The sequence below is a fragment of the Onychomys torridus genome, chromosome 4 (genome assembly GCF_903995425.1).
Source record: "Onychomys torridus chromosome 4, mOncTor1.1, whole genome shotgun sequence".
In the NCBI taxonomy this organism is placed as follows: Eukaryota; Metazoa; Chordata; class Mammalia; order Rodentia; family Cricetidae; genus Onychomys; species Onychomys torridus.
This window is the reverse complement of record NC_050446.1, coordinates 32674745-32963102: the sequence shown is the minus strand read 5'-3', so window position 1 is coordinate 32963102 and position 288358 is coordinate 32674745. Positions and strand designations below refer to the sequence as shown.

The 288358-nt window shown below is 36.0% G+C and overlaps 1 protein-coding gene across 2 annotated transcripts; it reads right to left on the bottom strand.

The window, feature by feature from the left end:
- Positions 1-128426: 128426 nt before the first annotated feature.
- Kcnj3 (potassium inwardly rectifying channel subfamily J member 3) lies at positions 128427-283556 on the bottom strand. Of its 2 annotated transcripts, XM_036184113.1 has the most exons (3): positions 281357-283552; positions 271277-271493; positions 128427-131684 (listed from the first exon to the last, which is right to left on the bottom strand). In XM_036184113.1, the coding sequence occupies exons 1-3, from the start codon at positions 282056-282058 to the stop codon at positions 131098-131100; spliced, it is 1506 nt and encodes a 501-aa protein (XP_036040006.1). In that variant the 5' UTR covers positions 282059-283552; the 3' UTR covers positions 128427-131097. The 2 variants fall into 2 exon arrangements, with proteins under 2 accessions (XP_036040006.1, XP_036040007.1); XM_036184114.1 differs by lacking the exon at positions 271277-271493 and having other exon boundaries at positions 131638-131684; positions 281357-283556.
- Between the last annotated feature and the right edge of the window lie 4802 nt (positions 283557-288358).

The following is a 288358-nucleotide window of genomic DNA, read 5'->3' as shown; positions in this document are numbered from 1 at the left end:
ATTACCATAAGAACTAGAGACTCAAGGGGCTGAAAAATACTTCACTTTCTGATTTTTTTTTTAGTTAAATGATATGAATAACCATAGCATATAATAGAATAAAGTAACTTCTGCATGTTTAAACCAATTTAGTTGGAATTTTTTTTCTTGTCATTTGGAGGACCATGTTTTCTAATATATCACACAATTCATTTTGGTGTCCAATATTATAATCCAATGTTTTTCAAGTTCACATTATCATAAAAATCAGCTAGTAGTTATTAAAAATGCAGATTACAAATTATTCACTCTGCAATCTGTTTTATTAAATGTACTATTTAAAAAAAACAATCCCGACTTAAAATTTACTCTCAAGACAATGAAAATCATAAGAAAAATATATCTGAAATATCAGAAATATATTAACATGACATTTTATACTATTTAGTAAATAATTCATTGTTGGTAGAAGTGATAGCAAACATGAAAATAGCAATGGGATGATAAAAAAAAGTTGGAGAAAGATCAGGATGGTCATAGTCAAGCAACAAAGAGGGAAAGTTTCACAAAGATTATGAGGAAATAAATAGCAGAACAACTACCATGTTGCAATATTCTTTTTTTTCCTTTAATTTATTTCATTACCAAGGGTGCATATCTTCTTTACAAAACAGCAAGCAAAATGAGGAACAATAAAGAATTGTTATAAGAATACTTTCACCTGTGAATTAGTACTATATTTTCTTTCAGTTAAAATGTATCTCAAGTACTGTGGCACTGTTGGAATTGCAAACTGGTGCAACCATCCTTGAAATCAGTGTGCAGAATGCTTAAAAGGCTAAAAGTTTATCTACAGTATGACCAAGCTGTTCATCTTGGCATATGACAGAACAACTTGACATTCTACTCCAAAGATAACTCAGCCCTGTTCCTTGTCAGTCTATTCACAATAGTTAGAAAATGGAAACAATATAAATGTCCTTCAACTGATGGATGGATAATAAAATTATGGTTTAGGAATGTAGATAAAATTCTAAACAGTCTTAGTAAATAAGAAACACAGAGATCAGACCAATAGCCATGACTACCTTTAGCTTACCACAAGAAGTAGCTTTCAAAGAGGGAGAGAGACCTCTTCCTGCATAACCACTTTTATTGCTTTTCTTTTCTGCCTTCTCATTAGCTCTAAGCTCAGCCACATGACTTCCTCATCACTGCCTGTCTGTACAGACCTCCAGGTCTCCATGGTTGGTACTGGGATTAAAGGCTCAGGTCACCATGCTTGGCTGTGTCCTTGACCACACTGGACTCCACCTGCCATGTGATCAGATTAAGGGTGTGTGCTACCACTCTGCTTATGGTTCACTTTGACCTCTGATCTCTAAGCAACTTTATTTATTAACATACAAATAAAATCACATTTCAGCACAAATAAAATATAACCATATTTCCCCTTTCTATTTTAATAAAATGAAAAAGGAAAAAATTTATGACTAATATAAGAAAAACTATATAAAATAAGTACAATAAATATATATAATATATACAAGCAATAAATGCCTAAACAAAGTCTAGTCTATTTGCATTTGATAGACTCAGAGAAAACATCCCATTATCTATTGTATTTTGATAAGTCCAAATTGTACCTGATTCACTTTCTATCCTAACTTATATTACTAACAGAACTATCCTATAATATCTTTCAAATTTATGCACTTATACCTCTTTAGGGAGTTTCTTTGCTGAAATTCTTAACAAGGAAAACTATAACTATAACTATCTAATCTTTAACTATAACCTAAACCATTTAATCTTCAACTCGCTCGAGGCCCAAGAAGGAAATAATATTAACTAAAAAACAGGAAGTGCATGCAAGCTGCTTCCCCCAAAAATGTGAGCAGACAGAAATAATCAGCTGCCTGGACAGTCACCCAAGGTTTCTCCACATTGTTGAGGCTTCATCTTCAGCCTATAGGCTTGGCGTATCTGACAGACTCATTTGTGAAGTGGATGTACACAAGGCCTATAGGTCAAACTTACATTTGGTGAGAGTAGTCCATGTACCACAAACACCTGAATTCCACTAAGGTCCTGTCATGATTCAGGATTTTAAATTCTGGAATTATTGATATTTTAGGAATTCAGTTGTTCATTCATCTTGGCTTGTGCATAGCTTCATCTCTTCTATTAAATGCCAGTCTACCATTGAGAGGTTAGACTCTGTCAGTTTAGATACTTTTTCAAGAATAACTGTTTCAGCAACTGTTCGACTGCACATAAGAAGCCATCAGTCCACTGCCTGTTCAGCTGCTTTCAAAGAAAGGGGCACGGTACCTTTTCTGGATTGCAAAGGCCACCTCAGGAATGTTGCCATATTGCCCTGGCCTCAGAGGATGCCTGTTGCTAAAGCCACAACTATACTTGTCTTGGCAAGAATTGGTAGTACTTTGTTTCATGTCCTATCTATCCATTTTCTCCTGTTCGTTAGCAGTTGATTAGAGGACACTTTGTTGTCCAGTGGCTAACTTTCGCCACAAAGAAAGTTAACTCCAGATGCAGTTTCTTCAATGCCCATAACTTCTCTGAAGTAGATTGGTGCTGCCAGGAGCCAACATGTCTCATAGTCATTAAAAAAAAAAAAAGAAAAAAAACTGTTATTAAAACATTTTAAATGCCATATTCTGTAGATTTCTGAAAAGTTTGAAGATGACCTGTCTATCTAAAATATATCTGCTCAACCTTGAAAACATACCTAATATAACTACAAGTTCAATTGTAATGTCTAACTGCTAACTTTCAATTCTTTATATCCTAATAGTTGGTAATAATAATATTCAAGGATTAGCAAATTGCATTACATTGTTAAATGAACTGTATAAGTACAATATGTTGAACAAGATTAGAAATATACGTACAGCATTTTCTAACAACCTCAATCTCAATATGTATAATTTATATACAATATACAAAAATACAATCCAATGTAAAGTATTTAAAACTAGTAATTGACTTTTAAAAGTAGATTCAATAATCTTTTTATCTATATTGTATCTATATCTTCTCTTTACTTTTCAGAGTAGATTCAATAATCTACACTCCATTCTATCATTTCTATATATCTTTTTTTTTCAAACAAGAACCTTAAATCTAATCTCCTTTGCTTAGCCCCTTTCCTAACTATTAACAACAACTTGTAACCAACCCTCCTAAACAATGAAAATTATCCCAGACCTAAAACCCATTGAAAGATCAAAAACCACCTGCCCCACACCACTTCTTTGGGAGTGTGGGCATCATATTCTTAAAATTGCTTCCTGCTGGTTGTGGGTGAAGGCATCTTTAATCTGAAAAAAAAAAGATTTGGGGTTAATTTTCAAGTTCTAGGAGAGGTAGCTTTATCATTTGTTGTCTAGTATCTGCATAATGCCAAACTTCAGGGATTATTTCAAGTCCTTGTTCAAGTAGTCTATGAAACTAGATGATCTCAGCTAGCCATCTTGCAATTGTTCTGAGCAGTTTGTACTCCAAAGCTGATCTGTGGGTGATGTTTTTCAGCTTAGTGGTATTATTATTGTCCATGTGGAATCATTGTTGTGGGGCTCCATCATCTTTTTGGAGACTTCAAATTTGATGTTAGGCCTGGTTGTGATTCCCTGCAGAAAACTGATGGAGGAATAAAATGGATTCCATTTCAGCTGAAAAAAATGAAATTATGAAAATTTCAGGTAATATGATGGAAGTAGAAAATATACTGAAGATAAACTCTATATTCTCTCTTATTTGTATGTCCTAGTTCTGAATCTTTAGATGTGAGTATATAACCTGGAATAAATGCAGAAACAAGGAAAGTAAAACACAGCCATGTGGGAGAGGAGCTGTAGAAAGGAGGATAGTAGGTCACAGATGCTATAAAGTGGGAAATAGGAAAATGGGAGGAGTGAATGGGGAATATTGAGGGAGGTCTCTACAAAGAGGGTGAAAAAAGAAGATAAAGTTGAAAAAAAGCCACAGGGAAAGGTTCATTTTGCATTTACTTAAAGTACTTAAGTAATTATCTACACATATGTGTGCATTGTATATATTAAATGCAGCTATGTCTCTTGGGGTAATAATGTTCCCCTGAAGATCCATACCTAACAAAAATTCAAGTGCAAAGCAAGGAAATTTTCCATTTCACTTTTTAGTCCTGTGAATCCATAATACTGCCAAAACAATATAGATTACTGTTTTGCCCTACTGCTCAACACTCTACATTTTCCACACAGAATTTGGAGGAATAGTGGTAGAATTTACCTGGAAGACTCCTCCTTGAGTACTAGATTTCATAGCATCTGCAAGGTGCTATGCAAGCTGTCAAGGAGAACAAGGAATCAATAGCCCACCAAGATGTGTAATGTACAAACCAGAACAATCAATGGCTCCACAAAATACATGTGAAATAGTGGCATTTGTGACTTGGATATATAGCTGTCTATTTGGACTTAAGGTACACTCAGTAGAAAAGAATTCAAGCCTGAGACTTTAAACCTAGACTACTACTCATGACTGGATAAGTCAGGGACCTTAGAGAGAAACCTATTGTTCCTAAACTTTCATAAGTTAGTATAAATTCTTGCTACATTTTAAATACTTACCCTGATACCTGTGGATATGTGTAGCTTTAACCCCTAATCAAACATAATTCTTTAGCAATAACACAATTGGTCAAAATGCAGAGAACAATAGCATGTGGTGTTCCCAACCAAACTGATATGTTTTAAATACAACCTCTGTACCTAAGCCTCATGAAATATCACAGAAAAGGGAGATAAAAATTTGTAAGATTCAAATTAACAGAATGTCTGTTTCAATAGTCTCTTCTGTGTATGACAGGCAAACTGTAACCATGAAATCTCAACTATATGGTTGCCTAAACAAGAATTGGACAATGACAACACCAGCTGGCATGTCAATGTCGATGGCTGAAATCTCACCCCTAGATGAAGAGTTTTGGGCAATTAATGGCTATCAAGGGAGGGAAGGCTTTGCCATATGTCCAGATTGTGTATAAATTTGTGTAAAGAAAAGTGCAGCATAAGAATTAAAATCACAACTATTAGATTGCTTAAAAATTGCTTATGATTATAATCCCTGCTTTCTAGAAGAAGGGACTTTAGATGAAGAAGTGTGTAACAGAGTACAAAAGAATATTGAAAATGCAAATAAACAAGGGGACATATCCCTGTTCAATTTTGGGTCACTTGAGCATTTATTTGGATTGTTACCAAAATGCTTAAGGAAGATAAGGAAGATATAAACCATTAAGAAAAGAGGGCTAATTCCTTAAATTAATATAAGCTGGATGATCAAGCATTAAACTTGGTAAAGGAAGCAAAAAAGATTTCACATTCAGGTATTTTTGAAAGTTAAACAGCACCTCTGTTAACTATACTGGTGACATCTCACTCAGATTCCTTATGGGAGCCTGAAAATTATCCTGAAACATGGGGTAAGGAATTTGGTGATCAATCTCATCTTGAATTCTCTATGCTTTTGAATGGGGACTTAGGAAAGTTGATGAAGTAACTATCTTTACAGTCTAGGCAAGACAGAGTATGTCAGGAAGGGGAAATAGTTTCTCAATTCCTTCATGGCCCCATGAGTTGGGCTTGGAATTTCCACAGCACTAGACAGTTTGTTTAGAACTCTAGAAGGAAAGAAGGCATTGGAAAGGTCTTGAATATTATTTTGAGAGATAAAAAAGAGTTACAGCTTTTTGAATTCAGATTAAAAGAAGGATTTTTCTATCATGTGGATCTTTTATTGTCTTTAACCTAATTTATTTTCCCCACTAAATTGTCACTTACAGTTATTATCACAAGAAGACAAATCTTTGTAATGGATTTATTTACACCATAAGGGCCACAAAATAATAACTACTTGCCTTATTCTTCTTGCTAAATTGGTAAATGATGTGAGGATCCAATGTCAACAATTATATGGGTTTGATCATTGTTACTTTACCCTTAACTAACACCCAGTTTCTAAAAGTGTTACAGAACTCTATGGATTTTCAAATTTCATTTGAAGATTACTATGAAAGGATGCAAAATCATTATATAGCTGGTAAGCTATGGGATTCTTATAGAAACTGAATTTGTGATTACAGAAATTTTCTAACTTTCTCCCATCCCATAGACAGTTACTATTTTTTACTGAAGGTTCATCCAAGGCAATGGTTCTCAACCTGTGAGTCACAACTACAATGAACTCCAATTAACTTTTTCTATTGATCACCTAAGACTATAGGGAAATGCTGTGGATATCGCTCTGTGTAAATAAAGGTCTGATTGGCCAGTGGCCAGGCAGGAAGTATAGGCGGGACAAGAGAGAAGAGAATTCTGGGAAGTAGAAGGCTGGAGAGAGACACCGCCAAGCACTGCCATGAAAAGCAACATGTAAAGACACTGGTAAGCCACAAGCCATGTAGCAAAGTATAGACTAACAGAATGGGTTAATTTAAGATAGAAGAAGTAGATAACAAGAAGCCTGCCATGGCCATACAGTTTGTAAGCAATGTAAGTTTCTGTGTGCTTTCTTGGTTGGGTCTGAGTGACTGTGGGACTGGTGGGTAAGAGGGATTTGTCCTGACTGGGCCAGGCAGGAAAGCTCTAACTACAAATGGCACCCAACATGTTGGCAAGAGTTTCCACCTAAAACCTGACCAAAAAAAAAAAGATTCTAAAATGGAGCTAAAAACAGCTTCCTAGTTGTCTCTCTCAAGTTAGCGGCAGCCTGCCTGTTTGAGCTACTATGACAGGTTCCTGGTGTATGCCTCTGACCTGCAGTGTGGCGGGAATGAGGAGTCTACAAGCGGCACTTTACTCTGCTGTATGGTGGATTTAGCCTTTGGTAGTTTAAAAAAAAAAGGTTTCTGGGCTATGTGCGCTGCTTTGCTAGAACTGCTTCTAATAGTTGATGGTACACATGGCTCCAGACACAGAGCTGGTGACAAACTGTACCACTGCCATGTTGGAAAGCTGGGGTGGGCAGAGCCAACACCCACAACAGCGTTTCAGTCTTGCAAAGACAGATATTACACAGAGAATCTGGTTTGTCTTGTCTTTGGGATTTTAACTGCAGAAAACGATTTGATTGTAAAAGCTGTTGATTTAAACAAATATGTAAATTTTAAAGGTACCTTGACTTCAAAATTTGGATATAAGGATATGTTGCTTTGGAAAAGAGTCTCTGCTTTTGTTTCCACAGAAAGCCAGAGGCTGTGGATTTGTTCCAGATTAAGATACATCAGGTTTGATCAGCCAAGACCACCTGAAAGGTCTCTGATGACACCATGGCCCAGATGATCCAACATCCAGAATGGTTTCAAGGCAACTGGCTCAGAGGTCCACCCTAATGGACTACTCCATAATCCTAAAATTTTCTTTGTGTCCCCATAAGATACAGTGCCCCCCTCCAGCAGGAAGTAGTAAGAAAAACTATGCCCAAATTCCCAGCTGGCTTTGGAGATGGAATTGGCTCACTCCTTCTCTAAACCCAAGCATATTATTAAAATAAAAGGTTAAGAGCTTCTTGTGTTCCAAATCAGAAGAGCCCTCTGGTGTGGGACAGAGAAAAACCACTATTTTATTTAAAAGAGGTTGATTATAAATGCAATCTTTTTCTAAAAATAAAAAGGGGATATGATATAGAAATGATAGGATGAAAGGGTAGACTAATGAACTTACTTCTAAAGAGCAACAACTCATTTAATATGTTTTACATTGGTATAGATTTTAGTCTATTGATACAAACTTAAAGTTAATTTTGTTATACTGTGTGTATATTTCTACTCTTGTTTAAGGTATTATGTTTGTATAGCTCATTTAAAATTGTAATGGATAATTAAAAATAGATTAATAATTAGTCATCTATGATAATCATACTCTTAGCAATGTTAGGTAAGTCTTCTAGGTATACATAGAGATATTTCAGATAGATAGGTAATCTTCAAATACTTCAAAGACCTACAGAATATGGCATTTAAAATATTTTAAAAATTCAGACTTTCTAGACAGTGAGACATGTCTGCTCCTGGCAGCACCAATTTACTTCAGAGAGGAGGATGGATATTAAAGATACTTCATATGGAGTTTATCTTCACCTTGGCAAAAATAGCCATTTGGGCAAGAAACTGTTCTTGCCTGGACCGCTTGATCGACTGGACATGCAGGACCCATAGAAAGGTGACCATTACAAAATGGTCATTCAAGTTCCTGCTTCACAGAGGAAACTGCCAGACATTCTACAGGACACTGAGAGAAGTGACTGAGAGACTCTATCCCTGTGGGCTGAAGACAAATGCCCCAACTTTACAAAGAAACATTAGGTGAAAGTCCAGGATGCCAGCTGTCTCTGTCTACCCTGCAAGACTCCCGAAAGTTGCTTGTATCCTTCTCCCAGTTCTCAGGTAATATTATATCCTTCTGAGGTCTTTGATGTGGTTGAAGGCTAGATAGTTATAATTTCCTCAGTTATGATAAAAGATAAGTTAGATATAAAACCTTAGACTCACAAATATAAGATAGGATATCTTCTTTAATATTGTAACTGTAATTCTTGCTTGATAATTGTTTTGTTATATGTAATTGTACTATGTAAAAGTTAAAACCTTCCTTAAAAAAAAAGAAAAGGGGAAGTGCTGTGGATGTAAATAAAGTTCTGATTGCCCAGTTGCCAGGCAGGAAGTATAGGTGGGACAAGAGAGAAAAGAATTCTGGGAAGTAGAAGGCTGGAGAGAGACACCGCCAGCTGCCACCATGAAAAGCAACATGTAAAGGCACTGGTAAGCCACAAGCCATGTGGCAAAGTATAGACTAACAGAAATGGGTTAATTTAAGATAGAAGAAGTAGATAACAAGAAGCCTGCCATGGCCATACAGTTTCTAAACAATGTAAGTTTTCTGTGTACTTTCTTGGTTGGGTCTGAGTGACTGTGGGACTGGTGGGTAAGAGGTATTTGTCCTGACTGGGCCAGGCAGGAAAACCCTAACTACAGGGAAACTCTGAAATTTACAATTATGATTCATAACAATAGCAAAATTACATTTAGGAGATATCAAAAATGATTTTATGGTTTGGGTCACTACAATATGAGGGACTGTATTAAAGGGTTGAAGCATTAGGATGGTTGAAAACCACTGATATAAAGGTATAGGAAGGATTTATAACCCATATATCCATCAGTCTATTATACTTCCTTTTCCTCAGTCCAACAGGTAGAACTGGCTATTTTGATTAATTTATTATGATTCTGATGTTATAGAACTATATCCAGCAATTTCCATATGTCTGTACACACTAACCTCCCTGGTTCTATTGCAGAAGGAAATAAGCAAGTTGTTGTATTAACCTTCCCTATTTTAATGTCTTGAGAAGAAAAGTGGGAAGGGTATGCATCTGTCATTGTAGATTATCCACTGAAACATTATGGATTCCTCTCTGACTCCTCCAGGCAATGGTCAACAATTATGGACAACAATGAAGGTTGAGAGACAGTGAATGGTACCAGAAAGATGCAAACCTCCAGCTAAAGGGAAAAAGCAGATATTGTCAGTGAACATCAACAGAAAGAGAGTAAACCTCCAGCTAAAATGAAAAAGCAGATTTTGTCAATCCTGCCCACCTTGGCCAAGTTATCAGCCTTTGCACCAAGGAAGAGTTTATTCTGCTAAACATACAAAGTCCTGTGTCATCTGAGAAACCTGTTTCTGATGATGCTATCTGCTTCGACATGTGCATCCATGGTGAGTAGCTCTGAGCATTGTCTTATATTACTCACCCTCCTTTGCTTCACCTTGTAGATTGGATGGATCGAGCCCTTGCGATATTTATTAATGACTGTATATTTATGATTTGACTTTGGAACTGTAATAGACTCATGTATTCATCTGAAGAAGGGAGAACATTTAATTTTTCTTTGGAATTTGAATCACTTCCTATTTTCATAGGGTGTCATAACATTTGCATTCCTATTAAAAGAAAAATATCGGTTCTTTGTATAGTTTGGATATTAGCTCTCTATCAGATATGGAGTTGGTAAAAATCATTTTATAACATGAATTGCTAAATGATGAATAAACATGAATTGCTTATTAATAAAAACAAAACAAAACCCGGAGCCAGGTATTGGGGTGAAAGCTGAAAGATCAGAGATGCAGAACAAGCCACAGCCAACTTTTCAGCCGATCCTATTGCCATGAATCCTCAGACTGAAAGCCTCTGAGTCCTCACTCCTGAGGGTCTCAGTTAAACTGCTGCTAAAAAGCTTCTAGTTCCTGGTCCTCATGCCTTATATACCTTTCTGCTTCCTACAATCACTTCCTGGGATTAAAGTCATGTGTCCTTCCCAAGTAAAGACATGAGCTCTCAAGTCCTGAAATTAAGGGTGTGTGCCACCATGCCTGACCTCTATGTCTAATTTGATGGCTGGCTTCATTCTCTGATCCCCAGATAAGTTTTATTGGGATGCACAAATAAAATATCACCACATCTTTTCTCATTGTGTAGGCTGTCATTTTGTTTTATTGATTGTCTCCTTTGCTTACAGAAGCTTTTCAATTTCATGATGTCCCCTTTATTAATACTTGATCTTAGTGCCTGTGCTATCAGTGTGCTGTTTAGGAAATTGTCTGCAATACTAATGCATTCAAAGCTTTTCCATATTTTCTCTTCTAAAGCTTCATTGTGTCTGGTTTTATGTTGAGGTTTTTGATCACTTGAATTTGAGTTTTGTGTAGGGTGATACATATGGGTCTATTTGCATTTTTCCACATACAGACATAATTAGACTAGTGCAATTTATTGAAGATGCTTTCTTTTTTATTATGTATTTCTGGTTTCTTTATAAAAAAAAAATCAGGTGTCCATAGGTGTGTGAATTTATATCTGGGTCTTTGATTCGGTTCACTTGATCAATGTGTCTGTTTTTATGCTACTAGTATATGGTTTTTGTTACTATAGGTCTGTAGTATAGCTAGCTTGAAATCAGGAATGATGATACCTTGCACTGTTCAGGATTGTTTTAGCTATCCAGAATGTAGACATCAACACACCAAACAATCCAATTGAAAAATGGAGTACAGACCTAAACAGAGAATTCTTATCAGCAATCTGAAATGTCAGAGAAACATTTAAATAAATATTTAACTTCCTTAACAATCAGGGAAATGGAAATTAAAACTAGTTTTAGATTCTATCTTACACCTAGCAGAATGTCTAAGATCAACAAGAAATGATAACTCATGCTGGAAAGGATGTGGAAAAAGGAGAATACTCCTCCATTGCTGGTTGGATTGCAAACTTTTACAGCCATATGGAAATCTACTTCAAGATCCAGCTATACCACTCTTTGACATACATTCAAAAGATGCCCAAACTTACCACAAGGACACTTGCTCAACTATGTTCATAGCGATTTCATTAATAATAGCCAGAAAGTGGAAACAACTTAGATGTCCCTCAAATGAAAGAATGGATAAACAAAATGTGCTATGTTTATACAATGGAATATTATTCAGTTGTTAGAAAAAAATTACATCATGAAATTTTCAGGCAAATGAATGGAACTAGATTAAATCATCTTGAGTTGGGCAACTCAGACCCAGAAAGACAAACATGGTATGATCTCACTTATAAGTGGCTATTAGCTGTTAAGTAGATGATAGTCACAATAAAATACACAGATCCAGAGAAGTTAGATAAAGAGGAGAGTCTATGGGGGATCTCCCTGGGAAGGGGAAATAGAAAACATTTTGTGAATAGACTGGGTGGGCTGGAATGGGGATGGGAACAGGATAGATCAAGTGAGAGTGGGAGGAATGAAGGGAGAGCATATAGGGAGAGATGACTGAAATAAATGGGCATTTAAGGTCAAATATGGAAACCCAGTGTAGTGGAAACTTCCTGGAACCTATGAGGTTGACCCTAGTGAAGACTTCTAACAATGGAAAACATGGAGCCTGAACCAACCATCTTCTATGTATAACCAGGCTAGGCTCCCAGTGGTAGGACTTGTGTACCCACCAGTCCACAATATCTGTGACTCACAACCTGCCCTGCCTACATGATGTGCTGGGGCAATAGTGATTCAGAGCTTGAGGGAGTGGCTACTTTTATGCCAACTTGACACAAGCTAGAGTTATTTGGGAAGAGGACACATCAATTGAGAAAATGTCTTTACTGGATTGACTTGTGGGAAAGCATGTGATGCATTTTCTTAACTGATGATTGATGAAGAAGGGCCCGTTCAGTATAGGCGGTGCTTCCCCTAGGCTGGTGGTTCTAGCTGGTGTACTAAAGCCATCTGAGCAAGTCATAGGGAGCTAGCCAGAAAGCAGCACTCCTCCATAGTCTCTGCATCAGTTCTTGCCTCCAGTTCCTACGCTTCCCACTGAATGATGGACTTCATGTTGTAAGATGAAGTAAACTCTCCCACCCCAAGTTGCTTTGGGTTATGATATTTTGTCACAGCAACAGAAAAGCAGCCAAGACAGCACCTAACTTCCATTATGAATTGTCAGAGGACCAGGAGAAACATAGAATTTCAGAGAAAATTACCAGCAAGCTTAATTACACAAATCTTTTATAACCACAAAATCCTTAATATAGAGCTAGCTGCTAAAAGGAAGGATTATTCTATTCATAGAAATAGAAAATGGAGAATTGACTACTGGCTCATCAATATGTAAATGACATGGCAAGAAATATTAGCATTTTCATAGTAAAGAATTTACTACAAGTAACTAATTAGTAATGTAATTAACTTGAGAAAATGGCATTGGCAGATCTGGGGATAGAAAATGTCAATTAAACTGAAGTAAGAACAGAATATATTTCTAACAATGAATTTAGGAAACTATAATTCTTAACTGGAACTCACCCTCCTCTTTCATGCAAAATATGTATTAAGTTTCTAGCATACTAAATTTACCTGTCTGGCTTTTCTACTGTATTTATCCCTTTTCTTACTAATTCCTCTCAGGCTCAATTTATATCCCCATTTGATGATATAACACTATAAAATAGAGCTATACAGTAGCTCTCTCATATACATCTTTTTTTTTAGATCAGAATAAAAAATAATTATCATTCAGAGCCAGTGAGTTTGAATAAGTCTATTCAATTGGTCCTAAACCAGGCTTCTCTGAAATGAAAGAGCTTTTACTAATGAAGTAAGACTGCTGGAGTGAAAAGGAAACTCAGTATAATTTTTTTATGTATGCATATATCTAATAAAAATCCAATATAATGACTGAAAAGTCCTATATATTCAATACAAAACTTCCACATAATGACCTAAAACAAAAGCTGAAAATGAATTATCATAAAAATGTGTCCGTATACATTAATGGATGTAATAAACATGAGGTTCTTTTTCTAACTTTATGATTAGATATTAAGAGACATATTAAGATTAGAAGATGTTATGTGAATATAAATAGGTAAATGCATGACTTCATATCACAGTTATAATTATATTTGCATTTATGTATACTAGTGATACAATTACAAAAAAACAAACTATAGGTATATTCAGACATTAAGTTAACTAAATATATGGTAAGTCCAAATGCCATGTATTAGAAAGGGCTAATAAAAAGCACAGTAAGGGAATGAGAAACAAATTTAAGGTATGCTTGTATCTATAGATACAACATCTCTGTGGAGGTAACTTGCTAATATTCTTTAAAGTGATTTACACAGTAAGTACAGTCCGGATTAGAGTGTCAAAAGTTTGTTTATAGAGGTGGTAAAGAGGAATTTAAAAGTACAAAAAATTGAAAATAATATAAAGGCAATATAAAATTCATGTATTTATAAATACAGACACATCAATGTAAGAAATAAAATATAGTTAATAAATAAACCAACACATACAAAGTGATTTGTTTTTATTTTTAAGTCAGAGAGGAAAATAAATGATTAAAAAGTATATAATATTTTCAAATGCGATGCTATAATAGGATTTCTATAAATAATGATAATATAATAAATATTTGAAAGAGAATGAACAATTTGAGTTATTTCATGTTCAAGTAGAAATATATCTTTAATCCTGACTTGAACACTATGAATGTTATAAGTGTATAAAAATATCACAGGATCCATAAATATGTTAACTTAAATTAAAATATAAAGGACTTGAAGAGGTTAAGAGTAAGTACCACTCTTGCCAAGTACCTGCATATGATTCTGAATCCTGACATCAGGATGCTCAATCACCTATCCTTCCAGCCCCAGAAGGATCTGTCACCTCAGGCCTCTGTAAGAATGAACACTCATGTGCACATAGCACTACACAGAAATAAATACACATACAGAATACACATAATCCAATAAAATAAAAACATTAAAATTATTTTTAAATTGTATATAGTGCTGGAATTTATGACAACCAAATATATGAATGAATCTTAACCCCCCACACTTCAAATTAAATATGTATTTAACATATAAATATAATTCAAATTAAAGAAAGTATAAATATAAATCTTAAAACTGCCCAAGTATTCTTGAATATATGGCCTTCCACTGCAGCTTGTTCTACTTATCAGGGGCTACTCTATTAGATAAAATGGGCCATTCCTTTCTTAGCAGCAATCATTTCTATTAGCTTGTCTACTAGGGTTGGACTTGGTGCACAGCTCCCCACGGTGTGCTAGGATTTGAGCTGTCTTGGACTTTCACAGGCCTAGTGAACCAGCTATCCTGATGTGTGCAGAAGCACTGTTTCCTTGCAGTCACTTTTTTTCACACTGTTTTGGCTCCTCTGCTTTGCAGTACTTCCTGAGCCTTTGAAAGAAGAGTATAGTATTTATATCCCATTTGGGGCTAAACATTCTGCAGTATTCTCTGTGGATCATCATGTAGTATAAATGGAAACTTCTCTGATGTATGTTGAGAGTTACCTTAATGTATATAGATAGGGTTGTTATTGTGGGGTAGTTTAATATTTAGTAAACAATAGAACAATAGTGATGAAGAGTTTACTTCTAGGCCCTATGACCTATCTACCATAGGTTATTAGCCTAATAATGGTATCAGGAGTTGACTTCATCTTATTGGGTATAGCTTTAATGCATTCAAAAAGTAGTTGATTATTTTAAACATATATGTTTTGCCTGGCGAGTTATTGTAACTTGCAGGATTCATGGATATGTAACATTGATGACCACTTTTCTCTTTCTATAGCATTAATGATAGCTTCCAGAACTATGAAAACTAGGAAGTGGGGATGACTCTTCTAGGTCAGAACCACCATGATTTTTACATGTTCTAGGACTCAACTGCATGGCGTCTTCAGCAATAGAGATTTACCATTAAGCTCTGGGGGGTAACCAAGAGCAACGACAATAGCTGGTGTTAGCTGTGTCATGAGACAAAATGAGTTTGATTTTACATAAAATTTATTACTACAATTGTTATGTAAAATATAATTTTAATTAAAGAAATGAGTATCTCTGCATATTAAATGCATGGGGAAGAATTTTTTCATTATCTGAAAATGACCAAAAAGTCATAGGCCAAGTCCAGATAGAAGGCAGAGATTGTAGTAGATTGAGTTGGAATGGACAGAGAGTAAAGTTCCTTTCTCTTCACCTTATAATATTCACTGGCTTATCATTTTCAAAATGGTATGTACTAGACATAATGTGTGATGTTCTTTAGTTGAGTCTCAGGAAAAGAAAAAACAAGAGGAATATAACCATTACACATTTATATGAAAAAATTAACACTGAGAATTTAATAATAAAAGTTTCTGTAGAGATTAACAAAAGCACAGTTCCACGATGCCCCTGAGTCATATAAGGAGACAACTCATTAGCTGTGGTCTCTAATGTATCCTCTTTCAACATTATAAATGTAAAGCCATGTTGTTAGAACATTTTCTTTAACATAAGCCTCTGTATCTTTAAGATCTGTGGTATGATTAACACTGTTATCAAGAGAATAATCATTTCTTTCTAGCCTTACATTTATATGATGGTAACTCTTATAATTTAAATGCTGCAAATTTAAGTAAATAATATATTAATAACATATGCTTTCAAAAACTATTTGCATTTTTCTTCCTTTATGGTTATTAAGTTTTGCATGTAACACTTTTCTTTTGTATAGCTCAGACCTAGGTTATTGACCATTTTCAAGTTTGCTTTATATTTTAGAAGTATATTTCTGTGAGAATACATTTATATGACAAATTCCTCATCTTACTTTATAAATTGCAATAAAAACGTCATGTACTATAAACACTTAAGATAAATGCAATTCTTATCAAATTTAGCCTACATAATCTCACTTTGTTGGCAGGATGTCTTTTTATGTCAACTTATTTTCAAAAGTTAAAGGCTATAACTTCCTCAGATATCTTTTCCAAGTTAGTTATAATTAAGATTGTATCATTAAAGGAGAAAAATTACCAAAAAAAAGTCACATGGCTTTTGTCTATTCAGTAGCATCTGGAAATTGGCATGTGCAAGTTCCTTATATGTAGTGACAAGAAGGGAATCACATGGAAAAGTTGTTTCTTTTTCTAAGAAAGATTGGTAAAGGATAAGCTATGTTGAACATGTGACACCCTGGAAAATGTCAGACATAGGACTCAAGGAATAAAATGGCATCTGATGCCTCAAGGTACAATGGGATCTAAGAAAGGCTCTGGGGGAACTGAAAAGAAGAAGGAGAAGGGCAGAGAGAATCTTGGATGGTTTCTTTCATAAACAAAATCTAAATTTTCAAATATACATAATTTAATATATTTTATGTGAAAGTAAGAGTGGGACTATATGGGGGAGGAATGGACCTTGTCGGGGAGATGGAAGATGGTGGCAGGGTAATTTTTTTTTTTTTGTGTGTGTGTGTGTGTGTAATATATTACAACCAATTTTATGATGAAACTCACTATTTTGAGCAGAGAAGATGATTCTGTTGGTAAGGCAGTTAACATAAATTTGAAGACCATAGTTTTTATGCTATCTGGAGCCAGGTATGGCAATGGATCTATGCGGAGATGGTTCACAGAGCCAAAAGTGTGTCTAGAAGTAGAAAGCCCATTATATACAGCACAAAACAAGGTAGACAGAAAGACCTAACACCCATGTTTCTCATCTGATCTCTATAAACACAATGGGACATATTTGTACCTACAGTTGTAAACAAACGTGAAAATATATACAAACACATACATAACACATTAAAATATAAAATTAAATATAAACACTAAGAATCTCACTATTTATATATCCAAACTAATAAAATATCAACAAATATGATACAGATATAATAGGATGAAAGGGTAGATTAAGGAACTTACTTCTAAAGAGCAACAACTTGTTTAAAATGTTTTACATTGGTATAGATTTTAGTCTATTGATACAAACTTAAAGTTAATTTTGTTATACTGTATGTATATTTCTAATCGTGTTTAAGGTATTATGTTTGTATAGCTCATTTTAAATTAAAATGGATAATTAAAAATAGATTAATAATTAGTCATCTATGATAATCATACTCGTAGCCATGTTAGTTAAGTCTTCTAGATATACATACACATATTTCAGATAGACAGGTAATCTTCAAATACTTCAAAGACCTACAAAATACGGCATTTAAAATACTTTTAAAATTTAGACTTTCTGGACAATGAAACATGTCTGTGCCTGACACCGATTTACTTCAGAGAGGAGGATGGGCATTAAAGACACTTCATATGGAGTTTATCTTCACCTTGACAAAAATAGCCATTTGGGCAAGAAACTGTTCTTGCCTGTACTGCTCGATCAACTAAACATACAGGACCCATAAAAAGGTGACCACTGAACTTTGCTTGACAAAATGGTCCTTCAGGTTCCTGCTTCACAGAGGAAACTGCCAGACATTCCACAGGACACTGAGAAAAGTAACCGAGAGACTCTATCCCTGTGGGCTAAAGACAAATGCCCCAACTTTACAAAGGAACATTAGGTGACTGTCCAGACTGCCAGCTGTCTCGGTCTACCCTACAAAACTCCCGAAAAATGCTTGCATCCTTCTCCTGGTTCTCAGGTAATATTATATCCTTCTGAGGTCTTTGACGTGGTTAAAGACTAGATAGTTATAATTTCCTCAGTTATGCTACAAGATAAGTTAGATATAAAACCTTAGACTCACAAATATAAAATAGATAACATATCTTCTTTAATATTGTAACTGTAATTCTTGCTTGATAATTGTTTTGTTATATGTAATTGTACTATGTAAAAGTTAAAACCTTCCTTAAAAAAACAAAAACAAAAAAAAGGGGAAGTGCTGTGGATATCGCTCTGTGTAAATAAAGTTCTGATTGGCCAGTGGCCAGGCAGGAAGTATAGGTGGGACAAGAGAGAAGAGAATTCTGGGAAGTAGAAGGCTAGGGGGAGACACCGCCAGCCACCGCCATGAGAAACAACATGTAAAGACACTGGTAAGCCACAAGCCATGTGGCAAAGTATAGATAAGCAGAAATGGGTTAATTTAAGATAGAAAAAGTAGATAACAAGAAGCCTGCCACAGCCATATAGTTTGTAAACAATGTAAGTTTCTATGTGCTTTCTTGGTTGGGTCTGAGCGACTGTGGGACTGGCGGGTAAGAGAGATTTATCCTGACTGGGCCAGACAGAAAAACTCCAACTACAACTACTGACTAGCTCTTACACTTAAACTCAGACTATTTTTGTTAATCTATATACTGCCATACATTTTCCATGGCTTTACCTGTATGCCATTACATGCTGCTCCCTGGGCAGTGGGCTGGCGTCTCAGTTCTATTTTTCCTTCTCAGAATTCTCCTTGTCTGTTTATTCCTTCCATACTCCATTCCTGGCTACTGGCCAATCAGTGTTTTATTTATCAACCAAACATAGAAACACATTCACATCATACAGAACATCCCACAGCATGGAAATACACACACACACACACACACACACACACAAACAATCCTGAAAAATAAAAGAACTCTACAGTATCACCTGAGTTGAAACTATACTAAGAGCTATAATAGTAAGGACAGCATTACACTGGGATAAATACAGACATATTTATCAATAGAGTAACATGCTCCAGTACTGAAACCAGACAAAATTAATATATGATGTCTGTGATAACCATAGATAAAAACATATTAATAAAATGCTTAGAACCAAATTTGAGATATCATCAAAGAAATTATACAGCATATTGGAGTAGACTTATTCCCAGAGAGGGAGGGGTGGTTCAACCAATATTAATCAATAAATATAATCTACACATAAACAGACTTAAGGAAAGAAAATACATGATCATTTCATTGGATGCCAAAAGACTTTGACAAAATCCAATATTCATGAAAATAGTTCCAGAGAATATTGACACATGATGAACATATCTCAAGACAATAAATTTAATAAACAATAAACTAATAACTAATGAAAATTAAACAAGGAGCCTCAAAGCATTCCCACTCAAATATGGAAAAGACAAGAACTTCTGTTTTCTCTAATCCTGTTCAATAGAGTGCTTACTTAGCTAGACAAGTAAGTCAACTAGAAATGTGGAAGGAAATACCAAAAGGAAAAAAAGCCAAAATATCGTTTTGTGCAGATGATATGATTCCATACATAAAATATCTTAAAGACTCTACTAGAAAAATCTTACAGTTGATAAATACATTCATCAAACAAGAATGATACACAAAGTATCAAAATCAGTAGTGTCCTTACATGTAGGAGACAAATACACTAAGAAAAGAAAATATTAACAAAACAATTCCATTCTCAACAGCATAAAAAATTAAACTATTTTGTAATAAAGCTAATTAAGGAATTGAGAGACTTGTATAACAAAAACTTTAAAACATGAAAGAAATTTTAAAAAGTATCTGAAAACAAAAAAACCCACCATGCTCATGAATAAGTAGCATTAATTCTATGAAAATTATCCTACCAAAATTAATGTACAGATTAATTGCAATCCCATCAAATTTTTAATGTATGGTTTTACAAAACTTTATATATAATTTTAAATTTAATTTTGAAACACAAAAATAATCCAAGATAGCCCAAACATTCTGGAACAATGAAAGAATTTTAGAAGTTATCATCATCCCTTATTTTATGCTATATTATAAGACTACAGTAATAAAAATAGCAGGTTACTGGAATGAAAACAAAGTGATATATGGTATAGAATTAAAGATCCACAAATAAACTCACATATCTCCAGCCACCTGATATTTGACAAAGAATCCAAACACACACACTGTCAAAAGACATCATGTTTACCAGATGATGCTGATCAAACCAGATAGCTACATGTAGAAGGAAAGAAATGAGCTCTGTACTTCTCACCCTTCACAAAACTCAACCCCAAATGAATCAAAGACTTCCCCATAATATTTGATACCCTGAATGTGGTAGAGAAGATATTTTATAGAATATATTTGAACATGTAAGCACAAGAAAGAACTTTCTGAACAGGACTCCAGTAGAACAAGCATTAATCAACATTTGACAGACATGACCAAATGAAACCAAAAGGATTTGTACAGCAAAGGACACATCATTTGTGTAAAGAGGCAGTATACAGAATGGAAAAAAAATTACGAACTGTACATCTGACAGAGAGTCAGTATTCAGTTAGTAATACACAAAGAAGTTTAAAAATAAGCACAGAAAACAAACAAAGCAATTAAAAATGGGCAGGGAATTAAACACAAAACTCTACAGAATAAAAATACCTTAGACACATATTTAAAACGTGCAAAATTTTTAACCATCAGGACAATTGAAATTCAAACCACTTTAAGATTTCAATTTACCTTAGTCTGAATGGACAAGATTTAAAAATGACAATAAATGTTCATGTAAATATGTAAAAAAAGGGTGATACTTATTTGATGCTGGTGGGAGTACAAACTGTACACTGGTTGATGTCTAATTGAGTCTGATGATGTCTTGTGTGTGGAGAACAGCCAAGAATAGCCCCCCTGGCCAAGAACAGTTGGATAACACAAAATGGATTTGTTGAAGGAACAAAGAAGTAAACTCAAAAGTTGGGTGGGTTAGGAGATAACCATGGAGACAGTGAACAAGAGAGAAGTTAGGGTACAGTGGCAGATATGTTTAAAATACATTACATAGAATTCTCAGAAAATAATAAATATATTGTTTAATATTACATTTATTTGTTTTAAATAAGCACTTTCAATGTACTTTGACACATTTGGGGGGGTGATTATACCTAACATAGGAGAGGCTAGCATCTCACCACTTGGGCTACATCTCAGACATTGCTGTGGTGAGATGGAGTCTCAAGCATTCTCAGTGGGGTGAGTGATTATCTTGCCACAGTTTACCCAGTGCTAGAAAATTTCTCAAGTAGCACTACAGTGTGATCATCTAGATTTCTCAGTTATAAAAATCTTTAATTTCATTACCCCTTTAATTTACCCAGTGATTCCATATACTTAATTTGTGATAGTAGAAAAACAAAATTACCTTTTAGAAACATTTTCTTCTCTCAAGTAAGCCTGCATTTACTTTTGATGCTTCATCTATTTCTCTTTCAGATGTACTTTATAAAATAAAAATCATTGTGACTGGCTTAATTAGACTTCAAAAAATTTTAGAGATTTTGTTGTTTTTCATATGGCATGAACATATGTTGTCTTAGAAGTGAATGATTCTGAAAACTTCTACATTTATTCCAGATAAGTTAATTCTTGGGTCTAGTTTTATTTGTTAAAAATAAAAGAAATGTAATTTTATAAAAGTAGAAGGATTTATGAACAAGTGTCCCAAAGCCCTAAAGTATGTCTTTGTAAAATTCCCTTCATAGGCACATTGGTAAACGATGAAAGAGTAAATATACAAACTAGTAAGTTGCAGCATGCAATTTTTAAAATATGTATGTAAAAAGTTGTACTATACTTTAAACTTCAATGGCAAAACTTAAAAGGGAAGAAGAAATAATTATGGCTGCTTCACATGAGAAACTGGATAGTAAACATCATGCTAAATCTTTAAAGCTATAAAATAACATATTTTATTCAGAAGCTGCCAAGCAGTGGAGGACCAGGAAGTCTGCTTAGCTAACAAGGAAACTGAATATACGTTTTACATCTTAGCAAACATTTTGGGAAACAGTAGCCTGTCATAGATTGGTAAATTTATGAAGACCCTACTAAATGTTCAGTTTCAGAAGTGGCCAGGAAAATGTCAACAAGTCACAGTATACTGGTTTCTCCTTGCTGATTTTAAAAAGACATCACAGAATGCAATGAGGTAAGAAAATGAGCTTATTTGTAACACACTAAGGAAAAAAAAGGGGGCAGGGGAATCTTACTGCTTCAGATCTTGTCTATCAAATATACATAACAATGTCTCAAGTAGTAAAATGAGACAGAATGAAATCTGAATAACAAAGGTTTGCAACCCAAAAATGGTTTTGAGTAGTATAAGTTGCTGAGTAAAGTGCCTAAAAATATCTTTGAGTTTCTTTGGGTGAAAAATTAAGAGTAGGGTGTATTCTAGTCAACTCCAATGGTTGCAATGTTCCTGTTACTAAATATAGTAAAGGGAAATAATGAAGCAGTTAAGCAGAGAAATAAAACAGATTTACAGATAAAAGAATTATGGGGAAAGAGAACTAATGAGCATTAAAACTATAAATTATGAAGTAAACCATATATGAAAAGCATACAAATTTTAAGTACCATTTAATAAATTTTAAGAAAGTTAAAATCCTAACACAAGTACTATCAAGAAAACAAAAGAAAATCAATCACTCCCCAGTGTCCCAGGTACATTCTCTCTATATATAAAATAAATAAACCCTATAATTTACATCCCTTGTTATACTTTTAATACACTGGTATAAATGTGAAGTTACTTTTAACTCACTTTTAATGAACCTTTTCAAGGTGGTATGCATTGTGGTTTAACTGTACCTCATAAGTAAATGCATTTGAACGATAAGTCCCCTAGCTATGATGCTGTTTGGGAAGTTGTGAAACTTTCAGGATGTGGAATCTTGTTGTGGGAAGTGGGTCAATTTTAAGTTTATTCTATCACCCAGCCTTGGTCCCAGTTCTCTCTTTCCTGACTGTGGTTATAATGTGACCACCTGCCTGCTGCCATGCCTTCCTATGTAACACAATGGTCCCCTGGTATTGCAACCCAGAAGGAACCCTTCTCCCTTAAACTGCTTCTGTAGGGTATTTGGTCACAACAATTAGAGTAAAACAGTAAAAATTAGTAAAGTAACTAATAAAATTTGCTTTAAAGGAAACACTAAAATACATTTCTCTGATCCACATTTTTGTTTTTTTTCCACCCTCATTTATTGCTTTAAAAAACATTTAAGTACACCAATCCACTGGTTTTTATAGAAAGACAATGGTATTTTACTTTAGAATGCACATATTTCATTAAGTTAGATAATAAATTCAATAAGACAAAGATTATATAAACATATATACTTTGAAATAAAATATCAGTTCATCTTAATTTAATATGAAATAAGCATCCTCACTTTTTGTTGTTGTTGTTTCTGAAACATCATTCAGAAAGCAAAGGCAAGCCTTTCATTTTCTGGAACTGCAGTGTTGGCCAAAACATAACTTAGCCAACAGGGTCTCATGAGACACTGGCCAGCAATCACTCCTACTCTCCCCTCAGGAAAAGCGGGAGATCCAAGAGACAGCGGGAACTGGATTAGAGTGACCTGAAGTCAAAATAGGAATTGTGCAAAGGAGCCTTTAAATGTGATCAACACATTGGTGTTCCAAGTCTATCTAGTTCAACATATTTTCCTTAAGACGTGCTTTTAAATGCTGACTTTATCTGATTGCATATGAAAATGGCTAAAATTGAAGAAAATGTCACCACCACCATGAGAGTAATCCCTTCCATCATTTTCACTCTTCCAGATTTTCTTTTTTTTTTTTAAATAAGAAATGCTGGAAACATAATTTTATATAATAAAATTAAAGTTAATAAAATCAGGATGACCTAACCACAGAATTTAATTTTACTGTCCCAATTGGATCTATGTTCTTGTTCTTCGGGTTTTACTTGTGTCAGTGTTACAACAGATTATGAAACTGATTATTTTCGCAGTAAAAATAACACCAGTGAACATAAAAATACCTAAAAACGTTCCATGGAATTTCTTATTAACTTTTATAAATTTCCCATAGTGCTTAGCGGCAGATACAGTGGTGCTTTAATAATGTTAAGTACATTAAAGATGTTGTGCCTGTTATTAAAACATACTGTAGCCACTTACAGAAACTTTATTGACTTCAACGTCCTTACAACTTTTAACATGACATTACTATGGCCAAAATTTTCTGAATTTTCACAAAAACCAATTTGGATGAATAGAACCTACATATCAATTGTCTTTCAGAATTTATGTAAACACTTATGAAATGAAAGAATTAGATCAGTTGATAATTTAAAATCATTTTATGCCAATTATCTTATAAGTGGATACTTTTCAAGTGATATAAAACTTGGGGTAAGAACTTTTACTCGTGTTCATTTGGTTAATATATCTTGACTACATCTCCCAGAAATTGAGGGTATATATCTCTACAGGAAAGAAAAATGGTAACCTATTTGATACACAAGCCTAGATATTTAAAATGCTAGCTCCTGTTCAAACAATAACAATTTGCAGTTGTCTTATTTGAAGTTTTATAGAAATATTAAGAAGTTACTGTATCCCTTCGGAGTTGTGTGTTAACTCAAATCAAATACTATCAATAGGATTTTTCACTCTTTCAAACTACAAAGAGAATTTGTTGCCAGACGATTTTCACAGCTCTAATTACAGGGCTGCTTTTGCAACTCTATAATTAAGAGTGAACTACAATTTTCTTTGCTACTCTCAGCTGTAAAAATTAAAAAAAAAAAAAAACACCCTGAATTTCACATGATATTTATTTCTTAAGTTGTTAGCATATCTGATTCCAAAACAATGTTTAAATAAATATAATCTATCTGTAACTATGAATGTGCAGTATGTACAGTCTTAACAAAAGGATATCTATCAGAATATCATCCTCCAGCAGTGTCTGTATTTTGTGATAAACGTTTCCATATTGAATCAGTGTGGATCTGTTTGCCTGAGAGTATGTTATTAAATTTTCTAGTTTCTTTCATCCAAAGATATATGACTATTCCTTCATTTTTACAATATGATATGTTTATATTTCAGGTAAAATATAATAATTCTGAAATTACACGAGACTTCAAACAAAATTCTTCAAGGCATACTTTGATTTATTTTACAAGTAGTTCCCATTGACTGCATGACGTAGCAAATTTCTGTAACTTCATTTTAGAAGCATTCATTTAGCAGAGTAAATTGGAATATGATTAGTAATGCAGTTAGTTTTATTGCAATTAGAACTCAGAAACAAATAGGTAGTATTAGTTGATCTTATACAAACATGAAGGTTCAGAAGAAGATAATCATCCAAGACAGCAAAGGAGAAGTATCTGTAGCCTTAGCTACAATCCTGAAAGTGAGAGTTTAGAGTCATAGCCTCCAATAATTCAGTTTTAAAGAGTTAGTAACCCATTGTTTAGTGATGGCGAAACAAGCCATGTGCAGGCTTCTTTTCGAAATGGGCATCAGTCAAGAGAGAGATGCATCACTGCTTAAAATGCTGACAATAAGAAACTGAGTGCTCAGTCCTAGATGAAACATTTGGACTAAGGCCCCCACCACAATGGCTCAGAGAGCATTGTGTAAGAGAAGGCAGAAAGAACATCAGAACATACCTTAGTTATTGTTCTACTGCTATGAAGAGCCCGCTTACAGTTTCAGGGGGTTTAGTAGTCCATAATCATCACAATGGGAAGCATAATGGCAACCAGGCAGACTGATGTAGCAGAAGCTAACAATGTACACCCTGATCATCAGACAACAGGCAGAGACAGACTGAGCCTGGGCCTGGCATGGGCTTTTGAAACCTAAAAGCTAACCCCTCAGTTCATAGAACAAGTCCACACCAACTCCAACAAAGCCACACCCTCTATTCTTCCCCAAGCAGTTCCACTAAATGGGGACCAAGAATCCAAACATATGAGCCTATATGGGAGCCATTCTTGGTCAAACCACCAGAAAGCAATAAAATGACAAAGAATAGTGGGAAATGCTGTCTTCTGACGTGAAGTGGCTATTGTAGTTGTGAACTCAGAAATGAGTTGGTTATCTGCACAAGATCTATATAACATCAAGCCAGCAAAAACTTTGGCATAGAAATATTAGATGATCTCCAGACCCCACATCCCCATAAGTAGCTTTTGGTGGTTAATAAGTAACGTAGAAAGGAGAATTATTCTTTTCTGACGATATAACCATTAGTAGGTTTCCCATGCCTCCAGTGGATGCCCCCAAACCCATGAGTCGACATTAACTGGACTTAATAGATTATCAAAATAAATAATAACTGGACTTAATAGATTATCAAAATAAATAATAAGCAAATAAAATAATAAAACTTGATGAGACAGGTGTGTTGGAGGGGAAAGGGTGGAAAAGATAAGACCTTCCAAAACTGAAGAAAAAATTTTAAAAGATAAGAGTTTGCAATCCTGTGTATGTAACGACAGGTTGCCAATTAAAGCACAAAGCATTTACAGCTATACTGCAATAATCAACTTTTTATAGTGTGTACCTGTGCCATAAATTTTTCTAAAAGTTATATATACACCAATGGTCACAGCAAATCCTTGGGAGGAAGCTGTTACCAATATATCTTTTTTTACAGATGAGGAGACATACAGAGAGATCAACTAGATTGTGTGAGGTCAATCAGCTGTTATATAAAAAAGGGATAAAATTAGAAAAAGCAAATAGCAATAATTAGCCCTAATTGGCAATCTAGCTTCAAACTTCCTATTAGAATCCACTATGTGCATTCTATGTATATATGCAAGAGGATAATTATCTGCCCCAGTTGTTTTGCTAAGGGAAAGAGGATAAATGGGGGTGGAGTTAACTAGTAAGGGATAATAGAGATTAGTACAGAGGGGAGGAGAGGAAAGAGGGATGTATAACACTAATGAGGTTTTAAAAAATGCATAGGGAACTCGTCTATGTTTTCTTAAATATTAATATGTAACACATAAGTGCATGTGTAAACACACACACACACATACAAATGTAAATGAAACTGTGACACTTGCACAAATAATGCTTCTTCCAAGAGCCACAGATTATGTAGCAAAAAGTCCAGTACCAGGCATTGGATCCTCCCCTTGGGATGCTGATTAGGGAGTACAAGAGACTCCCCAAACAATATAAGTTATTGTATTTGCCTTTGTTTCCTCCTAGAATTTGAAGTTAAGAACCAATTGCTGAAGACACCACACATTTCAAACCCCACAACTTTGAAAAAAGAAAAAAGCAGGAACAAATCTGCGATTCCCTTTTCTGAGAACTATTTTTCATAGTATCTGTATGAGCTGTGAGTTGCCAAAGCATAAAAGTATACAATAGTCCTACCCAGATATAAAGTTATCAAATCACAACATCTACTATCATAGTAAGATATCTTCAAGAGTTCAATATCTTGGGGGTGTTGCAGAATATTTGTTTAATATGTAAAGATGTGTTGCATTTGTTTAATAATGAAAAGATATGTTGCTATTTTACATTGTCTGCCTAAGGCACCTGTTTGGTCTAATAAAAATCTGAATGGCTAATAATGAGGGAGGAGATATAGGTGGGAGTACCTGGCAGGGAGAGTAAGTAAGAGGAGGAATTTAGGATCTGAGAAGAGAGAAAAAAAAGACAACTGGGAGACACAAAAGGGCCAACCAGATATGGAGGAAGCAGGAAAGTAAGTCATACAGAATGAAAGAAAGGGGTAAAGAGCCCTGAGGCAAAATGTAGATGAACAGAAACAGGTAAAATCAAGTTAAAAGAGCTAATGTGACCAGCCTAAGCTAAGGCTAAGCATTCATAATTAATAAGTATCTGTATCTTTATTTGGGAGCTGGTGGGTGGCCCAAAGAAAATTCCAACTACATAGAGATCATCAATAGTTAAATAACTGAAGTGAAAGGCTGCCCTACAAAGGAATTATGCTTTGTACTGTAAACCTACTTAACTTCTGAAGTCAGGTGAAGCCATGGAACCCAGAGGAGAACTTACTAGTGCTCCTCATTCAACCGGAGCAACCTCTAACTGCATTGTAAATACTTCCTTTTGTGTTTTCTTTTTTTCCCTTTTTTAATTATTAAGAAATTTTCTATTGACTTTACAAACCACACATCCCCTCTTCCTTTTTCCTGCCCCCCAGCCTTCCCCCACAATCTACCACCCATCCCCACATTTCCCAAGTCAAAGTCTCCCATGTGAAGTCAGCAAAGCCTGGCACACTCAGTTGAGGCAGGTCCAAGGCCCTCCCCCTGCACAAAGGCTGTACAAGGTGTCACACCATAGGCACTGGGCTCCAAAAAGCCAGCTCATGCACCAGGGATGAATTTTCAAACTGTTTTTCTTTGGACTTCTGTGAAGAATGGCATTTGACCTTGATTGGATTACTCTTAATCTGTGTGTATGTATGTATGTATGTATGTATGTATGTATATATATATATATATATATATATATATATATATATATATATATTCTTTAAATATATAAACCTATTTTCCCCTTTACATATTCTGAATTGTATTTTTAAGTTTTTTTAAATTACCCAATCTTTAAAATATATTTCTTTACATTATACTTTTACTTTAATAGTTATTGTAAATCTACTTTTGGGTTTGTATTTGAGATATTTTTTGATTATATATATATATATATATATATATATATATATATATATAAGATTCATTTTTATATGCTAATTTTATGTTCTGCAATATTACTAAATTTAGTAGCTCTATTGTTTTAATCTTTTTTTCCACTGTACAGTTTTGGCTTCTTTGTCAAAAATTATATGTTCATAAGTGTGTGGATTAATGTCAGGGTCTTCAATTCGATTCCATTGGTCCACATGTTGGTTTTTATGCCAGTACCAAGCTGTTTTTATTACCGTAGCTCTATAGTAGAGCTTGAGGTCAGGGATTGTGATGCCTCAGGAGGATGTTTTGGCTATTCTGGGTTTTTTGTCTTTCCATATGAAGTTGAGTATTATTCTTTCCAGGTCTGTGAAGAATTGTGTTGGTATTTTGATGGGGATGCATTGATTCTGTATATTGCTTTGGTAAGATTGCCATTTTTACTATGTTAATTCTGCCTATCCATGAGCATGGGAGACCTTTCCATTTTCTGACATCTTCTTCAATTTCTTTTTCAGGGACTTAAAGTTCTTGTCATATAGGTCATTCACATGCTTAGTTAGAGTTACCCTCAAGGTATTTTATGTCATTTGTGGCTATTATAAAGGGTGATGTATCTCTGATTTCCTTCTCAGCCTGTTTGTCTATTGTATATAGGAGGCCTACTGATTTTTTTGAGTTGATCTTGTATCCAGCTATGTTGCTGAAGGTGTTTATAAGCTGTATTAGTTCCTTGGTTGAATTTTGGGGGTCACTCATGTATACTATCATGTCATCTGCAAATAGGGAAAGCTTGTCTTCTTCCTTTCCAATTTGTATCCCCTTAATCTCCTTATGTTGTCTTACTGCTCTGGCTAGAACTTCAAGTACTATATTGAATAAGTATGGGGAGAGTGGCCAGCCTTGCCTTGTTCCTGATTTTAGTGGTATTGTTTTGAGTTTCTCTCCATTTAATTTGATGTTGGCTGTTGGCTTGCTATAAATTGCCTTTATTATGTTTAGGGATGTTCCCTGTATTCCTGATGGCTCCAAGACCTTTATCATGAAGGGGTGTTGGATTTTGTCAAATGTCTTTTCAGCATCTAGTGAGATGGTCAGGTGTTTTTTTTTTCTTTGAGTTTGTTTATGTAATGTATTAAATTGACGGACTTTTGTATGTTCAACCACCCTTGCATCCCTGGGATGAAGCCTACTTGATCATGGTGGATAATTGTTTTGATGTGTTCTTGGAGTTTATTTGATAGCATTTTATTGAGTATTTTTGCATCAATGTTCATGAGGGAGATCAGTCTGTAGTTCTCTTTCTTTATTGCATCTTTGTTTGGTTTAGGAATCAGGGTAATTGTAGCCTCATAGAAGGAGTTTGGTAATGTTCCTTCTGCTTCTATTGTGTGGAACAATTTAAAGAGTATTGGTACTAACTCTTCTTTGAAGATCTGGTAGAATTCTTCACTGAAACCATCTGGTCCTGGGCTTTTTCTGGTTTGGAGACTTTTAATGACTGATTCTATTTCCTTAGGGGTTATTGGACTATTTAAATGGTTTATCTGGTCTGGATTTAACTTAGGTATGTGGTACCTATCCAGAAAATTATCCATTTCTTTTAGATTTTCCAGTTTTGTGGAGTAGAGGTTTTTGAAGTATGACCTGATTTAATTTCCAGCATTCCCTCTGCTGGTGTCTTCTTCATTTTTTCTATTTTCCTCTTCAGGTCTTGGACTGTTTCCCTCATCTGTTTCATTGCTTTTTCATGATTTTCTTTCAGGGATTTATTGTTTTCTTCTGCTTTATTTGTCATTTCCTCTAGTATTTTATAGTGTTCTTCCCATTTTTCTTGTTTTTCTATTCCTCAACTTCATTTTTTTATTTCTTCTTTATAAGCCTCTAGCCTCTTGATGATGTTATTCATAAGGTTGTTTTCTTCTGCTCCTTCCATTTTGTGATGTTCGGGTCTAGCTGTTGGAGGAGGGCTAGGTTCTGGTGAATCTGTATTGCTCTTTATTTTGTTGTATGTACTTCTGCCTTGATGTCTGACCATCTCCTCCTGGATTCAGCTCTTGGTCCAGACAGAGCTGACAGATTCAGGAAGCCTCTCTCTGATCAAGATGGAAGCTCTGGGCCAGATAGGAGCTGGGGACTGGTCTCTGAGTCTCAGTCAGTGGCTGGGGTCTCTGGTGGATGGGTGTGGGTGCAGGGCGTGGAGATTGCATGGTCTGCCTGGGGTCTTGGAAAAGGGGAACCTTTCCGTGGGGCCCATCTGAAGGCCAGAAACTGGGGCCAAGTTATTCAGATCTTCCCTGGGATGGCTGGTGCCCAGAAATGGGTCCAAGGGGCAGGACTCCCTGGGTATGACCCTAGGCACTCACCTCTGGCCCAGATGGGAGCTCCAGGCTGGATGGGAGCTGGGGCCTGGTCTCCGAGTCTCAGGAAGTGGCTTGGGTCTGGGGCAGATGGGTGTGGGGGCAGGGTATGAAGCTTGCAAGGTCTGCTGTGGGTCTTGGAGAAGGGAAACCTTCCTGGTGGGGGTTGAGGGGGTCCTGCCCAATGGCCAGAACCTGGGGCCAAGTTGGGCAGGTCTTCCCCAGAATGGCTGGTGCCTAGGGATGGGACCTAGGGGCAGGCCTCTCTGGTTATGACCCTAGGTACTCACCTCTGGTCTAGATGGGAGTTCCTATTGTTTTAATCTTTTTGTTAGAGCATTTGGTATTTCCTTTACACAAAATCACGTGATCTAAATAAAACAGTGACAATTTGCTTTTTCTTTTCCAACTTGATATCCTTTGTTTCTCTTTTCTTATGGCCATGGATAGGACTTCTAGTGTTGCACCAAATGAATGTGGTAGATATAGGTACACTTTTGTCATTCTATAGCTTATAAAATGTTCATCTTCCCCATTTAGCATGGTCCTACTTAATTCTTTATTTTATTTGGCCTTTATTATGACAAGGTAATTATCCTGCCTAATTACTTAGCTTTTTTTTTTTTTTTTTTTTTTAGATAGTCTATTCCTGGTTTAAAGTGGTTTGCTATAGAGTTCATGGGTTTAATTCCATATTTGAATTAATTCTGATTAGTGTTTTGGAGTTACTTTTTGTTTGTTTGCTTATTTATGTTTTTTAGCTTTCTTTTTAATTAAAAACATTCTTCTCTCACAATACATTCCAATCACAGTTGCTCCTCCCCCATTTGTCCTAGCTTGGCCCTCTATCCTCCCTCTCTCCTACATCCACTCTCCCTTTATTTCCTCTTCAAAAAAAGAACATGTTTCCTGTAGCCAGACAGGACAAAACAAAGCACAAAGCACTTATAATGAGGATGGACAAGGCGAGCCAATAGGAGGAAAAAACTCTAGAGAGCAGGCAAAAGAGTCATCGATGTACCTGCCTCTACTGAAGGAGTCTCATGAAAACACCCAGTTAACAGCTGTAACATATACACACAGGACTTGGTGCAGACACATGCAGTTTCTGTGCTTGCCATTTCTGTATCTCTGGAAGCATGTGAGCCCTGCTTAGTTGCTTTGGTGGGTGATGTTTTCCTGGTGTCCTCCATCATAAAGAGAAGCTGATGTTTTTCAAATATCCCTTCAATCAATTGCTCTGCTTTATCACAAATGTCAGCAATCAGGCTTGGAAACCTGTTAGCATACATGGGATGGTCTGCATTTGTTCTTGATCAATTATCTTTTCAATATATTATTGGGATTAGTTTGTATTTCCATGATGAGTTTTGTCTGTTTTCATCAAGGATCTTGGCACTATTTTTTTTTAATTTGGTTGTTATTATTTTCATATCCATTTAGCCTTGATTTCTGATTAATAGTGGACTTGTTGAAGGAGTTTCTGATAAATTCATCAAAGCTGTATTAATCTAAACAGTAGAATATTTACATAAAGACAAAAATGTAGCTCAATGAAATAGAATAAGAATTTTAGGAATACAGAGTTCTAAAGCTAAATTAAGCTATATCTGTTTAATAAAGGAAACTATAAACATTAGAGGAGACCTACAAAAAGACTCTATGTGCCTGTTTCTATCACTTATATTATTCAAACTGGATTAAATATTAATGTTTAAGTCATACAATGATGAAACTACTAGACCTAAGCACAGGCAAGATGATAAAAGGTTTTTTGTAAAAGATCCAAAAAGCAAAGTAGAAAAAATAAAAAAAAAAAGATGAGACAACCACAAAACAAAATGTTTTTGTCATAGAAATCAGTCGGCAGAATGTAGACCTAACCCACACAGTTTGCAGGTTTTACAGCAGAGTTATTGCCTAGAATATATTTTTAAAAACTCACATATCTTAATGATAAAACAAGCAACAGAAGGAAAAATGGCCAAATGACTATTGTAGATCATTCTCAAATCAAGAAATTCAGACGGTCAATTAAAATAAGAAACATGCAGGGTGGTGGCGGTTAATCCCACCTCTAGGGAGGCAGAGGCAGGTGGATATCTGTGAGTTTGAGGCTAGCTTAGTCTACAGAGTGAGTTCCAGGACAGCCAGTGCTGTTAGAGAAACTCTATCTTGAATAAATGAATAAATAAATAAATAAGAAAACATTTGGGATCATTAACCATTAAAGAATTGTAAATAAAAAATATAAATATTCCAGGAGGTTGGCTAGTATCAAAAACTCTAAAACTGGGAAGAACTGTTGAGAATTTGAAGAAAACAGAACCTCAAGAAATTGTCCGTATACCTCTTGTTTTAATATAGCAATTATGGAAAGTATCATGTAGTTTCATCAAAAAATAAAATTGCAATAACTATGTGATCCAGCAATCATGGTATTGATTATATGCCTAAGGGACATGAAAAGTAGTATGTAGAAGAAATATCTATACTCCCATTAGTTATGTAGGAAATAATAAATTCTGTCATTTTCGCCAACATTGATGGGAGATCATTATGTTAATTGAAATAAAAGGGGCACAAAAGTAAAGCAGAAATGTCAACCATACATGAAATGTAAATAGTTGCTTATTAAAGTTGAGAATTGATGGTAGTCAACAGAGGATGGAGAGAAAGGGAGTTTAGATAAAGTAGACTGATGTGTGCTAACTTTAACAGTTAGGTGGGAGTAAGAAATTCTAGTGTGCTAGTGTATTATGATATGACTATAGAAAACACAGATAAAATTATATGCTATGCTTTTAAGAGGGGAAAAAGTTGAATATTTTTACCTCACTAAATGATAAAATTATCGAAAAAACAAATATTTTCAATTTGATTTAGGTTTATATAGCAAAGTGTTTATGCATACAGATATCACATTGCTCCATAAGTACATATGAATTTTGTATTTTTATCTAGCAGTTAAATGAAATTAAACATGAGTAAAAATAGTAATAGATACAGTTTAAGCTAAATGCATAGATAAAAAACAGTTCCTCTAAAGGAACGTCATTTCCTCACCCTAACAGATGAATAGGTTATCTAATTCATTCTAACAGCTCTGATTAATCAATTTCTTAAGATTTATTATACTTATTTATGAATTCAAGCTGCTATTTGTATCTTTATTCTATATACCTAACACTTGTAAAACCAATTTGGGTGATTTGTAATTTTTGTCTTCAGTGCGACACGAATGAGAACACAGTGGTATGGAAGAATTAGCAATTAGGAGCTAACCGAGGATCCTCCGGTCATCAGCTGTGAGTCTATCTTGCTCCATTCAGTGTCAGTATCTCCTCCTTAGGCTGTTCCATATTTCAGCCTGATCTATGTTCCTTTTTGTTCTAATAATGTCTGAATTTTCATCCCTACTAGGGACTTAAAAAGTAAAAAACAAACAAACAAACAAACAAACAAAACCCCAAAAAAACGTGTTTGCATCTCTGAAAATGGCTGCTTTCCCCACTGTATTCATTAGTATTCATCCTTTGCTTTTTGCAAGAGATGAATAATGTTTAATTAATAATCTCTATTTGGGGCAAGCGAGTGTGTTTCATTGTTGCTCTAGGCTGCTGTATTCTGTTTATCCTATGTCCATGGCAATGTTATTTGCCGTGCTCATGTTTTCTTCTTTCTAGCTAAAATAATATTCAATATTACTATATTTTCATATGTAGGAAGGCAGATGAATGTGTCTCTAAGAAATATCAAAAAATTTTCTGACTTCATATCATTGTATTGATTTATAGAGAAGATTAATTAAAATTATCTTCACTGAATATGCATGTATCACTGTTCTCCAGTATGGAAGTATCAGAAAAATGGTTATCATAATCTTATCCTATATTAAAATCAAATTTACATTTAAACAATCAAAACAATAATAAACAAGCATTTATTAGGTACTTTCTTTCTCCTAAATGTCCAGTTTAGAGTTAAACCAGTCGTCAGTGGGATAGCTCATCTAGTTCAGATACTCAAGTTCTACCCCCAGGATCAATATGTTAAAAAAAACTTAAAAAAGAACAAACTGTAGCAAGTTGTACCTGCACACACACTCACACAGACACAAAACTTGCTAAGTAAATGCTGATAAGTTTTTAAAAGGATAGACTAAAATGATAGTCTTTGTATTGTGTCATTCCTCTGAACCACTGGTTTTGAATCTGGAAGAGCTGAAATACAGTACGGTGTTTTGAATCCTAGAATCACTTAGTGACAGTTGAGATGAGATGCATTGGTATACAACTGTTCACAGAGTACAATTGTGTGTGCATTCTGTTTCAGAAATCCCACAGTTGTTGCTAAGTAGAAGAATGACTATATTAGCTCCAATGCTTAAAATACTGCTTAAGATGATTTATGAGAAATGTGCAAAATAGAATGGACAGTTTTATGCAAATATCTATTTTTTACCATAGGTTTTAAACATAGATAGCAGTTTGAAAATCTACATATATGAATAAATCACTTTAAAAATCAAAGCAACATTGTAATTTTAAAATTAAAGACATGAGATAACTCAGTTTCTGCAGATATGAGAAGTAAATTAGCAAATTTTTAGATATACTTATAAAATTGTTGTCTTAAATATGTAGACACTTGATTCATGTTTTGTGAATGAAAATTAACTCATAGTTATAGATATACTTAAATGCAGAAGCAAAATTAATACATTTATATATATTTTCCTATATGTGGCATACCTTGCTTATAGGCACTTCACTGTATACTGTTATAAACATACACCAAGTGCATGTACATCACATAGAGCTCATACATATATGTACATAGCCAGGTGTTTTAAAACTCATTTCTTGGTATACAAATTTCCTTCCTAAAATGTGTTATTTATAGTTCTAAATATAGTTGAAGTACAAGTGAGCAATAGCTTTGAGACTATTTTACTACAAAGAATTCATATGCTACCAAAGATATCTTTTAACTACCTTAATATGTCTCTGCTTCAAAATTAATATGTTGTCAGTCAAAATGAGTATGGGGTAAGTCATTTCCCAAATTTTCCACTTCAGAGTATGACTATTAAATGAAATTAAACACATGGAAACATTTTCAAAGAACTACAAGGATATTGACTCTTTTTCAGAAATTTAAATTTGTGTTATGGCACCTTAATAATTAATTGCCTGACTTTAGAACACCTGGGTAGTAACTTCTGATACACTTCTCTATCTTGTGGAGACCTGTTCCTGTCTTCCTTATTTCACACTCAAAACTAAGGATTGTCGGGGTTCCTAAGACTCACCCAAATAGAAAAATACCTTTATTCACATGACTGTAGTGGATAGCCATCCCAGCATTGGCCTGGAAGTTCCAACCCCCATTGAGGCTTCAGTAATGATCACGCCCACAAGGCAGGGCAGAGGAGGGAGCAGAAGACCGAGGAGCAAGAGGAGGTGGCTCTCTTGGTTCCGGGACGCTGGACGCTGGAGGTAGACCAAGCAGAGTTTTCTAGAGAACACCGACGGACTGCCCTATACCTTTGCCAGACCCTGCAACCTACCCTTTCATTTGTAAGTTACCCCACAAAATAAACCTCCCTTTTAACTACGTGGAGTGGCCTTAATAATTTCACCAATATCTGGCGCCCAACGTGGGGCCCAAACCCATGACCCTGAGATTAAGAGTCTCATGCTCTACTGACTGAGCTAGCCAGGCTCTGACCTCTTGGCTTTTAACTCTGCAATTGGTTCTGTGTTTCTTTTTCTTTTTTCTTTTTTTAGCTGAGGATTGAACCCAGGACCTTGCACTTGCTAGGCAAGTGCTCTACCACTGAGCTAAATCCCCGGCTCTGGTGGCGCTGGCCGGTAGGATTTGCTAAAGGAGGCAGAGGCAGGTGGATCTGGAGTTTGAGGACAGCCTGGGCCTTTGGAATTTGCCCCACGTGAGCGCCAGATATTGGTGAAATTATTAAGGCCACTCCACGTAGTTAAAAGGGAGGTTTATTTTGTGGGGTAACTTACAAATGAAAGGGTAGGTTGCAGGGTCTGGCAAAGGTATAGGGCAGTCCGTCGGTGTTCTCTAGAAAACTCTGCTTGGTCTACCTCCAGCGTCCAGCGTCCCGGAACCAAGAGAGCCACCTCCTCTTGCTCCTCGGTCTTCTGCTCCCTCCTCTGCCCTGCCTTGTGGGCGTGATCATTACTGAAGCCTCAATGGGGGTTGGAACTTCCAGGCCAATGCTGGGATGGCTATCCACTACACATGACTAACTATAAATACTTTATTTCTTAGTTTTTGTCAATCTAATTTGCATGAGATCAGGCAGCATGACAATTTCATTAAGGAAAGAAAAATCTAACTCAGAACCTTTACAAAAATAAGCAGTAGTAAATTATCTGTAATATCAAAACACTGTTATGACAAACAAATGTAATTTATACAGCAGCACCATGCTTATCTTTTTTGTTCGTTTGTTTGTTTTTGTTTTTCGAGACAAGGTTTCTCTGCATAGTTTTGCTGCCTATCCTGGATGTTGCTCTGTAGATCAGGCTGGCCTTGAACACACAGAGATCCACCTGGCCATGTTTACCTTAAAGGATTAAAATTTCAGCTTGCTGGGCGGTGGTGGTGCATGCCTTTAGTCCCAGCACTCCGGAGGCAGAGCCAGGCGGTTCTCTGTGAGTTCGAGGCCAGCCTGGGCTGCCAAGTGAGTTCCAGGAAAGGCACAAAGCTACACAGAGAAACCTTGTCTCGAAAAACAAAAAAAAAAAAAAAAAAAATCAGCTGATAATTTTCTATAATGTTTTCTACTAACCACATATAATATGAAGCACAAAATATACGGAGGACCTACAACTTCAAAGGAAAATACTGTGTCACTGTAGCCATGACTTAAAATAGTCAACATGAGAGAAAATGAGCATCATTTGAAAATATAGACCCTAAAATTAGAGGCTGGTGGATGAAGGAGTGAAGCCTATGTCCTTGCTAGTTTTGTGGTCACTATAGCCTTCCTGTATTGAAGGTGTGAGAGTAAATATTTTCCTTTGAAGTATGATTAATAGAACTTATTTTTAGACAGGGTCCACCTATGTGGCCCTGTCTAGCCTAGAGCTTACAACAAAGATGGTATTCAATTCACCTGCCTTTATTCTCCAAGTTCTAGGATTAAACCATCACAAAATATCAAGCCATTAAATAATTTGAGTGTAGCTGTTTGGTGAACAAATACAATAGAGTCTGTTCCTAATGGTTTCTTCCTTATTCAAGCGTAGATGACAAAGGTCATAGGAAGCTGTTTGCTACTGGGTCTGAGTCTGTAACTCAGTTGCAGAATGTGTATCTAACATCCATGAGGCTCTGAATTTAATCCATTGTACTATGAAGAATAGGGAGAACAGGTGGATATTGACACTATACTCTTATTCTGTTTTGATTTTTTGCTTTTATATATATTTTTTTCAGTGCTGCTGGGGACCGAACCCAGATCCTTGTGCAAACTAAGGAGTCCCAACCTTGTGCAGTCACACTGAGTGTGTATGAGTGATGGGGATGTGCTTTTCTTTTCTACTTTGAATCATTCCTATTTTCACACTCTTTTATCATACTTATCTTTTCTTCTATATCATTGAATGTGCTATGACTGCAATTGAACTTCATCTCACACATTACAATTTCTATTTGTAAATGTTTGAATTGTGTTTTAAGAAACAATAATGAGATAGAGTTTGGTTCCCAAGTGTGGTATGGGAATATAGTGAAACCTTTGGTTGGTGAGCCCTTAGTAGTATACTTTCTAAGACAGGGTTGTGGCATGCCAAGCTCTTCCTTTTTCTCTATTTTGGCTGGCTTATAAAGCAAGTAATTTTTCCTTACCACATGCTCCCACCACAATATACTGTCTCACTATAGTGTCAGTACAATGCAGGCCATGAGTTTACACTGTTTCACCATAGGCCCCATACAATGTGGGCCACCAATCATAGACTCCAAGCTACAAAACTATAAGCAAGATAAGCCATATTTGTTGTTAACTTATGTTTTAATATCATTGTCTGATAATTGTGAAATTCTTAATATATGTTTATTTTTCACACTATTTTAAATTGTATTTTCTCTGATTTTTTTCTTGTTTTTATTTTCTAAGATACAGACTTTTTATTTCAACAGTGTAGTCTTGAATCTCACTATGTATATTATACTGACCTTGAGCTCACAGAAATCTGCATGCCTCATCTCCTGAGTGAAGGGACTGAATGTGTCCAATACAATGCCCAATATATCATTTGATAATTTTATTGGCTTCCAGAAATTGCTAATTCTACTTTTATTTTACATTTGAATACATTGAATATTTTCATTTCTATAGAAAATTCTTGAAACTTTTATTTGACAAAATTAGGATTTGAAATGAGCTTAAGTCTTTTAAGATTTAATGAGCATTAAGCATAAGTAGATCAGTGTCCAGTATAGAAATAATCAACAACTCTGAGAATAGCTCTCCATTAAAGATGTACTTTCTGTTCTTGGAATTCTGGGTTTTCCATTAAGCCAGGTATAAGCAGGTTCCTCTCCAAGCCAGGTATAAGGTTCTGTTATTGTTCCTTTGCGTGAAATAATCCTTTTGTACACTGTGAAGATTTGTCAGTGTGATCAGACTAATAAAGAAGCTGACTGCCCAATAGCTGAACAAGATAAAGTTAGGCAGGAAAGCCAAATTGAGAATTCTGGGAAAAAGAGGGGCAGAGTCAGGAGTTGCCAGTGGATACAGGGAGAAATGAAATGAGCATGCCATACTGAGAAAAGGTACCAAGCCACATGGTAGAGCATAGATAAGATACATAAGTTAATTTAAATGTAACAGTTAGCTAGTAACAAATCTGAGCTATTGGCCAAGCATTTGTAATTAATATTAAGCCACTGAGTGATTATTTGAGAGCAGCTGCCAAGACAGGAAAATTCCACCCACAAATGTCACCCAATATGGGACCATGTACATCCACATAAAGTCTGAGAAAGCTTTAAAAAATGTTCTACATGCACAGAAATGAAGCCAGATGTGACTTCCTAGTCTTGTGTCTCTTATATCTGCTGTGGTACAAAGACATATCTTCTCACAACTGCCAGCACATCATGAGCTGAGCCACATGGCAGGTTGCTGCATTCTCTCACATGGGCCATGGTACAGAGAGGTGTTTTGGCTTACAGTTTTTGCTCATGCAGGCAGAAAAGGCTACAGAGTTGCAGTCTAAACAGATTCAGATGGAACAAAAACCTTTCATGGGTAACAGTGTCTTTAACAATATACATAGGCTTGGGAGAGAAAAGAAAATGGTAGAGAAAGTTCTTAAAAAGGGAATAGAGTAACAAAAATATAATAAGCCAGGTAAAGATGGAAAATACACAGAGTCTGGATTCTGTATGCTATGCTATTGTCTTTGAATTTTTTTGTGGGCTGCTAAGAGACACTGTGTTATGAAAACTGCTAGATTCAACCAACCTATATATTTTTTAAAAAATATCCTGACTTCAAAATTTAAGTCAAAAGATGTGTTACTTTTCGGGAGAGGTTATGTTTTTATTTCCACAGAAAATAAGAGGCTGTGCATTTACTCTGGGAGAAAGAAAATAAGGTTTGATTGAGGAAGACCCCTGAAATCCTGGCTAAAAACATAAAGAAATTAACCTAAAAGAACTAATGGAAATGTGATGTATATTTTACCTGCTCAAACACAGAATAAAAAAATCATCTTTGGCTGACCTGTGTACAATGAAGAGTCTATATTTATATTGGTACACATATGTATGTTACCTTTAAAAGTTTATATATTTTCAGAAAAAGAGAACAAGAACCAATAAAAATGGATAATCCAGGTGATCCAACATCCAAAACAGCTTCACAGCTGGTGACTGAGATGATCCAGCCTCACAGAATACTCCAGCCAAGACCTAACAATTTTCCTGATTTTTCTCAAGTTTCCCACAAAGGTTACCAGCACTCCCAACAACAAGAAGAAGCAGTCTAGAGATCCACATTTTCAAAATACTGGTTATGGATATTTGTCATTAGTTAAGGGGGTTGGTTACAAGTTGTTACTGGTAATGGTCAGGGAAAAAAAAAGCTGAACAAAGATTAGATTTTTTTTTTTTTAAGAGAGACAGGGTTTCTCTGTGTAGCTTTGCGTCTTTCCTGGAACTCACTTGGTAGCCCAGGCTGGCCTTGAACCCACAGAGATCCACCTGGCTCTGCCTCCCAAGTGCTGGGATTAATGGCGTGCACCACCACTGCCCAGCTACTGAATCTACCTTTAAACCAAAAAAGCAACTATTAGTTTTAATTTTTTTGTTTTTGTTTTTTTGTTTTTTTGTTTGATTTTTTTGTTTTGTTTTGTTTTTCGAGCCAGGGTTTCTCTGTGTAGCTTTGCGCCTTTCCTGGAACTCGTTTTGGAGACCAGGCTGGCCTCAAACTCACAGAGGTCCACCTGGCTCTGCCTCCTGAGTGCTGGGATTAAAGGCATGTACCACCACCACCCAGGTAGTCTTAAATATTTTACATTGGTATGGATTTATATATTGATACAAATTTAAAATTAATTTGGTTGTACTGTATTTATGTTTCTATTCTTGTTTGGGCTATTGTGCTTATGCAATTCATTTAAAAATGTAAGATATAATTAAAATACAGATTAATAGACATCTATAATAGCCAAACTTATAGTCATGTTAGGTATGTTTCTAAGGTCATAAGCAGATATATTTAGATAGATAGATGATCTTCAAATACTTCCAAGACCTACAGAATATGGCATTTAATATTTAGTAACCTAAGACTTTTAATGACAGTGAGACATATCTGCTTCTGGCAACAGCAATTTACTTCAGAGAAGATCATGTACATCAAAGAAACTCTCTTTGGAGTTTGTTTTCTTTATGGCAAAAGCTAATTATTTGGGCAAAGAAAGTGCTCTTGCCTCAATTGCTGATAGTATACTGTCCAAACTGGACCAACAGGACACAAAATAAAGTGATTATCAAACTTTGCCAAGATAAGGTAAAACAGTCTGTCAAAATTCCCTGTTTTTCAAAAAAGTCTGTCAGATAGGCTAGGCCTATAGGCCAGAGTTGGATGACTCAATGTTGCAGAGGAATTTTGGGTGCCTATCTAGGCAGCTTTATGTCCCTGTCATTAGGTAACATTTCATACTTCTGGGGTCCTTAATGAAGTTAAAAACTAAATAGCTAAATTTACAGTTTTCCTTATTTATGATACAAGGTAAATTAGGTAATTATGTAAATTAGGTACAAAACTTTGAAGTCACAAAGATAATACAAATAATAGAATATTTTCTCTAATTTTGTCAAATACAAATTGACTGGATATTGTAACTGTAATTTCTGCTTAATATCTGTTTTGTTGTACTATGTTAAATTTAAAACCTTCTTTATAATTTGATTAAAAAGAGGGGGGGAATGCTGTGGAATAATCTTTTTGTAAACTATGAAGGTTTTTCACTGTGATTGGTTAAACAAAGAAGCTGACAAGCCAATAGCTGAACAGGACAAAGTTAGACAGGAAAGCCAAATTGAGAATGCTGGGAAGAAGGGTGGAGTAAGGAGTCACCAGCAGATGAGGGGAGAAGTGAAATAGCATGCTGTACTGAGAAAAGGTACCAAGGCACATGGTAGAGTGTGCATAAGAAACATGAGTTAATTTAAATGTAAGAGTTAGCTAGTAACAAGCCTGAGCTATAGACCAAGCATTTATAAGCAATATTAATTCTCATTCGTGGTTATTTGGGAAATGGCTGCTGGGATAGGAAAACTCTACCTACATTCCTTTGACATATTTTTGAATGTTCACTCTGGAGCATTAGGTATATTTCTCATATGCATTTAGTCATTAGTACTCAGCTACAGAGTGGCAAGATCTACAGTTCTCTGAAATTCCTTCTCACACAAGGCCTGCAATGCACTCTTTCCTATGAATGATTTTTAGATCATCTCTGATTCTTCAGAGCTTCATCTGGGTATTCCTTCCCTATGCCTTTCTTTGGTAATTCAAGGGAGAAAGCTGTACATCCATGAGGTTCACATTGTATGTTCCTAATCACATACAGATCACCATACTTGACAGTCTGCTGATTATTTTCTGAGCATCATACAGCTTGCAGTGTTTATTGTTTCAGTATGGAAGTCTGTTTTGTAGGAAGACAAATCACAAATATTCGTGTAAATGCCTCTTCATTTCAAAGTTTTTAAGAAGTTCTAAAGTTATACAGTCAAAGGTAATGAGCTAATAATATGAAGTTCTCTTTAATAAGTGGTAAATAGCTACTCAGGAGAGAATATCCCCGTAAAAGATGTTAACCATGTCTTGTCAATTTACCTTACCTTGGTATACATGTTATTGAGCAAAATGAGTAGCGCCATCTAATAAAAGATCACTGAAAGCCAGGAAACACCTTAGAAAGTTACAGTGTTACTTGAACTGAGTACTGAGTAAATACAGTGCCTTTATTTGGATGACTTAGATCATATGATTGTGTGCCTTGACATGTAGTGAGTGAGAACACACACTAAATACTTCTAGCATTATACACAAAATGCTTGAGTAATAAGTGAATTAAATGTGTGCATAGAGCATCTACTCAATAGCAGCCCCTACTTTATATACTGACAGTGATATGATTTAATAAGTAAAGATTTATTAATTTATTACTTATAACGTGCAAATTATCACTTTTCTCCATCATTTTTTTATTTCTTTATATTCTGAAAGTTATAAAATAACCTTGCAAATTGACTGATTATATGTAGCATATCATAAAACAGTTCCCCACAAATACATTTATTATTACAGAGTCCATTCTGAAAATGCATTTATAAAGACAATTTTGAAAGAAATTGGAGTGCATAATGTTAGATTACAGTATGATTTTGAGTTGACATCCCACCACATTTTAAAACTTGATTTGATATGAAAAAACACTTTTGTCTGTATTAGATTCAGAGTGAAGTTTCCTTTTGTAAGATAAAGATCATAGTATCTACTGTGGGCTTTGAAATATTGTTACATCTTAGCTATTGAACTGACTTCTTGAGAACACTCATAAATGTTTTATAAGCTACTTTAAAAAATACCAAATACTCTTCTTTGGTTGAGTCCTTACTCTTATACATAGATTTGCTGACATAAAAAGAAACAGTAGGTTTAGAAGAGAGCTAAAAATGATCAAATTTTACCTCAGGGTTATGATTTATGAATGCTATCCAAGTTTTTTCTGTATTTGATTCTAAAGCATGAAGGAAATCTGTAATTTTCTTGAAGAACCTATATATCTGCATCCCGCATTTCCTTAAAGGAATTAGATTGACTTTCTGAAAGGTAATATTACCAGATACTAAAGATACCTTATCATTTTAAAACTCCTCTGTAACTGTATAACCTTCTTCTGATTTTGTAATATTCAAGTGATTTCATAGGTCTAGCTTAGTTTTATTTTTGAGATTATAATACAATTAACATTTCTCCCTTTCTTTTGTTTTCCATCTAAATCTTCCAATGTTCCCTTACTTGATCTCCTTAAAGTTCATGGCCTCGGTCCTTCATTAATTGTTACTTCATGCACAGTCAGAGGGGTTTGAAAATCAGAGCAATGAATTCATCAGTTTTATGTCAAATACTGCATGAGATATAATGTAACTGAAAACTGGAAAATGAAAAGTATGTCTTACATACTTTAGCAATATGCTCTTTCTTAAAAAAGTGTAAAATTTATCTTCATTTCCAGAGTTCAAGTTGTATTTAACCAATGAAAGAGAAAGAGAGAGACAACAGACAGAGACACACAGAGAGAGAAACAGAAACAGAGATAGAGAGAGGCATGGACAGAGACAGAAAGAGAATGGAAATAAGAAAGAAGATGGGCTGGTTCTCTGAGACTACTTACTGCCCCTGTCTGTGTCAGTGGCTCTGTGGCTCTACACAGCAACTGTGCTTGCAAGGCTTCCATTCTTTCATTCCTTCAGATTTCACCAGGCATGGGCCTCTTGCCTATTTAAGGAGAAGGGGTTCTCTGCTTGGGGTTCTCTCTGTCTCTTGTTGTGTATTAACACTTACCTTCTAATACTTACATAAATAATAGCTCCACTCATTTTTTTCCAATATCATTTGAACATGTCACTAATTTCTCCATTAGTTCATGATATTTTCTGAAAGGCTAGACCATGTAACAAATAAAATGGCTTTGTTATATTTGCTGCTAGATATCAGATACAAAGCAGAACCCTTTCCCAGCATTCCCTTGAAAGCCAGCCGCTCTAAGTCTATAAATGCTCTGCTAAGTGGCCTTTGCCAAGTCTCCAGGAGTCAAATCTTTGAAAAATGACAACAATCTGATTTTACAAACATAGGAGTAAAACATCATTTATCATAAAATTATTTGAAAATTACTTTATTTAGCTATGTTGTGTTTCCTAAATATACATTTTTTTTTGGGGGGGAGCTGAGGATCAAACCCATGAATATACATTTTTAACATACATGTTTTTGAGATTGTAATATAATTAAATCATTTCTCCCTTCCCTTCATCAAGGAAACAGTTTTCCAATAGACAAAGATGCTTACAAAAAATCCCAGCCAAACAAAATGCCAAGTTGTGGAGCCCAGTTTCAATGGGTATATCTATAACACACACCTGCACTGGTCTCAGGAAAGAAAGCAGAAGAGGGGTCAGAAAGGCTGTAAGAGGGAGAGGATGTGGGAGTTTGGTGTAAGGTTGTATCTCCTAAATAATATCAGCATCTACAGCCATGAAGGCTGCCTAAAATGAGCCAAGGAAGAATGATACCAATACACACGTCAAGGTGGATGGCATTATACCATACATGATTCAGCCCCTTCCAGAAACCAAGTGTGCTGCTTTTAGAGCATATTGAAACACTTTAACACTTTATTCTTGCTATTATTGTGTGCTGAATGTCTGCATATGTGTGGATACGTGTGTGGAAGTACAGAGACCAGAGGGGAGTATTTGGTGTCCCTCTCCATCACTCCACACGTCATTCCCTTGAAATAGTGTCTCTACGACACTGGATCAAGTTTAGTGGCAAAACTAAAAACAATCTATAGTGATATTTTATTTGTATTGAAATATGATTTTATTTGTATGTTAATAAAGTTGGCTTGAGGTCAGAGCAAGCCAGAGCAGAAGCTGGATGGTGACAGTCACACGCCTTTAATCTCAATACCAACCATAAAAGACCTGGAGGTCTGTACAAACAGGCAGTGACGAGGAGGTCATGTGGCTGGGTTTACAACCAATGAGAAAGCAGAACAGAAAGTCTATAAAAAAGACAGGACGCACAGAAGTGGGTCTCTCGCAGAGAGGAAGGACAGCAGAAGCAGTGAAGGGTAAGGTTTTCCGCTCTTGCTCTGACCTCATGGTTTTTAACTCTGCAATTGGTTCTGTGTTTCTTATTTAACAAGACAGTTACATCTACAACAATCCAAAAAACAAAACCCCACAAAAAACCAATAATCTTCTTGTCTACTCACTCCCATCCCAACTAGCGCTGGAGTTGCTGGCTTAAATATCACAATGAATGGCTTTTATGTGCTCAGAGAGGTTGAACGCAGGTCCTTGTTCTTTCTGAGCAATCACTCTTACTCAATGATCTATTTCTCTAGTCCTTAATGTTTGAATTTTGAAGGAAAATGTCTCTGATAAGGAAAAAGTCATCACTGTCCCTGAGAGTGAATATACTTTAGAAAGTATCCATTCTGCGTATTTGTTTACAACACAGTTACCACTGCTAACCAATTACCACCAGGACATTTCTGTATTATGAGAAATGATTTTGCAGTGAAAAATCTTTAAGAATTAAAAACTGAATAAAGGTTGCCCCTATTTAATGCTTTTTAGATTATTTTGTCCAATGATACATACCTATCTATGTCTATTTTCTTCCTAATATATATATATATATATATATATATCAGTTTATAATTAAGACCTTGAAAAAGGTGCAACTAGATTGACCTATTTCTTACATAGAGACAGACATACATTAATTAATATGTATTTTAATTACTTTCTCCCTTAAAATTATAATTATAGCATTTTAAAAATATTTTCAGTTTTCTAACTCTTAGTTGTAAATATATAGCCATAGTGTTTTGTTTTGTTTTGTTTTTCAATTTGGAGCATATACCTTTGAAAACTTTTCTCTAGAGTCAGGAACTAATTAATTTGTAATTTTACTTTTAAACAATTTTAATGGTGGTTGGTGAGAGACACTTGTATGTCAAATCAGTCATGTTGAGTTGAGGACAGAGGGCATTTTTGGAAGTCTGTTCTTTCTTTATGCCATGTGCATACCAGGGATGAGTACTTGGGTCATCAGGCTTGATGGCAAACCCCTTTAACCAGTGAGTCATTTCATTGTCTCAAATTCTGATTTTATAAATAGGTACATGGGATTCTTAGAAAAGTCCTTCTAAGGTCTCAAAGAAGATATGCTTTGAATTTACACTTGTTAATTCTTCAGATTAGTTGCATGCTACTCTGCAGAAATGAACATTAAATCATGTTAGAGATTTGTGTTATTTGTCTAATGTAGTGTATCTGGGATATATAGAAGAAGACTGAAACAGATTTGTACAGTGAAGTAATTTCATGGAATATAACGGGACAGAATCTTAAGAACAAAAGGAAGCATTTTATTCCTTTAGTCACATGAGAGAATAAAGAAGCAACTATTAAATTCAGGGGAGGGAGTTTCTTGGGAAAACTGCTTGTGGTTATTGGGGTCCACTAGGGCACTGGACTGAAGCAGCCAATCAGGATTTGAAGCAGTGCAGCATGCTTTGTTTTGTTTGAGATTCCAACACAGAAAGACAGAGTGGCTGCTTTTTAATGCAGCTGGTTAATAGGAACATGGAAATGAGAGTCCTAAGAAAGATGGTAAGAACTGTCTCTTCATAATCTGGCTTGTTTTCTGGCACCTTGAAATCCCACTCCTGTGAACATTTAGTTCCTATGTCTGAAGAAAAAGCTGTTTAGCAGAAAGGATTAACAACTTAAACCTTAACAGAAATGTAAGCCATAGTGTGAAGGAGATAATCTGGTGTCTTCACAAGAGAAGACTGTGGTAGACAAGATGGCAATACTTAGTGTCTAGAGAGGTAGGGCAGGGGATCTGGCAGTGTGGCTCAAGAGAAACTCTGGGGAAAGTGCAAGGTGAATGTCAAAGATAAACTTGGATTATTTCTAACTTTCTGTAGAGTGTCACAATAAATTCATGTCCATGTAGTATATAATCACCTCAAGACGAGAAATCTCCTGTGAAATACAGATGGAGTCATATTCTAAGCAGGGATGTTTTAACTCTTTATAATCATGTGGTCTCACTACCGTAACAAACATCACAGATGCAATATGCTCTACACTTTCAAGATCACAAGTATACCACATAATTCTCTGACCTCAGTAAAGATACAGATTTGACTATTATAAAGATTGTAATATCTGTGGAAAATTTGCTCTCTGGTAGTGCAAATCTCTTATTTCATTTCACCTTCTAGAAGGAAGAGAAGACCAGGTAAAACACTGTCCAGATCAACTGGGCTCAGTGACAAGGTTATCTGCTCTTTTCAGGGCTTGATCAATTTCAAACTAGACTCTACAGTTAGCACTTCTACCTGAGTGCTGTAATCTCACAGTTCATAAACTGATTACAACTTCATTTTTATCCCATTAAACTTCCAATAGTTTTGTAAAACTTCCTTTCCACTTCCAATATTCTAATATTTTCATTAAAATATCTCACTATAGTAAAATCCTTTCTTCAGTTATAACTAAGAAAGTACTTTTACAACAAATTGCTAGAAATTAGTAAATGGTGAAAAGAGCTATCACCATGAACAAAGACTGACTTAGATATATGCTGAGAAAGAGCACAAAATAACACAGAATGCAACATAAAGCCAACATCCTTAAGCATTACCATATTCCTAACATCTTTACATTCTTGAGCATGAAATTCAGTTCTTCCACCTCAGGATTTGTAGAGAAAGTAGATTGTAAACTCTAGTAACTGCCCCTCATCTCTTCCTACACATTCTATTAGTTTGGAGGACCAACATTCACCCAATTCCCCAAACTTCAAATAAGGGAATGATATTTAATCCCTGATTATCTGTGAACTCCCATATCTATTCTATTATTGTTCTGTTAGTCATGATTTTTACTGGTCTCTACAATAAATCCTCCTTTCTACTTACAGGTGTAATTCTCCCTTCTCATCTCTTACCTAGATCACTATCATTATAATCGCATTCCCTTCTGAGTCACACTCTATCATTAATCTTCACACTGCTTAGCAAAATATTCTTTCTAAGAGGGAAGTAATCTCAGTTCTTTCAGATTGGCATGACATAGTACCATAAGCAGTTAGTTTAGAGAGCAGGAGTTTATTGCTAGCAGCTCTGGAGCTTTGAAAATCAAAGATCAATATTATAGATTTTGTGACCAGTAAACACTGCTTCCTTGAGGACAGTTTCTCTTGAGTAGTCACAATGTAGTAGGGGAAAGAGATCTTTAGAAGCTTGTTTCTATGGACACTAAAAGGTCTGTGAAGACTCTGTTCCTGTTAAACATTTCAAAGGCCCCAGATTCTAGCACCACCTTATCCAGGGTGATGACAGGAGGCATGAGACTTGATATATGAGGTTTATAGCATTAATCAGCAAGTGTGCATGAGCACAAAATTCAGTAATATCTGGTCCTTTAATGCAATGTCTTTTATCAATTGCATATAAACATTATTAGATAATTCCATTGCATCTTAAAATCCCAAAGTTCACTGAATGAGCTGTTACCTCTAGATGGCCCCTCTGCTTGATATTTTCTGTCATGCTGTCCATTCAGCAAACAAAGATGCATTCTTCAAGATGAATCTCAAGTATGTTTTCTATTTAGACTTTTCCCAGTCAGGCAAAGGAAATCAATCTATTCCTAAGCACAATGGACATGATTCTGCTGCAAAGTTCTTAAAAGACATTCAAATTAGCCATACATAAATATTTTTTATGCTTCATCCCCGGGATGGATAGTTTGATTAATATAGTAAAAATGGCAATCTTACAAAAAGCAATCTACAGATTCAATGCAATCCCCATGAAAATACCAACACAATTCTTCACAGACATGGAAAGAACAATACTCAATTTCATATTGAAAAACAAAAAACCCAGGAGAGCCAAAAGAATCCTGCACAATAAAACAACCTCTAGCTAGAGGCGGTGGCGCACGCCTTTAATCCCAGCACTCAGGAGGCAGAGCCAGGTGGATCTCTGTGAGTTTGAGGCCAGCCTGGGATGCCAAGTGAGTGCCAAGAAAGGCACAAAGTTACACAGGGAAACCCTGTCTCAAAAAACAAACAAACAAACAAACAAACAAAAAATCTCTGGAGGCATCACAATCCCTGACTTCAAGCTCTACTATACATAGAGCTACAATAATAAAAACATCTTGATACTAGCATAAAAACTAACATGTGGACCAACGGAACTGAACGGAAGACCCTGACATTAATCTGCACATCTGTGAACATATTATTTTCAACAAAGAAGCCAAAACTGTACTGTGGAAAAAAGAAAGCATCTTCAACAAATGGTGCTGGCATAACTGGATGTCAAAGTGTAGAAGGCTGCAAATAGATCCATATCTGTCACCATGCACAAAACTTAAGTCCAAGTGGATCAAAGACCTCAACATAGATCCAGTTACTCTGAACTTGATAGAAGAGAAAGTAGGAAGTAACCTTGAACACATTGGCACAGGAGATTACTTCCTAAATGTAACACCAGTAGACACTGAGAGAAACAATCAATCAATGGGACCTGTTGAAACTGAGAAGCTTTTGTAAAGCAAAGGACATGGTCAACAAGACAAAGCGACAGCCTACAGAATGAGAAAAGGTCTTCACCAACCCCACATCTGACAGAGGGCTGATATCCAGAATATATAAAGAACTCAATACATTAGACATCAAAATACCCATCAGTCCAATTAAAAAATGGGCTATAGAGCTAAACAGAAAATTCTCAACAGAAGAAGTACAAATGGCTGAAAGACATTTAAGGAATTGATCAACATCCTTAATCATCAGGGAAATGCAAATCAAAATGACTCTGAGTTACCATCTTATACCTATCAGAATGGCTAAGATCAAAAACACTGAAGACAGCTTATGCTGGAGAGGATGTGGAGCAAGTGGAACTCTCCTCCACTGCTGGTGGGAATGCAAGCTTGTACAGCCACTTTGGAAATCAATATGGTGCTTTCTTAGAAAATTGGGAATCAGCTTCCCTCAAGACCCAGCTATACCACTCTTGGGCATATACCCAAGGAATGCTCAATCATGCCACAAGGACACATGGTCACTTATGTTCATAGCAGTATTATTTATAATAGCCAGAACCTGGAATCAACCTAGATTCCCTTTAACTAAAGAATGGATAAATAAAATGTGGTACATATATACAATGGAGTACTACTCAAGCAGCTTGTAGGCAAATGGATTGAACTAGAAAAAAATCATTCTGAGTGAGGTAACCCAGACTCAGAAAGACAAATATGCCATGTACTTACTCATAAGAGGATACTAGATGTAAAGCAAAGGATAAACAGATTGCAACTCACAACTCCAGGGAGGCTACCTAGAAAAGAGGACCCTGAGAAAGACACAGGGATTGCCCAACAACAGAGGAATGGATGAGATCTACTTGAGCAAACTGGGGGTGGGGGGTAATGGAGGGCAAGGGTCAGGAGAAAGAGACTTTAGGGGAGTGGGAAGAACCAGCTGGATCAGGAGCAGAGTTGGAGCAGAGGAGGGAGATAGCATGATAAATGAAGACCCCAGGTAAATAGGAAGAAGCAGAATTCTAGAGAGGTCCCCAGAAATCCACAAAGATACCTCCACTGTAGACTACTGGCAATGATTGAGAGAGTGCTTGAGCTGACCTGCTCTGGTGATTAGATGGCCAACACCCTAGCTGTCATGATAGAACTCTCATCCAGTGTCTGATGGAAGCAGATGCAGAGATTCACTGCCGAGCCCGAGGTGGAGCTCTAGGAGCCCAAATGGCAAAAGAGAGAGGAAAGATTGTATAAGCGAGAGATATTGATAACATGGTTGGAAAAAGCACAGGGACAAATAGCCAAACTAGTGGAAACATATGAACTATGAATGGATGAGGAACCCCATGGAACTGAACCAGGACCTCTGGATAAGTGGGACAGTTGACTAGCTTGATCTGTTTGGGAGACCCCCAGGCAGTGGACCTGGCACCTGTCCTCAGTGCATGGGCTGGCTTTTGGGAGCCTGGGGCCCATGCTGGGACACTTTGTTCAGCCTTGGAGTAGGAAGGAGGGGACTGGACCTGCCTTGGCTGAGTCTAACAGGCTGGGCTTACTCCCCAGGGGAGCCCTTGCCTTGGAGGAGGTAGGAATGGAGATTTCATTGGGGGAGAGGGCTGAGAGGATGGAAGGAGGGAGGATGGGGGAATCCGTGACTGATATGTGAAATAAAATTAATTATAAAATTATATATGTGAATGCGTCAGTGTGTGAACATAAAGGCTATGCATTCTTGTTCTTGAAATCTTTTGGTTTTAGTGTTCCATGCACAGTGAGGATTCCAGAACTGTTTGCTAAAAGTAATATTTAAACTCTACATAAACTTAAGGTATGTCCTCATTCTAGGCTTGTGTTCCATTGATAATATGTGTTGATTCAATCACTTTTAGATATTGCCTAAATTTTTTCATTCTAATTCCTGGAGCCAGAAGATGCTGTGTTCCCTGGGCCTGGAACTATAGATGATTGTGAGCCTTCATGTGTGTGCTGAGAATAAAACCTGAATCCTATGGAAGAGCAGCCAAGTATTCTTAACTGCTATGACATCTATTGAGGCACAGGAAAATGAACTTTACAAGATGTTTTACAAAGAATCATCTGTTAAAGAGCCATTTCAGGAAATTATCTGTGTTAATGAGAAAAGGAACTGAAGAAAATAGGATGTGGGTGTGGTTACTTCAAGCTCCTTGTTTTGTCTTCAACAAGGTATCTTTAATCTTCACTGCAAATAGTAGATGCTGCTACCTTTATACTCTGAAAAGCGTATGTGATTCATGCTAAGCAATGGTGCATGGCATTTATGGAATGAATAACTTAAATCATGACTTGGATGGCAGTTACACCGAGAGTGGTTCTGCTGAAACAAGGACATTTTCACTATTTTGGGCATTCATTATATACTGAGTAAGCAAAACCTAAAGAATGAATGAATGAAGAACTTCAATCATTAGCAGTTGTGTATTAGCTCTCAGAAATGTCAGAAAATTAAAATTCCTGGAAGACTTGAAAACAAATAGACATTTGTACTCTACAATAAAATTATATTTTGCATCAGTTAATGAAATCATAGAGATAAAGCTTGTAAAAGACACAGGAATGGGGGCTTTGTTATGAGACTATGTCTCCTAGAAATACCAGAAACTATGGCTGCCTAAACATGACCTGAATAAGAAAGACACGCTAACATTAACAGAATAAATTTCCACATGGCGTCAGCCTTACACACACAAAACAAACAAACAAACAAACAACAAAACAAAACAAAACAAAACTACCAGCAACTAAGGAATGCTGAGAGAGGGAGCAATAGTCTTCTCAGGTGAAGAGCTACTAGTTATCTGGTGCTAAATGGTAAGCCTTACAACATACATGGAAGTAACTAACATTATATAGACTGACCTTGTTGTATTTATTTATTTAGGAATACCTCTATATACATATATATATATGCAATGACAATTAAGGAAACAGGAGGTCATAAATCTGAAAGCCAGCAAGAGGGGATTATCAGAGGGTTTGGAAGGAGGAAAGAGAAGAGCAAAAGGGTAAATGGTGTAATTATACTAGTTTCAAGGTGTTAAAATAACTGGGGAATCTTTTTAGTCTAGATTCTTTATATTTGAGAAGGTAGGTTGTAAAAAAAGCCAACTTTTCCAGCTCTCTCCCCAATATCTCTTCCTTTAAAGTTCCAAAATAATTCAGTCTACAAGTAGTTATGGAATTTGTACTAATACTTGATCTTGTACCATTTTGCTTCACTGCATGTACTCATATTTAAAAAAGCATTAAAATCCATTCTCTTCTTTTTATATTATCTGAAGAAAAGCTAAGTTCCCCTGTGTCACTCCATTTAGGGAAATAAACTGTGTTCTTCCTGATACAGTCACAGAGCATGTTGAAGCACAACTTCTTCCTCTTTATTCAGAACAGACTCATGTTTTGCAGCAAAGCAATAGGATTCCCTCAGAAATTGTGTTTAAAATGCTAATACTTCCCATCATGGCTAAAGGATTCAAAGAAACTTGGTGATCTTCAGCACTATTCAGTCACGTTTTAAGAAATTTCTGGTAATATTATTTCCAGGTCAGGTTGCCACCTAGATAAAAGTAACACCAAGTGTAAATCCTGATTGCTAATACAGCCCTCACATCACACATACACAGCTCTAAAACCAGTCTGTCCTTAAGGATGCCATTGCCATTTTTGTTCTCAATTAAAGGGCCAAGTTGAGGATATAACCAGGTAGGCAGCAAATCCTGTTTCCCTGTTATTTATACCCCATGCTCTGTCAGAAGGCAGGGACATCACACTACAACAAAACAAATATGTAATTCTGTTTATTAGGCTTATAAACATTATCTCTGTGTGAAGCAAATAATGTTTCAATATAATGTTCCATTGAAACTGAATGTGGTAGAAATTTCTTTTCAGCATACTAGCATATATGTGTACATGTAACTGATATTTTAAAGATTACAGAGATATTGATACTGCATACTAAATCGATAATGTACATTATTCTGTGGTTATATTGTTTCCTAATATATCATGTACCCTAAAAAATTTATCTGGGGTCAGAAAACAGAACAGCCACTAGGCAGACATAGAGGCTAGAAAATGGTGGCACACACACCTTTAATCCTAGCATTCCAGAGGCAGAAACCCATCTGGATCTCTGAGTTCAAGGCCACACTGGAAACAGCCAGACATAGTGACACATGCCTTTAATCCCAGGAAGTGATGGCAGAAAGCAGAAAGGTATTTAAGGCATGAGGACAAGGAACTAGAGCCTGGTTAAGCTTTTAGGCTTTGAGGAGCACAGTTCAGCTGAGCGGCATCCAGTCTGAGGAAACAGGATGAGCTGAGGAACTGGCAAGATAAGGAAGCTGTGGCTTGTTCTGCTTCTCTGATCTTCCAGCATTCACCCCAATAACTGGCCTCAGTACCAGGCATGAGAAACCTTCTTCCAAGTAGTTGATCAGGGTAGCCCAAGTGTCTCCCAAAATGATGCAGACTATTGATGTAGCTCTTGGTTGCTTCTCAGAGGCCAAAGGTAAGATACTATTGCTGAAGACACTGCCCACGTAAGACTCAGGACTTGCAAAACTCAAGCTAGAATTAACTTAAAGGCCTCTTTTCTGCTTTTTAGTTTCCATGGTACCAGAAAACACTGTGTCAGAAACCAAGGGAGAAAAGTAATTAATATACAAACACTTACCTATGGCAACAATGTTGACCACAATTGTAGTAAAATCACTTTTAACATGCCTTGGCATCCAGACGTTATCCTGGAGAGACTGCATCTGAACTTATGAATACAATTTTTCCCCCAAATGCCTGTACTAACTATACTATCTGGTGTCCTTTTCTTGTAAAAAAAAATTATTTGTACTTCAATGATTTCAACACCTGAAATGCTATGAAAACTGGCCAGCACCTTAAGAATTCGAGTACTATGATCCCACTCTCATTTCCTTTGTGAGTGGTGAGGAGGCAGAGGAGGATATACGAGAAGTTAGGGGGAACCTTGGGAGTCAATGTGTTCAAAATACAAAATCAATATTCAAAGAAATAATAAAAGTACTTCTAAGAAAGAAATAGAAACTCATCAGAGATCGTGTTTAATTTTGCTTATCTTTATTGCTTATATGGTACATTAATTTAAACAGAGAGAAATAGACTCCTCTCAATAATCTAACAAAGCTTTATGGCAAGTGATGGAGTAAAGATGTCATTTCTAAGGCTTTGATATTCTGGACTCTTTCTTCCCATCAACTTCCCTACAGGAAAAACATATGTTTACTACAACTTAAAAAGTCTTCAGGATAAGTTACCTCTGTTTTAACTTCCAACCTAACTGAAAAACCTCCAGGTTCTTCCATTTTTATATTTCATGCTAAAAGAATAGACAGTCATGAATAGAGAAACACCATTATGTTTAATCCAAATGAATTTAACATTACTAAACAACATAGGAGATAGAAGTGCAATCTGATATGTCCATGAAATCTGTAAGGATTTGACTTACACAAACATAGGCTGCATCAGTTTGTGTGCAGAGCCACCTACCTGCTGTGAATTCCTCGGCCGACCATATTGAATTTCAGCACAACAAATTAAAGAGGTGAGACTCAAACAATCACTTAGCACTTTGGCCAGTTCCAGGAATATGTATGCATGTTTTTTTTCTTCACAATAAGTTCGAAATTGTGAAAATAATCACAGAACTAAAGGAACACTTAATTGAGTATCTCTGTGTTACTTTTGTGAAGCTCTTTAAAGAATCTAATTTGCTTAAATGAAGAGAACTTTAGGGGAAAGATATGCATTTATGTCAGGGAGGGTGAGATAGTTCAATAGTTCAGAGAAGACTAGTCCTAAATTCATTTGGATATGGGCAGGTGAGACTTGATATTGATAGAACACTAAGGAAGGTTCAAAACCTTCACTGAAAAGCACTTGCTATGCAGTGGATATTGAGTCTCTGGAAAAGTGCCTGCAAGTACCTCATCGGCATGTTAAATTCTTCTAAAGAGTACTGCAACCAGAATAATTCAACTGTGGGGGAAGTCTCCATGTAAAGGTCCAATAACCACAAAGAAACCAAGCAGTGAAGTGATGAAAAGTCAGAAAAGGATTTAGTTAAAATGCACCTTTTAGGAAAATAAACTCAACCATTTCATCCTTTGTTGTGGTTCCAACATGAGCTTCAGGTCAAATAGAGGAGGAACGAAAGCATGCCAAACATTAGTCAGTGCTCACAGAATTCCACAGAAGAAGGGGGAGGAAAGATTGAAGAAGCCAGACAGGTTAAGGACTTCAGTGGAATATGACTCACAGAATCAATTAAGCGGGGATAATAGGGGATCACAGAGATGGAAGCAGCAACCGTGGAACCTGCATGGGTCTGCACCAGGCCTCTGCATACATGCTGTGGTTCTTTAGCTTGGGGTTTTTGTTGGACTCCATATAATAAGAGTAGGGGTGTCTCTGACTATTTTGTCTGTTCTTGGGACCCTTTACCTCCTACTGGTTTGCCTCATCCAGCCTTGATATAAGGTTATGTGCCCAGTCTTGTTGTATCTTATTATGCTGAATAAGGTTGATATCACTGTAGGCCTGGTCTTTCCTGAAAGGAAACAGAGGAGCAGTGGATCTTGGGGGAAGGAGAGGTAGGGAGAGATTGTGAGAAGGGGAGGATGGGAGAATGGTGTTGGGATGGATTATATGAGAGAAGAGTAACTAACTAAATAAAACATTAAAATAAAAAGACATAAATATACAGTAAAATATAAACAAACAAACAAAAAGAGTATCTCAGGCAGTGTTGGTCAAACTGCCTTGATAGGAACTGAGATTAGTTAGGCAGACACTGCTTTAATGATTAGCATCCCTATCTGCAGTGTAGAACTCTGACTTGAAAGCATACAGATTTTACATGGAAGCAGAGATGTTAGACTTTATTTCTGGGTCTGATTACTTTTCAGGTCCCAATGAGAAGTGAGTGTTTCTTAGCAAATTAAGCTTCTAAGTCTAGGCAACATACACATAATGTTACATGATAACCAAGTTTACTCTTAATAAATGCCTCAACTAGGTGATAAGTTACCATTTCCTTTTTCTGTGTAATATATCTTGTGAACATCTCTGTTTTTGATCTTTTCATACTTTTTGTGCTTGCCTCCATTAAAATGATTTCCTTCCAGGACAATGACTGAGATTGGTTGGTTAACTGTTTAATTAACTTGAATTAATGCATACAGACACAGAACATATTTTCAGTGGTAAATTCATCCACTGTTTTGGCATATCTGTATAGACAATCCCCACCATGCACGGTGGTGAAGCTCTCTACATTGGTCAATGGTGTTTGTTTGCAACAGTGTATCCATGCCCTATCTAGCCCCTTTTTATCTACATGAACATAATGGCACATTTTTAGTCATGTCATATTTCATTGTGGTATTTCATACTCTCCACTTACAGCGATTTATGCTGCTCTGTGATGATACATTTCTATGCAATTCCACTCATGATAGTACTTGGCTTGAGTTAGATTTAGTGTCTTCTCACAGAATAGCATTGTAACTGATCTATTCTGCCTTCTCAGAATATATACATGAACTATCCCATTGATTTGCAACAATGGTAAGGCTTGACTTGTCAATGAAAAATAACCAGATACTAAAGCACTGAAAAGTACTACTAAGTAAAAATTTGAAATGCAGGGTGTCTTGCAATAATGAATGAAATCATCATATGAGAATAAGAGAGTACTGTTACCTTGATTATATACATAGCATAAAGTAAAAATTTTAGTAAAAACCTCAAAATAATAAAAAATACTTTAGTATATATTGGTGATTTTATGTTACACTTTGAAAGAAATTTAAAATCATACCCAGAAGACACAATAAAAAAGTCTATTTGGCATCATTTATACATATTCCTATGCCCTCACACAGGAATTATGATATGAGTTAAAAATCTAAATTAGTTGTGATTTGCATTGGTTCACAAACCTTACACAGTCCCCAGCGCTATAGCAACAGCATCCCCGGTATGGAAAATCAGGCTGCTGTGGTCTCTAGGATGTCCCAGTGCTTGCTTTGAATTTGTTCACAGATTCAGATGCATTTTAATCTGTAGCTCAGCCCATATGGCTACCCTGAGTGCACTCAGAATAAGTCTTAGGTACATAGTCACTCATCTCAAAACAAAAACATAACCATGTCAGGCATCTAACTTATTCATTGTGAATACAGTAATTCATGAATCCCAAAGAGGTGATGCAAATTATACTACAGCCCGTTAATCTCCAATTCCATTTAATATCAGTATCTAAAGTTGACTTTGCTCCCAATGTGAGGGGCATGCATAGAGAGGATGGATACTCAAAAATTTCACCACTGAGCGGGGGTATGAAGCTTCTATCTGAGTAGGAGTTCAGGATCTGTTCTGTGATTTCTGTTGCTAGGCAACTGCTTCCTTTGTCTGCTCTGTTCAGAACAGTTGCTTTATTTATGCTCAGTTTAAATGATGCAGATCATAATGTGAAACCATAAAAGAAAATAGGGAAAATTATGTGAAAAAATTGTTTCAGGAATTTGCAATATGGTGCAGAAACTAATGAGCATGGATACAAATAATGCTTCGATGGAGAAAACAAAAGAATCTCAACCCACTGGTACCACCATCTAAGAGGTTTTAAACAGGTTACAGAATGACCAAGTATTAACTTTGATATTATCTAAGAATGACAGAAATACAACTAAGCACATAACTAGCAATTAACTAGTGCTAAATTAGCTAGTACTAGCTATTGATTACATAATTAATAATTAGAGCAATTTATAAAACCCTTTTTATTACTAGAAGTGGAAGTAAATTTTTTAAAATTAAAAAAATCTTAAAATAAGGAAAGATTAAAGGATAAAAGAGGAAATATGTATTTGTCAGTTTTTCACCTTTCCAAAGTCTGAGAACTCATTATATATAATTTTTTGTTGCCTCACAAGGTTAAGGTGCTTCCTGCCAAGCATGATGATCCAAGTGAATCCTAAAACCCACATGATGAAAAGAGAAAACTAACTCTAGAAAGTTGTGCTCTGATAATGCATGTGCATACACATGTGAGCACACACACATATACACCCACATTAAACAAAAATAAAGATAATTTTTAAAGGTCTAGTATAATTCTGACCTGCATATACTATAGAATTTCAAAAGTAACCTTGCTGGTTGACAACAGATTCATCTTTGTATACCACATGTGAAATGGTTTACTGGTTTTAAAGACAATTACTATATTAAAAAGTGAGGTCTCTACTTTGATCATGTTGACTCACAGAAGATGACCTGTGTTTTTTATATTGATTTAGTTTCTTTAAGAAGATCTTAATGTTTTACTCATTCTTTATGAAAAATGAATCAATCTGTGCCAATAAGTCCAATATATATTAGCACTTTACAGATATTAGTTCAAACAACTAGTGATGTTTGAAGGTGATGCTAATATTACAATTGTCTCCATTAAATAGTGAGAAAAGGGCAGCGTGTGGAGACAAGATTCAAACTCACATTCTTTGATATGGGTCTACATATTGAGCATTCATTAATCTAAGAACTATTTTTTATTGTGTTCCCTTCTTAAAGTACAATTCTGTAATTAACCAACATCTTTTTGGATACCCTCCTCAATTTAGGTTTTCATAAAAATAGAAGATAATCAGTATCCCTATGTTTATTCTCAAGATTGCATATTATGATTATAAAGCCCTTGTTCTATAGCATTATAGCTACAATAAATGCAATCTAAATGTGTCCTATTTCTATGGTCTCTACTGTTCCCTGATGAACCGAGATTTGTAATTGCTTAAAGAACTTTCATAATCCTGCTACTGAGTAACTTAATCAAATACTTGTGGATGTCTTCAGTCCTTCAGCTTCACCATTATGTGGAAAAGTGTTCAACAATATTAAGTATTCAGGACTGAGTGTTATGTAGTAGAATCAGTAAAGCCTGAGTATTTTTATTGTGGGTTTTGAAATCCGGGATTTAAATTTTTTTCATTTATTTTTTGTGAATTTTATATAATATGTTTTGGTCATCTATCATTTTCCTTCCTCCAACTTCTTCTAGATTTCCCCAATATTACATATTCTATTTCATGTTCATTCTCTCTTATTAGAAGAAAAATAAAACAAAATAGAAACACACACACACACACACACACACACACACACACACACACAAAGCCAACAACAACAACTATGGAGTGCAATTTATTTTGGCTAACTATCCCTGAGCTTGGGGCCTGTCTTGCACTGTGGTTTATATACCCAGTGACATTTCCCTGGAGAAAACAGATTTTTCTCTCCCAGCAGCTATCAAATACTTCTCCCTATGAACTCACAGAGACTGAGACAGCCCACACAAGACCTACACAAGTTCAAATCAGAGAAACTCCCAACATGGGAAGGAAGTAGGCACAGAACCCCAAACCTATTAAGAAGAAATTTGAAATTGGTTCTTTTTGTAAAGAAAAATGAAATCATAAATTTGCAGGAAAATGGTTGTAACTGGGGATCATTATGTGAAGTGAACTAAGCTAAACATGAAAATTGTGGTATGTTCTCTGTCATTTACAAACTCTAGATTCTCTAGGTTTGAATGTGTGTGTGTGTGTGTGTGTGTGTGTGTGTGTGTGTGTGTGTGTGTGCATTTGTGTTTTCATGGCTTGTGAACATAAAAAGAGAATCAGGAGAGAGGAAGGGAAAATTAAGGGATGAAAATGGAAAGAAAAAGGAGAAAATAATGGAATATAAATGACATAAAAACAGACGGCCGAGCTATTTGTGGGAAGGTAAGAGAGCCAGCAAGAGTTTACCAGAGGAGAGAAGAAAGTAAAATCTCTCACACACACACACAACACACACACACACACACACACACACACACACACACACACACACACACACATTTACACATATACACATACCCAACTATGGTTTGCTGCCTGAGAACAATCTGAAGTTTGAATTTAGTAGATGTCCAGTTTGTGCATTCTATATGCAACTAACTTCTGATGAGACTCTCATCTGGAAGTCAATAGTTCCCAAACTGCATCAAATAGAAAACAGTGTGGGGAGACACTGCTTCATTTTTCTCTTCATTAAACTGAAGAAGAGGGACAAGAAGAAACCAAACAAGTAATACTGCTCACAATGGGCCAGGGTTACATTTCTTTTAGGTGTGCAGTTTCCATGTGATTCTATCCATTTTATTCAACCAAAAAAAGTCAAATCAATTATGTATAAAATTATAATTTTTAAAATAAAATTATTTATCTTATTTATATTTATAATACCTGTAATAAAATAGTTAATATTCAAATTACTAAAAACATCATCTTGTAATTTGCAAAAAAAAATATTGTTCCTAAAAATTTTACTTTGGAATAATGTGTCATATAAGGTAAGAATTAAATAGTTTCAGTATTTCTGAAAAAATAATTTTTAATATTAACTTTTCCAATTTCAACAAAAGATTATGAAATAAATTTATTTATTTAAAATGAAAGGAAATGCAGAAATAATAAAATAATTAAATGTGATGTGTGCTCCACACTAAGAAACAGTTATGCGAACTGGCACCAAACACTCACTCTATTACGAAGTAGATTAGTATCAAGTTTACTATGAAATACAGTCAGTTCTTAATGTCTGCAGATAAGGAATGAAACAAGCAAATTGGAGGAACATGGGAGAAAGGAGGAACAATCTGTGAAATTGCTTATTTCTGGAAAGATGTTTCATTTATTTATTTACTTATTTGTTAAGACCATTTCATAGAATCAAATGACTGCAAAGGCCATACAAGCCTCAAAAATAATCTTATCAGGATGTGTAATAAATAACAAAAAGACACAAAGACCCAGAATGAAAGATTATTTTCCATCTGTTTTTTACAGTTATCCCCTGAACACAAATTGAGAGTCATCTCATATAGTAAAGTGGAAATTTTATATTTTAAATAAATAATCATAAAAAAGAACATGTATGCAATGCTAATTTTAAAAAAGTTCTAGGTTAAGATCCAGTCTTAAGTCTATGATTTGATTTGTCCAACCTCCTGTCAGCAGATGCTAGCCTAACCTTTGCCTTTTTGAAGGTGAGCTTGGAAGCGGGTGACTGGCAGCCAAAGGATTCACAGCTGGTTACAGTCTAGATGAATAGATGTCCTACAGGCAGACCTGGGGGGATGCTTAATTTGTCTTTCACTGAAATTCTCATTAAGGAGTTAACAGAGGGTGTATTTTAGAAAGGCAGAAAGACTATAAGAGCCAGAGGGAATGAAGTACACCAGGGAAACAAAGCCGTCTAAACACAGAGGAACTCACACAGTAGGGCAGCAGGCACAGGCTCCGCCTGGTTTTTTGCAGACGAGGTTCAAGCACTGAGAGGACAATTGGATAGGAGCCCTCACCTCTAACCCAGAAGCCAGCTCCTATTGCAAATGAAAGCAATAGCTTACTTTAGTGGAGTCTCACAGGGAATACAAAGCATTCTTAAGTGCAGGCCCCAGGCCCCCGCAGTAGATGGCCAACACAAAATTAACTCAATGGCATTTTTGGAGGTTCTTTGGCTCATAATATTTTATCAGGCCATATTTTCTCAACCTTACAGGTCCTTTGCATATATATTATGGCTTCCAGTTTTGAGGTTTATTTTTTTTAATCTGTCCATAAAAACATATCAATCTCTACATCGATATATGCTCCCCCTACTTTTTTTTTTTGTGGGGGGGTGTCTTATTTGTCTGTTTGCTTGTTTCTTCCTATTCCAGTTTTTTTCTGTTTTATCTTATTTTATTATTATTCTTTAGATGTGTGTTTGTTTCCTAAGAAGAGATGGAAAGGGTGTAGACTCAGATGGGAAGGAAATTGGAGAGGATCCCTGAGAAGTTAGGGTAGGGGAAATGTTAATCAGAATACATTGTATGAAAAAAATCTATTTTTAATAAGAAATTCTTACATAAAACATTTTTTTCTATTTTGGTCTTTTGAACTTTTCTGAGAGATTTAGTTGTCTCATATGTGATATCAAAAATGAAATTCAACAGAATGTGCAAGGCCTCTTCATTTCAAGAGAAAAATTCCATTTCAAATTAACAAAACACACTATATAGATGTATAACTTGCTCAAAGTCAAATTGTCTTTGAATTTTTAAGACAAGTTGAAAACAAATAATAGTTTCAGGTCAAATTATCATTTTAAATCAAGCAGAATTGTAATTTAAACAAACATGTGTTTGTTGTTCCCTTTTCTCTCTGTGAACTGTGTGACTCTCTGCTGATGGTCATGATCCAAGGGTTGAAATCCACTATGGAACTGCAGCACTTCCTCAAACATCACAGAACACAATCACCCTGACTTACAGAAATACTTACATTGACAGTATGGTTGTTTGGTTTACTTTGTTTTACTCAATTTTATATGCTTCCCTCACCCTAATAAAAACAAACAAAAATATAGAGTTGCAGAGAAGGCTCAGAGCCCCCTTGGACAGCTGATGGATAGAATCTTTCTTTCAAAATGCATTTTTAAAATCTTTAACTAGGATGGGACCTCAAAACAAGGAATTAAAATGAACAAGGTTATTCTTAAAGAAATTATACTCTGGGCAGCACATAGTCCACTACAGGCTCTCTGTTACTAAAAACACAATATACTCGTGAAACTGAAAGTCATATCTAAGTAATAAGTATGGTTTTTTTTTTCAGATTTTAATGAATTGGGTGATTCATTTTAAAATATTTATTTATTTCTATTTTATGTGTATGTCTGTCCACCATGTGCCTGCAGTTCCTGTGAAGGCCAGGAAAGGGCATTAGATATTTATTTTTTCCTGAAACTGGAGTTACAGATCGTTAGTTGCTGTCTGCATGAGGAAAATTATTAAACTTTGGCTCTCTGCAAGAACAGCAAATGCTCTCTTAGCTGCTGAGCCATGTCTCCTGCTTTGTTAATTTTTATAAGTGGCTTTCATTGTGATATGGAAATGCATTTGTACAGTATAAAAGTCAAATATTCCGATGATCACAGTGTTGTTCACTGGAGTCAGTATTTTCATTTTCAGGTTTCATAGATGAGAAGGAACAGGTAGTCTTTGTTTTTTAATGCTGATTTATTTCACTAAATATAATGACTTCCACTTTTATGTACTATTCTACAAATCACAGAATTGCATTATTCTTTGTGAATGAATTATATTCGTGTGTATATGTGTGTGTGTGTGTTTATACACCTCCCTGTTTTTATCCATTCATCTGTTTATTAAATTGATATTTAGCTTGACTGTATATTGTGGCCGTGGCCATTGTCAGTAAATTCAGGAGCTTAGGATTCTCTGATATGTTGATTTTGTTTCCTTTACATATATGCCCAGAAGTAAGATATAGGGAAACATGTACGTTTTTAGTTTTGGCGGGGGGGGGGGGGGGGTGTTACATGCTGTTTTACCATTTGTGGTTTTGAAAATTTACATTCTTACCAACAGTATATGATAGTTCACTTTTCTTTACATTTTGCCAGCACTTACTTAAAAAAATAATAACTTTTGACTTGCAAAACAGTATCTTATTGTCATGAGAAGTGCTGTTTTTGAGATGTGTTGAGTAGGTAGCCCAAGCAACCTTGAACTCACTATACAGCTGGAACTGCACTCAAATTCCTGATCCTCTCACCTCCTCTTGAAAAGTGTAAAGACTATAGGCATAAACCACTATCCATGTATGGTTTGACTCTGGTTTGATTTTTATTTCTTGGCTGCTTAAAGAAATTGGTCATTATTTTTTATATTTGTTGCATGGCAAATAAACTATGAATCTATCATTGCTATAAAAATGATCAAGCCAGTCCATATTATCTTTACATCTTAAAAATTTGTAAATACTAAACTTACTGAATTAACATTGTCTGTGTATTAGGAGAAATTAAAGAGGACAAACTTTGTTATTCATCATTGAAATGTTTTAAAAGTTATAAAATACTATTTTTCTTATAATGAAATGGAGAGTATAAATTTAGACAGAACATAAAAATATATCACATATGTTTAAACTTGACAGATTAATTGGTCCATAGTTACATTGTACAAACAGGAGCTATGTTACCTATGATGAATTACAAGGACATACTAGTTGAAATGTATAAATCAAAATGTGATGTGAATAATTGGCTTAAAATACCAGGCAGAATCCATTGCTCTCTATCTTGGCCAATCTACATCATCTACTTTCCTTGGTTTTCCTCCCTGAGGAAGAAAATTAGAGTTTCTACTTGTTTGATTCAAAATTTCTTACATCGTTCTAACAGGCCAAATCAGAGAAGTTCATGCTTATGTAAATACACACCATTGGTGTTGATAAAACAAAACTTAAAATGCAATCCAGAAATATCTGCTTTTAAAATACTCTTTGATAGAAGCAAGGATTTTGTACACACACTGGCCAATTAGACATAATTACACAGAAAACACAGAACAGAATTCTGACTTAAAACACTAATATTTTTCTGCTCTGTTTCTTGGTTATAAGCTCTATGTTTCCCGGATTTTAAAAGCTCGGAGCTCTAATGACTGGATTAGAAGCACAGCCATGTGGTGCAGAGAGGTTGTAAAGCATTGCAGGAGGCACCATCAGTGGGAATAGCAATATGAGCTTTATTAAAGGAACTCTGCCACCTCTTTGCCTATAAAATTCAAGCTGTTCTTAAACATCAGTCCCCATGCAGGTTGCCTTCCAGAACTGGAATTCTTTGCAAAATTGTACCATGAAAGTTCTTCCCTGGAGATGTCAATTGGATCTGAAGAAATCTTACTGTCTTTAAACACACTGATACTCCTTTACTTTTTTTTTTTCTAGTAAGCATATGCCAATACATCAAAGGGGGATAATCAACTTATGTGCTTTTAAAATCAATTATTACATAAGTGTTTTGTCCTGCAGCTTATCTTTGCAATAAATTTCAATTTTACATTACTGACATGTTTAATAACCAAACATTGTTAAAATTCTTTTGTCAGTAGCTACTTTAAGAGTTGAATGATTGAGCCTCCAATATCCACAGTAAAGTCTTTATGCGGGCCTTGTTGCTCAGTTAACCCCTTTGGGAGTGTTTCTGTGTTACCAAGATGAAGCAATCTTGGATGGCTGGTAGATTTTGTTGACCCTTTCAAACGAAACAAGAAAACATATCCATTACTTTTTGGAATACTTCTTACTCCTGTTTAACATGATAGGCAGGGAGTGATTCAAGGTAAAAGATGGGATGATGATGATGATAATGATGATGATGATGATGATGACAGAGAAGGAATTACTTTTTGGCAATTCACCTTCATGTTTTCCTTTATACAGCATCCATGGTGCAGGATAGGAGGAGGTTTCTGATTTGTCTTCTCAATCCTGAATGATTGGTGAGTTTATAATAAAACAATAAAAGGAAAATTGAAAAAAAAGCTTTACAACTATTTTTATACCCATATACTGGTGCTGGTCATAGTCAAAGAAGTGTCTTTTGGCAATGGGCAAGAGTCAAGGTAGAAAATCAAAATTGACCAAACTCCTGAGAATATAAGGTGTTGATTTTTCAGTTCTACAAAGGTGATGCATTACCCAGAGACTATCATAGAAATTGGAGTACAAATTATAATAATATTTGATTGGTTTTTAATTTTGATGACAAGTTACCAAAGTTAGGTATTTTTAATATCTGGAAGTTGTGATTTTTGTTCTAAATCAAAGTTTCCTTTAGTTACAAAGATGTGAACTGCATCTATTGTGAAGATTCAGAGAAAGATTTGCCATTAGTATTATTGTTCCAACAGAATTTTCATTTTCTTATACATTTGGTCATTTTGAAAAGAAAAACATCAATATTCAGCAATAAACTATGTTTTCAGTGTCTGTATTTTATAAAACAGCAGCTAGTTCTCACTACTAGAAAGTAAATCCTAGAAGTGAGAAGTCAAGAAATAAGACCATACCCCCATTTTCATATCGAATTTAGAAAAGAGATTCTAAGCAGTCGTGTGTGTGTGTGTGTGTGTGTGTGTGTGTGTGTGTGTGTGAGAGAGAGAGAGAGAGAGAGAGAGAGAGAGAGAGAGAGAGAGAGAGAGAGAGAGATCTGTGTGTGTCTGATGTGTGTGTGGGGATGTGTGTGTGTGTGTGTGTGTGTGTGTGTGTGTGTGTGTGTGTGTGTGTGTGTTTAATTTAGATCCTTACTTTCACATCATGGCAAAGGCTTGGTTAGCTGGCTTGCTTCAGCATGGGTTAAGCAGGAAGTCAGTTCTGAGATAGTGATTACAGTGTTACTGCACCTCTGTTAGTGTCTAACCTGCTTGACCTGGGAAGCCTGAAGTCATTCTCAGTCATTTCAGAACATTTTCATACAACCTATTAAAAGGGAATGGTGTTCTAACACTTCCTCAAATTTGAAATATTTTCCATTTATGAAAGAAAGAATTTATAATTTTTATATGTTATTCTGTTGAAGCGTAGGAGGTTTTCATTGGAGATGACATTAATTATAAGCAAAATGAATTCAACAGATGGATGGTAATGAGATAAGTTGAATCATCAACTGAGAGAAAAACACAGAGGAAAAAGATAGTGCTATGCAGTGGACACTTGTAGGTTTTGCATGAAATACTTTATTTTACTGATAACAATTAAAATTATGATATTTTAGCTGATACATAAAATGTAATTAATATACATTATCAGAATATCAAGATGATTTGAACTTGCAATGTTAGAAATAGATTAAATTCATTATTTTCTTAAAACACTTTTCATTTCCTAAGTGGAAACATTCAACATATATTCATCCAGCTTCTAAAAGTATACAATACATCATCACTGTTTATAGGCCCATTACTATATAATAGAGTACCATTACTTTCTGCTCTTGTCAAAGCACAGCTTAGTGCTCACCAACCAGCCTCTTCTTGTCCCTGCTCCTTCTTCCCGGATACTTGTGACCACTATGCAACCCTACCTTGTAAGAAAGCACATACCATCTGCTGTCATTCAGTACTTTGTTTATTGTTCTTACCAGAATGATCTCCATTCTGTGCAGGAAGTGAGAAAGGGCAGTGTTCCATTTTTTATGATATAGACTAGTTTCCAATTGTTTACATTGAAGATAACTGTCCCTTTTCATTCATCAGTTGTTTTTTCCAGATTGTGTCCATTCCTGAGTTACTGTGACTGACTACATTTAGAACTTCAGGTGTTTCTGCAGCATATTGATTTAATTGGTTTGAAATATGCAAATAAAATCAAATTAAAGAATTATGAATTAGCTGTATGTTTTAATTCTGAACCCACCTCTTCACTGTTTTTCGATAGTGGCTATACTAATTTACATTCCCACCAGTAGCATGAAAAACTCCCTTTACTCCTGCTCCTTATCAGCATTTGTTGCCTTTGTTTTATTTTATTAAAATATAATTACATAATTCTCCCCTACAACTCCTTCTGTGTGCTCTCAACTCCTATTTAAATTCCTGGACTCCTCTGCCTACACTATATTCATTACATATAAATACAAATACAGCCTGCTGAGTCCCTTCAATAATGCCTGCGCATACATGCTATCGAGGTTGACCAACCACTTGGCATTGAGTAACCCATTGGAGGCCTCCTCACTCGGAAGACTGCTTCTCCAGTTCCCAGTGTGCCTTAGCTGCCTGTAGTTCTCTGTCTAGCAGTGGAAGCTTGGGAGAGTCATCCTTCCACAGTAACAGTCTATGGGTGTTTTCCTTGTCAAGGTCTTGTTTAGGCAGCCATATTTGTTTTGATATCATGGGTGAAGCTTCCCTGTTATTTTTAAGAGCCATGATCTTCTTACAGTAGATTTTTCTTGTTTTCTAATTCTTGTAATCTTCCCATTCCATTTTCTGCATTGTTCCTAGAGGCTTCTCAATAGGTAAGGTGACACCTCACGGTAGTGGCTTGAATTCATATTTATATAATGACAAATAATGCTTAGCACTCTTTTATTACCTATTGGACACTCAATATTTTAAATAATCTTATTTAGAATTCTATCACTTCAAAAATATTACATATGAATCCTAAAACTGACTTATGCTTATATTAAAAGACATAATTTAGGAGATACTGAAATATTATGCTTGCATAAAGACAACAATTATGAATGAGTCAAAGCTTGGGACTACAATTCTGCTTTTGGTGTGTTCATTGCCAAGTTCTGGCCTGACCTCTTCTGTTAGCACTTTAAGATTTTTTTAAAGATAGGAAATGGTTGTGTGAATTACTTTAAATACTATATGAATATGAAATGTCTTTAAACAAATTTTTAATATGTCTTAATTCTGAATTAGAAGGAGTAGGAATTTTTAAGGTAAGTTAAAGACAGTTTGAGGAGGAAAGATCGAGTGGTTTTCCAAGAATGTGTGGTCGCAGATGTGAAAATGACAAAGTAACATGAGTATATTATACCATCATCAGATAACTGAAAGGTAAAGAGCAACATAACTTTCATTATGTGACCACAAAAGTCTCTTTTAAATGTTTCCATTTTTATTTCTTTATTTATTTTTATTTGTGTCTGTGATCATCTGAGAGAATGACACATGTGTGTGGTTCGGGTGGGAGATGGTGACACAAACAAACCAAAAAGGCTGTTGGATTCTCAGGGGCTGGGGTCACAGTAACAGGTACCTTTCTGCCTTCTCCATGGGTTAAGAAAAGCTGTGGAGCCCCCAACTGGATCAGGCCCTTTGGATAAGTGAGACAATTGAATAGTTTGAACTGTGTGGGAGGCTCCCAGGCAGTGGGACCTGGACCTGTCCCTTAGTGCATGAGCTGGCTGTTTGGAACCTTGGGCTTACACAGGGACACATGCTCAGCCTGGAAGGAGGGGACAGGACCTGCCTGTACTGAATCTACCAGGTTGAACTGAATCCCCAGGGAAGTCTTGGCCCTGGAGGAGATAGGAATGGAGGGGAGGGACTCGGGGGAAGGTGGGGGTTGGGGGCGGGAGGGGGGAGGACAGGGAAACCCATGGCTGATATGTAAAATTAAAACACAAATATAATAAATAAAAAAAAGGAAAAAAAGAAAAGAAAAGGATTCAATAATCTTAATTCTAAAGATTAACACTTATGCCAAATGAAATTCAAAAGTTTCCTGTAGCCTTCATACAAATATTCATATTATGATTTGTGGTGATATATTGTGTACCCTAATAAAGATTTCCTGAGGATTGGAGGACAGAGCAAGGCACTAGGTTAGACTTAGAGCCTGGAGAGTAGTAGTGGCACACACCCTTAATCCTATCACTTAGGAGGCACAGATTCATTTAAATCTCTGTGAGTTCAAGGCCACACTGAAAACAGAGTCAGGCAGTGGTGACACACACCTTTAATCCCAGTACTGGGAAGCACACATGCCCTTAATCCCAGGAAGTGATTGCGGGGCAGGTATATAAATCCTGAGGAGACAGGAATTAAAGCAGTTCATCTGAGACCTAAAGGGTGAGGACTCAGAGGCTTTCAGTCTGAGGATTCATGGGAACAGGATCAGCTGAGGAGTTGTGGTGAAGTTGGCTGTGGCTTGCCATGCTTCTCTGATCTTTCAGCTTTCACCCCAATATCTGGCTTTAGGTCTTTTTTTTAATTAAAGACCATCTAAGATTTGAACAACAGTGATTTTATGTAATTAGAGACTTTTAGAATGTTTTAGATACAGCAAAAGCATAAGTGCCTAAAAAAAATCGACTTCATCAAAATTTAATTTGGTTGCCATAGCATACTAAGGACAGAATATAAAGCAAGTCACAAACTAAAATATTCTAAAATTGTATATGTGGTGAGATATCAAAATCCAAAATATATTAAAATAATCCCACAGTCTAACAACAACAAAAAAACTGGTTTAAAGATGGGAAAAGGTCTTGAAGTTTCATTTCTTCAAGGAAAACTTACAAATGATAAACATATGAAATATGTTCAATATCATTAATCATTAAGAAAATGCAAATCATGCCAGCCTGGTCTACAGAGCTAATTCCAGGGACAGGCTCCAAAGCTACATAGAAAAGAAAAGAAAATATAAATCAAAACCATCCTAAAAATTATATAATTGCAATAATTGCTGATGATGATTGTAAGTGATAAAAAAATAGAGAATAACAATGTTAACAAGAAGCAAGGGGACACATGGGCATTGCTGGTAACAGTGCAGTTGTGCAACCACTGGGGAAAAACATTGTTTTTAATTCCTCATTATCTTCAATAGAGAATCATATGATTCTGTAATGTTTCTAGTACAGAGTATATATATTTAAGAGATATGAAAGCAGAAATGGCTAGATATTTTTGTGCCCATAGCCAAAGAAGAATAGTCTCAAGTATCAAAATGTCAATATGGATTTTAATGCTATCCGTGGGTGAATGAATAAATGTATATGGAACGCACATACAATGGAACACAATTCAGTTTGAGCACGTAGACAAATTTGAAAATATGCTTAACGCAATACAGTTGAACCTTGATGACACTTTATATACTAAGCACAAAATGACAAAGACTGTATGACTCCATTTATGTGAGCTGACTAGTATAGACAGTTTGTAGAGAAATAATAGTGAGGTTATAACAGAAGGGTGGATGAAGAAGGAATGCCAAACTATTATTTAATGCATAATAAAATTCAAATATTAAAACCTGATTATATGGATAGTGATGAAGGTTGTACATCATTGTAAAATTACTTAATATCATTGAAATGCTTGTTTAAAATATTAAAATGATAAATATCATAATATGTATGTTTTGCCTAATTTAAAAAACTAAAATTTAGAATATTCAGTTCAGAAGTTGTCCTAGTTAGATTCAGCTGTCACTTGACACAGCCTAGAGTCATCTGAAGGCATCTTATATGTGGGATTCTCTAGATGAGGTGGACCTGTGGCCACGTCTATGACAGGGTGTTTTGATTGATGATTGCTATAGAAGAAACAAGCCCACTATGTAATGTGCTTTCTGCAATCTGAGTCCCTAAATCTGAGTTCTAAAAATAAAAATCTTGAAATGTGGCCACAGGGAAAGTCAGAGAGATTTTTATGACCATAAAGACTAAAGTTGAAATTGGTCTTTAAAGATAGCGGAGTAGAATAATGGCAATGTGGAGAGCACTCGGAGCTCAGAGACCAAAAACAAGACAAAGAAAACTGGGTAACACAGTTACTGACATCATTTCTATCAACCCTTGAATAGGCTTAGAAACATTTTCCCACCAGACAACAGCACTGGTGAGTTAGAAGCTTGATTCTAGCCATAGTTGTAAGTTATACAACTATGAGTTCAGGTACTCAGGCTTCTCTGCTATATTACTGTGAGAAAATGTGGTGCCTTTAAGCCCTGAAACTTGTGATTGTACTATATCTTCCATAGAAAACTATTGTGATATATGAAAAGAAAGTAATTGCCATTACAGATACATTTTTTAAAAAAAAATGACAAAATTATGATATTATAAACATGAAAATATTACTCTTTGAAAATACTTATGAAAGGCAAGGCAAAACTTACTCTAAGAGGAATTTGGAAAACAAAAAATCTGAAGAGGTTTTAAAAAGATAATAATAACAATGGTATTGGATGACCTAGTTTTCAGCCATAGATTCATGAAGTAGTACTAAATACATCTGGCAGGACATATGTGTATATCCATGTATTTAGTATGTAGATAGATTTTACTATTTTAAATACGGTTTGCCTGTAGAGAACTAAGACACACTATTTTTTGCCTTTAGTATTCTGTTTTAATAATTTTTCTATAAAATAGTTGTTTTTTAAGTAAAATAATGATAAATTTAAAATAAGTGAGTAATAAAGGAATGTATTTAGAAAACAAACAAAAATAAATTGCTAATATATGGTATCTAGATTTTTCAGTATTACTTAAGGCAAATAGATTTTGTTGTGGTGTGTTCAGAGTGGAGACAATCTTTCAGAAACTTAGTTACCATAATAACTTTCAATAATAATAATACCCTTAAATATCACATAACAAATGAAACTCATTTTTTTCAACACACACTGCTTACTTGCACTTTAGATAGATATCTCATAGATAAAACATTGAATGAAAGTAGACAGACAAAAAGCTAGTTACATTGGTATGAATTTTAAGAATGAAAAATTGCTGATTGAGAAGCCCATGTTAACCCAGTTTGGTTTCCATTATCATTAATGAAAGGAAGAAAGGAATTTAATAAAAGTTTGAAATATTTTACATCTTCACCTCAGTGATATTTCACTTCATCAAGCCATTTTCCTATAATTACCATATAAGTTATTCTTATATACAATAAATATATTAGAAATAAAAAGTAATATAGCTAAATATTCAGTTGTAAGTACTGTGAACTATAAGATAATTTTAATTTTTTATCTTTTGAGATTATAAAATGATGTATCATTTCCCTCTCCCCTTTCTTCCCTCCAAACTTTTTAACATACTCCTCCTTGTTTTTAACCTCCTGACCTCATTTTTCGTTACTTGTTATATGTATATGTATATATATATGCATGTGTGTGTGTGTGTGTGTGTGTGTGTGTGTGTGTGTACATATACACATATATTCCTAAAAACAACAACCTGCTCAGTCTAAGTGATGTTATTTGAATGTATATTTTCAAGTTTCACCATTTGGTATTGAATAACCAACTGACATATTCTTGCCTGGGGAAGAAATTCCTTTATACCCTCAGCATTCATTAGATGGCTTTGTAGGGTAGAGGCCTCCCAAGCTTTCTCCTGTCCACTTTGACATGACAATTGTTGCTGTCATTGTTCACCTCATGTTTAGGTAGCCATATTGCTGAGAATTCATGGTTGCAGCTTCTGCCATTACTCAAAAGCATTGCTTCCTAGAAACGTGTTTTTAAAACTGAGCAAAGAAGATATATTTTGTCAATATGATTCACTAGTTAAAAAGATGAGATTTAAATATTGAAAAGAGAAAACAAAATTACGATTATTTATAGATGGCATATTTTATAAGCAAAAAAAAAAAACTTGAAGGCTCAACATGAAAATTCATAGGAAATTTCAGCAATGTTGTCAGCTATAACTTAAAAATATATATTAAAAAAACTGGTACAGTTTCATATATCAGAGCCAATCACTTATATGACACAATTAAAAATTCTATAATGAACATTGAAGCTGCTTACTAAATAGCTGTGTCTATGAATGTAAATGTTGTTTAACATCCTAAAGAATACATTCTTAAGACATTAAATGGCATGAAAAATGTTAAAAATTCCACATTGAATGAGGAAAAACTACAACCTTTGGGAGTATTAACATCCACCATAGAAGAGAAGTATCAGAAATCCTGTGAATAAATAGTATAGTGAGGTTTCTTTGAAACACAACCAGCTATCTAAATGACATATGAGGGACTGCAGGAGCAACCAAGTCAGGTCCAAAAAATGGCAAGTAACAGTTATCTGCCCATCTGATTCAGAAACTGATGTATTTTAAGACTATTGTTTAAGAGTAATGTTAGTCAGGTGCTGGGAGTATGACTCGATCACCATCCAAGCACAAGGACTTTAACCAGGTCCTCAGAACCCCATACATGGTCAAGTGTGGAGCAGAGTGTTCTTGTGATTGTTCCCATAACTGGCAATGCAGAGACAGATATCTGGGCCTTATGACCAGACTATTTAGCACCATTGATAAGGTCCAGTGAATTTGTGTCAAGAAAGAAGATGGAGAAAGGCTACAAAAAATAACCAAAATCTCTCCCTGGCCTCTGCACATGTGCATGCCCACTCACGTGTGCATGCACCCACAAAGTGTTAGTCAAATATAAATTTCTGCTACAAAAGTCAATGAGCAAAAGAAAACTAAAATAAAAACAAAAACAAAACACTCGAGAGAGAAGTGACAAGTAAATCTCCATATTCTACATCTATATGAGAACTTGGGAAACAGAAGCTTGATGTCACATTATCAAGGAGCACGTCCACTCTTCTTACAGGTGATGCCAGAACTCTTATAGCACAGCTGGTCATGGTTTCTAAATAGAATCAATATCCTCACATGAAAAGCTGCATATTGAAACAATTACAAGAAATATGCTTATGGAACAAATACCGAAGTGCTTTTATTTTTGAAACAGAATTCTTTGAAAATGTAACTGTTATCCTGATATACACTAAAATACTAATGACGTTAAAAGGAAAACTAATGTCTATGAAAAACTTGCACAACACACATGAATCATATCTTGGGTAATTTTCCATCTAGAAACACTAGCAGCATATAAACAGTGGAACTATATAGATGTTAGGAACACTATTGATAGTGAAAAACTGATTTTGGAGGTAATGTGTGTCTATAAATGTATACATATACTATATCATGTATTATTTATTTACAATATAAATATCTATATTATATACATATAAAATATAAATGTTATATATGTAATATATAAATATGTAAGCACATATGTAAATATACATATATTCTCATCTGCTTCTATGTAATTATGTATTTGTATATTGTAGTTATTAAAGTATAAAAGAATATACACACATATACATATTTCTATCAAATCACATGAAATACTATATGTATTAAATGATCTGATTTCTACAATACTCATAGAAAATTACAATGCATACACAACTTAAATTCAAAGGATCCATGGAATGATTTAAAATTATGTTCTATTTTCATGAAAACACTGAAAAGAATTTATATGACAATAGGAAATTCTTTCAGGTCCATAAACTAGGGTACATTTTATTACATATTTTAATTTTATTAAGTTTTTAACTTTTTGATTTTATGATTTTTTATGATTTCCAAAACATCAGAAAAGTACACTCTGAGAAATATGCTTCATCTCATAGTTAGTGTCCTTTTATCTACTCTAATTTCATATCCTGACTCCCACAAATAAGTGTAGCTTTCACCCCTAAGCAAAGAAACTTCTTTTTTAGCAGTAAATACATAACTGGTCAAAAAGCAGAAAATAACTGACTTCAGGTACGTGGTGGTATTGTGTGATCTAACAAATAACATTTGCCAGAAGCTCAGTCTTACTTTCAGGCTGAGGATTCACTCAGTAGAGGTAAGAACTCTAGTGGCTGGCTGCTTGGCTTCTCTATTCTTTCAACATATACCCCAATAGCTGGCTCTGAGATTTTATTATAAAGATCAATTACGATTTGGGCTACAAGGGTGCTCAACCCTAAATGATAAGTGTTCAACTACAATGCAATTCAGGGAACATGCATGTAGATGGTGGAGAAAACAGTGTAAGAAACAAAAGATGCCTGCTACTAGATAGCATCCTCCATACATGACAGTGAAACTGTACCCATTAAAAAAACAAAACAACAACAACAACAACAACAAAAACATGGTTTCCAGCATAATCTGCATAATGGCAATACCACAACTGATGTGGCAATTTGTATGGGGAAAAGCTCATAAGACCTCACATCTAGATAAAGAGACACTGACAGCTGATGACTGCTGAGAAAGTAGGATCATCTTCTCTAATGATGAACCCCGGATAGGTTATTCAATCTCAAGCAATCAACCCTAAACACATATAAACATGAGCGATACTAAGTTTTACACACACACACACACACACACACACACACACACACACACACACATCAATAACTGAAGAAGAGGCCATGAATTTGACTGGGTGGGACATAGGAGAGGTTAGAAGAGGAAAGGCAGGAATGAAAATTATGAAATTGTAGTACTTGTGTATAAAAATTTCAAAACCAAAAAATTTAAATTTTAAAAATTCAAAGAACAAGTTTAATTTTAAAATTATAAAGAAAAAATTGGTAGTATCTACTTTGATACTTTGCTCAGCAACCACATATAAATGGTTACTTGTATGTAATTATTTGAAAGAAACCAAAAGTAGATATAGAATATCTCTATTTTCCCACTATTCTGCATTAAGTAGTAGAAGCAGCATATGAAATATAAGTGTGATGAGAAGATGAACAGCTGTAATTAATGCAATGTGAATGTAAGACAACTTCAGATATCAAATGAATCTCCCTGGAGGAATATGCAGTGCTGGTACAAGAAAAGGAAGTGAAATAATCAAGTAAAGCAGATATGCCCTGGATCTTATAAGGGGTAAATGAGTATGCATTTGGAGATGCTAGCAGGAGAGTACAGTGATTCATGTACCCTTGACCAATGACTACTCTCTATTTAGAGAGGCTGTCCTGTTTTATCGAGCATGTAGCTTGAGGTGAGGGAGTAATGGGATTGGAAAAGGAGGTAAGTTTTCTCTAGAGTGTAGTCCCTGGTGAGTTGATGACTCTCCAGGGAAAGTGTGCACGTCCTAAAATATCTATGCAGTGCTAGTTGGTCTTGAAGGATGTAAAACAGACAGGACACAATGCTGTGTGGGTTAAGAAGGGGAGGGTGAAGCTGGGAAGAGGTGGGAAATGGTGGTGGACATGATCAAAACACATTTCATGAATTTCTCAAAGAGCTAACAGAAAAGAATAAAGGAGGAATCTGATGTGAATGGAAAAAATTCCTTTGGGGGCAAAGTAAAAGAAGTCAAGAACTGAGAACATGGCATCAGGTTATGACAGACTGAAAAATGAACCAGAAATGAGTTTTTAGGAGTTGATATGTGCTGTGGATATAGCTCTGTGTAAATAAAATGCTGATTGGCCAGTAGCCAGGCAGGAAGTATAGGCAGGACAAGCAGAGAAGAGAATTCGGGAAACAGGAAAGCAGAGAGAGAGAGCTGCCAGCCACTGCCATGACAAGCAAGATGTAAGGTACAGGTAAGCAGGTAAGCACGAGCCACATGGCAAGTTATAGATTAATAGAAATGGGTTAATTTAAGATAGAAGAAGTAGATAACAAGAAGCCTGCCATGGCCATGCAGTTCTTAAGTAATATAAGTGTCTGAGTGATAATTTTATAAGTGGGTTGTCAGACCAACAGGGCTTGGAGGAGGGGCTGGAGAAAAGGTCTCCAACTACAAATGGCACCCAACTGCTCGAGTTTCCACCTTAAACCTGAGAATATTTAATAAGCAATTCAAAACAGAGCTAAAAACAGCTTCCTAGTTGTCTCTCTCAAGTTGGCGGGTTCCTGGTGTGTGTTTGACGGGAATGAGATGTTTGCAAGCGCACATTGTGCTCCGTGGTGGATTTAGCCTTTGCTAGTAAAAAAAAAAAAAAAAAAAAAAAGGAGGTTTCTGGGCTACAAGCTGCTTTTTTTATTAAATTTTTGTTTTACTTTATTCTTTTGTTCAATAACTATATTTTTCATATTATACCTTTATCACATGAAAATTTTGTTTTGTTTTTCTGATTTCTTGTTTTCTATATGTATATTTTCTTTTTTATTATTATGTGTTTTAATTTTATACATCAGCCATGGGTTCCTCTGTCCTCCCCCCTCCTGTACCCACCCCCACCTTCTTCCCAGCCCCTCCCCTCCATTCCCATGTCCTCCAGGACCAAGACACCCCTGGGGACTCATTTAAACCTGGTGGTTTCAGTACAGGTAGGTCCAGTCCCCTCCTTCCAGGCTGAGCATGTGTCCCTGTGTAAGCCCAAGGTTCCAAACAGCCAGCTCATGCACCAAGGACAAATCCCAGTCCCACAGCCGGGGAGCCTCCCAAACAGATCAAGCTATTCAATTGTCTAACTTATCCAGAGGGCCTGATCCAGCTGTGAGCTCCACAGCCTTTGGTTCATAATTCATGTGCTTATATTTGATTGGCTATTTGTCCCTGTGCTTTTTGCAATCTTGGATTGAACAATTCATGCTCTTGCAGTCCCTCCTCCTTCTCGACTGTTGGACACCTGGAGCTCCACCTGGGGTCTGACCGAGGATCTCTGCATCCACTTCCATCAGTTATTGGATGAGAGTTCCAGCACGACCATTAGGGTGTTTGGCCATCTGATCACCAGACTAGGTCAGATCAGGCCCTCCCTTGACCACTGCCAGCAGTTTACAGAGGATATACCATTGTGGATTTCTGGGAACCTCTCAAGCACTCTGCCTATTCCTGTTCTCATGTGGTCTTCATTTATCATGGTCTGTTATTCCTCATTCTCCCTTTCTGGTCTTGATCCAGCTGGGATCTCCTGCTCTCCTAAGCTTTCTTTCCCTCACATCTTGCTCTTCATTACTCCCACTGTCGTCCAGGGTGTTCATGTAGATCTATCCATTTGTCTGTCATTGGGTGATTCTTGGGTCTTTCCTAGGGTCCCGTTTTCTAGGTAGCCTCCCTGGAGTTGTGTAGCAGTCTAGTCATCTTTGTTTTACATCTAGTATCCTCCTATGAGTGAGTACATACCATGTTTGTCCTTCTGAGTCTGGGTTACCTCATTCAGGATGATTTTTTCTAGATCCATCCATTTGCCTGCAAACCACATGATGTCACTGTTTTTCTCTGTTGAGTAGTACTCCATTGTGTATATGTACCATATTTTCTTTATCCATTCTTCAGTTGAAGGGCATCTAGGTTGTTTCCAGGTTCTGGCTATTACAAACAATGCTGATATGAACATAGCTGAGCAAATGCCCTTGTGGTATGATTCAGCATTCCTTGGGTATATGCCCAAGGGTGGTATAGCTGGGTCTTGGGGGAGATGGATTCCCAATTTTCTAAGGAAGCACCATATTGATTTCCAAAGTGGCTATATAAGCTTGCATTCCCACCAGCAGTGGAGGAGAGTTCCCCTTGCTCCACATCCTCTCCCACTGTTTCTAAGAGCTGATGGTGGCTCCCAGAGCTAGTGGTAAATGTACCACCGTCATGTTGGGAAGCTGAGGTAGGTGGAGCCAGCAGCCATAGCTGCTACTTTAGTCCTAGTAATGTTGCAGTTTAAAACAATAGATTCACAATAAACAGATTCAGATGAAACCAGACTTCAAATGCTTTACAATGTGTGTAAAAAATGTATGTAGGCTTAAAAGAGAGAGAAAAAGGAATATATACAGTTATATAAACAAATAGATAGTTTTTAAAAATAAAGTCTTTAAAGAGACAGTAAAGGTAGTGTAAAAAATAAGCCATGTTGTCTAGGCAGTGGTGGCACACGCCTTTAATCCTAGCACTGGGGAGGCAGAGTCAGTTGGATCTCTGTGAGTTTGAGGCCAGCCTGGACTACAAAGTAAGTTCCAGGCTCTCTGTAGCTTTGTGCCTTTTTCCTGGAACTTACTTTGAACCCTGTCTCGAAAAACCAAAAAAAAAAAAAAAAAAAAAAAAAAAAGCCACATAAAGATGGAAATTACACAGAGAATCTGGATTGTGTTGTTTTGGGGATTTTTAACTAAAGAGAGATATTTGATTGTAAAGGCAGTGGAGTTAAGCCAATCTGTATATTTTAAAGACACCGTAACTTCAAAATTTGGATATAAGGATATGTTGCTTTGGAAAGAGGCTCTGCTTCTGTTTCCAGAGAAAGCCAGAGGCTATGGATTTTTTTCAGATTAAGATACATGAGGTTTGACCAGCCAAGACCCCCTGAAAGGTCTGTGATGCCACCATGGCCCTGATGATCCAATATCCACAATGGTTTCAGGAAACTGGCTCAAAGGATACACCCTCACAGACTATTCCATAATCCTAAAATTTTCTTCATGTCCCCATAAGATACAGCGCCCCCCTCCAGCAGAAAGTAGTAAGACAAACTACACCCAAATTCCCAAATATATCAAGCTGGCTTTGGAGAAGGAATTGGCTCACTCCTTCTCTAATCCCAGGCATATTGCTAAAAGAAAAGTTTAAGAGATTTTTGTGTCCCAAATCAGAAGAGCCCTCTGGTGTGGGACAGAAAAAAAAAACAAAACAAAAAAACAAAAAAAAAACAATATTTTTATTTAAATCAGGTTGATTATAAATGTGATCTCTTTCTAAAGAAGAAAGAGGGATATGATATAGATATAATAGGATGAAAGGATAGATTAATGAACTCACTTTTAAAGAGCAACAACTTGTTTAAAATGTATTTACATTGGTATAGATTTTAGTCTATTGATACAAAATTAAAGTTAATTTTGTTATACTGTGTGTGTATTTCTACTCTTGTTTAAGGTATTATGTTTGTACAGCTCATTTAAAATTGTATAATTAAAAATAGATTAATAATTTTGTCATCTATGATAATCATACTCATAGCAATGTTAGTTAAGTCTTCTAGGTATACATAGATATATTTCAGATAGATGGGTAATCTTCAAATACTTCAAAGACCTACAGAATATGGCATTTAAAATATTTTTAAAAATTTAGACTTTCTGGACAGTGCTTCCTGGCAGCACTGACTTACTTCAGAGAGGAAGATGGGCATCAAAGACACTCCATTATGGAGTTTATCTTCTTCTTGGTAAAAATTGCCATTTGGGCAGGAAACTGTTCTTGCCTGGACTGCTTGAAAAAAGTGTATCGACTGGACATGCAGGACCAATAAGAAGGTGACAACTAAACTTTGCTTGACAAAATGGTTCTTCAGGTTCCTGCTTCACAGAGGAAACTGCCAGACATTCCACAGGACACTAACAAAAGTGACCAAGAGACTCTAGCCCTGTGGGCTAAAGACAGATGCCCCAACTTTACAAAGGAACATTAGGTGACTGTCCAGACTGCCAGCTGTCTCTGTTTACCCTGCAAGACTCCCAAAAGTTGCTTGCATCTTTCTCCTGTTTCTCAGGTAATATTATATCCTTCTGAGGTCTTTGATGTGGTTGAAGACTAGATAGTTATAATTTCCTTAATTATGATAAAAGATAAGTTAGATATAAAACTTTAAACTCACAAACATAAGATAGATAGGATATGTTCTTTAATATTGCAACTGTAATTCTAACTTGATAATTGTTTTGTTATATGTAATTTTACTATGTAAAAGTTAAAACCTTCCTTTAAAAAATAAAAGAGGAAGTGCTGTGGATATCGCTCTGTGTAAGTAAAATGCTGATTGGCCAGTAGCCAGGCAGGAAGTACAGGCGGGTCAAGCAGAGAAGAGAATTTGGGGAAACAGGAAGGCGGAGAGAGAGAACTGCCAGCCGCTGCCATGACAAGCAAGATGTAAGGTACAGGTAAGTCACGAGCCACGTGGCAAGTTACAGATTAATAGAAATGGGTTAATTTAAGATAAAAGAAGTAGATAAGAAGAAGCCTGCCACGGCCATACAGTTTATAAATAATGTAAGTGTCTGAGTGATTATTTTATAAGTGTGTTGTTAGACCTACAGGGCTTGGCGGGGGGTTGGAGAGAAGGTTTCCAGCTACAGATAGGTGTATATTTCGATTATGATTAAATTTTATTTTGCTAGCCTACTGTGTGTGCCAAATTGTCTCCAGGGAATCTGAATACTACTCTGAACTCACTCCCCTGCTGCTCCATCAGTAGGAACCCACTGGTATAGAACAAGGTGATGATTCAGCTGTTAATGAAGTCATTATGCTGCTCTTCAATCCTCATTCTTCTTAAGAAGCATGGTTTGGTCTCCAAGGATTGTTAACAAATCTCCCGATTAAAGGAAGGACTGAAGATTATTTTGAAATAGTGAAAAGTGAAATAATTGATGAAGTGGATCATTAAGAACTCTCTCCATTTTCTCAGACTCATTCATGAAGACTCTCCCAAACCTTCAAAGACCTCCTGCCTTATGGTACTTTCTGTCCCTCTCTCTGATTCACATTTACAATGAGAATAAATAATTTCATTTTTATGTAGCTGTGATGCTTTATATAGATTATTTTTTTTAGCATTGTAACAGCTCTTATGACTGTTGCAGACAAGAAAAGCTTAAGGGAGGAAAGATTTGTTTATTCTGCTCAAGTCTTTAGAAGACTGTGACCATTATGGTGGAGAACATGTGGTGGGTCAGTTCACATCACCACCAGCCAGAAATCAAAGGAGGGACCATGAGTTCTCTGCTACTTTTCTCCTTTATCTCTTTTATTTACTCTGGGCCCAAAACCCATGAAGATGATGATACCTACAGTCATGTGTTCAGTGTTTCCACAGAAATATCGTCATGATCCATCTAAACGCATGCTTCACCTTCTTGTAGAGTATTCTAAATCCAGTCAAGTTGACGGTGCAGATTATCAGAAGCTCTCTGTCTGAGCCAGATTGCCTGTTTTCAGATTCAAGGAGCAGAAGAGGAAGAATTGTCAATCTGACTAATTACTAATGGCAGGTGAGTACTATATTTATATCATTTTACCCCTTCTCCCCTTCCAACTCCTCTCATGCTCTCCAATTCACTCTCAAATTATTGATCTCTTCTTCTTTAATTGTTGTTATCACATACACAAGAAAATGCTTGTACACACACAGACACACACACAGACACACAGACACACACACACACACATACACATACACAGAATAATTGAAGTCAGGTCATTAGGCTTAGGGACAGGTGTCTTTGATATCTAAGTGTTCTCTGTGATACAAAAATGTTTAATGACGAGCCAACATAAATTGGAATAGGAAGCATTCTATAATATAAACTTAGGCAATAATCTATTAGTATTTTCTCATAAAGTTGGTACTGGTCTCTGTGTCAATCCAGTTAAATTTAATGAACATTCTACTGTTAAAAAAAAACAGTAGATATTGTGCTTGACAATGGGCCCCAGCTGTCAATTTTCAGAAGTGACCCCCTGTATTAACATCAGCTTGTGTTCTTTAGGGATACTTACAGAATACCCACAACCAACTACTCAACTGAATGCAACCCAATCACACCACTGGAAGCCTTGTCTCTTTACAAAAGATGGTCAGTTCAAACTGCATATCCTCCATGACTAAGAGTCCTCACTAGGGTCATCTTTACAAGTTCCAGAAAGTTTTCATTTTACTAGGTTTCCGCACTATGTCCCTAAATCTGCCCCCTCAATTTCAGCTGTCTCTACTTGCACTTTCTTCCTCCACTCCCCTCAACCCCCCCCCACAACTCGGTCTACTCTCTGGCACAGCAAGATACACTGCAGGCTACAGAAAGATAAATCTGGGTACCAACTCTGCCATAAAACTCTGAATTTACAATCTGTCCTGACTCCAAGATGGATTGGGGCATCGGTAGCACAGAATTCATGGGAGTGGCCAACCAATAATGTCTGGTTTAACTTGAGGCTCATGCCATGAGAGGGAGCCCATGGTCTATACTACCTGGATGGTCAAGAACCACAGATGGTCCAGAGTCTTAGGGTAGAACCAAATGCAACTGGAAAAAAAATCAATGAAATGATTCCTAATGATATTCTGCTGTACTTGCAGATCAGGGCCTTGTCCAGTTGTCATGAGAGAGGTTCCCTCTGGCAGCAGACAGGAGTAGGTATAGAGACCCACAGACAGACATTATGCAGGGAGAGTTCTAATTGAGTTCTCCATTGGTTGCCTCTCCTTGGAGCTCAGGGAACACAGCAGAAGTGGGAGACCAAGGATTGTAGGAGTCACAGGAGATGGAGAATATAAGCAGAACATGGCCCACTGAGAATATAAGCAGAACATGGCCCACTGAGAAAAACTAAGCAGGGTTCACATGAGCTCACAGAGACTGAAGCCTTCAGGTACTGAGCCTGCAAGGATCTGCACCAGGTCCTTTGCACATATAACAGCTGTTAGCTTGGTGGGTTTTTGTTTTGTTTTGTTTTGTTTTTTTGTGGGATTCCTAACAGTGGGAATGGGTGTGTCTCTGACTCTTTTGCCTGCTCTTGGGACTCTTTTCCTCCTATTGGGTTGTCTTGTTCAGCCTTGTTATGAAGACTTTGGCTTGTCTAATTGTATCTTTTTGTATCGTTCTGAAGGGAAAAGGGGAGGTGAATCTCAGGGAGAGGGGAGTTTGAGGGATTCGGGGAGAAGAACAGAAAGGAGAAACTGTGGTCAGGATATATCCTATGAGATAAAATTACATTTTCAATAATAATAAGAAGAAGAAGAAGAAGAAGAGTAAGAGTAAGAATAAGAAGAATAAGAATAAGAATAAGAGTAAGAGTAAGAATAAGAATAAGAATAAGAATGAGGAAGGGAACCATTACTGGTTGTTAATGGCTGCTGTAGAAGGAAGATTTACTTTATTAGGAGTTTGGCCACCTGTAAGATTCTCATTTCCCAATGGATGACTTCATGCTCTGATGCATATGGGAAACCATAATTGGACTCAATGTGTTAAAATAAATAAAATTATAAAAGTAGAATATGATTGGATTAAACCAAGCAGTGGTGTGGTTCCTGGATCCCAACATGGCCCCAGGTTACAGCCCAGCCCCTGGGCAGTGGCTTGGCTTTCTATGGTAACAGGAGCCATCGACATGGACATAGACCTGGGCTGGGATAGGGCATGGATCCTGGACCATGTCTGGGTCCTTGGTCCTGCTCCTGCAGCTGTGGTCTGAATCGATGAATGCAGCATTACCCCAGGGGCCCATGCAAACCATATGATGAACCATGAGTTGAAGTAAGAGTACCTTGCTGAACTGGTCCCTTCCCTCAGTGGCCTAGAGAGAGCTACCCCTACCCCAAACCGGAGAGCTGACACCACCCATAGCCATTCCTGGAAAAAGGACCCAAATAATCCTGGCACTTGGGAAAGCTGGCCCATCCCTACACAATGAATGTGAGAAAGCTGGCTCCAACCCTTATCTGATAGGGAGTGTCCCTGTGGCCTAGACTGACCAACTTAGCTACCACCCAGGCACATATCCAGGGATTGAGTTGTCACTCTCCAACATCTACCTCATATATGGCCCACTGGAGCCAGTGAAGGGACTGGTCCTAGGGAATCATAGCTGCAGAATCCCCATGACTTTGAGCAACAGCAGGATGTACAAAGAAGAATTTCAGTAAAGATCCAGTGCTGATGGTGTATCAGAAGCCAGAGGCATTGAACCTGACCAACAACACATTACACAATAAACATTTGCAAGTAAAGCTATTTGGACAAAATAGTATACTGCATGATATACAGCAGCTCCTAATGTGACTAAGAGGAACAAAGAGGTGATAGAGAGGCGGGAAAGATGGAGGAGTAAAGAGTTTTTTTTGTTGTTGTTGTTGTTTTTGGTTTTTGTTAGTTTTTTGTTGGTTTGCTTTTTAATTAGTTATTATTTTATTTTTATTATTTCTTTAAAAGTTTTCCTTTGGGGGGGATATGCTACAAGGTTGAAGAGTGGATAGAGAAAGATTGGGGAATGAGTGGGATTGCAGTTCATGGTGTAAAATGCCCAAAGAATTAATAAAAATTATGTTTAAAAAAATAAAAGTAGGACGTGAAGCTGGCATGATCAAGGAATAGTGAAAGAGGAAAGAAAGTGTGAGGAGTGAATATGTGCAAGATAAGTTTAAAGAATATTCTAATTAATAAAACATAATGAAATAGAAATCAAGATGTTCTCAGACAATGGAGAGTTGCCTGAAGAAGAATGGCTATGGGAAATTCTTTATATTGAGAGAAAATAATGGGAAATGGGATATTGGAATATTAATGGACACAATGAATGAGCTAAAAAATACAAACACAACAGTACAACTCATTTTTGTTTTCTGCTTGAATATTCCAAGTTATATCTGTTGATGGAAAGGAAAATTACAACATTCCCTGAAGTAAGAAGAGTGTTAGAAAAAGTCTTTGAAAAAAATGAAAAAGAGTGGGAGCAAAATGACACAAAGTTAGTGTAGCAGGAATCTTAAAAGTTCTTATTAATGAAATCGAACCTGAGGCCAGTTATTGGGGTGAATGCTGGAAGATCAGAGAAGCAGAACAAGCCACAGCTTCCTTACCTCATCAGTTCCTCAGCTAGTCTTGTTTCCTCAGACTGCAAGCTTCTGTGTCCTTATCCCAATGGCTCTCAGCTGAACTGTTGCTCCAAAGCCTAAAAGCTTAACCAGCCAAATGCTTAACTAGCCAAATGCTCAACTAGCCAAATGCTTAACTAATTTAGTTCCTGGTCCTTATATAACTTTCTCCTTTCTGCTGTCAATCCCTGGGATTAAAGGTTGGGTTTCTGGGATTAAAGATGTGTGTCACCATGTTTGGCTGTTTCTAATGTGGCCTTGATCTCAGAGATCCAGAGGGATTTATGTCTCTGGAGTGCTATGATTAAAGGCATGTGCTACCACTGCCTATACTCATGTTTAATATTGTTGCTATCCTGTTCTATGACCCCAGATAAGTTTATTAGCCTGCACAATATTTTTGGGAACACAATACCACAAGTTAGTTTAGCAGTTTGCATATGGTACACACTGGCAAATGGTAACAGTTAGTGGGACATAATGATATTACATATGTTTTCTATTGTACATAGAACTCCAAATCTACATGGAGATATATCCTATTGATTCTATACACAAATCAAAGGAGAAATATACAAATATTAAAGACATTAACAGAAAGACAAATGAAGGAAAAGAGGAAATTCTGATGAATAAAAACAAACAAAAAGGCCTTACCATCTCTGAGGAGTGCATGGGGTGGGATGGGGGGGGGCAGGAAAAGGGAAGGGAGGGGAAGCTGGGATTGGTATATAAAATGAAAAAAAAAGTTTTTAAAAATAAAAAACAACAAAAAATAGATCTAAGACCCAGGATATCCATAACTAAATGAAACACAAGTGGCTTAAAACATCAGTTAGTAGGCAGAATGGAAACATCACATGGTACTTCATAAATCACTCCAATTTTACATTTCGTGCATCAGTTTAAACAATGTCAAATATAAGAAAGATAGCAATCAAATAAATACATTTAAAATATGACCTACACTACACTGCCACATAAATCCTAAGTTTATATAAATAACGATGAAAAAATCTACATGTAATAACTTGCCATAATACCTCAGTAGTAATTTAACAATTTTTTATGTTTGTTTTTTGTTTTTTTTCAACACAGGGTTTCTCTGTGTAGCTTTGCGCCTTTCCTGGATCTCACTCTGTAGACCAGGTTGGCCTGGAACTCACAGAGATCCTCCTGCCTCTGCCTCCCAAGTGCTGGGATTAAAGGCGAGCGCCACCACCGCCTGGCTTTTTTTTTTTTTTTTTTTAAGATTTATTTATTTTTTATGCACACAGAAGAGGGTGCCAGATCTCATTACAGATGTTTGTGAGCCACCATGTGGGTGCTGGGAATTGAACTCAGGACCTCTGGAAGAATAGTTGGTGCTCTTAACCTCTGAGCCATCTCTCCAGCCCTAACAATTATTTTAAAGCTTTATTTGTGGTTAATTTTATTAATTCAGTCATAGTACCAAATGCTTCAAAATTTTAGCTTGCATTGGCCCTCTTTACTCCTCCTACAGATGTCCAAAATTAGCTGTAGTTTGTATGTTTTACTTTGGTGCATATTTTCAAAGTGATGCTTACTGAAAACCATGGAACCTTGAGAAACAGGCTTCAAAGCACAAGATTAATGTAGTTCATCAAATCCCAGTGAAAGCTCAAAAAAGCTAAAAGAGGGTCCTCCTCTCAAAACATATCCAGACAAAGGTTCCCATTCAAGTGTGATGGAATTTATTGGTATATATAATATAGCATTTATGCATTTTTATTTTTCATTATATTAGTAAATAAATTTAGGTATGAATGTTAACTTTATTTCATTATGTTTCAAAAATTGCTATTTCATGCAGTAGGTTGTGATCTACAACTGACAAATATTTGTAAGTGAAGTTAGCTAGCCCAAGAATGTTGACCTGAAGTCACCACTCTTTCTCAAATGAACACCTTAATAAATTGTTACCTTATTAATCTTTCTCCCTCATCTGGAAAAGACAAAAGTAAATCTGTCCTTTGTGGTCCCAGAAATGCCATATGTAGTTATTTAATGTATCTCCTCAAAAATTTGTCATGAAATCTGTCTGAAATGTGGTACTTCACAGACGACTTCACTTAACACATTGAATTGCAACAATGTTATTCATAGAGCTGTCCACCTATTGGTCTCTGAGTTTTTAAAGGCAGGGGTCATGTCTTATTTAGATCTACCCTTATTAGCTTGCACATTATTGCTCCTAAAGATATGTTTGAAACCAACTGGGAACAATCTTCAAGTTCTTCTAACTATCTCAAGTAAACTTTGGGAGTTACAATAAACAATTTTAAGAATATGAAGAAATTTATCTGTGAGTAACAAAAGTGGTTCACAGGAGTTTAATATGATTCAAATCACTAGTAATTTGTAAAAATAGTAAACAAAAACAAAGCAGTCTTTGACCACTATTCATCTCTCAATTTGACTTGGTACCTAAATGAAAACCTCACAAAATAATTTGAAAATTATTTTTAAAATTAATTGTATATTTATAACCAAATTTTCTCATTTTTCAATAAATTATGTCACATAGTTTTATTGTATCCAGGCACTAAAGTATGTTTGTAAAATTATAAAGAGAATTTATAAACATTTTGTAATCCCATGGGTGAAGGACAAGGAGTTGCAAGAAAGTACCCAGTCTTAACTTGTTTGAATTCTCTTGAGTTCAGGTGGAAAAGGCAAATGCCACTAGGAACGGCTTCTGATGCCAAAGGTATCTGTACCATATGAACATGTTTATTTTCTATGAGAATCCCGCTATTATTCATTACATATTATGTGTAGTACAATCAAAACATAATGTATGCATGATTATAATTATATATAATATAACATACCTTAAGTTTATCATTTCCTAAAATTTTCCTTGTCTACTATTTATTTTTCTTCATAGTTATTACCATATTTTTCAAAATATAAAAATTCAAAATACAAAAACTATGAGACTTTTTAAATACTCATTTGCTTTCTTAATAGTTTCAATTTAGCCTTCCTTCTGCTCTCACTGTATTCTTACCCACTGTAAGACACTGTAAGAACTGTGTCTGTGGTTCCTTTCTCTTTCTTCCCTTTCTCAACCCTCATCTAGAACCAACTGTCCTCACACCTGTCTTTTTTTCATTTCTTTCTATATTTTTATTTCCTTCAGTAAGGCATTAATTTTTTCTTTTCTTTTCTTTTTTTTGAGATTGCATGATTAAAACATTTCTCCCCTCCCTTCCCCCTCTCCAAGCCCTCTCAAAACCCTTGCATATATCTCCTCCTGCTTCTTTCTTTCAAAGTCATGGCCTCTTTTTCACTAATTGTTATTTCATGCATATGTGTGTTTATATATGTATATGGGGGGATGTGTGTGTGTTGCTAAACACAGCCATCTTGAGTTGTATTATTTTACTTGTTTTTATGTTTTTAGAGCTGACCATTTGGCGTTAGATAACCAATTGCTGTGCTCTTCTCTAGAAAAGACTTTCTCCTACTCCAAATACTCATTGGTTGCCTGTAGTTCTTTGTGTAGGGCTGAGGCACCCATACACTTTGATGTGTCCAAAGTGACACTGGTGTCATCCTTGTTCATCTCCCATTTGGGCAGTTATGTTTATGATACTTTATGAGTGTCCTTTATGACACTACTAGGAGACAGTCTCACAGAAAACACCCTGACCCTTTGGCTCTTACTTTGATCTTACTGATGCAAATATGCTCAAATAGTTCATATCTTTAAGATATTGCTGCTAAAATGCCTTGTGTGATGATTAATTTATAAATAAATCTATGGATTCTAACATAACATAAAATATCAATAGCAATTTTCCTTATAATGATCTTTTCTTATGCATCTTTGAAATGACCTTTTAAGGAAAAGATACTCTTTTCACACTGAATGTTTCAGGCCAGGCAGAAAAGGAAGTCAGTATCATATAGCAGCTCCACCTCTGTTTAATGCCAGCTAGAAGTGAAGAGGTGTTTGCACATCTGTTTCCACTTGACTTGCATCCACTCCCTTTGATTTCCCTAGCATTGCCCAAACTAAGAAGTGTATCCTTTGCTGACAATCCAGTAGCTGACCTGCTGCCTACCAGTGTCTATAGCTTTCTACTAATCACTTTTGTCAGAAAGATTCAAGCAAACCACATCATGCCATATCTTTGTTCAAAACTCTCCATGCTTTGTATTACCTAAAAGATGCGTTTTCACCCTTAATACATGCTGAGCATAAAGTTTATCACCAGGCCCTCTTCCCATATAGCCCACAGCCCTGCATCTAGCCTACAGGAATACTGCGTTATTAGTAGTTTCTTTTGAGAGCATGATTCCCACTTGTAGTCTGACATTTATTAGAAAAGTTTACTCTTTCAAGGCCTTGATTGAAGTGACTTTTCTATAAAACTAGGAAACTTCCAAATAAAATAAACATTTTTTTTTCAACTATTCTCACAACTCAGTTTTGTACATTGCTTGCATTATTGGTACCACACATTTAATCTGCAAACAGTATTCCTTTCTACTAAATACTCCTTTTGTTTCATTTTAATTAATATATTAAAATATAAAAATTACACACATACACAGATCAACTTGTTAAATTTCAAAGCATGTGTACATCATACAGTGTTTCAGAACAACCAATCTATTGTTTTCAAACATACAAAATCCTTTCTTCATTACTGTTATTTATAATTACCCTGCTGTTCACTATCACACCAGAGGGCTGGATCCTCTGTAAATAGAATTCAGTGACTACCGAGTATCAACCCTTTCCATCTCCCTGCAGCACTCTCGTTGGTTTGATGATCACTTTTTTACTTCCATCTCTAACTTGCCACTTCTTAAATTAGAACAGTCATTGTCATTATTGTGTCCCAAAGCCCTAGTATAGTTATAGCACATGTTAACACCACGATGAACCCTTATGGAGTACGTGAGCACAAATGTATCCCAAGCTCAGACTTACATCTTGAAGGAACTCACTAAAGGATGTTGCATTTCCATTAATCCATGTGATTATTTTCAATAGGCAGGAATCTGGGAGATGTTCAGTACCTTACCTGGAGTCCTGTAGGCATTGTCACTCAGTCATTGGTTCATTAGTATGAAGTACTTAAATGCAGTTATTAACTAAATAATCTTTTGCTGAAAAAGCACCCATAGTATTAGATATTTATTATTTAAAATGGGTCTAATTACATTTTGAATAGTTTTACAGTATCTATTACTTTGTATATTTGGAAAAATTCAAACATCATAGGTTTATCATATTACAATGTTATTTTTTATCGTATTGTCACAGCCTTCGTTTCAGTGATCGAGTCTTCTAAAGAAAAGCTACAGCTCTTAGATCAGTCCACATACATAAGGCATATGAAGAAGCAGAGAGGGAACCCACCTGAACTGCTTTACAGGCTGATTCTCAACATACTGTAGTACTGTATCCTTTACCTGACTGCAGGGCAACAGGCTAGAATGAGGATGTTTCCAATTGTTCTGATGAGTAGCTGGTGAGTGTACCCAGAATTACATGACCTAGGATCTCTCTCTCTTTTCTTTTTCTTTTTTTCTTAATTTTTTCTCATACATTTCATCCCAACCAGAGCCTCCCTTCGCTCCCCTCTCCTCAGATCCATTGTTCCTCCATTTCCCCTCAGAAAAGAGCTTGTCTTCCAGTGAGATCAGCTGAATGTGGCATAATACGATGTAATAAGACTAAACATAAACCAAACCCTCATATAAGGACTGGACAAGGCAACCCAGTATGAAGGTCCCACAAACAGGCAAAAGAGTCAGATACATTCCACTACCACTGTTAGGAATCCCATAGAAACGCCAAGCAAAACAACCACAGCATGTGTGAAGAGGGCTTAGCACAGCGCCATGTAGGCTCCATGATTGCCTTTTAAGCTCCTATGAGCCCCAGTGTCCCCTGCTTAGTTTACTCTGGGGGCCTTATACTCTTGATGTCTTCAACCTCTCTGGCTCCCACAATCCTTCCTCCTTGAGGTTCCCCAAGCTCCATTAATGTTTGGCTCTGAGTGTCTACAACTCCTTCCAAAAGCTGCTGGGGGAAGCCTCTCTAATGATGATTGGGCTAGGCTCCAATCTATGCATAAAGAAATCATTTCATTGACTCACAAACTCTGAGCCACCATTGCTCCAGTGCATCTAGCAGGTAGGTCAAGTTGTGGGTTGAAAGTTTTGTGGCTGGGCTGGTTTTCTAGTCCCATCACTGGATGCCTTGCCTGGTTACAGAAGATGGTGGTTCAGGCTACATATCCTCCATAAATGGGACACCTCACTAGGATCATCCTCATAGGTTCCAGGAAGTTTCTTCCACACTAGGTTTCCACATTCCCCTAAATTCTCACCTATTCCAGTATTCTCTCCTCATACTCTTTCCCTCTGCCCATCCTTCCCCAACATGATCCTTCCTGTTCCCATCCCCACCAGTTCACTTCCCAGGGAGATCAGTTCATCCCCCAAGAGTATTCCTTGTTACTTGGCCTTTCTGGGTCTTTGGATTGTATTGTGGTTAACCTTTACTTAACTGTTATCATTCACTTATACATGAGTGTGTGTCATGTTTTTCTTTCTGGTCTGAGTTGCCCTGCTCACAATGATTTTTTTTCTAGTTCCAACAGTTTGCAATTTTCGTGATGTAATTTTTTTGAACGGCTTTACCAATTTTTCGGTTGAGGTACATCTACCTTGTTTCCAGTTTCTGGCTATTGTGAATAAAGCCACTCTGGATGTAGTTGAGCAAGTTTCTTTTTGGTAGAATGGTGCATCTTTTGGGTACATGCCCAAGAGTGGTATAGCTAGGTCTCAAGGTAGATTAATTTCCAGTTTTCTAAGGAACCACCATATTGATTTCCACAATGACTGTTCTTTCTTTTTTTCGTTGTCCATATTTATTTGTTACTTTCTTAAACTGAAGCTGAAAAAAAAATAGATAAAAAGAGATATCTGTTGAGGTGCTGGGCAAAGTTGGAAAGGACTGCAGAAGTTAGTCTGCACTTGTCTCAGTGAAGTTTCTTAGAAGGGACAATGATCTTGGGCTTAAGACTCAAGAGATAAGAATTTGGAGTTGAGGGTAAACATTTTTGGAAGAGTCATATATAAATATAAATATCTCTCAGAACTCCAAATGTGGAAACATTTGTCTAACTAAGAGTGCAACATTAACTTGGCCTGACAGTGCATTAAGGCTATACTTCTAAAGTGTCCCAGTACATGGAAAATAATTTAGAGGTGCTACCACACAGGTTTTGACAGAGTTTATCTTTTATTTTTCACTTTTACAGGAATATTGGTGTTTCATATTTCTTTCTCTTTATCCATTAAGGTTTTTGTCTCAGTCTCCTTGTTAAAAATAGGAATATTCCCTTTATTATTCCCTATATGAATGGACATCTAAATACAGTCATACACCCGTAATGCACATGTTTAGAAACATGCAAAATGCATGCAAGTGAACATGGCATCTCTGAAAGGATCTTAACAACATATCATTAAAACACCTTTCAATATCATGCAACTGTAATTCTTTCTGTAATTGCTATATTTATGTAATGCAATACTTAATAAGTATAAAATAAAGTCTCCCTGTAAGTGTTCTTTCATTCAAAACAGTGAATTCATCTTTAGCTAATCAGGAAGAGCTATTGATAAAAATTATATCATCAACAATTCTAAAATTATTTCATAAGTGTACACAAGTAAATCCAAGATTGCTACAGGAATGTCTAGTAAGCTATTTCACTATGTTTTTGGTAGCATGGAAATGAAAGTTGGTTCTTTTACTTCTTGAAATTTATAGTCATTTAAGAGTAGCCACAAGAGAATACACACAAGAGGTACCATGAATGAGAGGTTGTTGAATCACAATCCTAGAGGCAGATTGCTCTATCCTGGGCCAAACAGAGAAGGCATCATAGTACTCAGGAAGAGGACACTGTACCATGAAGAAGGGTTGGACTACAGTTTGTATTGGGGACTAAAAGAATGTACAATAGTTACCTCAACTGTTGTTTGGACATGGTTAAGGTGGAGAAATGATTCCTCTCTGAATTATGGGACCAGTTAGACGGGTAATGTTCTTTACTAGTATTATAACTATTACTAATACTATTACTACTGTTGTTGATGATAGGTTTGAAGCTGGGCCAAGCACTATATGAGAAAGGGCAGTTGCACCCCATCCACAAAAGCTCTCTTAGGCAAGCTATGTAGCTTAGACATAAATTTTAAATTTTTGAGCAAGTCAGTTGTCATAATTACTTGAAGAAGATGATTAAGGTTTCTCTTACTCAGAGGTCTTGACTTGGGCACTATTTACAACTATTTTGTAAAACGTGCATTTGGCATACTCCCTTTGCTGTTTTCTTCTTTTATACTGACAAAAAGAAGTGAATCAATAACATTTCTTTGGCTGCCGGGTGGTGGTGGCACATGCCTTTAATCCCACCTCACAGGAGGCAGAGGCAGGTGAATCTTTGCGAGTTCGAGGCTAGCCTGAGCTACAATGTGAGTTTCAGGAAAGGTACAAAGCTACAAAGAGAAACCAGCTACACAGAGAAACCCTCTCTCGAAAACAAACAAACAAACAAACAAACAAATAAATAACTTTTCTTCTGCTAAATAAAAATGGCAAGTACTGTCCACACATGTACAGTTTTACTACAGTGTCATGATGAATGCTGACCATTGTTTGCAGTATAATTTGTTGCATAAATATCCCTTCCCGTATCAGCTATTATATCAATTAATCTCTATGACTTAAACATGGAGGTCCCATCTTGGCCTCTTCAAATTTCTTTGCATAGAATGAAAACAGAAAGGTAGGCTACATTCATTGTTAGAACAATTTAGTATATTATGCCAGAATGTCAAGTATTAAGATAATTTCAGGAGGAAAAATAGAATATGGCTGGGAGGTATAGTCATATTGGAGTTCAAACAAAATCAACACATTTGCAAAGCATTTTAAAATATCACCATTTTGTGGGTGGCAAATAAATATTTCTGTGCTGTCTCTTACAGCAATACAAAACTACTAAGAAATCTCTACAAGTACATGCCTTGATCAGCAAAAGACCACATTTTATATTATGGTGCCATCTCTGAATGATATCACATTGCTGGATTTTTTTCAGAGCAAGAAACAAGAAATATATCCATATGATAATATGTTGAAGAATGTGTTTTGTGCTAACATATTGAAGAATAAACAGTTATGGATGCTGTTTTATTATAATCTCTCATTTTAGGTACCACTTTGATCCTTTCCATTTCTTTCATAGGATGAAAAGCAAACAAACAATGATACTAGCAATGCTTTCTTCACTCTTAGAACACAGATTCATGTCATGTATTTTTTTACTTGTTTCTCAACTTTCTTACCAGAGCCTAATCAGCATCACAGACATCCGTATGCATTGCACCCATTTGTCCAATAATAATTGTATGTTAGCTACTTATAATCTATGTAAAATACAAAGAATGAAGGAAAAAGATGTGAGGGCAAATAGAGTGGTAGAAACAAGGTATAGAAGAGTACAAATTGTTAGGTAAAGTATGAAGTACAAGAATTGGGAGATTAAAAATTAAATCATTAATATGTAAGACTCGTGAAAAGGAAAGATTTTACAAGATCTTATGACTGTTGATTTCTCTCCTCTGGTTGCAACAAATATGAACTCTAGTATGAAGTCTGTGCTGCTGACACTCAATTCTTGTTTCCTAAAGTTGAGGGTTGCTTTTTTGGTATGGTTGATAGCATGCTGATACTTCCCAATGGGTTCAAAGAATTCCTCTTGGAGAGAGTACAGAGACTCATAAGAGTAAAGAACTTTGCAAAATTTCTAAGACTCAGAAAGTTTCCAGAACTTGCAAGCCTCATGAGACCATCACCAGAGCAGTATAAACATAAGCAATAAAATGTTGCTGGGAGACATGAAAATGTGGAAGAGTTGCGAGCAGTTTATGTAACTCTTTAGTGGTACGACGTGCAGATTCTGAAAAAATTTCCATGATTCCTCTCTTGTGTCTTTTCCAAGGAGGAGTAAGTATATTGGTGACACAACTGTCCTCAATTAATGCTCACTAATGTGCCTATATAGCCTCAAAACACACTGGTTTACCAAACTATTTCTAGATTCAATAGTTACAATTTGAAGTAAATATACATTAATCTATATCTCTACAGAACAAAATAAAAACCAAACAACAATAAAACTACATCAGAGTTGACATCCAAACTCTAGATGAATTAGGAATGAATAATTGTATATCCCATGGAATGGAAAATAAAATATGCAAGTGAAGTGGATCTTTCTGAATGGGAAGCATCTAAACCATAACTAGGTTTAAAAGAAAAAGAAAAATAGACAAATTTGCAAAAGCAAACACAAGTTTAATTTAGGTATTATAACATACTGAATCTACATTTTAACCATATCATTTATCCACAAGAAAATTAGTGAAATGTGCCAATAACCATTGTTTTTATTTTTCAGCTTCATTTATATGACTGCACAAAATAAATCTGTACTCTCCTTCTGACAAAGAATGTACTCCTGCCCTTTTATTGATATGTCATGCTTCATTGTTTGTTCTTTTTGCTGGATGCTCAGAAGAGTGCCATTTTAAATGTTATACACTGTACCAAAATGTCTTTCCTGCTAAAGTGTTTCATCCTATCTTCAACAATCAAAATATGATTGTAAATTTATATTTGAGTTTCTAATTTCTGTTAATGTTGTACTTTAAGAGCAATACATTTAAATATCAGCACCGTTCCTTCCAGTGCTAGTAAGTTTTTATGTGTCTATGTTATGCTACTGTTTCTATGCTTTGTGCAAAATTACTCACTTTGGACACTTGCTCAATAAAAAGCTACGATAATCTGAACAATTGTTTCATGGCATAGATATATAAATTAGTAGTACAGACTTGATAACCTAAAGGTAAATGCTTGTGGTTTGGATACTTTAATTTCTCTCTCTCTCTCTCTCTCTCTCTCTCTCTCTCTCTCTCTCTCTCTCTCTCTTTGGTTTTTCAAGACAGGGTTTCTCTGTGTAGGCTTGCGGATTTCCTGGAACTCGCTTTGTAGACCAGGCTGGCCTCGAACTCACAGAGATCCACCTGCCTCTGCCTCCCAAGTGCTGGGATTAAAGGCGTGTGCCACCAACGACCAGCGGATACTTTAATTTTTCACAGAGAATTCAAGACTGTTCATTGTTACTATTATAGGTATCTCTGGGTCCATTAAACATCCACACACAGATAATCATTGCTATTTCAAATAATACACCATGGCTGACATCGGCAGATGAGAAATCTCAATGCAAAATAAAATAATGAATAATTTTCTGAGAAAATAGAAATAATTATGGCTTTGAATTTAAAATTCCTCAGATATCTTGATAACATTATTGTATTATGGTTCTCTAGAGTCATAGAACTTATGGAATGAATCTCTTTCTCCTCCTCCTTCTCTCTGTCTCTCTCTCTGTCTCTCTGTCTCTCTGTCTCTGTCTGTCTCTCTCTCTGTCTCTGTCTCTCTCTCTCTCTCTCTCTCTCTCTCTCTCTCTCTATATATATATATATATATATATATATATATGTATATATATATATTACAGGCTGAAGTCTAACAGTGGCTACTTATGAAGAGAGAGCACAATAATTTTGTAGATGCTCAATCCCACAAGGCTGGGTGTCTTAGCTGGTCTTCTGGGATCTCAAAGAAGGAAATGAATGTGCTGAGGGAGGTGATGGCAAGCAATCAAAGAATACCGCTTCATTCTTCTATTGTCTTTATATAGGCTTTCAACAGAAGGTGTCCAGATTAAAGATGTGCTTTCCTGCTTGAAGATCTGGTTAAAAGCATGTGCCATCCATCCTCATGATCCAGATCAAAGGCATGTTATCTTCTTAGCTCAAGATCGCAAGTGGATCCAGATCACATTTCTGGATTGTAGTTCATTCCAGATATAGTCAAGTTGATATTGAAGAATATCCATCACCATTATGATCTTCTGAAAAACAAAACTGAAAGTTTTGATTTCAAAGAAATTAAAACTTCTCTCTCAAAAATAATCATTGGAGAAATTCTAGTCAGAATGAAAGAACATATATGAAGCTCAGATACAAAAATATGTCAGAATTACACAAAGGGACTTAGCCTAAGAAAAACAATAGGGGGTCATTTAAATTTGTCAAACAAGTATAATTGATTGCTAAAGTATGTGATGATATTGTGTTCCCCAATATATTGTGAACACTAATAAACTTATCTGGGGTCAGAGAACAGAACAACTCTAGATACAGAGGCCAGAAAATGGTGGCACCTTTAATCTAGCATTCTGGAGGCAGAGATCCATACAGATCTCTGTGAGTTCAAAGCCACAATGGAAACAGCCAGGCATGGTGACACATGCCTTTAATCCCAGGAAGTGATGGCAGAAAGCAGAAAGGTATAAAGACATGAGGACCAGGAAGTAGAGGCTGGTTAAGCTTTTAGGCTTTTGAGCAGCAATTCAGCTGAGATTCATTCAGATGAGTACTCAGAGGCTTCCAGTCTGAGGAAACAGGATCATCTAAGGAACTTATGAGGTGAGGTATCTGTGGCTTGTCCTGCTTCTCTGACCCCAGATAAGTTTATTAGTGTACACAATATATTGTGGAACACAGTATTAACAAATTAAGTGCTGTGGATATCTGTATGCTATGACTGTGTTGCTCTGATTGGTTAATAAATAAAGTGCTAATTTGGCCAGTAGCCAGGCAGGAAGTATAGGTGGGACAAAGAGAGAGGAGAAGGCTGGGAAGTGAAAGGCTGAGTCAGGAGATGCTGCCAAGTCACTGCCATGAGACGCAAGATTTGAAGGCAAAACTGGGAAAAGGTACCAAACCATGTGGCTAAACATAAATATGAATTATGGGTTTATTTAAATGTAAGAGCTAGGCAGTGGTAAGCCTGAGACATTAGGCCAAACAGTTTAAATAATGTAAGCATCTGTGTGTTTATTTGGGACGAAGTGACTACAAGCCTGGCGGGACTTGAAATAACTCCAGCTACAAAAGTTGTCATTTCAGATTCTGTCACTATAAAAAGATCAGAAATAAGAAAGGTAGCAATAAAAAGGGGATTAGTGGTTAACTGCAGGTGTGTTCAGGTGAGAGTATTATTATCCACAAAAAGATATGAAACCGTAAGTGGTCAAAATTAAATATAACAATTGCTCTACAATTTTGTATATTTACTAAACATCATTGAGATAACATTAAAAATTATCTAATTTTATTTGGTTAAATTGTATCACAACAAAATTGTTAGAGAAAAAATTCATGTATAACACAAATGATCCTCCATGAAATCATAGAAACCTTGCTGGTGATAAAATGACTTGGAAATGATTTTCTGATCACAGTTGTATGGGATTTAAATGACGCAGAGGTAGCTATGTACATGTGATGATTAGTGTTGATTGTCATGGGTACTGGATTGAAGCACACCTAGAAGATTTGTAAAGCATACTTCTGAGTTACCTGTGAGGGAATTTCCAAAGAGAGCAAACTAAGTTGAAGGTTTCTCTTGAATGTGTTGGCACCATCCTATGGTCTGGGGCCAATAGAACAGAGAAGTTAAAAGGAAAGAACCAAATCCAGGATATTACTTTCTGCTTCTCAATGCCATGATGTGTGTTCTCTTTACCTCTCTGCCTTCCTTTTCTGAAGGACTAACATCTCATAAAGCATTGGAGAAACCAGTATTTCCTCTTTTACATTTTCAGGAATTTTGTCATTTTCTGATATTTTGTCACGGCAAAATATACAGTACTCTTGGAATGTACACCTGAAAATACCATTCTTCACAAATTGGTACACAACAAGATAGATTTTTATAGATGAATTTTCTAAATGATCTAATTAAATAAAAAACACAGAGCCAAATATAGGACTGAAAGCCTTGGAGAGATCAGGAAAATAGGGAAAGCCAGCAGCCAACCTTACCTCACCAACTCTGCAGCTTCCAAATGCTGCGATTTCCTGTATACCTGTACCTAGATGCCTTTCTGTTCTGCCATCTGATTTGCTCTCCCCATTCAGCTACATTACTTCCTCTTCCTACCGAGCTCTGTCACTTTCTGTCTGTCTGTACAGACCTCCAGACCTCTATGGTTAACTAGTTTTGGAATTTAAGGCGTGTGCCACCACACCTGGCTCTGTTTCCAGTGTGGCCTTGAACACACAGAGATCCTGCCTGCCAAGTCATAGGATTAAGGCCATGTGCTACCATTGCCCAACTTCTTTGTTTATTTAAACAGTTTGCTATTTCCTCTGATCTACAGGCAAGCTTTCTTTCTTTCTTTCTTTCTTTCTTTCTTTCTTTCTTTCTTTCTTTCTTTCTTTCTTTCATTCATTTATTTATTTATTTATTTATTTATTTATTTTTCTTTTCATTTTTCTTTATTAAGAAATTTTCTACTCACTCTACATACTACCTACAAATCCCTCCTCCTCCATCCTCCCATCCTCCAGCCCTCCCTCCCAAGCCACCCCACATCCCCACGTTCCCCAAATCAAGGCCTTCCATGGGGAGTCAGCAGAGTCCGGCACACTGAGCCTAGGCAGGTCCAAGCCCCTCCCCACTGCACCAAGGCTCTGCAAGGTGTCACACCACAGGCATCAGGCTCCCAAAAGGCTGACCATGCACCAGGGATGGATCTGGATCCCCCCTGCCTGGGTGACCCCAAATAGTTCGATCCAAACAACTATCTTCCATATCCAGAGGGCTTAGTCCAGTCCCATGGGGGCTCCACAGTCACTAGTCTACAGTTCATGGGCTTCCTTCCACTAGTGTGGCCAGTCATCTCAGCACGTCTTCACATTGTGATCTGGACGTCCCCTGCCTGCAGAATCCCTCCTCTCTCTCATTGATTGGATTCTGCCTGGTGCCTGGCCATGGATCTCTGCATCTGCCTCCAATAGTCACTGGACAAAGGCTCTATGATGACAGTTAGGGTATTCACTATATTGGTCACCAGAGTTAAGAACAGTCCAGGCACCCTCATGACCATTGCCAGCAAGCTTTAATTTTTAAAGCACAAATTAAATATCACCACATTTCAGCACAAATAAAATATCATCACAGTTTTTCTACATTGTTTAAGAATATATTATTTTATTAAGAATAGAGATGATTATTATTATTATTATTATTATTATTATTATTATTTTGGTTTTTTGAGACAGGTTTTCTATGTGTAGCTTTGTGCCTTTCCTGGAACTCACTTGGTAGCCCAGGCTGGCCTTGAACTCACAGAGATCCCCCTGGCTCTGCCTCCCAAGTGCTGGGATTAAAGGCATGCGCTGCCACCGCCCAGCAAGAATAGAGATAATTAAATATAATTATATAAAAACTTCTATACATGACACAGGAAAATATATAAATAAAATAATTATCATATATCTTATAGCAAGTTTCTTTTTTAAAAAATATATTTAGTTTTTTCATAGAGATATTTGTGTTTTAATTTTACATATCAGCCATTGGTTCCCCTGTCCTCCCCCCTCCCGCCCCCACCTTCACCTTCCCCCCAGCCCCTCCCCATTCCCATCTGGATTAGGCCCTCTGGATAACTGAGACAGTTGATTAGCTTGAACTGTTTGGGAGGCCCCGAGGCTGTGGGACCCTTGGACCTGTCCTTAGTGCATGAGCTGGCTGTTTGGAACCTGAGGCCTATGCGAGGACACTTTGCTCAGCCTGGGAGAAGGGGGCTGGACCTGCCTGGACTGAATCTACCAGGTTGAGCTGAATCCCCAGGGGAGTCTTTGCCCTGGAAGTTTCTTGATAATAGAAAGTTGAGCTTATGTTTGGGTCTCCTAAACATCACTGATATATAGTGTATGAAAGCTGAAGGATGTTCGAATGACTCATAATCATATGTCCTTGACTGAACCTCTAAAGTTTTTCTACATTTTTACTTGAGTTTTCCATTTAAATTAAATGTTGTGGCTCAAAGAATGAATATGATTGTAGAAGTTGAAATTGTAAGATAAGCCCTCAGGGGCCTATGTACCACAGAAATGAATCCAAAGGAAAATTCCAATGGTCAGGATTATACTTCTTTTGTATATTAGATATATGTATCATTGATCGCATATGAGAAAAGTAATTTAAAGGCATACTTAGAGATAAATCATATTTCCTGGAGTCTGTAAAAAGATCTGTTTATATATCTGGGAAATAGTACACTAAAAACATTCATATTACTGTAAAGCATTTTTCTTATAATACTTCAAAGTGCATTCAAAGAAATGTTGTTTTTCAATAGATTTATTCCTATATATTTGGTAATTTATATGTTGGCTTAGGAACACCAGATAACATTCTAATGAGTAGTATTAGGAAAATTAGATGATAGACTAAACAAGATAAATATATGGACAATTTTGTATAAAGATAACATTAACTCTAGCCTTTTTATTATTTTTTTTCTAGGCATGAAATAGATGTACAAGGAAGAATTTATTTCCTTACCATCTGTGTATTAAAGCATAAAACATAGTTATCTATAAATCCATTTGGAGATAGGCAGTATATTTTATTCATTAGTGGATATCAGAGTCCTTAAGCTTCTGAGTCCTGGTGGAGTTAATTCTTGCAATGCAAATTTAAACCGTGAATAAGTGCTTCAGTTTTGAACATGCTCCACAATTCATTTGATCATGGAAGTATTGTACCATTTGTTTAGGATGCTGAAAAGGAACTGGACCTTTTGTTCTTAATGAAAATTTGTACACACACACACACACACACACACACACACACACACACACACACACACACACACACTGTTCTGTAAGGAAACAATATATACCTGTATTTTCTTTACTATTGATACTTTGTGGCAAGATCGTGTCCAAAGTCCACTGGAAAGGAACTGTGGGTAGGGAAGCATTTGGTCTTTGACAAGTAGTCTTTCCCTCTTCACTAGACAGCATGTCCATTTAACAGAAGTCATCAAGTTACACACAATACAGGAACTAACAGAGCAGTGTCATCTCGAAGTGACCATGGATCTATCAGGCCTTCTCCTTCCTTTATTCTATTTCCAAATGAAATTGGCTTTGAAATAGAATCTTTGTCTAAGTTGTGCCAAAGACTATGATGGATGACATTTGTAGCTTGTGATAACATAGAACAGTTTTAAACTAAACACAGAAATTTTGCTGGCCTTTGCTCCAATTTTCAAGTCATCAAATTCTGAGAAAAATTTGGACAATTTCTTTTATAATGTTGGAAAATGCTGTTATTGTCTTGGTAATAGAATAGAAACATGTACTACAAGTAGCCAAATCTAGAAAATTATCAAAAATTATTCTATGTTCTTGTTTCTAACATTGTTTTCACTTTTAAATTGCTTCAAAACATATGGTGTATTTATGAAATGTATATAATTACTTATTAATGTTGTATATTGCTATTAATTTTATTATTTGATGATGAAACCTCTGAAATAAAAATGCAAATAAAATAAATATATATTTTTTTTATTTTAAAGCACTTTTGCTTTATTCTTTCCCTATATTTTCCAGTGTTTGAACAATTATATCTACATATGACAACTAAAAATTCATTCTGTATATTTTTATAATTGATATTCTTTTTAAGGCACTATTTATTACTGTTTGTTGTTACAGTCGTATTCAATGAATCAGTATATTATATATTTGATATCCCAATTATGTTTGATTTTTTATTCATTCTTGTATGTGTTGCCACTTACTAAACACACACATATATGCACATATAAACACACACACATTATATATATATATATAATTAATGAAACAAAGAGAAATCTATCTCTCTATACCAAAGTGAAAGGCTCACTCATTACACTGATCAATCATTCTTGTGCCTACTCCAACTTACTTGTAGTTGAAAAAGTTGGTTTTGTGGTATTATTGAAGCTTATGGGAACAGTGTTATTGCTCAGTAATAGATTATTAAAAGGACTAATTGCATGATTTAGCCTTGCATAAGGTACTGTGAAGGAGAGTTTAAGGAATTATGCCTTCCAATTGTTGTACTCACATTTATTTCTTCAATGTTACTTTAGTTGCCCAGTTTGGAGGACCTCTGTTTACTGCATATCATGATATGAGGTACTTTTCTCCTACTTTGCTCAGAAAATATTTTCAAAATTCCATGAGTTATAATGATGTAAATATTTGTGCCTATTAATGTCTCTCTTCTTTGATTCTGTTAGCTATGATAATTTATCATCAGTGAATATGAATTTTGCCAAATATATTTCTAATTACTTGTATAATTAATAAATCTATTTTTGAGACTAACAATAATTATAATAATCACAGTTTTGAAATAATTATTGTTTAATCAAATCCAACTGAATTATTTAATAAAAATTTATTTGTACTTTCATATTCTGCTGGACATTATTAAAAATAATCTGTTTAGAATTATTATATCTAGGATAATAAGCATTATTAATGATTTTTTAAACTTACTATATCTAGTATAATGCTTTGTATAACTAGGATAACAATAATGAAGAACACAATAAGTCTTATACCTTGTTATTTTATGTCATATCCTGACTGTATTAGTTACTTTTCTATTGTTGTTACCAAACAATTTATAGAAGAAAGAGTTTATTTTGGCTTATAGTTCCAAAGGGTTTAGACCCCATCATGGCTGTGGATTCATGGCCCCCGGAAAAGGAGGCTGGCTGATAAAACCCTTGATCAAAAAAAGGAAGTAGGAATCAGAGAGCTTGCTTACTGTGAGTGGGGAGAAGCTGTAAACTCACCAAGCCTATCTCCAGTGATATACTTCCTTCCGCAAGCTTCTACCACACAAACCTCTACCAAGTGGACACCAAGTTTTCATAGACCTGAGCCAACGGAAGACATTCTCATTCAAAGTACCACACAGACCTTGCCAGTATATTTTTCCCATTGAAAACTATAATAAATGCTCATTTTGAAGAATTTTCCTTTCTCTTCTATGTTCTGAAGGAATGAAATAACTGATTGATCTTTCCAAGTGAGAGATAAATTTGATTACTGTTTAGTATTACAAACAATACAAGATAAAATAAAGGATGAGAAAATAGTAACTGATATCATTAATAAATCCATGTTACTATCACTATTATTATATATATATATATATCATTTTATTATGGTTTATTATTTTATTTAATCAACTATTGGGAGAGGTTTTAGTTATTAATTTTAACTATTTTTTCTTACTACTATTTTACATAAAGTCAATGTTTCTTTTTATTGTGTTGCACCCTATAAATTTGGAAAACTGCCCTGCTGTTATTTTACTGTTTGTCATCTATTTTCAAGTATTATTTATTGAAGTATGGAATGCTACAGAGATTTGTTGATTTTTAAATATGTTATTTCTAGCTAGCTATTGTATATTGTTAATAGCTAAGTGATACTGTCACCACAAGGAAATTCCATGAATATTTTCTTATTCTTCTTTCTTATATTATATCCACATAGCAGTTCCCCCCTTTCACCCCCTAGTCTCTTACCACCACTTCCCCTCTCTTCCAAACCCATTTTCCTTCCTCTGTCTCCCTTCAGAAAAGAGCAGGCCTCCCAAGGATATCAACCATGCATGGCATAATATGCTACAATGAGACCAGGCACATAATACCATATCAAGGCTGATGAGGGAAACCCAGTAGCAGGAAAAGGGTCCCACGAGCAGCAAAAAAGTCGGAGACAGTCTCTGCTCCCACTGTTAAGAGTTGCACAGGAATACCAAGCTACTCAGTCATAACATATATGTAGAGTATCTAGTTTAGCCCCCGACAGGGTCCTTGATCTCTATGAGCCATCATGAACCCATCAATTGAGTCTCTGGGCTGTGTTCCTGTGGTGTTTCCAACCCCTCAGGTTCCTCTGATCCTTCCTCCATGTCCTTTGCAGGACTCTTGAGCTCTACCTAATGCTTGGCTGTGGGACTCTGCATTTGCTCCCATCAGTTGCTGGATAGTCTCTCTGGTCATTTGATTTTGATTCTGCTAAGCTTTGAGAAGAACATTTTGTAGGCAGGTGGGACAAACTATAGGTGGAAGGTTTTGTCGCTGGTTGGTGTCACAATCTCTCCACTGACGGCTTGCCTGGTTACAGAAGAGGGCTAGTTCAGGTTCCATGTCCTCCATTAGTAGGGTTTTTTGCTCGGGTTGCTCTTATAAATTCCATGTAGTTTCCATTGCACAAGGTTTCCACCTTGCCTTTGAAATGTTCTCCATTGCAATAATTTCTCTCAGTATTTCCTCCTTCTTTGTTCCTTACTTGATCCCTCTTGCTCCCAACCACACCTGCCCCCAATCCCACCAATCCACCCTCAAAATCTATTTTCCCTTGCCAAGGAGATCCATGCATTCATTCCCCATTAAACCTTCCTTGTTACTTAGCCTCTTTGGGTCTGTGGACTGTAGCACCATTATCTTTTACTGAACTTTTAAATTTGAAATTTGTTGACATTTACTTAATGTTGCAGTTCATGATCTATTTTTGTAGATATTATAGTTACACTTCAAAACAACAAATATTGTTCTTTGTTGAAAGAAAAGTAATACTCTATGTAAATGTCATTATAGTTTGGACACAAATTGTCTACAAAAGCTCATTGCTGAAGGCTTGGTCTCCAATTTACAGTGTATTTGAGAATAACTGCCTCATAAGATTCCACCCTGAGCTGCTGTTGACAGACAGTTGGCTAATGACCACTAAGAGAGGTGGCATCCCCAGTATATATCCTTCAACCTGTGTTTATGTAACTAACCTTACTCAAACTAAATGAGTCACACACAGAAACAAGACACAGAAGCTGGAAGGGCACTAGGTAGAAACAACAAGGGATTCAGTAGGAAAGGGAGGCACTCAACAGAGGCTAATGGAGTAAAAATAATTAAATTCACCATATGCACACATATGAAAATGTCAACAAATTTGACATTGACAACCAATGGAATCGAATTAAGACCCTGACATTAACCCATACATCTATGAACATATAATTCTTGACAAAGAAGCCAAAAATGTGTAATGGAAAAAAGAAAGCATCTTCAACAAATGGTGCTGGCATAACTGGATGTGAATGTGTAGAAGGCTGCAAATAGATCCATATCTGTCACCATGCACAAAACTTAAGTCCAAGTGGATCAAAGACCTCAACATAAATCCAGATGCTCTGATTCTGATAGAAGAGAAAATAGGAAGTACTCTTGAATACATTGGCACCAGAGATCACTTTCTAAATATAAAACCAGTAGCACAGACTCTGAGAGAAACAATCAATCAATGGGACCTGTTGAAACTAAGAAGCTTTTGTAGAGCAAAGGACACAGTCAACAAGACAAAGTGACAGCCTACAGAATGGGAAAAGGTCTTCACCAACCCCACATCTGACAGAGGGCTGATATCTATAACATATAAAGAACTCCAGAAATTAGACATCAAAATGCCCAACAGTCCAGTTAAGAAATAGGCTATAGAACTAAACAGAGAATTCTCAACAGAAGAAGTTCAGATGGCTGGAAGACATTTAAGGAATTGCTCAACATCCCTAATTATCCAGGAAATGCAAATCAAAACAACTCTGAGATACCACCTTACACCTGACAGAATGGCTAAGATCAAAAACACAGAAGACAGCTTATGCTGGAGAGGATGTGGAGCAAGGGGAACTCTTCTCCACTGCTGGTGGGAATGCAAGCTTGTACAGCCACTTTGGAAATCAATATGGCGCTTCCTTAGAAAATTGGGAATCCATCTCCGCCAAGACCCAGCTGTAGCACCCTTGGGCATATACTCAAGGAATGGTCAATCATACCACAAGGGCATTTGCTCAGCTATGTTCATATCAGCATTGATTGTAATAGCCAGAACCTGGAAACAACCTAGATGCCCTTCAACTGAAGAATGGATAAAGAAAATATGGTACATATACACAATGGAGTACTACTTACTCAGCAGAGAAAAACAATGACATCATGAGGTTTACAGGCAAATGAATGCATCTAGAAAAAAAAAAAAAAAACAAAAACAAAAAAACATCCTGAGTGAGGTAACCCAGACTCAGAAGGACAAACACGGTATGTACTCACTCATAGGAGGATACTAGGTGTAAAACAAAGATGACTAGACTGCTATACAACTCTAGGGAGGCTAGAAAACGGGACCCTAGGAAAGACACAGGGATCACCCAATGACAGAGAAATGGTTGAGATCTACATTCACAACCTGAACGAGAGTGGGAGAAATGAAGGGCAAGGTTTGAGGGAAGGGAAGCTTGGGGGAGCAGGAGATCCCAGCTGGAACAGGATCAGAAAGGGAGAACAAGGAATGGTAGACCATGATGGATGAGGACCACATGAGAACAGGAGTGGGCAGAGTGCTGGAGAGGTCCCCTGAGGTCCACAGTGATGCATCCTCTGTAGACTGCTGGCAGTGGTCGAGAGAAAGCCTGATCTTACCTAGTCTGGTGATCAGATGACCAAACACCCTGACAGTCGGGCTGGAACTCTCATCCAGTGTCTGATGGAAGTGGATGCAGAGATCCTCAGCCAGGCCCCAGGTGGATCTCCATGTGTCCAGTTGTTGAGAAGGAGGACAGACTGTGGGAGTGTGAATTGTTGAGCCCAGGATTGGAAAAAGCACAGGGACAAAAGGCCAGATGAATGGAAGCACATGAATTGTGAACCAAAGGCTGTGGAGCCCCCAGCTGGATCAGGCCCTCTGGATAAGTGAGACAATTGAGTGGCTTGGACTGTTTGGGAGGCATCCAGGCTGTGGGACCTGGACCTATCCTTAGTGCATGAACTGGCTGTTTGGAACCTGGGGCTTACACAGGGACACTTTGCTCAGTCTGGAAGGAGGGGACTGGACCTGCCTGTACTGAATCCAACAAGTTTAATTGAATCCCCAGGGGAGTCTTGGCCCTGGAGTAGATGGGAATGGAGGGGAGGGGATAGGGGGAGGGTGGGAGTGGGGGCGGGAGGGGGGAGGACAGGGGGACCAATGGCTGATGTGCAAAATTAAAACACAAATATAATAAAAAAAAGAGAAATTAGTTTAAAAATAATAAATCTATAAAAAGAGAAGTAAAATAAGAAAAAGCCATGAGGATATGGGAAACACAAAAGGTATCTGGATCCTGTATGGTGTTGTATTGAGTTTAAGTTTTTTGGTTACTGTTGAATGAGCAATAGCTGATGAGAGACATTAGATTGTGGAGACTGCTGGATTAAATCAACCTATATATTTTAGAAGTATCTTGACTTCAAAATGTAAGTCAAAAGATGTGTTGCCTTGGGGAAGTGGTTGTGCTTTTGTTCCCACAGAAAATGAAAGGCTGTAGATTCATTTAGGGTTGAAGAAGATCAGATTTGATCAGGGAAGAGCAGCTGAAAATCCTGGCTACAGACATAAATAAATAAACCTAGAAAAACTATAAGACAGGTGACATATGCTTTACCTGCTCAAACATAAAACAAAAAAAATCATCTTTGGATAACTTGTATACAATGAACATTCTATACTTGTATTAATGTAGATATGTATTTTACCTTTTAAAGTTTAAGTGTTTTCAGAACAAGGGACCAGACACCAAAGAAAATGAATTGCCCAAGTGATCCAGCATTTCAGAGTGCCTCTGTTGCAGTTTCCTCAAAGTTATGTGTCCAGAACAGTTTCAAGGCTGCTGCCTGGGATAACCGAGCCTCATAGACTACTCTGGCCAGGACTTGATCATTATTCTAGTTTTCTCAGGGTCCCCCAAAGATTTAAGCACCCCCAGACAACAAGAAGCAGACTAGGGAAAATAGCATCCACATTCCCAAGAAATGGGTTATGGATGTGTGTCAACTTTTAGGAAGATTGCTTACAAGTTGTTATTGGTTATTGTCATGAGGAGAACTAAACAAAGGAGTTAAAGTAAAGATCCCTTTCTGAGGGAAAAAAGGTATATAATATAGAAATGTTGAGATAAAAGGTAGATTATTGAATCTACTTTCATCTAAAAATCAACTATTAAACTCAAAATATTTTTATTGGTATAGATTTTGGTTTATTGATACAAGTTTAAACTTATTTTTGTTATACTGTATATATGTCTCTACTCTTGTTTGGGGTATTTAGCTTATGCAGTTCACTTAAAAATGCAATGTGTAATTAAGAAATTCAGGTTAATAGGTAGTCTTCTAAAACAACCAAACTTGTAGTCCTATTAAGTATTTTTTCAAGTTAAACACATATATTTACATAGATAAATATACTTCAAAGACTCCAAAGATCTACAAAATATGGCATTTATCACATTTTAATAACATAAGGATTTTCATGGTAGTGAGAAATGTCTGCTCCTGGCTGCAACAATTTAGTTCATAAAAGGATGATGGGCCTTGAAAAATATCCTTATGAAGTTTACTTTCTTTATGGCAAAAGCTAGCCATATGGGCAAGAAACAGCCTTTGCCTTGGCCCATGACAGTATGGTGTCCAAACCGGTCCAGCAGGACACAAAATAAAGCAACTGCCAAACGTTGTCAAGACAAAATATGACAGTCCTTCAAAATTACCTGTTTCTTAGAAATGTCTGTCAGATATACTAGGCCTGTAGGCTAAATATAATCCCTAAGATTACAGAAAAATTGAAATGTTGACTGTACAGGTAGACAGTTGTCCCTGTCCTTGTGTAATATTACATAATTCTGAGGTCTTTGATTGAGTTAAAGACTAAATAGTTATAATTTTCCTTAATTATGATAAAAGATAAATTATGTATAAATTTTACACTCACAAAGATAGGATAGATAGTGAAGTGTTTTCTCTGGATGAGCCAAATGCAAATAGACTGGATATTATAACTGTACTTCTTACGTGTTAACTGTTTTTGTTGTATATAATTTTACTATGTTGAAGTTAAAACCTTCCTTTTTAAATATACAAAGAGGGAGAAATGTTGAAAAGTCTTTTTGTATGCTGTGACAATGCATTGTTCTCATTGGTTTAATAAAGAGGCAAATGGCCAATAGCCAGGCAGGAGGAAGTATAAGTGGGAAGAACAGACAGAGAGAACCCTGGGAAGAAGAAGGACAGAATCACCAGGCAGAGAGAGAGAGAGAGACATACAAGAGGACAGCTAAATACCACAACATGTGGCAACATGTAGATAGATAAAATGGGTTAATTTTAGTTGTAAGAGCTAGATAGTAACATGCTTAAGCTATCAGCTGTGCATTTATAATTAATAAGAGGTCTTCATGTGGTTATTTGCAAGCTGGCTCAAGTTGCAGAGTTGGCTAGTATGACAGAATATTCTGCCTACACACAGGCACTAAGATCAACAATTAATAAATGGGACTTCATGAAACTGAGAACTTTCCTCAAGACAAAGGATGCCATCATTTGGACAGAATGAGAAAAGATTTTTACCAACTACACATCTGACAGAGAACTAACATCCAAAATATATAAAGCACTAAAGGAACTAGCCATTGATAAAATGCAAATCAAATTTTCTTTGACATTTTATCTTACTCTTGTCAGAACTACTAAGAACAACAAAAACAACAGCTTACACTGGTGAAGATGTGGAGAAAAAAGAACTCTCTTCCATTGATAGTGGGAGTGTAAACTTTTATGGCCACAATGGAAATCAGTGTGGCAGGTTCTCAGGAAGATGGGAATTGATTTACTTCAAGATGCAGCTATATTATTCTTAGGTATAGAACCAAAAGATGTTTCATTCTACCTCAGAGACCCTTGTTATCCATGTTCATCGCTGCTGTATTATTAGTAGTCAGAATTTGAAAACAACCTATAAGTCCCTCAACAGAAGAATGGATATAGAAAATGTAGTACATTATACTATGAAGTATTTCTCATCTGTTAAAAAAAATGACATCATGAATTTTGCAATGAAATGGAAGGAAGTATAAATAATTACTGCTGTGGATATTGCTCTGTATAAATAAAATGCTGATTGGCCAGGCAGGAAGTATAGGTGAGACAAACAGAGAAGAGAAGTCTGGGAAGTGGAAGGCAGAGGCCACTGCCATGACAAGTTAGATGTAAGGTACAGGTAAGCCACGAGCTACATGGCAGAGTATAGATTAATAAAAATGGGCTAAATATGAGAGTAAGAGCTAGACAATGGCAGGTCTGAGCTAATGGCCAAGCAGTTTAATTAATAAAAGCATCTGTGTGTTCATTTTATAAGTGGGGTACTGGACTGCTGGGGCTTAGTGGGACCTGGAGAAAAACTCTCCAGCTACAAATCACCCTGAGTGATATATACAGATTCAGAAAGACAAATATTGTATGATTTTGCTCATATATGGATATTAGCTGTGAATTCAGTAATTCCTAAGCTACAATTAATAGACTATTGAGGATATGTATAGGACTAGAAGTAACAAATAGATGTCATTGGGAAAGAGAAATAGAATAGATAGTTGTGGTTGTATGAAGCAGTGGAATGGGAGGATCAAGAGTGGAGAGGGAGCGGAGAGGGAGTTGAAGGAGGGAATACAGTGAGATACAGCCAAAATGAGTGGGTATTTGATGGACAGTATGAAAACATAATACAGAAGAAACTTCATAAAATGTGCACATAAATGAAGGCTACCTAAATGAAATCTCCAAATAATGTGAGAGAAAGAGTCTCAAATGACCATCTCTTGTAACCAAACAAAGCTTCACGTACAAAGGGTTGGAATGAATGTAATCAAGTTTCTGGCTCAAAAATTTCCAAAACAACCCAGGATGTTGAAAAATCTATAGGTTACGTACTTCACTCAGGGTGATTTTTTTCTAGTTCCAACAATTTCCCCTCAAATTTCCTGGTGTCATTTTTTGTTTGTTTCTTTGTTTTTTGAGATAGGCTATCTCTGTGTAATTTTGGTACCTGTCCTGGATCTTGCTATGTAGACCAGGCTGGCCTCGAACTCACAGAGATCAGCCTGGCTTTGTCTCCCAAGTGCTAGGATTAAAGGTGTGCACCACCACTGCCCAGCCTAGTGTCCTTATTTTTAAAGCTGAATTGTGTAACTCCATTGTGTAAATTTATCACATTGCCTTTATCCATTCCTCAGTTGAGGTACATCTATATTTTTTCTAGGTTCTGTCTGTTACACATAAGCTGCTATGAACATAGTTGAGCAAGTGTTCTTGTGGTATGATTTAAACATCCTTTGGGTATATGTACTAGAGCAGTATAGCTAGGTCTTGTGGTAGATAGATTCCCAGTTTTCTGAGAAACTATCACACTGATTTCCAAAGTAACTACAAGTTTGCACTCCCACAAGCAATGGAGGAGTATTCCCCTTGCTCCACATCCTTTCCAACATGAGCTGTTGCTTGTGTTTTGATTTTAGCCATTCTGACAGGTTTATGATGGAATCTCAGAGTCGTTTTAATTTGCATTTTCCTGATGGATAAGGATGTTGAATAGCTCCTTAAGTGTTTCTCTACCATTTGAGAGTCTTGTGGTGGCCCACAGAGGCTATCTAGTGAGACTTTACTCAGGGTCAGAGAATCTGACCTTGCTTTACCCAGCAGGGCTGCATAATGGGATGCCAGCCAGCTGCCCAAGGAACAGGATGCCAGAGAAACAGTAAGCCACAGAACACATAGCAATAAATAGATTAATAGAAATGGGTTAATTTAAATGTAGTTAGTAATTAATTAGTAATAAGACCTGAGCCATTGACCAAACATTCATAATTAATTTAAACGTCTATGTGTTTATTCAGGAAATGGTGAGTGGGAGAGAACCCTCAATTTACAATGAGGCTCAGATGAGCGCATCTATATTATATATTAAAAGTACAACATCAATCATGCTATGGAGCCTCTCTTATTGTTGGCATTGAAGAAGTATGTTATATTTGTTTTAACCATAAGGAAAGGCATTTTTCTTACTTATTTAGATCATAATGACTTCTTAATGGTGGGAATATTAAGGTACATCAATTAATAACACCAAAAGGTAACTGGCCCTAACCTAAATGCGTAAAACCTCAAGTCATTTTAATAAGATTTTGTCTGGACAATGACAGTAAGAACATTATATATAACATATGCTAAAACTATCATTGCATTGTGTATTAAATAAATGAAGGTTAAATAAGTGTTCAACACAAACTTACCAAATGGTGGCTTTATGGTAACTTTGTATTCAATAGGTAAACAATGTTTTCTAATTGATGGTTATGGAATAATGCCATGTCCTGCATGACTTGGTCTAGAAGCCTAACTATGTTAATGGGGCGATGAAGAAATAACAGACACACATAGAGAAAAAATGTGATCAAGTGGGTTGTGTTCACTTTAATGAAATGATATCTACTATTAAGCCAACAGACAGACATTTATTATGTGCAGCATGAGGTAGAGGGATAGCTAGTCTTGATGGTAGCTTTCTGTAGGGGAACATTTCAGGTCACCTTCATCCAGGATGGGGAAGATATGGTTTCTAGTGTGTGTATACACTGATTGATCATTTGTAAGCACTCCTTTGGCTTTGCCAATTTCCTGTGCCTGACCCAAGGAAGGATTTACAAAGGCCCATGAGTTTTTTGGCATTGGAGTCCTTGACGTGGCTGGGCTCATGTCAACAATACAGATCATTCATGATCTCATCTGCTTTCCACAGAAGAAAAATTGATATAACTTAATATCAAGTTTAGTGACATTTAATTTGAAGATAATTGTGGAAAACCAGAAGGAATTAGTTGTCATATCTTTGCTAAAAAGAGTTGATACCAACATGAAGTAAACATTTGAACAATGAAATTCTTTGAATGGTACCCCAGTGCTACCTAGAAGCACAGCATCATCTTCACTAAAGCTGACACCTGTGAAAACCTAACTGAAATATTTTACGGTCTGAGCAATTAATTTAACCAACATACAATAATGCTCCTTTAAGTGTATACTTCATCTATATTCCATTTTCTCATACTATGCATTCATATATTTTTAAGTTACTATACACATCAGTAAAATTATCTAAAATAACAAATGAGGTCTCTTCCCTACCAAAAGTAATACTATGTTAATCATTCAAACTTTCTGAATTATTTCTATACCAAAATATAGCATTGTTGTAAAACAATTCTTTAATTATTTCACGTGATAAGTATTCATGATCTGTAACACTGTTTATAGCATGTATTTGGTAACCTGACAATATTTTCTCAAAAATAATTTAAGATTGAGTTTTGTTGAATTGTTTCTCCATACTTCACAGTGTTGCTTTGCTTTTGAGTTCTGCCAAGTCAACTAAAATTAATCATTCCGTATTAGATGTGTCCAGAAAGACATAGCTTTGAAGGCAGACTCTTTGAGGAATTCTGAGAAATAATTTAAGAAAGCCTATGCTATTAAGCTCAAATGATCTATAATATCATCTTAATAAAATTTCCAGTTATGATAAAATAACTTGGCAAAGGTAATTTAAGTCTTAAAGTTTTTATTTAGCTCACACTCCCAGGTTATAGTCCACCATATCAAAGAAGTCATGGGACAGGGGTATGAAGGAAGTGGCACATTGCATCCAGAGTAAAGAAGCAGAGACTATCCCCTGAATGCATACTAGTTAGTACTCAGTTCCATATTTATAGCTCACGCCTTGCCCACAATTAAGATGAGTCTTCCCAAATCAATTAATATAATCAAGATAATTCTTCATAGACATACACTAAAACCTGTCTCCTAAGTGATTCTAGATTTTATAAAATTGACAATTAGCACTAACTGTATACATATTTATACAATGCTTTATTTGGTATAAATTAAATGGCATATTCCATGTGACTGAATGGATTCTGGAAAGTGTTCAGTCAAACTACTTCCTAGAAGGTGAGACATGTCTGAGCAATCACTATTTAGAATTCATTGTTGAAAATGTTCAGTACATGAACATTAATGCCCAACAGTGATATCTTAATATCGTTTAGTAATCAGGCTTGATTACACGGAATGAGGAAAGAGACCCTTATGTAAAAGTCTTTTGTGATTTAAAAGGAACTAGAATTATTGTTAAATCCTCAGGGAATTGTTGACTTTCTCTTTTTCAAATAAGGGTAACCATACAAAAATGATGCTTTCGTTTGGTCTTACTTGATAATTGAGAAAATATTAATTTTGGCAACTTCTAGAACCATTAACATTAAACTTTACACTGAATTTATTTTGTACTCTGAAATGCGTGATCTATAAACAAAGCTCAATGAAAATAATTTCAATGGAGTAAAACATCAGTTTATTGATTCCTCTTTTTTAATTGAAAATTGATTCTTCTCTCATACAATACTTCCCAACCATTTTCCTCTCCCCTCATTCCTCCAAGTTCCCTCCAACCTCTCCTCCCCAAGATTGAATCTTCCTTTATTTTCTCTTCAGAAAACATGAGACCTTCAAGAAACAACAGCCAAACAAGACAAAACAAGATATGATAAGACAAAATTGAGGCTGGACAAGGCAGCCCAATAGAAGAAAAAGCCTAGGAGCAGGCAAAAGAGTCAGGGACATACTTGATTCCACTGTTAATAGTCACACAAAAATACCAAACTAACAGCTGTAACATATATACAGAGGACCTGGTCCAGCCCCATGAAGCCCCATGCTTGCCACATCAGTCTCAGTGAGACCATATGAACCCTATTTGGTTGATTTAGTAGACCATGTTCTCCTGGTATCCTCTGACTCCTACAATTTTTCCACCCCCTCTTCTGCGGGGTTCCCTGAGCTCCAAGGTGTAGGAGCCAATGGAGACCTCCAATTTAGACTCTCTCTCTCTGTGCATAATGTGTGGTTATGGATCTCTGCACCTACTCCCATCTACTCCTGGAAGTAACCTCTCTAATGACACCTAGACAAGGCACTGATATATGAATTCAAAAAATGTCATTAGCAATCATTTCATTGATTGGATTTTTTGCCAGCATTGTTTGGTTCTACCCTTGGTATCTAGCTATCCAGTCTTCATTTTCTGTCCATCCATGCAAAAACAGTCACATTCTCCCTCTCATGGTGTGGACTTCAAGTTAATCCAAACATTGATTGGCCATACTCACAAGTCTAAGCCACCATTGGCCCATCATATCTTGGAGGGAGAACAAATTGTAGGTAGAGAGTTTTGTGGCTAGGTTGGTGTACAGGTTCTCATTCTGTAGCCCACAGAGTACTTTCTTGTACTAAAGAGAGTAGAATGCAGGGGTGAAGGCTCTGAACCTGCACAAGTTAATAATCTATATGTTCAATTAGCTATGTGGATGTCCTCAGCAATGGGACCCCACTGTCAGTTTTAAGAGAGAGACTTCCTATTTGAGCTTCTGTCTGGATTATTTAGGGATCTCAACAGCAGCCCCTCCTTGGTCAACAACTCAACCAAATGTAACCCAGTCCCACTATTGGAAGCCTCTTGATTGCTGTCAGTGTACTGAGCAAAATATTTACCTTTCCTCCCTATTACTTAAGTTTTTTAAAGGGTGTACAGCCACTGTTTGTGGGTTTTGTTTTCCCTTTTGAATAATCTACTATTTATCTGGTCTTTATGCTCCATATTGAACTACTTTTCATACTTCATTTTTATACTTTTTTGAATTCTGTATTTACAAACCATAATGTGCCTTTCAAACTCTATGGATATATTGATGTTGACTTTTCTTCTACTTTCTCATTATTTAAGAAATAGCTTTAAAGCACTTGAGATATAATTTCTGTACCCTTTATTATCAATAATTTTAAATGTACTCTAGTTTTGTGATTATAATTTCAAAACCACAACAAATATGAAATATATCACCTTGTCCTTCAATTTTCTTATAGCATACTATGAACTTATGTTTAAAAAACTTAGAACATTCTATTCCCACATCTCTATCTCTAATAGGGCTTTAATTTTCTGATCTTTATATTCACTCTAGTTTGTTTTCTATCATAGGAAAAAATGACCCAATAAGTGGTTACTAGTTTAAAATTTATGATAAAGGAATCATTGTGGAGATTTCACACTTACAATTAGATATGATTATTCAGAAATTACATGTTAATAGACATCATGTGGTATTCACATTAGAGTAGCTACAAATTAAATTCATCATTCTCAGTAAGATCTTTTCCTAAACAACAGAGTATTTAACAATTTGAAATTGGTGGCATTATGTTGTATAGTCATGAAAGTGACTATAAAATAAAATATAGGTACAGAACAATGGAATATTAGTATGAATACAGGTCATTCATTGTTTATGACTATTCATATTATAACCAACAAATATGATTGCAATCACAGAGGAAATAACATTTATAAAGACCTGTAATCATGTATGCTCTCAAAAATTCTTATTCATTAATTTGCTTATAATTTATTATTCATGTGTTTATAAGTCTAAAATGTTTTGTTATTCCTCTTAAAAATATTGTATATTATTATCCCAGGTTAGATCTAAATTTATCAAATATTTTTCACATTAAATCTTCTTTGTTATTGAGCATCAAATCTGTGAGTCGCTTATAATGAAAAGTTGCTGACATTATTCATGCATTTTTATTTAACTGAAAAAAAAACTGAAGATTGATGAGAAAGTTATTTGACAGATCTACATTAATATATTAGAAAAGATATGTCATGTGAATATGAATATCAGAATTGAAAGGAATATAATTTCCTATAAATTTTATGTGTACTGAAAAGGAAATCAAGTGAAATCACACCCACAAACCCATTTTATCCTTCAACTTCACTCAGGAATTGCATAACCCTCACAACTTCATCTCTCTCTATGTTTTTTGTTTGTTTGTTTTTTGTTTTCTTTTTGTTTGTTTTTTTTATCACTGAGTACTTCTGCCCATGCAGAGTGTGAGGATATCTACCAGAGCATGAGCAAAGTATACTAGTCACATTACTGGAAAAAAAAATTACTTGCTCTCCCTAGCAGTCATCACTTGTTTCAAGTTGGTACTTACATCGGATAACTCATCAGGGAGCTCATTCTTGGAGAAAACTGGTTACTTTTCTCAGTGGCCATTATTGTCAGTTGTTCTTCATCCACAGGCAGAACCTTGTGAAGTTTCCATGTTGCCGGACTAATTGATGCTGTCACTACAAGTGTATTGTGTAGTCAACCATACTATTGAGATTTCATAGGTTCAAGCATCCCTGTCATGTGTAAAAGACACTGTTTAGCAGAAGGCATCATGATTCTCTGGCTTTTACCATCTTTTCATTCCTTCTGTGATATTTTCTGAGGTTTAGCTGTAAGAATTTTATTGTAGGTATTATAGTTGGAGCCAGGCATCCTTGTCATTTAATCTCTACATTCTGACCAGTGTGAATATTTATAATAGTCTCCTTTTGTTGCAAAAAGAAATTTCTTTGATGAAGGGTAAGAGCTGGACATGTGTGGATTTAAGGATAAGAACTTAGAATATAGTTAGAAATTGAATTGCACTGGTTTAGAAAACTAGGTACTCCCATAAGGTCTATGACTACTTCAGCTATGATTAATTGACTAGGTTTAAAACAACAGGAATGAATTATCTCCATTTAAGCAGGAATTAAGTCCAGTTATATAGTGACTAGGTACTTCCAGGATGATAATGCCACTATTGCATTATTAGGGGCCTCTTGCAAGAGGTTAATCATTATTGTGGTTTGTAGTCTTAAAAGTGAATAGGACTATTGGTTGCTTTCCTATCTTGGAAGCCCGGTGGTATGGGGGGAAGCTTTTAAGATATTTCCATCTCAAATTTTCCGAGTCCTGTAACTAAAGTGCTGTGGATATTGATCTGTATAAATAAAATGCTGATTGGCCAGTAGCCAGGCAGGAAGTATAGGCGGGACAAGGAGAGAGGAGAATTCTGGGAAGTGGAAGGAGAAGGCAGAGAGATATGGCCAGCCGCTGCCATGACAAGATGTAAGGTACTGGTACTAGATTAATAGAAATGGGCTAAATATAAGAGTAAGAGCTAGACAATGGTAGGCCTGAGCTAATGGCCAAGCAATTTAAATAATATGAATGTCTGTGTGTTTATTTTATAAGTGGGTTGTTGGACTAATAGGCCTTGGTGGGGCTTGATGGCTAAGTGCACTAAAATTTCATATATATGTATATATATTTGCATCATATATGCATAAGAATGTATTCTTATAGATATATATGTATATATACACATACATGTCTATATGTATTCATATATTTGTGTAGAATAGTATCTTTCAAAAGTAAAGTAATGCTTTTCTGCATATATGCATGTATGTGATTCTTTTTTGTGTGTTTGTGGTGTGTGTGTGTGTGTGTGTGTGTGTGTGTGTGTGTGTATGTGTGTGTGTGTGTATGTGTGTGTGTTTGGGTTCAGAAGAGTTAGACTTGGGTAATACTAATTAGGACATTGGGATTATCACATCCATGAGAAATAACATGCAGGATGAATCATTGTAAAGCTGAAACTAAGAGCTGATGGTCGTGTCATGTGTAGTTCTGGAGACCTATAGTCTTATCAGCAACCAAACTTTTCACCACTGAAATCATAACAAGGAAGCTTAGCTGTCAATGAGGATGAGGAAGTAACTTTAACTTGATGTGAAGCTAAATATCTGTAATCCCAGCATCCAGGAGGATGAAGCAGGACTGTGAGCTTGCAACCAGCTCATCTGAGAGAGAGAGAGAGAGAGAGAGAGAGAGAGAGAGAGAGAGAGAGAGAGAGACAAAACACAAACTTTACAAGTAAAATCAATACCAAAGGAAAAATCATCATCATCATCATCACCATCATCATCAAATTTACTGAAGACAATCATCACTGAACCCACAAGATTGAGATTCAAGAAATTTAATATTTTTGTATGTTTGCTTGTTTCATGTATATCTATGTGATTTTGTTCATCATATTGTACAGGTGTCTGCTGTATGTAAAGGGTGTTGGATAATGTGGTGGACTGAATGAAACCAAGCATAATGGGCTATGATGTTTGAATAGTGGTCTCCAATTGGTGGACCTGTTTGGGAGGGATTAAGGAGTGTGGCCTTGTTTGAGTAGATGTGTCACTGCAGGTAAACCATGAGGTTTAAAAAGACTTCTGACATTTCTAGTCTTTTCCTCTTGTTTATACTTGAATATTAAAATGTAAACTCACTCAGTGTATAAGTCTCCAGCTGGGTAGTCATTGATTGGCCACTCCCAAAATTTCTCTACCATCTTTATCCCAGTAGTAGGTTGACAGGTTTATGGTGGGATTGGTGTCTCAATCCCTCCACTGGAATTCTTTCTGGTTACAGGGGATAACTGATTCAGACTCTGTATCCCCCATAGCTAGTAATCTTAGCTAGGGTCACCCTCATAGATTCCTGGGGGTTTTCATTGATTTAGGTTTTAGCTCTAGCCAAAGATGACCCCAGATTCCATTTCATGGAAAGATACCCCAGAGACCTAGGATAGAACTAAATACAAATAGCAAGAAAAGCCAATGAAATGATTCCTAATGATATTCTGCTATTTTCATAAAGTATAGATTGGTGCCTAGTCCAACTGTCACCAGAGATGCTTCATCCAACAACTAATGGGAACAGATGCAGAGACTCACAGCCAAACATTAGGTAGAGGTCTACGAATCCTGCTGAAGAGAGGAGAATGGAATGTAGGAGCCAGAGAGGTGAAGGGCACCACAAGAAAACCCACAGAATCAACTAACCTGGCCTTCCTAAGGGACTCACAGAGACTGAACCAACAACTAGGGAGCCTTCATGCAACTGACCTAGGCCCTCTGCGTACATGTTATAGTTATGTAATGTGGTCTCCTTGAAAGACTCCTAACACAGGGGATGTCTTTGATTCTGATGCCTGCTTTTGGGGCCCATTCTTCCCAGTGGATTGACTCATCCAGCCTTAATAGAAGAGGAGCCTAGTTTCACTGCAACTTGATATACTTTGGCTAGCTGATATCCATGGGAGGTCCATCTGTATCTGAAGAGAAAATGGATGGGGGAGGGGTAGATGGGAGATGAGGGAGAGGAATTGAGAAGAGGGGAGGGAGGGGAAATGTTGGTTGGGATATGAAAACAACAACAACAAAAAAAGAAAACCTACAAAAATATGTAAGCTCTCACCTGTTTGGACCAACATGCCTGCATTCCACATTCATGGACTCTAACCCTTTGAAACCATAAACCTTACTCAAACATGTCCTTTTAGGAATTGTCTTTGTCACAGTTTCTTAAAACAGCAATAGAAAAGAAACTAAGACCAAAGCTGGTACCGGCAAGTCCTGTATTGCTTTGACAGGTCTGACCATGCAGCTTGTTGGAGGAGTGTGGTAGATTTGGAACTTTGTAGTAGGAAAGCACTTGAGAACTGTGAGCAGGGTTAAATGGGCCATCCTTGTAGTAGTTTGGAAGATAATAGGGCTGAGAGCAGTATGTACTATGGAGGCCCCATTCAAAGAGTTTCAGAGGGAAACAATATTAGCAAATAGACTAGAGGCACTCTTATAATGCTCTGGCAAAGAATAAGGCTTCATCAGTATCCTAAGAATGTACCTGAAGCTAAACTGAAAAGTAAGAAACTAATTTATATGGTAAAAGAGATTACGTGACAGCTTAATATTGATTCTTCTGTGTGGCTATTAGTAATCATTTTGGACATGTCTACAAGGAAAAAAAAAACCACGAAACAAACAAACAAACAAAGCAAAATGTACAGTTTGAGGGGAAAATAGCACCAGTAAATTTAATGTTGGAGCCAAGGCTTGTGCTAAGATGAAAAGATCAAAGTAAGTCATGATCTTCAATGGAATAAATGGAGGAGTGTTGCTAGGGAAACAGCCACCCAGGTAAGCTTCTAAATCATAGAAAGGAGAGAACTGAGGAATTTTCTGCTCCTGAAAAGTAATGACAAATCACAGATGATATGAATGTGGTTGAAGATTACTGAAGTGCTTCACCTCAAGTTGGTAGTCAAACTTGAAATTGTCACCCATGTGGTTATGGCTTTAGAGTCATAAATGATACATGAATAAAGGGCTTCTGAAATAAATCTTCCTCTGTGGTGAAGGAAATCCATTGAGACCAGACATGTGACAGGTGAATCCCAGGTAACCTGAGAGGCCATTACCTGAAGCTGGGAAAGATGCTAGAGGTGTCAAAGTCATGAGCATCTGCCAAAGAGAGCTGTATACGAGGAGTGGGACCATTCCTAGAGAGAGAAGAATGTTGCAGGCAGCAAGCCTAGAAAGGCAGACCATCAAAGCCCTTTCACATTAGACAGGGAACTGTAGGATTCAGGTTTGCCCTGCTAGTTTGGGTCTTGCTTAGACTGAACATTTTCTTATGCTATCCCTTCTTTCAGGAATGGTGTGCTCTATGTCATGTTGTACTGGAACTTAGTAATTTAATGTTTTTATTTGTTACGGGGTATTAAAACTGAGATATTTCCATGAGTCTTAGAAGAGTTTAGACTTTGAATTTTAGGCTTTTAAACCTTGTTGAGGCTATAAAGGACTGTGGAAATCTTTGAAGTTGGATAAAATGCATTTTGCTTTATGATATGCCCACAAACCTCTAGGAACCAGGGGGTGGCATATGGTGGTTTGAAGGAAAATAGCCCCCATAAGAAAATTTGTTTAAATATTTGGTCTCCACATAGTGAAACTGTTTAGGAAGGATTAGGAAGTATGGCCTTATTGGAAGAGGTGTGTCACTAGGGGTTGGGCTCAGGGGGTTCATAAGACTCACAGCAACTTTGCGAGTCCCGGTCTCTCTGTCTCTCTCTCTCTCTGTCTCTCTCTCTCTCTCTCTCTCTCTCTCTCTGTCTCTCTCTCTCTCTGTCTCTCTCTCTCTCTGTCTCTCTCTCTCTCTCTCTCTCTCTCTCTCTCTCTCTCTCTCTCTCTCTCTCTCTCTCTGTGTCTTGCATATTTGCAGTTCAAGCTGGTAATGTAAGCTTTCAATGTAAGCTCTCAACTGATCCTGTTGACATGCCTGTGCTCTGCCATCATGGATGCTAACCCTCTGAAACCATAAACCCAAATTAAGTACTTCATTTTATACTTTAGTTTCTTTGGTCATGGTGTCATATAACAGCAACAGAAAAACAAAACAATAAAGATCTCCTGATATTTGCGTTATAGGCAGTGATGGGTGCTGGAAACCAATACTAGATCTTCTGCATGATCAGTTAACTCTCATAATTACTGAGAAAGCTCTCTTGCCCTGTAATTTAGCTTTTTTTTTTTTTTTTTTGCCAGAGCTGAGGCAAGTGCTCTACCACTGAGCTAAATCCCCTACCCCAGCTTTCTAATTTTAATTTTTTTGATAAAATTAATTCTGTGAAGATCCCAGGAGAAGGAAGCATTACATATCAAAGGAAAAACATAGCCCTAATCTGATGACACATTTAGTGGCCTGATGACACATGGAGCGTTTTCAGGGGAACCAAATGAACATACATTAAAGTATTATTTATTTGAACAAATCTGTACTTTTCCTGCTTTACTTACCACCACTTTTAAAAACACTTAGTATGAGACAAACTGTTCTTGAAGCTCCCTCCAAGGAATCAGGTCTTGAGAAATCAGCATTAGTAAGTAAAGGCTTCATGTTGCTGAAACAGCTCATCAATAAAGAGACTCCATGAAAGTAATTTATAAGCAAGCTCTTGTAGTGGATCAAATCACTGTCTTTTAGGAACTAACAGTCATAAGCTCTATGAAGGTGTGTGGTTCACTGCAGGAAAGTGAAGAAATGATGGTGAGGCTTTGAAAACTAAGCTCATTTATATAAATAAAATGTATATTTTAATTAGACTCTCTATACTGAATACAGTAGTTTATATATTTGTAACACAAATAACCCTGCACATTGAAATATTTAAAGATTGAATGTTATAAAATATAATAATTTTCATACTAATTTAATACGCAAAATGTAATTCAAGCATAAACTGTAAAATAGAATGCACAGACAGTGCAGTCTAACTGAACTTTCTTCATAGTAAGAAATAACCAAAATGTTCTTGATACAAATATATGTCAGCTGTGCCATAATTATACCTCCAGAAAAAAATCATGCATTAAGATAAATCCTTCCCTTCCAGACAACAGGGCTTTTCAGTGCTGGAGTAATAGAACTCTTTGGATAAAATGCCAGAAATCCACATTGATACATCCTCTATAGACTGCTGGCAATGGTCAAAAGAAAGCCTGATCTGACCTAGTCTGGTGATCACATGGCCAAACACCCTAACGGTAGTGCTGGAACTCTCATCCAATAACTGATGGAAGTGGATGCAGAGATCCTTGGCCAGGCCCCAGTTGGAGCTCTAGGAGTCCAATTGTGGAGAAAGAGGAGGGACTGTAAGAGCGTGAATTGTTGAGACCAAGATTGGCAAAGCACAGGGACAAATAGCAAAATAAATGGAAGCACATGAATTATGAACCAAAGGCTGTGGAGCCCCCAGCTGGATCAGGTCCTCTGGATATGTGAGATAATTGAATAGCTTGAACTGTTTGGGAGGCATCCAGTCTGTGGGACCAGGACCTGTCCTTAGTGCATGAGCTGGCTGTTTGGAACCTTGGGCTTACACAAGGACACTGCTCATCCTGGGAGGAGGGGACTGGACCTGCCTGTACTGATTCCACCAGGTTGAAATGAATCCCCAGGTGAGTCTTGGCCCTGGAGTAGATAGGAATGGAGGGGAGGGGCTGGGGGGAGTTGGGGACAGGGACAGGATGGGGGAGGACAGGAGACCCCATGGCTGATGTGTAAAATTAAAACACAAATATAATAAATGACAAAAAAATGTAAAGCCATATATAATAGTATTAAAATATCATAAGAGTTAAATATAATTGATGATAAAATATCCTCCAGCTCACTTAGCATCTATTACAAAGTATATTCATGTGTTGCTTCAATGAATATGTACTTAAACTGAAGATAAGCATTATCAGAGTAGTTGTTTTACTAACATTTTGATAAGTAGAATGATATCTTTTACTATAACCAGAACTATGCTGTAAAATTCTAGGAATACATTAGTGTCCAATTGGTATGATGTTTCTTTCCCAATAACCACTAATCTGCTGATCTGGAAATAATATTGACATAAATTAACTTTTAGTTCTTTTGATTTTAGCTCTTAGAAAACTTCTTTAAGTGAAAATAGTTAGGTTTACTTTGTATGTTATGCTTTCAATAAAATGCATACGTTTTGAATCTAAGAGACATGATATATACAGATCCAACTTCTCTTCTAAGAATTCCTTGAGGCTAAAAGAGGTGATATTGGAGTGAGTTTTCCCAAAACAGTCTGTGAAAGAAAAGAAAATCAAGAAAAGGAGAAGTAAAGCAATTCTTTATTTTTTTTCCAAATATATTAGACTTGATAATTTTGTTAGCATCAACGAAACTTTTCCATATATCATCCAAACCAGGACATAATAGGAATTAAAGAGAGGGCTACTAATAATTACACAAGTACAACAAGTATAAACTGCAAGTTTCCTGGGCAGACTGGATCCTATATTCAACCTAGAAATTGGGAGTAAACTGCAAGTACATGCAGAAATCATACTGTTCCCACACATGTGTGGAAAAGGTCAAAGTGTCCTATTCTCTTGAATTGACTGATGATGGCCACACTGGCTCTTTCTTGTCCTCCAGGTCCCAAATTTACTGTTAACCAACTCCCTACATGTCACCTCTGTGTGCTCATCAACCACCAGCCATTTCTGTATCTGCCCTGTTTTGATTCTTATACTTGAAATGCTGACTACTGGATTCTCTCTCTCTCTCTCTCTCTCTCTCTCTCTCTCTCTCTCTCTCTCTCTCTCTTCTCTCTCTCTTTCTTCTATCTCCTCCACATTCTCCTGCTTATGTGGCACACATATCTAAATCCCCAGGAACTAAACCTAAAAAAAAGAAAATAAAAAATACAATGCCTAGGACAAAGAAGGCATGCAACAATTTTTGTTAAATGAATAAATCCAGAGAGTTTGTTTTTGGTTCTTCTTCACAATACCAAAAACAAATTAAAATGACTCTCCAAAGAATATTATGGCTCTGTATAGTTTTAAGGTGTTGGACTAAATGATCTATGCAGCTTCCTCCACTGCTAAATATTCCATACCCACTGGTTCCCCTTTTCTTTCTGCTAATATCATCTTCATCTGGCAGATAAGAACATTTAGTGATCAAGGGGTAGGGCAATTGCTCTATTCACAGTGGATGGATGCTAGAGTTGATCATTTTTCCAGTAATCATTCCCTGGTATGTGTTTGCACCTACAGAATTTGGTTGATACAGAGGTAGCCATAAGATATAGTGGATGATATACTGTTTATGCAATAATTTGCCTCTAATAAAATTATCGCAGGATCACTAAACTGTAAGGAATGCTGTGTGCTCAAACCATCCATCAGTGATTTACATATTAATGAGAAGTGAGTAAATTCTGGGCCAATTTAGATTGAAAACCCAAAGAAATTTCCCAAAGAAATTATACAGCAAAACCTATACTATTATGCCAAGAACTACTTCTGCATTAAAAAAAAAAAAAAATCTTCTCACCCTAAACCCTGTGTTAAAAGTATACTACTGATCAATTTGATTCCAGCAAGATGTTGGGAGTTGAAAAATCATACTGCTTAACTTATTGTGGAGGCCAGAGATCCAAGGCATCAATAAAGAATTATTCAACACCAAAACAAAACCGAAAAATCCTGAGTGTACAAACATTATCAATTCATTTGATTTTAATATCCTCAGGTCTGTGCTAAATTATGACTGACAAGCTTGGGATATGCTTCCCAAATAAGGAAAAAGTCTGTCTTTTCACAACAAATGGCATACACAAGAGAACAGCATAAAAGTCTCTGTTAGACATACACGATTTTAGCATGAGTATTTCATCTGCTTCATTGTGCTGTCCTATCTCCTGAAAGATCTGCGAGGTTTTTGATGGATAACAAAAGTCCCAGAAAAAGAATAAAACATTTGCAATCAACTCATTTTGAAACAGGAACCGTTACCCTGTGAAATTCACACAAACTCTGACATATTCAAATATAACCTGGCTACTGACTATTCCAATGATTCAGCATTTGTCCAGAGCTCATATTTTTATTAGACTGTGTACAAATCCAACTTAAAGGTATTAGTTAGTCTAAGAAAAGACTAACTGATGAATTAATAAACTGTTATTTACCCAACCCCAGTTCTAGTGACTCCTAAAAATCATAAGAAAAGTTCAATGGTGTGTACCAGGTATTGGTACTCTAAAATTTACAAATCAAATACATAATAATGATATCTCTGTGGTGCCATGAACCCCATAAACTTCTGAAAAATCTTTCATGATTAAGTATAGTTGAAAGATTCCATGACCTTAACAGCAGAAAACATTAAATCAGATTTTTAAATAACAAATAATTTAAGGCTAAAGTATTTGGTATTCATAATCAATGCCAGCAGCCTTCCTAGTCTAATAAAGTAAACATGCACAAGAAATACAAATTTGAACAAAACATCACAATTTTTATTAGATACATATGTTTGTATGGGTATGTCATGTGTGTGTGCATGTGTGTTCATATGTGTGTATGTATATATGTATATAATTTTAGTGCCCTGAAAGCTATCCACTCATGTTTGGCTTAATACATATATTAGAAACTTTGGGGAGAATATCTCCACTTCAAATATATATTTTTATATATATTTTCCAGAATATTCAATATAAATATGCCATATATAAATCATGCCATAAAACTAAATGCAAAATTTGCACATTATTGCATGCTTGATGTGATAATACATGCCCACTAATAACTTCCTTATGATGGCCTCCCTTCATAACGCATGTTCTGCACTAGATTGAAGAGTTCTCAAATACACTTGCTGGACTGGGATAGACCTCTCTGATTTCTTAGGGAGGATTATCTTGTAAGCCAAATATTGGACTAATGCTAAATCAAAACCTTAAAGAATGCCTAAGGAGGTGTTTGCTATGTGAAGCGGTCGGAGTTCATTTTCCTTAGTTTGGCTGGAAGATTTCCTTCCATCCTGGCAGGTCCTCCAGCCATTTTTTGAAGCTTTGGTGGCAAATCTGCCACAGACTGGCTCATGGGATCAGACAACATCTTGGTGGTTTTAGATACCAGTTTTTCTTCAGAGTTGCCAGGAACCGAGCTTATTCGTTGTAGTTTCATGGGCAAATCACCCAAACTATAGGCTTTTTCTGAAGTTGTAGAACTCATCCTCAGAAGTTTTTTGGGAAAGTCTTCTCTCCCAGTAATTTTCTGCAGCTTTGATGGAAGTTTTGTGCTAATGTCATCTAGTCCGTCTAAGCACTCCACCGAATTATGTCTTTCTTTGCTGTTGGTTATGGCTGGTGCTATTAAAGGGGAGGACATGAGAAGCATTTCCTCCTGCTCTTTCACACTGTATGGAGGGGTGGGGACTTCAAATGTTGCATGGAACTGGGAGTAATCAACTTTAAAGAACCCTTCTTCTAAAGAAATTACAGGAAAAAAACGATGACCCCAAAGAACTTCATCCTCAGTGTATGATGTCCGAGCTTGACAAGTCATCCCTGCAAACAGAAAGAAACCCTTTGATGAATTATGCACAGTAAATCAGAAGAAAAAGCAGGAACCCCCTCTGGCCACATATTCATCTGAGGAGACCACACAGTATAAGATTTTAGAAGTTTTCCTCTGTGTTAAAGCTTTACTGCATATTCCTTCCTTCCACAGAAGCACAAAAGGTGCCAGAAATCCTCAGACTCACATGATTCACAGTTCATTATCCACAAACCAAGACTAAAACCTACCTAGAATAACTTAGAACACTTATCTATAGGAGGAAGCTGAAGGGGAAATGGTATGATCATAGCCATTATTTAAGAAGCAATGTGATATGTCAACTGTATCTGGCTTTGGATGTGAAGTGTACCAGAGTGTAAAGGTAAAGAAATTAGAATCTCTAAATCCTCTCCTGTAATGTAAAGTGTGGACAAAGCAAGAATTTCATGCTGTGAGCAAGAAATCAAAGTCAAATCTAGAAATATAACGAATCATGTAGTTAGTACATGTAGTTGGCTCTTAATAAATAAGAGGTTTTTTTACTGTTCAGTTAGTGAAAATAAGCAAGGGGAGTCAGGAATACCAAAGATCTCTCCCCAAAATACTTGTTAAATTAACAAAACCAAACATTTCTATTCTGGATAATGGCGAGTCGTTGTAGTTCTGCCTTTTTAGATCTATAAGGTCAAACATTGGTTAAAATTTTAGAAATTTTGATGGCAAAGTAGCTACTTGGGGTCTTGTAATGTATCACTTTCCATTTCTGCTTTAAAAATTCTAGGAGTCATGCTGGTTATCAGATGTAAAATTGTGCCACTTACATATTATGTTGATTGAATATAATGTACCTCATGGTACTTTGATGTAACCAATGTTGTTTTCTTCAATATAATTTGTTTACGTTAAGTTATTATCTAGCCAATCAACCTCTGAATATTCACCTTTTGAAAATGAAGTGAAAATTTAAAATCACACATCAAATCTCAGCTTTATACAAATCACAATATGATTTTCTATGAGAAGTAAAATGATTGCTTTCCTGCACATTCACTGTCAAACTTCTCCAATTGGCTACTAAAATGTAAAGTCATAAAACTAATAATTCTCCCTTAACAATATGATGAACAATGTCCAGCTTCCTTCTTTCAATTATTCACATCACACAGGTGATCTCTGTTGTTTTAAAACATAGCAGAGGACTAATGAAGGAATATTATGCCCTTCTACCTGAAAAGCAACCACACAGTACTTACAGAGGATTAAGATTAAAGTCTGTCATAGGAAAAGCCACGTTAAAGAAAAGATAGATCCTTCATTGAATCCCTCCAACATCTTGCCAAATGAGCATTATCAGTAACATATCACTAGGTACTTCAGAATCATCATGACATGCCATCTTTCGGAAGGGATTAAAACTTTCTAATTCAGAAAATAACCATCCATGTCATGGTGGGCACTGTGCTAGGTGCCCTGGCTCTTCTTCCTTATCCTCTGTACAGCCCTGTTAAGGGGATGTGCTCTGTCAAATAGAAAGATAAGTAACCCAGGGCTCAGAGGCATTAATTTTTGAACTTACTGGGAAACTGATTTAATAAGCTGCAGAGTAAAATGTCAACATAGTTTTAATATCTGTTGTCTCAGCCTCTCATTTTCCACCACCCTCACTCGCTCTCCACCTCTTCTCTTCTCTACGCACATTCATCACTTCAATGCTGAAATGGTAATACAAGCGTGGCAGTGACAAAATCACTGTTTATAATAAATATTATGCTAGGGTCATCCCCCTATATTTTCATATGTGAAGATAACTAAATCAGTTCAAATCATTACTTCTGGGTTTTACATGTACACACTAGTAGAAACTCGTGTTTGTATTGTAAACATCCATAATCCACTACTAAATAGTTTCTAAGAAAATGTTGGATTATTATTTCATCATAAAAGTTAAAAAAGGACTCTACAGATCTACTCACTCTTATTTGAGAAATTTGAAGATTACCTACCAAGAAGAAATAAATATTCTATATAGTAAATAATAGAGCAAATAAAATTAGCATGCCCTTTAACTGTCTCCTTAAAGAAACCATTTTGTATGGACTCATAAAAATCTCTCTGTATGATTTCAATGGAACAAAACTATCATGAATGTATTTTCCAGTTAAGTGATGTCTCCCCTAAAACCATATTCTAATTTAAAACAACCCAACTTTCTTACTCTATTTTTACCACAATTATGGTTCTGTACAACTGTATGTCAAGGCACATACTCAGGATGTCAGAGTTCTGAACTTGTGACATCTTTTAGGTTTGTCCCAAGATTACTGTAAACACTTTTTTTTAATTAAGAAGTCTCAAAGTAATTGCAGACATGAGCTTTGTGCAATTATTTCCAACAGTCAGAGTAAACACTGAAACAACATCTGATGACCACCGTTATTGTAGAAGTTTTTTTTTGTTTTGTTTTGTTTTGTTTGCTTGCATGTTTATCTTTTGTTGAGGGCATGTTGATAAAATAGTTACCACTGCAGTCGAGTGTTCTGGTTGACTCCTTACTCTCACTCTCTACTCCCAACTCCACAGCAATTCCTATACTAGGTCATGTGGTTATGCCATTTTTAGACATATCTTGCCCACTGTTTGTGACTTAAGCAGTCCCTCTCTCTTCCAGTAGAAACAATGGACAATTACCAAGTCTGTGATCATCTGACAGTTTAATTAAAGATTTGTAATAATATCAAGCGTTTGCCATTTTCACCTCATAAGCTCCCAGACCTGTTATTTTAGTGAACAGGTTGAATACATGACCTTGGTCAGGATAAATGAAGGATTAGCTATAGGAAATATACCAAAGAGGTTATCTGCATTGCATTTACCATTCTAAATTTATAATGCTGCTAGAATAAAACCCATTAAACAATAACATATACCCTTTTTAATCTGTGAGTCAATGCATGAAACAATTTTTTTTTCACAAAATGTTTTTTCAGCCAAAGATGCAGAAGTCCCAGCTATTTCCAGCAGCAGCATCTGCTGCTTCGCCAGTTTCCACAGGGATGAGTGCGTGTTGATTTTCACCACATTTGTTCCAGTCTGGAATCTGGTTAAAACATGCAAACAGTCATCTTGCCAGCTGAGAGGTGCAATCACATAGTGCCCTTTGAATGATGGTGTTCACCTGCAATTACTTTAATTCAGCTGGTATCTTCGGTCAGGAACGTAAGCATGGTTTATTTTAAAATAGTTTAAATAGTTAGAAAAAGTAGGGAAAAGATAGAGCAGTCTGGAAGGAAGGATGCTATAATGCACGCATATTCTTTGAAAACATAATTACATCTACTTTAAAACTTCTCAATTAGAGTTTACATTTTATTTTTTGGTACACTAATTTGGGATAGATTTTGAAAAAGAAGTATTTTCTCAAGCACAACTTGGCTCATTGTCTAAGTCAAGGAATAGGAGTCATAGATATTTTTCTGTTATGCAATATATAAAACTTCATCATTATCCATATTTCAATTTCAAATTAGTAACATCCCAAGGTGATTTTAAAACTATTATGTGTGTGGACTTGGATGTTCTTTGTATTCTTACAGCCAGTGAAAGAATGGAAGGAACAGAAAAAGAAGAGATAATGTGCTGGACAATTTTCTTCATATCATTAATATTAAGTTATGATAGATTTATTCATTCATTTACTGAAAGCCTTTTTAATGAAAACCAAGTGTTCACACTGACTCTGTCAGTTCATGAGAAACAAAGTGCTGAGAAAAATCTAAAAGTTGGAAATATGAATAATTTAACTAAAAAATAGCTTTTAAGACAAAAAATGACAAAACAAAATTAATCAAATGTCAAAAAAAGGAAAACAAACAAACTAAAAACTTGGAGTTCATCTTGTGGGCTAAATACTCCTGGCATATAGCCTGCCTAGAGTGAAGTTGATAAACACAGTGGCACTCCTTTGGAGGAAACTGATTTCCCCTTCGCCAGCAAGTATCAATTTCAAATAGTTTCTTGGGTAGTGGTAGGATCCCATGGTGTCCATATTTTGATGTTTGTTTGTTTGGTGAACTTCTGAGAGATCGAGGCAAGAGATTATGGGGAGAGAATGAAAGAGCATGAAGTTAGTGGATAGGAAGGTGTGGGCCATATGGGAGGAGTTGGGAGAGGGGGAAATGCAAAAGTTATTCAAATTAAAAATTTAAATATTTTAATTATTCATAAGTTGACAAAAAGTAATTGCTAATATCCAATAGTTTTGAACATTAATTTTCTATATTACCAATCTATCAAACTTTTCACTTCTTTCAGACAGTATCTCAGATTTTCAGGTACACATCAGATAAAAACAATCACTTTGGAGATAGGAGAAGCAGCCACTAAGTCACTGAACACCAAACACATTTTCAGTTGCTACATAAAGCCATGAGAGGGTTTTGTTGTCTGTAGTTTGTAAAGTCAGGATCAGCATAGATGGCTTTAGGAAAATCTGTTAGCTAGTTAGTTGTACAAATGGAAACCTCCCCTCTTCAGTTCTTTAGACATGTTGCCCTTTTTTTGACTCCAAAACTCATCATACTTTGAGGTACTTGAGATTCTATTACACCTTTTCCAAATTCTCGAAGTAAAACTAAGTCATGGGAAGATCACATAGCTATGGTGGAGCAGGGACATAACTGAAGAAACGGGACCTAGAAAGCCATGTTGTGATTCCTGTGTTATAGTGTCTGTCAAGTTGCACTGTGTAGACAAAAGAAGGAATAAAAAATATTATTAGAGCATTAGAAATGCAGCCAAAGGAAATTCAACTCCAAGTAATAATTAGTGTGGATGGAGTGCTGTTCTGTCAGTTAGTGGTCAGAGATCTAACAAGGACAAAAATGAAAAATAAGGAAAATGACCATTTCCATGGAAGTGAACACAAAAGGGATCCTGTAGAGATCCAGGAAGCAATGACTCTCATACCAAACCCTGTGGTTACATCGCTGTACTAGTACCTAGGATGTTTAACTTTTGGAAGGTACCTACCCTTTCTTTGTTGATTCTCAGTGTCTCATGAGATATTGTTTCTGAATTTAAAATTATTGGCATAGGCATTAAGTAATTACTTACTGTAGCTATTAATTTTATGACATATAAAATATATGATGAACCAAAAATAGCATTACATTTTTAACAGTTAATAAAGATACTGAATTATCATTTAGCCACAGTAATAGTTCTTAGCTTATGTTTCTCTGGCTAGTCTTTAAAATGATCATTACTTTTTGGTAAGACAAAAGTGGTAGCATTAATCATACACAGCATAATTAACAGTAGGCCAGGAATTGTGCTATGTAGCTTAACATTTTTCTACACCATCACTTTGGAGATTTGACATGAGTTTTACTAAGTCCATATTTGAGGGAAAGTACCGGATTTTGGAAAATACCAGAAGCAGAAAATCATAGCAGAACTAAGTCTAGAGGCCAAACTGGGTTGTAAACCATTTATCAATGATGTATTGTCTCATACAATCTTTGGTTAAAGAGCTGAAATCTGATCAAAGTTAACTCTACCATATACCCATAGTATAGGTAAGTCACTTCACTGTTCTACCTTCTGTGTCAAAATACAACAACAACAAAAACCCAAAAAGGAAAACAACAACGACAAAACACTTTTAGATATGGCTGCAATGCTATGAACATAGACCTTGTAGGATAATACAGCTGATGATACTCCAGTGTCTAAAGAAGCAGGCCACATTAGCCCTAGAGGCCAATGGACCCATGTAAAATCAAACAGTGGATCTTAGCTCAATCATTAATTAATGTATATTCTGGAAGAAGAAAAAAGCTAATAGATTTTTGGAATCTTCAGTTTTATTATTTGTTCAATTGAGGCTTCCCTCCAAAGGATCCTGTGATGATTAAATAAGTTAAGAAATGTATGTAAATTGTTTACATAATACACAGTGATCATTTTGTTCAAGAAGGGTCTCCAAATGAATGCTTTATAAATACAAGTTCATTTTCATACTCATACAGATACACAAAGCTGGAAATTTTAACTAAAAACATTGTTTTCCTATCTCAAGTCCTTATTATCTATCTTTTCTTTAAATTGACAGTTATTATTATAACTGTACCAGCTAGAAGGTGATACAGGGCATGTTGTATACCACACGTGACTTCCCAGGAATACTGCATATTCCTTTTAAGATTATTGAATAAAGTCCATTGCTGTTGCTTCCCAAGTCCCTCCAGAATTTCTCCTATCACTCTTCAATAATAACTTGGGGTCATTCAGCATTCTGTTGTCACTCTCTATTCCACTGCTCTGAGCTGAACCCAAATTTAAACTATAGACTTTCCAAAGAAGCTCATGATACTTAACAATTCTTTACCAAACAAAAAGACACTGTGTACTCCAATGCTCAATAACACCGGGATTATTGGTGTTGGATTCTGCTGGGATACATGCTGCAAAGTCATTAAGTATACATAAATTGTTTCCATAAAATACTTCAAATAGATGGAATCTCTTCAAAGTCAAATATAGTCTGCCAAACACAGCTAGAGAGGAGTTGCAGGCATGCATTCAACTCTATAATATGGTCTATTCTGTTCAAGCATGTAGTATCCTATGTGTTCTCAGATATCAGTTTGCTAGATGTGTACAAGTGAGGCCAGAAATTTGTTTTATTTAAAGCAGAAAAACCTAATTATGTTTGTAAGGGAATAAATGATTTGACAACAAATTTTTAATATACACTTTAGATTTCTAAAATCTCAAAATAAAAAGGAAAAAGATTTTTAACAATGACCAACAGAGTGACTGTTGAGGTTCCACAACAGAATTTAAATGGATGCTTGGATTTGTTGAAAAGTATCCAAAGTGCATGTAGTCTGTGGTGAACACTCTGGAGGACAGGGTAATGCTAAAATCAAAGAACAGAAATGTAGACTATAAATCAGAGATTGTTCCTGTAAAACCAATGACATGTTATTTAAACCACATGAAACTTAGCTGCTATAAAATGTGGATAGTAGTAAGGCTAATAATATCTAATCCTCAAGCTCTTTGCAACATAAATATGTATGTATGTATGTATGTATGTATTTATGTATGTATGTATGTATGTATGTGTATATAACCAACTTATGAGTCTACCATTATAGCCATTAAATAATAAAGGGTAATTAACTGGAAGAAATTATTCATCATACTGTTATTGCAGTTCCCTCTAACCTAAAGGTCAGTTTAGACATTATTAACATATTTTCTAGTAATTACCTCATTTTTCAGCATCAACTCAAAGCAACTGAAATAACTTGTATTATTGCTATTCTTTGGTGTCTGTTTTGTACTATGGTGCCTACATCACCCTGGGGTCTGGTAAGCACATATTATCACACTTACTAACAGCAAATCAAGCCCCACTATGTACCTGCCTCCCTGTGAAGAACTGTAACTTAACTATAGCAGATGTCCTTCTCCTTTCTACAGCTAATTTCCAGGAGACATGTACAAGGCACCAACTCCAGCCCCTAGTCTTACTTTGTAGGGAAGCATTGCAAGATGACGAATTTATTTTCATCTGATTATTGTTTCCTAAATTTCACCTTGGAAATGCTTTCTTCTCCGCCTGGCTATTTTGGGATTTCTCTTTGTAGTATCTATTAAAACATGCTTGCCTGTGTGGTCAATTATAGATTCAAAACAAATCACGGGTTGCCACTGTTCTTTCCCTAATAAGACAAGATTTAGTTTCCAAAGTACTTCCATTGTGTAACAACAGCATAATTGAGTTACTGCAAGAAAATGACCTGTAGAAGACTGACAGAAGAAAAGATCATTTTAAAAGGGGGGAAAAAAACTAAAACATGTAGCACAAAAAGAAAAACAAACAAACAAACAGAAAAGGTTGTCTTTTGGGTGACATTAACAAGTAATTGTTTGGAAAAACATATTCCTATTTAAAAATTAGGTGAAGGACTTTTAAAATATCTCCTGGAACAAAAATGTAGGTCAAATTTTCCAACATCACATTCAAATTAATACAATCCTCAAAGCTATCCACCAAAACCTTGTCATGCCTAACAACACAAAGCTCATACAGACTAAGAAACACAATATTTCTAACACATCTTTCGGATAGTCTGAAAAATCTTCATAAGATAAACACCTTAACAAAAATATTACTAACACTTAGTAAACAAAACTATCTACCATATCAGAAGCAGATAGATATGATTATGTAACTCCTCAGTGCCCGTGAAGAACTGTTCCTTTCCTCAGGTGAATTATGAAGATAATAGAATACACACAAAAACACAGACATTGAATCACCAGTTTTCAGCAGGTAGGAACTATTGTTCTCTCTTTGTATCTGCTACTTCAAAAGGCTTAAAGGTCTTTGTTCATCCCTCGGTCAGCAGTTTCTCATGTCCAAAGTACAGATCAAGTGCATTTAACTTCCCCACATCATTGCCAGCCTTTATATTCTAACCTTGTAGCCTTTAAATAAGTGAAATTGCCTCCTTTGGACATGCCTGCAAATGTATCATCATTCTTCACTCACAGAGAAACATAAGTGCCTCAAGAGTACAAATAATAACCTTCATTCCTTTACTGAGTATCTACTTTCTGCAAAGCATTCTTCTGGTACTCACAAGTGCTACAAAAACGAAATGTAACATCAATCCATCTTCTCTTTGTTCACTTTAAACTTACTAATGGATGGCAGTACTAGAAATAGTCCTTATTGACAATGTGAACAAGTGGTATACCGCTGTTGAGAAACAGCATATGTAAAAGCACACTAGCTACATTTAAATTTAAGGCAGAGCTTGAATTTGATCACTTCCTGTAGAAACAGACACATTTCAGATGTCACAAGGGCCAGTGAGTTGACTCAGCTAATAAGAGCACCTACAACCAGGCCTGACCACCTGAGTTCCAGCCCTGAGCCACACACAGTGGGCGGAAAGAGCTGACTCTGGCAGGCTTCTTCTGACCTGCAGAGTTATGCTTCATCATGTGCATACTCACGTGCTCTCTTTCTCTCTCTCTCACTTACATACACACACTCAAAATAAATAAACTTACAATCAACGTGTAAGAAAGAAAAGAGAGAGAAAGAGACAGAGGAAGGAAAGGAGAGAGGGAGAAGGGAGGGAGGGAAGGAGAGAAGGAGGGAGATGGAGAGAGGGAGGAATGAAGGTAAAAGTGTTAGTGGTGAGGTTAACTCTTTCAATGATTTCTATCTACTTATCAATAGCCGATTTTAATATTACTAAAAGTCACTAACAAGACTTCAGGAGACAATTATTATTGGAGTAAACATCTGTGATATTTCAACCTAGATTGATTCTACACATTGAAAATAAAACAATTTGTTGTTTATATGAACTCAAAACTTGACCCACAAATGTCTATACATAAAATTTTTATAGTAGTTAGTGAAGCAATCAAACAAAATATAATAATAGGTTATATTCAATCATTATAAACATAAGTAATACTTGTCACATTAGATGACATTATATTTTCCTTACATGAATATGAAATCATATACAAGTAGATATAGATGGTTATTAGAAACAGTTTATTTTCCTAGAGTTAGTTTGTAAGCCACATTATAATTAAACCAAGATGGTATTTTGCACACACGTCAACATTTGTCTTACCCAGGATCTGGTGAAATCCCTGTCCCTCATATCACTAAATTGGTCACCTCGTACAGTACAGCACATCTGTTTCTACCTGACAGTTTTAAACTTGTTTTCTCCTAGCTCATGACTCTTCCTTTTTTTATAGAGACTGCCACGTCTTTTACTATCACCCACTGTAGCTTCTCTTTCACGTCTCCTTTGGCAGAAATTCAACTCCACTTTGTTTGCTTGCAGGCTCAGAACAGAGCTGAATAAACATTTGCAATTCAGCAGTTGTTCTGGTTCTATGCTTTGCAGTAAAAGGTCAAGGGATTTTTATTCTAATTTTGCTGTTATGCTATTTTTAGAGGCCAAGTGAAAAATAAATTCCCTATAATTTTAAGAGAACAGTTCTGGGAGAATTTTTTTTTTCTTAGTGTGAAAATGGCACATCACAGTAATACTCACAAATATATGTTCTTTTAACACATGTATTTTAAAGTAAAATGAATGATCAATTGTAGCATATATGTACAAGTCTTATGAATGAACTTAATTTTCAGGCAAGAGAGAATCTAGAGACTAAAGTCAAAATATTGTTTCCTACATTGTTTCCTAAACTTACTGGTTTCTCAATTCATTCAATATTTAATTTATCTCAATTTTATGAAAAATAGAATGATTTTTTTCTTTTTCTTTTCTTTTTTTTCCCCATCTCCTCCAGAGCAAAGACTCCCCTGTGGATTCAGTTCAACCTGGTAGATTCAGTCCAGGCCGGTCCAGTCCCCTCCTCCCAGGCTAAGCAAAGTGTCCCTGAACAAGCCCCAGGTTCCAAACAGCCAGCTCACGCACTAAGGACAGGTCTAGGTCCCACTGCCTGGATGCCTCCCAAACAGTTCAAGCTATTCAGCTATCTCACTTATCCAAAGGGCCTGATCCAGCTGGGGGCTCCTCAGCTTTTGGTTCATAGTTCATGTGTTTCCATTATTTTGGCTATTTGTCCCTGTGCTTTTTCCAATTTTGATTTCAACAATTCATGGTCATACAATCCCTCCTCTTTCTTGCCCATTGGACTCCTGGACCTCTACCTGGGGCCTTGAATCTCTACATCCACTCCCATCAGTCATTGGATGAGAGTTCTAGCACAACAGTTAGGGTGTTTAGCCATCTGATCACCAGACTAGGTCAGTTCGGGCTTTCTCTCGACCATTGCCAGTAGTCTACAGTGGAGGTATCTTTGTGGATTTCTGGGGACCTCTCTGGATCAAGAACAAGGAATAACTGATCATGATAAATGAAGACCACATAAGGATAGGAATAATAGATTGATTTTATAAAGCCAAAAGTATAGAAATGCTAAGACTAATAGTATACGAAATATGAGACAAAGTGACTTCCTTAAACTTGGCATTATCAGAAAGAAAATGATAACCAAACTCTGTAAGTTTATACTAAGATGTAGCACACTCCAAAAGTACCTTAGATTTTTTCCCAAGTGGTTAAGTGAAAAACTGTCTGGAATCTTTCCATTGATGTAAAGATTCTTTATCTAGAGGCAAAATTCCTCCAATGGCCTGCTAACATTTGGAGAAATTTTAGCATATGCATTTTTGAGAAATGTTTTACAGTATCATTTACCTCACAAAATGTGGTTAAGATGTTCAATATATTAAATCCTTAGTCAAAGCCTAGTTAATATTTCAAAACAAATAATACTTAACTATGTAACTGGGAGAGAGATGGAAGGGAGAGAGATGGAAGGTCCGATGAAATAATCAATCTGAAATATTCAAAATCAAGTGCTCTGGCCTGATACTAGGACACATTATATAGAAGTAGTAACTTATTAAAAATGATTTTCTTTGCAGCACTTATGAACACAATGTTTTTTTCAATCATTTTCACATCATTCAAAATTAGAAACTACCTTTTCATAAATTCTATAATTAGAAGATTCGTTTTTCTAATTTTGTTTCTAAATTTTTCTTTAATTTAGTGACATTTAGTCATACACAATGACATTTTCATTACCTTTTGGATTGGTTGAGTTCCTTGAGAGAGTGGAAAAATTAAATCAAGCAACCGAAACTTTATTTAAACATCTGATGTTTTGTATAATTTTCTAACAGCTCAACAAAAGAAGAAGGATGCAGATTGGTTTATTTTTGCATCTAATAACATGTTCATGTATTTCAAATTTTCTATGTTCTAGATAATCAAGAATAATGTTTTAATAAGATATCAAATATCAAAACCAGCTAATAATAAATATGTGAATACAGTAAAGTCTATTATCTACTGACCCTGCATTTTTTAGAGGAAAATATAACATATAAATAAAAACAGCACATTTTACTTGAAACAATGTAATAAATGATTGTAAGTGAAGCTTTCAAAGCAACAGTAAAATTTCAGCATATAAGTGGCTGGTGTACATTAGAATTAATAATCCTGATACTGAAAGCTCTGATTCATTTCTTAGTAGAAGCTATTTGTAAGAAATTTTTAAAAAATGTCCCATTAGAGATGGTTGTGGGCCACTGTGTTGTTGCTGAGAATTGAACTCAGCGGTTAAGAGCAGCAAGTGCTGAGCCATCTCTGAGGGGTCCCTGGCATTATGATCATGATCTGGAACCCATTACCTATGGTCAGACCCCTTGCTCATCATTGATGCAGTGGAGAGAGGCTTGGCCTCTGAATGTACCAGGCTTAGCTGTCCCCCCAGGGGAGAACTTACACTGTGGGAGGAGGAGATGAGGGATGGGTCAGGGCTGGGGGAGGTGAGAAGGCAGGGATGGGGAGAGCAGGAGGAGGGATGAGAGGGGGATCTGTGGTTGGTATGTAAAATGAATAATTTTTTTTTTTTAAGTCCCAGTAAAGGGGTTGAGGATTTAGCTCAATGGTGGAGTGCTTGCCTAGGAAGCACAAGGCCCTGGGTTCTCAGGCCTGGGCTACCGAGTGAGTTCCAGGAAAGATGCAAAGCTACACAGAGAAACCCTGTCTCAAAAAAAAAAAAAAAAAAAAAGTCCCAATAAAGTAGCATGTTAAACACGAAGAAAATTTAATAATGAGCACAGCTTAAGGCATAGAAAAGCATTGATATGAAGGCTAATTACACAAATAAAAAGTGTTCTATGTCACCTTACATTTTATTTTTAAAATTAAAATGTAAATACAACATTTCCCCTGTTCCTTTCCTGTCTTCTAACCCAGCAGTTCTCAACCTGTGTGTCACAACCTGCTAATCATCATGCTAAAATATGCAATGGTCCTCTTATCCTTCTATCCCTCCCTTAAGCCTTGTAAATAATTTACCTTCTTATTTTCTCCAAAATTTATTATGAAGAATTTAATTTACTTGGAATAATGCCTCACACATCATTCTCAGACTGGATTATTTCCATTAATAATATGTAACTCAGACTCTGTCACATCTTTTTGTGCTGAAACAGTTTATTTAAAGAACATTGAGCAATATTCCAAAGTGTAGATATAACAAAGATTACTTAGGCATTCCATTTCTCGAAATCCCCTGACCAACAACTTGGATGGGGATTTGTCATACCTGGGGTTTTGATTAGATAGTCTATGGCTCTCTATGAAGGCATTCTCAGACCAAGAGTCATACTTTTTATAGATACATATACATATATATTATTTTAACTATAGGTAAATAAAATATAATTCCTTATGATTTTTTAAAGCATACTTACTATTTTTCACTCCTGTCCCTCTGTTTTGACTTCACTCTCCTGTGACACCTATGAACCCTAACAATGAGAGTAAGCTAAGATATACCTAAAGATACAACAATGGCATTCATATTTTGGATGTAACCAATAGCTTTCAAGAGGAAGGGAATCATTCCTGGCAATGGAAACCTAGGAAACTACAAGGGACTAGTTTTAGAGGAGAACCTATTATTACTACTGTATTGAACCAGAGTAGTTCCCAATTGTATTACAAATACTTGTCCTTATACCCATAGGTAAGTGTAGCTCTCATCCACCCTCAAGAGACTTAATTTTTGTATAAGATAGAGACCATTACAGAAAACCCAAAATGTTTAAAATGCAGATAACAACAGATCATGGTGTGCTTAGTCCAATGGATACATCTATAATACATCTCCTGCACTTAAACAACAGATCATGGTGTGCTCAGTCCAATGGATACATCTATAATACATCTCCTGCACTTAAGGTTCAGTGCACCTAACAGAAGAGAGTATGGAAAGAATATATGAGCCAGAGGACCAAGAAAACTGCTGGGGGGGGGGGTTGTCTCCTAGAAAAGATAGAGAAAGTAGATTCATGTTACCTTTACTCTATGGCTGACTAAATAAGACCTGAACCAGAAAAACACCAAAAGACGTGTTAATGTGTAAAGCGGAAATGTTTCCAGGGCTCTACCCCTCAACAAACAACTACAGACAACTAAAAATGGTTGAGAGAAGGAGAATTAATATTCCCCATAGATGATGCCCCTACATAGTGGTCAGCCCTGAAATTAAACACATTTAAACAACACCAAATTGACTCAGCAGTGTTGTATTTTTATTTATGGATCTAATCATATAATAGTATCAAGTAAAGAGAAAGAGGTCATGCCTTTGAAAGGGAATGTGGTGCGCAGCATGGGGGAGGTTTAGAGTAGTGGTTCTCAACCTTCCTAATACTGTGACCATTTAACACAGTTCCTCACGTTGTCCTCAAACCATAAAATTATTTCATTGCTACTTCATAACTGTAAATTTGCTCCTGTTATAAATTGTAATGTAAATATTTGATAAGCATTTCTGAGTGGTATTATAATAGTACACAGATGATATTATGCACTAGTTAAAAACTTGGAATAATAAAAACACAATATTAACTCTGATACAAACCATGTCAGTTGGCTCCAGGACTGTGATAGAGGTACTATTATAGCGGCTAAATGTTGATGGAGAAGAAGGCTAATATAGTCATAGGTTGGTATATGAGAACTCTGCATGTCCAAAGGTTTAAAACAGAAAAAAAAAAAAAAAAAACAAGCCACAAACCCAGTCACTAAGAAAAACTAAATGACTTTCTTAAGATCTCAGAGCTTGCAAATGGAAGCAGTGTCATCTCCACTCTTTAACCAGTGTGCAGACCTCTTATTCAAATTCCATCCTGCATTTCAGCCGTCTCATTGCCTGTAAACATGACCTAGGCCCTATGATTCATAAACTACAGCCCTGGTAAAAGATTTGCCAAAAAAACAAGCTTTCTAGGAATTTAATTTCTTATATCATTTAGTTCATTAATGGATTCCTTTGATCACTTTTAATGACTTAAGCCATAACTCAAGAGATTTTACTGTAATGCTACAATACTAAAAATAACCTGTATTTTCAACAAGCGCTGAACAGGTAAAGAATATGTAGTTTGTATACTCAATATAATACTATTCAACCTAGAACTGTAAAAATACTGTCATTTGTAACAACATGAATGGTATAGAGATTCTTTCACTAAATATAATACTTAGGAAATAAAAATACTTGTAAGATATGTTCACATCCACATGTAAGTTTGAAACCATCTCAGCAGTTGAGAAGAGAGATTGCTATCAGAGGGTTGGGTAAGTAGGGGCGAGAGTGGTAGGGAATAGATTTACCAATAGGTATGGAGTATTATAATTTCTGGTGTGCCTAACATAATTGAAAAGTTCTGTAAATTTTAATAAAATTAGAAGAAAATATTTTGAATGGTTTTCCCTGAATAATTAATATTTGAAGAAAGAATGAGATCAACTCACTTAGTGTCCATTATCAGGCAATCTCATAGCACCACATGACTACATTTAGTTTATGGAAGTTTTAAAAAAAATTTTAAAAGTCAAAGAAGTCCCAAAATCAAGTCCTATGTTACTTTCATACAGTTTGCTTTTGCAATTGCCATGCTCACTGCATTAGACAACAGCCTACCTACTTACATAAGTGAATATCCCCTCACTGGTCTTCTGAAAAACCTCAGTTATTCATATGCTGTCATCATAACCTCACATTTAATCATCTTTACTTTATTTATGTTTAATAGTTATTTTACAAAGTATACTATAAAATACTATTATGTAAGATTCAAGGAGATTGAAGTCCAACAGTCATAATATTAGGCTAGACTCTATCAATTTTTGTTTTCTTCTACTCTGCACATCCCTGCTCCAGGACAGAGTGTCTCACTAAGCAGCTCTAGCTGGGCTGGAACTTGCTAGGTAGATCAAGCTGGCTTAGAACTCATAGATATCTCCCTGTCTCTGCCTATGGGATGCTCAGATGAAAGGGGAGCCATTATACCCAGCCTATGCTAGATCTTAATGAAGAATATTCCATTGCCATCAGACAAAGATAATGTACAAGAACTATTTTTCAAAACAAGCCATTACCAGAAGTAGAATATGTATCAAGTTCAGCATTGTGCTTTACCTAGCATAGGTCCTTTTCAGTTCACATTTCTATTTCATAAATTTTACTTCTCTTTTGCTTAAGGAAACCCAACAGTTTATGCTGTTTCCATTCTCAACTTTCTCTCCTACAAAATATTATAATGTAATCAAAGTAAGTGTTTTCAAGGAAGACCAGATTTGATATGAATTCCTTGCTAGCACTGTGGCATTGTGTAATAATTTCTGGTTGTGTTATTTTTAAACACTGGAAGCCAAATTAATATTCTGGGTGCCATTGCAGGCCTTTCCTATGTTCCCCCTATTATACTTCTCATGAACACAAATGTCCCACTGCATACTGTTCTTAACCTAGCATCATGTTCTTCTACTGCAACCAAACCCTGAGTAACTTTGGACAGTAAGATGCTACAATTTTATTTTGTCCTAAAAAGTTGTCAAGATCTCTAGTCTTTTCTTTCAAGATGTAGTTAATGAATACTAACTGTTACTAAAATTATTAAAATATTAATATCTGTATTCAGGAACTAAAGTTGTCTTATACAAAGCTATATCTCTTTTAAAAGCTTTGATTTTTCCATTTCTTTTGAATACTGCAAAACTTACATCAAGGAAACATCTACTATTGCATATAGAAGAGAAATTGCACTTATCACCTGGAAACCTGTCTTACTCCATGCAGTAGGAACATTGGATAGTTTTGTCAAAGATTTCACCACAGTATGAGCATTTTGCAGAAATCACATGGATTGTTGTGTTAAAAAAATGATAAACTCAGGTGAGAAGCTGGACTAAAAGACAATGGCCAAACACACAGCTGTCAGGAGAGAGAAAAATGGTATTGAGGAGACCAAGTTCATAGTAACTGACAGCTGTCTGGGTTTGGTAAAGATGGTTGGCTACCAAAAGTTTGTGCTGATAAAATGATGAAGATGGATATGTTCTCAAACGTCAACCGGGGAATTTCCTAAGAACACAAAGATAGAATAAAAGCTGAAATCATATCTTTTTGTTTCTGAGCTTTATTCTCAAAATCTAGTTGACTGTTTTGTAGCATACTTGACAACATCCATAGCCATCAGTTGCATGAAGAAAATAGTCATCCCTGATCTAAACCCGTGCGTTGAAATTGAGAGCAATTACTGTCTGTGCATTCTGCTTAGATCAGAGGAAATGTTATGATCAAAGTGTCACCTTGTGCCTCAAGTTTCTATATCTGGCATTAATTTTATTAATTATAGCCTCTTTGTTTTACTCTGCATCTGCTGACAGAACACTGACTGGGTCTCAGCCAACTGATCAGATCAAATACATTAAGTTTGAAGTACATGATGTGCATCTTAATGATACTGTTTTCCAAGCCTCTTTTCAGAGTAACAACAATCTTATGGTGGTTTGGTGATGTAAAAGTATTGTTTTAATAAAATCCATTAAATTTCCCATAATTTATAGGGACTGCTGAGATATGGGTATATTCACTGACACTTTCCTAAGATTGTGAGCACAAAACTGGAAAAGAAAATTACTTTTATAAGATCACAGATGAAAGAAAAGGTGTGTTCTTGTAAAACAATAAGCTTTACTTTCTGAGTAGGGCAATTACACAATCTAGACTGATTTCATTTGAAGAATATCAGAAAACAGATGCCAAAATTCTAATGTTCTAGACAGGGAAATCAAGGTAAAGAAATTATTACCCCCACCAATGCTAACCACATTTATTTCCTCCCTTTTTGACACAATTTGATAATAGGTGATACCAACATAATGGAATGAAGTGGAAAGATGGACCCCATGATGAGACTAAATGACATTGATCTTTGTTTTAAAATAAAGAAAATTGTATGTCAAAATTACCCAGATTAATTTAATTCTCTTAACAGGTTGAGAACATTCTGAGTTACCTCTTATTTTAATTAACAGCTTGGTTGCTATTAGAATGTTCAAAGGAAACAGCCATCTGTCTCATTCTCTGCTGTCATTTAAAAATAATATTTGGGCTTTGGACTTTGGCATACCTATTTTGAGGTCCCATTACCTTTTTCTAGGGACAAAAATTAACATGGTACAATTTATCCTTCAATATATTTACCAATGGATGTGAAAATTTTTGATTTTTTGAATGGTTGAGTGTTTCATTAGCATGAAATAAGAGAGAATAAATGGCACAAGACTGCTAGAGTGAGCAAAGCTTAAGGGCTTGGCTTCAATGGGAGGCATTAGATACCTAAGCTGATGTCTTGTATTAAACTAAGATAGTCAGTTTGGCCTGAGCTAAAAGTCTGGTGCTTTATTGCCACACACATACTACAGCTTTCATCCTTGATTGTGTGAAGTCCTGGGATTCCATCAATTACTCTGCCAAGTCTTAATAAGTTACTAGCAAAAATGCCATTACTCATGCACACCAAACAATTTGCTAACTCTAACATATCACCAGTTTCTAGTTCAACCTTCCCATTCCCATGGCTAAGAAAGCCCAACCATACATTGCCTTAGCTTCTCGTGTATGTGGGAAGCAGACAGGTCTCAAGTCAATAAGAGTTGCTACAGCTTGACATTGTTATAGCAAACAAAGGTACAAATGAAGGTGGTTTTTACATAAGTATTTTTTTTTTTCCAGTGAAAACTAACTCAGTAGTGACTTGGTAGAAACCCCATCTCACAATTTATAAGTGTAAACAAAAACAAGACAGTTTCAGACTGTTTTAGAGGTAAGCCATTGTCATTGGGTTGCTTACTGACTTCTGAGACTAAACCAGCATAATTGTAACACAGAAGTTAAATGTATCACCCATTTAATATGAAGGTAAATATTAGCCAGGCGTTGGTGGCACATGCCTTTAATCCCAGCACTCGGGAGGCAGAGGCAGGTGGATCTCTGTGAGTTTGAAGCCAGCCTGGTTCACAGAGTGAGTTCCAGGAAAGGCACAAAGCTACACAGAGAAACCCTGTCTCAAAAAACCAAAAAAAAAAAAAAAAAAGGTAAATATTATTAAGGTATTCAGTACAGAGCAAAGAAAAATGCATTTTCTTGATTCTAACACACATATACATCTGACACACTCTAGTTATACTTCATAAAATCTGAGTTAGTTACAGAAAATATATTGCTCTTTCCAGTGATATTTTATTTGTATTGAAATGTGATTTTATTTGTATGTCAATAAAGTTGCCTTGAGGTCAGAGCAAGCTAGAGCAGAAGCCGCAGTAGTGGGGCACGCCTTTAATCCCAGCACTTGGGAGGCAGAGCTAGGTGGATCTCTGTGTGTTCAAGGACACAGACAGCATGGCAGACACGCCTTTAATCTCAATACCAACCATAGACACCTGGAGGTCTGTACAAACAGGCAGTGACAAGGAGGTCATGTGGCTGGGTTTACAACCAATGAGAAAACAGAACAGAAAGTCTTTAAATAGACAGGACACACAGAAGTAGGTCTCTTTCGGAGAGGAGGAACCGCAGAAGCAGTGAAGGGTAAGGTTTTCCGCTTTTGCTCTGACCTCTTGGTTTTTAACTCTGCAATCGGTTCTGTGTTTCTTATTTAACAAGCAGGATACATCAACTATTGGCGCCCAACGTGGGGCAAGAATTCATTAAAAAACCGCTTGCCTTGGCAGTGGGTCCGGCTTCCCGCCTGGGCGGGCCTGGCTCCCTAGCTCCGGCTTAGCCCCGGTCTAACCCAGGCCTAGCTCAGTTTAGGACTCAGGCCCAACCTACCTTAGCCACAAGCGGTTACAGCCGCAGCTGGAGTTACTTGCTTAAAAAGCTGGTGCTACAAACAACTCAGGTCTGCTGGAGCTACCGCTAATTGCAGGAGCTACACGCAACTGAGGACAGGCTGCTTTGGCTGAAACGCCAGCACATGTGGTTGGTCGGAGCTTAAGGAAGCCAGAGCCCAGGCTCGACTCGGCTCAGACCGGAACATTGAAGCAGTTGGATTCAAGCTTTTAGCCAGAACGTGGCTACGCTTTCTCTCTCTCTCTCTCTCTCTCTCTCTCTCTCTCGATTCCCACCTCGGACGCTAGGTAGCTGTTTGGAAATTCCCTCGGATTTCTACTGTTCTACGCAGAATTGGTAAGTCATTTGTATCAGATATTTTAAAGGAAACTATTTAAAAGAGATTTTTTCCACATTAAAAAAAAATGGGTTTTATGTGTACATTGGAAGAAAATTGGGCTTTGTTTGAAATTTTAGGCAGTATGGTAATGGAACAACTATATGAGAAGATTAATGTTGATCGAATTATGTACATTATTAATCTTCTTATCCTTATTTTACTATTTAAAAAGATGGTCAATTTAAGTGCCAGGATAAAAATTTCAGAAAAACCTGTTAAACCTGTTAAAATGAATTATAGAGAAATTCAGATTCAGACAGAAGAAATTAACAGTGAAGTTGTTTCAGGATTGGATTATAAGGTTACAGAAAGAAAGCCTGTTTTCACACAATCACCCTTAATTTATCCGGTAACCATACAACAGCAGCCTGGTCAAATGACTACACAAAATATTTGGACTCCAGTTGAAATGTTAGACTTAAAAAGGTTTAAGGAGGCAATAGTATCTTATGGCATGCATTCTCCATATGTAAAACAAATGTTAAACTCCTGGTCAACTTATAATAGAATTATACCACAGGACTGGCGGGAGCTGGCACAGGCGGTTCTGGAACCCGGACAGCAGCTCCAGTGGCAAATGTGGTTCAAACAGGAAGCTAAAACCATAGCAAAACAATGTAGTGATAGAGGTATACAAAACTTCCAGGATCAGCTTGTTGGAGAAGGCCAATATGCTGCAGTACAAACACAATGTTTATATGATATGCAAACTCTAATTCTATGTCGAATGGCAGCCTTGAATGCATGGGACAGAGTTGAGGAACCAGGGAAGAAAACTGAGTCATTTACAAAGGTTATACAGGGCCCAAAAGAATCTTTCACAGATTTCTTACAAAGACTGACTTCATCAGTAAAGAGAATGGTCCCAAATTCAGAAGCTAGCCAAATAATAATTGAATCTTTGGCTTTTGAGAACGCAAATGAAGCATGCAAGAGAATAATCAGGCCGTTAAAGGCGAGATCTGCACCTTTGGAAGATTGGATTAGAGACACGGTTAATGTTGAGGCTCATGATCATGATAATATGTGGGTAGGAGAAGCAATTTCAAGAGGTTTGAGGAATGTTAGATGTTTTGGATGTGGAAAGCAAGGACATTTGAAAAGGAACTGTAAACAGGACACTTCTAGAAACAATGTTTCTTCAAGGAACAATGGCAACAGAATGCCTCTTCCTTCAGGAGTATGTAGAAGGTGTGGTAAGGGAAGACACTGGACCAATGAATGTAGATCAACAAGAGACAGACAAGGTAATACTTTGCCTCAGTCTTTGGGAAACTCCCAGAGGGGCCTCAGGCAGGCCCCTACAGTGAATCCAGTTCAGACTTTTCCTGCAATCGTAGAGGAGACCCCTACTCAGAGCAGTTAAACGACCAAATGCCTATTGGAATAAACCAGGCTACTCAGAGTAATGGAACAACTGAGACAGAGAGAACAGAAAATTCAGGAGAGACCATAAAGAAAATTTTTTGGCAAACTTCTATAAATGAACAAAGACCAAAATTAACAATAAAAATAAATGGTGTTTTGTTGTCTGGTCTGGTAGACACAGGTGCTGATGTTACCATAATTGCACCAGAATTTTGGCATCCATCTTGGCCTCTTCAGGAGGTAAATGTTCAACTGTTAGGAATTGGAACATTATCTCAAGTTAAACAGAGTGCAAGATGGCTCGAATGTATAGGCCCAGAAGGACAGAGAGGCAGATTAAAACTATATGTGGCTAACATAGCCATGAACCTGTGGGGTCGAGACCTGTTACAACAATGGAATACTCAGATTAACATCCCTCCAACCTCAGAAATAAATACTAAACTAGCACATGTTTCTGAGAGAAATATTAGAAGGTATTATTCTAATGAGTGGTCACCAGCCATCCATATTATACAAGAACAGGGCAGAAAAACTGATGATCTTCCAAAGGCACCAACAGCTCTACCTTTAAAATGGTTAACAGACAAGCCTGTATGGGTTCATCAATGGCCTTTAACAACAGAGAAACTCCAGGCTTTTAGAAGAGCTGGTAGAAGAACAGTTAAATGCTCAGCATATTGAAGAATCTACTAGCCCATGGAATTCTCCTGTATTTGTTATTAAAAATAAATCTGGTAAATGGAGAATGGTAACAGACCTTAGAGCAATTAACAAAGTAATTCAGCCAATGGGCTCTCTACAATCTGGAATTCCTTTGCCTACTCTGTTACCTAAAGGATGGCCTCTCATAGTTATCAATTTAAAAGACTGTTTCTTTTCAATACCCCTACAAGAAAAAGACAGAGAAAGATTTGCTTTCACGGTGCCTACTTACAATAATTCTCAACCGGTTAGAAGATTTCAATGGAGAGTCCTCCCACAGGGAATGTTGAATAGTCCAACCCTGTGCCAATATTTTGTACAACAGCCCTTGGAAGTGATACGTAAAAAATTTCCTAAATCTATAATTTATCATTATATGGATGATATTTTACTAGCTGACTCAAATGCAGATACTTTAAAAAGAATGTTTGAAGAAGTAAAGAAAATATTGCCTGGCTGGGGATTACAAATTGCTCCTGAAAAGATACAAAGAGGAGATTCTATTAAATATTTAGGATATAAAATAGAGCTACAAAAAATTAGACCTCAAAAGGTACAAATTAGGAGAGATCGCCTACAGACTCTTAATGACTTTCAAAGATTATTTGGGGACATTTCTCATCTACAAACTATTGTTGGGGTAAAAAATGATGAACTGAATAATTTGTTCAAAACCTTAGAAGGTGACAAGGACTTAAATAGTCCAAGAGAATTATCACCTGAAGCTGAGAAAGAATTGGCCTTGGTAGAAAAAAAAGTACATGAAGGACATGTAGATCGTATTGATCCAAAGCTGGATTGCATTTTGGTTATTTTACCTTCTAGGCATTCTCCTACAGGAATATTAATGCAGAGAGAAGATATTATATTGGAATGGATATTTTTACCAAATAAGTCAAATAAAAAATTAAAAACTTATGTGGAAAAAATCTCTGACTTAATTTTGAAAGGAAAATTGAGACTTCGTCAATTAGCAGGAATAGACCCAGCAGAAATTGTTGTACCTTTAACTAAAAAGGACATTGAAAAATTATGGACAGAAAGTGAACCTTGGCAAAGAGCTTGCAGTAATTTTTTGGGAGAAATTAACAGCAAATATCCTAAAAGCAATAGAATTGATCTTATAAAGAGAGCTGATTGGATCTTGCCTCGATTGTATGTGAAAAACCCATATCTGGAGTTCGGACATTTTATACAGATGCCAACAAGCAAGGAAAGGCAGGTTACAAATCAGAAAATTTAAGTAAAGTGGTTCAAAGTCCTTATAATTCAGTTCAAAAATCGGAATTGTATGCTATTCTGTTGGTATTAATGGATTTTTCAGAACCTCTCAATATAGTTACTGACTCTCAGTATGCTGAAAGAGTGGTATTACATATTGAGACTGCAGAATTTATCCCTGATGCTTCAGAATTAACTTCACTATTTATTCAATTACAAGATACAATCAGGGAAAGGAGTCATCCTTTATATATAACTCACATCCGATCCCATACTGGTTTGCCAGGCCCTCTAGCACAAGGTAATGATGAGATTGATAAATTATTGATAGGAAATGTGCTGGAGGCCTCAGAATTTCATAAGAAACATCATGTCAATAGTAAAGGTTTAAAAAAGGATTTTTCCATAACCTGGCAACAAGCCAAGGAAATTGTAAAGAAATGTCCTACTTGTTCCTTCTACAATCAGACACCATTACCAGCAGGATGTAACCCAAAGGGTACTCAGAGGAATGAAATCTGGCAGATGGATGTGTTTCACTTTGCAGAATTTGGAAAATTGAAATATGTACACCATACTATCGATACTTATTCAGGATTTCAATGGGCAACTGCTTTGAGTTCTGAAAAAGCTGATTCTGTAATCACTCATTTGCTAGAAGTTATGGCCATCATGGGTATACCTGCACAAATTAAAACTGACAATGCTCCAGCATATGTCTCTATTAAAATGAAACAGTTTTTTGCTTATTATAATATGAAGCATATTACAGGTATACCACATAATCCTACAGGCCAAGCAGTTATAGAAAGATCCAACAGAACTCTAAAGGACATGATAAATAAACAAAAAGGGGTAACAAAAACCCCCAGAAATAGACTGCACAATGCTCTACTAACTTTGAATTTTCTCAATGCTAATGAGAAAGGAACAACAGCTGCAGAGAGACATTGGTTAATAGAAAAAACAACAGAATTAAATCAGCCTATATACTTCAAGGATGTGCTGACCTCAGAATGGAAACCAGGGCATGTGTTACGTTGGGGACGAGGTTTTGCTTTTGTTTCTGCAGGAGAAGATAAGCTGTGGGTACCATCAAAACTGATAAAGGTTCGATTTGAACAAGAGAGACCTCTTAATTAGAAGAGGTGATAGTTCATCAACCAACATGACCATCCAGTTTAAACTCACTTATACCATTAATACATGCCTTTTCATTTAATCAGATGTAACTTGCCAAAAGGGGACCTCCCCAAAATTAGTCTTGGGGAAGGGTTTTTGTTTTTGTCTTTTAGGAGAATGAAGGCTAAGGAATCTGAAGAACACTGGACAAATGAGACAACTGAAGAAAAAGGACAAATCATCTGTCCCAGGAAAAAGAGTAAAATGGCCTATTGGTATATCATCTACAAAATTTCATAAATCTTTCTAAATGTTTGTTTCTTCTCTTCTCTAAAAAATTAATACTCTTAGTCTTCTTGTAGTCCCAGTTCAATTAAAGCTTCAAGCTGATTTTGGAGTTGGAGAATGGCTCTCTCCTCCTTTAAACTCAAGCATGTTGTTAAAAGGAAAATGAAAACTCCCTGTATCATACCAGAAGAAAGAGCCATCTTCTGACATGGGACAGGAGAAAAACCAAATTAATTAAGGGACTATTCTATTACTAATCTCAATTCTTTGACTCTATTCTGATTCTTTAAACTTTTCTTAAAGTATGAATTTTATATCAGAATTCACAAGATAAATATATATATATATTTTAAACTTTGTTGAGATAATAATGGTCATATGAGTACTAATTAATTTAGAGAAAAGGCTTCGATTAGCTGCCTATACATGTCTTTGTGTTCCAGTCTCTTTTCAGTTTTCTGCAGGAAATCACGGCCAGGTCTAACATCAAATGAAATCTCCAGGAAGTAGATGGGGCCCCACAACGACAATTCCATGTGGAAAATAATATCACTAAGCTGACAAACATCATCTACAGATCAGCTTTGGACTACAAAGTGCTTAGAGCAATTCTGAGATGGCTAGCTGAGATGATCCAGTTTCAAAGACTGCTTGAACAAGGACTTGAGATAAACCCTGAACTTTGGCATTATGGATAACAAAGAATATAGTTATCTTTCCTAGAATTTGTCAATTAACCCAAAATTTATCTTTTCAGAATAAAGATAACTTCGCCCATACCCAGCAGGAAGCAATTTTAAGAATTCGACGCCCACATTCCCAAAGGGGTGGTGTGGGGTGGGTGGTTTTTTGGTCTTTTTATGGGTATTGGGTCTGGGATAGTTTTCATTGTTTAGGAGGGTTGGTTACAAGTTGTTGTTAAGGGTTAGGAAAAGGGCTAGGCAAAAGGTGCTTGTTAAAAAAAAAAAGAAGAAAAAAGAAAAAGACAATTACTAGTTTTAAATACTTTACATTCAATTGGACTGTTTTATATTGTATACAAATTATTATTATTGAGATTGAGATTGTTAGAATATACCATATACGTATTTCTAATCTTGTTCGAGATATTGTATTTATACCATTCATTTAACAATGTAATGCAATTTGCTAATCCTTGAATGTTAGTATTACCAACTATTAGGATATATAGAAATGAAAATTAGTGGTTAGACATGAGATTTAAGGTAACTTAGTCAATGTCTTCCTAAACACCAAAGTTTTCAAGTACACAGGTTTGAAGAACATTGATACATTTCTGAACATTTGTAAATAAGCCTGTAAGTCAATCTGAAATTGACTACCCCCATGTTGTATCTCTTGAGCACTAAATAGTCCACTAGCTGGCAATGTCTAGATGTTTAGAGAATTCTATGAATTGTGTTTGAAGCAAAAGCAATCTCTGCAAAGGGCAACTGGCTTCTCCACACTTGCCAAGTGGAAATAATCTCCTAAATATAAGGCAGCCTGCTTAGCAGAACATCTGTGAAACTAATTCAGGAAAGAGAGCACTCTGCAGAGGTCTTGGGGGAAATTTCTGAGTTTAGTACTAAGCAAAAGAGGGATGATAGACTTTTTAACATAAACCCCAAAAGGAATGAGGAGCCCCTTCAATACTTCTTTGATTGAAGCTGAAAATAAAAGCAAACTTTCCCCAAAAAACCAAAACTATTTCAAAGTACAATTTTTCCAACTATGACGAAGCATCTGGATTCTAAGAATTTTCTCAGCCTGTCAACGGGAATATAAATTAGTTTAAAGAGATGCTTATGTTAGGATATCAGTATGCAAAAATGAAAGGAAATTATAGGCAGATGTATTAAGATATGTGTTTAACTTAGAGGTATAGGTATTCAGTTGTCAAGAGACCTCATCTTGGAGAAAAGAATGTACCAATGAAGAAAGGAAAGAAGGGCACATAGATTGAGCTGCTGAAATACCACATGAAGGAAAAGGAGAGAAACCACAGGATTTGTCCTTTGGAAACTTCTCCTTGCAACAGATGGGGACCATTACAGAAGACCACAAATGAGATCTGGAGTCCTGTCCTAACTTGATACTTTTACAATAAAATTCCAGTACCTTAGCCTCAGGGATCATTGTGGGAAAAGGAGCAGAAATATTATAAAAACCCTTGGAACAGGGAGATTGCTGTGAGATTGTGTCTGTTAAAATGGTCTAAAGATACATACCACCAACATGGCTACCCAAACAAGTCAGGAACAAGGACAACACAATCGACCTGCTAACATTGACAACCTGAAGCTCATGTGACCCCAACCATGCACAAAGGACCATAGGAAACTAACAAATGCTGAGATTTGGAAAAATAATCACCCCAGACAAGAGTACACCAATAGGTTATCCAGAACCAAACGTTTTACTGTGAAAACATACACACACAAGTAATATTATTATTGTATGGATTATAGGGATTGACTATGTTTTATATATATTTAAATACATATATTTATATAGTATCAATTATATAAAAGAGGTCATCTAATTGAAGGAAAACAAAGGCTAGAGAGTGAAATAGGAGAGGTTGAAGGAAGGAAAGGGAAGGGAAAAGTATAATTACAACCTATATAATTATATATCTATATATACATAATTTTTAAAACATAGGAAAATGGGCAAGGCGCATAAGGCTGTTGCATATTTTGCATTGTTGATTTTGCCAATAGATAGAAATAGTTGAATATTATTATTATTATATTTCAAGATTTTAAATGCTATATACATGATTTAAAATAAAATTTCAGAAAATATTCTGCACTCACACACACACATACACACATAACTCACTTAATTTATTATCTATATTTTCTTGGTATTCATAATACAATTGGCCATATATATATATATATATTGATGTGAGAATTATGATCCAAACTTGCAATATTGACTCTTAGGACCCTGATTTAAAATGTTCTAATTTTAACCAAATAATAATTCAAGATTATTTATAATCACTTATTGTAGATAAATATAAAATTTGATTTTATATTGTTCTTATGAGTAAATTTTAATGTCTTAATAAATTAAACATGAAGAATAAAACTTTTCCCACATTAAATAAAATTATAAATGCTCCATGAACTGAGCTATAAATTATTATCTTTATCAGATATCATTCTTACACTTAAGAAAATAGAATAAATATTATAATTATATATATATATATATATATATATATATATATATATATATATATATATATACTTTTGTTTTTTGTTTTTTGTTTTTTGAGACAGGATTTCTCTGTAGGTTTGGAGCCTGTCCTGGACTAGCTCTGTAGACCAGGCTAGCCTCAAACTCACAGAGATTCACCTGCCTCTGCCTCCCAAGTGCTGGGGTTACAGGCATGTGCCACCACCGCCCGGCTTCTTTGTATATTTTACAGGTATCTACAAGTTTTCAGATTTCTATGCTCATAGTTAGTTTAGAAGTGTAATTGTTGTTTATCCATACATTAAATCCTCCTATTTAAATTTTGTTTACAAATGCCCTTTTTAATGATTAATTGAGTGTATTCATATCTTGCTCTTAATAAATAGATCATGACTATTGATTGGGAGCCAAGTGGCCAAGGATGTCAGGAAGAAGTGAGAATTCCAGTCTTTCTGCCCTTCCTAACTCACTCTTGTAAATTAAAGAAGGATGTGACACTACTAGTCTATAAGGCCATTAAGCTTAAAATAAGTGTTGACAGTGAGAATTTGTTTTATAAAATGATGTTTCATCACTGGTCTTTTGACTACTAATATTTTTACACTCTGTGTTCTTGACGATGTGTGCATTCATAATGGAGTTTATTTGTAGTAGGCAATCGCTAATGGTATGAGGCCTAGGGTACCTTGTGGCTAGCTCCTACAAACATTTTTGTGCTAATTATCATTTCTCCAGATACTTTTAGTGAAGTCAATAATGCATTTTTCCACACATTAGGCACTGCGCCTGTCATCAAGGGGAATGAGTAAGCAAACTATGCTTGGTCCTCACTTTTACATCCCTAAAATTATCACAATAGATTTTTTGTAAATACTATCTCAGAGAATTGGAGAGATGTCTCAGCAGTTAAAAGCACTGTCTGTTTTTTCAGAAGACCCAGGTACAACTCACAGAATCAACACAGTGGCTCACAGTCATCTGTGAATCCAGTTCCAGAGTATCAGAAATCCTCTTCTGGCCTCTAAGGCACAAGACAGTCAAAATGGTGCTCAGGCATACTTGTAGGCACACACCCATATACACTAAATTTAAAATGACTTAAGTAACAATATTTCAGCAAAGGGTGATGAATTAATTAAATCCCAATTATTTCTGGAATATAAGGCACAGGAAGTTGCCTTGCTCATTAAACATCAAGAAATGTGAACAGGGAGTGACAAATAAATTCTGAGGGAGCCTATTAGCACAGGCTTGGAATCAAATATTCAAGGGCAACCTAGGTAGTCTACAGAATAAAGCATGACCAGCCCAGCTAACTTAGTAAGATCTTGTCTCAAATAAAAAACAAAAAGTCTGGTGATATAGCTCACTAGCAGGGTACTTTTGTGATGTGTATAATCCCTAGATTTAATCCCTAATTATCTATGAAAAACTAAAGCAGAAAGAGTAGAGTGGTAGTTTCTTACAGGGGTAGATCTGTTCCAAGTTAAGAGTTCTCCTTAACAGAATAGAAGCCATAATAATAACTTGAATAAACAGAAGAAAAGTGACAGAAAAAGTGTAGGGTATTAAAAGACAGGGAAATGAAGAGTAAACAAATAAAATAACTTGGGAGTGGCCTGACAAGCCCAATCAATTGTCTTCAAGAGACTTATGTAAGGAAGGATGTCAATTACCTTGCCACGCTAAAAATGAGTGTATTTCTTTCACAGTGATTTCCCTACTAAAGGCCCCTCACAGACTGATATCCACTGTTTTTCTACAGAGCTTATTTACACATCTCTCATGCAGACCTGAGGTTACAGTGCTTGCTTTGACCTAGACGACTCTCTGCTATAGTCACTAACAGGATAGCCTCAGTAGAAGCTATTTTTGTTATATAACTGTTCATCTGGTTTCTACAACATCCTTAATTATGGTTGGATTCTCATCCTGTTCCTTACACATAAAAATATGAGTGGTTATTGCTTTATCACACAATTTTAAAACAGACCTTTATCTTTCATATTTTGTAAATGCACTTATATTTTTCTCAATACAGAAAATACTATGATGAACAAGAGGCACACTTGGAGATTCTTTTCTCACTGACTTTACTTCAGAAATGTATCCTCAGGGGACATACCTTTTTTATATTGCAATCAAAATCATAAAGTTGCAGCAGTGTGACTGTTATGTACAACATAATTTAGAACTCAAGGGCTCCTCCTATTTATTCACAAAAAATTAAAAGAACAGATATGAATGAATAAAGCATAGAAAATTCCTATCTTCATAGAATTAACTAACATTGGTACAAGACAGAATATGGACATGAATATCTTCAGAAACTGTATCCATCATGTAATATGTGTCTAAAGACTGAGGTGATAGGAAAGTTAACTCTTAATATTAGACACCTTGTATAAAATCAGAAAGACTAGTAAATGAGAAAGCAATATATGAGTGTGGATTGTATTACAGAAATAAATAATAAAATTGAGAAAAGCACTAAGAGATAAAGAAGAATCAGTATGTTTAAGGATCAGGAAAGGCAGTGAAATCCAAGGAAGGAAATTATAGATGAGACATGCAGGCTTTAGTATCCAGGTGCTTGACAGATGGTGGGTGCTTGGCAAATATGAGTCGGCTGATGGGATAAATGATTGAATAAATAAAGCCATCAGTTATGGCTGGACTTTGGTCACTGACTGGATGTTAGAGAGGAAGTGGTAAATTACTGTGGTATATGAATCATCTTTACCTTTTTTCCCTCATCTATTTTTTATACTCTTCAGTGATCTAATTCTTTATCAATGTTACTACTACTTGGTTTTCCACTGTTTTTTTTGTTTTGTTTTGTTTCAATTCTTATTGAGAAATGATATTTTTCATACCAAAAAGGGGTTAAAAGTCAATTCAGTACTTCATTTGTGTAATCTTTTATACATTTTTGTGATTATAAGATAGTAATATTATTTTGTAATGTAAATAGTTAGAAATATCAGTAAAGGTTCTTTATAAATAAAATTAGATATCATGATACAAACTTCATAACAATAATTCCTTAATGTCAAATATCTCATATACATAGTAAGATTCTAATGTGAGACCAATTTAATGTATATTAATTAGAAATTATTAAGACATAGTAATTACAGACCTATATTGTTTTGATAAAACATCCAATGTCAATTTTCACCTAAAAATTAAAATATTTCAGTTCTAGTTACTCTAGTATCCTGAATTTTGCTTCTGTATAATATATCACATTATTTTCTCCAACATCTTTTGGTACATTGTATTCTTAATTGCTGATATTTTAGGAAAATACGTTTTTATGAATTTGACAAACTTAAAAAAATAACTATGTTATTGGTATGTTAGTTAAGATCTATCTATGTTGTTCAAAATGATGAATAGCTAATACATTAGTGTTTTGTTTTGTTTTTCTTTTAAAAATTCACTGATGCCTGGCAGTGGTGGTGCGCGCCTTTAAGCCCAGCACTCGTGTAGTGGGGTAGCTGTACATAGAGTTGCCTTAACACTTCCACCAATACACTCGGGAGGCAGAGCCAGGCAGATCTCTGTGAGTTGAGGCCAGTTTAGGCTACCAAGTGAGTTGCAGGACAGGCACCAAAACAACATGGAGAAATCCTGTCTTGAAAAACAAAAACAAAACAAACAAACAAACAAACAAACAAACCAGTTCACTGACATCAGGGGGTAAAGTGGACTGTGTATGTTATAAGAGATTTGGCGTTAGATCCTGGAAGGGAGAAACAAACAGCAGTTTAAAAAAAGATAAGAAAACAAAGCAAAAATGTGGTGAAGGCTCAGTAGCATCAATGTATTAATGGCCAGTTATTAGTAATTAGTACTGTGATTGACATTAAATTCTCTTTTTAGAATAAAAAGATTTACTTTTAATGGTATTGTTCTCCCTAACAGCAAAGATCTGTAAGGAAAAGATTATGTCAGTTTTGTTCACGCTATTGTATTCAAACACTGGAGTCATGACTTGTCCAATAAACAGCACTTTATAAATATCTTTCTTTCAAAATGAGTAGATAAGTGAGTAAATCCCAAGAAGAAAGTCAATGACTCTTCCATCTCACATGTACTTCTCTCTCCTTCCTCCCCACCCTCAACTTCTGTTGTCTTTTCACAAGTCCTAATTTGTTATTTCCTAGTGACCTTTCAGTCACTAATATATATTCTTTCTTCATGAACATCCCAGTCATTGTTCAATACCTTTTCCTATTTTATTATTAATAGGTATTTTTCTCATATAATATATTCTGATTACATTTTTTCTCTCCATCTACTCTTCCCAGTTCCTCCTCACTTCTTCTCCCATCTGGATCTACCCTGTTACTATTTCTTATTAGAAAAAAAGACTTCTAAGGAATATAATATAGGATAAAATATAATATAACATAATACAATATTATCAAATAAAAAGTAACACATCAGAATGGGACAAAACAAACAAAGAAAAGAGCCCAAGAAAAGTCACAAAAACCAGATATAGAAGAAGAAATCCACTTGTTCACACACTCAGGAATTCCATAAAAACACAAACTGGAAGTCATGTGTGTGTGTGTGTATGTGTGTGTGTGTGATGTGTGTGTGCACACATATTTATAAATAAATAAAATGAAATAAAAATAAAAAATAATATAAAATTTAAAAATCTGACATGACATTATAAGACTAGGAACCTCCAAAGATGTCATTGTATCCATTTTCTGATGGTCATATACTACAGGGTATGAGGGCTACCATTAAGAGTAGTTTGTTTCCCTTGGAGAAAACTAAATTTTCATTTGCAAATGGTTATCAATTGATGATAGTTTCTGAGTTAAGGATAAGAACCTATATCTGCTTCTTTTTTTCTGTTCTAGGACCCCACCTGGTGCAGATCTATGCAGGCAGTTCCTATGCATGCTGCCACAGTATCTGTAAATTCACATGTATGTTGATCCTGTTGATTAAGCAAGTTGGTCTTCTTTTCCATGGTATCCTCTATCTCCTCTGGACCTTTTGCTTTTTCCATTTCCTCTTCCCCAAGGTCCCCTGAGTCCTGAGTGGAGGGATTTGATATCCCATCTAAGGCTGAATGTTCCAAGGTTTCTCTCTCTCTCTCTCTCTCTCTCTCTCTCTCTCTCTCTCTCTCTCTCTCTCTGCCTCTGCATATTTTCTGGCTGTGAGTCTCTGTATTTGTTCTCATCTGCTACAGGAGACAGCTCCTCTGATGAGGACTGAGCAAGGCACTGAGCTACAAGTATAGTAGAATGTTATCAGGAGTCATTTTACTGCTTTTCTTTTACTAGAATAGTAGTATTTTGTTTTTCCTTAGGTCTTTGAGATATCTAGTCTCTGGTTATTGGTCACCCAAGCAATGTTGGGTATAGGTTTCAAGTCTTGAGGTATACCTTAAGTCAAGTCAGATATTGATTGGTTATTCCCACAAGCTTTGTGCCACTGTTGCACTAACAAATCTTGCAGTCAGGGTATCATTGTAGACCAAAACGTTAGTGAATAGGTTGGTATTTATGTTTCTCCTTTGGTAGTCCTTCGAGTACCTTCCTATCCCAAATGTGCTAGTGTGTAGTGATGAAAGCTCTATGTAGGCAAAAACTCGATTTCTCCATGTTCAATGAGTTGTGTAAGTGTTGTCATCAGCAGTGAGGACTTTCTGTCAATTTTCAGAGAGAAAACTATAGTCTAAGCAACAGTTTTCATTGTGATGTTAATTTCTTGATTTTGAGCATTGTACTGTACCTAAGATGTTAGCAGAAGAAGGAGCTGATGAAAAATATCCTGAAACTCAATGCTATTTTGTCAATACTTAATTCTAAAATTATTCACAATTGAACATTTAAAAATAGTAAGGGGCAAAGCAAATGCAGCCCACACCACTTCTGTTTCAGATTTAAGTACATGAACTCTAAAGGGAAACTTTTAGAAAAGCTAGGAAATTAAGATGCAAATTCAGTATTAGATTTCTTAATGTTCCTGGGTTTTATTAAAGATATAGTGATCATGAAAAAATGTTTATTTGGGAAATGAAATAACTGATGGTATGATGATAGCATGCAATGGTTTAAAATGAATCTATAGAAAAGAGTAAGCTTTGCTTGTGCTTCACTGATATTGACCGAATCAGAGAAGGAAGATAACTTCTCCCCACACTTGTGTTTGTAACCTACAATAATCAAAGGTTTCTAAAATGTTTATATTTCAAAACTTTTGCTTGGGTACACCAGCAGTTGAAAATTCCGTGTCATTTGGGACCATCCATAGCATCTCTTGATGTTGGTGCTGTAAAGGCTAGGATACTCTCCGTGCTCATCCTCAGACTCAAAGGAAAAACATTAGAGATGGCTTAAAACAAGTGCTTGCAGCTAAAGCTCTGGTATGGTGATAGTTCTACTGTATTCAGTATGTCATTTAATTCTAACAAAGCTAACAAAATGACAAACACAAAAGTTGTATTTTATCCACAACCCAGGTTTTTCGGAAGATTTGAAACTTCCCGATTCATACTCACATGAATAGTAAAGGAGACAAATCCTACAGCATCAGATTACCTAGTCTTACTAGGTTGTGGCAATGGTATTTATTTAGAAAATGAATATAAAGTATTTTATGTTCCATATCAGAGTAGTTATCATTTATCTTCTTTTAAAAAACAACCTCAAAAATGAGCACAGACAGTAAGAGTGATTAAAAGTAAAGCATAGCAACAGGAGTGATTATAAGTAGAGTCTTTGTTTCTGTTTTAGGAACCACATATTTTGTTAGGTATCTGGCATTACTAGGTTATTCTTTCAGATTCAACTCACTTTGTACACTGGATAAGGAAAGATTACAGTACTTAAAATTCAAAAAATTGGAAATAATTAATGTAAAACACTTAGGAACAGGTGCAATGCAAACTGCTGAATTAGACTAAGCAGTGGTGGTGGGCTCTCAAGCTTTTGGTCTCCACATGGAGCAGTAGATGTTGGTCATATGAGTGTTACATTTGCGCTCAACACTGATTTTCAAGATCTAGTTTCATCCATCCCTATGTCTGTAAGAAATTATTAAATAACCTAATCAATTGCCAGTCTTTCAGGAGGATTCCACAGACTAAGGAAATATATGTCATTATTCATAAACTATATAAGACTGAGGTAATCCATGATGTGATTAATGAATATTGCTTTTCCTAAAACTCATCAGTAGACTGTTTATTATAGATCTTGTCCCATGAAAAGTATTATACAAATATTTCATTTTGATGATCAAGTGTGATTCATGATTTTAACAAGCAGGTGAGAAGAGATTGATAATGTAAAAATGGCTGTGGTGAGTTTGAAAGATACAGCACTTAAGGGATGTTTCTAGTTGATTAATAAATATGACATTAATAAGCCAGGTTTACCTTTCAGAAGTTTTCATGCTCATGATTTTCATCTCAGAGAGTTAAATGTAGTATTTACATTTTATTATTTATTAATTTGTTTGTTTGAGATTTGAGTTGAGTACAAGGTATAGAAACAAATGGATAACAAACAAAGGTTGAAAAAGGAGAACTATGTGAAATCAAGAGAGAAAAAGATTTTGCTCTTAGGAATATCTTCCCTACAATGAAATCTATTAGAGCAGGGCAATTTCTCCTGAGGGAAGTGTAGAAGTGTTCTGGACCAAGTCATTTCAATAGCTAGACAAAATAATCAAACATGGCATTAAGAGAGCAGTCCCTGTAGAGAGAGGAGGGGAAGTGATCAGGTAATCTAATTGAGCTCTCTCATCTTTACATTTCCATGATTTGAAATTCTATGAGACTTTAGACAGTTTGATCACTCACTAGAGAGACTTTAATTTCATTTTTATGACATGCCTAATAGGTGAACAGCAGTGATCATGCAAGCTTGGCTTGGCCTGCTCTCCAGGGCTTGGATTTCTGGCGCATAGCTAACTGCAGTGCTACATAAACCTCAGTGAAACCGATAATTACTAAGTAATCCCTGTTCAGATTTTCCATCAGACATCTAAGTCTCATACCAGCTCTGCTAATGTTGAATTATTGAAATTTAAATCAGGAGTGTTTATCCAACACCGTGATGAGATAAAGTGATTTGAGACTGCTTATCATGATTAACGCTACATATTGCAGGTTATTATTAGAATGAAAAAGGAATATGAATTAATTGGAAGAAAACCAAACATAGGTTCTTATTATCAGGGCAGGGGGGGGGTGCTTCTGAAATGCAATTAGTTCACTTAAATGAATGCAGTATTCTCCTGTTTCCACACATAAATCATTTTTATCATAGAGGAGTTCCACAGCTACAATATGATATCCAGGGACTGAATCACTTGCCAAAGAACAAAACAAAGTCTTGATCTTTTTATATCACTCCTGGGCTTTATCTGTGGAATGTAGAACTATTATTAGTGACTTTGTAAAGGTCAACAAGCAATTGCAATAAGAATAGAAAGGCTAACACTGAGCTGTTTTAAATCAAAATTCCAGAACAGTTCCACATAGTCATTAATATTTGCTTGAAATTTTATCCCAGAGAAATTTGTTTCTCCTAAGATTACGGAAATTTTAAAGTTTATTTTTTATTTTTAATTACATTTACTGATGTATTTATTTTTGTGCATATATATTACTTTATGCACAATATCATATAGAATAGGACTATACTACGTTGTTTACATTATTAAGTGTTCTGCATATGTGTAACATCGGAGTCAAATATTAAGGCCTTTTGCTTTCAAGAGTTCATATAATTTTTAAAGCATTTGTGGGTAGAATTTTAGTTATAGGGACAAAATGCTTTCTTTTACCTTTGAGATCTCATTAACACATAGACCATATTATGTGTTTGATTGTGTTAATTAATTTACTCATTTACATTTAAAATATTGTGAATTTCAAATTAAGATTTCTCTTTATTTCATTTACAGTTCTATGTACCTACTATGTGCCAGGTCAAATGACACCCTCATGAAATGTGAATTCTGATAGGAAGGGGCAAAAGTTTACAAACACCAAGCAAAGAAATAATCAAGCAACCCTGGGTCTCTCAATGATCTGATCCGGAAGAAAATAAAGCAGTATGTCAGAATCAGCATTTATATCTTGTATTGCAAAAATATTTCCCTGCTAGCAATGTTTTAAGTGAAAAATAAACTATAAAAATATCTGTTAGAGGAGTCTTTGGGAGCTGGTAAGGGGACTCTGTGGATAAAGGCACTTAATGCCAAGGTTGACATCCCCGTACATACATGATGGAAAAGAGAACCACCTTCTTCCTCTTGAATGTCATGCAAAGGTGAACACACATACAGATAGACAGACAGAAATGCACATGCACCCATGCATGTACATGCACTTGAGCTCTCATGCACACGCACAGACACACACGCACACGCGCGTGCGAGCACATACACACACACACACACACACACACACACACACACACACACACACTGAATTCTTTAAGAATAAGATTTCTGGCTAAAAATACATAATAAACAAAAAGGCCCTGAATTGGGCACATCTCTCCAACCATGAGCAAGAGTAGAGTCCAGTTTAACTGACAACCAGGCAATGGAGTAAGTACTAAATCAAAACTCTAGTGAAGGCTAACATAGTTCCCAGAAGTGGAAGGGTGTGACTACAAAGCATGAAGAATCCTGTTAGAAAGTAAGTCCCTCTAACCAAACTCCAACAGTACTTCATTTATGGCTGGACAGAAGAGCATGCTAGGTTAATATTAGGGTCAGAACCAAATTTTCCATCTGCTCCTCTCATTGATTCTTCTCCACCAACATGAAATAAAACTATAAATAAACCACAGGGCAGGGCATAGCTAAAAAACTGACAGCGCAGTCAATATTGGTATTCAACACAACCATTTTACAAAAAGGAGGTAAAGAAGACACTGAAGAAAAAAAAAATTGGTTGCTATTGCCAATCAATCACATAGATCTTTAGAGAGGGTTAGCTTTTCAGATTGTCTATGACCCTAAGAATTCTCTACAGCTGTATACAACAGGCCAATAAAATGGTTTTAAAGAAATGCTTATATTAAAAAGAAAAAAATTAAAAATTAAAAATTATAAAAAAATTAGACAACTCCATTTCCATATCTGCTTGGCTTCTAAAGACTGTAGCAGATATTCATGTGTGAACCTTTTGACCTAGATATGTATCTTCCTCTCTGTACAGGTCATGGTGCCTGTGTGAATTGCCTTACCTTTTCATGGCTGTGATTTTGGAACTGCTTCTTTTTATAAAATAATTATTTGTTTAATATTATATTTTACAATACAGATCTTCGGATACCACTCTGTTTTAGAATTTAATGATTCCAAAAAGTTCCTAATAATAATCTTTTACAGTAATTTGTGTTACAAACTTTCCACTGAAATCCTTTGAAAGCATTCTACTGATAAAAAAGTAAAAATTAACAAATGACAAAAATATAATTTACTAACTTCCTTTATTAAGAGTTCCTTCTATAGAATACTTTGTTTCATTCCCAAACTCTTTGGGAATTTTATTATTAAAATCATACATCTATATAGACATATATTTAAATATTATCAAGGCTTTACAGCATAACAGCTGCCTCTGGTTATGAAACTCTAAATAGTCATTTTTTTGAGAGTACATTCAAGTTAAAATTCATAATTATCTAAGTAAAAATTCAGTAAGTTTAGTTTTCTTCAAAAGAAAGTTAATCTTTCAAAATGTGCTGAGTAGCGATCATGACAAATTTCTGAGTACATAATGAAAAGAATGGAGAAATGAGATGAGACTGAACCCTAAAATCCTTTGTGAAGAAGCAGGAGTAGTCTGAAGGCAATGTATAAACATCACAATCAAATGATTGCTATTCACATATGAAAATGCCACAGTAATGACTATTTTTAGAGCTTGTAAATTCATTTGGGACATGATGTGGGGAAAATACATTTATCTCTAATTCCACAGAAAAGTAATACACTGTTATTTATAAATGAGGAAGATGGAAGCTGATGTTACCAGATTTGGAACTTAAGACCTGATTGCTCTGAACATTTTGTCCTTAAGCACAAAGATTCTATTTTTGAAACCAGTATACATATTTCAAAGTCCAGGTTTGAAATTTGATTCAACTCAAATAATACTTGATAGTATAACCAAATAAACTTTATTTCATATTTTATGGTAGGTTATATAATCCTCAAAGAGTAAAGTCCATATTGTTACAAACTGGGAAACTAACATGTGTATTTAAATCTATTTTCCATCAGAATTCACTGAACTAAATAAAAATATGAGAAGAACAGGAATAAGCCATAAACTTTCAATCCTTAGTTGAAGTAATTTCTGTAACCCTGGAGGATTTGATACTACACAGATGAATGAGAGACAGAGACAGAGAATGACAGAGACAGAGAGAAGTAGATATAAAGAGATACACACACACAAACACACACACACAGAGAGAGAGAGAGAGAGAGAGAGAGAGAGAGAGAGAGCGAGCACTTGAGTGAAGTGGGGGTAACTTCATGAACCTCACAAAGAACACTATTACCTTAGGACCACGGCTTCAAATACATGAGCCTAGCTGGCTGGGGAATTGCTCATTCAAACCACCACAACCTGGTTACAAAACAATCAAAATGAACCCAAACAGACTTTGAAAAAAACAAACATCAAACAAACTATATCAACTTCCAGCATTGAGAAGAGAAATATATAAAATTTAAGCACACACACACACACACACACACACACACACATTAGTTTAAGAGAATTGGATTAGTCTGGGGATAAGAGCACAGTTACTGTTTTACAATTACATCAATGCCTTAAGATTGATATGAAAAAAAAAAAAACTTTAGGAAGTGTTGGAGCTTTCACAAAAACAACAATATATCAAAGATGATGATGATTAGAAAATTGACATTAGAGTGTTGTCTAAAGATTGTTTAGAATTACAGATAAATACACATATTCAGACATAGAGTGTAATGAGATCATAGTTAGTCAAATTCTTATTTTTCTTTTAGCACATTGGCCTTTCACACCATAATAAGGCAGGTTGTCAAAATGTGCTTGAGATGAGTGCTTATTTGACTTTGTTAAGAGTTATATTTTTGTTAATTGTAGAGATAAGTTTGAACAGCTTTACTATTATTATACTATCATACTCAGAATAATCCATTATTTTGTGTAATAGTCAATAAGCATTTTTACAGGAATGAAATATCACTAAATTACTTTTGCAGTGCTCTTAAAATGAGGTTATATACATTTTAAGCTATTCCCAATTACTTTTTGTTTTTTTAAAATAATCCTCTTATACAATTGCATTCATTTTTCACTGTTCACTGGGAAATGGTGGGGACTTTTTCTTTGCATAAAATTTAAGAGCAACTATCAAGTTGAAAAGAAAACAGACAAAACTTTAAGTGTATTTTGTTCTACAGAAAATGTAAAATGTAAATCAATAGGGGCCACAATGCCATTCAGGCTTATTATAAAATTTAATGACTTTAATGAACAAGTTATATTTAAGAATATATAAGTATTACACACACACACACACACACACACACACACACACATACACACACACACACCCTACACACTTTCATATAGCAATGAAAAAAGAAGCCATGAATTTGAGGGAGATCATGTAAGGGCAGGGTTTGGTGGGAAGACAGAAAGGGGAAGTGATGTAATTATATTATCTTAAAAATAAAAAAATAATAATAAAAATAATTAACATACTATTAATCTCTAATTTATAACTGCAATTCTTTCTTCCAAAATCAGTTCACTGCACTCGTAGAAGGACACACTGAATTGTGTTTCTTACTTGGTATATCCTGGTCCTGAAGTCTAGCTGGAGGAATCCACATTGTAGGAGCAGTACATCAGGAAATGTGCAATAAGTATGTTTCATAGGTTGACAGGGAGAAAAAAAGAAACACCTCTCAAGGAATTGATGGAGTGCTTAAAATTAAGACCATCATTGCATCTCTTCAATGGTGGTCTTCTTTGAAGAAATGTATCACTGCACAAGAGCATATGGGAATAGTTTTCCAGGTCTTGTAAACCTAGGCCTACATCCTCCCATTGCTCTTTATGAGAGAATACAAGAAACATTAAATGAAATGTTGCAAAACATGCCACCAGATAGTTTTTAAGTTGGAATAGTGAAAATATCACCTAGGAATTTCATCAAACTTTTCCATCCTAACAGAGCTGCACCAGATTTTGACACTAAAAGCTCCTGCTAGAAAAGGAAGTCTGTAGTTAAAGGTTGGTCATTATCAAAGTTTCTTTTTATTTAACAAAGGAAAAGCTTTGCCACTTTTAATTCTCAAATATTCAAACCATTTAAAAACTCACTACAAATTATTTAATATGTGGTTAATTTTATTAATTATTCTTGATTTTTGTTTCATATATTTAAATATTTTCCTAACAGCAAACCAACTGTTAAAAGATATAAAAATGGTTGTAAGACATAACATTGGGGTTTTTTTTTTTTTGTCCTATGTTTTTACTGAAAGTTCTATATAGTCTCATAATGGTGCTGTTTTAAGAGCGGGGTGTCTCAATTTTGACAAACTACCTTAATAATAGTCCTTACCACACTCTATCAAGTACCATTTGATTTTCAATTGATCCAGTCTTTTATTTTTCTTATCCAGTATCTTAAAATAAATAACAATGGCCTTTGAAGTAGCATCTGGGATTCTGCTTCCATAAATTCTGCTTTAACCTTATAATGAAATGAAGGAGGGGAGGTGTAAGTAAAATTAATAAGTATAGGTATGAATGCATGTGTACCCATCATCTCTAAAATTACACACAAGCATACATACAAACATATACTTTTCTGTGATATAAAGTTCAACATGTAAGATATTAAATATATAATGCTATTTATAGATTAACTTAATACAGAGGTAAAACCCCTACATGCTCACACAATGTTGGCTCTTTGCATATAATACTGTTCCAAAACAACTGTGGAGAAAGGAGAAACATTATTGGAGCCATAATCACCACCAGTTTCTTTTAGTATATCTGTATCATTAATCTTGGGCAAGAGGAAAGTCCAAAGAGAAACAATAAAAGAGATAGCCATATGCCTTTGCCAAGGATAATCTGATGTCCACAGAATTTATTTAGAGAGCTGAATGTGGGACCCTTTGGGGCAGGGTTGTGGTCAGTAGTTCAGACTATCTCTATAAGATGTGTGGAGTCATGGTGATAGTCTTAAGCAAATGTTATATATACCAGGCCCCTGCAAATTCAGAAATTGCTGATAAGATTTATATTATAACTCATGGAGTAATAGACTCACAAGGAAATTTGAGTTCAGCTAAGAACATGTACGGCCAATAATACTTTGTATTTTTCCATAGGCAGCCTTCCAAGGTTCTGAGTGTCCTGTATATTCTTTATCAGTATAAGACTTTAAACAGAAAGGCTTATCTGTTCTCTGATACAGAGCATATTTTCAAACTGGCAATACAAGCTAAATAAGCAAATTCACCTACAATTAACTGAATGTTAACAGAGTATGAGAACTTCATTGCTTGTTTCCAATAGGAAAATAACATTTCTTTGATGAATGTAACTGTGTTGGATGTTTGGGGGAAAAATATGAAGCTCTACTTCATGCTTTAAACCAATCAATTATTAAAACATAAAGCATTGTTTTATACTATCTATCTAAATATTGAGTTCTATCAAGTGCTACTTGGGAGGCATGGAAGACATACAGGAGTATAGTCACATGTGTATTGTCAGCTTTGCTATAATTAAATCCTTTATCTCAAGTCCAGGAGTCCCTTGTTTCTCCCACATTTCATGTAACATACTAATATGGTAGTTTCAAAGTAGGATAAAAAAAAATCTTGGAAACTTTTCAGTTTTTGAAGGAAATAATATGTACTTAAAATGGGATATAACCATATCCCATTTAAGCATCTCTTCACATTTTGCTTAAAAGTGTAAGTGGCTCCTGATAGTATGATTAGAAAGACACAGAAGGCAAACTAATATTTCAATTGAACATTATAGATGAGGAGGACGTTTTAATCATTAGTCAATACTTCTCTATATATTGACACAGTTTCACACTGGTAGGACATTTTTTATTTTACTGCAGATCTCATGATTCTCACCTAATTATGTACATTATTTAACAAAAGAATGTCTATCAAAGCCTTATATTCTGTCTTAATAATTAATTTGCATACATTTGTCATAGTTGATCATTGTAATCTTTAGTATATTAGTGATATATGCATATTCTTAAGAAAACTTTGCAAGTTAGCTATACTATGCCCATATTACACACTACAGTATAATGTTTGAGTAATAAAGTTAAAGGATATCAATTTCATATTAAAATAATTTAAATCAAGATATATCTTAGTCCTTTCATTGAAAAGTTCCAGAAAACCTTCATGTTGAAAATTTGCAAAGTAAAAATACACTCTTTCAGTTCCTTTGCTTCAAATTATAATTCATATGTTGTGCCAACTTTGCAATTATCCCTGCAGTACAATTCAGCAATTAATCAGGAAGAAAAAAGGGCCAATTTTAAATCATTTCAAAGTGTTACTGAAATATTTTCTGAAACAGAAAAGAAAAAAGACTTAACAATACTCTATTTATAAGTACAAAGTAGTTCAACTTCACATGACTTCATCTTAGCCTGAGGTTGATCTACTTACTCTCATTAAAGTTCCCACTATCATCCACACACTTAGGTCATGTCTATAACCCAGTCTACCCAGGCTAAAGGCACTCTCTCATCATTAAGCAAAATCACCTGCCCTTATAAATATCAATTTCTTTTATATCTCTTTAATCTATCAGGCAAGATTTGTGCAATGGTCATCTGCATGTGTAAGGTACCTCACTGTGTTCTGCTGTTTTAATCTCATACACATTATTAAATACAAATTGTGTGTGTGTGTGTGTGTGTGTATGTGTTGCTCGCACATGCATGCTCACGTTTATGCATGCATGAGTGTAAGTACCCAAGGAAGCTAGAAGATGTAAGATGTTCTAGATCTAGAATTGCAGGCTGTGATGAACCACCCAATACAAGTGCAGGGAACTGAATTCCAGTTCTCTACAACAGCAGCAAACATTCATACCTACTACGCCACCTCTCCAGCCCTTCAACTTATTTTTTGAAACACAGTCTCCCACTAAGCCTGAAATTCACCTACTGGACTAGACTGGCTGGCCAGATAGCTCAAAAGATTTACCTGTCTCTGCCTTCCCAGTGCTGGGACTACAGATATACACTACTGTACCTGACTTTCGTGTGGGTGCTGGGATACAAACACAAGTCTTCGTGCTCACACAGCAAGCACTTTACCAAGTGAATCATCTCTTACACACACATCTGTACCTTGTGACTTTTCTCTTCTACAATATATTCAGTTGATGTCAGGACATATTTGGAAATGTGCTCATCTCAAGATTGCATTTGTTTTCTTTTAAAGCACTGACAGCCCCCTCTTCACATTGAATAGATATTGTTTTATGTCCTTGCTTGTGGTGATATATTGTGTACCCCAATAAAGCTTACCTGGGGAATCAAAGGATAGAGCCAGTCACTAGATTAGACATAGAGGTCAGGCAGTGGTTGCACACAACTTTAATCCTATCACTCGTGAGGCAGAGATCCATCTGGATCTCTGTGAGTTCAAGTCCACACTGGGCTACATGAGATAAACAGAACCAGGCAGTGGTGTTACACTCCTTTAATCCCAGGAAATAATATGACAGGACACAAAAAGGTATAGAAGGTATGAGGGAACAGGAACTTGTTCTCTTGAGGCTGAGGATTTCATAGAAGTAAGCTAGTAGCTGGCTGTTTTGCTTCTTTGGTCTTTCAGCTTTCAGCCCAATATGGCTCTGGGTTTTTTATTATAAGACCTTCTAAGATTCATGCTACACTTGCTCATTTATAATAATACTTACTGTTTTTCAACTTAAATGTTTAATTATAGTTGTGTTTGTTAGTTATAACATCTGATTTGTAAATGAGGCTTCAGAACATCATCTATTTGTAACTTGGAGACCCTCAAGATTATAGATTCCAATATTGACAATTAAATATTAATAATGTAAATTGATCACAAACAAACTGTATTACTTATTATGTTAAATGCTTAAGAGATTTAAGAAACATGCCAAACACAGACAAATTCATCCTTCAGTTGAAAACATGGCGTTGGGTAGGACAGACTTAGATTTTTAACACTGTTATATTTCAGGGAGGAATATTGGCTAGCTCCTTAATGCCTTCCATTTTGTATTATTCATTGAGTGAGTGCCAACAAGACCTACATTACAAAGAGGGCTACTATACAAACATCTTGTCTACTTTTCTGGAAAAGAGTAAATAAGACACATTGTTTGCTAAAACCAGGATAAATTTTATAATAAGAATTTGCTGAAGGGATGACGGCAAATGTCTACACTCATGATGTAAAAGCATAAAGATAAAGAGTTCAAGGCACTCCTCAGCTACAGAATGGAATCCTGTTTCCCCCCCAAAAAATATGGCAGATGGCTTTTCCTTTATTCCTACTCATGAGTGTTTGTCCATATTATAGTGTAAGTTATGTAGTGGGCATCTGGAAGTAAGTAATTTTTGAAAATGGAGAGCACGTCAGAAAATAAAGACAAGGGTGTGCTGAGCAAGAGGAGAACTGACAACTGGAAAGCAAGAAATCTTAAGGATTCACAACATGAGGAAATTTGTATGCTTATTTATTGTTTATAAACACTCATAATATATGCTCAATAATCAAATTAATATAATCCGTATAAACTGTATGGTATATATACATCACACACACACACACACACACACACACACACACACACGCATTAAATCTCTAGGAATGCTGCATGATGACTATCAGGTTTTTATCTTGGAGGAGTATCTCTATGTTACTACTGACTTGGGAATGTTACTAGAATAAAATAAACAAGCCAGGAGAAAAATTTCACAGCAGCAATTGTATGTCTAAAATCTATATTAGTGTATACATTAAGAACCTAATGATACATTCAGTAGAGGCAGGTTCAAACTCCTCCCCCTGCCTCAAGGCTGTGCAAGGTGTCCGACAATAGTTGCTGGATTCCAAAAAGTCTGCTCCTGCACCAGGAATGGATTCTGATCCTACTGCCAGGGGGGCCCTTAAGCAGATCAAGCTGCATAACTGTCATGCCTTACTTTCTTGTAGGAGAGAATGGGGGTGGTATGGGAGGGAAGGCTGGAGGGGTGGGAGGAGGCAAGAGGGGCATCTGCGATTGGTATGTAAAATGAATAATAAAATGTCTTATTTAAAGAAAACGAATGATAAGACAAACTTTAATATTTTATTTGGTAGATTTCAAGATGGACTATGAACAGAGTAATATGTACTGTCCTGAGAAAATTAAGTGAAATTGATATCAATCTCACCTGACATCAAAAGTTAACAGAAAATATATGTGTCCTCCTTTAAGAAGTGAAACAAACCAATAAAGAAAAACTATTGAGTTTTTATATAATGATAAATAAAATAAACAATAAATATCTTGGCACTCACACAATTCCTGCTATTTGGCAATCATTCTCTTGAACGTTAAATATCAGTGCTAGTGGAAGGGTAAAGCAGTTGAAGGTGCTTGCTGCCTAGGCTGAGGTTCGGAGTTGAATTCTGGTATTGTCATAGTGGAATCAGAGAATCCACTCCTGTGATGGTCACACTCTACCATTCACAATATCTCCTGCTCTCTCCTTCTCTCAAGTGAATAAATAAACAAATAAATATCTGTAAAGAGCTAAACACATATTTATTAATTTAATTCTAACAATAAAATGCTAAAGTCAGAGGCATTTTTATTTTTCAGTTCTTATATCAGAATAATGAAGCGCAGAGAAATTAATGTTATCAAACTTTCCCTGGATCCCAGAGCTGAGAAGATGGCAAAAGTGGAATTTTTCTCACACATCTGGAACTCCCTACAATTTACGCTCTCTACCTATATCTTTACATGCATGAGAATGACTAAGGCAGATTGTAAGCATCCGGTGAATCCTCTTGGGATCACCAGGAACCAGACACTCAGTGTTCCAGTGAGGTCATGAAGGCCAGTGGCGCATGCTCCTCTGATAGCCAGGAGGCTTCAAAAGTCCTAACTTGATAGCAGGCTATGCTTTTATGTACTTTACTAGAAACATAATCTATGTGACATACAGAGGCTTCCACTTAGAACTTGTGGGAAAGAATACCAGTAAAAAGAAAAATGTTTGAAATGGAACTCAAAATGCAGTTATTACAAAGAATTATGCTCTATGAAGCACAAAATAGTATCCCATAAAGAGAAGACAAGCCAGATGTGAAAATACACAGGAACCAAGAATATATGGAAAAGCAGAGAAAGAAAAATTCTGACAAGTGATGCTCAATTAAAATTCATATTGTAGATGATATAAACAAGAACAAACAGTGAAACATAGCAGTACTGGGAACACACAAAATGTGATCTGAAAATAGAGGAGGGAGCTGCCAAAAGAAAGAGAATTCACATAAAGAAGAATGAAGGGAAATCCAGCCCCTTGTCTCACCACTCAGGAATCAAATATGAAGCAGGTGTCTAGAACTGGCAAATAATGCTGTTACCTATACAATTTTTTAAAATTATTTATTTATTTATTTATATTTCTTGTACTCTTTTTTTATTATTATATTTGTGTTTTAATTTTACACATCAGCCATAGGTTCCCCTGCCCCCGCCCCCACCTTCCCCCCATCTCCTCCCCTCCATTCCCATCTCCTCCAGGGCCAAGACTCCCCTGGGGATTCATTTAAACCTGGTGGAATCAGTACAGGCAGGTCCAGTCCCCTCCTTCCAGGATGAGCAGTGTCCCTGTGTAAGCCCAAGGTTCCAAACAGCCAGCTCATACACTAAGGATAGGTCCCGATCCCACAGCCTGGATGCCTCCCAAACAGTTCAAGCTATTCAATTATCTCACATATCCAGAGGGCCTGATCCAGCTGGGGGCTCCACAGCCTTGGTTCATAATTCATGTGCTTCCATTCGTTTGGCTATTTGTCCCTGTGCCTCTCCAATCTTGGTCTCAACAATTCACGCTCTTACAGTCCCTCCTCTTTCTCCACAATTGGACTCCTGGAGCTCCACCTGGGCCCTAGCTGAGAATCTCTGCATCCACTTCCATCAGTTATTGTATGAGAGTTCCAGCACGACCATTAGGGTGTTTTGGCCATCTGATTACCAGACTAGGTCAGATCAGGCTTTCTCTTGACCATTGCCAGCAGTCTACAGAGGATGTATCATTGTGGATTTCTGGGGACCTCTCCAGCACTCTGCCTATTCCTGTTCTCATGTGGTCTTCATTTATCATGGTCTGTTATTCCTTGTTTTCCCTTTCTGTTCTTGATCCAGATGGAAACCACCTAGATGCCCTTCAACTGAAGAATGGATAAAGAAAATATGGTACATATACACAATGGAGTACTACTTAGCAGAGAAAAACAATGACATCATGAGGTTTGCAGGCAAATGGATGGATCTAGAAAAAAAATCATCCTAAGTGAAGTAAACCAGACTCAGAAATACAAACATGGTATGTACTCACTCATAGCAGGATACTAGATGTAAAACAAAGATGATTAGACTGCTACACAACTCCAGGGAGGCTACCTAGAAAACGGACCCCAGGAAAGACACAGGGATCGCCCAATGACAGAGAAATGGATGAGATCTACTTGAACAACCTGGATGACAGTGGAAGTAATGAAGGGCAAGGTTTGAGGGAAAGAAAGCTTAGGGGAGCAGGAGATCCCAGCTGGATCAAGAACAGAAAGGGAGAACAGGGAACAACAGCCCTGACTTTTTTTAAAAAAAAAATATTTATTATGTATACAGTGTTCTGCCTGCATGTACACCTGCATATATGCCTGCACATCAGAAGAGAGTACCAGATCTCATTACAGATGTTTGTGATTCACCATGTGGGTGCTGGAAATTGAACTTGGGACCTCTAAAAGAGCAGCCAGTGCTCTCAGCCTCTAAGCCATCTCTCCAGCCCCTGCCCTGACGTGTCTTCTGAAAATTACAACCCTCTGTAAATGTGGCTGCTAAATTCTTCATTTCATTCACATAAACTAATGCTAGATGGTAGAGCATACGTAAATGTATGTCTCACATTTTCACAAAGATGAAAAACGTTTAGTGCAAACAAAAATAGAAAATTACAACCCTCTTCCCACCTCTGTGCCATTCCATCACATTTTCATTTATGCTTAGTGCTGACTATCTCTTAATACACTTACAATAGAATTTACTCCACACTATGAGTGGAAGCTCCATGTGGATTGAGCTTTTTATTAATGTTTGTCAGAAATGCAATCATTGAACAGGGAGGAGTGAGTGGTTCTAGTTAGGATACCCATAAGTGTTTGATTTGAGTGAAGTCCACCAGAAGAGATAGAACAGGGAAGACCCAGAAATCTGCTTGGATTAGAAAATTGGAATGAATAGGAAGCAACACTTTTACTGTAAGTCTAGAAATGGTCATAGTGGCAATTGGTCCAGATTTTGATTTCTCCATGGTAAGAGTCACCAATGTGTACAGCCTTTGAAACATCTGGGACATACTCAGATAACTGGATTCTCCACCACCAGATTCAGTCTCTGGTAGGTCTTCCTTCCTCAACAGTTTTCTATGGATTATTTTGAAATCGAAAGGCCTTTTCTCCTCTTTTTTTGACTATGGAATCTGTCAAGTTTATGAGACAATATATATTTTTAGCATCTCATATATTCAGCCTCTCCTATCATAAATACACATGTAAACACAGAGAAAGACACTTTTTCCCAGCACATCATTCCTGCTAGTAACAATGTGCAGTAGTTTGAATAGGAATGGCCCCGTTAGACCCATGTGTGTAAATGCTTTGGTCCATAGGGAATTTCAATATTAGGAGGTGTAGTCTTATTGGAGTAAGTGGGCCTTGTTGGAGGAAATGTGTCACTGTGAAGGTGGGCTTTGAGTTCACATATATGCTCAAGCTACGTCTAGTGTGGCAGTCTCCTTATGCTGCCTGCAGATCAAGATATAGAACTTGCAACTCCTCTTCCAGCACTGACTGTATCTACCAGCATGCCACCAAGTTCTCTCCATGATGATAATTGAATGAATCTCTAAAACTGTGAATCAAACCCAATTAAATGTTTTCTTTTATAAGAGTTGCCATGGTTATGGTGTCTCCTCATAGCAATAGAAACCCTAACTAAGACACAGTCCAAAACATAATACATACAGTCAAACTAAGATCCCCATCCAATATTTTAAACAAGTCAACATTTTCAAAATGCATCAACAAGTCAGTTCATTTTACAACCAAGTCTCAAAATGTTTCCTGTTAGAGTAATAGTCATATTGATTCTAACTGCAAGTGTGTAAAAAACTAGAAGAACAGAAAACAAGTTTCTGAGTAAAGTAAATTATTAATGCAAAATCAGTCTTCCTCATGGGTGAAACAATCAAAAAGTTAGTATAGCATAATCTTGGTGCATGAATATATTGATGAAAAAGAATAGAATCCATGAAATATCTCCATCTAATCATTAGGGTACATGATCCAGGTAGAGTTTGTTCTATTATTGGGCCATTGAATTTAGCATAATATCCTTACAGCTCTATCATCTAGTTACAGCTGGCATAGATTTCATATTTTTAAGGCTGAGTCATACTCCAACATAAATACATAGGCTAGTTTTCACCATCCACCTATCCATGAAAATTTATATTGTTTTTAATAATGCTAAAGGTGGTTACCAGAAACCATAAACTGGAAGAAATTACTGCTCAAATGTGTACGGTCACAAATTCTACATATTTCCCTTACAATACTGTATCTGTAATACTGTATGCTACAAATAAAATATCCTAATGGAGTTATTCACATGCTCAATATTATTATAATAACAAATATCAATGATTAAAGAGGCAATATGGGTATTTAAGCTAAGGAGAATTTTAAATAAACTGTCACATATTTAATAAAATATGACATATGAAAAGTTGTATATGGTGGCATATACCAGCAATCCCAGCAGTTGGGTAGCTGAAACAGAAGAATCACCAGTTTGAGACCAATCTTGGCCACAAAGTGAAACCCTGTCTCCAAAAATATATATTATACAGAATATAGGGGAATATACACAATATACTTTCATATGTAAAAGCATATATATGTATAGCATTCAAAAATAGAAAACACTACAGTGTCTTGCAAAAGTGACACATTCAAACAATAGTGACAAAATAAACAAAGTGTTGACAATTATTAATGAGTGTAAACTCACAACAGCACACTGTCCTATGAACAGTGATTTTTCAGGGAGGAGGGAGTCCTCGATCACTGAAAATTTTCATAAAGAATAGTTTCATGTTGGTTTTGTAATTAAATGTACATATATTAGTGTCAATTGAAGCTTCTTACACTTCCCTATTTAAGGCTCATATGAACTTCATGAAATACAACCAGACAATTATTAATATTTATAATACTATGAAATCCCAAAGATACTCCACAGAATATATCTGAAATACTGAGGCCCCAGGAAATGACTAGCTCCTAGAACACTGAGTAGTACACTGTGTCTTAGTAAACACTAAGTGACATGAGGAGAAAATGGATGTCTAGATTCCAATGACCTTGACCTCGTTCTTTGAGGCTGTCTCTTCTCACCTACACAGAACAAATAAGCCTTGAACACTCCCTAGCAGATGTTTCTCAGCCTGTTGTTTAGCCATGCAATAACAGAGTGGGAAGAAATAAATTTAAAATTCAGTGGCTGATCCTGCCAACTATGGCCACAGAATGCACATCGAGTATCTTTTAAAAGAAGCTTCTAACCTATCTAGATTATTCTAGTTGTTTTTCTCTCTATTCAGTGTATTCTGTTACTCAAATAATTTTGTAAATTGAAAACTTGAGAAGTGGTAATAAACTAACAAGCTAATTCTCTGGGAACTCAATTGGCTCTGTTTAAAACGGCTCCATGCTCCCCACTTTCAGCTCTACTATGTGATGTCATTTCTTCAAAGCTACCATCTCAAAGGACACTTTAAGCTATGATTTAAATTTAGGGTTGCAAAAACTAATGAGCTACACAGACTATTCTGCTGTATTTTCAAACACTGACTTCTTTGCCTCAATTGGATGCAAATACACAACCCAGGGCCCTCAAGTAAGCCATGATCAAAAGACATCTTCTCATTTAGCAAAGTGGTAACTTTCTAAAACACAAACACATCATTGTCAGTATATCAATCACATCACCAAGAGAAAATATGAAAGTAAATAAGTGAGATACTAAACACTGTCTAGACAATATAATTGGGAAAAACTGCAAGTTTTAAAACTTTTGTACAGAAAACCATTTTACACTCAGAAAATTCAGACTTTCTCCATTGCTTTTCATTTCTCCCAGAAAACCTTTTCTCAGCCCCTCCAAGACAGACTTCAATTCTTTCAATCCCTCACGTAATTTAGCACAGTATTACAGCCTCACTCAGGACACTCAACATAGTTTGCTATTCAATCTATTACTTGGAACTCGTGTGTACTAGTTAGAGAAAAGCCAATGCAAGAAAAATCTGAAACCAAGTGAAAATCACTATGTCTGTGTTCCTGTGAATCAGCCTGTGGACATTACAAAGGCACCCTTCTTTGAGAGTTAGAATCACTGTCACTCACAATCTACTGGGGAAATCCAATTCCTCAAGAATCCAATTTCCCAGGAGAAACCTAATTACCTAAGTTTTGCTTTACTCTGCAATGATGCTTTAGGCTCCACACTGATTTAACATGGGAATAAAACAGAGAACACCTCACCAAGACATGGGATAGAAAGCTCATGGGAATATTTTTATGACCCGAAAGAGTCCTGGGTTTAAAATATCTATTAAAAATGTCACTCACAATTAATTCCATCTACAATTACCTACAAAGCCAGCATGAAGCATTACTAAGAAAGATTTCCAGTTTACTTCAAGAAAATAGAGGATACGGTAGTGGTTACCAGAGCCTGGGAATAGTATAAGGAAAGAAATAAAAGATACAAGATGCAGAGAGAGTGAATGAAAGGAGGAACTGTGAGGTTAAGTGATGCAGCAGGAGAATATTTATAAACAATGCAAGGAATTTACAAAATAACTGAGAGAGGATTTTAAACACTTCTGATATAGAGTAAATATTTGAGTGGCAGAATGACAATTACCCTGATATGATATTATGCTTTGAATACATGCATCAAAAGGCCACCTTATAACCCACAAATATGCACAATTTCTGGCACATTTCAAAATAGAACTATATTTGGATTTTTAAAAAATGATGTCTGCTAGCCGGGCAGTGGCAGCGCACGCCTTTAATCCCAGCACTGGGGAGGCAGAGGCGGGTGGATCTCTGTGAGTTTGAGGCCAGCCAGGTCTACAAAGTGAGTTCCAGGAATGGCACAAAGCTACACAGAGAAACCCTGTCTTGAAAAACCAAAAAAAAAAAAAAAAAGATGTCTGCTAACCAAAAAGCTTTTACTCTTAGGCTGTGTCAAGACAATTTAATAGTGAAACCTATAATCTAAAAACACTTAAAAATTCTTGAATAGAAAAAAGTCCTACATGAACATTTTTAAGGAGTAAAAGATTTTACAATGTAAGCTATCTGAAACTTTTTTTACTGTGATTTAATATTTTATTATTGTTATTGTTATTATTATTAAGAGATTTTCTATTCATTTTACATACCAACCACAGATTCCCCTCTCCTCCCTCCTCTAACCCCCCAGCATTCCCTCACAAATTACCCCCATTCTGACCTCCTCCAAAGCAAGGTCTCCCATGGAGAGTCAGCAGAGCCTGGTACATTCAGTTGAGGTAGGCCCAAGACCCCCTCCCTGCACCAAGGCTGATCAAAGTGTCTCACCATAGGCACTAGGCTCTAAAAAGTCAGCTCATGCATTAGAGTGGGTCCCAATCCCACTTCCTGGGGACCCCATAAACAGTTCAAGCTAAAAACCTCTCTTGCCTATCTAAAGGGCCTAGTCCAGTACCATGGGCGCTCCTTAGTACTTGGTCCATAGTTCATGCATTTCCACTATTTTGGCTGGTCATATCTGTATATTTTCCCATTCTAAAAAGAATAGTAAAAGACATTATTATGTTAGAATATTTAAATATAGGATATCATTTTAGGATGAAAATCCATTAAATGAAAAATTATACACCCAATCTATAATATACACATAATATATAATATATAATACATGCCTAGTACAGATAATAAAATATACTTTCAGCTAAAGAGATAATTTTTCTTGGTATTTGTCTTTTTGGTGAGAGTTTTAGATTTAGATTGATCATCACCAACTGTATAAAATATAAACTTTCCTTTGAAACTATGCACCAAAATATTTAATGGTAAAGCAAATAAGCACATGCTTCCATAAATATAAAAGCACAAAGAAACAGAAATTGAAAGAGATTCAACAAAAATAAAATCTACACTTATTTTATATCATAAATTGGAATCTAATCTAGTCAAGTTAATTCTGTTGAATTAATCTAGTGGTACCAACACATATGTTGCTATTTGGCAAGGATATTTGCTAACTTTAATGATGGTCTAAGTTAAGAAGATAAAAGAAAATACGGCCAATTAAGTTCTTGAATATCCAATTTGACTATTGGGTTCCGCTATTACAAAGACGATCTTCCTTCACAAGGATTCCTCAGTTTGTCATTCAGCGTCATCCCCCACACTCCCCCTTAGTTTACTAGACTGCTCCCCTCACATCATTGATTCCCTAATTGTGTTATTCCTGTCTTAGTTCAATATCTGACTGTACAGTGCCAGTCATACAATTCTGGGTTTGACAAGAGAAACTCATCCTAGGATAAGAACAGGGTAGGCAACACTGTGTGGACTCTGTGCTTCATTGTTCTGTCTATTGAGTAGCTACTATGTGATGATATTCCAGTATAACTAAGCATTAAATTGCATGTGTTGATAATAACATGCCAGAAAAATCATTCTCTAATTCAATCATAGTTAGTATAACACATAAATTAAAGTATTATGTAAAGAAATAATCTCATTTGCTGATAAATGGGATTCTTTGTGATCTTGAGGGCAGGACAACGGTTTGCAGGTTAATCACGTTTGGTAAAGAAAAGCAATGATTTTTTTTCTTTTGAGTCCTCCTCTGAATGCATTTGATTCTGGGTTTATTTCTCTCCCCACTCAGTCGTTCTGCAACATATTGCAAACTGATCCAACTTGGAACAAGAAACAACCTAAAAATTCAAATTGGAAAAACCTTAAAAATAGACTGAACATAGCATGACGAATCAAACATTTGAAATAACACTGTTGGCAAGGTGGCTTTTCCTTCAATTTGAAAATGTTAACATTTTGCAAGAAGGTGAATTATGTTTCTTTGGCAGAAAGATTTTAGAGAACATTGAAAGGAAATACTGAATTAAAAAAAAAGTTTCTAAAGTAAATCAGTTCTCCTGGAGGAAATAGCCCATGAAAGAGGAATTACAATAAAAATGTCTATTATTTTTATTTGAAAAAAATTATAAAAAACATTTATATAAATAGATTCTCAGCCACAAAGGAATAGAGATTCACACTCAATAGGCCAGGATACAAAATTATGAAATACATTATTCTTAGGCTTCAACTAGAATTGAAATGTCAGCACCAAGTTCAGCAATACCAAGCTTTCCTCAGCGATTGGCTTCGAGGAGTTTCTATGCACCTCCACTTCACAGTGCTGAAAGTGAACACTCAGCAGCCCTGGAAATAGCAAGGTATTTGCTTCAGGGGAAGAAATTACCATAATGTTTGGGCTCAGGATCAGCAATCCAAGTGCCTCTAGGCATGAAATCCAATTACATACATTCAACCCACCTTCATTTCATTGGATAGTATTCACTCACTTATCCATTCAGCCAGCCAGTATCTATTAAGTGCCAAGTTCCCTACAATGGTGGCAGAATTGACAGAGAGACACATGTAAAATGTTAAAGGTAGGTCCACAATTTCTGGAAAGTTAAGCCAGCACCGTTTTTGTGTTCTAAGTGTATGTGTGAGTGTGTGTGTGTATGTATGAGAGAGGGAGAGAGAGAAAGACAGAGAGAGAGAGAGAGAGAGAGAGAGAGAGAGAGAGAGAGAGAGAGAGAGAGAGAACAAAACCCTTCCTATCACATACTTGTGGCACTGGCAAATCTAATACTTTGCAATGTTATATGCTTATGAATATTTCTGAAAATATTTTTTTTAATTTTATGCATACTAAGATTTTTTTAGAGGATTGTGGAACGTCTTAAGTAGCTCAAGCAATCACACTTTCTGAACTAGTGTAGCCTTGGGATCAAATACATTTTAAAATATGTAAAATATGAATGATGGTGGCTTCTTGTCGTCTTCTGTTTGGAAAAGGGCCACAGTACCAACTTCTTCGTACAGCATGAGTGCTGCCAATCAGACAGTCAGGGCAGCACCTTTGAATATTCAAAACAATTGGATTTCATTGGTGAACATTTCCCAATGAGCAAAGAGGCGAGAAAGAAGGGCCACACATAGTGGAAAAGAAGATGTGCCAAATGTAATTCTTACAACATTGGCTTGTGTGTTTTTCACAGATGACTTATTTCTTCAACTCTTGAAGTTTTTTTGTCTTTCTTTTCTATTGTACATTACATTTATACCATATTCTGATGGAAGCAGCCTGTGGACTGTTTGTCACTTCCACAAAACTGTGCATTTTAAGAAGCATTTCTAGCATGTCATTTAATATAATTCAGCTTTCATTTCAAATGAAAATGCTTTAGAAAACAAGTTTTCAATTCACTTCTGAAGACATATGTTGGAGATCCATGGTAAAATTTCTGCTATCATTTTCCAGCCTCTGCAATGCTTATTTATAATCATGACAGGTGAGTTTGTTCAGAAAACATTTTCCAATAGAGGTTGAAGTATGGTTGTAGTACAGAAAACTAAGTTAATATTTTTAGATCATTCTATACATTCTTTAAAAACATAAATAACTAAAACAGAGAAAAATGAACCAACACAGCCTTTTCCTGATGACATATCTCCTATCTTTTCAAATCTTGATTTTTTTAAAATTGAATTATTTTAATCAAGTGTGATATGCAGCAGCAGAAGAGGGGAGAGAACAGCAAGAAGATGGAAGAAGAAAATGATTGGTAGTATAGTTGACAAGGTTCACAGTTTCTGAAAGAAAACCAAGAACCTCAGGGCCGAAAGGCATATCTGTGCTCATTCTCCTAGAAGCAAGGCACTCATGGGAAGCCCCGAGGGCTAGGCTCAGTGCAGTAGCATGTGCACAATATGGATGTGGCAGCAAAAGAGAAACTCAAGAAGCAGTGAGCATTCCTTTGCCCTTAGTCTGAGAGAAGAAGCAGATCACATGCCAGGGATGGTCGGCCTGTTCAGAAATGCCTGCTGCATAGATGTTTGATAAGAAGCAGATAAATGAAAAGGCAAGGCCTTGCCATCTCTCAACACACTGGAGGAAAGAAACAGGACCAGGAAGAGACTGAGTAAATGCTTCTTAGCACATTTGAAAATTGCTTTGTACATATCCAAGATTAGGAAGCCATGCGCTCAGGACTAGAAATATGACAGCAGTTAAAAGACTAACCACCCACTCCTGCTTGTACTTTGTCTCCCAAAAGGCCATATGAGGACAGGAGCTCTTATTTGCTTGCTGACTAATGTAATGTCAGACCTGATCTAAAACTCAACACATCATAAGATTTCTATTGTGCTTTCTTGAATGAATATAGGAATCTTATTTTCTGTTGCATTTGTCATGTTCTCTTGAGAAATCTGCTGATTAAACACTTGGATATAGGATACATTATGCTTGAATCAGGAACTCTGAGTATGTACAAAGTTTGATTGTCCCTCTAGATTAGTAGTATGAGATTTCCAGCTTCTACTTTGTTGTTTTGCCTGTCACATGCTTACTTGAAGCCTTCTAAGTTTAACTCAGACAAATTAGCCATGGTCAGAAGACATACAGCCATAGACATCTCAGAACTTTCTCTAGCATCCTTTACTTTACTCTCCACAAGCATGCAAACTTATCTCATGATTTATTGCCTCTGACACCGCTCCACACTGAGAAATATCCGGGATTTGTGGGTGTTATGGCATCAAGTTTTAGAACCTTCACCAGCCATCTCAGTTATCACATGCAGAGTGAGTTCCCATAGCTCCCACAAATTTATTATTCTCTCTTGGATCGACATACTTCAATGGCAGTACTTAAGTCAACCTCATAGAGATTTAAAGGAATAATGCATAGGCAGTGTGCAGAATAAGCTACATAGTAACCTCAACAGTAAACATGAAAGTCATCCATTGGCCAAGAACCAGAGACTGGATAGACCCAAGACCTAGACTGGCAGAAAAAAAAAAATCAATGAAATGATTCTTAATGATTTCTGCTGTACTCATAGATCTGTGCATTGTCCAGTCATCATCAGAGATGCTTCCTCCAGCAGCAGATAGGAGTGGGTGCAGAGAACCAAAGCTTGACAATATGTAGGAAAAGTGTCTAAATTGGAAGTCTCCATCATGTTCTTCCCCTTGGAGCTCAGAGAACACCATGGAAAAAGGAGCAGGGAAAGACTTTAAGAATCTAAAGGGATGGAAGGCATCAGGAGAACATGACCCAATGAATAAACTGAGCAGTCCTCATATGAACTCACAGATACTGAAGCAAGAAGCACAGTCTGCAGAGGTCTGCACAAGGCCCTCTGCATACATGTTATGACATTTAGCTTGGTGTTTTTTATCAGTGAGAACTGGTGAGTCTCTGAGTCTATTGCCTACTTTTGGTGTTATTGTACATTGTTTTGTCATGTTTGGTTGCTGTCTCTTGAAGGTCTGTTCTTTTCTGAAAGGAAACAGAGAGGAAGTGAATCTGGGTGAGATGGGAGGTTGGAAAGATATGGGAGGAATGAAGGGAAGGTTAACTGTAGTCAGGTTGTATGTATTGTATGAGGAAAAAAACTATTTTCAATTAAAGAAATAAAGGAAGAAAGAAGGAAGGAAGGAAGGAAGGAAGGAAGGAAGGAAATAAGGATGGATGGAAGGAAGGAAGGAAGGAAGACAAGGACATAACAACAGATACCAAGGAAATCCAGACAATCATAAGGATGTGCTTTAAAACCTGTACTCCAAAATAACTGGAAATCTAAAAGAAACGGTTAATTTTCTTGATAGGTACCACTTACTAAAGTTAAATCAAAATAAGGCAAACAATTTAAATAGACCTATAAACCATAGTGAAAGAGAACCAGTCATTAAAAGTCTCTCAAAAAAAAAAAAAAAAAAAGCCAAGGGCCAGATTATTTTAGTGTAGAATTCTACTAGAATTTCAAAGAAGAACAAAACCAATACTCCTCAAATTATTCTACAAAAAAGAAACAGAAAGATTATTGCCAAATTCATTTTATGAAATTGTAGTTATCCTGAAATCCAAACCACACAAAAATTCAACAAAGAAAGTAAATTACAGAACAATTTCTATTATGAACATAGATGCAAAAATAGTCAATAAAATATTCACAAACTGAGTCCAAGAACACATCAAAAAGGCCATGATCAAGGATGCTTCATTCCAGAGATGCAGGGATGATTCAACAAATGAGAATCTGTCAATGTAAAACACCACATATACAAACTAAAAGAAAAAAAAGATCATCTTAAAGATGCTGAAAAAGCCTTTGACAAAATTCAACATTCTTTATGCTAAAAGTCTTGGAAATATTAGACTTAAAAGGACATTCCTAAACATAATAAAGGCAATTTACATCAAGCTTATAGATAACATCAACTTAAATGGAGAGAAACTCAAAGCAATTCCACTAAAACCAGGAAGAAGACAAGGCTTTCTACTCTCTCCATATCTAGTCAATATATCACTTTAAGTAATAACTAGAGCAATAAGAAAATTGAAGGAGATCAAGGAGATATCAAATGGAAAAGAAGAAGTAAAAGTATTGCTATTTGTAGATGATATGATAATATAATTAAGCAACCTGAAAAATTCTTCCAGCAAACTCTTACAGCTGATAAACACCTTTAGTGAAGTGGCTGAGTATAAGATTAACTCAAAAAAATCAGTAGCTCTCCTATATACAAATCTCAATCAGGCAGGTGAACAACACCCTTCACAATAGTCACAAATAATGTAAAATATCTTGGAGTAACTTTAAGCAAGCAAGTGAAAGACTTGTTTGACAAAATTTGCAAGTCTTTGAAGAAAGAAAATGAAGAAGATATCAGAAGATGGAAAGATCTCCCATGCTTATGGATCAGTAGATTTAACACAGTAAAATGGCTATCCTAACAAAAGCAATCTACAGATTCAACATCATCCCCATCAAAATTCCAACTAAATACTTTATGGAACTTGAAAAATACAATACTAAACTTCACAAGGAAAAACAAAAAGTCCTGGGACAACTAAAACACTCCTGTACAATAAAAGAATTTCCAGAAACATCACCATTTGATTTCAAGCTGTACTACAGACACATTGATCAATAGGATTGAGTCAAAGACCAAATCCCCATAGCCATGAGCACCTTATTTTTATTACAGAAGCCAGAAATACACAGTGGAAAAAAGAAAGCATTGTTAACAAATGGTGATGGTCTAATTTGGTGTCTCTCTATATAGAGGAATGTATGTAGATCCATCTCTATCACAATGGACAAAACTCAAGCTCAAATTATCCCAAGACCACAACATAAAACCAAATATATTGAACCTGGTAGAAAATTGATCAGGCAATAGCCTTGAACACATTGTTACAAGAGACAAATTCCTGAACAGAACACTGATAGCTCAGGAAGGAAAATCAACAATAAAAAAGTGAAACCCCATGGAACTGAAAAGTTTCTGTACAGCAAATGATACAGTCAATAGGACAAAATGGCAGCCCACAGAATGGGAAAAGATCATCACCAACTCCTCATCTGATATTGGACTAATATCAAAAAATTATAAAGAACTCAAGAAGCTAGACATCAACACACCAAATAATCCAGTTATGAAAAAGGGTAAGATCTGTACAAAGAATTGTCAACAGAGGAATCTCAAGTGGCTGAGAAACACTTAAAGAAATGTTCAACATCCTTAGCCATCAGGGAAATGCATATCAAAACAACTCTGAGATATCTCTTATACCTGTCAGAATGGCTAAGATCAAAAATACAAATGACAGTTCATGCTGGCCAGGATGTGGAGCAAGGGAAATACTCCTCCATCACTAGTGGGAGTGCAGATTTGTACAGCCACTTTAGAAATCAATACGGCAAATTCTCAGAAAACTGAGATTCAATCTAAGTCAAGATCCAGTTATAACACACTTGGACATATACCCAAAGGGTGCTTAATTCCAAGAACAAGGAAACTTGCTCAACATGTTCATAGCAGCTTTATTAATAATAGCCAGAAACTGGAAACAACCCAAATGTTCTTCAACAGAAGAATGAATAATGAAAATGTGGTACATTTACACAATGGAGTATTACTCAGCTGTTAAAAAATGACATAATGAAATTTGAAGGCAAATTTGAAACTAGAAAAAAAAGTCAGTAAATGATTCCTAATGACAATTTGCTGTACTCAGAGGTTGGTACTTAGGCTAGTTATCACCACAGTGGCTTCGTCGAGCAAGTGATGGGAGCAGACGCTAAGACCCAGAACCAAGCAAGGGGAGCTCAGGGAACCAAGCACAAAAGGAGAGGAAGGGTTGTAGGAGCCTTGGTCATAGACATTAACGTCTTAATGACTTTCAGAAATTAAATAATAAATGGTTCTCATGTGTTCTAATTTAGTAAGACTTTAATCTTAACCAGTTAAAGTTTCAACCCTGCTGTAACTCAGGCATGAGTAAGTGATCTCCTTGTCCAATTGTGAGGTGAGCTTTTCTGCCTATTTTAATGGTGTTTTTCTCCTCCTCTTTCAAGTGCTGCCCTCTGCTCAAGAAATAGCTTCCAGATCCAGAACTTGTAGGAGGGTTTACGGATCGTGAGGATGGAATCAAACTCTTAGGAAACACTGGTGATCTCCTGGAATATTTTCTGGTTTATTCACAGATAATATCCCTCTTTGGTGAGGTGACCTCACCAGCCTGCTTGTGAAAGAGGCAAAGCCATGTGAGCGAGTCTTCTCACAGCTCTTCTGCTGCATTCGTTATTGAAGGTGCGTGGAATTTGAAACATGGAGTCCTGTAAGTGGGAGCTAATGATGATAACAAAATAGTGCTATCCACAAAAGAACACTGACTTGGCTTAATATTGGACACTTATGATCACAGCACTCAGGAGGTTGAGGCAGGCAGATTTCAACTTCTAGGCCAGCCTCTAAGTTACATGGCAAAATTCTATCTCCATAAATAAAATCAAAGAGCATTGTCACATCTTATGGTAACCAACATTTTTTAAACCTGGTCATCCCTTCATCCCTCCTTCTTTCTCTCTCTCTCTCTCTCTCTCTCTCTCTCTCTCTCTCTCTCTCTCTCTCTTTCTCTCTCTCAACATGACAAGTGTCTTTAAAGCATCAAACCAATAACAAAACTATGGTGATAAATGTGAGAAAAGCAACTCGGTTGAACAAGGCATCTCTTGTCCCAACTTCTGTTGCCCTGATTATTGATTTGAGAAACCATGAAGTAAGCCAGACATGCAGATAGAAAGTAGAGGTAAGCAAAGCTCATGCAACAAGGTAATAAAGAAATCGTGGGCAGTTGTCAAAGAGCCTGACAATGCTACTAATGATGCTTGATGTCTCCTACTCCATGTGACTAATAATTTCATTTTTAGAGTATGATTTTCTAAAGTTGAAGTCTTTTCTGCACATCATTGTATTAGCTGTGATGAAAACTGCAATTCTAGGATAATGTTTTAGTAATCTGTGTCAGTTTATATACATATTGAAAGTGATGTTAAAACTGTATTTGACTGATGCCTTTCTGTTTATTCATTTTGAGGAAGAGCCAAGATGATGAGCCACAATGAAAGTGGTACTTAGGAAGCATCAGATCAGTTGCCCTCCCTTTCTACTATAAAAAAAGAAGTCACTGCTCATTATTAGTAGGGCTTGATGGTTTTTTAATTTATCCTTGTAAAATATCCTTAATAACATTTCTAACAGGGTGCCTTTGGTAACATTAATGTGTTCTGTGTTTCTTTAGTTGTTCTAAAAGCTCCAGGCTGAAAATCCTCATTCAACCCCTTCAAATTGTCTTTATCTTCCTCTCTACTTTTAATTACCTAAAGGTTTTCCTCAATGGACTTCTTACTGAAAATAGCTCAACATTTCTGTACGTAATGTTAATAAAGATTTTAGATAGTGTAGGACAATTTGGAATACCTAAGTAAAAGAAGAGCATGCACATGTACGTTTGTGTGTGTGTGTGTGTGTGTGTGTGTGTGTGTGTGTGTGTGAGAGAGAGAGAGAGAGAGAGAGAGAGAGAGAGAGGGAGAGAGAGAGAGAGAGAGAGAAACAGAGAATAATGGAAATTAAGCACTCAATATACTACTTTATGTCTGTGTTTTTGTCTTGCCAAGGAACCTTAGTTTTAATAATCTAATAATGTCTAACATGTGAACAATGTTTTGTATCTCTCAAGGCAGTTTATTTTACATTATCTCAGTAATCAGAGTTATGTTCTAGCCTCTATGCTGTTATGTATTTTAAAGGTAACAAATGCAGAGTCTTCCAAAGAAAAGAAGCTGGGTTCTGAAGATTGGTTTGCTCCCCTAGTTTCTAATAAAGCCCTCTATCAAGCACACTTATGAAATTCAGATGGGCAGATAAAATAAATATCCCCAGTGTTTTCCTCATATATAGGCCCCACGGTGTTTGAAGAAACAAAGTCAATTCAAAGAGGTTCTTGCTTTAATTTCCCCAGTGGCCACTGTCTTCTTTGCTTTAAGTTTAGTGTGATTGCGATTAGGCCCTAGGTACATGGTAACTTCTGAGCTTGTTGGTTAGAATGAAATCCAATAGTCAAACACCCTGTGTTTTTCTTCTTGCAATATGATTCAGTGAAGAAAAATATCTGCCATCAGATCTTTGTATTTTGAACAAATTAAAAGCTGTGGAATCTTTCAAATCCAGGAATTTATGTAAGAAAAATTGGCATGCATACATGTAAATTCTCAATCATTGATAAGGTCCCTTAAACCCTAAAATTGGTCTCAAGCACTAAAGAGTCACAAAACACTAAGAATTCCAAGCAGGAAACATTATTGTTATTTTCTAGAGCTCTCGTAGCTGTGTCCATCTATCTTCCCCATCCAGTTCACACTAACTCTCATAGCTGTTTCCCTCTATCTTCCCCATCCAGTTCACACTAATTCTAATAGCTGTGTCTACCTATCTTCCCCATCTAGTTCACACTAACTCTCATAGCTGTTTCCCTCTATCTTCCCCATCCAGTTCACACTAATTCTAATAGCTGTGTCTACCTATCTTCCCCATCCAGTTCACACTAACTCTCATAGCTATCTCCACCTATCTTCCCCATCCAGTTCATACTCATTCTGATAGCTGTCTCCACCTAATCTTCCCCATCCAGTTCACACTAATTCTCATCCACCTATCTCCCCCAGACAGTTCCCACTAACTCGCATAACTGTCTCCACTTATATGCCCCATATTGTTCACACTAACTCTCATAGCTGTCTTCTCCTGTCTGCCCTATCCAGTTCATATTAACTCTCATAGCTAACTCCACCTGTATGACCCATATTGGTCACACCATAATAAATTTTGAGAAATACCTTTCTTCTAAAAATTTCATATTTACTGTAGCACAATATCCTATTTCTTGAAAATAAATACATTTGTTTGCAATTCTAACACCTGAGAGTCAACCAAATCTTCAAATTCATCTATTGCATTTTTCCATCCACCTTAAAAACTGTAGAGATTAATAGCAGGAAACAAATATAGTTGAAACTAATGTTTTAAAATTTGGAAGAAAAATAAACAATCAGCATATTTAACCACCAAGGCATTGTCCAATAATATTTCTTTAAGATGCTGCTTTTACTAGCAGGTAAGCAGAAAGTTCAAAAATAAGAAAAAAATAAAATAAAACAAAAAACAAACAAACAAACAAAAAACAAGAGAAAACCTTCTTAGGCAACTGAAGGCATCTGTATTTACTACTTGTGTCGTGTAAAATGAGAAGACCTTTCCATCCAGATGTCAGGACTGCACCTTGGTCCAGCTTCTGAAACTGTAAAAGACTAGTGTCCTGCAGCCATTTGTTCAGCTCAGGACCTGACATGATGCAAACCCCCATGCACCACCCAGTAAACAGACATACTAATTTTCCATAGTATTTGCTGCTTGCTTTAGTACAACTTCCCAGTGCTTTTATTTGAGCAGCTACATATCTCAGATAAGCCTTATTCCTCAATAAAGACTTTAGTGGAGGGTGTTTGTGTTTCTTGTGCTCTCTATGGCTTCTTTCTCTGTATATTAAAACTCTGATTCTGAATCCAGGCTCCCAATTACAGTTGCCATGCATTTTGTAGTGATATTAACTAATCCATTTTTTTTTCCGCCAAACATGTGGGTGAAAATGTGTATCTTTTTCAGAACATGAGAGATTAAGTAACACAGCTTTATGTTGGCTTTTATTATAAGGAAGGGGAAAGTTGTTGCTAAAAAAACATACTGAATCTCATTTTCTTTGGCAGTACCAGGGAATGTTACTTGGAGTATTTGCAATGACTACAAGATTTCAACAGTCAGAGATGGAAGACATTTTAATTAGTTTAGTGTGAAAATCAGAGGAAGAACCTTGAAGTATTGAAGGGCACAGGACTGTTATAGGAAAATGAAGAGTATAGGCTGGACCATGGCCTGGGTACACCCTGGTCTAATACACTATCCAAATATCATGGAAATGGCTTTTCCATGCACTAACTTCTACATATGGGAAGTGGACTTCAGAAATTTTGAGAAAACAGAATAAAATAGAGAGAGGAAACAAGCCTCCATGTGATGTTTGGAACAGATTCATGATTTGTCCTCATTCTGTTGAGGTTTCAAAGAGATTTCTAAGGCATTGTGCCAGGAATGGCAGGTGAGGAAGAAAACAGATGAAGGGCACATCTTCAATTGATCATCAGTGCAGGCTAGATCCATAAAGAGACTTTGAAAAGCTACCAAATGTTTTATTTAAAAATTACAAGGAAAAGAGCCACTAAGTAGTAAAAATCAATTTGTTTCAAAAGACTGCTAGGAAAGAGAGCTATTAGTGAATGATGGTCCTGGAAGAAAAAAGAAAGGAAGATAATGTAATGTCAATTATCTCAATTTTGAAATGCAAGGATGAAGAAACAGTACCATAAAAGACACTGAAAAGTGTGTTCCTCCATCTCTCAGTTACATTTTCCCCCTGTACAATGTACATAGAACTATGTTTAAATTGACATATTACTTCCAATGGTTGAGAAAAATATTTATTGGAAGAGTCTGGAAAAAAGAAAAAAGGAGCCCCATATGCTAATTGCTATCATTTCAAAATTCCTCTAAGTCATACTCCAACCAAAATTTGAGAAGAGCAAATCAATATCCTCTGATTTATATTACATATAGTCTACAAATAGACCTGTAGACTATAGACCATAAACATTTTATCCTTAAATTCTTCAATGAGAAGTGATACCTCCATCAATTCTCTCTCTCTCTCTCTCTCTCTCTCTCTCTCTCTCTCTCTCTCTCTCTCTCTGTGTGTGTGTGTGTGTGTGTGTGTGTGTGTGTATGTGTAAACTGTGATTCCATAGTGCATAATTAAAAAACTTGATGTACCAAGAAACATCAAGAAATCTGAGTGAAAATAACACAGGAATGACTTTCTATTGTTTACGTGAGTGGTACCTAATATTCAAATGTCAGTCAAACAGCTTTGATAGAGAAAGAGCATTGAACCTAAAGCATGTTTCTCTTGTCTGATATCTGATGACTCAGAAATAAATAAAATATTTGTGAGTTTTTGTTCTTGTTGATGTAGGAAGTGACAAGCCTGCAATGACCTCTTGGTTCCCAGGAGAATACAAAAAGAGTAATTATAATTTCCTGCCCCCGCCCCTCCAATTCTCAAACTAACATGATAAAAATTTCATCAGAGTAAATAAAAGTAAAAATAAAACACTTCCTTTTTCTAACTCACAGATATTTCATCTTTACATGAATGAAGTCCTAGCCCTCTTCCAAATATTTCCTGAATCATTAGGGCCTTATACCATAGCCTCAGTCTGTCAGAGCAATGGTGATCAACCACTCTTAGAAGAAGACACTCATAACAGGAATATGAAAGATGAACATTATTCAAGATTAAAACTTTGAAAATATATAATGACATTTTAGAGTAAATCCTGACACACTAATAAATTTGAAATTCATTTGTTCCAAAAAGACTGTTAAGGGATGGGAGTCTAGTTCACTGGAAGGGGCTTGTCAAGCATGTATGAAGTCCAAAGTTCAATTTTCAGCAGTAGAAAGGTGTGGGAGAGACCATAATGGGCAAATTGTACTTCATTCTTCATTTGTTGGAGTCCTTACATGCAATTGAATTTTGAAATAGGAGCAGTAAATCAATAATTAGGTTAAAATTAGCTTCTTGAGGTGAGATCTAATCCTATCTGACTGGTCTACTAAGACAGCTGGGGTACAGAGAAAGACACCAGAGATTTGTATGCATTGAGGATAGACTTCATGTAACCACAACATGAAGGAAGCCTCCAAAGGAGCTGTGCTAGGCAGCATCTTTTTCTTGAGGTAGCAGTCTTGAGCTATGAATACAAGTCTATTGTTTCTCCTAACAAGGACAATGAATTTACTGCTCATTTTTACTTCTATATTTTATTTATTATATATTTATACATTTTTTAAAGAATGTTGATAGCAAGCCTTCTTCAGAAAGAAAAGTTTGCTTACATAAGGTTGCCCTGTGTCTGCTGTTTAGCCCCCTTAGACACGATAATGTCTCCATTATCTTCCTTCTCTTCCTCTTCTTCCCTCTACTATGACTGCTGTTAAGATAAGAAGCATTTATGAAGCATGCAGCATGCTGTAGTCACTGTTCAGCATTTTGTATGTTAAATCAATTAAGCCTCACAGCGATTTTGCAGGGATTGAACCACTAGAATACTATGTTATGAACTAAGAAACAAGGAGAAGTTGTGAGACTTCTCTAAGATCACAGATACTAATGTACTTATAGGGTACAAATACAATACAGACAGCCCCTCTCTGGTATTGTCCTCTGCCCATTATGTCACAGGTCCTTCAAAACATAACTCTGACTTCTGGAAAGACAAACTCCCTTGTCTTAACTTAGCTACATTCCTTGAATAAACTGAGACTTTATTACAGAAGTCACATATATGTTTTCCTCAAAGATTTTTTGTTTGTTTGTTTTTGTTTTTCCAGACAAGGTTTCTCAGTGTAGCTTAGCACCTTTCGAAGAACTCATTTTGTAGACAAGGCGGGCCTTGAACTTGCAGAGATCCGCCTGCCTCTGCTTCCTAAATGCTGGGATTAAAGGCATGTACCAACACCACCCGGCTAGATTTTTTTCTCTTTGTAATAATTTCAATATCTTTGTGACTGAGATAGATAACTCTAAATTATACTCTATTCCTCCACGATCATAAATAATGTTTCTATGATACATAAGAATTTTAATTATTAAATTTTCTTTTGAAAATTTCTGGGTAACATTATGAATTATCACACCAAGTTGGTCTTGTCACAATGACTGACCTATCCATATAAAATCTACCTTCAAAGCAAAATGTTGTATATAATAATCTTCAAATTTTGTCTTACCTCAAGAAAATATTTTAAATTGGATTTTAATTTCACTAGTACCCTGCTCTAGTATGCTTTCATGAAAAAATATTGTTATGACAAAACTCAAAGAAAAAAAAAAACCTCATGATCATCTCACTAGACGCAGAAAAGGCATTTGACAAAATCCAATACCCTTTCATGATAAAGGTCTTGGAGCCATCAGGAATACAGGGAACATACCTAAATATAATAAAGGCAATTTACAGCAAGCCAATAGCCAACATTATATTAAATGGAGAGAAACTCTAAGCAAGACCACTAAAATCAGGAACAAGGCAAGGCTGTCCCCTCTCCCCATACTTATTCAATATAGTACTTGAAGTTCTAGCCAGGGCTATAAGACATCATAAGGAGATTAAGGGGATACAAATTGGAAAGGAAGAAGTCAAGCTTTCCCTATTTGCAGATGACATGATAGAATACATGAGTGACCCCCAAAATTCAACCAAGGAACTGATACAGCTTATAAACACCTTCAGCAACATAGCAGGATACAAGATCAACTAAAAAAAAATCAGTAGCTCTCCTATATACAATAGACAAACAGGATGAGAAGGAAATAAGAGATACATCACCCTTTACAATAGCCACAAATGATATAAAATACCTTGGGGTTACTCTAACTAAGCATGTGAAGGACCTATATGACAAGAACTTGAAGTCCCTGAAAAAAGAAATTAAAGATGTCAAAAAAGGAAAGATCTCCCATGCTCATGGATAGGCAGGATTAACATAGTAAAAATGGCAATCTTACCAAAATCAATCTACAAATTCAACACAATCCCCATCAAATTACCAACACAATTCTTCACAGACCTGGAAAGAATAATACTCAACTTCATATGGAAAAACAAAAAACCCAGGATAGCCGAAAGAATCTTGTACAATAAAACAACCTCTGGAGGCATCACGATCCCCAACCTCAAGCTCTACTATAGAGCTACCATAATAAAAACAGCTTTGTACTGTTTTCAAGAAATTCTTACCAGGCATAATCAAAGCAATGATAGGGAGTTCGTTGGAAGAATGCAGCATATATTGAACTCTAAAACACTTTCAGCAAAGAATTAAATATATTTATGCCTCAATTTTTCTTCTATGAAGTAAGGACAGTTATAATATCTAACCCAAGGTTTAATGATTTTAAAAGTTACTGTTCATTAATTCGTTAAAACATATTTTGGACTCATTATCACCTATACATTTCCTAAAGTTAAGAGAGTATTAAAACTTTGTGGGGAAAAAAGCTTTGTAGAAAATTTAGGATCTTAGTATGGCAGAAAAACATGTTCCAGTGAGTCATTTTCCTATCATGATGCTATGTGATTATACATCCTATATTCCCCTATCTTGTGACCAAAGAAATGAAGGGCCCCATGAAGATCCTGAAGGCCTATTAAGGGTAAAACTGAAGCAAGAAGATGACATCTTTAAACATATCTGACTTTCAACATCATTAGAATACAATCCACATTTGGTTGTCTCAGTAATTCTTCTGGAGTATTTTTTCTTTGAAATAGAATAAAAGTATGTTTTAATTAGTTGAATGTAGAACTCTATCTCAAAAGAAATTCAGAATTGATTGTCTGTAGTGACTTAATTTCAGCTCTTATTCTTCCTTTCCATTCCTGGTCTACTGAAGAGGTTTTCTAAAAGAGCATTTTGATTTGAGTACAGCAAGATGACATAATCCTATCATTCATCCAAATCTTTTTCCCCAGTCAGATCTTAAGACAACATTTTTTTTTTTATTTTCATGCATGAAATAAGGCCACCAATTGAGGACATTCTTTTCTTAGTACATATTTTATCATGTTGTTTGATATTGATTTTATGATTAAAATTCATGCTACATGAACAGAACATTTATGTCTATGTTTCATTAATTTGAATGCATATTATTATATTTCATCACAAATTAGTGTGTCCCTTTTCAATTGTACATTTCAGCACAAAATTATTATGGTTTGGATTTATCACCTAGTATGGATTTTAACTGCTCTGGCCACAATAGCTGCATTAATTCGTATAAGCACACCAACATCTGCATTAAACACTCATTATTATTATCCTCATTTTGTGCAACAGAAAAAACAAAGCACAGAAAGGATGGAGAATTTCTTCAGAATCACTTGACAAGCAAGTATTAAAATCAATATTCACCAAGTACCCCTCTTCTATAATTCTTACTTTCCAGAATTTCAATAGTTCTTTCAGCCTTTTACTCCAGTGTATAGTCATGATGAAGCAAATAAAATATCCCAAACTAGGAAATAGTTTTACTAATGCTTCAGTACCATCAGCCAGCAAAACCATCCCAGGAAGATATTTAAAATCACCACAGAACATTATGTACCAACTCATAAAAGGATATTTCTTAGCACTCAATTCTATAAACATTATGCCTAATAAAAATACTACTTTGCTAATCCTTAACCTGACCTAGTTAAAGCACCAAATAGCAGTAATTTAATTTATTAAAATTTTGTTGATCTTCTGGTGAATAGCGAGGACAGTAGGTTAAATAAAATAATATGTATTCCATACTTATAACTTAACCTCTACTTCTACAAATGTTTGTGAAATACATAAATAAATCAGTGCTTAGAAGGTTGTTTTCCTCTCTACAATATTAGAGAAAGGCATATTTTGAAGGCATCAAAGTAAAATTACCATATAACATTCTAAGTAGACTATAAAATTCTCCAGGTAGCTAAGAACCATGAAAGTATTGACTGCTTTTCACTTAATACCTATTTAACTATGCCATTAGTAGCCAAAATGCATGTCAATAAGAAGCCAAGATCTACTGAATTCTACTACTATTTCAAAAATGAAAGTGTTTACTATTTTAGCTCAAGTTTCTAACCAGTCTTCACAGGAAATTCTTGCATCTCTGTATTCTGCACAAGAAATTCTTGCATCTTTACATTCTGCACACTGCCTCTTTTCTTTCAGAGATACTCCCCCTTTTAGAAAAATCTTAAACTTCAAAGGTGGGAGTCCTTTGAAAAGCCTCTGGGCAATGTCTTGATATTAATGCATTACCTGGTATTTCCTATAAATAATTGAGTCCAAAAGGACTCAATTAAAAAGTTATAGCCAAAAGGCTGTTTCTTCTTATAGAGGTGAATGTATTTATCATAGCAGCAATAACTTACCATAGTGGTTCAAAAACAAATACACTATCTTATTTTCTGTAAACCTGAAATGGCTGTAAGCCTCATAGTTAAGGGAGGGCATTTTTCGTGGGCACGGAGGAGGAAATTCTGTTTCTTGACCTTTCCCCTTTCTCATGACTGCCTTCACTCTTCTCACGGCCTTTGCACCTCAGAGCCAGCAGTGACCAGTTGTCCTTATTCTTAATTCTCATGATTCTTGTTAGCATCCACTTTTAACCTATCTTTTCTACATTTAGGAATCCCAACACACATTTTCTCTGGACAGTCTATATTTGGGGGTTAGCTGACTGGTTGGCTACCTTAGTCCCAGATGCTGCTTTAATTTCCCGTTTCTATGAGCATTTCAGAAGGCTGGGGGAGAATAATGTGGGTATCTTGGAGTGGGGGCATTATTTTTCCCACCACAAAAGACAATGGTTTCTTTGCTATTCAGCAATAACTCAAGATGATTGTTTTGTTTAAAACAGAGGTAAACATGAGACAGTTTCTAGTGAGTAGCTAATGTACATGAATAAAATACATGTATATGTACGTAAAAGAAGGCACTGCCTTCTTGATTTGGGTGAGAGATTTTGCAGCTGGAGTTTAGATGCCTGTCACAGAGCATAGACCAGAGAATTTGTGTTTACACATCTCTTCTTTCTTTCCTCCCCTTTCTCATGTATGTATAACTGTCTCTATTTATCCCTTCCTTTTTCCATTCTGTTGTTTCTCTTCCTCTCCAATTGCAATTTTAGTCTTTCAAGAACAAATTCTAAATAACCATCTTTGAATAAATATAACTTGTAGCTAGAATTCCTTCACAAATGTTTGTGAAAAAAATAAATAAATCAGTGCTTAGAAGGTTTTTTTCCTCTCTACAATATTAAAGAAAGGCATATTTTGAAGGCATCAAAGTAAAATTACAATATACATAATCCTAAGTTAGAGAAGCACAGGGAACTTTGACTTTGGGAGTTCTAACCAACTTAATATTCAAATGCAACAACAACACTACAAACTGACCTGATGTTTCATCAAGTATTTAAACTCATTTGGTGGCCAGAGTATCTTCCATGTTAGAAACAGGTAACCTGAGCAGGTCCCTAAACATCATCTCATATGTTAACTTTTTCTTAATAAAAAGAGCATAACATAATACAGAAATTTATTTTAGGCTGGTGATGAATAACTCCAAACTAATACAGTTAAACTTCTCAAAAAATGTATATTTAATCAGCTTTCAAAACACACAATGCTATTAACAGCAACATACTACAGTTTCTCTTTCCTACATAATAATAGGAAAAATATTAATAAGCTAGCTATGTTTTTAAAATTCAGAATAAAATGCTTGGTTAAATGTCATTAAGCAGCAAATTTTGTCAAGCATATCCTGTGGGATTTACATGTTTAATCACAGAACACCTCACATAAAGGCATGTTGTATGGTCTCCTTTAAATATAGAAAGAAGCAGAAAAATAGGGCATTATATTAAACCCTCTGTTGCTAGAGCACAAAGCTTTAGTCCCCATTACTACTGAAGCCCAGGCCCTAAACTATATATTTTCCTGCTTTGACTCTGATCATGAGGGCAAAATATATGTGAAAGGTTACCCTCTATGACACAAGTCAAAAAAAGAGAAGGAAGAATAATTTTTCTAGTTTCAACTGGAATTTTGCAGTAAGACATGCTCTTCCAAAGAGTCATATGTATGCACATCACATTGCTTAAATAAATAATCACAATTCTATAAAATTATCTCAGCTCCTGAAGCTATTGCTTTCTTTAAATAGTGTTTAAGCATTTAAAGAATACTACCCAGGTTTACCACTAGGACAGATGACATTCTAATGTCATAGGAATGAAGTTGGAAAGAAGTGCAATGTTTTAAACCTCGTAAAAGCAGCAGTCTCTGGCAAACACTCCAAAAAATACATTCTGTCCTGGAATATCAAGGTACTAAATGAAAATTATCACAATGAAAATTTTTCATATTTCCTTAATTTATTCATTCTTAAATATTATTTTTCATTAATAATTTGTATTCTTAGAAACCTTTATACTCTTACATAATATAGAGAACATATCTATCCATGCATCCACCACCACCTCCCTAAAACTTCCTCTAGTGCCCCCAACCTCATCTCTCTCCGAGCTTGATACCTACTTTTTATTTATTTTTGTTATTAATAGCCCTTGAGTCCAATTAGCACTATATATATATATGCTCATGCTTATGCATGCTTGGCAATCCACTGAATCCAGAACAACCCACCAAACCACATCTGGAAAAGCAGTTGACTTTCCTGGAAAGGAGGAGACTCCATCAGTAGCTATCCTCTAGAAATAGCTCCTCCTTCAATAGGGGAGGAGCCTTGGGGGATTTCCCTCTCATCCATGGTAATTTGTCTGGCTTGATCTTTAGTGGGAACTATAGCTGCTCTGAGTTGAGTCATTCAACAGGCACATCATTCTTGAAAGAGTTCTAAAAGACAAGTTGATCCTTTGTTTTGGTTTTGAAATACCTCAGTTCACTACAGGAACCTTGCTAAAAGCTTGGTAAACAGAGTCAAAACTGATCATTTATCCCACTTTGATGGAAGAATAAAATGAATTATTGCCAAATAGAAATTTAATAATTTGATGTATTAGTAGAAATACAAATCGGTCCTTATCAATTAAACTATGAAGAAATCTTCAGCACCTAAATAACTGACATATAAACCTGATCTCAGTCTTCAGCTCAGAGTCAGACGATAGATAACACAGCTGGTATGGGTGTCTCATACATCATTCCCTTTTGCTTGCTATTCATTACTCCTTTTCATAAAGGAAAATGAAGACAATAAGTTGACACTTATAGAGTATCCCTTGTATGTGATAACAGGAAAGCCCAGATTGTTGATTGAGTGACTACTGAATTAAGTTTTAGTTCTTTGCATTAAAGTCCCATGTTTATGACTATGTTTTATTTCCCAAGATAAAGTCTCTATGAGGCCAGTCTCCTTTAAGTTTTCTTCTGACACCCAAGTCTGTGAAATTAAATTGGGACAACTGACTCAGTGTTGCTACAGTTTAACATTCCTACAAGTGTACATTAAAAAAAAAAAAATCTTGAAGGGGTGTTGGATTTTGTCAAATGCCTTTTCTGCATCTAGTGAGATGATCATGTGTTTTTTTTTTTTCCTTTGAGTTTGTTTATATGGTGTATTACATTGACGGACTTTCTTATGTTGAACCACCCTCACATCCCTGAGAGGAAGCCTACTTGATCATGGCGGATAATTGTTTTGATGTGTTCTTGGAGTCTGTTTGCCAGTATTTTATTGAGTATTTTTGAATCAATGTTCACGAGGGAGATCGGTCTGTAGTTCTCTTTCTTTGTTGCATCTTTGTTTGGTTTAGGAATCAGGGCAATTGTAGCCTCAAAATGCCCAACAGTCCAATTAAGAAATGGGCTATAGAACTAAACAGAGAATTCCCAACAGAGGAAATTCAAATGGCTGAAAGATATTTAAGGAATGGCTCAACATCCCTAATTATCTGGGAAATGCAAATCAAAACAACTCTGAGATACTACCTTAGACCTGTCAGAGTGGCTAAGATCAAAAACACAGAAGACAGCTTATGCTGGAGAGGATGTGGAGCAAGGGGGATTCTCCTCCACTGCTGGTGGGAATGCAAGCTTGTACAGCCACTTTGGAAATCAATATGGTGCTTCCTTAGAAAACTGGGAATCTATCTCCCCCAAGACCCAGCTGTAGCACTCTTGGGCATATACCCAGGGAATGCTCAATCATACCACAAGGGCATTTTCTCAGCTTTGTTCATATCAGCGTTGCTTGTAATAGCCAGAACCTGGAAACAACCTAGATACCCTTCAACTGAAGAATGGATAAAGAAAATATGGTACATATACACAATAGAGTACGACTCAGCAGAGAAAAACAATGACATCATGAGGTTTGCAGGCAAATGGATGGATCTAGAAAAAAAATCATCCTGAGTGAGGTAACCCAGACTCAGAAGGACAAATATGGTATGTACTCACTCATAGGAGGATACTAGATGTAAAACAAAGATGACTAGACTGCTACACAACTCCAGGGATACTACCTAGAAAACAGGACCCTAGGAAAGACACAGGGATCACCCAATGACAGAGAAATGGATGAGATCTACATGAACCCCCTGGATGACAGTGGGAGTAGTGAAGGGCAAGATTTGAGGGAAAGAAAGCTTAGGGGAGCAGGAGATCCCAGCTGGATCAAGAACAGAAAGGGAGAACAAAGAATAACAGACCATGATAAATGAAGACCACATGAGAACAGGAATAGGCAGAGTTCTGGAGGGGTCCCCTGAAATCCACAATGATACATCCTCTGTAGACTCCTTGCAATGGTCGAAAGAAAGCCTGATCTGACCTAGTCTGGCCAAACACCCTAACAGTTGAGCTGGAACTCTCATCCAATAACTGATGGAAGTGGATACAGATCCTCAGCCAGGTCCCAGGTGGAGCTCCAAGTGTCCAATAGTTAGGAAAGAGGAGGGACTATAAGAGCGTGAATTATTGAGCCCAAGATTGGAAAAAGCACAGGGACAAATAGCCAAATGAATGGAAGCACATGAATTATGAACCAAAGGCTGTGGAGGCCCCAGCTGGATCAGCCTTCTGGATAAGTGAGACAATTGAATAGCCTGAACTGTGTGGGAGGCATCCAGGCTGTGGGATCGGGACCTGTCCTTAGTGCATGAGCTGGCTGTTTGGAACCTTGGGCTTACACAGGGACACTTTGTTCAGCCTGGAAGGAGGGGACTGGACCTGCCTGTACTGAATCTACCAGGTTGAACTGAATCCCCAGGGGAGTCTTGGCCCTGGAGGAGATGGGAATGGAGGGGAGGGGCTGTGGGGAAGGTAGGGCGGGGGCAGAAGGGGGGAGGACATGGGAACCCATGGCTGATGTGTAAAATTAAAAGACAAATATAATAATAATAATAAATATTTTTCAATATTTGAGAAAACATCACTGAAGGAATGTATTTCAAAAAGAAAGAAAATGTCTAAAGCTCCCAGTGTTCCCTATATTTACAAAGAATGTAATGCACAGCCAGGGTGAACAGGGTAATTACTGACTCAGCTATTATCAGTTGCAATACCCTACATCAGGCAGAGCCATAAACACAGGGAAGCTGAGGGGCAAAGAGGAAGCAAAATAACAGAAACTAGACAGAAAATGAGAAAGAGAAGCTGTGAGATGCCTATGGTGTTGATATGATGGATTGCACCGGGGCAGTGATTTCTAAAGTCAGGAAATGTGAACAATGTTTTTATGAAGGGATAAACAAAAGGATATTTGATAAAGTTTGAGACCCACATACAAATTTATACTACATTCATGAAGTCAGAGAATGTGAAGAGGGGACATGAAATTAATGATACCTTCCATCCTTCATTCTTGAAAAGAGCCCCCTCACAACCAGCACATTTACGTAAGGTCACTGAGGTTCAAAGAGGGGTTTTCAGGATGAATTTTTCATGCTGTTGTGATTGAACAGAATACCTTAGCTCATCCAATTTTCTCTTTTTCTCAAAAGTTGGTACAAGTGACTTCTAGAAAATTTAGGAAGCACAAGATTTCCATAGAACATCATTGATGATTTTGTATAATGCTACTCAAAACTGGAACATGAGATCATTGATCTACTTACTTGAAATCCTTTTCTATGAAAGTGGAGAGATTGGCTCTAAATTGACAATGAGTTACTAAGAAACCAGCAAGTAAAAGACAAAGATGACTGAATTTCACCTTCTGAAGCACAGCTAAATGTCTAAGTCTACTGATAGTCTCTGGATTAACACAGTTTCAGCTAAGGCAATTTATCTGAATATATACCTATATATTTAGTATAGCTAGGATCTTGATTCAGTATAATCATAATAGATTAAAGAACATACTAATTCTTACTAATTTTTATTCTAAAGTAGTGGGCCACATAGTCCAGCACTTCTTAATTAGAAATATGAAAATCTCAAATTTGAAAATATTTTTTAATAAGTATAAGTAATGCATTTCAAACATAAGCACAAAATCACCAAATTCCTCAACTTCAAACTCACTACATTTAACTTTTCTGTAAATTAATTCATTACTGTGCATATTGGTTATTTTTGTTCTGTACTGTCTGTTTCACAAACAGTAATTGCATAGCCATGTTTGTTCAAGTGCCTTAAATCAACTAGTCATCAAAACTGTAGAGACATTGGAAAGGTGGGAAGAGAAATAAGAAGGAAAAGAGAAGAAACTAAGAAGGCTTACTCCTAATTTTTTAAACATTATCAGTGTCTGTAAATTAAATATTCTAATATGCATACACATACATATATATGTTTAGAAGAATTGTTTTGATCTCTTAGGTAAAATTGAGCTTACTAATCTCATTCTGTCCATTTGTTTATTATTAATCTCCCAATCTTGCTTTTGAGTACTATTTTGTCCTTGCAATGTTTTCTGTAACCATATACAAATGATTTTTAAAAAGTACTATAAGTGACCAAGAAAAATTCCTCTGTCTCTAAAATGAATATTTCCTACACAATGGCATTCCTAAAAATTGAAATGGCTTCAAATTCAGTTTGTGCACCTGATGAAATGCATTATTTATTTTTGTTTGATTGTTTTATTTGTTGCTTTATTTTTGGTGGGGTTTTTATTTTGTTTTGGAGGAATTTGTTTGGAATTTTGTTTTCTAGGTTGATTTTGATGGGCAAATGTTCTGTTTGTTTTGGGCTACTTGGGAGAGGGTTTCAATGTGTACAGCACAGCAGATGGGCCTCAAAAGTCAGATCTTCTAGCTTCAGCTTCCTGAGTGCTGGGATTGTAGGAGTGCACATGCAATCAATTGGCTGTTTGCTTCTAGTCTGGTGTCAATTTACCTCTCAAAATGTGTTGCAAATTCGGTATTTGAATTTTCAGCAAATGTGTTGAAATTCAATCTTTTCTGGTTTTGGCAGTATGTAATGTTTAGGGAAGTGGAGAATGGAGCATATAGAAAGGAGCATCCAACAGAAAAACACAGAAACAGTTCTGAGAAGCAAACAACACTGTAATGAAAGAAAATGGCATGAGTCACATGGATGAGTCATCAATCAAAATGTTTCAGAAAAACACTGGCTCTTACACAAAGCACACAACAGCTGATATTCTTTGTAAGGTTATTTATTTCATTATTTTCAAGGTTAAAGATTTATCGCTGACCTTAAGTCTATTACCAACACCACACAGAAAAATAAATTTTTATTTAGTTGAAAAGATATAGAATTCAAAATGTTTTGTGTTAGTCAAGAGTGTTTTTTTAAAAAGTTAACAAAATGTAATTTAAGACTGAATGATAAAAAAAAATTGGTAAGAAGATAGCTACATTTTTCCACTTATTTGAAGTTTAGACATAAAAGTGTCTATTTCATGATACAGCATTTAAAAAAGTAAATGGAATCCCAGAGGGTAATCAGAATATCTTTATAAATAACTTTGCATTCACCAATTTGCTTTTCTGATATACTCAGAAGTCTAAATTCTTTCAATTTCCAAACTTGTCCCAGGCACTTACACAAAGCTATGGCAGAGATTTGAAATTGTACCAAAGCACTTTGTCCTTCATAACCACTCACCATGGGCCCTTAGGAATTTCTTGACCTATTGTCATGGGATTGGGATAAATGAGGGTAGAGGAAGGTATTTCAGGGTAGAAGGGATAAGCCAGGATGTTAAATAAGTAAGTAAGTAAGTAAGTAAGTAAGTAAGTAAGTAAGTAAATAAATAAATAAATAAATAAATAAATAAATAAATAAATTTTTAAAAAAAGAAGAAAAGGAAAAACACACCAGAAAGATCATTCACCATGACTAAGTGAGATTTATACCAGAGATGCAGGGATAGTTCAACATATGTAAATCAATAAATATAGTCAGCCACATTTAAAAAGGAAATTAAAAATAAAAACTATATGATCATCTCATTAGATGCAGAAAAGGCCTAAGACAAAATCCAACATGCCTTCATGATAAAAGTCCTAGAGAGATTAGGGATAAAAGGGAATTATGTAAACACAGAAAAGGCAATTTACATCAAGACTATAGATGACATCAAATTTAATGGAGAGAAACTCGAAGCCATTCCACTAAAATCAGGAACAAGACAAGGCTGTCCACTCTTTCCATATCTATTCAGTTTAGTACTTTAAGTTCTAACTAGAACAATAAGGCATCTGAAAGAGATCAAGGTGATACAAATTGGAAAAGAATAACTCAATGTCTCATTATTTGCAGATGATATGATATTATATATAAGTAACTATATATATTACAGTTGGGAACTCCTATACATAGCTGATAAACACGTCCAGCAAAGTAGTTGGATGGAATATTAACTAAAAAAACAGTAATCCTCCTATATACAAATGATAAATGGACTGAGAAAGAAATCAGGGAAGCAATATCTTTCGCAATAGCCTCAAATAATATAAAATTGTGCTAATTCTAACCAAGCAAGTGAAAGACTTATATGATAAAAATCTTCAAATCTTTGAAGAAAGAAATTGAAGTAGATATCAGAGGATGGAAAGATCTCACATGCTCATGGGCCAGTAGACTTAACATAATAAACATGGTCATCTTACCAAAAGCAATTTACAAATTCACTGTAACCCCCAAAAACATTCCAAGAGAATTCTTCACAGACCTAGAAAAGACAATTCTCAACTTCATATGGTGAAAAACAAACAAACAAACGAAAAACAAAACAAAACAAAAAATAGGATTGCTAGAAGAATCCTAAGCAAGAAAGAAAAACTCTTGGAAGTCTCACCATTCCAAATTTCAAGTTGTACTACAGAGCCATAGTAAGAATGACCACATGGTATTGGCATACAAATACAAATGATGATCAATGGAATTGAATTAAAGACATAGACTTAAGTCCATGTACCTATAGATACCTTAATTTTGATAAAGAAGCTAGAAATGCACACTGGAAAAAATAACGCATTTTCAACAAATGGTATAGTTCAAACTGGATGGCTGAAGAAGATATCAGAAAATAGAAAGAGACCTCATGCTCATTGATCAGCAGGATTAATATAAAAATCCAACAAAAAATGACCATACTACTAAAAGCAATCTAAAGACTCAATGCACTCCCCATAAGCACATTCTTCAGAGACCTTGGAAGGGCAATTTTTATGTTCATACTGAAACACACAAACACACACAAACAAAATAGCTAAAAATAATCCTGAACAATAAAAGAATTGCAGGAGGTATCACCATCTGTGAATTCAAATTCTACTACAGAGTTACTTTGACACAAAAAGAGACACATTGTTCAATGGCATAGAATGAAAACCCATAAGTTAGTCCACACAGCTATAGACAACTGACTTTTAATAACAATGCCATAAATGCACAATGAAACAAAAAAGAAAACATCTTCAACAAATGATGCTGGTCCAATTGGATTGCTGCAATAGAAAAATGCACACAGATCCATATTAATCACCCTGAACAAAATGTAACTCCAAATGGATCAAAGACCTCTCTATACAACCATCTATAGTGAACCTGATAGAAGAGAAAGTAGGGAATAACCTTGAACTCACTAGCATGGGAAAAGACTTTCTGAACAGAACACTGTTAGTACAGGCACTAAATTAACAATTAAAAATGCGACCACATGAAACTGAAAAAGCTCTTTACAAAGTAGCAGCTTATAGAATGTAAAAGATTACTACAATCTACTCATATAATAATGAACTAATGTCCAAAACATATAAAGATATTAAGGAAACAACCCAATTTAAAAATAAAATACAGATATAAATAGAGAATTATCAAAAGAGGAAACTCAAATGGTTAAGAAATGCTTAAAAAATGTTCAATATCCTTAGATGTCAGGGAATGGCAAATCAAAAACTGCTTTGAGATTTTACCTTGTATTTGTCAGAAGAGATAATATCAACAAAACAAGTGAAAGCTCATGCTGTGGAGTAAGTGGAACACTCTCCCATTGCTGTGGGGATGAAAAGTTTCATAGCCATTGTGGAAATCCATGTAGAGGTTCCTCAGGAAGATGGGAATTGATCTACTGCAATATCCAGCTATTCAACATTTGGGCACATAACCAAGGGATGCATCATTCTAACACAGGCACTTGTTCAACTATGTTCATTGTTGCTCTGTTCTTAACGGCCAGAAACTGGAAATAATATAGATGTTCCTCAATGTATGAATGTTTTAAGAAAATATGGCACATTTCCACAATGTAGTATTACTCATGTTTAAAAACCTGAAATCATGCAAATTTCTGGTAAATAGATAGAACTAAAAACAATCATCTTGACTGAACTAACCTAAACCCATTAAGACTAATATGTTATGTATTCACTTATGTGTAGATATTGGCTATTAAGTCAATAATAACCAAGTTACAATCCATAGAACCACAGATTTTAGGTCTAGCATAAGTAGGAGCAGGCAGAGAGGCCTCCTTTGGAAAAGAAAATAGAATAAATAGTTATGGGTAGATGACAGGTACCTGGACAGGAATAGGAGAAGAGGAGGAAATAGAGGGAATACCAACAGAGACAGGTAAAATTAAAGGCCATTTGAGGGATATTATGGAAATGGAAATGGTTAGAAGTTTCCTGAAATGTATGCATACATGAAAACAATCTACATAAAATCATCAACTAATGGAGTTAGAGGGAAGAGTCCTAACTGGCCATCTCTTGTCACCAAATGAAACTCCCAGTATTAGGATAGGATGGCATCTAATTAAAATTGGCCAGTGGTGTCCCATGGGAATCCCCAAACACCCAGGCTATTGGCAAAACTATAGGTTGTTCTGCATAAGTTGACTGCAAGATCCATTGCTCAAAACAATACCTACATGACTCATTGTACATAGGTAAGTCAAGCTGGTGCAAATAGAGAGCCTCCAGCCCTATATTCTAATGTCTTTGGTACAGGGAGCTACGTACTCTTTCATGCTACTAAAGGAGAAATATAAACACCAACCAAGCCACAAACCTTTGATCTAAAATTATGTTCCATCTGTGAGATAGGCTAGTGCAATGGTGACACAAAGTTTGTGGGTGTAACCAATCAATATCTGATTTGCATTAAGGCCCACTCCATGAGACGGAACTCATACCTGATACCGCTTGGGTGACCGAGAACCCGAGACTAGTCTTAGGGTAAAACCAAATTTTACTCTTCCAAAAAAGTATCTCCTAATGACATTCTGTTATATACACATATCAGTACCTAGCTCAGCCATCATCAGAGAACCTTCCTTCTGAAGCAGATGGAAACAAATACAGAGATCCACATCCAGATAATATGTAGAAAGTGGGGGACTCAGCCCTAAATAGGGTGTCTCCATCAAATCCCCCCCATCAGGGTTCAGAGACCACTGTTGAAGAGGAAACTGAAAGTGTAAGAGTGAGAGAAGATGGAGGATGCCGAGGAAATATAGCCATCTAATGAAGAAGGTTGTTGCACATATGAACTCTCACAGAATGAGGCAGCATGGGTAGGGTCTGCATGGTTCTGTGCCACATAGTATCCTAGAGATGAAAGAAGTGAACACTTCCCCAATCCCTAACCCAGAAGCAATCTCCAAACGATAACCACATGAAAATGATAATTTTGTTTTTTCCAAGGGCGTCTCACTGGGTAACAAACTACTCTTAAAAGTAGATAAACAGCATGCCCAGCAGTAGATGCCAACAGAAAATGATCTCAAGGTATATTTAGAGGTTCCTTGTCTCAATATGTCATCGCAGGGCTTTTCCTTTTGGGGTTTATTTTTCATTTTGATTTTATTCCCAATTCATTTTACATAATATTTATGAACTTTCTTCACTATTTTTTACCCTAAACCTCCTTTGCATATCTAGAATGGCTTCTAGTTTACCACATATCATGCCATAGTAAGTATTTTTCTATTTTTGGTTTGTCTTTATTTCTCTTTTGTAGTTATCTTCATAAAATCTTTTTATATAAGCACTTCTTATAACAAATAACCTTTAAAGAAGCTAAAATAGTATAATCTTATAGCAGGCCAAAAATGCCCCTGTTAGGTACCAGGGGCTAACAAACAAAAAGCCCAGTGGGAGGAATTGGCTACCCCTTTAGGAGTTATTTGCCAGTGAGGTCACAAAGACTCTCATATATTACAAACTTTTACTAATGCTCTGGTTATCCTTCATAACTTGATGTTTTGACACAGTTGCTAAAGTCATCATATACTCCAGTCATTGCCCATTAATAAACCAATCTGATAATGATTTATTGATACATGAATATATCAGCCTGTCACCGACAGCTTCACCCCCACTGTCTTTTTTTCATTATGCTGGAAGGTGCCATATAAGCTACTTGTGGGAAAAAATACTCATTAGTCTTACATAGATGTGAACCCAGGAGTCTGCAACAAGGACCGAGTGGCTGGATGTGTCCACTGCTACAGTAAGTAGCATGAACAACAAAGGAACAATCATATTCTGATTGGATTTAAGGCCTAATTCAGAAGATGAAATTCATCCGCCACAATTTTGGACCAAGAATCTAATTGCTGGACCGATCTTAGATGTTAAAAGAGAACTTACTATTATTCAGCTAAATAAACACAGTGTAAAACCAACTCTTAATGACTCATCATTATACCCATAACATAAAGTATTTCTCAACTCTCCTCAGAGAAACTCCTGTTTTTAGTAGAGGTTGAGCAACAGAGAGACTCACAAATGGCCAAGCTGAAAAGAAGAAGAGTCTGTAGAGTGCTAAGCCTTAAATGGAATACTGTGACCACCCCCCACCCCGCCCCACATTCTCCAAAGGGCTAGGGATCTTGTAGAAGAAGGAGTAGAACGAGGGTGAGAGGCAGAGGTGGTGGATGACTATAAGGAAACATTGTCTTCTGATCACAGCAAGGAAGATGTGCATATTAACTCAAAGCTTTATTGACAGCAAGCACAAGACCTGCTGGAGTCCAACCAAATCAAATCCCAGCATGGAGAGGAGAATTGGGCGTTACTTCTATCACTAACTAAGGAGCTACTGGAAATTCTTAGCCCCATGAAGAGGAAGGGTCTGTTTTCTTTATCTGTAAAGCTCCTGTTAAGTCAACCATATACTAGGGGAAGTCCACATAATCAAAAATGTTTGTGCAGCACAACTGGATTTAATGGTGAAATAAAAGACACACGGTTGGGTGGGAAAGGAATGGGAAGGATATCTGGGAGGATAATCAAAGCAAAATATGAAATTCTTAAAGAATAAAATATTCTTTAAAAAATAAACTAAAACTATCAGTTTGAGTTTGATACATTAAGTTGATCACAAGTCTTTATTGGCATGTTTATATTATTAAGGAAGATACATATGTAATAAGTTAAATTTACCCAATTTACAATTACTTCAGCAATAAATCACTGAGGCAATTGATGTAAAATAGTAGGAGGAAAATTAGTACAGCCTCCTCATGTCTGAGACATGTTACAAAGGAAGCAGAGTTAGGAATGGACACACATTTCTATTGAGAAAACTAGCCCCACTCTGCAAAATTTCCCTTAAAGACTTTGTCCACACCATTGAGCACCTTCTTTTTCAGGATTCATGTCATTTAACAATACACAATAAACAAATTGTGATGGCACAGCTTAGGTTGTCTACTTAGATGGATTAAAATACTAAAATGTTACTGAATGGATTTTAAAACTTTAAATATGAGAGTGATAGCTATCCTTAGTCAACTTAGCCTTTTGGAACCCCTTGGATTCCATGAATGGAAAAACACAATTAAAGGATACTAATTTGACCCCAAAAATTTGACCAAGGAACTCATACAGCTTATAAACACCTTCAGCAACATAGCAGGATACAAAATTAACTAAAAAAATAAATAAATCAGTAGCCCTCCTATATACAATTGACAAACAGGCTGAGAAGGAAATCAGAGATACATCACCCTTTACAAAAGCCACAAATGATATAAAATACCTTGGGGTTACTCTAACTAAGCAAGTGAAGGACCTGTATGACAAGAACTTTAACTCCCAGAAAAAAGAAATTGAAGAAGAGAAGATGTCAGAAAAATGGAAAGATCTCCCATGCTCATGGATAGGCAGGACTAACATAGTAAAAATGGCAATCTTACCAAAAGCAATTTACAGATTCAACGTAATCCCCATCAAAATACCAACACAATTCAAGAACAATACTCAACTTCATATGGAAAAACAAAAAAACCCAGGATAGCCAAAAGAATCCTGTACAATAAAACAACCTCTGGAGGCATCACAATCCCTGACTTCAAGCTCTACTATATAGAGAGCTACAGTAATAAAAAACAGCTTGGTACTGGCATAAAAATGACATGTGGACCAATGGAACCCAATTGAAGACCCTGACATTAATCCACACACCTATGAACATACAATTTTCGACAAAGAATCCAAAACTGCACAATGGAAAAAAGAAAGCAACTTCAACAAACAGTACTGGCATAACTGGATGTCAGCATGCATAAGATTGCCAATAGATCCATATCTGTCACCATGCACAAAACTTAAGTCCAAGTGGATCAAAGACCTCAACATAAATCCATTACTCTGAACCTGATAGAAGAGAAAGTAGGAAGTAGTCATGAACGTATTGGCACAGGAGATCACTTCCTATATATAACACCAGTAGCACAGACACTGAGAAAAACAATCAATGGGACCTCTTGAAACTGAAAAACTTTTGTAGAGCAAAGGATAAGGTTAACAGGATAAAGTGACAGCTTACAGAATGATAAAAGATCTTCACCAACCCCACATCTGACAGAGGGCTGATATCTAGAATATATAAAGAACTCCAGAAATTAGACATCAAAATGCCCAACAGTCCAATTAAGAAATGGGCTATAGAGCTAAACAGAGAATTCTCTACAGAAGAAGCTCAAATTGCTGAAAGACATTTAAGGAATTGCTCAATATCTTTAGTCATCAGGGAAATGCAAGTCAAAACAACTCTGAGATACCACCTTACACCCATCAGAATGGCTAAGATCAAAAACACTGAAGGCAGCTTATGCTAGAGAGTATGTAGAGCAAGGGGAACTCTCCTCCACTGCTGGTGGGAATGCAAGCTTGTACAGCCACTTTGAAAATCAACATGGTGCTTTCATAGAAAATTGGGACTCAAGCTCCCCCAAGACGCAGATATACCTTTCTTGGGCATATTTCCAAGGAATGCTCAATCATACCACAAGGGCAATTGCTCAGCTATGTTCATAGCAGCATTATTTGTGATATCCAGAACGTGGAAACAACCTAGATGCCCTTCAACTGAAGAATGAATAAAGAAAATGGAGTAATACTCAGCAGAGAAAAACAATGACATCATGAGGTTTGCAGGCAAATGGATGGATCTAGAAAAAATCATCCTGAGTGAAGTATCCCAGACTCAGAAAGACAAACATGGTATATACTCACTCATAGGTGGATATTAGATGTAAAACAAAGGATGACTAGACTGCCACTTCACAACTCCAGGGAGGCTACTTAGGAAAGAGGACCCTAAGAAAGACACAAGGATTGCCCAACAACAGAGAAATGGATGAGATCTACATGAGCAGACTGGATATGAGAGGGGGGGAATGAAGGGCAAGGGTCAGGGGAAAGAGAGATTAGGGGAGTGGGAGATCCCAGCTGGATCAAAAACAGAGAAGGCTAACAAGGAAAGAGAGACCATGATAAATGAATACTCTATGGGAATAGGAAGACGCAAAGTGCTACAGAGGTCCCCAAAAATACCTCCACAATAGACTACTAACAATGGTGGAGAGAAAGCCCGAACTGACCTACTCTGGTGATCGAATGGCCAAACACCCTAATAGTCATGATAGAACTCTCATCCAATGACTGATGGAAGCAAATGCAGAGATCCATGGCCAGGCCCCAGGTGGAGCTACAGGAGTCCAGTCAGTGTGAGAGAGGAGGGATTATTTGAGCAAGAGATATTGAGACCATGATTGGAAAAAGCACAGGGACAAATAGCCAAAATAGTGGAAACACATGAACTATGAACCAATAGCTGAGGAGGCCCCAACTGGATCAGGCCCTTTGGATAAGTGAGACATTCAATTCGTTTGAACTGTTAGGGAGGCCCCCAGGCAGTAGAGCTGGGACCTGTCCTTGGTGCATGAGCTGGAATTTTGGGGCCTGGGGACTAAGCTGGGACACTTTTCTCAGCCTGGGTGAAGGGAGGAGTGGACTGGACCTGCCTCAACTGACTCTAACAGGCTGAGCTGAATCCATAGGGGAGTCCTTGCCCTGGAGGAGAAGGGATTGGGGGTGTGTGAGGGGGAGGGGGAGGGTGGGCAGGAGCAGGGAGGACAGGGGAATCTGTGGCTGATATGTAAAATTAAATTAAATTATAAAATAAAAATAATTTAACTCATTGTTAAAAATAAAGAATATTAATTATGAATGTGCAGTATTAACAGTTGTATAGTAAGGATAAGAAAAAGTGAAGGCAAGTGGATTTGTATCTATAACATCATTTTATAACAACATATTAAGTAAATTTAATTCTCATGGTAAGCCTCATAGTACCTACACAAATGGTTTAAGTAGTTACAATTTACATATTAAAGTATGATCTTATGTGTGGATATTAGATACTTAATCAATTTAATAACTGTTCAAAATTTTAAATACATAATAAAAAGTGTGTAACAAAAAAGAAATGTCTGAATTATTAAGTGAGCAATAAAGGACTGAATAGTGATGATCTCAAAGGCAGAATAAAGAGGCATTAATTGAAGCACAGACTAACATGACTGTAGCTAATGGTTCTTGACACGTGGGAGAAAATGTAGCTACATCACAAGTCTGAGCAAGGTCAAAAATTATTCCAAAAATGAAACTTATTTCTGGACCAAAAAAATCTTTCTCATCCTTATGTACATATTATTTTAATGGTGTCATTAATCCCCAAATTCCATTTTCAGACTACTAACTCAATTATAGAGTAAAATAAACCATCCTAAAAAGGTATGCAATGCATAACTTCCACAAGAACACTAAAACTTCATGTTTTGTTACTACTGATAATCAGCGGATTATCAACAAGAAAGCAGCACCTTGATGAAATGTTCATGGCTAACAATAGAAATGTGAAAAGATGTTTATTTATTAATAAAAATAATTAAAAGAATTATTATCAATTAAGGAATAAAATGTGCCATTTTTGCTCCTACTAAATGTCTGACTTTGTCAATGAGGTTGTCATCTTACGTCACTATTTGAGTCACTTTACTGTTTTCAGACTTCGTTGTTAGAATTTATAACTATACTTGCTAAGACTCAGAGAATGTACACTAGTGATCACTAAACACTACAATAATTACACAGAGTAATAAGAAGGAAAATTTAAATTTAGCCAACATATTTTAATGTGCTATTGAGTAAATAAAATAACTTTTGAAGAAAAAACATCATCACACTTGGTTGAATGATTGAAACACTTTGGCTTTCAGATACAGATATCAAACATCGAAAACACAGCCTAAAAGGCTGACGACTATCATCTCAGAGATTGTCTCTAGAAAGAGAAGCTTCAAAACAATGTTTCTGAATGATCTTGGAACTTTAGACAATTTTGATATTCTGAGTTAATGTTTAACCTTGATTTAGACAGTATTTCACTTAAGTACATCTCCTTTTCTAGAAATTTGGAAGGAAATAACAAGGAAAACAAATATAATATGTTTGATAATTATCCATTGTGTGCTAGTGGAAAATGGAATTTCAAGAACAAACCAGTCATTAAAGTAAACATATTGCTAGTGTATCAGTCATTCCAAATTCAGTGCTGATTTGAAAGATCTTCAGTTTAGAATATGTGGATTTTCTCAGTTTCTAGCAAGATTAAATGAATAGAGATGAGGAAGAAATCAGCCAAATGGAACTCAGCTTCCCTTCTCGCTTATCTATTTATTTATTTGTTTGTTTGTTTGTTTGTTTATCATGTGTGCATGAGTACCAGAGCAACTATGAAGAGGCCATAAATACTTTTTTCTGCTGAAATAAATTTGATTTATCTATGATTTTATGTCTAAATGTTACTTATAATTACAGTGTATTATAATTTCATTTCTGAAGTGTGTGACACAGTTTCATGACAGCAATTACAAAAGTAAAAGTGGACAGAGTTTGTAATGAAATGGATGGACAGTGAAGTGCTCTCAATTATACTTTCCTCATAAGTTCATCTTAATACATCACTAAAATTGAAAATTGATTACTGTCTTTCATATTACCTTGTATGTGTATTTAGAAGCAAATTGACTCAAAACAAATACAGAAATGTAGAAAGTAATGCTTTTGCAAGTTTTGTGTTGTAGAGGCAGATTGGATTTGTTGTTGTGTTACATTAGCTTTCTGATAACAGGTAAATGTTTCTTGAGGTTTTTCATCGAGGTGTTGCACATAATTAATTACAGTTACTGAGTAAGTGATATTATAAATTAGATTACTTTTACAATATTTTCCCCTACACTATTACCTTGGATGACACGTTAGGACATTTTTTTTCTTGCTTTTTTTTTTTTTAAACTTTCTTCAGAATGTCTTCATATTATGGTTTCTGGATATCCCAACAGATGCATGCTTTGTGTAATAGCATGCATGCTTGCTGTTTCACGGCTATTGATAGTAGATGAATCTTTCTTATATTCTTATGTATTTATATTTCTCTGTCTTTATATAACAACAATAGAACTTGATAACAATGTCAGAGAAATTTAGTGATTAACTGTCAATTTCAAATAATGATGGTGATAGTAGTAACTGTCACACAAGGTAATAACTTCTCATATATGCTAGTTTCTAGCTAAAGCCAAAAAAGTACCCACTTTTTTCATATTTTGAAACAGTACTGTACAGTCATGCTCTAATATCCTTTTCTATAATTATAACTCATATTTGAAAATCTATTGAATAGCAAGCAAATTATTATTTTGCGCCATCAAAATCTACATTCTAAGGTTCTACAGGACTGGTGATATGAACAGTTAAATGTTTATAATGAGGTTGGTATGCTCAGTACTATGTGGAATAAGAAAACAGTCTTTGGTTTTCTCTCTAATTTACCATTCAAGACAAATGCATTTTCAAAAATGCAACATTCAAAAAGGTATGACAGGAAGAACAAATATTTTGGGAGGAGGTCTGACTGACATCCACTCCAGGGAACTAAATTTTCTCTAGAAAACTATAAATTTATCAGAAATCTGTATATTATTTTATATAAAGTGAACAAATCGTGGGGACAATATAAAGCTTTAGAAATAAATGAATGATGAATTTTACAGATATATTTTGTTGTCAAAGCATTTTTGTAGCAATTATGAATTCTTTTCATATTGGAGTAAGACACTAAGCAATAAAATATAAGAAATACAGAATATGAATCGACACATTTGAGCATAACAGAATGTCCCTTCCACTCTTTTTTTAGCATTTTTCTAGATGAACAACTTGGGAAAGCTGCTGATTCTGTATTTGTGAGCAGTATGGCAGTATAAGTGAAGCGGATATTTTTAGGGAGGAAGATTTAGTATTGCAACAGCTGCTCCAGGCTGTTCCCTTATCAGAAATAGTACTTCTAGACTATCAAAAGTAGAAATGGGAGCTTAAAATACAATTTCCACTCAAGCAAGAAAACTCTTCACCCGTTTTCCCTTCTTGAACTCCTTGCTGTATCCCCCTGTGTTACATATGAGCACATCTTGTCTTTCCTCACATGAAGTCTTGTTAGCTAATACAACTGCAGATAGCATTCAGATTATTCACTTGACTTTGTAAACTTACTTCTTAACCCATAAAATGTTAAAAGTCTCTTAGTGTATTCCAACTAATGCAGCTAATACTAGCGAGGGTTATTACATATAATATAACTTCATTTCCCCCAGTCTGGAGTTGAGAGATTTCAGGATGAAAGAACTGGTAGACTTGGTGTCAGATGAGGTACCTTCTCTGTATCTGAGATGGAAGCTTGTTGCTTCATCCCATGTGGACAAAGGCTGGGGAATTTCTAGGGGAGGCTCCTGGTTAAATCACAAATCTGTTTATGGTAAGAGACCTGATAAGTCAATCACTCGCCAAAGCCACACCTGTTAATACTATGACTTCCATTGGTAGGTTCCACATTGGAATTATTAGGAAATAATATACAGAGAACATATTTAAACAGGCCACAAATAATGTTAGAAAATTGGTCAGCATTTGAGATTTATTGAACATAATATCTGAATTGGGGCCTCTATTTCAAGAATTTTTTATTGTGTTTCATTTATTTACTTATTTCAAATCTTGTGTTTCTAAGTGAGTGTGCATGTGTGATGAGGGGGAAGTAGTATATGAAATATATATTTATATATTTCAGAGAGGGAGAGAGAGAGAGAGAGAAGCCAAAAAAGATTTGTCTTTTGTTACACATATGATATTTGGTCAGCAACACTGTTCATACTTTATACTTGGTATTGCCTTTTAGAAAAGTCTGTATTAAATTTAAGTTAATACAAATTTAAGACATAAAGCAGATGAGCCTGTGTAAGAATATTTACCTGTGAATTGGATATATTTGCATATTAATGTTGGATATTCCTGGAAGAACTGCATTCCAGAGAGAAGTTAAGCAAGAAAGCTGTTTTTACTGATTTGAAGCAATCGTGGATCCCTTTATTGGATTAATTATTAAGCTGAGTTTAGAAGAGGATAGCCAGAGACCCAGTTTTAAAGGGGAGTTTGCCTCTCAAGTATTTGTCATGACAGCTCTATTTTAGATTTTTCTTCCAGGCTTTTGAGTTTGCAGCTTATGTGGCTGATTGGGCTCTTATGTTTGCCCTGCAGGTCTCTGACAATATCAAAACTAGTTTCCCAAGCAAAGAAATAACATGATTGGTTTTGTTTTTGCTGACTCAGGGACAGATGGTCCTCCTAATCCCTCCATTAAACATTCATGTATAGTGTCCTTGTTTGTAGCAATTCCAGAGCAAGTCTCAGCTACAAAGTGCAGACTCCAGAAGTGAAATGCAGCCTGCAACACACTCCAAGTGCTGGACAGGGATGCTAGTCTAGTGTTACGACTGGGAGGGAATTTCACATGGATCATAGGGTTCTGGCTTTTTGAACTGATGTCTTAGCTGTTTACACTTTGACATCAATGATTATTGCTGCATTCTTTACTATGACAAAGATATGAACCCACCTTAGCTAGCCATCAAGGGTGAATGTGTGAAGAACTGGTGGGACGTGTACATATTAGAAATTACTCAGCTGTGGGTAAGAATTAAAATAGGCCCTATGTAGAAAAATGGATGGAACTGGAGAGCATTATGCTAAGTGAAATAAACCAGACCCAGAAAGGCAAATATAGCATGTGTTCTCTCATATAAAGGGTCTCAGTTTAAATTCACACATACACACACACACACACACACACACACACACACACACACAATAAATGAGTCATTTATAGCTCTGTGTGTACATGTGTATTCACGTGTATGTTTAGTATGTGTGTGTGAACATATGTAATATATGTATGTTTTTGCATATGGATGAGTGTCTGTGCCTGGGTGCCTCCTTGTGTGTTTGACTGTGTGTGAAAATGTCATAATGAAATCTATTTTTTTAAAATTTTAACTTAAAATTAATAAAAAGTGAAAATAACGAAATCAACCTCCTTCCTTCAGCTGGTCTGCTGGACAGTGCAGGGACATTTCTATCCTACTAAGAACAATCTGCTCATTCTCCATGTCTAAATCCTCATTTTCTCAATCTGTTTCTCAAGGAAAATTCAAGGGCAGAACAGTTGCAAGGATGAAATGAAGTGAAATAAGGAAAACTCCCAGCCCTTTATGCTTACACCAATAACTATAACGATATATATGTAAAATACAAAGAAAGAAAACTGACCCTTGGTGTCTTTAACCCTAGAGTGGGCTTGATTTGCTCAGAAGAGGTCTGGCGGCTCCTGCACTTAGCTTTTAAACAGAGGCCAACCTTGCTGTTCATTGATGAGCACAGTAAGTATGGTAGGGAAAAAGAATAGGTAATTTCTGTCTCAGTCTTTCACAGGAGTATCACAAAGGAGGAAATTTGTTTTGAGGCCTATTGATTAAGAACAATCACAAAGCCACAATCAATTATTGTCAATCTATAATCACATGTTTTCACCATTTTGCTTGGGGATAGGGAATTGTTTTCATTGCTTCACTGTTTTCAGCAAATGATCTTAGGTCTAGCCACCACATTTTACACACACACACACACACACACACACACACACACACACACACACATTATTCTGTGAGTCAGGCACATGAAAGGTTCACAAAGGAAGAACAGGGAGGAGCATGGTACATGTGGGAACCAAAACATAGAAAGACCTATTACAAGCCGGGCGGTGGTGGTGCATGCCTTTAATTCCAGCACTCGGGAGGCAGAGCCAGGAGGATCTCTGTGAGTTTGAGGCCAACCTGGGCTACCAAGTGAGTTCCAGGAAAGGTGCAAAGCTACACAGGGAAACCCGTCTGGAAAAACAAAACAAAACAAAAAAACAAAAAAACAAACCAAACAAACAAACAAAACAAAAAACAACAAAAAAAGACCAATTACAATATTTTCCTTAAAGATCTGCTAATTCTGAACAGGGTGAGAATACTACATATAAGTAGAGTGATTATATAGTTCTTAATGATCTCAATGCATGTTATAACTTGGCTACAAGAAGGAGGAAATTTTGACACATAAGGGTAAGCCTCAAACAACATTTCTCAGAAAAATCATTCCCATTGGTATTTACAGTTCTAGTCGTCTATTCTGTAAGGACATCTTATAATTAATAAAATTTAAATATGTTAAAGCAAAACTTTTAAGTTTATTTGAGCTGATTTCATCATAATGAATTTGGCCTCTTGCCTGGGAATACCTGGTATGGCTGTTAGAAATAACTGGGGTCAAGTAATAAATGGAATCATCTACTTTTTCCATCGTGTGCCTGTGTGTTCTCCGAGTGTGTCCTATTCAAGTGGTTCTAATGGACTCTAGACTCCAGCCAGTAGTGATAATTCTGTCTGATGTTAATGCCTGTTCTTTTCAATATCATCTTACTGGATGCATTACTATTTGTGCTTTAGAGAATGTGCAACACATGATCTTATATAGCCATTGGTCACATGCCTTGGGGGCACAGAGTGGCATGGGCTTTCATCTGTGAGAAGCAGGGTGTTTAAACTAGGTGATCAAGTTCAGGTTTTTCCAGAAGCTTCTAGAGAATAAATGCAGCTGGAATGTAAAGTCCATTGAAGAAAAGAGGGTTTCTGAAAGGAAGTATGGTATAATAGCTGTTTGGACATAAGAAATAATGACATCAAAAATGGGCTCAAGCTTCTACATGCTAAATCTGGGCAGGCAGAGCTTTGCATGACCTGTTTTCTCTCACTTAAAATGAAGCCGTTTGGCAGATTGAACAGAATCAAATCAAAATACCTCACTCTGAATCTGTCATGTACAAAATAGGCATTTAATAAACATAGTATCCTTATTTGTTTTCTCCTTTGCTATATAACTTAAAAGATTTAAAAATTGCAAGCTCATGGGGAAAATTGTAAAAACCATGTGGCATTTATCATAGCCAGTGTGAGGATATAGATAAGATACAGCTACTATCTGTGTCCCCCATGAATAGTCCAAAGTTATCACTCAAAGCACACAATATTCTTTTCTTTCAATTGTGATGTCAATACTTTTTGTCAGAGTACTGCCTTACCTAGTTGCTTAAAATGCGAAAATGCTGTGCACATCTCAGTCACATTCTGAACAAAAAGAAATGCTTTTATTAGGAGTAATGGATGTAATAATTCACAATGAAAACTAAAGGGCAAAGACCTCTCTGATCATCAAAAGCTTCCCTGCCTTTTCCCTTTGGGTTTTCAGCTTGACCAAGTCTGTTTGATCGACCTCTGAATTGTGCAGCTACTGAGTGGCCAGCACCACATGGCCACTTGATGACAGCATAGGTCTTTCAGTAGGTCACTTGCTTTTCCCGGTCTGTCACATTCCACAGCAGAAGGTCAAATTTGATGTTATATATAGCCTAGTGTTCACTTGAGTAATCAAAATAATATTTGATTTTCTCCCTTGTATTTTCCTTCTTGTATTCTGAGAATGAGTTACCAAGAATCATATTTTTGTTTATATTGTTTCATCCTTTTCTAAGTGAAGAGAACTATTGTGTGTGTCTACAAAAGCCTCTGTCTACACCAGTCTTTTCTTGTTTCTTTTCTGTATTATAGTCCAGGTATTATGAAATCTTTTTGAAGATTTCATTGCTATTTACTTGATCAAACGATTATGGAAGCTATAACTCTTGAACACACATTCTCATACATACTTTTGCCATTATAAATTTTTTGTGTTAGAAAAATTTTTCTCAAGGTGGGTATTATAGATATTTTGAGTCAAGTAATGTGTTGAGGATTGACATCTTAGGGCCTTTACAATTTATATTCTCTGCATTATCATCTTCCTCAGATATGCAAACAAAATAACCTCCAAATATCCCATGGGAGGAAAATTGATATTTTTCTGAGAACCACTGCTTTGCTTCTTATTGAAAATTTTACTAAGGGAAACTCTTTATGTCACTCAAACATCTCAGCTCCCTTTAATTTTATTGATCCTTAGAGATTCCATTCACTTAGTCCATGGTCTCCTTTGTTCACTTACTACCACAAAAATTAAGGAAGAAAAATAATTTTAAGCAGACAAACTCTAATTTACAGTGGCTTGACTCAATGTATCTGAAAAGATTATTTACAGAAACAATATGCACACAGTACAAATTTTTTTAATAAGATCTTTTTTGAGGATTGCTCTATGCAGTCAGCAGCTCTTTTTCTCTGCTTGGCAACTGCAGCATGTGGCATATCCCTGTGAGCCACATGATTGTAAGGGTAAATAACAAGATCTGGGTTTGCTAGACTGTGAGGCTCCCGAAAGTTAAGTGTACTAAATGTATCTTTCACTTAACTACATTCAACATGCAACAGATTTTCAGATAGAACCTTGTTTTAAGTTGAGAAGTATCTGTATGCTTTACATTAGTTTTTCCTGCTTAAAAATAAAGTTCAGAAATGAGGTAATTCTCCTCTGCCTTGTTCCCTGCCATTAATCTGAGGACTAACTCATGGCTTCACATGCAATGGATGCTTAATATACACAAGTATAAGATCCCTTGTCCTTGAATTTGGGTCTGCTGATTTGAAAGTACAAAAATTGCTTCAGTATAAACCAGTGAAGTTTTGTAATCACCAGTCTAAATTCTGAACTCTGTGTGATTACACCAGTCTTTAGGTTTTACCCAGCTGCCCAGTGATGTCTGGGAGAAAGGAGATCTAGTAACATTTGTCATATTGTCTGTTAGCTTTTCATTCTTGTAGCTCAGTGCCAACAATGGATCACATTATGTTGTTTTAACCTGCCACATCTTTCCAAAGCTGATTGTTGACAGTTGCTCTTACTAATGACACATACAATGAGAAAAATCAATGTTGAACAGAGCATGGAGTTCATGGTAATCTGATTTTAGCATTTGAGAAAAGGTGCAGACAGGCACACATGTGCTCTTAGGAAGAAGTGCACACTAAGAGTCAAATGAAAATGACAACTTCCTTCTATATATGGGCTACTTTTTTAATGATCACAAAGATGTTGAAGATATAAATAAGTTGATTGAGTTTAGTTGCTTATTGAATAGAATAGATATTAATAAGATGATATTAATAATAATAGTAATGTATTATTATTTTGGAACATACAAAAAGAGACATACCAAAAAATGACATTGAGTCACTAAGGAGGGAAAAGTTTAGTATCCCTGAACTAGCCAAGTTAACCATTTCATTCTAATAGATTTTCCTGTAGACATTATATTTTACTTCCTTGTATAATAATAAACTAAGGCATCTAAACAAGTTTTGTAATAACATTTTTATGATATGATACTTTATTATTATAGGTGAAAGAATATATAGTAAGAAGTTTAAGAGGGTTATTTACTGAAAGTTTTCTTCTGCTGTGATGATGATTAAACCCAGTATATCAAAACAGTAAAATTCATCTTAGGGAATTTGCTATAAGATATTTTAAACAAAAGCATCTGCTTTGTTTATAGTTTTCATTTTCACAGACTGTATCTGTCTTAAGGCCTAAATATGATTTACTTTTAAATGTTAGACTTTCTCTGTGTACTTCTATCAGAGGGTTTTCTCACTATTCATAAATTAATAATATCGTAGGTAAATGGGGTGACCATTATGTAATTCACTGCAGTATATACTAAAGTGTTCATTTCCTACATAGACTTTATGAACATAAAATGCTGTCATATATGCAAACAGTCCAGTGACATGGTGCAAAATTATTGATGACTCTGTAAAGATTCCTTAAAGCAGAAAAATGTTTGCAAATCATAAAGCATGAGATTAGTTAAAATAATCAAATAATTGGAAATGCAACAAAAAAACACCTGAAATAGCTACACTGAAAAGCTTAAAATTAAAACCAGGATTTTGAATTCAATGAAAAACAGAAATTAATAGTATTAATTTAAGGCATCTTATGAAGAAATTAAGAAAATATCATAAATTAACCTCTCTATCAGGGCTAGGGAAAGGAAGGGTTTTAGAAGTAAGTAACCAAACACACCACAGGAAGCAGAGAAATCTCTGTAAGTTCTTTGAAAGTCTTTCAAAACATAAAAGACCAATGTGGGGTGATTCTGGGAGAAAATATGCTACGTCTGTTTCAATAGACTTTTCAAACATCTTGATGATAAAGCAAAGTTTTCACAAACAACAACACATCACAAATTCAAACTTAATGATGTGATAGGTTGATGAAATTTTCAAATGTATACTGAATTTATTGTAACAATAAATTAAAGAAATAACTTTATTTCTTTATTTATGTAGAAAATAAAATTTATTAATGGGTGCATAAATATTGACAAAAGTCAATGTTATTCATGATAAAATGGTAATACTTTCATTTGAAGTATTTCTATAAAACCAAATTTTTAAAAAAATTTATTTAATAAAAGATATTAGTAGATTTTATTTAATAAAAGATATTAGTAGTTCGTTTTGCAAAATACAAGTAAGGTTTATAGTAAAGAATTACTAAGATAATGAAAATTTCATGATTTTTACCATAGTATCATTGTCATGAAAAATATAAATGTTAAGAGAAACAGTAAAGTAAGAATTTTATGTAGCATTTCTCTAAATCTAAACTTATTTCAAAATAACAAATTTATGGTCTTTAAATAATCATTTCTTTATTCTATTGCTTGACTGTTTCAAATTTGTCTATTTTAAAGAAATGGTAAAGTTGGGTTGGGTGGGTCATAGCACTTGTAGTTCCAGCACTCGAGAAACTGAGAGAGAACAGCTGCATGTAATTTGGAGTTAGCTGGGCTGAGTAGTGAGTGCAGGACAGCCTAAGCTACAGTGTGTGACCTTATCTCAAAAACAAAAACATAAATAAATGTAACAATGGTAAAGTGTAAATCAATGTCATAAAAATAAAGTAGATACAAAGTTTGAATAGGAGATTATCATCTGAATAATATTTAAAATCTTTTGCTTAAGTCATTAACATGGCTAAAATAAACAGCCACAAAAAGCAGACTCTCAAATGTAAATTACAAAACATAATGTATCTAAAGCTATTCTAATAAAATGTACACTTACAAAACAACATGCATGTAGGGCAACTTATATGATTAAGATGATTTTCTAATATTAAATAAAAAACACTCATAAGAAATGAAAAGGACATCTTCCTAATGTTAGTATCAACACAATTTTAGTAAGCCATCTGTTGTCTCTGACTAAATCCAGTCAGTAAGAGGTCCTACTTACAAGCATTTCCACCTTGTTCCTGGCAGAGGATAATTGGCATGACCTGTACTGAAAATAATGTGGACCTGACACCTAACCAGACTTTGCCCTCCCGATTACAACATTAGTATGCATTACAACAATATCATTACATAAGTCACAAGGCAAAATTAAGGTCTAATCTGAAAAAATTAAGATATTCACCTGGGGTTAATAACACTGCCTTGACAAGATTACTGTCTTAAAAAATAGTTAGTACACAAAGTATACCAATCTTTTTTATTAAACTGCTTCCTGTATTGCCATTATTACACATTTTCATTTCTTGTCACATTTTCTTTCTATTACCGATCCTTTAATTCTGCTGATGATTAATTTAGATTTAATCTATGGCTAGACACATTACCAAAAGCTTCTTTAATCTCAGCACTTGGATCTACAGTTTAAGGCCAACCTGGTCTACAGAGCAAGTTCCAGGACAGCCAGGGCTACCCAGAGAAACCCCGAACAAAAACAAAAACAAAAACAAACAAACACACAAAAAAATTAAGCATTGCTTTCTCAATTTCTTCTCCAAAAGTTGGTATTTTTATATCCTTTATAATCTTTTTAAGATTTATTCACATTTATTTTATAGTTACATATTGGCTTACATTTCAATTGAATAAGAATTTGGAAGAAGGGATTATTTTGAATTTTATTTTGAAATAAGATAAAGGAAAGTATATTGCCTTAACTCTGTAAAAAAATAATTGCTATCTACTTTATGTTTTAAAAATGTCTTTCTAAAATACTGAAATCCTAAATATTGAATCCTTAGAATGTGGGTATACTAGAGAGAGGAGGGAAAGGGAGAGAGATTTAAAAAGAGAGTTAAATTGAAATGAAATAATGGGGAAAGTCACAAAGTCAACAGAACTATATATTTCTGAGAAGAGATTAGGGACAGGTAGAGCAAGAAATAAAAGTATGTGACGACAGGAAGGCCCAAAAGAAGAAGGCCTAAAAGGAAGGCCTCAGAAGAAATCCATATCCATCTTAAGCAAGAATTTGAATTTCTGACCTAACAATTGAGAGACAGTAACTTTCTGTTGTCTAAACTGTTATATCTATGTACTTTAATTAAGGATCTCCCATAAACTAATGGAAACATAGAGCACACTTTTTAATGACTTAATTCCACAATTTTGTTACATATATTCTAAAACTTGGTGAATTTTTAATATGAAGTAAAGCACACCCAATAAATCTATACAGTTTAATGGGGGTAAACCATACAGGATATATCATTTTTTGGACAGCAACTACATAAACTATATATGTAGCTTTTTTAATAAAAAGCTTAACTTTAGGAGTTAGTGTGATAGCTGGGCAAGTAAAAATTCTTGCTGCAGAAGCATGACAACTTGAACTGGATTCCATTAGCACACAATGAAAGGTGAGAACTGATTTCCAAAACTAGTCTTCTCACCTACACAGACACACAGACACACAGACACACAGACACATACACACACAAACTGTTGCTGGCTTACAGTCACTCAGAATCACACAAATACACAAAAATAGTAATAAGAATAATAGAAACCAAACTCTCTAAAGCTTAACTTTCTACATACATGAAATAGCATATATTTAGCAACTAAAATGAAATTTTAAATATCTTAGCACAAACTTAATTAAATTTTTATCAATCACAAGGTAATGAGAAAGGATAGGAGAACTTGAGTCAGTGGGAATGGGGCCCTTGGATATTTTTATCTTAAATGTACTTCTTTACAGAAGAAAATGTATATTAAAGTATATATAATAATACATTAAGTATTTATATTATATATATATATATATGTTTAATGTATATTCAAATATGTTTCTGTAGCTTAAACATCCATTTCAAAAATTTAGGAAAATGATAGAGAATTAAATTCACAGAATTTTTAATTTTTTAATTGGTTTAAAACCTTGTTAATATATTATAATGGTCATATTCAGAATTAATTTTCTACCCTAAGTATAAATTTGCAAAGGTTATTTAAAAAGAATCTCTATTATTGACAAAAAGAATGTTGAGAAGTATTGTTTTTAATGGAACACATAGCAGTTGTGAGGATTTCTGCTGTAAATCTATGTACACAATTTATGCCTTTTTCATTTAATTCATGATTTATTAAATATGAACAATATAGACAAAACCAGAAAAAACATTGATTCACAACATTCCTACAAAGACAAATCAAAACTCCTTATTGAATTGTCTCTACTGTTTGCAACATTTGATACAAGAAACAAGCATTCAGGGGGCTATTGTACATCAACACTGCCTGGTGATTCCTGAAGGCTATACCTTTGTGTATTTATGTTAGGATGAGACAGGGCAGGCTGAAGCGCTGCAGTTCAGAAGCTGTGCTTGTAACAGTCAGCAGTCTCTGTAACAATTGAACAGGAATGCTATACAGTTTAAGAGGTATGTTAACATTTATTAAGTGTAATTAGTTTTTTTTTTTTAAGTTTCATTCATTTACATAGATTGGTATTATCTGGTCTTATTTAATATAGTTATTCTTATCACATTAGCAATAATTATAGTGTTAGGCTATTACAAATCATCAAAATTTATAACCAATTCTTATTGTGCGAAACTTTTAAAATCATGTGATTAGTTACAGCAGCATAATGTTAGCGTGCTCTAATCAAACATTATGTTGCTTCTCATGAGGACCAGTTTCACCTATATGTTGCACATCATGCTTCATTTATTATCTAATTAACTGTTCAATGGGAGGATCATGATAAAGAGAAAAGAAAAACCATCTTAAGTGTTTTCTTTTTACTTGTATATACTAGGTTTTTATCCATTAGACATTTATAGAAGATAAATTATTTTAAACATAATTTCCAGCTTTGAATTCATACAAAAGAAAGGTTGTTGAATGTTGGCTTCCTGGTTAATAGACCACCTCTCCTTCTGAGATATATATGTGTGTGTGTATATATATATACACACACATATAAATATAAATAAATAAATATATATATATATATATATCCCCTAGATAAAAGAAATGAATATAAAGAAATTTATCTTATATTGCCAAAGTCATAAAGCTAAGAGATAAAACCAGCATCGAACTGTGCTTTAAATAGAGAAAAGCCAAAGATAAAATGTCTTGAGTTATATAACTCTTCAGAATGAGATACATGCTCAGAGAACTGAATAGTTGAGGTACCTATGTATCCATCACAGATAACTTAAATTTGTTCATTTCATTCATATGCAGCGTACCTGTGAAAATGTGAGGTTAGCAGTTTAGGTTCCATCCTAGTGGTTGGCAGTCTGTCTACTACCATCATCCCCCATAGAAAGGGCTTAGGAAACTTTTGGACAAATGTAGCTTGTTTTATGACCTGCACACAAGACTTTGTATAACTGCAGGTAGTATCTAAGAAAGATATGATTAGTTATAGGAGTCACTTGGTATCAACTATATGCATTTCAAAAATACTTAACATTAACCCCATTATTTAATGTTTGGTGGCTATATTCCTAGATGATAGTTTATACAAAATCAATGGTTTCTATGAGTAGCAGCTTGGCTGGCTTGGTGGTGCACTCTGTCCAATCACCAGTCCAAGGTGAAAGTGTGATTTTCTTTGTACAGTGCATCAGGTAACCTGACAACTAAAAGGAAATGATTTCTACTGATGCTAGAGAAGGAAAATATTAATAGTTCTGAATTACAGAATCTGGTCAGGTCAAATATGCAAAGCACTTTGCAAACCATTTCATATTTTATTGTCAAGTGAGAAAAAAAAAAACTACAGGCCGCGTTTAATTTCCTATATCTGTGATACAATTACCAACTATCCAGTGCACAAGTCATTTGAAAATAAAAATATCTTTTTTTGACATATCTTTTAATCTTCTCACTGACTGACACTTTTAGCCTCAAATATTTGGGTGGGGTCTTCTCAACAGTTGCTGGAGAATGTAGATTATTACTTAATTTGCTGTTCTAATGCCAATGGGTGGAGAAAAGTACAGGTTTCCAGGTAACTTTTTAATTTATATATAACTATATTCTTATAGCTGATGATCTACTCTGATTACTTAATATATTAAAGTTGGATGGAGCAAAATAGCAAGAGCACTAGGTATGCAAGAAATCCTAAGCAGACTCAACCCTAAGGTGCTTTCGCCTGAGGGTATCACACTCGAAAACAACTGGAAAATTTCTCTCCATCGCATAATCAGTATAAACTACTATACGATAAAATGCCAACATATTTTCACCACACTGTATGGTTTATTCGAAATTCCACCATATTTCAAGGACATAAAAAAGAAATTAGAAGAAAAGCAGTCAATCAAATGATTCCAACTTGATTCAAAAAAGGAAATTACATTACTTTCTAAGAACAAAACAGGTGTGCACAAATCATCTATAAGTTCTATCCAAGCACTGGGTTTAAGTAGAATTACAACTCGTTGGCCTACAGGTTTACAGGACATTTTCATTTGGTTATGTGTTATATTTTGGAGTAAGATGTGGAGACAAAGAGCTCCAACAATCGCTAAAGGGAAGGTTTTATCCAAAAAGAAAGAAGAACTTTAACCTTGGTGAAAATGCACATCAATGATAAGTATGCTACTTACCCAAGCCCACTTAAAATTCATTCAAAAGCAGATTATTTTCATGCCTCAGACACTGAAATCTCAAATGATATTTCTGAATGTTCCTGCTTTTCATATCCTAGCAGATATCTATGTCCCAGCAAATTTCTCAGTACTTTTTATTTCCGGGGGAGAGTACAATTCTACTAGTTCAGGGTCCAAGATTTTTTCACTTCTTAGACCTATGAGTCAAGGCACATTTCTCTTGAAAAATTGCCTCTGTGTTCTGTTATTAATATTTTTATTGAGCTCTATTTCATCTGGTGTGAAGATGAAATAAGATGTTGTTTGATTCCAACAGAGAGCAGATAGTCATCGTATGGAAGACTCAGATTTTAGACACATTAATGGGGCATGCTACTCCTGATTTCTTGGAATGAGGAAAGAAAGAAAACAGAACAATATTATGACTAATAGGTCCTCAGTGATGACAAATCCCAGCCAAAGTTATATAGTTTCATCTCTTATAAATCCTTTTTAAGTTACAAATAATAACATAAGAACATATGAGCCCCATTCCCACTGATAGGGGAGTGGTAGGGACCATTAACAGCTCAAAGGGCATTTAAGTCAATACTCACTTCTCTCATTTCCTAAGAAGTCTTCACGGTGAAAAAATACTACAAGTTTGGAGTGCACTACAGATATATCAGTACTGTGCAGCTCCCTGATTTTCAATAGCAACAGCAGGGAGCAGATCTCTGACTAGAAGCCTAGACTGTTGTTTCATAAAAAGCAGATAGATTTTTAAGAAAAATGTGATGTGCTATTACTGCTCATGTAGACAAAAATGTCACCTATTTTTATGCTGTAATATTTGGGGGAGTATATTTCACAATTGATTTTCCAGAATGTTGGGTAAGAGACATAGAAATGAAAGAGTACAGATACTCTGAATTTTCCACATAACATGAAAAGCTTTAATGACTTTTCAGGTGCTTCCTATGATTCTTTTTATTTTTAATAAATAAAATTCAACTTTTATGATAAGAAATATGTGATAACAAAATATTGAGGATTACTGCATCTCCTGCACAGAGCCCTAAAACATAGAGCAATGTCCCCCAAAGAGACCCAGGGGCTAAGAGGAGGGTCCTTATAGATCAGGTCCCAGTTCTTGGGTTTCTAGCATCAATACTCAGATAGATGGGGAAGCACGTGAGTTAGACAGAGGTAGAAGTAGAGCCGAAGTTGGAGATATATAAATGATATTTAATGATGATGATATAGATATATATGTATAGATGGACAGACAGATAGATGGACAGATAGACAGATGGACAGACAGACAGACAGATATAGATGATAGATAGATGATAGGTAGGTAGATGATAGATAGGTAGGTAGATAGATAGATAGACGATACAGACAGACAGACCAACAGATAAATACCATTAACGTGAAAGTTAGTGTTTTCTAAGATCATTTTTAAAAAGCTGTGTTTCACAAAATGCATTAATGCAATACTATCAAAAGATAGAGATGAAATATGATCTCACAATTAATTCCAGTTACAGGATTCTCTGGAAATTTATCTTATAGGGAGTGAAATCCTCAGCTCCTTGGTACTTTATCCCATACATCAAAGCAAGCTCGTGAAGTACTTCATCCTGGTATTTTTTGCAACGTGCCTAACATTAGTCAAACAAGTCAGATATAGGATCCACAGTGGCAAATTCTGTAAATTCAAAATCTGTAGTTGTTATTCCATATATCATGAGCAACATTAAGTGATTTTACACTTAATTTGTATGTGTGGCATAATTTTTATTACACAAAATGATTTTACAATTAATTTGTATGTGTGGCATAATTTTTATTACATAAAATGTTCAACAAAATATATGTATGTATATATACATGAGATTAAAAAGGGAGTTAGTGCTAAAACAAAGTCTTTAAAAGCAAATGCCTGCCATCTGTAGCAGGAGCACTTCGCAAAACCCAGGGGTGTCTTCTTGCCCAACTGTCAACACCAGGAAAAGTGCCAAGGGGACAGATGCTAAAACTGGAAAGTCTCATTGAGGGCGTGACATCAGAATCCCATAATTTCTCTCCAAAGAAGCATCATCCTCCACAATAGCAACAGAGAACTCATGAGCAAACAAAAGTGCCCTCCTAATGAAAAATGGCCTCCATTACGCTGTTATACTATGAAATTCTATTAACAAAAATGAACATACTGCTTTGTGGGATGTGATGTAAAATTTGTATTGAACTAGTTTCCAAGAAACCAGCAGGCAGTTTTGTTTTGATTTTTTTCTTTAATCATTGGCAACAACAAAGAACATATGATCAAGCAGGAAAATAATAACAGAAGCCACTACTAAAAATAGTGTCCAATCACAGTGTAGGTCTGAACAAAACAATAAGGAAGTCTTTCTCTGTTTAACAATACCCTGGCAAGCATGTGGAGATAAAAACTGGTGACTCCCATGTAGCATGCAGCATTAAAAATTAAAAAGAACCTATAATTAATACCAAAACAAAAAACAGGCATCCCTTATTAAAATCTGGTTTGTGCTTACACAAGAACTGTTAAATTTGGATTTTCACTTTCATTCAATTTTCACCTTTATCAGAAAGTATTTTTAGCTTATACACTTTAAACATGTTAAGCTGCAACATGTCTTTCACAACAAGTTGAATCAGAAAAGGGACCTGCTGACAATGACATCAGCTTCTAAGGATAAGGATGAAAAATGAGACAGTGGGCCAAGAAGACAGTAGGAATGAAGAGACAGGCAGTGTGAAAACTGGGAACCTGGAAAGCAAGTTCAAGGTGTACAGGATAGACGCTCTCCAACTTCAAGCTAGAAAGATATGTTGGTGCTACCAAATCTCATTCTTCATCATAAAGACATTAGCTGTTATTTCAGGTTGAAAGGCCCATGTTACATAAGAGTTCATAAATTTATGTATCAACCTTTGTTTAAAAACATGGGGAAGAGATAACCTAGACACTAAAGCCTAGAGTGTTTAGGAGTCAGTGATTTCAGAGGGGTCTCTGTCTCAATTAAAGCTCCCACGGGTAAGAATGGCTACCTTGTTAGGTTTTGCTTTCTTTCAGTACTTTGGGAATTCAACTATGCTGGTTCTGTACAGCTTTGTGCACAAACAAAACTATGATAATTAAAGAATAAAAAAGATTCTAACTTCCTCCAGTAATGTTAAATTTCAGAAGAAATGAAAGAAAATCCTGGGGTTATCTGCTTTCTCCAAAATGTGTGGAAGCAATAAGAGCTTGCATGTGTATTTCAGATGGGATTTCCCTGTGTTGTGCAGTCTGGTTTCTATCCTACTCACTGTTTCACAGAAAAAGTATTATCGTCACAAGGTACTGAGTATGAGTCACCAGAGGATATCTTCCTGAGGGGGCTTGAATATTGTCCCTTGCTCCCTTTTTAATACAGGAGTAAAAGCAAACTGCAATTAAATGAAGCTTCAAGAACTAGAAATTCATGAAAGGAATGTCATTTGTGGACATTTTACCCAGTTTATTTTCTACTTCACCTTGTAAAGCCTGTATTATCCACTTTCATTTCTTTCATTCAGAGGCAAATTGATCATGGGGTCTTATCATCAGCTAGCCCATTTCATTTCCATCTCCACTGATAATCATGTCTTTTTCAGAGAAGAAAACTCCTAAATATGCCTAGGTGACACATGCCATATTAAAAATTAAGAGTGTAAGAAAATGTTGACTTACTTCCCAAATAGTAAAATAAAAGCAGGAAAAGCAAAAACAAACATTTGTTAAGGCATTTTTGGCAGGGACTATCAAAAGCAATGTCCCCAGAACTCTCTAGTATATTCCTAAGGACTTTCTCAAGTCTATAGTTAGGATAACTCACTATTGGGCTATTTTAATTTTCTGCTAAACAAAATTTTAAAAGTTAAAGAAAGAGATGTCTCCATGGTGAGGGATGAGAAGTGCATTTACCTGTGGGTTTAAGGACAAATATTTAGAATATGGTTAAGTATTATGTTGATATAGTAAATTGGATACTAGGTCCTCCTCTAAGATCAATGACTTTAGTAGCCCTGGGTAGCTGCCTAGGTTGCAGGTACTGGCTGGTGGTAGTAGTATGGTAGTATAAAGAGGAAGAGTGAATACTCTTCACACAAGGACAAGGAAGTGAGTGATTGGCAAGAGATGGAGAGAGCATATAACAATTATTCAATTATTAAATGAGGAAAATACAAACTTGCCCTTCAAAATCTCAGTTCAGCACTTAAATCAAGTAAGAGTTCTAAGAATCCCAATAACAAACAGAATCTGAACTTTTGAGAGAACGGATCCTTGAAAGAAAGGAAATATTTTTTTATCCAACATAGAATTTTTCAGGTGTTGATGCAATGGAAGCCATATAAAAATGGGTACATATGCCTCTGAAGTTAGTTTAAGGTCATTTGAGTGGTCAATAGTAGAACTGATTATTATCCCTTCATATGGCAGAATTAAACCAACTCAACTACATTGACAAATCTGAAACAGTGCCTAAATGACATTCTGTTCTCTAAAGATGTTAGTTTTGAATTTTGGCACATCTGAAAGTGATAGGAAATTGGGGGCTTTTTTTCTATTTATGCTTCCTTATTTATTCATGTTGGTGTATTAACAGTAGTATATGATTAAAAAGACATAACTATTTGGGGAGGGTATTTAAAATAGGTACTAAAGTTAGCCCACTAATATGGGTCAGTGGGTAAAGAGGCACCTTTCACAAACCTGATGACTTTAATTTGATCATTGGGAACAAATTTCTGAAAGGAGTCTTTCATATCTCCACATGGAAGCCTGACATGTGTACACCTACACACAAACATGCAAGTGTGTACACACAAACACACACACACATACATACACAAATCATACTAGATGCATTTAAGAAAACATTTTCAAATAATATTAAAAATTATTTTGGTGGATGCCAGAAACTGACAATTAACATTGTTATACACTCAAGGTTTTCATAGTCCTATAGCTATTGATGAACTTTCTTCTTAACATGATTAAGTTGCTTGAAAATAGATTCAGATTTTTAATTACTGCTTTTAAACATTGCCAAGCAGATTTAGAACAAACTTTAATCTAGAGTTGATTTTATCCTGACACTGAGCAAATTCTTTTGACAATTTTATGTGATGACGTATAAATTATGAGATTCTCTACTCTGAGATGAACAGAATTACTCTCTAGACTGGCATGCTTTCTGGATCATCTACCTATAATTTTTTGAGTGAGAGTAACTCAGATAGTTTCCTCATATGCATTAGCTGAACCACTCCCAGCCTAAGACTGTAAATTTTACAAGCATCCATAGCCTTTTCTGTTGTAGATTTCTCTTCTCAGGTATGAGTTTTTGTAACTTCTGGATTCTTTATCTTCTCTGGGCTCCTGATTTTCTTCCTCAATTCAAGAAAAACCTTCAGGCTCAACCCAAGACCTCACAGTCTTAAAATATACATGAAGCTGAGCAAGTCAGTACTCTGATTTGGTCTGTTTGTTAACTTTTGGGCATCATTGCCCTTCCTTATTTGACTCCCAATATTCAGAAAGTTAATGTTTCATTTATTTTATACTTTATCTATGGCTTTGGGTTTGAGAGAATACTTGGGCTCTGTTCATGAATCACTATGGGAATTTCACAACCTGGAACTTGAAAATGAACTTCTTTACAAATTATACTGTATCAAATTATAAGCATAGAGGTATTTTTGAAATCCATATCATATTTTTCTATGGAACTAGACAATGCTTGCCATCCAAAAGCAAAATTTATTAGTTTTGTTTTAACACAAAATAAAATGATGTGTAAGAGCTAAAAATATGGTTTCTCCAGAAAATTTGAATAATCTGCCTTAATTAGTTAACTTTAAAAGCCATCTATAATACTATATAATAAAGGAAATTTTTATATTTTAGAATAATGGTCAGAATATTTACATGGCCCACTTTGAACTTTAAAATGGACTTCTGGATTTTTGAATACTTGAGGATATTTTGTATTCATGTAAACAAATCTTAAAAGTTTGTTAAAATATCTCAAATCCTTGGATTAAATATCTCCTTGAAAACTGGTAATGTGATTTTTGTCATTGTAACAATCAAGAGTTGGGACCTTTAAGAAAGGTATATTTTGAGTGGTTTTTGTGTGGAAGGAGAGACATATAAATCTTCTTTCATTCATCTATACATGGAAGGAAATACAGTTTTCCAGGCCTGTTTCTTGGAGGTTATCTTTTCCTCATAAGAGATGGATCCCTGTATTTTGTATTTCTGTTAATGCAGAAATGTATGTCTGATTGAAGAGTTGCAAACAAATGCCCATGGAACATTCAACTCCCAACAGGAAATCTATATCATCCACCCACTAAAGTTCTGGGATCATCAAGGAACAGTTGGGATGAAGGATTGTAAGAGCCAGAGGTTGAGGAGAACCAAACAGAAACACATCCTAGACATGCTACATCCATGACCTCAGAGCAACTGTGGTTGCCTTTGCAGGACCAAATTAGTAATGTTCTAAAATGGAGAGAGGAGGGAGATCTAGTGAAAGTTGATGACTTCTATAAGGGAGTTTCCCCTAGAATGTGGGAAATGCTCCATTTGATACCCTCACACCCTGAAGTGTATGGCAGCACAAATTGGACTCAGTGATACACACACACACACACACACACACACACACACACACACACACACACACATGTGTGTGTGTGTATACATATGTGTATGTGTGTGTGTATACATATGTGTGTGTGTGTGTGTGTGTGTGTGTGTGTGTGTGTGTGTGTGTGTGTATGTATACTAAAAGAGGACATGAAGTCAAGAGGGGTTGGAATGAAGTGATAGGACTTAGGAAGTGGTGAAAATAATCAAAATTCTTCTATAAAATTCTCAAAGAATGAAAATATTTTATTTTTAAAGATAAGACTGTCTTCTCCCCAATGTGTTCTTGACAACTTTTAAAAAGTATTAGATAGTTGTATGGGTGGAGAGATTACTCAAAGCAATTAAGAGTGCATACTCCTCTTTCATCCCCCTCACTCACATCAAGTGTCTCACAAATGCTGTTGACTTCAGCGCCATAGGCACTCCATATCTCTTACCTTGGTTGTAGCTGGTAAACCTATGGACATATTTCTGGGTGCTTCCATAAGTCTATTTTTGTGTGATTAACATATTTTTATTAAGATAACTCTAAAATACAATTTTAGTTTAGGTATTTTAGGGCTCCAGTACTGAACTCTTAACTGAGATCTGCTTTTTTGTACTTCCAAATTAATTGAGGGATTTTTTTATCCTCAAGAAAGTGGCTGGAATTTTAATTTGGATCAAGACCTTGATATAAGGTATGCTACTTTGAAACTGCTAGAAAAGGCCTTTTAAGGTAAGCAAGGACTTTCTGAAGAAGATTCCAGTAGCACAGGAAATAATTGGGGAAATTGACAAATGCTTTACATGAAGCAAAGAAAATTTCTGCACCACAGAGCAAACACTCACCAATGTGAAGAGACTGCTGACAGATTTGGAGAATATCTTTACCAATTACACATCAGGAAGAATGTTAATATTCATGATGTATAAAGAACTGTAGAAAGTGAACACCAAAAGCCACTTCATTGAATCAACACATGGACAAATGAACTCAGTAGACGGTTGCTAAAAAAAGAGATACAAATGGCCAAACAGTACTGTTCAAAAGGTCTAACATCTTAGCTCTCATGGAAATACCAACTAAAACTGCTTTGAGATCTTCTGCTACTCCAGTCAGAATGGCCATCGTCACAAAACCAAATGACAAATGTTGGAGATGATTGAAAAGAAGAATACCTATTGGTTGATAGCAGGAATGCAAACATGTGCAGCAGTTATGCAAGTCAGTATCCAGGTTCCTCACAAAACTGAAACTAGAACTATGTTTATGAAGCTTGGAGAGATGGCTCAGTATGTAATAGTGCTTGCTTTGTCAGCATAAGGATGAAAGGTTAGTCTGGATTCCAGCATCCAGCTAATAAATTTGTCATTGCATGTCTATAACCCAGTATGGAGATGAGGGAGGCAGTGGAGGCAGAATTATCTGAACACCTCAGAGTGAGAGACCCTATCATAATAAAGTGAAGAATGATAGAGAGGGACACCCAATGTCCTCTTTTGTCCTTTACATACATGAATAGAACATGCATACATGTGCAAATCCATCACACACATATATAACAAATTACACAAACTTATACCCATACTTTAAAAAATGGGGACTGAAACTGGAGAGATTGCTCAATGGTTACAACCACTAACTGTTCTTCCAGAGGACCTGCACCCAGTTTCCAGAACACAAATGGCAGCTCACACCTATCTGTACCTCCAGTTCCAGAGGACCTGACACCCTCACATAGATATACATGCAGGCAAAACACCAATACATATAAAAAATTTAAAATAAAAAGGTTTTATTTATACTTTTGCACTATATATTCAAAAGACTTTAAGTTAATATGTCACAGAAAGACTTTTACATACATTGTTGTATATGTGCTATTCACAAAAGAAATCAGTCTAGATGTCTAGATATCCATCAACAGATGAATGAATAAGGAAAATGTAGTACACATTACAAAATATTTCTGTGCAACTATAAATAAGAATGAAAACATGATATTTGAGGGAAGGTGATTAAAACTGGAAATCAAAATGTTAAGTAAATGAAACTAATTGATCTCAAAAAGACAAATACTGCATATTTTCTCTCATATAGAGAACATTTTAAAATTACTTATATACTTACATATGCATATACTATATGTGCATGTTTATAGGTCATGAAACTATAAAGAGGATAATGAAAGAAGAAAGGTTATGTGAGGTTGAAAACCGAGGTGATGGATAACATGCAAAAGATAATGCAGAAATGTAGACTAATAGGAGCCAACGGGAACTGGCTGAAGGGAGAAAGATGGGAACAGGTCCTGGAGATGGGAAATGATTGAAGACAAATTACAATGACACACATGAATGAAAAATGTCACTCTAAAACCCAATAGTGAGTACACTAAGTAAAAATAATTACTAAAACTAATTTTCAAAAGGAATAGTGCGAGTTTGGGGGCTCTGCTCTTATGACTGGGCCACAGCCCTTATCACAAGAGTGGGTTTGTTACAAGCACTGCCTCTCTTCTGTCTCACTCACTTACTTTATCTTCCACACGCAGTCATTCTCTTTGACTTCCCAGACTCCAAAACTATGAGCCCAATACACTTCTGTTCTTTACAAACTACACACCTGGGTATTGCGTTATAGCAACCAAAAATAGACTAAGACACCAGATATAATTAAAATAATACAATGTCTTACTAATTTCCATGTTTGCCTTAGGGTCTAGAGAAAAGCCTCAACATAATGAAACCTATTCTTGCTTGGTGAGCCTGGTTGTCTTATCTTAGGTGACTAATGTTGATGATTACAAACTCAGATATCTTCTCAGTGACCAGGCAACAGCAGTTCAAAGTCCAACCAGCTAAAGCCATTCCTGTTACTTGACTGAACATAAACATGATTTCTAATTGAGCAATCTGAACTTGCTCTGGAAAGAAGACCAAATAGCTTTCTTTTCTCTATCTTCTTCTTTTTTTTTTTTTTTTCATTTACTCTTTCAGATCTTCACTCCTCAAAACTCTGACATTTCAAACTCGGCAGTTCACCTGGGGGCTTGAATCAGCCCCTTCACTGACTATTGCAGCAAAATAAACTGCATTTTTTGTGGGCTTTTGTGTTTTTCCTTTTTTGAAGTGGGCCATAATGGGCTATTTTTATCTTTGATTAGACTTTGATTACTGATTTTTTTTTCTGTTTTCTTTTTTCAAAGAGAACATGAAGTTGGGTAAGTAGGTAGATTGGAAAGATCTAAAAGGACTTTGGGTATGAAAAGATAAAAACATGATCCAAATACATTGAATGAAAATAAATTTAATTTAAAAAAGAAAACAAAATTTCTTGCAGACTGACAAGTCCCATGTGTCATATATAGCTTTACAAATAGAGAACAATGTGTTAACTTTCATTGAGTAGTTTTTCTTTCTTTTAAAAAATCCCATAGGCATGCATCCAGCATCTGCTTGTGGTATGAGGCATTGGTCTGTGAGTCATTTCAACTGGTGCTTTAGCAGTAATACTAAGGACCAGAAATTTTTATGATGTGGGTATCACTCACTTGAGATGATGTGGGTGAATATCACTGACTCAGGATTCTCCCTCCATCCAAAAAGGGGCCTAAATCAAAATCTATAAAATATATTTGAAGTAGAAATTTATTTTATATTGTATTTAATACTTCTGCAAAAATATAATTTTGTCTTTCACAGCAAATTAGACATGGTTGACTATTTGTTATCTATATCAATTGCTCAACATTTCTCACTGAAAACTAAACATTGAGGGTTCATTTTTCAGAGGCTTAAAATCTAATTTCTTGTTCAAATATGTAAGTCATATAGAGGGGAGGAGGAGCCAAATGAGAATCATATATGCAGAATTTTTAAATATAATATGGAATCTTCTAGTGGTAGAATCTATTTCAGCATTCAGAATGAATTCTTACATAGATGCTGACAATGGATTGGTTTAATCTCTACATTTAAAAAAAAAGTTTATTTTGAAAAACAAAACACTAATATATAAGTGAAAATTGATGTCAAAGGTTTGTTTTGGTGTTTTTCTTGTTATTATCGTTGTTTTTGTCAATTTTTCCATTAATCTACTAGGCAGAATTGGCTTCTGTTTCATAGAATCCATGTAAATATCATTTGATTTCTAATATTAATAAATCATAGATAAAATACTAAATGCATTTCCATCTTTGTTTAATCCTTCATAATTTCAAATGATCTATAAATAATGCCTGACTGTGAATGATCTCTTTTCAGATTCTTGTAACAGGCCTACAACTGCACACTGAGTTTTGATGGTTAGTTAGCTAACCAATGAATAGAAAACAGAGATGAACAGCTTATGAGCTACTCAGATGCAAAACTGACATATCCTCCATGCAAAACTTCAAGTCAAATGGTGAGGCTGAGTGAAGAAAATAGATTGAAGCCACACAGCTTTTGGATCCTATTCCCAAATATGATGATGTGTGGTTTCTTGTATGTATTTCTGAAGCCTCCACTAAAGTCCCAAATTGTCTTTTATCTCTTCAAACCCTGGTGGGTAAGAAGTTACTCCATTGGTCAAGAAAAGGAAGAACTAGAAACACAAATGCTCACATGGTTTATTCTGGGTAGAGAATGTCAAATTATATTACAACATTTTCTTTTATAAACAGGACAATTAAGAAACTTTAAAAATGCAGAAATTCAGAACTAAAACATGAAAAACTGTAGTATTCCTTAGCTCATGAGAAGACAAATCAATAATAAACATTAAACTGTATACCTGTCCTTTTTAACTTAATATCTAAGCAGATTTGTTTTAATTTATGTCACAAAGACTGTGATACTTTGAATAAGAATGGTGCTCATAGGCACATATGTTTGAATGTTTCATTCCTTCTTAGTGGAACTGTTTGGGAAGAATTAGAATGTGTGGCCTTGTTGAAGGAACTGTGGTACTCAGGTTAGGCTTGAATTTTTAAAAGCCCATGCCAGGCCCAGAGTCTCTCTCTGCCTGCTGCCTGCAGGTCAGCATGTAATGCTCTCAGCTACTTCTCCAGCACCCTGTCTGTCTGGGTGTCACCATGTTCCCAGTCATGATTATAATGGACTAACCCCCTGAAACTGCAAACAAGCCCCCAATTAAATATTTTCTTTTATAAGAGCTGTCTTTATCATGGTGTCTTCTCACAGCAATAGAAGAGTGACTGAGACACAGGCCAAGGTTCAAGTTCACTTTTACATCTAAAAGGCAAATTATGCTGAAACATTTTCCTTCTGAACACATATGGGAATTTTTTTTTAAAAAAAATCATTTTTCATACATATATCTGTGTTTCTACACATTTTTATATATTTTTAAATGCATGAATACTGTCTGCTCTGTCTGTATATTGTTACTTGTATGTTTGTTTGTTATCAGGACTGACTGGTAGTTGTGCAGTCAGTGGGTATCATCTTCCCTAGGAAAGACTATTTCTCTCACTCTGTGTTCCTTGTGTAACAGCACTGAATGAAAAAAGAGACCATAAAGAAAGCAAGGAAGAGTATATGAGACAATTCGGAAGAAGGAAAGGGAAGGGAGAAATTGTATAACTATAATAAATATGATCTCAAAGGTAAGATAAATAAATTTCTCCATCTTTGCCCGTCTCAGGTCTCCTCACTATAAGCAATACATTGCTGTTGTCCTTTTTGCCCACACAGTACAACAACAGTGTTGACTTTTCACTGCATACCAAAATGCAACATTAGGAGAAACTGTTCATTATCAAAGAATGGAAACCTAGGTGAGACCCAGAACACCCTCAAATAAAAAAGCAGTAGTAAATCAAATGTTTCCTGGGAGAACATTATCAAACAAAAGCAAACTTTTGATTTTCTCTCCAAATTCCAGTTCATTTCCCTGTCACCTATCTGAAAGACTAATTTCACTAGCAATAAGCATATCAGACAATATTATGTAAATATCATTAGTTAAACAGAAACTACTATGACATGTATTTAAAATGTATCAAATGAATTATTTGGCTTATTTTATGTATTTCATGTGTATTTTAGGAATAAGACTGTCCTTGATCTAGCTATGAATTTGCTATTACAAGACAGACATGTTGTCAGAGGACAGTGAAGATGGACAATGGAAGCCTACAGTTTTATATTAAAAATATACTGCACATACATTAGTTTCCATAATTCTCCAGGATACTTCTAACCCTAAAGAAACTATCTGCACACCCTAAGATATGACCATTCATATCTTATTATATGTCCATGCAAGATATAAATATAATAACTTGCTTCAATTAAAGTTTACCATCACATCAAGCCTTTGGTCTTGGTAATAGCTAATATTATATTTACAACTGAAAAGTGTCCTGAAGAAACATTTCATCTGAGTGAGCCACCTTGGCCTCACATTCTCAAGGATGATTTCAGCATATCCACCTCTTAAGTGGCAATTTTACTGCAAGTATTTTTATAACATGAATCATACCATCACATTTAAATAAATTATATTCTTAAAAGTCTTCCAAATTACTTATTTTTAATTAATCTATTTATTTAATTTATATCCCTGTTGTAGTTTCCTCTTCCTCCTTTCCTTCTAGTCCCTCCCTTCCTACCCTTCTCTGTTCCCACTGCACAATCCACTACTCCTCCATTTCTGTTTAGGAAAGGACAGGCTTCTCATAGATATCAACAAAACATGGCATATCAAATTGCAGTAAGACTAAGCGCCTCCCCATATATTAAGGTTGGGCAAGGCAACTCATTATGAGGTGTAGGGTCCTGGAAGCCGGCAAAAGAGTCAGAGACAGGTGCTGCTCCCACTGTTAGGACTCTCAAAAGAAAACCAAGGTATACAAATGTAACAGATATGCAGAGGGCTTAGGGCAGTCTCATACAGGCTCCATGATTGCTAGTTCAATCTCTGTGAGCCTCTATGAGCCCAGGTTAGTTGATTCTGTAGGTTTTATTGTGGTGTCCTTGACCCCTCTAGTTCCTGAAAGCCTCTCTCCCCCTCTTCAGCAGGGTTCTCCAAGCTCCACCTAATGTTTAGCTGTGCTCTCCATCTGTTTCCATCAGTCACTGGATGAAACCTCTCTGATGACAAATGGGCTAGGCACCAATCTATGAGATTCTTTTCTTTTTTATTTATGTCTATGTATGTGTATGTATGTGCATGGGTCTCCAAGAAAGCCAGAAAATGCTGTCAAATCCTCTGGAATTGGAGTAATGGATGGTGTTAAGCTGCCCAACACGGGTGATAGGAATTAACTCTTGTCTTCTATAAGAGCAGTAAGAGCTCTTAGTCAATGGTCCATCTTTGCAGCTCCTGATAAACTATTTGTATATGTGATTTCAGTTTTGGCAAGCTTACTGAATTACATATCAAGCAAGGAATAATTTTTTAATTTATTGTGGAGTGTGAGAAAATAGTGCATTATAGATAAGAATCACATACTGAAGGTACATTTTCTAATCTGTGATGAAATTTGATTAGTACTTCAGGAATAAAAGCACATTTAAATAAACAATAGAATTCAACATTCCTAAAATATTGCACATGCCATTTAATATTCAATATTTGTAGGTCAGTCAAAAACAGTTGATGTTGGCTTTTTGTTTTATGTTTTGTTTTCATTTATATCTTAGTGTTCTTACTTCATACTAACAATCAAAGAGGCTGACAACCACACAGTTTAATAATGCACAATTTAGTAATTCTCTACCAAGCATATCTCCCTCCTAAGTCACGTACTACTAATAATATACAACATTCTTTTATTTCATTGCTTAGCTTTTTAACTTAATAAGCTAGAAAATTTGTTTTTAAAAAACAATGCTTTTTATTTTATTTCTTTAGCATAACTTTTAAAACTTGGCCGAGGAAAGAATTCATTTTCATATGTGAGATTATTCATTCCCACCTCTCATTATTCCTCACTAAAAAAAGAGAATCTTTATTTAGTCCAAGAAAGTATGTATAGCTAAAAATACTGAATTACTAAAACTCATCCAGTTGGGACCAGGGGGTGGAAGGAGGTAGTTGTGACCAAGGCTATAGAGACAGGTTTTCCTAGGAAATATCTTTTTCTGAATAAAATGACAAAACTATCTCTAGGAGTAAGAACTATTGGTCTTCCTTCTTCCCCAATTTTTTCAGCTTAAAACTGAGATGATGCCTGAGCCTAAGGTAGCTATTTCTAATTCTTAAGAAAGAAAAGCATATGCTTTAAAAAGGCAAAGACAGGCAGGGGTTGGATCCTAATGCCTTCTTTTAGCAGCTGGGCTAACAATAGTGCCTATTTCTGAATATCTCATTATAAATAAAAAGTAAACTAGCTGTCTGGGGTTTCCTACTCTTTGAAATGAAGTGCACTCCTAATTTGGACAATAGGATGTAGGGAGAAAGTGTCACAAGGATAAATCAAGCTTTCTGAATAGGGTCATTCTGATTTCAATGATCTCGTTGTTTGGTTCATAATACATGCACTATTCTTTTTGTCTCACTTTTTAGAAAGGGTTTATAGAGTCAGTGCTCTCCCCCATGACTCCTTAGTCCTCAGTCTCTGCCCCCTCCTCAGTGACAAGAAATCACTTTGCTTAAAGTCCACTGGCATTATAAACCCATATATTGTTTCACTTTGGTGGATTACATAACAATAAAGCTAGGGAAAGCACATATATTATGAGAAAAGAAAAAATAAAGGAATGAGTCGATTAGAACCAAACGTTAAGATATTAATAAAAATAATGTGTAGTAGCAATATTATAAATATCATCTATTATCTTCAAGGTCCCATTCAAATTCAAAAGAAAACTATATGACCATGATTAATCATATGAACAGAAGCCCTTTATTCCTCTTACTACTTTATTTTATGTCATAGCATTTAAAAATCATAGGATTGAAGAACCTCTCCTATGACGGTCTGGCTGGCAAACCAATTGTAAATGTATAAATTGAGATATAATACTCCCAATCAGAAACTAATCAATCTAGTTTTTCTATTTGTTGGTAATTATACAAGTCCTGTCCTTCTAAGCAAAAACATGTTTGCTACTCATTTCTAAAATGCTGTAAATTTAAATTTCACAGAAATTAGTATAAATTACAGATGTTAATAAGTTTCAAGATGTTGGTAGTCTTCAAAAATTGGCAAACTGAGTCTCTTATGTCATTAAATATTTTTAAGATTTATTTGTGTGTGTGTGTGTGTGTGTGTGTGTGTGTGTGTGTGTGTGCATGTATTTCCTGTGAGAGCTCATAGAGGCCAGAAGAAAGAGTCAGCTCCTCCTGGAGCTGGAAGTTTAAGGGATTGGAATCTAAGAGCTGTGAGTGCTGAGAATCAAACTCCAGTCCTCTGAATATATAGCAGGTATTCTTAACTTCTTCGCCACATCTGCAGCCTCACAAGAAACATTTTTAATGATAAAGGCAATGATTATTATTACTTAAAGGTGTCCTCACATAGCGATGAGCTAGTCATAGTCACTGTGCAATCTTATTTTGATGTTGTTAATCTTGGCTTACCCTCAGTGGGGACATCGTGATGATGTACTTTCACCCTGAATTCACTGTATACAGGTACCAAGCCAAAAGGAAGTAAAGCAACCTATCTAGAATCACACACATACCACAAAGCACAGAGAGACTGAACCAGACAATTTCACTCCACAGTGCTTGTAACCGCTACATGTGAAAATTCTCTAATACTGCAGTCCACCTTCCTCCTAACAGTTGACATATTCTAAACCTCAGTAAACTGAAATGTCATGTTCCACATTCTTCTACAGAAAATCCAAACTCTGCAAACATTAAATTTCACTATTGGAGATGTATTTATCCTGGTGCTTTCAGAAACCAAATATATACATTTAAAAGAAAAGAAAGTGACACTGAACCTATTAACAGCCTCTAGTAAGCTAACAGAGAAGACACTTTAACATAATGAAGCACTGAGAATATGTCAACTGCAGCACAGACATTTATGTACATAGCATTACAAAGTAAGGGTCATTATTTTGCTATGAACTGTTGCAAATTGCATTTAATTAATGAGCCAATGGAAGAGTAGATAAAAGTGACAATGCTGGGTCTGGAGAGATGACATAGCAGTTAATAGCACTGGCTGCTCTTTCAGAGGTCCTGAGTTCAATTCCCAGCACTACATGGCAGGTCACAATGGTCTGTAACTCCATTTCCAGAGAATTCAGCCCCCTCACACAGACATACATGTAGGCAAAACACCAATGCACATAAAAAAAAAAATAAATAAAAAACTGATAAAGCTGTTACTATAAAAAGTAGATGATATCAAGGGTACCAGTAATTTTAAGTACTGTAAGCAAATTGTTATTAATGAAAAAGATATCACAATGAATAACCAAGGATACATTGTCAAGGTTCTGGGTAGAAAGGGAGAGTAAGGTGATGACACAGGACATTTTTATGAGGCTCTGGTTCTCTGGTAACAACAATGTACCTTAGGCTGTATAAAATTTTAAATAAAATTATTTAAAATTAACATTGCATGTACATTGGTTACTGCTTTGTTTCTGTAATAAACACCTAAGGAAAGAAACAACTTATAGAAGGAAAAGTTGTGTTGGACTTACAGGTCCAGAAACATGAACCCAACAGGGCAAGCAAGCATGCCTTCAAGCAGCAAGCATGGCAGCCAGAGCGGGAAGTTGAGAACACATATCTGAAACACAAGGATGAAGCAGAGAGAACAAACTGGAAGCAGAGGAGGATTTAGACTCTAAAAGCTCACCTATATTGGCATTTTTTTCCTCCAGTAGTGTGACACAGCCTAAATCTCCCCCAAAGAGCACCAGCAACTGGGGATCAAGTGTTACAATATTCAAGCCCATTGGGGAAGCAGTTTTCATTCAAACTACTCTAAGATATACACTCTGGGTTCCAGAAATGTAAAATTCTAAACAAATGTTTTATGTAAGATTACCCACTATGTTCACTAAATGCTAAATGTACATCTTTAAGTACATTTAATTCATAGTTTTTCCTTCCAATATGATGGCTCAACACAAAAATGATTCTAAAGTTACTTGAAAATCTAGTTGAACTTTATAAAACACATTCTTTTAAGTGGGAAATAAGAGTATTTTCATGAACTAATGATTCAGAATTTGATATAGGAACCCCAATATTTCTAATAATCATAATCACAATGTAAATAGACCTATGAAAGTCCATGTTTTAAGTTGGCAGCAAAGAAGGAAAAAGATAAGACAGCCACACTTAAGGAGCTTGAAAATGTTTTCCTAAATAGGACTTCAGCTTTACAACTCATGTGCTAGACCACATCTTTGAATTCTTAAGAGAACTGAGAGTTATACATATGTTATTCATAGATTCTACTTCTCAGATTTTTACCAATGGATATATAACCTGGAATGGCCACAGAAACCAGTAAAGTAAAAAGGAAAAGGAAAACAATGGCCATGTTAATTAGGAGAGGAGGTGAATAAGAAGCTCTCGAGAGGGCATAGTAGGACACAGTTGTTATGAAGAGGAAATCAGGAGAATTGGTGATGGGCTTAATTGTGAAGAGGCAAGGGAGGATAAGATAAAGAAAGAGGAAAGGAAAGGGATGAATAAGGCAAAATATGTTTGAAAAGCCATAAGGAAACACAATATTTATAATAATATTTATATGTAAATGTACATATGCATTTACAGATATTCACATAGAGATAATTTTTGAGTATGTGTGTATATACGTGTGTGTGTGTGTGTGTGTGTGTGTGTGTTTGTGTGTGTGTGTAGAGAGAGAGAGAGAGAGAGAGAGAGTGGGGGAGCAATGAGTTTAAACAAAACCATGCCACTTAGTGGGACATTGCTTACCCCAAGAACCTTAGATTTTATTAATCCCAGAGCAAAGCATGGGAAACTTCTTTTCTTGGTCATGATAGTTGAAGAAATCCAAAATCACACAGTTTCCATCGCACTAGGTTTCGACCTTATAGTAGAGTAACCCTAGCAAAGACTCTGAGTAACCAGAGACACAGAGCCTGAACTGGCCAGATTCTGTAATCAGTTAAGGTCTCAAGTGGAGGGATTGGGACACCAACCTAGCCACATAATGTTTAACCTATGGTTCGTCCTGCCTTCTGAATGTTCAGGGGCCTGAGCCTAGGAGAACTGTCATCAAAGAGACTACAGAGACCTCGTCCAGCAACTGATGGAAGAAGATGCAGAGTCCCACAGCCAAACATTAGAAGAAGCCTCAGTAGTCCTCAGGAGAAGGGGAAGAAAGGATCAAAGGAACCAGAAGGGACAGGGATACCACAAGAACATATTCCATGGAATCAACTGAGACTCATGCAGGGGGTGCGGGGAGAGGTGTGGTTCGCAGAGATCAGGGAGCCCATAGGGGTCTGACCTATATCCTCTACAGATATGTTACAGCTAAATAGGTTGGTTTTCTTGTGAGATTCCTAACTGTAGGAGTGGGGACTGTCTCTGACTCTTCCTGCTTGTGGGACACTTTTCCTCCTACTAGGTCATCTTGTCCAACCTTGGTATGATGGCATGTACCTCATCTTATTGTAGAATATTATGCCATGTTTGGTTGATATCCCTGGGTGGCCTACTCATTTCTGCCAGGATACAGGGAGGGGGACATGGTGGGGGAGATGATAGATGGGAAGGAAAAACTTGGGGGGATTGGAGAGAGGGGAAACTGTGGCTGGGATATAATATATGAGAGAAAGATTTTAAAAAGGAAAAGAAATTTCAAAAACCATATAGGCTATTGTTCTCATTTCTAATTTCCTCCCAGAATTTCAAAGTATAATTCCATTGCTGAAGACATCATCCACTTTGGACACAAGACCTGGAGGAATTGAGCTGGAGTCCTCCTCCCTGAGGATTAGCTCTCATAGTATAAGAAAGAAACCTATTACAACGTGCATGAAGCTTGGCAGTACATGGAAAGGACAATCCTTGAGCTATCATAAAAAGTGAATTAACTGGATCTTTTATCAATACATCAACTGAAATTTTATTTTGTTCAAAAATAGGGCAGAATTTATCTGTAGTCAGTACTTACTAAACAATTTTTCTCATAACAACAAAGAAGAAAGATAAGAATAATGATAAAAATAATAAAATTGGCCTTTTCCTAACTGTAAGTGTTCTATATCAGCTATGATATTCAGTATATTTAAGAACTCCAAAGAAACAGGCCTTTGAGTTTTGGTTAATGACCATGGCTAGTATGTGTGTGTGTAATGGGTAACTGTTATAGCTTCGACCTGGAGTACTACCCCTATTGAGGATTCTGGTAACTGCCACAACTACCTATGACCTGCCCCTGGGGCAAGGCCAAGATGGGAGCCCTTAAGACCCAGATCCAGACGTGCTGGTGCTCTTGGTTCCTTGTGATCCTGGATGCTGGATGGTAGACTGAGCAGAGTTCTCAAGAAAACCACACTTGACTGCACCTCACCTCTCCCGGATCCTATAACCAACCCTTTTACCGGCTGTAAATTACCCTCAAATAAACCTCCTTTTTAACTTCATGGAGTTGCCTTGATAATTACCACAGTATGTGAGCGAGTTGGTGGCTGTATCTGTGTGTACATGTTCTTGTGTGTGGACATATGAGGAGGTCTATGTGCTCATGTGTACACATGCCTATGGAAGTCAAAGGTCAATACCATATCTTCCTCAATCATCATCTACCATACTTTTTTTCAAAAGACATTGTTTCTCGCTGAACCTACCAGCTCACCAATTCAGTGAAACTAGTCTCTACTTCTTCATCTAGGATTATAGCCCATGCCAGTATATTAGGCTTTCTACATGAGGACTGTGACCAAATGTCAGGTCTTCATGATTATGTGACAATCACTTTACTGATGAAGCCATATCTTCAGAAGGTCACAAACTTATTGCCTTGTTTTTTTGTTTTGGTTTTTTGTTGTTTTTATTCTGTTTGGTGAAGTAACTAATGCATCTAATCAAAGCTTGGAATCTTGAAATGTCAAATGGCAAAAGTCATTGACGTGTCTTAATGAAATGAACTTTCTATATCATCTTTAAAGAAAGAAAGTAAGAAATGTATTTAAATAAATTAAATTGCTATAATAAGAAGAATGCTAGAATAAGATGGGAACATAAAACATGTTCTAGACTTATCCAAACAAGGGCTTTGAGGTCAGCAAATCTTTCCATGTCATTAAATCTTAGTTTCTGTTTCTGTCAAATGGAAAATTTTAATAAGATTATCACTGAGATATATTTCACCTTAAAATTATAATTCTACTGTCCAATTAGATGACAATTGAAATTCAAAAAAGTTATAAATGTGCCTTGTGTTGCTTTCTTCTATATTTATTATAGTTACACAGATTCCCGATGGGTGTATGGTGGGGGTAAGAAATATGTTTTCCTCATATTTTTTTAACCAACTATATGACCTTCAGGAATGTCATATTATATGGATATAATTAAATGATCAACTCAGGCAAATTATAATATTGAGCTGTTGAACTGACAGAACTTGAAATATATGTATATATATATATATATTTTTTTTTTCTTAGTAACATTGGGTACATTTTAAAGAGAAACTAAACTCAGCTTGTTAGACTGAATACTAAAAAGTCAGTTGGTGAATTAGACAATGCTACGTTTGGAAGTCAAATGTGCTCCCCAAGCTCTAGTTCTAAAGGCTTGGTCTCGGGATGATAGTGTTATTGTGAAGCGGAAGGGCCTAGTTAGGGGAAGTTGGATGAATGGAGGCATACTCAAGTGGATATTGGTACTATGGGTCTTCCTCTCTGTCTCTTGGTTCCTTGTTCCTCCATGAGAGAGCAACTTCATTACAAGCCTAAAGGAATGGAACCAGGAGAACTATGGACTAAAACACGAAAACATGAGTGAAAACTGTTGTTTCTCTCTCATAAGGTAAATTTTCTTGGTGTTTCATCACATATGATCATTTGCAATTGCACTGAAAAAAAAAAGTGAAAGTTCAAGCCCAAAGCCAATCCTCAACTTCAGCAAATTGTCCAAAAGCCCTAAGACACCTGAATTTTTTTCACCACTATAATATGTGACTATTGGACAATCATAGATCATAAATATTAACACTTAAATGTGTAGACTATATTCTGTAAGCTTGGGAAGCTTTATATGGAATGTGTGATAAAGTAATTGAAAAAAGAGGGCAGGAAAATTCACAGCAAACAAAACTTGTGTATAGGTAACACATGTCAAAATATTTGTGGAGCTGATATTGCTAATCCAAAGAAATACAGATACATATACAAAGAGACTACATCAGTTTCCTCATCCATTCTCAAAGTAGTGTTTCCAAATTCAGAAAGATTGAAGCCATTTCTAGGGAACTGCTGAATTAGGAGCCTGAGTCAGAAAGCAAACTCTTTTTTTTTTTTTTTTTTAATTCTTCTCTCATACTGACTACAGTTTCCCCTCCCTCCACTCCTACAAGTCCCTCATCTCCACTTCCCCTGTCTTCCTGATCCAGTCCTCCTATGTTTCCCTTCAGAAAAGAGCAGGCTTCCCAGGGATATCACCAAACTATAGCATAGCAAGTTATAATAAGACTAGACACAAACCTTCATATCAAGGCTGGTTGAGGCAACCCAGTAGGAGGAAAGGGGTCTCAAAAGCAAGCAAAAGATTAAGAGACAGCCCCCATTCCCACTGTTAGACGAACCATAGAGGACCTAGCTCAGACTCATGCAGGCTCCATTATAAGTAAACTCTTAATGCAGAAAAAGTATGAAAATCAATGGTGTGAGAACATCCACAAACAGACAGGCATGTTCCATCTGTAAGGCCCAGCCTTCTTTTATCCTCAGAGCACAATCTATTTGCCTCTCATATACTTATTCTCTCATCCTTCTATGTATGGGGAGACAGCTTGCTTTCCAAAGAGTCACTGTTACCTGCATTCAATGGTAATACACAGTTTACCTGGTACTACACATGACTAGTTATGGCTATGAAAACAGAAAACTGAACAGTTTCCAACTTAGACAAAAAACAAAAATTAAATTAGATATAATAAAATTAAGAGATTAAATTATATTTAAAAATTAGTTTAGAGATATATGGAAAATTGCTTGACAGTAATGTGGAGGGAGAATAAAAATTTCTTTCTTTAAAAAGCCGTAAGATCTAATCATCTCTTAGTAACAGTCTAGACATAGTTCTGTCCTGAGGTTGGCAGCAGCCATGGATCAAGCTACTCATAGGTTGATGAAGAAATTTTTGGTAAGAGAAACAAAGCAACACAGCCTATGTATAACCAAAAGAATCAATGGTAAATCTTCCATTGAACAATATAGAAGCAAATATCTGTCTACCTTTTCCTCCACACTCTTGTCTCTAAAGATGCCATTTCCTTGTTTTGATGCCACCTTACTGTTAACATTAGTCAATGTTAAGAAACCACACTTTTGAATTAACCCCATGTTCCTCCATCTGCTTTGGTGTTTGTGTTGGGCAGTAGCAATGTCACAGTAGCACTGATTTCCACTTGAATTTCCATGCTGAAGTCCCTGCATGAGTTGAGTAGGTCACTGATCCTAGCTTTTTCTCAGACACAGCCCAAGGCATGGAAATAACAAAGTAAAAACTAATCACAGTGAGACAATGTCAAACTGGGCTTAGAATTCTAATTTGTCAAGCTACATTCACTCTATCTGAATGCAAAATCTAATCCATTTGCTTTCATTGTCTATTAAAAGCCTCTTTCTATTTAATCTATGTTATCTCTGCACATTTGTCCTCAGAAAAGAAAGGTCCAAAATGGTTTGGCATTGACTAATTGCCAATGTTTTTCTTCTTGTGAAATGAAAGTTGTCTTTCTGAACTTTGTTGTAAGTGTAATGCTATTCCTTCCTGTGCATCAGTAAATAACTGCACACTGTGTTCTGCATCTAATGAATGTGCAGCAAGTCTCCATCCGTGAGTGGCATCAGCATCCTTGTTCGGCATTTATGTCACATCTTTACACAATGTTCCACAATAGATATCACATCTTGTTCATAGTTAGGATGATGAACAGTAACACATTTTAATTCATACCCCTGATTTTCACTGTTTCCTTCCCACACTAATTTGCATTTGGCTACATTGATCAGCGCAGTCTGAATCAACACAATCTCCACCTCTGAAGATTGCACAAGTCTAAAGATCTGTGTTCTCTTTCAGTTTTAACATGTGTGAATGTGGAAAGTTTACTCAGGGGGTATTGCAATTGAGAGGCAATGAAATGGCTCAGTGGGCCATTGCCATTCAAACCTGAAGATCTGATTTCAACCACCAGAACCCAAATAAAGTTGAAAATATAGAATGGAGTCCACAGTAGTCTCCTTAGACCTTCATGTGCCTGCCATGAATTCTTCCCTCCTCTGTCTTCCACATATGATATGGGTACATGTAAATTATAATAAAATTTAAATACAAATATTAATAAATTTGAGCTTTTTAAAGATGTAGTAAAGTTGATGGCACATCAAGATATCTCACTGAGCAAAAGTATTTCATGTCAAAATTGACCTGAGTTCAATCTTTGAGATTCACATGGCAAAAGGAAAGTTGACGTGGCTCCTGAAAGTTGTCTGACCAACACATGTGGCACACACCAACACACACACACACAAATAATTAAATAGATGCTTTAAAATTTAAAGGTGTGTTACAGTCAATAAATACTTTAACCAAAAACATTATTAGGTTTAGCTGCTACCTGCATAGAATCTTCACCCCCATGTTCTAGTGTCTTGACATAGAAAAATTATTCTTCATGGCTGCCAAAAGAGAAGTGCAAACACCAACCCAACCACAAAACCTTTGATCTACAAGCTATCTTGTCTGCAAAATAGTCTAGGACAAAGGTGGCACAAACCTTGTGGGAATAACTACTGATGTTTTATTTGGCTTAAGGTTTACTCCATGAGACAGAACTCATACCTGACACTGCTTGGGTGACCAAGAACCAGAGATAAGATAGCCCAGAGACCAAGAATAAAATCAAGTACTACTGGTCTAAAAAAAAAAAAGTGACAATAAAATGACTGCTAATGATGTTCTGCTATACTCAGATCAGGGACTTGTTCAGCTATCATAAGAGAAGCTTCCTCCTGCAGTGGATGGAAACAAATACAGAGATCCACAGCCAGACATTTATAAAATGAAAAAGACCTTCAAACATATAGCTCTAAATAAGATGTCAATATCAAATCTCTCACCTCATATCTCAAGGAATACCTTGGAGAAGAAAGTAGAAGAAGTAAGGGAGACAGGTGATGGAGAGCTAGGAGAACCTGGCCCTCATATGAATTCATAGAAATGGAAGTAGCAATCACAAGGCCTACACAGGTCTGGACAAGGCCCTCTGCACATATACTATAGTTTTCAGTTTATTACTTTTATGGGACTCCTGAATGTGTGAACAAGTGAGTCTCTGATTCTTGTATCTTCCCTTGGGGCTCTTTTCCTTCTGGTAGTTTGTCTTGTCCAACTTCAATATGATGGATTTTGTTTTATCTTATTTTGTTATGTTTTGTTGCTATCTCTTGTAAGCCTATTCTTTTCTAATAAGAGACAGAATAAGAGTAGATCCAAGTGGGAGAGGAGATGGGGAGGAACTGGGAAGAATAGAGGGAGGGGAAGCTGTATTCAGACTATATAGTATGAGAAAAGAATCTTTGTTTAATCAAAGGAGAAAAATTATCTTTCTCAATATTATTTCTTGGTGCTTATATTTAAGGGTGAACTGTGTTACCCAAGAAATTTTCTAACTTTTTTTGCTCCTAGCAGTCTTAGACAAAACTGTAACAATGGCAGAGACAGCTAGATCCCAGCTGCATGCCCAGGAATCCCCACTCACCCCGAAGTCCTGCATGGGAAATGAGAAACTCCCATCCAAAGATGTTAGGTATTGCATCAAAGAAACTATAAAAGAGCAATTAAAAACCATGGACAAACTAAAAGTAAATATTCTCTTTTTTGAGATATTAATATTGACACATGTAGACTAAGGGAAATGTTGGAAGATGACAAACAGGACCGCTGAAAATTCTATTCCATTATCAATGAAGTAAAATCCATTGGAATTGAAGCTAGCACTTAGTAAGGCTGATCTAATAATCTGTGCTTGTGTGGAGTTTGAAAAGTCATCTCTGTTTGCTCAGGACTTTCTTAGCTTCATCACTGAAGTTCTTATAGTCCACAAAGCTTTTTAATAGTAGGCTGCTCTAGTTCGTCATCCTCCTTCATGCTTCAATACTTAAATGTTTTTTTGTTGTTGTTGTTGTTTTTTTGGTCTGAAAATTTTCTATGACCTATCAAAAGAAAATAATAAGGTATACTTTTGTTTAGAAACAGCTTGTAAAAAAAAAGTTGCTTTAGTTTAAACAGGATCTTAGTATCTGAGGTTTATGTTGACTTGGTTAATTAAGATGTAAAAAGAAAAATGTACATACAATCACAATTAAGAAGCAATAACATCTTATTAAATAAATAATCACGGAAGTTACTGTGACTATCCTAGTTAGAGACCTCCCATCCATACAGATTACATGCCACTAATATGGGAAGCTAATAACTCTTAGCTCTAAATTATGTGTTGACTCACTCAAAAGCTGGTAATTCAGAAAGAATGCAATAAGGAAAGATGAATAGATTTTCTAGTAGGTGTGTTAGAATAGCCTCATTTTAGGTACCACAAGGCAGTTTGTTGATCACTGTTTCTCAAAAGATCATAAAGGCCCAATGACTGATTACCAATAATAAAGCTAAATACCATAAAATCTTCAAGAGAAGAAAATGATGGCATGTCTCACTTACTAAGAGAGTAAAATGTTACTCTTTGAATTTTTCTTTTTAGAATATTTGAGTAATTTTCATGGGTAGAGAAAAGACTCAACAGCTTGTTATTGCTATTTTATTTGTTAATCCACCCTGCCCCCCAGATATCTAGGCTTCTTCTAAGTAACTAGTGGAAGTTCAGTGGGAAAGATCCTAGGGCCTTTCCCCCACAATTCCTGTTTAATCACAAGTAACAGCTTTCAAACCTGAGGCCTCTTTCATTACTTCCAATAGCCACACAGTTGCATCAGCCACAAAATTTCAAACTGAACTCAATTACCTTTGCTCTGGGCTGTTGTAACAACCTAATGACTGGTCTGTAGTCAGTCTTGGATCCACTGAATCAATCTTCTACCTGCTGCCACAGGGAACTTTCTACCTTGAAGCATCATCAGAGCACACTAATACTTTTCACAGTCTTATTGTCCGCACTTTACATTTGGACAGTTATCTAGGAATCAGCCAAGACTTGTCTTTCATCAGTCACTCTACACTTCTCTTAGCATTTCAAATTGTCTGTGATGCCCTTAGCAAAATGATCCCTCATGTTCACACTTGATGTCCCTCTGACTAGAAGGTCAAAGTATCATTCTGATGACCTTCTGCCTTGTCTGCCATAAAGTACTTATGAAATAAATATGATATCCTTCCTTCGATTTGTATAAAGAAAATGTATATATCAAAAAATGAGACCTGCCAGGGATACTATCTTACTAATTATACAGTTTATTCATAAAAGAGGACATAATAACTGACAATTTGTAAAACAAAAGACATAGCCAGAAAGCACGCAAGTGGAATGCTTTCTTCCTCATCACTAATTAAAGGTTTGAAAATGATGACAAACCTTTTTTAAAATGTTTACTTTGGTTAGCTATATGGAGAAATGAGCATATTAATTTACAGTTGTTTATTGATATTTCCATTTCAGATAGGACTCCTGAGATACATTACATACTTAAAAAGAGCAGGCAGATGGAAATTGGCACAGTAGTTAAGAGCACTTAAAGGACCCAGACTGAATTCCGTATGAGAGCTCACAACTATCAGTAACTCCAGTCCTAGGAGATCTGATGCTTTTTTCTGATTTCTACGGGTACCAGAAATATGCATGGTCTATATACATACATATATGCAGCCAAAACACTCATAAACATAAAATAATAAATAAAACTAAAAAATATTTAAAGAAGTTGGATTGAGAATGTGGTGGCATGTTACAATGCTTCCCTAACTCCAGCAAGAACAAGTTCAATCACCAACATTATTAAATTAAAACAACAAATTAAATTAAAAATAAAATAAAGGCAAGCAGATTTATATGTTCACTATCCAGTGTCCTAGCTTGCTTTTGCTTACTATGATAAACACTAACCAAAACGAAGTTAGGGAGGAAGAAAATGATCCACAGACATGCCCATAGGCCAATCCGAGGAAGGCAATTCTTCCATTAAGGTTCTCCCATCCCAAATGATCCCAGTTAGTGTTGAATAAACAAGAAACTGACCAGCACACCCAATAATTCTACCTCTAGTAGTTTATCTAAAATAGCTAGTTGGGAGTAAATAAATTAAAGTTATCAATAGTGTTTGCCTTGTTAAAAAGAAAATATTTAAAGATTCTAGGTTAGAGGCTTAGCTGTATAAGATTAAGATAAGCATGTCTTAGCATACAATAGAGCCATTCAAATTAATGATGCAGCATTATGACTTGACATAAGGCAGCAAAAATAGATAATACAATAAAACAAGTTATGAAATGGTACACTGAGCACAGTACCATATCAAATACAGACACTTGAACAGTTAATCAATCAACATGTTAATAAAACAGTAAATGAAATTAAGAGAGAGCTTCTACTTTTGCATATTTGTACTGCTTATGTCTTCTGAAAGGATGATTTCAGTAATAACTCTTGCATGCTTAACAAGTCTTAATGACCTAATACAGAAAACAATGGGCTAAAGTGCTCAAGAGAAACTCAGAGCTTGTGCTGCTCTTGAAATCTTGGGAAAGAGAAATGTCATCCTAGGCAACGAACACTAGCCTGATCATGAACACGAAAGGCAAAAGTGAGTGTGAATGCACAAGCTTTAGAGGAAGAGGTACAGTCTAATTTTCTCAAAAAAAAATGTGTATTGTTATTTAGTTGTCATTAAGAATATTGATCACAGGCATATAATGAAAGTTGGGTCTTGATCAAATGTATTGGGTGCCATATGCAATCTGCGAGTGAACAGAGCTCCTACAGAAGCTACATCCTCATCTGAACAACCATGATTTCAAGGTACCATCTCGATGCATGCCTAAACTGGAGGGCAGAAGGAAACCACAGGTAACAAAAGAGCCATATTACTAAGAATAGAAGCATCTGCCTGGGAACACTCACCTGCTGGCACCTTCACCTAGAGTCACCTAAGGTGAGACATTTCATTTCTTTTGCTCAAAGTTCAGATGTCCACTATTCACTGTGGCCTCTGTGTTCCCAGTACCTCCTCACCTTCATTACTGTTTTTAACAGCACTTCTCAATTCTTGACATTCCCTTTTGTATCTTGTGTTCCTCACAGAAAAAGCCAGAGGAGCAGAAATTTTGTTTTTCTAATTTATATGTTTTCTAGGGTCCGGAATAATAAATTCTCAAGATGCAGTAAATATATTAGCTGGATATGAAAAGGAAAGGGGTGATCTGTGATAATAAATATGTTAGTAAAACAGATAATCATTCCAAAATAAAATATATTACCATTGGAAGATGAGAAGATGACATGGTTCTTGGAAAACAGAACTCTGAATTAAAATGTCAGCATCTAAGTAGAGAAGATTTGGAATTAAGAGAATATACAATATCATGACTGAAAGATTTCCTAGCTGGAGATGAATAGTAGGGTGGTAGAGTAGTGAGAGCTATGACTGAAAACAAAACAAAACAAAAACAAAAACAAAAAATAAAACCATAAGTAAGGTCAGGGAGCATGGGAGAATCAGTAGGGAGAATCAGTAGAACAGCTGATAGAGACTAAGATGCCAGGGTTAAGGACATAAAGAAAGACTAGAAAACACCAAAAAGAAGAAGAGGCAAAGATGTGGGGGAAGAATACCATGCCTCTGAATCCCAGGAAAAAAATCTTCAAAGTATAGATGGAAAAATTATGGCATTACTCCTGTAAAGAAAGAATCAAGATTTTAGAGCACAGAAAAGGGATCAATAGGAAGATGTTGGTGGGTACTGAATATGACACATTGGTGGCAGGTAACCATGCTTAAGGTGTATAACTGAGCAGATTGTTATCTCATGCAGGTCAGAGCAGCACACAGGAGGTTGAGGCAAGAGGCAAGATTGCCATGTGTTCCAGGTTAGTCTGTAGAGAATGTGAAGCTGCCTCAAAAGAAAATAGAAAGAGAGGGGGGGAGAGAGAGAGAGAGAGAGAGAGAGAGAGAGAGAGAGAGAGAGAAAGAAAGAAAGAGAGAGAGAAAGAAAGAGGGAGAGAGAAAGAAAGAGGGAGAGAGAGAAAGAAAGAGGGAGAGAGAAGAAAGGAAGGGAGGGAGGGAGAGAGGGAAGGAGGGATAGAGGGAAGGAAGGAAGGAAGGAAGGAAGGAAGGAAGGAAGAAAGAAAGAAAGAAAGAAAGAAAGAAAGAAAGAAAGGGACAGCCTCAGTAACAAATACTAAGGAAACCAGGAAAGAAAAGAACATAACTATGATAAATGGGTGAAAGCAAAAAAAAAAAAAAAAAGTACAAAAACTGAAGTGTCATATAGTTTTTAATAGAATGGGTGGAGAGATGACATGCCAGGAAAGAGATAGGACAGCTGGGACTGGGGGCATGGAGACAGAGAAAGGTCTAAAATAGATCCCATGGGGACTGAGCCTGAGAGTACAGAAAAGACAATTAAAAAGACTGCCAAATAGCAGCAGAAACCAGATTGAAGCCTGAAAGCATCCCGTTCTAATGAGCCAAATCTGCAGTACTTTGTTTGCGTCCAGCAGTGCTCACTCTCCTGGGAGAAGCAGTGAAGAGAACAGAAGTTAGAGATATACTCTACAGCAGGAACTTGCTGTATGAGCAAAGATACAAAGGCTATTGCTGAAACCCAGGCAGACTGTGGCATACACAGGGTTTCAATTCAATTAAGCAAAACAACAACCTCTGAGTCTGATGACTGGATATTTCCAAGGGAAGGGGAAAGGGTTAATTTAGAAGTCCTAGGCTGCTGCCTTACTCTTTGTGTAAATCAGGAAGCCTCCAGTTTCTAACCTCCTGGTTCTCTTCATTCCTGCTGAGACCACAGGATCAAGAAGAAGCAAAACCAACATGAAATTTAAAAATTCTTAGTAAAGGATTGTCTAGAAGCAACTAGTTATAGAGTGCAGGTGCACAGGCGTCAGAACGTGAGGATGATTGACAGGAAAGAAGGAACTGTCTAGAATTGTATACATTTCCAAGAAATTAGTTAGTAACTTCTAAACAAACTACATTTCAGGAGAAAATGGGTTTTTGTTATATATCAGCAGAGTTGACTAAACAATTACTTCTCTTTCTAAGTAACCCCTAATGCTGCCATTCAGTGAAGTAAGATCCTCTGCAGAGACAGCTAGCCCTCCACTTTAACTTCTCACTTTACACTCCACATCCTTAGCTCTTACTCCCAAGAACAGGCTTTTGCTCGGTTACCAAAACAAACAATGCTTATTCCACATCCAGGCATTTGCACCAGCTATTCCTGTGGACCTGTCATCTTCTGCCCTTAGACCAACCAGCGGAGATTAGGCTTAAGTGTCACCTCCCTTAGAACATTTAGAAAATCAACCTAAAGTAGTCTTCAGTTTTTAATAGTCCCCACTACCAACTGACTTTAGGAGGGGTGAAGGGAGTGTTTGGTTTTGGTTTGCTTTTATTTAATCCTTGACAACGTTAATGTTTTACTTATTTGTGATTTGTTATATGTCTCCATCACTTACAATATAAAAGCCTGGGAGGAAAGCAGTCCTGTCTAAGTCACCATTATACCTTTAATTCCCTGGATTCTGGCAAGCACACAACATGTATTCAGTACTTAGATGGTAAGTTAATGAATGCGACAAGTGTTGGTTCATTAATTTCAAACATGATGGGAAGCTACACCAAGCACAAGTTCAATCCCAAGTCTCTATACACAAAAACTATAAGAAAAGAACCATGTTCTTGCCTCATGAATCATACTGAACCTGTCTGCTTTGTTCCCCAAAATAAATACTATAAGAAAGATTGTTTTTTTATTGTGGACAGAGGCATACAGGGCAAAAACCATTCAAGATGAAATCTGAGTATATTTCAATAAAAATGTTAAATGGTCAAGTGAAATAAAAATGTGCTATTTTGATCAAGCTAGTACATAAGATCTGGAACCAGGTTTTATAGAATTTGAACAGTGTAAGACTCTATTAGCTGTGCTGGGTAAATAAAATCTCAGATAAATTTTTCATAAAGTATGTGTTACAAGCAGTGGTTTCACTTTGTATTTTGCTTAATTAAGAGGTTTTTAAAAGGAAAAAGAATGTGTGCTCTTTGCCATGAAAAGCAATCTCTAAGTAATTCAGTCTCCACCCAAGTTTTAGATTACCTGTGCAAAGCATTCTCTGCCAGTTGACTTTTCAACGAAACAGACAGGATAAAAATTCAAGAGTGAAGAATGTCATCAAACTGGAATCAATACTAGTAATGAATAATTGATGGGGCAAAATTCCATCTGACCTTACACAGCACCATTTACTAATCATGATTCTCCAAAATACAGCTAAAATTACAGTCACATGTTTCAGCATATGCCCTTCAGATACTGATGTAGAAACAATAACAAAAGACATTATTACACACATACACACACACATGTACACCTCAAAAAGAATTAATGATTATGTGAAAAAAATCAGGTGCAAATAAAACTAATATACAGCCAACCTGGTACAGACTCTTCAAACATAATGAGGTCATGAAACACAAAATAAAGTGATGGAGAGATAAGTCAGGACTTAAACGAATTTGTTGATCTTTCAAAGAACCTTGACTCCACTCGCAGTATCCAGTTATGTGCCCCACAACTGCCTGTAACTCAAGCTCCAGAAGGTCTGAAACCATCTTCTAGCATCTGAATGCACACACATGCACGTACACATACACCAACTCACCTCCACATAATTAAAGACAAAATATATCTCAAATGAACACACACACACACACACACACACACACACACACACACACACACACACACAAAACAAACAAACAAAAAACCCTAAGGAAGTATTTTATCTTTAAACTGATTTTCTAAGGAAATATTTTCATGCTTAAAAATTACAGTGGTTGGGGGGGCATCAATTAGATGAATGAGTACAGAATTACATAGGTAATAGTGAAAATGGAGGACTTTTAAGATTGCCATAAAAAAAGAGAAATTCACTTATCCTAATGATTATGTTAATAATCACTTAAAAAGCATATATTATAAGTAATAAGTAAAATTTTGGATACCTGTCTTTAAGCTCTAATATAACATTTTATTGTGATAAATGATATACAAAAATTGACATCCAAAGTAACTTTCAATTGGTTCCTTACTTAGTAGCATATGTCATGAAAATATTAACACCATTTGATTCTAAAGTGAAGTCAGAATGGGGAGTGAAAATCATAAAACACACAGAAGTCAAATTTCTGACCTACTTCTTTTAATAAATCTTTTGTTAATTCTTTCAAAAACCTTAATTTTAAGCCAAGCATTAATAACTAAGGCAATATCAAAGGTAAGTTGTGAGTTGGTCATTAAATGGCCATCACTATAAAGAGAAAGACGCAATTTAGAGACAAATTGTGCCTTGCCTAATTTCAAACAGTCACTATGCCACAGATATAAAAAACGGCAGCCACCTGCCCCCTCTTTGGACAAGTGGTGCAATGAAATCAGAGACACCGTAGCCTGAAACTTGAATTTATATTTTTGACACTGTGAATTCCAGTATTGCTGTTCTTTAACAGTTAGCATTTCAAGATGTTATTGGTCAAAAAAAAAATAGGGTAGAAAAACTAAAATATTTCTCGCTTCTTTATTACCTGAAGAACATGCAAAAGTCAAGTTGTATAAATGTTTATTTGCTTATGTACATAATTAATTATGTAGATAATCATGTATCATTAGTCTCAAATACTCAGCAGGCTTCAAATATAACTGGCAATATTTATGGCCTAAATAATACACTTACATTTATTGATTCTTTTCTTTGTCTGCCTAACTTTCTTCAGAGAGTAGAAATTTATTTTTGAGCATTCCAATGGCATTGGATGCTTAAAGACTAACAAAACTGAATAGGAAAAAAGTCCTGTTTTGAAAGGAAAAGTATGGTCAATGTTTAGCTCTAGAAACTGCTGCTGTGCTCAGAAACAGTAATAACATTGCTTCTGTGTGCACACACAGACATGCAGGACACTTTCCCCTGAGGCTCCACAGAGTAGATGCCAGAGCTTTCTCAGTAAACTCTCCCCACCCTCCATCTTACCACCACAAGTCAAGAACATGCATATTGAATTCAGGCTGATGACCAATTACCCTAAAGATTTCTTAGCCTTAAATTGTGAAAAAAAAAATCATGATTATAGGAAATCTTTGTTATTAAAATTGAACAGCATACTCATTTCTAAAATATCATCTTAGTTTAGTTTTAATCATTATTCCTGGTAACCCAAGTATATAACCACCAAAACAACAATCTTCATTTCTGAAGTTGTGGTTTTAATCACTGTTCCTGGTAACCCAGGTATATAACCACCAAAACAGCAATCTTCATTTTTGAAGTAGTAGTTTTAATCATCATTACTGGTAACCCAGGTATATACCCTCCAAAACAACAATATTCATTTTTGAAGTGCTATCTATTTTGTGCGATCAGGATGTTAAATGATATGTCTTTACTTTCATGCTTGTGAATTGAGATATTAGGCCAATTATTGCAGGTACTGGTACATAGTAGAGAATTCTAAATGAAAAACTTGATGGCACATCAATGTTCTTACTCACCAGTGGTTTCCACGATGCCTTCTAGGATGACGACAACCTCGAATTGTTCAGTTTGCATGCTTCGCTGGGATAGGTCATAAAAGGGGCTTTTGGCATCAATCACGTGGCAAATTGTGAGAGGGGACACAAGAAAAAGTTGATCTGCCCCTGTACTAAAACCTACATCCAGTTCAAGTTGGTCAAGGGGAAGGAACTCACCCTCAGGTGTCTGCCGAGACTAGACAAGCACACAGAGAAAGAAAAGAAATCACCACTTGTACTGAAAATTTCAAGGTAGCCTAACAATCATCTACATCATTGCCAACATTCTGCACTACCAATCATCAGTAATATAATCCAAACAAATCATTATATGGCTATATTTTACCAAATGGACTAAAACTCCACATATCTCATGCAGAACATACATGCATTATTTATAATAAAGACTTTGCTATAATTACCCATCCCTAACTCCTGAGCTTTGGACAAATGTCTGGTGTAACAATGGCTGTGAACACAACTGTGGAACTGAATGTGTATGTGCATGCTACTTGAAAGAAGTCTCTGCATGACAACCAATGGCATGCCAGAGTTGCCTTCCCTCAGAAAGTAAATCAGTTTCCACTTCCACTGGAGGTTGTGAAGCTGAAAATGCTGACCACATTTGAAAAAGAGATTTGTTGATTTCTTGAAAAGCCAAATGAATAATTGTTTTTTTTTTTTTCTTTTTGGGAATTTAGTAAAGTAACGAATATAAAACAGAAAAGACACTGTCATACTGAATTGTGATATGCACCATGATAGTCTTAAAAGTTCATGATTTTCATTCACCTAATGATAATAAACTGTAATATAATTCTCTATTCCTCTATTTATGAATTTTAAAATATAACCAAAAATGTGCTCTATTAAACCTTTTTAAACAAAATAGAATTTTGAGGTAGCTGTCTTTGACAAATAGTTCATTAAAAATCTTATAGTACACTGGCATTTTGTTTCAATATAATCACTCGAAGCTTAATTCAACAATCCAGTTATATTCTAAGACTGTTAATGAAAAGCAAGTATCAGCAAACCATAAAAGTGGACTTACTCATTCTTTTTGTTTCATTCATTTTCAAATTTTAGCATATATATATTATACACAATAGCTGTATAAGCAAATACTTACATTTAACATAAATAATACATGCAAAATAAGATCTGTGTAGTTAGACTTATACAGGAAAAAAAAATTAGTGAGAATGGTTTTATTCCCAGTGGCTAAATAGGACTTGGAAGAATCCAGTGTATTTTAAGACCCTTCATGAGCTAATTTAATAAATGAAAATGAATCTAGATCATGAATCTGTCCAAAAGAAACACTCATTTTAAAACAGGAATGTTATTTTCATTTGCAACAAATATTTTAGATTTCATGTTTGGTAAATAAGGCTGGAAATTCTAAAGAACTGTTGAATAAATCTGTTTTCCCTGAAAAAAAATAAGTAGTTTTGAATCACTGGTGGTATGACGTGGTTGAGATCACCAAACAGGGCTTTAAAAGCTGAGCTGATTCATTTGAGAGGCTCCATTACAATTAATAATACTGAAATTTTTATTTGTGTAGGGGACTATTCAGAGAAAACACTGAGACCACTTTTCTTCTTTAAGTAGAATGTAAAAGTAGAAGAAACGGAGGAAAGGGGATTTCTGGAGAAAGGAAGAGGGAAAGAAAAGATTCCTTATCACATTTTTGTTTTTAATCTGTGGGAAAACCTGATAATCCAAAAATCAAAACTTCAGCTCTAGAAACCAATATTAGAAAGCAATTGGTATTTTCAAATGAGCCTGAAAAATACCTGTTTGAAGCTTATTTCCAGAAACTTGTAGTCTTAACATATTGCTGAGTTAGTAAAATAAAGTGATATTAACAACAACTCCCAACTGCCAGCTGTATATTAAGTGTTGATTCATAAATGAAAATAGTAACTAACAAACACAAAACAAGGATGAAGACAAAACCTGCTGCATTGTTCTCCCACCTAAGAAGCAGCAGGTGCTATACAAGCACAAGGTGATATTTTGAAATCTATAATCAATGACTTTAAATTGGGTCCTTTCTACTAGCTATTGTAAGTTCTGTTTTTCTAGACTACAGTGTAGACTATGTCTTTAAAGTCATTTTTTGTAATATTTCTCCAAAGAAGACAATATTTAATTATCATATAGAATACCAGTACTAAAATTTCCCTAATTTTTTATATATTTGTTATTCATACCTATGGCTTTTGAGTAAGTTTTATGATTAATATTTCCTAAACTTTCAATAACTGGAGAAAGTAAGTAACCTAAGTACAGTCAGGACTATCAGGAGATCCAGCAGGCTTGAATTGGGACGACTTGATTTTTCAGCAAAGTGGTTTATTAAGATATAGGCAATTTAGATTTAAATATGCATAGATTCATTCCATTCAGACTCAACATGTCTTCATTTTTAAAATGCTTGTTCATTATATTCAAACTAATATTCTTTAATCCACCTCTCACCAATTTAGAGTGTCCTGACAACTCCATGTCCTATCTGATCTCCCTACTGCGTGACATTCTGGAGAAAGTACTAATAACTTCATTTATTTGGAAGGTGCTTATAGTGCTCCTTGTAATATCAGTGATACCTCACACATGCTATTTAAGTTGTTTTCCATCAGGCACTGTTTAATGTATCGAGACACTCTATACATATTTCCAAATTTATCATACAAGTCTGTCATTTCTGTTAGGACATCAGACATTTCAAATGTAAAATTCATTCATTTTCTGATTTTTGTTTGTCTTTTTAACTTGGTACTAGACTGAGGAGTCTATTGGTAACTAGAACCAGATAGAAGGCTTTAGTGCAGGTCTGAAGTGAAAGATGTGCAGTCAGAGAGGAAGTGTTTGGGAGGCTGGACATCTCTGAAGTCTGGACTGCTGATTGGAATCAAGTTTTGCTATCACCAATCAGTCAAACACTTTTAATACTGCAGAAAAATGTAAGTGCCACTACATACATCCACAAAACAGACACATTCTATACTTGATTTCTAACAATCATGATCTATGGGCTCCTGATTCTGATATAAATGCCAAGATGTACCAAAACAAAGTTAACAAAGTAAATATATACTTAAGTGGGGGAAGAGAAGTTGGGACTTTTTGTTTAAAGAACTGTGACATACACATGTATATGGAAAATAAAGATAAAGAGGAAAAGATAATTCTGTAAATAGCCTTATAATAATATGCTGTACTCTACAGTACCACTTACATCCCATTGGCTTCCTGTCTTGTGTGGCTAACAACTACTTTGTTTAATATAGAGCTATTTGATAATAGGCAGAATCTTTTTAGATAAAAGGAGTTTAACCTTTCTTAATTATGTCATTGTAAGAGTTCTGTATCATGATGGAGACTGCCATTAACAGAGTGTTTGTGGCTAATGTACTTAAATTCTTCAACCCTACAATTTTCTTATTCCAGAGGGAGCATAGACCATGACTATTACCCAGACTAAACTGTGAAATGGTGGTTGATTAGACAATAATCCACATTGCCTTGAAATGAAAAACAGTTGCTAAAAATTTAGAAGGGTATAGTAAAATATTTAAATTAATAATATTGATAACAAAAATTCATAAAAGCTGTAGAATGAGTGAGAAAATAAGTAAAAGTAGGAGGAAAGAAAACAATGGAAAATTCTTAACAACCTAGAAAATAAGTTGATGAACCTCTGATCTGAAAATGTCTTACAAACAACTGATTTTTGATTTCATGAAATCATAGAAAGGTACTAAATATTGCTCCATCATCCCAAAGTCAAGCTAGTTGCTAGTACTGAAGCAAAAGTTCTTTTGAGTTAGAGGAAAGATTGAGGATCTCTAAGGCTTACCAATTGTTTACATGAATATGGATTTTCGGAATAATTTGTATAATTTTAATCATGGTAATAACTTCTAAGTTATTATTCTTATTAAAATATTTATGTAACAATGTTCAGTTACACAGAATTCACATTTAATTAATGAAAAGAATCTCTGAATGTATTTTAAGGTTTTTGCCTAACTATAGAGTGATGTTTTTGACTTTTAAAAAATCTATAATTATACAACAACTTTGGATACTCTCAGATTCCAAAAAAGTATAGAAGATAATCAAGTATGTTTTTAATGCAGATAGAAAAAAATAAAAAATCACATATGCTTCAGAAGGAAGAATCTAATAATTTTAAACAAATAGTTTACTTTCAGCATAACAAAGATAATTGAAGGTATATACACATAAACATTTTTATCACTGTCCTGGCATACATAAGCAGACCTTCACTCAGCTATTGTCATTCTGGGCATTATGTGGCTAAGGGTCAATATTGATTCTCCAGAGCCACACTTGACTAATATTGCCCAGAAACTTCCTATCCCATCTCTGACCTGTATTTGTATTCTGTCCCAGTTTGAAGATGGGCACAGGAATTATGACCTACTCATCATTGCCTGACTCTGCCATGGTCTATGATCTGGCCATACATTCCACTTCTCATAATTCTCAGCTGACAAGAGACTGTATAATTAGTGATAAGCAAAGGAGAACAAGATGAAGAGGACCAAACCATCTTTCCTACCACCTTCTATCTTTGTTTGGAATTTCACTTCTCTTTATATGTGTCATACCATATATATGAGCTTATATAGACCAATTATATGGTGAAGTTACAAAGAACAATACATACAGTGTAGTCAGAGTAATAGCCTAAAGCTAAAAATAGGAAATATGTCTAAGACATGTACTAAGACCAGGAATTAAACTGCTTTGGTGACTCAAAGCAACTATAACAAAACTTATGACAATCATGTCAGAATTTAAGGTAGTTAGAGAAGCATGAGACTAAAAATTTCATCTGGACTGGGGTAGACTTTTGCACATTTATTTGGATCATTAAAGCTTGAAATTTCAGGTCAAGAATGATGAAAGTAATGCCAAGTCCAAAATAATTTTTATGCTAAGTTAATTAATACATAAAATGTCCATTTTTATGAAAGGAATATGCCTTATTTAGATGTAATGTAATTTATCTTGCAATAGATTATGTGAGCCTTTTGTACTGTTCAAATGAAAGCTCTGCTTTGTGTCACTATGGGAGTCTTTTGTTGGCTTTATAATAATATGGGCAGGATTTGAATCCCTGTTTGTACATTACTTTTCTACTCAACAACACCCTTCCATCCATGAAATGCCTTTTCGTGTTTCCCTTTATCATTTGTTCTTACCTACTGCTGTTTACTTGTGGATTTTCAGGTCCCTTACTTGTCTTCATACTTTATTTTAAGAATACAAGTCACCCTGTACTCTTTAAGAACCATATTTAAAATAAAATCCCAAACAACCCAGAAGTTATTACTACTAGTGTAAAAAGGAATGATAAGTAAAGATTTTAGAAAGAACTCAGCATCTGTACCTATTAGAGAATTGCCACACATGTGTCAAAGGAAGCAAAGCTAAAATAAATAGCTACTGTACTATTTTTGAGGTTATAATTAATGACTCCATCTAAAACAAATAGTATAAGGCCTAGCTCCTAGCAGTTCTTAGGGACTCCATCTTAGACCTCTCTAGTACTCTACCAGAAAGCTTTGATCTTATTCTGATTTTTATGGATTGGTGTTTGTAAAGGAGGTTAGGCTATAAAGGAAAGTTTAACCAAGATATGTTTGTAAAATGTGTCAAGCATGCAAGGTAAGGTTGTACATAGTGAAAAGCAAAATCATGTTTAAGTACAAGATAGGAAATAAAGACAAATCAATACATTTATGAAAAAAAAATCCAAGAATCATGTGGTTACTGACTAGTAAAATGCTTGGATAGGGTTGGGGATGTAGCTCAGTGGTAAAGTAATTTCCCAGCATGGGTAGTCATTGGGTTAGACCTCCTGTAGTGACAAAATAATAATAGTAATAATTGGTAATAATAACCGCAACAATAATAAAAAGTTTGGTGGGTTGGGGATTTAGCTCAGTGGTAGAGCGTTTGCCTAGCAAGCGCAAGGCCCTGGGTTCAATTCTCAGCTCCAAAAAAAAAAAAAAAAAAAAAAAAGTTTGGCAAAGGTTTTGTCTCCATTTAGAGGCTTGCTGGCATGCATGAGACTTTAGGTTCCCAGCACTGAGAAAAGAATAAAGAGCTGAATGGTTTTATAAACTACAATACTGTTTTCTGTTGTATCTGAGCATGATCACACTCCTATTGCATATCTGAGCATGATCACACTCCTATTGCAGAAATCACACAGAATCAAATTTTGATTATCCGTATAAATGGAGAAAAGAAGAGGTGTACACAGACAATGTACATGATGTAAGAAGAAGAAAGGAATGTGGCCATACATGGATGAGAGTTAAAAGCTGTGTAGGGTGTCCCAAGAAAACAATGACTGTTAGCAATGATAAAAATATGAAGTAATAAGAATATTCCATGAAAAAGCTCCTGCTTACCTCTTTTAAAGTGTGGCTGGAATAATTGCCTTATTTGTTTATATTGTAAAAAATATTTGGATGTAAAGGGCAATGTTTGAATAATAAACTATAAATTCTTAAACAATTCATCAGAGATCATTTTATTCTTCTTCTCATAAGGACAATCAATCATTATGACTAGGGACAGGAAAAGTAAGTGAACTTTCCACTTCCCTCTGCCCCGAAGTAGGATATATGCCCCACCATCTTGGCCACAGAGTTTTCAACTCCCCAGTCCAGGCACTTTTATTAAAACTTCTTTAGGCTAATACATAAAATTAATCTTAGTCTAGTCATGGTATTAATTAATATCTATTCCTTAGGTTGATAGAAAGACAAGTAAAATAAATTTTAAAACTAAGTACATATTAATTTCATGATGAGAGGGAAAATTTTAAGAATATTTACCTTAAAATAGTTTTATAGAGGCATATTTGTAATTAACTAGATTGTATACATTTAACATAACTTCAAGTTATACCCTTCACTTTTTATTTACTTTATAAGAAAATATTGACCTCTCTAGTCATAAAGTTAGGAGTTCTCACCATGATTAGTTAGAGAAATGTCAGTGTTTTCAAGCACGAAACTGAGGGGTGGAGTTTAAATGAAAATTTCCTTCATGTAAGTGAAAAACAAAATTGAAATTAAGTAGAAAAGTTAGAATCATTTCCATCAGATAGTTGGGAACTCCAAAGAACTGTGTGTGAAAAACTTCACAGCATCCAATATTAGAAAGGCAGGTTCCTGCTCTCAGTGTCATCCAAAGAATGAAAATACTTTATAATGATTCATTAAATCTATATTTGTGCCATTAATAGGTCCTTCATTCAACAAATAAAATATGAGTAGGAAAATGTTAGTTAAATTATAAGAAATTATATGTGTACTATAATTACTATGATTCAATAATATACTGACTCTTATTGACATGAAAATTCTGTATATTATGTATTGAAGAAACAAAAATATAGCATTTAAAGTGTTAAAATGATTACAATAGGAAATTGAATATATGAACTGATATTTAGTGAGAATATACACAACTGATAATAAATATTAAAACTTTTGGCTTTTGATACAGTTTTTCTCCCATATCATAGTTGACTGTTTTAGGTCACTTCAAGGGTCTGTAACAGAAAATAGGGGTCATTTGTTAAAGCAAATGTCTCCTCTAATTTTGCTCAATGTTATTAATTCCTCAGTCAGACATGGCTTCAATGTAGTGTAAGAAATTGATAAAAACTATAAAAATTTATTATATTTACCCTGGCTACCAGAAAAACAAAAAAATTAAAATGATCTATAATTAACTTCACTATAATTTTCAATATAAATTTAATATCACATGCTAGTCCCTATTACTTTCAGCACTGACTGATGTCTTCCTGATAAATCATAAGACAGTACATCACTAGTACTCTATTATTTTAAAGTGATATTGTTTTTATCACCTTGTATCAATATAGCACCTTGCTCCAACATTATATTTTATTTCTCAATTCAAGATACTGTTCTGGTAAATGTGGTCCATAGCATTATATAGAAAAATCACTATGGGTATATGTACCACTGTAGAGACCAAGAACCTCAAACTCATTGTATACATCTATGTCAGTAATCCTTTAATTATATCCTTAACTTGTTAAAATAAAATTTGGGAATATTTAAAATAAGTTGCATGTAAAAAATATCAGTTTTATCTGGTGTGAAAAATTAGAGAATGACAATCACTTGAACTCTTGTGAATAGGATACAATTAATGAAAGTTTCAAAGTGATAGCTACACACAGATTCCTAGACAGTGGCTGTAGCACTGTTCAAACATTCAACCTGCTCCTATCTGCCCTCTAGGTCTCCCTAATGAAGCAGAGGAAGAGGTCACTGTACACACAGAAAGGAGTACACACAGTACCACTGCCATAAACATGTCTGCAACTCATCCACTTACTTAGATCTATCAAGCCACTTAATTTAAACAGATATCAATAAAGCAAAATGCTACCTTAAAATGTAACAATTCTGTACAGTTAAAGTGTATTATAAAAAGTAATCAATTAGAATTGCATAACCATAGTTATCCTTATGGAAATGTACACAAGAATCAGGCTGAAGATTTTACTCTGATATCAAAAAAATGTCATTTATTTTCTTATGCAGCATAGGAAATACTCATGTGATGGGAAGTGACAGAGCAAGTGAACTGCTTTAATTCAAGCACTGCACTGGGCAACCTGGTCAAGAATAATTAGGATGAGATCTTATAAGTGATAATGAAAGTGACATAAGAGCAAAACATTTTTTTTTAATCCTGGGAAAGCACTTTTAACTGCATAATAAGTTGGAGCTCTATAAAATAATACATAGTTGAATGGTGCAAATTGAAATTTCAAAGGCAAAATTCTCCCTCAACTTAGATATCAGTCATTTCATTACCTCCAAGTTCAGAACCTGTCTATGCTTCTTTACATGATTTTAGATCACTCTTTTTCAATAATGAAGTATTCATTCGAGGTTATCTTTTTAAATCTGTGAACATGTAAAAGCACTCTGGAAAATCTCTCAGAAAGAAAGAAAGGAAAGAAAAAGAAAGGAAGGAAGGAGGGAAGGAAGGAAGGAAGGAAGGAAGGAAGGAAGGAAGGAAGGAAGGAAGGTGACACCTGTAGACTGTAAGAACTAGACTTTAATCCCTCCTCCCAGACTCTAATTGGTAAATAACTAGGGACTCTTCTTTATGATGGTACCTTCTCGGGGCTATAAAGACCTGACCTTAATAACTACTCTGTGAGCAATTTGTTTTAGCGTTTACAACACGATATTAGGAAGCTGTCTTCTTTAATGGATGCTGAAAAGCTTCAAGTGAAATCTATAATTGACAAAGGCTTCATAGAAACAGGCAATTAAGAATAAAATTAACAAGAGACTCTACAGGAAAAGCACTCAAGCTTTCACGGAATATGTCTCAAGGAAAATATTTAGTAAAAATAACAATTTTAAAGAAACAGACACGGCGTCTTCTACTTTACTAACCACTGCCTGGATCTGTATGCTTGTGTAAGAGAAGACCACAGTTAAATTACTGTGTCCTAAAAAAGTAATCCACCTGATGGTATTATTGGGGGGGGGGTACACTGAAGAGAATCCCCAAACTGAAGTTAAGGAAACTTCAACGCCTAATTCTTCAAAATAGAAGCTTTAGTGCCTGAAGTTTAGGGGAGTGTTGAGTTGAAGGCAAACCCAAAGAGCTCACAGGACAAAGCTGCAGCACAGAGCAGGGCATCTGTCTCCCTCTAAGCTCCAGGAGCCCACAGCCCTCTTCATCACATCCCCCACGGTGACACAGTGCATCCGAGGTGAGGAGCATAAACCAGAGCACCAAAGCAGGGGCAAAACCAGAGCTGGCAACTATGTCCTCTTTCCAATCCCCAGCTCTCTTTACCGCCTCCTTGCTCCAACGAAGTTTACCTGTGGTGGAAGGAAAACCCGAGGAGAGGGCAGAGTGGTGCCCAGGGATTTGACTTTAGGGGTTGCTGAGTAGCTCATTCTTGATGGGGTAGGAGAGGGTTGCACTTACCTTGAGCAGCTTGCAGCGAATCTGCGCGGATACCATGTGGCTGTTGCGCAGGTTGCCCACCCGGAACATGAGAGTGAGTTTTCCGTCCCTCATAGAGATCACCGCATGCTCGCTAAACATGAGGGTCTCGGCGCGCTTCTTGGGCTGGGACATCTTAATGAACATGCAGCCGATGAGGAAAGCGTCCACGATGGATCCCAGGATGGACTGGAAGAGGAAGAGGATGATGCCCTCGGGGCACTTGTCGGTGATGTAGCGGTAGCCATAGCCGATGGTGGCCTCGGTCTCGATGAAGAAGAGGAAGGCAGAGGGGAAGTTATAGACATTGGCCACACAAGGAGTGTAGTTGCCGACGTGGGCTTTGTTCAGGTCGCCCCGGGTATAAGCGATCACCCACCACATGGACGCCATGAAGAGCCAGGCCACGGTGTAGGTGAGGATGAAGATAAAGAGGTTCCAACGCCACTTGAGGTCCACCAGGGTGGTGAAGAGGTCCGAGAGGTAGCGACTGGTCTCGCTGCCCAGGTTGCCGTGCTGCACATTGCACCGGCCGTTCTTGTCCACGAACCGCTGCCGCTTCTTCTTGGGTACAAGCTGCTGCTGCGGGCCCTGCCCTGGCCCCTGGGGCTGTAACCCCGAGCCGCTGGACGAAGTGGTCACTACCTGATAATCGTCCCCAAATTTCCTTCGGAGTGCAGACATAATACGGAGGGGCGAGCCAGATTCAAACACGAAGCGGAGGCACAGGAGCCAAGCGCTGCAAACCAGCACCAATAAGGAGGTGGGGGCAGGGGACGAAGGCAGGAGGGGAGGGGACGAAAGCAGGCGCCTGGGTGGGGGGTTGGGGAGCACCCTGCAGGTAGCAGCAGGCTCTGCCCCTGCAGACGCCTCTCCTCCCCTGGGACAGAGGCTTTCTTTCCAAGAGCAGTGTTAAAACAGAAGTGTTCTCCCACACTCAAGGCAGGAGGGATGCAAGGTGTAAGAACCCAAGTGCAATTTTGCCTCCAAGCTCTTTGAGGCTCCCCTTTTCTCCCCCCACCACCAGCATCCCGGGCCACCTCTTACCTTTCCACAGCACCCTATCCCGGACTATCTTGCAGCACCCCTGAACTGGCTGCTGAAAATTAACGAGTTTGACAAGCAAGTGCCACCCTACCTGCCAACTCCCCAAGCTGCTAAGCTGCGCTACCTGCTTGGTCCAGACCCTCCCCCCTCCCAGCTGCACCCTGATCAGCCGCCCCCCGGGAGTGATCCTGGCTCCCTCGTCACTCCCGCCTCCTATCTTTTAGCCAAAATCCCGCCCAGAGGCATGTCTGCTGGGCAGTGGTGCAACGCCCCCTACCCACGCTCTGCTGGCTCAGAATCCCCCGCCTGGGACTCCAGAGACCTGTACGACTGCTGTGCGCGGGCGGCCGAGTTTCCACGCGCGCCACCGGGGCCTTCGTGTGGACCCTCGTGAGGAGGAGGGGACGCCAGGCCAACCCGGTGCTCCGGGGAGCGCTGGAAGCCTGGGCACTCACCCAGCAGCAGAGGACAGACAGAGCCGCGCCGCAAGCAGCTGAGGCAGTCCGGCCAAGCACTCAGGGCTGCCCGACCCCTTCCTACTTTTCCTGCTGTTCCACGGTGAGAGCCAAAGCAGGTGCCTCAATCTCCGAACCCCCTGGAGGACACTACACAGTCTCCGCCAGAAGACCCTGGTGTTCCAAGCAGAGACTGACTCGGACGCTGACTCTGGGGTTCCTTGGCGCGCGCGATGCCCTCTTTCCAGGAGACAGAGCGGCAGCTTAACCGAGGTCAGACTTTCAGATTAAACACTGGCGTTGCTCCAGCTTTTCCTGTGCCTCGCAATAGAAACATTTGAGTCTTCCTTTCCTGGTTTTCTTAGTCCATGTACTCGCTTTGGTTGCCCGGTGGATTGATGATGTGAGGCTCAAGAAGAGACAGCGGGGATGAGGTGTGTGTGCTGGTGCGTGTGATCAGCTGCAGAGCAGCGCTAGCCCCGCCTGTCCTTGCCTTCCTTCCCCCGCTGCTCCACCAGCCTGAATTGCACCTCCGCGCCTTGGTTGAGCCTGCAGTGTCTGGCAGCTTAGAGAATATGAGCCCCTCCAATGAGAAGCCGCTCTAAATCTGCTCCCTAACCGCGGCCAACTCTTTCCTCGCCCCCTTGCATCAATCAGAAAGCCCCCAAGCAAGCAACAAACGCTGCTTTCTGAGAGGAGTACAATATGTCTCTATTTCTAGGGCTCTCGCTCAAGCAAATACTAGGATTGGGGGATGCATCATCAACAGAGATCTGGCGTTCAGATAGGCATATTCAGAACCAAAAATTACAAAAACAGACCTAACAATGGGAACACCAAGGAAGGACCACACTGAAAGGAAACTCCCAGTCCTTTCTGAAAAGGATTCTATGAGAAAAGCTTGGAATATTTGGAGTTAGCGTGTGACTATAATTGAGGGGAAAGTGATGTGTTTTAATGGCCCCAGCCTGGCAGTTAATTTAATGGAGGGGCAAAGTACAGAAACAGCTGATATAGCACCCATGAGTAAATGCCAGCTTCTTCACCACATTTCATGTTCATTTTAAAATGTCTTATGTCATATTCCATTCAGTCCAGACACACAAAGTTGGTAAAAAGTCAACTCTTGCTATAAAAGCAAAGAGCTACTGAGCAAGTGCTAAGCAAAAGAAACACACAATCACTAGACCTTATCTCCACAGAAGGCACTGGCTCCTGTGCCCTAACAGAAACCTTCCTATTGGCTAAAGTGGAAGGCTTGTGAGCCATGGATGGAGGACTATACAACATTCAGTTCCAGTTACAGTCCTGCCGGGTCCCTTATAAGAGGTCAGCAACTTATTCTCTGGAGATTACATAAGGACAGTGACACTACCAGGAGCACGAAAGGCTCTGGTACTGGAATCCTACGGCCTGATTTGAATCCTAGCTGTGCCTTTTACAAGCTGTGTGACCTTGAGGAACAGAAAAATCTTTGAGCCCCAATTTCCTCCTTCACATATTGAGAGTTCTCCATTTCCCCAGTCATGGTACAAAAGTCAAAGAAAAAAAGAAAAAGAGTAAACACGATTTTATTGTATTTCTCCTCTGAAGGATACACTGGGCTACAAAGTTTTAAGAAAGTGAAGGGGAGGTTATGAATGAGTTCTCAAATTGTTGTCTTGCTGTGAACTAACATATATTCTCATCTCATCTCTGACCATGTGATGGCGTCTCTTCCATTGTCCACTATGCCCTTGGCAGGCCCCTGCTCTTCATTACTGAGACTCACCCAGACAGAAGCTGATACCTGGCCATCCACTGTCTTCTTCCTCTCCCTGTAGTGTTCCTGTCCCCCCTGTAAGTGTTACTGGCTCCTGATATCACTAGGCTCTCTAGTGAAGTGTGTCCTTTATAGGGCAGTCTTCCTTACTGTCTCAGGCCCAACCTGTCTCATCAGCCAGGTTCTTTCTTCATAAGCTAGTTTTCTCAGTGTCATTTTCCCTTGCTCGGTGTTTTTATCATTCCTTACTATGTCCCTCATACCTAGACTAGTACTTGCCTCCTCCTTGACAAACAAGATTTCTTGGATTATTACATATGACAGTCTAAATCATTAGGAACTCCATATAAGTTCACTAAAACTCCAACTCAGAATCTAATCATCACTAAGTGGGTTCACTCACTTGAATTGATACGAAAGAGGATTTAAATGAAAAGGAGAATATTTCTTGAGCTCGTTACTTTAAAAGTTTATATTCTATCATTCCTTTGGATCTTTGTTTGCTATGTTTGGAATGTTTCTTCCACTTTCTTTAATCCAACACCATTAACCTCTCTTTAGGACCTCAATTCAGTCAAGCATGATGGAGCATGCCTTTAATCCCAGCACTTAGTAGGCAGAGGCAGGCAGATCTCTGTGAGTGAGGTGATCTCCAGACCATCAATACCTACACAGTGGGGTTCTTACAGAAATATAATGGTTTAATGAAAATTTTTAATATATTCCTATTTCCATTCTCCAGTAAGTATTAAAACAATATACCTTTGAATTTTATTGCTTTAGAAAGATTAGTTTCAATTTTTTTGTTTGAGTTACCTTATTGAATCTCATTTTGATAATCCTTAAATTAATTTTTGCTTGGGAGTTGGGAAGAATCTAACCATTTCTGAAATAATGCTAAGCATTTTTATTTCTGCCTTTTGTACAACATGTACATGAAAAGTGTCATTCTCAACATGGACAATTATAAAGTCAAAATATGAATCCACTCTGAAAAGAATGTTGCATTTGGCCCACATGCTGTGATGTCAAATATTCAGCCAAGATGTAATACATAAACTAAGCACAAACATTCCATTTGTTTGCAAATTTGCTTTGGTCTTTAATAAGTGGTAAACATTTATGTATACCAAAAATTATTTTTAAATAAATTTATCATTTAGTATTAATCCTATTTTATTTGTATGCATATTTCATACACTTAGAGTTCCAGTTGAAAGTTTAAAAAGACTTAGTCTAGTCTAATCATCTCTTTACAAAAGAGCACACTGGGGTTAGAAAGGACAAATTATCTTTGAGTACCACATACAGAAAAGTAGACACTGAAATTTTAACTCAAGCAGTGTGTCCCCAGAATCTTTGTGCATTACCAACCCCTGCCAGCAGGGACAGAGGAGTGGTTTTCTGCTTCAGGAATGGTTTACAGGTCTTTCGACCCTCTTTTTGATAGGCCTTGTTTCCCATTGATGTTAGGATCTCCAAAATGGTCTAGGCTAGCCTACCAAATTATTTTCTATATCCTCTTCAGAATTGGATTTTTCTCTAATCAACTCTACCCCACAAAATGTGCTCTATATTAACTTCATATTAACTCACCTACTTCTCATTACTTACATTATCTTTTCCCTATTATTCTGAAATCCACATCCCAGACACTAGCATCCAAGGCAGTAATAGAATTTCTCCACATTTTATTTCAGTTGCATAACACTTTCCCAAATCCTCCTACTGACAACAATCCATCTTTTCCCTATGTGCCCATTTCCTTAGATTTTCATTATGACATTCTAGCCTGTGTTGAGACTGGAATTCACCCAAATTGTCCAAGTGGAAGGCAAGCCCCCTGAGCACGTATCTGATAACATTTTGATACTCTCTGTACTCCAGGGGTACATTCTAGCCTCGCATACATAAAGTACTTAAGAGAGTTCTAAAGAACCAAGCTTTACAAGGAATTTATTGAAATGCTCTAAGCTGCATACTTGTATCTTCAGCTTGTATTTGTAGTCCCTAGCTAGAAAGACGATGGGGCAGGGAAACAATACACACTGACCCCTTTTCAGGTTCCTAACATTTTAGATACACAGTACTAATACTTCCTGGTACGTTAAATATTTTCCAGAATGTCATCTTGTCACATTTTATGTGACACTGCAGCTTTGAGCCCATTGTGACATTGAGTCCCACTCCTAGAAAATATTTACAGATGAACCAAGCTCCTCTCTCCTTGTGAGGACAGCTGCTTCCAGGGTGCGGTTCTGGAGAACAGCCAGCCCCATGTTGCTGAGGCCAGGCGAGCGAACGTGTGAGGAACAGATGACAGAAGGCCACTGAATCCGGTGCTGTTGGACAGACTGAGGGAAAATACTCTGTGCAGATTGGTTCAAAATGTGAGAGAGGCACACAGTTTCAGACCAGGTCACAATGGCCAGAAAAATCTGGAAAAAAAAGATAATTACAAAATGAATAATAATTTGGAGTCTAGCCTTTCAAGATAAGGCGGTAGATTACAAGTGAACTATCCCGGAGTTCAGTGGGATAGAACAAAGCTATATTTAACAACAAACTCAGATAAGGCCCAGCTACATATTTATTCTGCCTAGAGAGTACTTTTGGCAGTGTCTTATTTGCTGTGTCCAAAATAAGTAATATCGTGAATAACTGTTACTTCAAAAGTGAAGGATATGATTTTGTATTTTATACTAAAAAAGCATGACTTTGAACATGCAGTTATCCTATTATGTAACAGAACAGTTTGAGGAAAAGAACATACCTAATATAAAAGATAAAACCTCTGCCCCTGAGAAGTCCAAATTCTAAAAATGACTTAATCGGCCAACTGTGACAAAAGCCAGGCTTTGAGCATCCCAGGGCACCTGGAGTGGGTCTCCTCATTCATGGTCTGTGACTGTGACACACCATGAGACAGCTGGCTTGCCAGCTTGCCAGAGTTATTAATTACTCAAAAGGGAAACTTGTTTTATATTATTTTGTAGGTGATTTTCTTTTCCAAATCCTTTCCAAAGGAATAATGAAGACATGGCAAGGCAGGAATTCTAAAGCTTTCATCCTTCAAAAGACTATATGCTCCCATTGCCAACATAGGTTTTTGCTACATCTGGGAAGAGGTCACTTTTTGAAATTCTATATGCAATTTTGAGAAATAGAATGATATTTTTTCTCACTCTCCTAAAAAAGAATACAGAAGTTATTTTCTCTCTTGCCAAAAAAAGAAGAAGAAGAAAACCAAAAAGAGAAATCAGTTTGAGATTTGATTGCACAGACTTAAGAACAGAGGCCTTGCCAAACTGTTGGCAGATGACTCAGGAAGCCCTGAATCTTGGCTCCAACCTGCCCTCTACCTAAAGGTTCAGAGAAAGGCAATAATCCATTGCCACTAGGGGGCCATTTATTAGCAAGGCTTTCCCCACTAAACCTTCTCTTTACCACAGAGATGTGCCATGGAGTACTCTGGTCTATGAAAGAATAAGGATTTTTAAAGAGACTTTAGGAAGTCAGTCTGTTTAATAAGGTAAAGGTTTGTTTTATAAGATATATAGGTATATATGTATAAAGACAAAATATAAAGAAAAAATAACCCCTACCCATGTCAGTATTTCCAAGGATTGTCCTGCAAGAGCACTGATGGACTTAACAGGTATCAGAATATGTACAAGGATTATGCTACTTCCATACGGCAAACAATGAAAGTATGTGTAC

Coding starts and splice junctions, on each gene's coding strand:
- Kcnj3 (XM_036184113.1), bottom strand. CDS start 282,058: ATGTCTGCACTCCGAAGGAAATTTGGGGACGATTATCAGGTAGTGACC. Junction 271,494..281,356: donor TTCGCTGCAAGCTGCTCAAG/GTAAGTGCAACC, acceptor GTGCTTGTCTAG/TCTCGGCAGACACCTGAGGG. Junction 131,685..271,276: donor AGGCATCGTGGAAACCACTG/GTGAGTAAGAAC, acceptor TTCTGTTTGCAG/GGATGACTTGTCAAGCTCGG.